This window comes from Bubalus bubalis, chromosome 15, assembly GCF_019923935.1.
Source record: "Bubalus bubalis isolate 160015118507 breed Murrah chromosome 15, NDDB_SH_1, whole genome shotgun sequence".
NCBI lineage: Eukaryota > Metazoa > Chordata > Mammalia > Artiodactyla > Bovidae > Bubalus > Bubalus bubalis.
The window spans coordinates 9,065,201-9,353,558 of record NC_059171.1 but is presented as its reverse complement, the minus strand read 5'-3'; the positions used below and the strand labels follow the sequence as shown (position 1 = coordinate 9,353,558).

Sequence of the window (288,358 nt, the reverse complement as noted above, 5' to 3'; positions counted from 1 at the left end):
CATTACTGACTCAATGAACATGAGTTTGAGCAAGCTCCAGGAGTTGGTGATGGACAGGGAGGCCTGGCCTGCTGCAGTCCATGGGGTTGCAAAGAGTCAGACATGACTGAGCAGCTGAACAATAACAAAATGACTAATGATGTTGAACATTTGTTTAATGCACTATACCAACTCATGTATCTTCTTTGATAACATTTTGGTTCAAAGTTTCTATCCATATTATGGGTTGATTGTGTTATTAAGTTGTAAAATTTCCTTATAAACTCTGTACATAAGTTCTTTATCAGAATGTATTTTGAAAATACTTTTCCTAGTTTGTGGGCTTTTATTTTCTTAAGAGTGTTTTTTTGAAGAGTAGAATTCTTTAATTATCATTAAATTGAAGGTGTCCATTTTTTTTCCTCTTGTATTTCATGCTTTTTATAGTCTATCTAGAAAATCATTAACTAACCCAGGATCACAAAGTTTCTCTTATGTTTTCTTCTAGAAGTTATTTATAGTTTTGGTTCTTACATTCAAGTCCATGGTTCCTAATACTGAATTTTTTATATTGTCAAAGTTCATTGCCTCTCTCTCTCTCTCTCTTTATATATATATATCAAATTGCATCCACACTGTTGAATAGATTATCCTTTTCCTATTGAATTATCTTAGTGTCTAAAGTTAGCTAACAAGTTACGTATAACTCTATTTCTGGACTCTTATCTGTTTCATTGATCTGTATGATTGTTCTTATGCTAGTACTGCATTGTCCTCAGCAATGTAGCTTTATAAGTATTTAACTTAGGCAGTGTAAGTGACCAGACTTTTTCTTCTTTATCCACATTATATGGAGTATTCTAAATATTTGGTGTGTTCATATAAATTTTTGAATAAACTTGTAAATTCTCATTAAAGTTTGTATTTGAATTTGAGGACTATTGCATTGGATCTCTAGGTCAGTTTGGGAGGAAGCAATGTATTAGCAATATTTAGTATTTCAAACAATGATCTACCTTTATTAACCATAAATGCTTAGCCATTTTTATTATACACATATTGCATATGTTTTGTTAAATTAATGATAATGTCATATATTTTGATGCTATCGTACATGGTACAGTATTTTTTTAATTATCATTTCCAATTATTCAAGTATATAAAAATTCAACTAATTTTTTTACACTGACTTTGTATCTTATAGCTTTACTCACCACTTCTTGTTTTTAGCAGCTTTTGAAAGTAAATGTATACTATGTGGATAATCATGTGAGCTGTGAATGAAGAAAATTTTATATACATATTTTTACTATCAGTATGTTTTTTCCTTTCTTTTTCTTCACTTACTGAGATTTCCATGACCACCACCAATGTTGACTAAAAGTAGTGAAGACAATTTTTCGCAATTAAGTAAAAGCTTCATTTCACTGCAGGTTTTTATCTGTTTTTGTCCATGTGCCCTCTGGATTACTGAGTGAGGAGTGTTGAAAATCTCCAGCTGTAAGCATAGGTATTTCTGTTTCTCTTTCCTGCTCTATCATCTTTTTCTTCATGTACTTTGAACAACTGTCATGAGGGGCTTCAGATCCTGTTTCTAGGATTATTCAGATAGCTGCACCTTTCTGATTTAATTGAATTTTTTCACCCTGTGATGTTTTTGTCTCTGTTAATACCTATTTTTCTTCAGTGTTGCAAAGGATATATTTTCATCCTTATATTTTAAACCTATTTCTGTATACTTAAGGTAAATTTCTTAAAGTAGCTTATACTTTGACCTTCTTTAAATCTGATTTGGTCACCCCTACCCTTGAATTGAGTGTTTAGGCCTTTTACACCAATGGTATTATTGATAGAGTTGGGCTTAAATCTGTTATCTTGTTATTTCCTGTCTCGTGTCCCATCACTTTGTTTCTATCTCTTTTCCCACCATTTTTGAACTGAGTTATTTTTATAATTTCATTTTGTCTTCACTGTATTCTTATTAACTATCTGTCTTTGCTTCATTTCTCAATTGTTGATCTACATTTTATAATATGCATTGTTAAATTTTTGTAGTTATTTTCAAACAACAACATACCATTTTTTGTATGTTGTAAAAATCTTACAACTGTATGCTTTTATTTTCTCTCTCCTACCAATTACTATTTCTGTCATATATTTTACTTTCATATGTATTATAGACACTACAATATTTTACTGTTCTCTTTGTTCTAGAATGACATGTGTACCCTAATGTTCATTGCAGCACTATTTACAATAGCTAGGACATGTAAGAAACCCAGATGTCCATCAACAGATGAATGAATAAAGACACTCTGGTACATATATCCAACGAAAAAAACTCAGCCAGAAAAATGAGCACATTTGACTCAGTTATGATGAGGTGGATGAACCTAGAGCCTACTACACAGAGTGAAGTAAGTCAAAAGAGAAAAAACAAATATTATATATCAACACATATATCACTACGAACAAAGCTAGTGGAGGGGATGGAATTCCAGTTGAGCTATTTCAAATCCTAAAAGATGATGCTGTTAAAGTGCTGCACTCAATATGCCAGAAAATTTGGAAAACTCAGCAGTGGCCAAAGGACTCTAAAAGGTCAGTTTTCATTCCAATCCCAAAGAAAGGCAATGCCAAAGAATGCTCAAACTACTGCACAATTGTACTCATCTCACATGCTAGCAAAGTAATGCTCAAAATTCTCCAAGTCAGGCTTCAACAGTACATGAACCATGAACTTCCAGATGTTCAAGCTGGATTTATAAAAGGCAGAGGAACCAGAGATCCACTTGCCAACATCGGTTGGATCATCATAAAAGCAAGAGTTCCAGAAAACATCTACTTCTGCTTTACTGACTATGCCAAAGCCTTTGACTATGTGGATCACAACAAACTGTGGAAAATTCTTCAAGAGATGGGAATACCAGACCACCTGACCTTCTTCTTGAGAAATCTGTATGCAGGTCAGGGAGCAACAGTTAGAACTGGACATGGAACAGCAGACTGGTTCCAAATAGGGAAAAGAGTACGACAAGGCTGTATATTGTCACCCTGCTTATTTTACTTATATGCAGAGTACATCATGAGTAACGCTGGACTGGATGAAGCACAAACTGCAACCAAGATCGCCAGGAGAAATATCAATAACCTCAGATATGCATATGACACCACCCTTATGGCAGAAAGCAAAGAAGAACTAAGAGCCTCTTGATGAAGGTGAAAGAGGAGAGTGCAAAAGTTGGCTTCAAACTCAGTATTAAGAAAACTAAGATCATGGCATCTGGTCCCATCACTTCATGGGAAATAGGGAAACAGTGTAAATAGTGACAGACTTTATTTTTTGTGGCTCCAAAATCACTGCAGATGGTGACTGCAGCCATGAAATTAAAAGACACTTGCTCCTTGGAAGAAAAGTTATGACCAACCTATACAACATATTAAAACGCAGAGACATTACTTTGCCAACAAAGGTCCATGTAGTCAAGGCTATGGTTTTTCCAGTAGTCACGTATGGATGTGAGAGTTGGACTATAAAGAAAGCTGAGCACAGAGTAATCGATGCTTTTGAACTGTGGTGTTGGAGAAGATGCTTGTGAGTCCCCTGGACTGCAAGGAGATCCAACCAATCCATCCTAAAGGAAATGAGTCCTGAATATTCATTAGAAGGACTGATGCTGAAGCTGAAACTCCAATACTTTGGTCACCTCATGCGAAGAACTAACTCATTGGAAAAGCCCCTGATTCTGGGAAAGATTGAAGGTGAGAGGAGAAGGGGATGACAGAGAATGGGATGGTTGGATAGCATCACTGACTCAATGGACATGAGTTTGAGTAAACTCTGCGAGTTGGCGATGGACAGGGAAGCCTGGCATGCTGCAGTCCATAAGGTCACAAAATGTTGGACATGACTGAGTGCCTGAACTGAACTGAACTGAACGTATATATATATATATGTATGGAATCTAGAAAGATGGTGCTGATGAACCTATTTACAGGGCAGCAGTGGAGATGCAGACATAGAGAACAGTTTTATGGACAGTAGGTGGAAGAAGAGGGTGGGACAAATGGAGAAGAGTAGTATGGAAACCTATACTCAACGTTATATAAAATACATAGGCAGTGGGAATTTGCTCTATGACTCAGGGAACTCAAACCAGGGCTTTTCCCACCTAGAGGGGTGGGAGGTGGGAGGGATATTTTAGAGGGATTGAATATAAGTATATCTATGGCTAATTCATCTTGATGTATGGCAGTAACCAAAGCATATTGCATAGCAATTATCCTTGAATTAATAAATTTTTTAAAAATTTTTAAAAAGAGAGAATGGAATTTTTAATTTGTTGTTGTTTGTCACTAAGTCGTGTCTGACTCCACAGTCCAATGTACTGCAGCATGCCAGGCTTCTTAGTCCCTCACCATCTACTGGAGTTTGCCTGAGTTCATGTCCAATGAATCGGTGATGCCATCCAATGATCCTCTGTCACCCTCTTCTCCTTCTGCCTTAATCTTCCCAGCATCAGGGTCCTTTCCAATGAGTCAACTCTTTGCATACTCAGGTGGCCAAAGTATTGGAGCTTCAGCTTCAGCATCAGTCCTTCCAAAGACTATTTATGGTTGATTTTCTTTAAGATTGACTGGTTTGATCTCTTTGCTTTCCAGGGAACTCTCAAGAGTCTTTTCCAGCACCACAGTTTGAAAGCATCAATTTTTCAGTGCTCTGCCTTTTTTATTGTCCAGTTCTCACATCCTTACATGACTACTGGAAGGACCACAGGCCTGATTATATGGATCTTTGTTGGCAAAGTGAGGTCTTTGCTTTTTAATACACTGTCTAGGTTTGTCATAGCTTTCCTGCCAAGAAGCAATTGTTTTTTAATTTCAAGGCTGCAGTCACCATCCACAGTGATTTTAGAGCCCAAGAAGAGGAAATCTGTCACTGCTTCCACCTTTTCCCCTCCTATTTGCCATAAAGTGGTGGGACCATATGCCATGATCTTAGTTTTTTGAATATTGAGTTTTAAGCTGGTTTTTTTGACTCTCCTCCTTCACCCTCATCAAGAGGCTCTTTAGTTCCTCTTCACTTTCTGCCATTAAAGTGGTATCATCTGCATATCTGGTTTTGTTGATATTTCTCCCAGCAATCTTGATTCCAGCTTGTAACTCATTCAGCCTGGCATTTCACATGATGTGCTTTGTGTAACTTAAACAAATTGGGTGACGGTAAACAGTCTTGTCGTACTCCTTTCTCAATTCTGAACCAGTCAGTTGTTCTATACAGTTGTTCTATAAAACTGTGGCAATTGTCTTGCATACAGATTTCTCAGGAGACGGGTAAGATGGTCTGGTATTCCCATCTCTTTAAGAGTTTTTCACAGCTTGGCATGATCCACACTGTCAAAGACTTTAGTGTTGTCAATGAAACAGGTAAATGTTTCTAGAGGTAGTTCTCAAGTAGAGGTAGTTCTCAGTTCATTTTGTTTATAGCCTCAGATTTTACTTTCACCAGCAGACACATCCACAACTGAATGTTTTTTCTGCTTTGGCCCAGCCGCATTAGAGTTGTCTTCCACTCTTCCCCAGTAGCATATTGGACACTTTCTGACTTGGGCGGCTCATCTTTCATTGTCATAACTTTTTGCCTTTTATGTTTACTCACAATTTTACCCTTACTTTCTCCATGATCCAGTGAATGTTGTCAGTTTACTCTCTGGTCCCTCTGCCTTTTCTAAACCCAGCTTGAATATCTGGAAGTTCTCAGTTCATGTAATGCTGAAGCGTAGCTTGGAGGATTTTGAGCATAACCTTAATAGCATGTGCAGAAGGAAATGGCAACCCATTCCAGTATTCTTGCCTGGAGAATCCCGTGGACAGAGGAGCCTGGTGGGCTGCTGTCCATAGGGTCACACAGAGTCAGACACAACTGAAGCAACTTAGCAGCAGCAGCAGCTTACTAACATGGGAGATGAATGCCATGGTCTGGTGGTTTGAACATTCTTTAGTACTGCCCTTATGGTGAATTGGGATGAGGAATGACCTTTTCCAGTCTTGTGGCCACAGCTGGGCTTTCCAAATTTGCTGACATATCGAGTGCAGCACTTTAATAGCATCATCTTTTAGGATTTTAAATAGCTCTGCTGAAATTCCATCGCCTCCTCTAGCTTTATTGGCAGCAGTGCTTCCTAGGGCCCACTTGACTTCACACTCCAGAACGTCTGGCTCTGAGTGAGAAATAACACCACTGTGATTATCTGAGTTATTAAGATCCTTTTTGTATAGTTCTGTATATTCTTTCCATCTCTTCTTGATCTCCTCTGCTTCTATTAGATCTTTATAGTTTCTGTACTTTATTGTGTCCACCTTTGAATGAAATGTTCCTCTGATACTTCCAATTTTCTTGAAGCGACTCTATCTTACCCATTCTGTTGTTCCCCTTTATTTCTTTGTATTGTTCATTGAAGAAGGTCTTCTTGTCCCTCCATGCTATTCTCTGGAACTCTGCCTTTAGTTCAGTGTGCCTTTCCCTTTTCCCTTGCTTTTCACTTCTCTTCTTTCCTCAGTTATTTGTAAGGCCTCCTCAGACAACCGCTTTGCCTTCTTGCATTTCTTTTTCTTTGGGATGGTTTTGTTAGCTGCCCCCTGCACAATATTATAGAACTCAGTCCATAGTTCTTCAGGCACTCTGTCTACTAGATCTAATTCCCTGAATCTATTCATCACCTCCACTGTATGTTCATAGAGGATTTGATTTAAATCATACCTGACTGGCCTAGTGGTTTTCCCCACTTTCTTTAGTTTAAGCCTGAATTTTAGTATGAGGAGCTGGTAATCTGAGCCACCATCAGCTCCAGGTCTTGTTTTTTCTGACTCTGTACAGCTTCTCCATCTTCTGCTACAATTAATGTAATCAACCTGATTTCAGTATTCACCATTTGGTGATGTCCTTGTATAAAGTCATCTCTTGTGTTGTTGAAAAAGGGTGTTTGCTATAACCAGTGCATTCTCTTGGCAAGATTCTGCTAGCCTTTGCCCTGCTTTATTTTGTTTTTCAAGGCCAAACTTGCCTGTTATTCCAGGTATTTCTTGACTTCCTACTTTTGCATTCCAATACCCTATGATGAACAGGACATCTTTTTTTTTTTTTTTTGGTATTAGTTCCAGGAGGTCTTCTAGGTCTTCACAGAACTGATCAACTTCAGCTTCTTTGACATTGCTGGCTGGGGCCTACACTTGGATTACTGTGATGTTGAATGATTTGCCTTCAAAATGAGCCAAAATCATTCTGTCCTTTTTAAGATTATACCAGAGTATTGCATTTTGGACTCTTTTGTTGAGAGCAGTGAGAGCTACTCCATTTCTTCTACGGGATTCTTGCCCACAGTAGTGGATATAATGGTTATCTGAATTAAATTCACCCATTCAGTTCACTGATTCCTAAGATGTTGATGTTCACTCTTGCCATCTCCTGCTTGACCAAGTCTAACTTACCTTGATTCATGGACCTATCATTCCAGGTTCTTACACAATACTGTTGTTTATAGCATAGGATTTTACTTTCACCACAAGACACATCCAGAACTGAATGCCATTTCTGCTTCGGCCCAGCCACATTAGCGTTGTCCTCCGCTCTTCCCCAGTAGCATATTGGACACTTTCTGACCTGAGTGGCTCATCTTTCAGTGTCATAATTTTTGCCTTTTATGTTTACTCACATTTTTACCATTTTTGTGCTAATTCATCTCTCTGTTTAGACAGATTTCTAACCAGCTTATAGTCATTCTGACTGCAAAACTTACTTTAATCTTTCCTCTAGTACAGGTGTGTTGGTGATAAATTCTCTCAGTGTTTGTTTTCAGTCTGAAAATTATTTATTTTGCCTTTATTTTTTAAAGAGAATGTTGTTGGTTATAACAGCTGACAAATTGTTTTGTTTTCTTCACCCAGTCAACATGTCATTTCATTTTTTGGCTTATTTTATTATAAGAAGTCTACTGTCATTGTTAGCTTTTTTTTTTCTGCACATATTTATTTTTTCCCTGACAGCTTCAAGACTTTTTTCTTTTTTAATTTGTGTTTTTTAACAATGTTGCTGTAATGTGCCTAGGTGTATTTAGCCCATATTTAGTTCCTTAAGACTTCTGAAAATATTATGTGCTGATAAAGGGCATCAGAATATGCTATTTCGAATTATGCTGCTTGGTATATTAATTAATCTGGGGTTGTAAACACTTGAAAAACATAAAATTCAAGGATAGGCTTTCTCTGAATTCCTATTATCTACCTAAAGACAAATCGACCAAAAGGAACTCCATTGCCAAAGGTATCCTCCCTGAGATTTTCACCAACCAGGGAAATTGACTCATCACATGAGAGGAGATTAGAAGTTGGCACAGTTCAGTCAGTGGCTCAGTCATGTCCGACTCTTTGTGACCCAATGGACTGCAGCATGCCAGGATTCCCTGTCCTTCACCAACTCCCAGAGCTTGCTCAAACTCATGTCCATCGAGTCAGTGATGCCATCCAACCATCTCATCCTCTGTCATCCCTTTCTCCTGCCTTCAATCTTTCTGAGCATCGGGGTCTTTTCTAATGAGTCAGCTCTTTGCATCAGGTGACCAAAGTACTGGAATTTCAGCTTTAGAGTCACCCAGATAAACTTTGTCACAAATACTTCTTGTTTATTCTTCTAAGGACCCATTCATCTTCCCTAAAAATTTCTTACTCTTTCCTACAAGGCTTATACCCCTCTTCCTTTTCCCTATTAAAATGGTATTTAACCCTAAATTCTAAAGCCACCTCTTTGAATTACTCAATTTTCCTGGGTATCACCCATGCATACATGAGATATTAATGTTAGTAAATTTCTGTTTATTTATCTCTTGTTAATCTGTCTTTTATTACAAGAGCTTCTAAAAACTCAGAATGTAAGAAGGATAATTATTTTTCCCCTCTTACATTGGCTTCTATTAATCTTGAAGAACTCTTGGCTCTCTATATATTTCCTGGTATTTCATAGCATCTCATAGTGTCCCACATATGTCCCAAATGTCTTGATAAACATCTATTTCCTTAATATTAAATATGCTTCATATCCAAAAACTACTCTGTTAAATATTTAAATTTGCCTGTAGGCATTTCCATGATAAACTGATAACTCAGATACTATTAAAGTCTAGGAGAAAAAAACAGAATTTCACATCTTATTTGTCTTTGAGAGCTGAAATAACTATTTTTGGTATTTTCTGTAAAGGAGAGTATGATCCCTTGAGATTCGCAAAAGTTCCCTGATTATAGACAGTGGCACAATGAATGTCCAAATTAGATTACTGCCAAATATGAAAAACAAAACAAGACAAAAAAAATCTAAGGCAGGGTTTTGAGAGTTTAATGAACAAAGTGTCCATTAATTTAGGCCGCCTGGAAAACACTTCTATGCTTGGGTCATAAAGTCAAAGATCTTTCTGTTCTGCAGTTTTTAACCAGGTTATTTGTAATGGTGAGGTTCAGACCGTCAACTTTAGACAAGATAATCTCAAACTATCATTTAATTTTTTGATAGTGAATTTTCCAAATGGTCCTTTGGATATATGTTGTGTGCATACTCAGTCTCTAAGCCGTGTCTGACTCTTTGCAACCCCATGGACTATAGCTTGCTAGGCTCCTCTGTCCATGGCATTTTCCAGGCAAGAATATAGGGCTGGGTTGCCATTTGCTCCTCCAGGGGATCTTCCCAAACCAGAGATCAAACCCACGTCTCCTGCATTGGCAGGCAGGTTCTTTAACACTGAACTACTTGGGAAGCCCTGGTTATACATTAGTATTCATTAAACTGCATTTTCTCCTCCCTTCTTTCTTTTTTCTTTTCATTTTGTCATTTGTAAATTCTTGCAAAATCAAAGTGTTTACATTTTTACACAAGAAAGTACTATATTTAAACTTTCAGTTCAGTTCAGTTCAGTCGCTCAGTCGGGTCCAACTCTTGCAACCCCATGGACTGCAGCATGCCAGGCCTCCCTGTCCTTCACCGTTTCCTGGAGCTTGCTCAAGCTCAAACTTGTCCATTGAGTCGATGATGCCATCCAACCATCTCATCCTCTGTTCTCCCCTTCTCCTCTTGCCTTCAATCTTTCCCAGTATCGAGATCTTTTCAAATGAGTCAGTTCTTCACATCAGGTGGCCAAAATATTGGAGTTTCAGCTTCCACATCAGTCCTTCCAATGAATGTTTAGGACCGATCTCCTTTAGGATGGACTGATTGGATTTCCTTGCAGTCCAAGGGACTCACAAGCATCTTCTCCAGCACCACAGTTCAAAAGCATCAATTCTTCAGCACTCAGCTTTCTTTATAGTCCAATTCTCACATCCATACATGACTACTGTAAAAACCATAGCTTTAACTAGAGGGACCTTTGTTGGCAAAGTAATGTCTCTGTTTATTAAATGCTTTCTAGGTTGGTCATAACTTTCCTTCCAAGGAGTAAGCATCTTTTAATTTCATGGCTGCAGTCACCATCTGCAGTGATTTTGGGGCGCAAAATAAAGTGTCTCACTGTTTTCACTGTTTCTCCATCTATTTGCCATGAAGTGATAGAGCCAGATGTCGTGATCTTAGTTTACTGAATGTTGAGTTTTAAGCCAGTTTTTTCACTCTTTTCTTTCACTTTCATCAAGAAGCTCTTGATATTCATTACATATGTAAGATATTCATCACATAGCTATTAAAATCAAAAGGTTGCTTTGAAACTACCAAGAAATTTTTTCACCTATCATATTTTTTTAGGAGGAATTGTCTAGCATATCAACTGATGTTCTTGATGAATAATCCTCAATCTAGTTATTCTTACTTCTTCTTTCTTTTGCTCCTTTCTCAACTTAAAAAACACACAACATGAGAGTTTGAAGGTAAGTTTTATTTGGAGCAATATGAGGACTGTACCATGGGAGATAGCACCTCAGATAGCTCTGAGAAACTGTTCCAAGAAGGGAGGAGGGAAGGACAGTATGTGATTTTGGTAAAAGGGGAGTACATGCAATCAAGCAGGTTTATTTTTTAGAAAGCTTCTGCTGGTCTCATAAAGTTTCTGCTAGTCATGAGAAATAGTCGTCACCATGAAGGATTTGTGTGCTTTTCTAGATATGAGGTGAATTGGGCTCATAAAATCAGATCCTAAGAATACCTAACCATCTGAGAACCAGTCCTGACAGTTTTGCCAGAGCACAGAGTGCTTCATTTCTGCTCTCCATCCTGAGCTCTTTCGGGGAGTGTCGGAGGTCCGCAGTTGCAGCAGCACATGATTTAATCCTTGTAGAGATAGACGGCAAGTGCCAGTTTGTGGTTGACATCATTGATTTTAAACCTTTGTCTGAAATGCTCTCAGTAATTAGCTTGAATGTTCTGAATGCCACAGTACCTCTGCAGCAAGACTCATGATCTTAAAACTTTAAATCTTATAGTTTATATTATAGCATATTATAGTATATATACATGTATAATATAATCTTGTAGCCTATTATATTATCTGACTACAGATAAACTGTCACTTGGCATACCTCATACACCTAACATGAGAGGTCTATTCGTTACCCATTAATTGTTGGGAACCAAATTTTTGTTTCAAGAAACCTAGGGAAAATAAAGGGTCCAACATTCACTAGTGCAAAAAGTTCAATTTTTATAGTATGTCTTGGAACATTCCTGCATCTTCTCTTCCCCTTACCTCAGCCCCTAAATCATAATTCAGAGCCTCAGAAGTCCATGTTCCCTTCATCATGTATAATAGATTTGGAAAATTACATTTAAGGATGGTTCTTTATTGACATATATTGACACTGAAGACCATAAAAGCTGATTAGACAAATAATATGACAAGCAGATTACTGATAGATCATTATTACTTTTTCTTACTGCCTAATGAACATTAGTATTACTTACTATGCTCTTAAGTCAACAATGACAATATCAGCAAATTCAGAAAGGAAATGGAAATTCAAGACATTTTTTAAAACCATCTCAAGCCATTTAGGTAAAGACAGTCAGTATATTTCCACAAACAAAAGGAAAATATGCCCTTTGCTTATTTTCACCCTTAGGATTTCCCTCACAAAGACTTTCTCATCTGGAATGTCTTCTTTGAGAAAGACATTCTTCACCTCTATCAATTCAAACTTGACCTTTGCCTTGAGGCTCAGCTGGAACACCACTCCTCTACCAGAACCTTCATCAATCTTTTATTCCTCGGGACATCTTAAGCAATTATAGAATTTAATACTTAGCACTTATATTCTGTTATGTATTTTCCAACACTGTTTAATAAATTTAACTTTTTTCCTCAACTGAAGAGAGAAGGGTGTCCCCCACAGTCCCTGTAACTGTGTAAAGTATATACTTGGTGATTCATCCTTGATTGGCTTTATATATTCTAGTGCAGCAGTCTCCAACCTTTTTGGCACCAGGGACCAATTTTGTGGAAGGCAATTTTCCATGGAAGGGTTGGGGGGGGGGGGTGTTCAGGATGATTCAACTGTATTGCTTTCATTGTGTATGTTATTTCTAAAATTATTACATCAGCTCCACCTTAGATCACCAGGCATTTGATTCTAGAGGTTGGGGACCCCTGTTCTATTGAATGCTAAAGAAACATCTAATTATATTGCTTTTCTTGTGTGTAAATCCATTTTCTACTTCCAATTTTACTCATGGATAAAAATCATCTGACCCCAAATTCTATTATTCATTACATGTTCATATATAGCTTGTATAGATATATATTTAATCTGTTGTCTTCTTAATTTTTCTTTTATTTATTATGGTCAATAATAAATTTATAGAGAATTGGTAATTTCAGCTCAAATTCTTTAACATTATATCTTATTTTTAGATTAGATGCCTAAACAATTAAGCTCTCACTACTTAAAGAATCAAGAAAAATACCCTTAATTTTTTATATATAAAAAAGAAAAAGCTTAATACAATTTTTCTGCTTCAAAAAATATGTAATAGCTAGCATCAGGAAAAGTAAAGTTGTGGTGAAAGAAAAGAAAGTGAAAGTCACTCAGTCCTGTCTGACTCTTTGCGACCCCATGGACTGTAGCCTGCCAGGCTCCTCTGTCCATGGAATTCACCAGGCAAGAATACTGGAGTGCGTAGCCATTCCCTTCTCAAGGGGATCTTCCCAATGCAGAGAACAAACCCAGATCTCCCACAATGCAGGCAGATTCTTTACCATCTGAGCCACCAGGGAAGCCCCCAACTTTCCCAGTAGGGTTTCCCAGGTTGGGAAAGTTGTGGTGCAACACATCATATAATTCATTTATTTGCATTTTTCTTTTGTCAACAAGCCATTTGGCACCATGTAGACAATGCTAAGGTGTATTTGACGCCAAAGCATTTAACTTAACAGTCAACTGATATATGGGAATGAAAATCAAAAAAATTTCTTTTCTATATTTGATGGTTTTTGACATTTTTAATGGAAACAGTCATATTAATTTATATTTTTAAAGATTATTTCATGGTCCCTCAAATTCAGACTAACAAAGGATGGGGGAAAACATTAATAGTATTTTGTGTCTTCCATGAGGCCCCTTGCTCCTCTCTTAAACCTATGGGGACTCCTGGCTTAAGGCAGAGAGGTTTTACCACTGTCACGGCTAGTGCAAATTTGCTGAGGAGAAGACGAAAATGTTTTATTGATCACAAAGAGAAATTGTCTCAAGAAGCTTCTATCTTTCCAAAAAAACTCAGCTGAAAACCAGTATGATACTGAAAGCATGATGAATTGATTCAAAGGAGGAAACAGACAATTTTTTGATCAGAAAATGCCAACATTCAGCATTTTTCCTTTGTGTAAAAGCACAGAAAGTAATATTAAACTAAGCGGTCATAAATATGTCTTGCCATATTCTAATTACACCATAATTTTTCTTGCATTTGATAATAATTCAGATTCTGACAGTATCATTTGAGGTGTGAAAACATTAAATTATAAATTCTAACACCTATCTTCCCAAAAAAGGTACTGGGCTAGAACCAATGTCTAATGCTAAGGGGAAATAAATCTTTGAGCCAGAAGACTTGGACTCAAGTCTCTGCTACCTCATTAACCAGTTTTACTCTGTCATTAACTAGCTATGTCACCTTGGGCTGCTTTAACTTTCTGAGCCTATTTCTCTCATCTCTCGCTCTCTCTCATCTATAAAATACAGTTATTAATGTCCACTTCACCCTTCTGTGGTAAGATTAAATGAATAAGAGATAGAAATAGTCTTTGTAAATCATAAAATGCCAAAATGATAAAATAAAAATCAGCAGCCCAGACCCCTGACTTCTCTGTTATTGTTATTCAGATTATGGGAAAACAAACAGGTTATAGAGTTATCACACCCTTTCATTTGCTCAGCATGAAAGTGAAAGTGTTAGTTGCTCAGTCATGTCCCACTCTTTGCTACTCCATGGTCTGTAGCCCGCCAGGCTCCACTGTCCATGGAATTCTCCAGGCAAGAACTATTCTCTTCTCCAGCGATCTTTCCAACCCAGGGATCAAACCTGGGTCTCCTGCATTGCAGGCTGATTCTTTACCATCTGAGCCATGAGGAAAGCCCCGTAGTCACAATAATTTAATCACTGTCCTTTAACAGTATGGATGTTTAAAGTCCCACCCTCTTCTGAATATTTAGTATCAAGTTGCACAAAGCATTTGCATGATTGACTTATCTATTTTCTTTTGAATGTTAGTGATGGACACAATCTATATTGATGTATTTGCCTTTGGTCAATCAAAAGAAAAGCCTAAAAAAAATCACAAAAATATAAAGGATGCCTTGCAAAGATGGCAATCATATTAACAGCTAAATAAATGCATAAACCTACTCCAGAGTCATTCAATATGTAATGGTAGAAAAGATTGTCAAATTCATACAACCCTAAGATCTGGAAGAGAGCTTGGAAATTCTCTATCTCATTACATCATGAGAAAATCCTAACATTTTGCAGAAAATCCGGTCCTTTTCATTATATCCCAGCAATCAAGATTTTTCTTTCCACTCTACGGCTACATTTTGCCTGAGTTCATAGTCATTTCTTAAATGACATGGTAGTTTTTCTACATTTCTTGTTTGTTTTTCTGGGAAGTATCACAAATTATTACATCAGTTCCTGGTAAGAAATCTCAGAGAACTTAGAGATCTCAGAGAATTTAGGAGTGGAAGGACTGAGTGACAATGAAAACAATCTTTTTGCCTCTTTTAAGATGAACTTTAAAGTAAATATTTTCAAAAGTTATTCCAATGAATATTTACACTATCCTAAATAAAATACTTTGGTCAACCTGACTCTTTTGAAAAGACCCTGATGCTTGGAAAGATTGAAGGCAGGAAGAAAAGGGGATGACAGAGGATGAGATGGTTGGATGGCATCACCGACTCAATGGACTTGAGTTTGAGTAAGCTCCGGGAGTTGGTGATGGACAGGAAGGCCTGAAGTGATGCAGTCCATGGGTTGCCAAGAGTTGGACATGACTGAGTGACTGAATTGAACTGAAATAAAATACATTTGATTTCTGTTTGTCAATATTTCTGTCTCTACACAATTTTTTAAAATTAAATGGGCTTTTGTTTTAGTAGATCTTCTGATAGTTTTACTATGCTAGATATTTTCAAATCTGTTTAATAAGGTTATGATAAGTATAGCTAGGCTTATTTTACACATAAAATTAATGCATATATAACATTAATTTCAAGTTCAGAAATTAATTTTTAAAAATAATGTATTTTCAATAATAAGCTATAGAATTATTCAGATGTTCTAAACATCACTGTTAAGAACAGACCCCTATTTTTTGCCTTTTTCTCCAATGTAATCAGACTTCACCAGAATGATGTATGTGTCTATGCACGTGTGCTCAGTTCAGTTCAGTTGCTCAGTCATGTCCGACTCTTTGCGACACCATGGACTGCAGCATGCCAGGCCTCCCTGTCCATCATCAAACTTCCAGAGTTCACTCAAACTCATGTCCATTGAGCCAGTGATGCCCTCCAACCATCTCATCCTCTATATGTGTGCTCAGTCATGACCAACTCTTTGTGACTACATGGACTGTAGCCTGCCAGTCTCCTCTGTCCATGGACTTTTTCCAGGGAAGAATACTGGAGTGGGTTGCTATTTCCTCCTCCAGGAATGTATTTCCACCTATAGACAGAAATTTTAAAGCATTTGTTTTGTCAGGAACTGGATAAAGAACAAGAGAAATTGAAAAGAAAAAAAAAATTCAAGAAAAATTGAAAAGGTAAAAATTGAAAATATATTTTAACCCATATTCTCCTGGCCTCAGAAGTCTATGACTTCAAGGTAAAGTAGCACTTCCTTTTTTTACACCTGATTTATCTCAGTGCAGGCACTCATCGTGTGTGACTTAGTGTTTGTTGTTGCTGTTCTGTTGCTAAGTCCTATTTGACTTGGAGACACTAGTCTTTTATTTAGATGTCCTTCTCCCAGGTGCCTCTGGGAATCCTGAGAACATATGCTATGCTCTCAAAACACAGGCTCCAATAATCTTTTCTGGTACTCACCAGTTACTTGGACCCTGCTCCCCGACTCTGGACCCTGTTCCCCAGTTCTGAGTTGAACTTCAATTCATATGTGTCTCTGGAGGGATTCCTCCTCTTCAACTTCACCTCAAGCATAGAGGCAAACTCATCTCTCAATTCTCTGAAGCACAACAAGACTACACAATATTTAATAAGACTATTCCCCGAAGAAACAAGATAAGGGATCTATAATACAAAAAAGATTTGGTTATGGTTGTTTTTAAAATCTACAATCTCAAGCCAGAAGTCAAAGGTCTCCTGGAGCCATTTTTCCCCTTAGATTTTGTTCTGCTTCACTGTCTTAAAAATCAACCTTCTGCGCCATCTCTTGTTTCTCTGATTTCATGCAGTTCAGTTTAATTCCTGATAAACGGAGCATATCTCTTCTATTGTAAGCTAGATGCCAACTTCCTGAGGCTAAAGAGAAAAGACATAGCTTTCTTTCCTCTTGACTCCCTCAGGAGACCTCAACTTCTGCACTTGATTGACCTTTCCTATTCTGATTCACGGGGCACATGCATTCTCTTCAGGGAGAAATCCTCCCCCTTCCTGAGATATTGGTCTACCCAAGTACCTAAGGACAATTCCACAATGCAGAATTCCTGTGTATTTCCCAAAATGTTGAACATCACATATTCAAAAACAAAAAATCAATGGAATCAACAATGTTGGGGCTAGGTAGTAACACTTTAGTTTCTGTTTCCAGCATTTTGCAAGCAAATGCTTGCATAAGAAAACTCACAAACACATGTATCACATAAAAACAAGTGAAGAAATAATAGTACTAACTAAGGGCAATCTAAATCAGAACCTCATTAACAAAGAACATTTGCTATCTTAGTCTTAAGTGTCTGCATGTAGATTACCTTCCTACATCAAGATATTCTTAACAAGAAGTATATAAACTTTCTGTATGTCTGAATAACTTTCAAAAAAAAAACTCCCCAAAGATAAACCTTCCCAGAATAAAAAAAGGATCATTCACAAGGGGAGAAAAAAAAAACAACTCCACCCTAAAAAACAGAAATTAAATTCTAGTTATTTTTTAAAAGTCAATGTTTGAAAACAGTTTTAGATTCATAGTAAAATCAAGAGGAGGGTACAGAGATTTCCCATATTTTCCCTGTCCTGACACATACATAACTTTTCCAATTTCCCATATTTTCCCTGTCCTGACACATACATAACTTTTCTTTTTATCAACATCATCCATCAGAGTGGGTGGTACATTTGTTAGAACTGATAAACCTATGTTGACACAGCATAATCACCCAAATTCTATTATTTATATTAGGGTTCATCCTGGATGTTGTCCGTTCTTTGGGCTTGCACAAGTGTATAATGATATATATCCATCATTACAGTATTATATAGAATTTTTTCACTGGCCTAAAAATCTATACACAGCATATTAATCTCTCCCCATTCCTCAATTCCTCATAAAGACTGATGTGTTTACTGTTTCCTCATTTGCTTTCCAGGATGATGTACACTTGGAATCATATAGTATGGAAAGTATTACTTTCCACATTGGCTCCTTTCATTTTGTAAAATGCATTCCACGTAATTTCATTGCTTTATAGCTCATTTCTTTTTTATTGCTAAAATATTCCAGAGTCTGAATGGATCAGAGTTTATTTATCCATTCACCTACTAAAGGAGATCTTGGTTGTTTCTGGGCTTCTCTGGTGGCTCAGATGGTAAAGAAATCTGCTGAGATGCAGGAGACCCAGGTCATATCCTTGGGTTGGAAGATCCCCTGGAGAAGGAAATGGCTATCAACTCCAGTATTCTTGCCTGGAGACTTCCATGGACTGAGGAGCCTGGCAGGCTACAGTTCATGAGGTCACAAAGAGTCAGACATGACTGAGTGACTGACACTGGTTGCTTCCAATTTTTGGCAATTATGTATGAAACAGCAATAAATATTGGGTTGGCCAAAAAGTTCATTTTTTTTTTTCCTAAAAATGGCTCTAGTGGTGTGCATTAAAAAAAAAAATCAAAATTGGTTAATATTTATGTAGTTATTTTAATACTGAAGATGGAAGAAAATAGCATTTTGACATATTATAATTTATTATTTCAAGAAAGATAAAAGCACAACTGAAATCCAAAAAAAGAAAAGGAAAAAAAAATGTGTGCAATATATGAAGAAAGTGCTGGGACTGAGCCAACGTGTCAAAAGTGGTTTGCAAAATTTTGTATAGATATTCCTCCCTGGACCATGCTCCACAGTCAAGTAGACCAGTTGAAGTGGACTGCAATCAAATTGAGAACAATCAACATTCTACAATGCAGGAGATGGCTGACATAGCCCAAATACCAAGTGTTGACAATCACCTGCACCAGTTTGATGTTTGGGCTTCACATAAGTGAAGTGAAAAAACCTTCTTAACTATATTTCCACTTAAATATAACGTGACCATATTCTTGACTTAAACATAATGAAAATATTTCATTTTTAAAAGAAATTGTGTCATTTGCAAACAGTGAGAGTTTTCCTTCTTCTTTCCCAATTTGGATTCCTTTTATTTCTTTTTCTGCTCTGATTGCTGTGGCCAAAACTTCCAAACCTATGTTGAATAGTAATGGTGAAAGTGGGCACCCTTGTCTTGTTCCTGACTTTAGGGGAAATTCTTTCAATTTTTCACCATTGAGGATAATGTTTGCTGTGGGTGTGTCATATATAGCTTTTATTATGTTGAGGTATGTTCCTTCTATTCCTGCTTTCTGGAGAGTTTTTATCATAAATGGATGTTGAATTTTGTCAAAGGCTTTCTCTGCATCTATTGAGATAATCATATGGTTTTTATTTTTCAATTTGTTAATGTGGTCTCACTGTTTGCAGATGACATGATCCTCTACATAGAAAACCCTAAAGACTCCACCAGAAAATTACTAGAACTAATCAATGAATATAGTAAAGTTGCAGGATATAAAATCAACACACAGAAATCCCTTGCATTCCTATACACTAATAATGAGAAAATAGAAAGAGAAGTTAAGGAAACAATTCCATTCACCATTGCAATGAAAAGAATAAAATACTTAGGAATATAGCTACCTAAAGAAACTAAAGACCTATATATAGAAAACTATAAAACACTGGTGAAAGAAATCAAAGAGGACACTAATAGATGGAGAAATATACCATGTTCATGGATTGGAAGAATCAATATAGTGAAAATGAGTATACTACCCAAAGCAATCTATAGATTCAATGCAATCCCTATCAAGCTACCAATGGTATTCTTCACAGAGCTAGAACAAATAATTCCACAATTTGTATGGAAATACAAAAAACCTCGAATAGCCAAAGCAATCTTGAGAAAGAAGAGTGGAACTGGAGGAATCAACCTGCCTGACTTCAGGCTCTACTACAAAGCCACAGTCATCAAGACAGTATGGTACTGGCACAAAGACAGAAATATAGATCAATGGAACAAAATAGAAAGCCCAGAGATAAATCCACGCACCTATGGACACCTTATCTTTGACAAAGAAGGCAAGAATATACAATGGATTAAAGACAATCTCTTTAACAAGTGATTCTGGGAAATCTGGTCAACCACTTGTAAAAGAATGAAACTAGAACACTTTCTAACACCATACACAAAAATAAACTCAAAATGGATTAAAGATCTTAACGTAAGACCAGAAACTATAAAACTCCTAGAGGAGAACATAGGCAAAACACTCTCTAACATACATCACAGCAGGATCCTCTATGACCCACCTCCCAGAATATTGGAAATGAAAGCAAAAATAAACAAATGGGACCTAATTAAACTTAAAAGCTTCTGCACAACAAAGGAAACTATAAGCAAGGTGAAAAGACAGCCTTCAGAATGGGAGAAGATAATAGCAAATGAAGCAACTGACAAACAACTAATCTCAAAAATATACAAGCAATTCCTACAGCTCAACTCCAGAAAAATAAATGACCCAATCAAAAAATGGGCCAAAGAACTAGACATTTCTTCAAAGAAGACATACAGATGGCTAACAAACATATGAAAAGATGCTCAACATCACTCATTATCAGAGAAATGCAAATCAAAACCACTATGCGGTACCATTTCACACCAGTCAGAATGGCTGCGATCCAAAAGTCTACAAGCAATAAATGCTGGAGAGGGTGTAGAGAAAAGGGAACCCTCTTACACTGTTGGTGGGAATGCAAACTAGTACAGCCACTATGGAGAACAGTGTGGAGATTCCTTAAAAAACTGGAAATTGAACTGCCTTATGACCCAGAAATCCCACTGCTGGGCATACACACTGAGGAAACCAGAAGGGAAAGAGACACGTGTACCCCAATGTTCATCGCAGCACTGTTTATAATAGCCAGGACATGGAAGCAACCTAGATGTCCATCAGCAGATGAATGGATAAGAAAGCTGTGGTACATATACACAATGGAGTACTACTCAGCCATTAAAAAGAATACATTTGAATCAGTTCTAATGAGGTGGATGAACCTGGAGCCTATTATACAGAGTGAAGTAAGCCAGAAAGAAGAACACCAATACAGTATACTAACACATATATATGGAATTTAGAAAGATGGTAACAATAACCGTGTATATGAGACAGCAAAAGAGACACTGATGTAGAGAACAAACTTTTGGACTCTGTGGGAGAGGGAGAGGGTGGGATGATTTGGGAGAATGGCATTGAAACATGTATAATATCATATATGAAATGAGTCGCCAGTCCAGGTTTGATGCATGATACTGGATGCTTGGGGGTGGTGCACTGGGACAACCCAGAGGGATGGTACGGGGAGGGAGGAGGGAGGAGGGTTCAGGATGGGGAACACGTGTATGCCTGTGGTGGATTCATGTTGATATATGGCAAAACCAATACAATATTGTAAAGTTAAAAAATAAAATGAAAAAGAAATTGTGATAGGCAATGAAAAACAGACACTATACAGTAATGTGGAACAGGAGAGATTGTGGGGCAAGCAAAATAAGCCACCATTAAAGGCCAATCTTCATTCAAAAAAAAAAAAAAGATATTGTTGTGTATATAGTGGTATTAGAAGAGAGCCCTCTATTATGACCTCTTTCCAGAAATAATACAAGTACTGAGACTGTGAGGGGCTTCTGGTTCAAGATGGCAGAGTAGACGAACATGAGCTCATGTCCTCCTGCAAGAGCACCAAAATCACAACTAGCTGTTGAACAACTATCAACAGGAGGATGCTGGAACCTACCAAAAGAAGACACTGCACATCCAAAGAGAAAGAAAAAAACACAGCAAGATGGTAGGAGGGGCACACTCATGATAAAATCAAATCCCATACCCACCAGTTGGATGACCCTCAAACTTGAGAACAATAATACCAAAGAAGTTCTCTCACTTTTGTGAAGGTTCTGAACCCCACATCAGGCTTCCCAGCCTGGAGACCTGACAAAGGGACTGGGAATTCCCAGGGAATCTGACCTTCAAAGCCAGAGGGATTTGATTGTAAGACTTCCACAGGACTGGAGGAAGACTCAGACTTGGAGGATGCAAACAAAACCTTGCATGCACCAAGATTCAGAGGAAAGGAGCAGTGACCCCAAGGAAACTGATCCAAAACTACTGGCTAGTGCTGGAGGGTCTCCTGTGGAGTTGGGGGTTGGCAAGGGCTCACCACAGGGATGGGGGCACCAGTCTGGAAAGGTCCCCCTTGGCAAAAACTCTCTTGGAGATCATCATCAACCTGATCATAGAGACCACAAACTGAAGGGCTGGGTCGTCTCAGGCCAAAAAACTACCAAGGAGGGAGTGTAATCCTTCCCATCAGCAGATAATTGGATTAAAGCTTTACTGAGCAGGGCTTCCCAGGTGGCGCTAGTGGTAAAGAACTCACCCACCAGTGCACAAGACTTAAGAGATGTGGGTTTGATCCCTGGGTTGGGAAGATCACCTGGAGAAGGAAATGGCAACCCACTCCAGTATTCTTGCCTGTAGAATCCCACGGAGAGAGGAGTTTGGAGAGCTACGGTCCAAAGGGTCACAAAGAGTCAGACACAACTGATGTGACGTCACACATGAGCAAGGCTCTGCCCACCAGAGCAAGACCCAGTTTTTCCCACCACCAGTCCCTCCCATCAGGAAGCTAGCATGAGCTCTTAGCCTCCTCCACCAGAGGGCAAACAGAAGGAAGAACCACAGTCCCACACTGACCAAAACAAAAGCCACATTACAGAAAATTAACCAGCATGAAAAATCAGAAAGTTATGTCCCAGATGAAGGGGCAACATAAAGCCCCAGAAAAAACAACTAAATGAAAGGGAGAGAAGCAGCCTTACAGAAAAAGAATTCAGAATAATGATAGTGAAGACGATTCAGGACCTCAGAAAATGAATGGAAGCAAAGATTGAGAGCATGCATGAAATGTTGACAGAATGGTGGAAATCACTGCTACAGAACAGAATATAGGAAAAAGAATGAAAAGAAATGAAGGCAGCCTAAGAGACCTCTGAGATAACATTAAACACACTGCTGCTGCTGCTGCTGCTGCTAAGTCACCTCAGTCATGTCCGACTCTGTGCGACCCCATAGACGGCAGCCCACCAGGCTTCGCTGTCCCTGGGATTCTCCAGGTAAGAACACTGGAGTGGGTTGCCATTTTCTTCTCCAATGCATGAAAGTGAAAAGTGAAAGTGAAGTCTCTCAGTCGTGTCTGACTCTTAGCGACCCCATGGACTGCAGCCTACCAGGCTCCTCCATCCATGGGATTTTCCAGGCAAGACTACTGGAGTAGGGTGCCATTGCCTTCTCCATTAAACACACTAATATTTGCATTATAGGTGTCCCAGAGGGAGAAGAGGAAGAGAAAGGACCTGAGAAAGTATTTGAAGAGATAATAGCTTCTCTAACATGAGAAAAGAAATAGTCAACCAGGTCCAGGAAGCACAGAAAGTCCCAGGCAGGATAAACCCCAGGAGGAACACATCAAGACACATAGTAATCAAACTGACAAAAATTAAAGACAGAGATAAAATATTGAACGCAACAAAGGAAAAATAACAAATAACATTCAAGGAAATGCCGATCAGGCTATCAGCTGTTTTCTCAACCAAAACTCCACAAGCCAAAAGGAAATGGCATGACATATTTAAAATGATGAAAGGGAAGAACCTGCAAGCAAGAATACTCTACCCAGAAAGACTCTCCTTCAGATTTGATGGAGAAATCAACAGCTTTCCAAACAAGCAAAAGTTAAGAGAATTCAGCACCACCAAACCAGCTTTACAACAAATGCTAAAGGAACTTCTCTAGGCAGGAAACAAGAGGAGGAAAATATCTATCTATAGAAAATAAGCCCAAAACAAACTAAGAAAATGGTAACAGGATCATACATATCGATAATCACCTTAAATGTAAACAGATTAAATGCACCAACCAAAAGACATAGACTGGTTGAGCAGAGGAAAACGTGTGCATGGATGCAATTCCCTCACTCTGCTTGACTCCCCAAATTGCATGTAATTAGGCTAATCATGTTCCATTATGGCTTGCAATTGTAATTATCTTTTATTTTTGTCTGGCTATTGATTGTGAAAACTGATAAACATCTTTTGCTATTGTGATTATGTAACTATTTCTCACTTAATACAACTGTATCATGATTGGTCAACAGAAAAATAATAGAATTCTATATCATCAGAGCTACCATTTTATAGAAAAGCCTGTAATCACTTTTTAAAATCCAGGCTCATATCAGAATTATCTTGGAATTTTTTTAAAAAATACAAATGTCCAGGAATTGCTTCTTTTTTTGACTAGAGTTCCAGATAAGTTTCTAATGAGCAGCCACAATTGGACTCATTGGAAAAGACTCTGATGCTGGCAGGGAGTGGGGGCAGGAGGAGAAGGGGACGACAGAGAATGAGATGGCTGGATGGCATCACTGACTCGATGGATGTGAGTCTGCGTGAACTCTGGGAGTTGGTGATGGACAGGGAGGCCTAGTGTGCTGCAGTTCATGGGGTCGCAAAGAGTTGGACACGACTAAGCGACTGAACTGAACTGGACTACATGAGGACCTTCTACTTTTATCTAGCTTGTTTCACTTTTTGCATTTCATATTCAGTGATCTCATTTAATTTAGTTTATGTTTTCCAATTTCTCCATCACTTTTTTAACGTTCTTTCTCAAGCTTTTATTAAGCAAAGTAGAAAATCTCTTGTATACATACATATAAATAATATGTATAACATATATTTTAGAAAATTAGTAATTTTGCCTAAACATTTTGCCTAAAGCTAAAACATTTGACATTTTCATTCCACTTGTTTGACTTATTATGAATAAGATGCTATTTTTATAATTTAAAAAGTTGATATGCAGCAAGCAACAAAGGTTTACTATAGTAAACTATAGTCAATATCTTATAATAACCTATAATGAAAAATAATTTCAAAAATAATATGTGGATATGTATAATTAAATCACAAAAAAATTCTACTTATGAAATTTAGTAGTGTTTATCTTTTTGCCAGTTTTTCTAATGTCCTATGGACACCTAATAATAATGTGTGAGTTACAAAATTTTAAATATACTTTTAAATATATACTGTAGTATATAAGAATAATACAAATTAATATAAATAGAAATTTATTACATTTAAATTATTAATTACATCATTCAAGCTGCTTTTATTTTTTCTGCACTTGATAAAATATTCTCAGAGAAATGTTAATATGTCTCACAATGATTATATACGATTTTCTTTTTTCTTCTATTTCTTCTGATTTTTGATTTATGTATCTTTGTTTCTTTGTTTTTAGGTGCCTAATGGTTTATGATGTCTATCTTATTTGTGAATTGTACCTTTTATCATTAAAAAATTCATCTTTGCTTCATTTAAAAATTAATTCAATTAAAAAAAAGAAAGACTGTGAGGAGAGAGGAAAGGAGAACTTTACTGTAACATAATGCATATTATTTTATTTTAAGGTAATATGTTTAGTTTGAAGGTCATCTTCCAGTATTGCCCAAAGTTTATTCATGTACTTTGTTGCTTATTGATAAGTGTTTCTGAATTTGTAAATGTCCTTTAACTCCAAACATGTCCATTGAGTCATCTTTGGCCAAGATTCATTTGGAGATATGAGTTAATTCAGGTGGCAAAAAACTTTTCAATTACCTCTCAGTATAGCTTTGTAAATATTAATTTTGTTTCCAGATGCTAAGCTCTACACTTTCTTTTCCTTAAAAACCAAACCAAATGATAAAATAAAGTTATTCAAGAAAAAAGTACTGCTCCCAAGGAGACCAACTGAAAGTAGCACTCAACAAAATGTGTCAAAATTAGTCAACAGAAAACTCATAATCTTCCACCAGGATAACGCAAGACTGCATCTTCCTTTGATGACCAGGCAAAAACTGTTACACCTTAGCTGGTAAGTTCTAATCCATCCACTGTATTTACCAGACACTGAAACTTTGGATTTCCATTCATTTTGGTTTTTACAAAATTATTTTAATGGAAAAAAATTTATTTCTCTGGAAGACTGTAGAAGGCACTTAGAATATTTCTTTGCTCAAAAAGATTAATTTGGGGGAAGATGGAACTATGAAGTTGCCTGGAAAATGGCAGAAGGTGATGGAACAAAACAGTGAATCTGTTGTTCAATAAAGTTCTTGGTGAAAATTAAAAATGATTTTATTTTTACTTAAAAAACCAAATTAACATTTTAGCCAATCCACTATCTGTCTGCATTAGAAGGACTGATGCTGAAGCTGAAGCTCCGATATTTCAGCCACCTGATGCAAAGAACTAACTCATTGGAAAAGAGCCTGATGCTGGGAAAGATTGAAGGCGGGAAGAGATGGGGATGACCGAGGACGAGATGATTAGATGGCATCACCAACTTGATGGACATCAGTTTGAGCAAGCCCCGGGAGTTGGTGATGGACAGGGAGGCCTGGAGTGCTGCAGTCCATGGGGTCACAAAGAGTCGGACACGACTGAGCAACTGTACTGAACTGAATACCTGTGTGCAGGATTTTGTTCCGGACATAAGTTTTCAACTATTTTGAGCTGATACCAAGGAACATAACTGTAGGATTATATGTTAAAATATGCTTAGTTTTGTAAAAAAATCAAACTGTCTTCAAAAATGTTTAAACGATTTTGCATTTCCATCACCAATAAAGGAGGGTTCCTGTTGCTGACACCCCAGCATTTGGTGTTGCCAGTGTTATGGATTATGGCCATTTTAATGACTGTGTTAAAACTAAATATTAAAAAAAAAAACTAAGATCATGGCATCTGGCCACATTACTTCATGGCAAATAGAGGGGGAAAAGGTGGAAGGAGTAACAAATTTCCTCTTCTTGAGCTCGAAAATTACTAGGGATAGTGACTGCAGCCATGAAATCAGAAGACATGTGCTTCTTGGGGGAAAACTATGACAAACCTAGACAGTGTGTTGAAAAGCAGAGACATTACTCTGCCCTCAGAAGTCCATATTGTCAAAGTTATAGTCTTCCCAGTGGTCACAAATGATTGTGAGAGCTGGACCATAAAGAAGGCAGAGTGCCGAAGAATTGATGCCTTGAATTGTGGTGCTGGAGAAGACTCTTGAGCATCCTTTGGACAGCAAGAAAATCAAACCAGTCAATCCTGAAGGAAATCAACCCTGAATATTCATTGGAAGGACTGATGCTGAAGCTGAAGCTCCAATATTTTGTCCTCCTGATGCAAAAAGCCGACTAATTGGGAAAGACCCTGATGCAGGGAAAGATTGAAGGCATGAGGATAAGGTGGCGACAGAGGATAAGATGGTTGAATGACATCATCGGCTCAGTGGACATGAGTTTGAGCAAACTCTGGAAAATAGTGAAGGATAGGAAAACCTGGAGTGCTGCAGTCCAGTCACAAAAAGTCAGACACAACTGAGCAAATGAACAACAAAAAGTGATCTAAGTGAGTGCGGTTCCTTAGTAGTGTGGTTTGTGCCAGTTTGTGGTGTTAAAATAGAAAGTTAGAGGTACAGAAATAAAAACAGTGAGTCTAATTCTGCTTTTACATGTTTTCTTTCTTCACCAGCTTCTATAGCATATAATCATACTACATATAATCTATACTTCATCTGACACTCTGTTTGGAATATTCACTTCATTTAGATTTTGATCTTTTTCTCACTGGTTCTCTTAACTATTCTCAGGTTGTCTGTCAGTTCATTGGCATCACGCTCTGAAAAGCACAGAAGTTACTGCCTATGTTCTAAATCACAGTGACTTAGAATAAGCAGAAATCCATTACAAAGGGGCACAGTGGGGAAGATTCGTGTAGTGATAGAGAGGACAGACTTGGTAGACCTTTTTAAAGAACTTCCATCCTTTCCCTACTGTTACCTGTGTGATCACAAATCACTCACAGCCAGATGGAGCTAGACGTGCATGATCTGATTTTCTGACAAAGACCAGACTTCTGTCACTTCTCACAGCAGAAATGCCCAGTCCTGCTGTAGAAGCTGCCCACTGTTTACATTGCAACATGAAATTTTTACACTGTTGTTCTTGCTCCTCTTTGGTATTATAAAACAGTCAAATAAGATGAATATGGATGGTAATTTATTCTAGTAGCTTGCATTGGGTTATACTTGGATGACTTATTAAATGAAGGATATGATCAATATTACATTTGTCATAAGTGAACAACTCCTCTTTCGAGTGAATCTAATCAATTCTTTGTTTTATGAGCACAGTGGCCTCCAGAGAGAGGCCACAAATCCAAATAATGTCACTTAGTGATGGATTTTAATGTTCTCTTCTCTGGCATGGCTAAAAATTGTGTGAGATCATTATGCAGAATGAAGGTTCTCCTTTGGCAAAGCATTGAAGCACTGAAAGAATAGAAAAGATTCATGAAACTATCAGAAATGTCTTTGTTCAACTGCAAAGTTTATAAAGGGCAAGGTGGTAAATGGCAGGTGGGTAAATATGGCCTCAGTAAACAGAACATTGCACTTCAAATATGTGAGTTATTTTCAAATATCTTTTGATATTGAATTGTAACATAATTCCACGTGATAAAAGGACAGACTCTGTGTGATTTCAATACCTTTAGACCATGAAATTTTGTACCTTATTTTATGTCTATGGATATGTTTCAGTGTCTCCTGGTTTGTAATCTATGAATAGAACTTGAATAGAATTTTGCATCCTGTGTGAAAATTGTATAAATCTTAATCATGTTGAATTGATTCATAGTGCTTCTCAGGTCTACTTTTATGTCTATTCAGTCTATTGATTTTTGAGAGTTTGATATTGAAATTTCAACTAAAAATTTTTATCTACTTTAAAAAATAATTGTAATATACAACTATGTGTAACCTTGCTCTGTAATTTCCAAGTCTCCTGTAAATGTGTTATCATACTTTAATAATTTAAAAAATTTTTTTAAATAAAGAAGAAAAAAGGCAATCTGATTACACCTGTCTATTTCAGAGATATTTTGGAAAAATCAACTGCTTCTGTTCATCATATGTACATAAAATCTGTTAGCAATTTTTTTTTAAATGGATGACTACTATTGCAGAGTTCTCTAGAACAATAGTAGTCCAATGTTTCTAAGTAATTTTCAATAAAATTAAAACTGTTTAATCCTACAAGACCTCAGTGAGATAGGGTTACATTATCATCGCAATTTTTCGACAAGAAAACTGAAAAACAGATATATTATTTTCATTTGTTTACACATTTTCTGTGGCTGCTTTTTAAAAATTGAAGTATATTTGATGTAGGCTTCCCAGGTGGCTCAGTGGTAAAGAATTCACCTCCCAGTGCAAGAGGAGGCGGTTCAGTCCTTGCATCGGGAAGATCCCCTGGAAAAGGAAATGGAAACCCACTTCAGTATTCTTGCCTGGAAAACCCCATGGATAGAGGAGCCTGACGGGTTACAGTCCATGGGATCACAAAAGAGGTGGACATAACTTAGCAACTAAACAGCAACAGCAAATAGTTGATTTACAATGTTGTGTTAGTTTCAGGTGTACAACAAAGTAATTTGTTTATACATATATATATACAAAAAATATATATCTTATTCTTTTCTACTGTAGCTTATTACAAGATAATGAAAGTAGTTTCTTGTGCTATGCACTAAGTCACTGTTATTTATCTGTTTTATATATGATGGTGTGCATCTGTTAACCCCATACTTCCGATGTATTCCTCCTTCCCTTCTCCTTTGTAATGATCGTCTATGTCGGTGAGTCTCTTTCTGTTTCCAAATAAAAAATTTGTACTATTTTTTAGATTCCACAAATAAGTGATATAATATTTGTCTTTCTCTGTCTGACTTATTTCATTTAATATGATAATATCTAGGTCCTTCCATGTTGCTGCAAATGGCACTATTTCATTCTCTTTTATGGCTGAATAAATAAATATTTTTAATTGCTTAATATCAAATATTAAAATCAAACGCAGCTGTGAAAGTGCTGCACTCAATATGACAGCAAATTTGGAAAACTCAGCAGTGGCCACAGGACCAGAAAAGGTAAATTTTCATTCCAATCCCAAAGAAAGGCAATGCCAAAGAATGCTCAAACTACCACACAATTGCACTCATCTCACACACTAGTAAAGTAATGCCCAAAATTCTCCAAGCCAGGCTTCAGCAATACGTGAACTGTGAACTTCCAGATGTTCAATCTGGTTTTAGAAAAGGCAGAGGAACCAGACACCAAATTGCCAACATCCACTGGATCATCAGAAAATCAAGAGAGTTCCAGAAAAACATCTATTGCTGCTTCATTGAATATGCCAAAGCTTTGACTGTGTGGATCACAATAAATTGTGGAAAATTCTGAAAGAGATGGGAATACCAGACCACCTGACCTGCCTCTTGAGAAACCTGTATGCAGGTCAGGAAGCAACAGTTAGAACTGGACATGGAACAACAGACTGGTTCCAAATAGGAAAAGGAGTACATCAAGGCTGCATATTGCCACCCTGCTTATTTAACTTATATGCAGAGTACATCATGAGAAACACTGGGGCTGGAAGAAGTACAAGCTGGAATCAAGAGAGCTGGGAGAAATATCAATAACCTCAGATAAGCAGATGACACCACCCTTATGGTAGAAAGCGAAGAACTAAAGAGCCTCTTGATGAAAGTGAAAGAGGAGAGTGAAAAAGTTGGCTTAAAGTTCAACATTCAGGAAACTAAGATCATGGCATCTGGTCCCATGGGAAATAGATGGGGAAACAGTGGAAACAGTGTCAGATTTTATTTTTTTGGGCTCCAAAATCACTGCAGATGGTGACTGCAGCCATGAAATTAAAAGACACTTACTCCTTGAAAGGAAAGTTATGACAACCTAGAGAGCATATTAAAAAGCAGAGATATTACTTTGCCAACAAGAGTCCATCTAGTCAAGGCTATGGTTTTTCCAGTAGTCATGTATGGATGTAACAGTTGGACTGTGAAGAAAGCTGAGTGCAGAAGAATTGATGTTTTCTAGCTGTGATGTTGGAGAAGACTCTTGAGAGTCCCTTGGACTGCAAGGAGATCCAACCAGTCCATCCTAAAGGAGATCAGTCCTGGGTGTTCATTGGAAGGACTGATGCTGAAGCTGAAACTTCAATACTTTGGCCACCTCATGCAAAGAACTGACTCATTTGAAAAGACCCTGATGTTGGGAAAGATTTAGGGCAAGAGGAGAAGGGGATGACAGAGGATGAGATGGCTGAATGGCATCATTGACACAATGGACATAGGTTTGGGTGGACTCCGGGAGTTGATGATGGACAGGGAGGCCTGGCGTGCTGTGGTTCATGGGGTCACAGAGTTGGACATGACTGAGCGACTGAACTGAACTGAGCTGAATATCAAATAGCATGCTTCAGAATTCCAGAACTCTCATTCTTAACCATTAAGTATAATACTTCATAAATCACTTGTAGAAGAAAAATTTTTAGAATGATTATATATTATTCTACTGATTAAAAGTGCTCATCAAGTGCCCAGTACAACAGAATGAGAAATAGATCTCACCAAAGCACACATTTTTGAAATATCACAATAGTAGCAAGGAGTAGTAGTAACTAGAGATTCAGAAAGAGTAAATATCACCTGCAAAGGAATGTAGAATTATATATCAAGATGTAATTAAATAGCAAGTTTCAATGCATAACAAAAGAGAAAATAGAGTTTTGAGAGAAACAGGTTTCAGGAAACCACAACCAAAACCCAAAAGAACATTACTAAGCCTTCCCAGAAAGATTGCTGAGCCCCAGGCCCTGAGGACCTAGAGCCAGAACTGGAGAAAATTACTAAGGAACAAGGTTACTCATTAAAATATAAGAAATGATGGCATGTTTGTAAAGAGAAAAAAAAAGGAGAATTATTGTAAGTCATTGTCTTGGGGAAAGGGCGAAAAGGAATATTTCAGAAAGAGGACTTAATGGCTTGATAATGAATATATTTAGGGAAGAATCAAGAGTGGGAAGAAGTAAGGAAAAAGTTATTTTGAAGCAGAAGTAATTACCAGTTTAGATAAAATTATCTTGTGCTTCTAAGACAATCATAGTAGAAATTTATTTTATATTTCCAATTAGTAAAGTAAAGTTGCTCAGTCGTGTCCAACTCTTTGCGACCCTGTGGACTGTAGCCCACCAGGCTTCTCCTTCCATGGGATTCTGCAGGCAAGAATACTGGAGTGGGTTGCCATTTCCTTCTCCAGGGGATCTTCCTGACCCAGGGATCCAACCCAGGTCTCCCACATTGCAGGCAGACACTTTAACTTCTGAGCCGCCACTCCCAAAGTAACTTTTTTCTCATCACCTTTTGTTGGTTGGAAAGGGACTTTCTTACAGGTGATGGAGAGTGAAGGAGGACGGACACTAAAGGGCTTTCCTTCCCTACCCTCATCTTCATCCTCATCCTTACCCTTGTCCTATCAACTAGAGGAGAAAAAAAAAATTAAATCCCTAAATAGAATCAACCAAAATTGCCTGGATCTAGAGTAATATTTTCTGCAACTTTCCAAGTCAATGTTTGTATTGTGGGAGGAAATTGGGGAAGGAGGGTTGAGGAAAGACACCTTTAACAAAAGAATCAACATTTTAATTTGGGATAGGAGTTAGTTAAGTCAAAGTGGACAGTAGGAAAAACCTTCCAGACTGAGGGAATAGCTTTGTCAAGAAGTGAGGAGACCATCTCACATCCTAATAAACATTTCTGTGTGACTACATTGTGAAATATCTTGATTCAGTGAGAAAAACACACCAAAAAAGAAGAGCAATTCAGAAAATCCTTGGAGGATTTGACCCTTCAAACCTGAGCTATTCAACATGAAGCAGTTCTGAATCCATGTCTAAATATAGGGTATTTAGATGTTCCAATAATTTTTTAAATGAGAAAGGAGAGCAAACACACGTGAATGGAGAAATGTAATCTTACATAAAAAGTCACAAAGCGAGAAAAATGGTGGAAAGCAATTGTGATCTGAATAAATAGTTCCTATAGTGTTCAAGCATGATGCATAATAAGTATAGATTTGCAAGACTGAAGTCACATCAATAAGTTTTATAAACTATTTTCCCACTACAAAAGTCATAGATGTTGGTTAGAGGCCCACAGGGTGCGTGCCTTCAGATGACACTTAATGGGAAGACTGCATCCCAGGACCAAGTCAAGAAGTAAATGGCCCTTTCACAATCACAGTACATCTGAATGCTGGCAGAGGGCCCCAGACTTAAAGAAAGGCAAACCAACCTCGGAATGCTGCTAAATCACTTCAGTCGTGTTCGACTCTGTGCGACCCCATAGACGACAGCCCACCAGGCTCCCCTGTCCCTGGGATTCTCCAGGCAAGAACACTGGAGTGGGTTGCCATTTCCTTCTCCAATAACCTCGGAGTAAGGTAGGGCAAAAATAAAGGCAAAAGGGAGACAAAGTAGTTTGAGATGGGGACCTGCACCCCTGGGAGGGAGTTGTGAGCCAGGAACAGTTTCTGCACACTAGAAAACCCCCTCATAGGCAATGTCAGGGTGTAGCTTCAGAACCTCAGAGAGAAGCACAGTGCGACAGGTGCTCCAGAGGCGAAATGGAGAAAATTCACCACAGAGATTGTGCTAAAGGACTGGGGTTGGCTGCCATGAAGATATTCTGAGGAGGCTCACATGACCCTGCAGAGGCAGACCAAGGAAAATACCAGCAAAACAAAAGATCATTCCCACGAGAAGACTAGAACACCATGCTCTAACCCCACATGCTCATAGAACAAAGGACTCCACCCTAGTGAATGCCAAAAAGGGGGCAATCTGCAGTCTATGGCCCCAGAGGCAAGCATGAACCCCAGAGGTGGAAGGCAGGGGACTGCTAAGGTCCTGACCCCAGAGATTGCAACTACCACCAAGCTGTAGGTGGCCATGGGTCGCTACCCATGTCTTCCTGGGAGGCTGAGTGGCGTGGCTCTGCCAAGCATGTCACAACCCAGGACCAACTCCCCCTGAAGAACTGGGCAACCTGCCTCAGGCTGGGGCAATTCCCGCAGGGGCCATCTGGGAGCCCTAGAAGCGTGGCTCTGCCAAGAGTCCCACAGCCTGGAACCAATTCCTCTGAGGAAATGCATGACCTGCCTCAGACTGTGTCAACGTCTCACAGGGACCAACCACAGAGAACACTCCCCACCCTAGCCGTGTCTGCTATACCCTTACCCCTTCCCAGCATAACTGAACAAATGAGCCCTAATAAGCAACTGCTGCTGCTGCTGCTAAGTCGCTTCAGTCGTGTCCAACTCCGTGCGACCCCACAGACGGCAGCCCACCAGGCTCCCCCATCCCTGGGATTCTCCAGGCAAGAACACTGGAGTGGGTTGCCATTTCCTTCTCCAATGCATGAAAGTGAAAGTGAAGCAGAGGACACACTGAAGAGAGCCTTACAAGCAGAGGCAGGCCAAAAACCAAAGCAGAATGCCAAGTCTGTATGAGCAAAGGAAAAAAGGAGAAATAGTCCTGGAAGTGGCAGGTGCAATGGTTTGTTAGTTGCTCAGTTGTGTCTGACTCTGTGACTCCTGTATTCCACCAGGCTCCTCCATCCATGGAATGCTCCAGGCAAGAAGACTCAAGTGGGTAGCCATTCCCTTCTCCAGGGAATCTTCCTGACCCAGGAAATGAAGCCGGGTCTCCTGCATTGCAGGTAGATTCTTAACCATCTGAGGCACCAGAGAAGCCCTAGTTTAAATCCCCACAATTAGCATTAGACTGTGTTTGAGGGGCAACTTTAGACTTTGAAACAATTACAACTTGGAGCAAGGGAAGATCTGAGCTGACTCCACACTGCCCAAAACAGGTCCAGAGACTTTCCTAGAAATGTTGGAGGACTTTCTGAGTAGGCAAATAGACTGGAACAGGAAAATGGAAGAATCATTTGGACATTCTTCTCACTACTATATATATATATATATATATATATATATATATATATACTGCCTCTCCTCCCTTTTGTCATTTTTAAAATTTTTCTTAATATTGTCCTAATATGATTCTTTATTATTCCTTTAATTTTTATTTATTATAAACTATTTTTCCTTTGTTTAAAAAAAAAACCTATTTTTAAAATAATTTCCATGTGTTTTATTTATTTTTTTTTAATATTTTAGTTTATTTTTTAACTTTACAACATTGTATTGGTTTTGCTATATATCAAAATGAATCTGCCACAGGTATATATGTGTTCCCCATCCTGAACCCTCCTCCCTCCTCCCTCCCCATACCATCCCTCTGGGTCATCCCAGTGCACCAGCCCCAAGCATCCAGTATCATGCATCGAACCTGGACTGGCAACTCGTTTCATATATGATATTATACATGTTTCAATGCCATTCTCCCAAATCATCCCACCCTCGCCCTCTCCCACAGAGTCCAAAAGACTGTTCTATACATCAGTGTCTCTTTTGCTGTCTCGTATACAGGGTTATTGTTACCATCTTTCTAAATTCCATGTATATGCATTCATATACTGTATTGGTGTTTTTCTTTCTGGCTTACTTCACTCTGTATAATAGGCTCCAGGTTCATCCACCTCATTAGAACTGATCCAAATGCCTTCTTTTTAATGGCTGAGTAATACTCCATTGTGTATATGTACCACAGCTTTCTTATCCATTCATCTGCTGATGTGCATCTAGGTTGCTTCCATGTCCTGACTATTATAAACAGTGCTGCGATGAACATTGGGATACATGTGTCTCTTTCAATTCTGGTTTCCTCAGTGTGTATGCCCAGCAGTGGGATTGCTGGATCATAAGGCAGTTCTATTTCCAGTTTTTTAAGGAATCTCCACACTGTTCTCCATAGTGGCTATACTAGTTGGCATTCCCACCAACAGTGTAAGAGGGTTCCCTTTTCTCCACACCCTCTCCAGCATTTATTGCTTGTAGACTTTTGGATCACAGCCATTCTGACTGGCGTGAAATGGTACCTCATAGTGGTTTTGATTTGCATTTCTCTGATAATGAGTGATGTTGAGCATCTTTTCATGTGTTTGTTAGCCATCTGTATGTCTTATTTCTGATTTTTTATTTTGTATTTCTTTCTAAATTTTGTTTATATATTTACTTATTTTTGGCTGAGCTTGGTCTTCGTTGTTGCACAGGCTTTTCTCTAGTTGCAGTGAGTGGGGGTCCCTCTGTAGCTGTGATGTGCAAGTTTCTCAGTGTGGTGGCACCTGGGCACACGGGCTTCAGTAGTTGCAGCTCCCAGGCTCTAGGGCACAGGCTCAATAGTTTTGTCCCACAGGTTTTGTTGCCCCACGGTATGCAGGATCTCTCTGGATCAGGGATTGAACCCATGTCTCCTACATTGGCAGGCAGATTCCTTACCACTGAGCCACCAGGAAGCCCTGTTTTTGTATTTTTGAGAAACTACTTTTTCCATGTTTTTTATTTTTGTTCATTGATCTTTGGTTTTTAACTTTGTATCTTTGAGAGTCTAACTTTTAGTATTGATTTTTACTTAGAGTTTGATTATTGGCTTGATTGCCTTCTTCTCTTTTGACTCCTCTTATCCTTTTTTCCCCTTTCCTCCTACTTCCCTCTTCTTTTTCCTAGATAAGTGTGTGAAACTTTTGGGGTATTCTTGGCTGTTGAGAGTTGTTTTACCATTAGTGTAGTGACTTAGCAGCAGCAACAGGTGTTTGTCTTCTGTGCTGTGTGGCCTGTGGAGTATTGATGTTACTGTAAGTGGTTGGACCTAAAACCCAGAGGCAAGAGACACAACTCCAGGACTTTGGACCACCAGAGAACTTCCAGCTTCATGAAAATTTAGTAGGTGAGAGCCCCCTACAAAAGCCAGCAAAATCCAGGGATGTACACCCCATGCCAATTCTTCAGAAAAAAAAGGGGCACAATCCTGCACATTAGCAGACAGGATGCCCTAAGACACACTGAGCACATAGACACCCCAGAGCACACCACTGGACATGGCACTGCCCTCAAGAGAGATAGATGCAGCTCCATCCACAAGATCAAAGGCACAAGCCCCCCAACCAGGAAACCTTAACAAGGCAGTGGCCTAACCCCACCCACTGGGGGCAGACTCCACAATTAGGAGGAACTACCTACCACCTTCCAGCCCACCAGAAAAGAGACCCCCCCACCAAACAGTAAATTAAGCAAAATGAAAAGTCAAAGATGGACACAGAAGATAAATGAACATGGTAAAAACCCACATAACCAAATGAATGGAGAGGAAATAGGCATTCCAACTGAAAAAGAATTCAGAGTAATGATAGTAAAAATGATCCAAGATCTTGAAAGTAAAATTGGAGGCACAGATAAAAAAACTGGAGACACAGATAAAGAGGATGTAAGAAATATTTAACGAGGACCTAGATGAATTAAAGAATAAACAATAATGAACAATGAATAGCTGAGAGTAAAAGTAAACTGGAGGGAACCAACAGTAGAGTAACTGAGACAGAAGAAGATAAGTGAGCTGGAAAATACACTGGTGGAAATAACTGAATCAAAACACCATAAAGAAAAAAAGAATCAAAAGTAATGAGAAAAAAAAAAAAAAAACTAATGAGGATGGTCTCAGACACCTCTGAGACAACATTAAGCACCCAACATTTAGAATTACAAGGATCCCAGAAGACAAAAGGAAAGGGCATGAGGAAATATTTGAGGAGATTATAGTTGAAAAATTCCCTAAAATGGGAAAGGAAATAGACACCCAAGTCCAGGAAGCCCAGAGAGCTACATATAGGATAAACCCAAGGAGAAACAAATCAAGACACATGTTAATCAAACTAATAAAAATTGAACACAAAGAATATGAAAAGTAGAAAAGGAAAAGCAGCAAATAATATACAATGGGATTCCCATGAAGCTAAAAGATAATCTTTTAACAGACATTGTGCAGGCCAGAAAGTAATGGCAGGATATACTTAAGGTAATGAAAGCGGAAACCTACAACCAAGATTACTCTATCCAGGAAGGATCTCATTCAGATGTGAAGGAGAAATGAAAAACTTTATAGACAAGCAAAAGTTAGCAGAATTTAGAACCATCAAACTAGCTCTCCAATGAATGCTAAAGGAAATTCTCTAGATAGGAAATAAGAAAAAAAGTCTACCAAAACAAGCACAAAACAATAAAGTAAGTGGTAACTGATGTGAAGAACTGACTCATTGGAAAACACCCTGATGCTGGGAGAGATTAAAGGCAGGAGGAGAAGGGGACGACAGAGGATGAGATGGTTGGATGACATCACCTACTCGATGGACATGGGTTTGGATAAAGAAAAGCATTACATAATAATCATGAGATCACTCCAAGGAGAAGATAACAATTGCACATATATACCCAACAAAGGAGCACCAAAATACATAAGGCAAATGCTAACAATTATTAAATTGGAAATTTATAGTTACATAATAATAGTGGAAGATATTAATACCCAATTCACTTTAATGAACAGATAGATTATTGAGACAGAAAGCTTTAAAGGATACATTGGACCAGTTGGACCTAATTGACATCTACAGGGCATTTCACCTGAAAACAATAGATTTCACTTTTTTCTCAAGTGCACACGGAACATTATCCAGGATAGATCACATCTCTGGCCATAAATCAAGACATAGTAAGTTTTTAAAAATTGAAACAACTTCAAGCATCTTTTCTGACCACAACACTATATGATTAAATAACAACTACAAGAAAGAAAACTATACAAAACACAAACACATGGAGGCCAGACAATACACTTCTGAATAACCAACAGATCCCTGAAGAAATGAAAAAGGAAATGAAAATATACCTAGAAACAATGACAATGAAAACACAACAACTCAAAATCTATGTGATACAGTAAAAGCAGTGCTAGGAGGAAAGTTTATAGCAATACAAACCTCCCCCCAAAAAACAAGAGAGACATCAAATAAACAACCTAACCTTACCCCTAAAGCAAATAGGAAAAGAAGAACAAAAGAACTCTCAAAGCTGGTTTAAGGAAAGAAGCCATAGGATCATAGCAGAAATGAAAGAAATGAAGGAAACTATATCAAAGACCAATAAAACGAAAAGGTAGTTCTTCGAGAAGATAAAATCAACTAACCATTAGTCAGACTCATCAAGAAAAAAAGGGAGAAGACTGAAATCAATAAAATTAGAAATGAAAAAGATGAAATTACAAGAGACAAAAAAGAAATACAAAGGGTTATAAGTGACTACTATAAGCAACTAATGGCAATAAAATGGAAAACCTGGAAGAAATGGACAAATTCTTAGAAAAGTATGACCTTCTAGAACTAAAAGTATGACCAAGAAGAAAGAGAAAATATGAACAGATAAATCACAAACACAGTAATCAAGACTGTAATCAAAAATCTTCCAACAAAGAAAAGTCCAGGGCTAGATAGCTTCACAGGTAAAATCTACCAAAAGTTTAGAGAAGAGTTAACATCTATCCTACTCAAACTCTTCCAGAAAATCACAAAGGAAGGAAAACTCCCAAACTCATTCTACAAGGCTACCATCACCTTGATACCAAAAAAGACAAAGATGCAAAAGAAAGAAAGAAAGAAAATTGAAAACTACAGGCCAATACGACTGATGAACATAAATGCAAAAATCTTCAAAATTCTACCAAACAGAATCCAGCAACACATTAAAAAGATCATACATAACAACCAAGTTGGTTTTACCCCAGCAGTGCAAGGATTTTTTAATATATGAAAATTAATCGGTATGATATACCACATTAATGAACTGAAAAATAAAAACCATAGGATCATCTCAATAGATGCAGAAAAAGCTTTTGACAAAATTCAACATCCATTTATGAGCTAAAAAAAAAAAAAACTCTCCAGAGGGTAGGCATAGAAGAAATATACCTCAACATAATAAAGGCCATATGCAAAAAACCCACAACAAATATTATTTTCCATGGGGAAAAATTGAAAGAAATTCCTCTAAAATCAGGACCGATACAAGGGTGCCCACTCTCACCACTAATATTCAAAATAGTTTTGAAGGTCTAGCCACAACAATCAGAGAAGAAAAGAAAAGCAATCCAGATTGGAAAAGAAGTAAAACTCTCACTGTTTGCAGATGACATGATTGTTTACATAGAAAACTCTAAAGATACCACCAGAAAATTACTAGTACTAATCAATGAATATAGTAAGGGCACAGGATACAAAATTAGTACACAGAAATCCCTTGTACTTCTATACACTAACAATGAAAAATCCTAAAGAGAAATTAAGGAAACGATTTTTTTATCATTGCAACAACAATAAAAGAATAATACACTTAGAAATAAATTTACTTAAAGAGACAAGAGACTTTTATGCAGAAAAATATGACACAAATGAAAGAAATTATGGACGACATCAACAGATGGAGCAATATACCATGTTCTTGGACTGGAAGAATCAATATTCTAAAAACAACTATAATACCAAAGCAATCTATAGACTCAACTCCCTCTCAAACTACCAATGGTATTTTTCACAGAACAAATAATTTCACAATTTGTATGGAAACACAAAATACCCAGAATAGTTAGCCAAAGCAATCTTGAGAAAGAAGAATGGAGCTAGAGGAATCAACCTCCCTGACCTCAGACTATACGACAATGCTACAGTCATCAAAACAGTATGGTACTTGAACAAAAACAGAAATTATAGACGAATGGAACAAGATACAAAACCCAGAGATAAATCCACAGATGTATGGGCACCTTATCTTTGACAAAGGGGGAAAGAATATACAATGGAGAAAAGACTGTCTATTCAATAAGTGATGCTGGGAAAATTGGGTAGCTAGGTGTAAAAGAATAAAATTAGGACACCTCCTAACATCAAAGAGAAAAATAAACTCAAAATGAATTAAATACATAAATGTAAGGCTGAAAACCATAAAACTCTTAGAGGGAAACAGGCAGAACACTCTTTGATGTAAATCACAGCAAGATCCTCTATGACCCCACCTTCTAGAGTAATGGAAATAAAAATTAAAATAAGCAAGTGGAACCCAATTAAATTTAAAAGCTTTTCACAACAAAGGAAACCATAATCAAAGTGCAAAGAGAACTATCAGAATGGGAGAAAGTAAGAGCAAATTAAACAACTGACAAAGCAGTTGACTAAATAGACAGTTGCCTGGTTTGATCTCCTTGATGTGCAAGGGACTCTCAAGAGTCTTCTCCAGCACCACAGTTTGAAAGCATCAATTCTTCAGTGCTCAGCCTTCTTTATGGTCCAACTCACATCTGTACATGACTACTGGAGAAACCATAGTTTTGACTACACAGAACTTTGTCAGCAAAATAATGTCTCTGTTTTTTAATATGCTGTCAAGATTTGTCATAGCTTTTCCTCCAAGGAGCAAGCATCTTTTAATTTCATTGCTGCAGTCACCATCTGCAATGATTTTGGAGCCCAAGAAAGTAAAGTCTATCACTGTTTCCATTGTTTCCCCATCTATTTGCTATGAAGTGATGAGACTGGATGAATACACAAAACAATACAAAAAAAAAAATCTTAATGCCCTGGACAACCATGGTGGTGTGATCACTCACCTAGAGCCAGATATCCTGGAGTGTGAAGTCAAGTGGGCCTTAGGAAGCACTGCTACTGCTAAGTCACTTCAGTCATGTCCAAATCTTAGCGACCCCATGGACTGCAGCCTACCAGGCTGTTCCGTCCATGGGATTTTCCAGGCAAGAGTACTGGAGTGGGTTGCCATTGCCTTCTCCATTAGGAAGCACAGTATTCCTTAAAAAACTAGGAATAAAACTACTCTTGTTGTTGTTTGTTGTTCATTTGCTGTCATGTCTGACTCTGCAACCCATGGACTGCAGTATGCCAGTTTTCCTTGTCCTTCACTATCTCCTAGAGTTTGCTCAAACTCATGTCCATTGAGTTGGTGATACTATCTAACCATCTAATCCTCTGTCATCCCCTTCTCCTCCTGCCCTCAATTTTTCCCCACATCAGGCTATTTTCCAATGAGTCAGTTCTTCCCATCAGGTGGTCTAAATATTGAAGTTTCAGCTTCAGCGTCAGTCCTTTCAATGAATATTCAGGATTGATTTCCTTTAGGATTAACTGGTTTGATCTCCTTGCTACCCAAGGGACTCTCAAGAGTCTTCTCCAGCACCACAGTTCCAAAGTATCAATTCTTCAATGCTCAGCCTTCTTTCTGGTCCAGATCTCACATTTGCACATGACCCAACAATCCCACTACTGGACATATACCCTCAGGTAACCGTAATTCAAAAAGACACATATACCCTAATGTTCATTGCAGCACTGTTTACAAGAGCTAGGACATGGAAGCAGCCTAATATGTCCATCAATGGATGAATGGATAAAGAAGTTGTGATACACCTTGTTGGTTTCAGTTCAGAGATATCTTGCTTATCTGGACTCCATAGTTCTTCAACAGAGAAATCCTGAAAAGGACTGACTGGTTCTTGCAGTTTCAAACAATGACCCACATCCTGCTTGCTCCTCCTTTCCTGAGTGCATCCCCTATGTGGCCTTCCATGATGTGTGGTATCTTCCTCTCCTGGACTGGTTCAGTGACATTTAGAGATGTGGCCATAGACTTCTCACAGGATGAATGGGAATTCCTATACTCAGCATGGAGGGACTTTTAGAGGGATGTGACCTGAGAGAATGACAGCAACTCCATCCCACTAGCAGGACCTTCCAAGTCTAAACCAGATGTGATTACCTTAGTGGAAGAAGATAAGGTGCCCTGGGATGATTGTGAGGGAAAGAACAGGAAGACATAACCCTGGTGAGGGCTGAGTAGGCATGGGGAATCGTTACTGTAGGAAATAGCCAAGTGTGTTAGGGTAGAGACATACCTTTGAGATGTTACAGATCTCTCTTCAACAGCCTGTGGAGGAAAGGCCTGAGACCTTGGAAGCAAAATGTTTTAAGCCCAGGCTAACAGCAACAGAAACAAAGAGAAGTTGTGATACCTATACACAATGAATATTACTCAGCTATAAAAAGGAACGATCCTGAGTCGGTTCTAATGTGGTTGACAAACCCAGAGCCTATTGTACAGAGTGAAGTAAGACAGAAAGACAAAGGCAAATATGACATATTAATGCACATGTATGGAATCTAGAAAGATGGTACTAATGATCCTATTTGTAGGATAGCAAAAGAGATGCAGACATGAAGAGGAGATAGACTTTTGGTTACCGTGGGGGAGGGAGAAGGTGGAAAGATGAGAGCGAGTAGTAATAAAACATATACATTCCCATATGTAGAATACATAGCCAGCAGGAAGTTGCTGAATGAGACAGGGAACCCAAAGCCAGTGCTGTCCGACAACCTAGTGGGGTGGGATGTAGAGAGAGGTGGGAGGCAGGTTTAAGAAGGAAGGAGGCATGTGTGTGGCTGTGGTTGATTCATGTTGATGTATGGCAGAAAGCACCATATTGTAAAGTAATTATCCTCCTTAAAAAATAAAATTAAAAAATAAGTAAATAAATGAGTAGATCATTTGACTTCTAGTCAAAATAATACCCATTCAAAGAGAATAACTGCCCTTTGACATTTGAACAGTGAGAGTCAAGAAACAAAGCAGGGTTAATCTAGGACATTTTCTGATGCAAACCAGGATCACATCAAAAGAACCATGTTTCTTACTCTCGTGCTGTATAAGCCTCTGTGTTTTCACATAGAGGTTTGTTGTTGCTTATGTTGCTTATACTCATTAATAATATTCCATATATTTTGGCAGCCCGTGTACTGTGCTTTTGTTTTATAGCCAGGGGATGAGAGATTAGAGAAAATTATTCAAAAAGCAAGTCAGACACCATTTTCAACAAAGTGTACTCAAACATTTCATGGAAGTTACTCCTCCCTCCAGAAGGAGACCCAACTGACTTTAATATCAAAGTCACAGATGTAGGGAGTACAGCTTTTACTAAGAGGAAAATGTTGAGGCCTAGTAAGAAGGCCAGAAGGAAGCAAGTTAGGATTTAAAGGAGAACTGAAAGCTTTTGAGAAGCACATATTGGCAATGGATTTTACTGGTTTAGAAGTTTGGGGACAAACATTATTATGGGGTGGGGGGGCGGAAATCCTGGGCGCTTCTCTGTAATGAAACCTCTGCATATATTCCCTGAATATCCAAGTGGTTGAGAATTTTGTGACTTGAGGCCTCTTTCCCTCAGGGATATAATTAATAACTATTATTACTAAAATTTAACAACCAAGAAATATTTTTAAAGTATTCACTCAGTATCTATATACTATGGCTCTAAGATAGAATGTCTCTCTTTGAAATAACAGAATTTTTAAAAATCAAAATAAACAGCAGTTATTCCTTTTAAAAAAGGGAAGTATACAAACTCTATTACATTTTTTATTACAAATAGATTATGAATTCCTTTTACTAAATTAAGAAATTACAGATTATAAAAACTAGTTTTAAAAAATTGAACCATATCATATCTGGCTTTATAATCTACTTTTTCATTTATATACTTATTTTAAAGTTTATATACTTATACTATATTTCATGAATATGCTTATTATTTATCATTAATTAGTGTTCTATAAAGTCATTTTTAATGATAGCATACTATTCCATACTATGAATACCTTATTATCTATATAAGCAATAGTTAAAAGTCATATACCTGGTTTCCTTTTGCTTCTCTCTTCATTTATTTCTTTTATAATTGGTGAAGCTGGTTTCTGATATTTTCTCTTAATTTTTTAATTTGTCAAGCTTCAAAATATAGCAAAGAAAAACACTAAACTGTAGATAAGTTTGCATTGTACATAGACAATGCAAAACTAAAATATAAACTCTCCTCACCTTAGCCAAGAAATAAAACACTTAATACTGCTATAGGAAGAAAAACAGTCATTTCTTTTGATTAAAATCTATGCAGTTATCTTGCTATAAAAATTAAATAAAATGACCAATAATCCTCTATTTTATATTAACACCTATTAAGCATTTACAGAGGAAAAGAAGACTTGACATCCTCTCTTTACCCACATTCAGATTTATGTTATTAAAATAAACAGATTACTTACTGTGGAGAACAGTGTTGTGTGTTTCCAAATTCAAGCAGATGGGGTGGTATTAAACCTATGAGCATATTAGGATATCTTTAAAGATAAATTTATTTTCATTTCTTCTGGAATAAAACACTATTGCAAAATAAGTCTCTTCAGTTCAGTTCAGTCGCTCAGTCATGTCCAACTCTTTGTGACCCCATGAATCACAGCACGCCAGGCCTCCCTGTCCACCACCAACTCCCGGAGTTCACCCAGACTCACGTCCATCGAGTCAGTGATGCCATCCAGCCATCTCATCTTCTGTCGTAACCCTTCTCCTCCTGGCCCCAATCCCTCCCAGCATCAGAGTCTTTTCCAATGAGTCAACTCTTCGCATGAGGTGGCCAAAGTATTGGAGTTTCAGCTTTAGCATCATTCCTTCAAAAGAACACCCAGAACTGATCTCCTTTAGAAAGGACTGGCTGGATCTCCCCGCAGTCCAAGGGACTCTCAAGAGCTTTCTCCAACACCACAGTTCAAAAGCATCAATTCTTCGGTGCTCAGCCTTCTTCACAGTCCAACTCTCACATCCATACATGACAAGGAAAAGCCATAGCCTTGACTAGACGAACCTTTGTTGGCAAAGTAATGTCTCTGCTTTTGAATATGCTCTCTAGGTTGGTCATAACTTTCCTTCCAAGGAGTAAGCGTCTTTTAATTTCATGGCTGCAGTCACCATCTGCAGTGATTTTGGAGCCCAAAAAAATAAAGTCTGACACTGTTTCCACTGTTTCCCCATCTATTTCCCATGAAGTGATGGGACCAGATGCCATGATCTTCGTTTTCTCAATGTTGAGCTTTAAGCCAACTTTTTCACTCTACACTTTCACTTTCATCAAGAGGCTTTTGAGTTCCTCTTCACTTTCTGCCATAAGGGTGGTGTCATCTGCATATTTGAGGTTATTGATATTTCTCCCGGCAATCTTGATTCCAGCTTGTGTTTCTTCCAGTCCAGCATTTCTCATGATGTACTCTGCATATAAGTTAAATAAACAAGGTGACAATATACAGCCTTGACATACTCCTTTTCCTATTTGAAACCAGTCTGTTGTTCCATGTCCAGTTCTAACTGTTGCTTCCTGACCTGTGGAATTATATAATTACGAATTATATAATGTACCTGTTTTCAACTTTATTTTACCTGTTTATTTATATCCTGAACTAGGTGTTTCCTTCAAGGTCTATTGCTAGTGAAATGTCAGAAGCAAACCTCAGTGGGCAGCTAGGGCTCCTGGAGTATGAACTCAGAACCCCTCACTCTAAACAGTCAGTCTACAGTGTTACCTGTATGGATACATCTGCCGTTGCCCTAAGAGCCTGTTACACACCCTTTCCTGTCCTTCTTCCTCATTAGACTGGAAGCTCCCAGAGGATTGGGATCTTATCTTTCATGTCTTCATGTCATCTTCACTTCCTATCAAAATATTGGAAGTATAGCAAAGTTAAATAAATACTTACTAAAAGAATTAATATATGTCATCCATTCACACAAGGTCATCAAACTACTTTTTTGTTGACTTAGCAAGTTATGTGTCTTCCAACATGTCTGTTAGAAAGAATACTGACTTCTAAAAAAAAAACACACACACACAATTTGAAATGTTTTATTTTGTGTTTTATCACCACTCTGTTTATCTGCCCTCAAGGACTCATGGCTAAGGCATTTTAGACAGGAAAATAAAATATGACAAGAAAAGAGCTTGAGATAAAACTGACCCTCATACTTATCCCATGAACAATCAAATTAAGCCCTCCATACCTGATGTGGTTAATTGAAATGGATGGCAGATAATCCCACAGAAAGATGATACAAAAAAATTTAGGGCTCTTAATGATAAGATGGGGAAATTTGTATATCTCTCTTAATCTCTTTTCTGGTATTTTTATAATTTAGTCTTCTATATTTGGGTCAACAAAGTTGGGAAGAGTCAACAATCCCCCCAAAATAAAGGAGAAAACAATAAGGTGGCTGTGAGGCTTTGTGGACTAATTGAAATCCTTACTTTTTAACAAGAAAATTACTTTTACCTACATTTTTCTTAAGAGCTATAGGTACCCTTGAATTGTACTTGAATCCCTGTTTTTAATGTGTAGCAATATCATATACATCAAGCTCTTTGCTTAGAAAGCTCTACTGCACCAGTATTAAAGTTGACATGCAGGACTGTTGGATGTTGGATATCAACATGCGTTTCTTTGTCGACAAAATGTTGTGCTGACTGACTCACCCATATACAAGGGAATTCTTTACTTCATTTTAATTTATTTAAAATATCTTAGAAACTATTTGATGGCAAATTATTTCCACTGAAAGGGAAACAGTGACATCTGGTGGAATATTTTTATCTGAACAAGTAGTCATCAACATATTTATTCCCTCAAACTAAGTGTTTGAAATATACATTCTTTCCCTAGAGAAAAAGTGTGCCTTTGTAATGAAACTGGAGATTCTTCAGTTAATGTCCAGAGCAATAAATCTTAAAGAAAAAAAAGCCGCAAAATGGACTACAAGGAATTGTATCTTCTATCATTCTAGCCATTTGAGCAATGCAATCTGAAAGTCACAAGCAATATGGTAATTCAGAGATACGTAAACATACTCATATATATATATATGTATGTATATGTTTATATTAATTATATATTATATGCTTTATGTATAGCCCATTAATTATATAATATATATTATAATGCTATATTAACTACATATTATATGTATTATATTATGTATAACTATATATATTATATTAACTATAAATATATGTGGATATAATACATACATATATATCAATTACGTATGATTTTATATGCAATGTACATACAGACATATATTGACTATATATTAGTATTAATTATATATCTACACATTATATATTTAATATAGCTACATATGTATAACACACAAGAAAAATTTGTGAGGTCTGTCAATCTGGAAAAAAGTGAAACATGTTTTTATAATGCTCATGAGGGCTTAATCTAGACCATAATAGATGTGCAAATATTAAAATGTGTATGTACCATATAAATTTTAAATTAATCTATAATTAAACACGAATAGTGAATAAACACACAGTACTGAATGATGGTCTAGCCTGGTGCCCGTATAGCAATCACAAAGCGTAAATGTTCCCATGATTACTAATTGTGCTACACGTCCTGAAATGTGAGTCATTTGCTACTGCTGTGTACTGCAAACTCTAAGTCAAACAAAGCCAAGGATTTCCTCTAGGCAGAGGAGGAGAGGTGACATAGAGAGAGTCTTGAAAGGTAGTTTAGATCTTAGACTTGGATTCCTACAGATCTGGGCTAGAATTCTGCTTTCAGCAGCTGTGTAAAAGTGGAGAAGTCATTTAATTTCTCTGTCTGTCCCTGTTAGTAAAATGGGAACAAAAGTGCAACAAAGCTATTGCTAAGTATTAATAGAAAAATATGGATAAAACACTTTAGTAGAGTGATGGGAAAATAACACTTACATGTTGAAGTTATAATTACTCTATTACTCCCTTTTTACTTTTCTGTGTTTAGTTTACAAGTGTGTATAATGTTTTTTTGGGGGGGCACATTGCCTGGCAAGTGGGATCTTAGTTCCCTGACCAGGGATTGAACCCCACACTCCTGCATTGGAAGCCTGGAGTCTCAACCACTGGACCACCAGGGAAAGTCTCTCTCTCTCTCTCTCTTTTTTTTTTTTCATTTTCACCAAGAACTGATTGAACGATATATTCACTGTTTTGTTCCACTACCTTCTGCCATTTTTCTGGCAACTTCATAACTCCATCTTCCCAAAACTTTTATCTGTTTGAGCAAATAATTGTTTTAGGTGCCCTTTGCAGTCTTTCAGGGAACTGAAATTTTTCCATTAAGATAGTTTGGTAAAGACAAAAATAAATGGAAATTCGAAGGTGCAATATCTGGTGAATATGGTGGATGAATCAGAACTTGCCTGCCAAGCTGTAACAGCTTTTGTCCGGTCATCAAAGAAATATGTGCTCTTCCAGTATCCTGAGGGAAAACTGTATGCTTTCTGTTGACAAATTCCAGATGCTATTCACTGAGAGCTGCTTTAGGCTAGTCTAATTGGGAGCTGTACTTGCAGACTTTGTTGGAATTGCACACTGCTGTATAATACATTGCATAAGACACAGTATGTTGTACCACATATTTCTCATTGTTTAAAAGTTTCTGACCTTGATTACAAAGATCAGAGCGACCCAGCAGTTGGGAACTTAGGGTCTAGGGCAAAATCAGAAAGTGGTTCAAATCTTGGCTCTTTCACTTCCTGTGTGGTGTTGGGCAAGTTACTTAATTTTCCTGTGACCCAGTTTCATCATTTATAAACGAGAATAAAACTTTATCTTATCTCACACAGTTTTATTATGAGAATTTATTATGAGACTTTATTGTGAGGTTTAAATGTGTTTATGCATACAAAGCTTTACAGCGCTGTCTGGCAAGGTAAGAGCTGTATAAATATTACTTTTTAGTATTGAATTATCTAAATTGTAATAACACAGAAATCAAACAGAACACTTGGTCTACTTTCCCAAGTAATTTCAAGAGATGTGAGTGGAAAACTTGACCTAAATTTGACTCCTAAAGTATGTGTGGAAATATCAGTAACCTCAGATATGCAGATGATACCACCCTTATGGCAGAAAGTGAAGAGGAACTAAAGAGCCTCTTGATGAAAGTGAAAAAGGAGAGTGAAAAAGTTGGGTTAAAGCTCAACATTCAGAAAACTAAAATCATGGCATCCGGTCCCATTACTTCATGGCAAATAGATGGGGAAACAGTGGAAACGGTGGCTGACTTTATTTTCTTGGGCTCCAAAATCACTGTAGATGGTGATTGCAGCCATGAAGTTAAGAGACGCTTACTCCTTGGAAGGAAAGTTATGACCAACCTAGACAGCATATTAAAAAGCAGAGACATTACTTTGTCAACAAAGGTCCATCTAGTCAAGGCTATGGTTTTTCCAGTGGTCATGTATGGATGTGAGAGTTGGACGATAAAAAAAGCTGAGCACCAAAGAATTGATGCTTTTGAACTGTGGTGTTGGAGAAGACTCTTGAGAGTCCCTTGGACTGCAGGGAGATCCAACCAGTCCATCCTAAAGGAGATCAGTCCTGGGTTTTCATTGGAAGGAATGATGTTGAAGCTAAAACTCCAATACTTTGGCTACCTCATGGAAGAGCTGACTCATTGGAAAAGACCCTGACGTTGGGAAAGATTGAGGGCAGGAGAAAGGAATGACAGAGGATGAGATGGTTGGATGGCATGACTGACTTGATGGCTATGGGTTTGAGTGGACTCCAGGATTTGGTGATGGACAGGGAGGCCTGGCATGCTGTGGTTCATGGGGTTGCAAAGAGTGGGATACGACTGAGTGACTGAACTGAATTGAAAGTATGTGTGTGTGTGTGTGTGTGTGTGTTAGTTGCTTACTCGTGTCTGACTCTCTGTGACCCCATGGACTGTAGTGCACCAGGCTCCTCTTTCCATGGAATTCTCCAGGCAAGAATACTAGAGTGGGTTGCCATGCCCTCCTCCAGAGGATCGTCTGGACCCAGAGATCAAACCCAGGTCTCCTGCATTTCAGGCTCCTGCATTGCAGGCAGATTCTTTACCATCTGGGGCCTTCCCTGATAGCTTAGTTGGTTAAGGATCTACCTGCAATGCAAGGGACCCCAGTCCGATTCCTGGGTCAGGAAGATCCGCTGGAGAAGGGATAGGCTACCCACTCCAGTATCCTTGGGCTTCCTTGTGGCTCAGCTGGGAAAGAATCTGCCTGCAATGCAGGAGACCATGGTTCAATCCCTGGGTTGGGAAGATCCCCTGGAGAAGGGAAAGGCTACCCACTCCAGTTTTCTGGCCTGGAGAATTCCATGGACTGTATGGTCCATGGGATCACAAAGAGTCAGATACGACTGAGTGACTTTCACTTTCATTTTCTTTATCATCAAATCTACCAGGGAAGACTTCCTAGAGTATAAATAGCCCAAAAGTGAGTTCCATGGCCACTGATCACTTTGACTAACTTATCCATTAATGAGTCTATATACACAACTGAAATTGCAATTTATTTTTTCCTTCTTATGTATGTATGATCTCACCTTGGGGGTTGGTTAATTATTCTCGCTGCTGATATTCAGACATTGCTAGGTACATCTGATTGATGGGAATAAATTGTGTTTGAGTAATATTGTGAGCTGGACCCAGAAGGTAAACAGAAGAAAAATCAAAAAGGGCCTTGAATATTAAGTCTATCTATCAAATGCAGAAGTTTAATACATAGAGTCTTGTTCTTTGACTATCATGTACCATTTCCTATAATACAGTTGTTTCTCCTATATTATGTGGAACTGTAGAAGTTCAGGATTGGGTCAGTGAGTGAGTGAAGGTCACTTGGTCCTGTCTGACTCTTTGCAACCCCATGGACTATATAGTCCATGGAATTCTCCAAGCCAGAATACCGGGATGGGTAGCCTTTCCCTTCTCTAGGGGATCTTCCCAACCAAGGGATCGACCCAGGTCTCCCACATTGCAGGAGAATTCTTTCCCAGCTGAGCCACAAGGGAAGCCCCAGGATTGGGTGAAATGATCTCCTAATTCCAATAAGGCAAGGATCCTGTCAGCATTCCCCTTGAGTGATTGTCCAGTCTCTGCTTGAGCACCTCCAGTGATTAAGAAACATCACCTCTTGAAATAGCACATGGTGTCTTACAGAAAGTAATTACTGTAACTAAAGTCAAACATGAAATAATAAGCAACCAATTCATCTCCTTCTTCATCACCAAAACCCAAGAAAACAAGTAAAGAATAGCTTTTGAAAAATCTCACAAGAGCCAGGGATGTTAAGGAAACCTTGGAAGCTGATTTGGCAGAATAGAAAAACTGAGTTCTAAATCTGCAAGGGGGAAGACAAACCATGGAAAGGCTCAGGTACATCGGAGGTGTGATATAGGGCTGAAAATGAGAATTTATTGAAAGGTTATTTTAAAAAAATTCAGACACCCAGATTCTCTCTCTCACCTCATAAAGCCAGTGAACTGTCCTCCCACCCACCCAGGCATATGGATTTACTTTCTGAAGATGTTGAACCGTAAAGATTGTCGCTTGGACACCAGGCACAGAGGACTGTGGAGCACCTTCTGAAAACAAGGGATTAAGTGTGAATCTGCATATTGAACACCGAGCCCCTCAGATGGGCTCCGAGCACAGTAGCCACCACCCAACTCCTTCCCCAGTTTCATCTGTGGAAATTTAACAGCCCAAGGGCAATATCTCTGATACTGACAATTAAGAATCTCCCTAAGTGGTCTCTCCCCCAAAATGATCACCTTGTGGTGAGGTCTACCATTTGCCTAACCTCATGCACATCAGAGCATTTAATTGCCTCGCTGTTGTGGATTCTGGATTCACCCTTTAAGACAGGCAATTCTCCCAGTTGCTGGATGCATTAGTGGCTTATGGATCATAGCTGATTTCCTTTCTGGAAATCACCCCAAATGAACACAGCTGCCTTGCCCAGAGCACAAACCCAATCCAGTGATTTATAGATGATTACAATCTTTCCCAGAGAAAAACCCAAATCCAGCACACTTGCCTCAATTTAGTATATCTCTGAGGTGTCATCCCAGTACCAGAGCTTTCCCTGTTATTCCCTGGTAAGTGATTGAAACAATATTTCTACCAATTTCTCTCTCTCCCCCTCAGGTGTTGATCCCAAGGAAATCCCAAATAAACTTACTATACAGTCTATTTCCCAGGGAACCTGATCTAACAGACTCACTCTAGAATTTGAAAGGACATCTCAGCCTTTATTTTTAGGAAAGACTCTAACATGAAAGAATGAGTCCACATCAATTCAAAGTGAGGATACAAAAAGGAACTTAGAGGAGAAAGATAGTGCAGAGAATATTAAGCTAAATTGTTCTCAAAGAGATAAATTTTATTCATAAAATGAAAAACAAGATGCTCTAAGACAGAACTTTCAGAAAACAAAGAAGAACTCTTGAGAATTAAAAATACATTAATAGAAATAAAAATTCTGATAGATTGAGAGATAAAATTGTGTAACTCTTTGGAATATAAAGCAAAATACAAAAAGATGGAGATTAAGAAAGAACATGAGAAAATTAGATCCAGGAGGCACAGCATTTTACTAGAAAAGGAATTTTCAAAATACAAATTAAAAAAAAAAACTAATAGAGAACATGAGAAAATGTCTCAAAACTGCAGGCCAAGAGTTTCTGAAGTATCCCACACAATAAACAAAAAAGCTCCACATTAATGCAAATCACTGAGAAGTTTCAGACTAGTAAAGAGTCTGAAATGCAGTACTTGGGTATAATCTCAAAAAAAGACAGAATGATCTCTATTCATTTACAAGTCAAACAATTCAGTATCACAGTAATTCAAGTGTATGCCCCAACCACTAATGCCGAAGAAGCTGAAGTTGAATGATTCTATGAAGAAATACAGGATCTTCTAGTCTAACACCAAAAACAGATGTCCTTTTCATAGGAGACTGCAATGCAAAAGTAGGAAGTCAAGAGATACCTGGAGTAAGAAGCAAGTTTGTTATTAGAGTACAAAATGAAGCAGGGCAAAGGCTAACAGAGCTTTGCCAAGAGAATGCACTAGCCATAGCAAACATCCTCTTCCAACAGCACAATAAAAGATTCTACACATGGACATCACCAGATGGTCAATACTGAAATCAGATGGATTATATTCATTGCAGCCAAAGATGGAGAAGCTCTATACAGTCAGCAAAAATAAGACCAGGAACTGACTGTGGCTCAGATCATGAACTCCTTATTGCCAAATTCAGACTTAAATTGAAGAAAGTAGGGAAAACACTAGACCATTCAGGTATGACCAAAATCAAATATCTTATGATTATACAGTAGAAGCAGCAAATAGATTCAAGGGATTAGATCTGATAGACAGAGAGCCTAGAGAACTATGGATGGAGGTTCATGACATTGTACAAGAGGCAGGGATCCAGACCATCCCCAAGAAAAAGAAAGGCAAAAAGGTAAAATGGTTGTCTGAGGAGCCCTTACAAATAGCTGAGAAAATAAGGGAAGCAAAAGGAGAAAAGGAAAGATATACCCATTTGAATGCAGAGTTCCAAAGAATAACAAGGAGAGAAATAATAAAAAGAAAAAATAATAAGAAATATTATATAAAATATAATATATTATATATATAATATAATAAAAAATAAGAAGAAAATCTTCCTAAGTGATTAATGCAAAGAAATAGAGGAAAACAATAAAATGGAAAAACCTAGAGACCTATTCAAGAAAATTAGAGACACAAGGGAGCATTTCATGCAAAGATGGGCACAATTAAGGACAGAAATGGTATGGGCCTAGCAGAAACAGAAGATATTAAGAAGAGGTGGCAAGAATACACAGAAGAACTATACAAAATATATCTTAATGCCCAGATAATCACGATGGTCTGATCACTAACCTAGAGCCAAACATCCTGGAGTGCGAAGTCAAGTGGGCCTTAGGAAGCATCACTACCAACAAGGCTACTGGAGGTGGTGGGATTCCAGTTGAGTTACTTCAAATCTTAAAAGATGATGCTGTTGAAATGCTATATTCAATATGCCAGCAAATTTGGAAACCTCAGCAGTGGCCACAGAGCTGGAAAAGGTCAGTTTTCATTCGAATCCCCAAAATGGGCAGTGCCAAAGAATGCTCAAATTACCACACAATTGCACTCATCTCAGTTCAGCTCAGTTCAGTGGCTCAGTCATGTCTGACTCTCTGTGAAACCATGGGCTGCAACATGCCAGGCCTCCCTGTCCATTACCAACTTCCGGAGTTTACTCAAACTCATGTCCATTGAGTCGATCATGCCATCCAACCATCTTGTCCTCTGTCATCCCCTTCTCCTCCTGCTTTCAATCTTTCTCAGAATCAGGGTCTTTTCAAATGAGTCAGCTCTTTGTATCAGGTAGCCAAAGGATTGGAATTTCAGCATCAGAATCAGTCCATCCAATGAATATTCAGAACTGATTTCCTTTAGAATGGACTGTTTGGATCTCATTGCAGTCCAAGGCGCTCTCAAGAGTCTTCTCCAGCATCACAGTTCAAAAGCATCAGTTCTTCAGTGCTCAGCTTTCTTTAGAGTCCAACTCTCACATTCATACGTGACTACTGGAAAAACCATAGCCTTGACTAAACGGACCTTTGTTGGCAAAGTAATGTCTCTGCTTTTTAATATGCTGTCTAGGTTGGTTATAACTTTTTTTCCAAGGAACAAGGGTCTTCTAATTTCATGGCTGCAGTCAGCGTCTGCAGTGATTTTGGAGCCCCAGAATATAAAGTCTGTCACTGTTTCCATTGTTTCCCCATCTATTTGCCATGAAGTGATGGGACCAGATGCCATGATCTTAGTTTTCTGAATGTTGAGTTTTAAGCCAACTTTTTCACTCTCCACTTTCACTTTCAACAAGAGGCTCTTTAGTTCTTCTTTGCTTTCGGACATAAGGGTGGTATCATCTCCATATCTCACCTGCTAGCAAAGAAATGCTCAAAATTTTCTAAGCAATTCTTCAACAGTACATGAACCAAGAACTTTTAGATGCTCAAGCTGGATTTAGAAAAGGCAGAGGAACCAGAGATCAAATTGCTAATATCCATTGGACCACAGAAAAAGCAAGAGAATTCTGGAAAAACATCTATTTCTGCTTCACTGACTATGCTAAAACCTTTGATTGTGTGGATCACAACAAACTGTGGAAAATTCTTAAAGAGAAGGGAATACCAGACCCCCTTACCTGCCTGCTGAGAAATCTATATGTAGGTCAAGAAACAACAGTGAGAACCAGACATGGAACAATGGGCTGGTTCAAAATTGGGAAAAGAGTACATCAAGTCTGTATATTGTCACCCTGCTTATTTAATTTATATGCTAAGTACATCATGCAAAATGCCAGGCTGAATGAAGCACAAGATGGAATCAAGATTGCCAGGAGAAATATCAATAACCTCAGATATGCAGATGACACCACCCTTATGGCAGAACGTGAAGAGGAACTGAAGAGCCTCTTGATGAAGGTGAAAAGAGGAGAGTGTAAAAGCTGGCTTAAAACTCAACATTCAAAAAAATGAAGATCATGGCATCCAGTCCCATTCAGTTCAGTTCAGTCGCTCAGTCGTGTCCGACTCTTTGCAACCCCATGAATCGCAGCAAGCCAGGCATCCCTGTCCATCACCAACTCCCAGAATTCACTCAGACTCACGTCCATCGAGTCAGTGATGCCATCCAGCCATCTCATCCTCTGTCGTCCCCTTTTCCTCCTGCCCCCACTCCCTCCCAGCATCAGAGTCTTTTCCAATGAGTCAACACTTCACATGATTACTTCATGGCAAATGGATGTGGAAACAGTGGAAACAGTGACAGGCTTTATTTTCTTGGTCTCCAAAATCACTGCAAATGATGACTGCAGCCATGAAATTATAAGGCACTTGCTCCTTGGAAGAAAAGCTATGACCAACTGAGACAGCATATTAAAAAGCAGAAACTACTTTGTCAACAAATGTCTATATAGTCAAAGCTATGGTTTTTCCAGTAGTCATGTATTGATGTAAGAGTCAGACCATAAAAAAGGCTGAACGCTGAAGAATTGATACTTTTGAACTGTGATGCTGGAGAAGACTCTTGAAAGTCCCTTGGACAACAAGGAGATCAAACATGTCTATCCTAAAGAAAATCAATCTCAAATATGCGTTGGAAGGACTGATGCTGAAGCTGAAACTCCGGTACTTTGGCCACCTGCTGAAGAGCTGACTCATAAAAGACCCTGATGCTGGGAAGGATTTGAAGGCAAGAGAAGGGGACGTCAGAGAGCAAAATGGTTGGATGGCATCACTGACTCAGTGGACATCAGTTTGAGCAAGTTCCAGGAGAGGCGAAGGTAAGGGAAGCCTGGCATGCTACAGTCATTGGGTCACAAAGAGTCAGACAGAACTGAGCGACTGAACAATAACAAAGTATAAAGCGCATTTACTGAAAATTTTCCAGGAAAATAAAAAAATAAATGTAACATATATGCAAACGGTATTCTCAGGTTCTTAACAACAATCTTGAAAGTTAGAAAACAATAATGCAACCCCTGCCTTTAAAATTTGAGACAGTGTAATTTCGAATCCAGAATTCTAGTCCCAGGAACACTCTTAATCAACTTTAGAAAAGAACAGAAACAGGTTTGTCAGGTTTCAAAATTTTTATTTATCATACGTCCTTTCTGAGGAAGCTTACCGGGAAAAATCTTCCTTTGAAATAGGGAAATAGAACAAGACATAGGATACTGTTAATATTTCAGAAAGAAGTAAGGAGTATTGGAAAGACCCACAGCTGCCAGATAAGAGCCAGTGAGCTCAAGACTCCAAAGAGGATTTTCCTAAGAAAAAAAAAATGGCATCGGAAGATTGACCAGCATGCTTATTGCATTGATTGAAGCCCTACAGCTCTGATGGAGAATCTGGAGGATGACTTAACAAAAGCACCCAGGGGAAATAGCAAAAATACGATAATCATTAATCCTAAGAAAAACAAAACATTGTGTAAAACAGAAAATGTCCTCAATACTTTATGTGACTCAATCATGAGCTATTTATATAAAACACATTCTAAATATTGATTTAACCAGAAACAGTTATTTAATTTGCTGGGAGAAAAGAAAAGGAGGGGAAATGATAGACACCCAAATTCCCATGTTCTATAGTAAAAGTGTTTAGATTTAATGTTTTTAGAGCAGAATATGCATAATATTTAGAAAATAGAAGGAAATATTAGAAGAATAAGTGAAAACAGTCCATAAAGTTTGCTCTGGGAAGCAAGGATTAGGATGAAGAAAAAGAAGATAGCAGTTGTTTTAAAATACATGCTTTGCACTGTTATTTGTCTCTGTAAACTGTGTGCATGAATTATTTTAATGAACATTTAAAAAAAAAAACAATAAGCAGTTGAAAGAAAATTTCTTTTTTTTATTCTGACCTATTATCTGCCTCTCTACCTTCTGGTCCTAATTATCCTCTTCATGACTCAACATATAAAAATATTGATAGTTTCTCGTCATCATGACTATCTTTCAAGTACTTTAAACCAGAGATCTTGTTCTTCCTTCAATTTGCATTTAAGAGCAAACTCCCTTTTCGTTCAACTGCACCTTATGTGAAACCATTCTCTGCTTGACCTGATTGCTTGTCTCTTTACTCAACAGCATGGCATCCAGAGCTAAGAATGATACTCCAGAGATCGTCCAGCTAATTTACAGCAACATCATCACTTCTTTCATTCTGTACATTATAATCCATTAAAGACAACAAAGATCACATTAACTGTCTTAGAATCTGAAACACACTAATGCTTCATAGTGAAATTTTAAAGTCTCTTTCACCTAAAATATTCTTAAGTCACCTATCCATAGGGTGGAAATTGTTGTTTGAATTTCTTTTTCTGTATCTTCGTGAAGATCGTTTTATTTCCTCTATTAAAGTGCAACTGATTAAATTCACCTTAAAGCCAAATTAAAAAGAAAATATATTTGGCTCTTGATTCATTCATAGAAACTATTACCCATCTCTTCCAAACTTGTGTCACACATAAATGTGATCGCTGTACTTTCCATTCAGGTCTTGAGTAAGGAGGGCAGACACCACTGGGTTAACAACATCTGTTAGCCTGTTTTAAGTTTCAAGTTGTTCAATTGTTAATAGATCATCAAATCTAGCCAAGAACCAGATACACCAAGTAGATAACAGTTCTATAGTGTAGCCATTTGTTAGTGCAGTCATTAAAAAGACAAATTAATATGATTAAATGTACTGCTCTTTTTTTCTGATATGAACTATTATAAAACAAATACAGGCAGCTACTATCATTTCTATTTTATTAGATATGCAGACACAGAGCTGTCACTTGACCTGTCTGTTATAGAGACAAACCTGGATACAGGTTTTGATTTTGGCTCCTGACTGATAGGCCTGTTCTCTAGAAGTATCTTGGGGTATGTTACTATTGTTGTTGCTGTTGCTAGCTTAATATGCATTTGTAAGCCAAAGACTTTTATCTTCATTCTCATATCCTGAAATCCCACGTGGAACAGCATACCTCAGTCCTGGAGGTCATGCCTGCTGCTACTGCTGCTAAGTCGCTTCAGCCGTGTCCTACTCTGTGCCACCCCATAGACGGCAGCCCACCAGGCTCCCCTGTCCCTGGAATTCTCAAGGCAAGAACACTGGAGTGGGTTGCCATTTCCTTCTCATATATATTTAAATTTTAATGGGCAAACCCCAGCCTCACCAGGCCCAGCTATTCCCATTGCTTTCTGACAACTGACTGAAGACACAGCTTTAAGCCTTTGGAACTTCCTAGGCAAAGAATCTGTACTTTGACATTTGCATTTATCTCATTATGTTTGATTGGCATATTGAGATCCATAAGCTTGTGGTTAATATACTGCCAAGGATTCTTAATTAAGCTGGTTGTGCAAAAAATGCATTAGAGTCTCTTGAGAAATGTATAATCTTTGCCAGTCACTCACATTGAATTTTCTTTGCTGCTCTGGTGGCATAGCAATAGTGTTACAGGGAAGATTGGAGGTTTGACATTACAAGCTTCCAGTAATCTGGTCCTCCCATTTGAGATGGGAAGCTAGAAAAACTGTCATGATAGAGGGGCGAGACAGCAGAATTTGTTGTTGTTCAGTCGCTAAGTCGGGTCCAATTCTTTGCGACCGCATAGACTGTAGCACACCAGACTCCCCTGTCCTTCACTATTTCTCGGAGTTTGCTCAAATTCATGTCCACTGAGTCAGTGATGCTATCTAACCATCTCATCCTCTTCAGCCCCCCTTTTTTTTTGCCTTCAACCTTCCCCAGCATCATGGGCTATTCCAGTGAATCAGTTCTTTGCATCAGTCAGCCAAAGTATTAGAGTTTCAACTTCAGCATTAGTCTTTCCAATGAATATTCAGGCTTGATTTCTTTAGGATTGACTGATTTGATCTCTTTGTTGTCCAAGGGAATCTCAAGAGTCTTCTCCAGTACCACAATTAGAAAGCATCAGTTCTTCAGATCTCAGCTTTCTTTATGGTCCAACTCACACATCCATAAATGAGTACTGGAAAAACCATAGCTTTGACTACATGGACCTTTGTTGGCAAAGTGACTGTCTAGAGTTTCCCTGGTAGCTCATGCAGTAAAGAATCTGCATGCAACACAGGAGATTCCTGTTCAATCCCTAAATTGGGACGATTCCCTGGAAAAAGGAATAGCAACCAACTCCAGTATTCTTGCCTTTAGAATTCCACGGACAGAGGAGCCTGGCAGACTACAGTCCATAGGGTCACAAAGAGTCAGACACAACTGACTTTCACTTTCACTAGGTTTGTCATAGCTTTTCTTCCAAGGAGCTAGTATATTTTAATTTCATGGATGCAGTTACCATCCACTGTGATATTGGAGCCCAAGAAAATAAAATCTGTCACTGCTTCCATTTTTTCCCCTTCTATTTACCATGAAGTGATGGGACAGGATGTTGTGATCTTAGCTTTTTGAATGCTGAGTTTTAAGCCAGCTTTTTCACTCTCTTCTTTCACCCTCATCAAGAGGCTCTTCCTCTTCACTTTCTACCATTAGAGTTATATCATCTGCATATTCCCAATGGACAAATGAAACAGAACAAAATATATTACAGGCAAAGCTGCCAGTTGTCATACTCCAGGGAATTATTGAACATTTACATGTTTACTTTTTACGTACTTTTTCTTCCTAGCCTTTTCATGCTATCAGGGAAGCTGAGGCAAAAACAAATCTCTACCAAATCAAAGCCACCTGCAAACACCTCCTAGCATCCTATAAGGCAGTGGGTCTCAAAGTTTGCTGCCAGAACCACCAAGACCATTATCAACCGGCAACTTAAAAACGCAAGTTTTTAGGTCCCACTACAGAGCTTTTTAACCAAATCTTCAGGGAAGGGCCCAGAAGAAGTCCAGTTATTTAACTTCTATGCAGAGTACATCATGAGAAATGCTGGGCTGGAAGAAGCACAAGCTGGAATCAAGATTTCTGGGAGAAATATCAATAACCTCAGATATGCAGATGACACCTCCCTTATAGCAGAAAGTGAAGAGGAACTCAAAAGCCTCTTGATGAAAGTGAAAGAGGAGAGTGAAAAAGTTGCCTTAAAGCTCAACATTCAGAAAACAAAGATCATGGCATCTGGTCCCATCACTTCATGGGAAATAGATGGGGAAACAGTGGAAACAGTGTCAGACTTTATTTTTTTTTTTTGGTTCCAACATCACTGCAGATGGTGATTGCAGCCCTGAAATTAAAAGACGTTTACTCCTTGGAAGGAAAGTTATGACCAACCTAGATAGCATATTCAAAAGCAGAGACATTATTTGCCAACAAAGGTCCATCTAATCAAGGCTATGGTTTTTCTAGTGTTCATGTATGGATGTGAGAGTTGGACTGTGAAGAAAGCTGAGCGCTGAAGAATTGATGCTTTTGAACTATGGTGTTGGAGAAGACTCTTGAGAGTCCCTTGGACTGCAAGAAGATCCAACAAGTCCATTCTAAAGGAGATCAGTCCTGGGTGTTCTTTAGAAGGACTGATGCTAAAGCTGAAACTCCAGTACTTTGGCCACCTCATGTGAAGAGTTGACTCATTGGGAAAGACCCTGATGCTGGAAGGGATTGGGGGCAGGAGGAGAAGGGGACGACAGAGGCTGAGATGGCTGGATGGCATCACTGACTCAATGGACATGAGATTGGGTGAACTCCAGGAGTTGGTGATGGACAGGGAGGCCTGGCGTGCTGCGATTCATGGGGTCACAAAGAGTCAGACATGACTGAGCGACTGATCTGATCTGAACTGAACTATTAGGGAACCACTGAGATTTTCCAAGATGGGACCCTCTCAAAGGAGATGATAGAGTGATTCTGAGGAAAGCAAGGACAGCTCGTGGAGAACTTGAGGCTGAGTGTACTCATTTTCTCACTTTTTCCTCTGTCTGCTTGGCTGTCATTGCATTAGCATCCTCTGTACGGCCAAAGCCACAGGGACCCCAGTGTCCATCAGAGGTCTTTAGGAGTTCCTTCAGGAAGCAGCATTCCTACAGAAGAGGCATGATGGCTTTTCTCCCCATAATCCATTACCTGCCAAAGTAACTTCCACTTTTATCTTCTGTTTCCTTCACTCTACCTCATGACCATAAGCCTTGGGGGGAAATTAACTTTGTAGACTTCAGACATTATGCATTAATATCGTTCACATATTCCCTCCTTGTCCTGTTCAGGGTTACTCCAGACATTCCCGTTGTGGCCTGATCAGCAGGATGCTGTGGTTTAAATATAGGTCAAGAGATGAGTAGTAAACCACTTAAACCTGGGCAGCTCTGTTTTCCTTACACCCTGTTGATATCTAATGATCCCACTCTCCATTTTGTTCCAAACCCTAAGTGATGGTTCAGTTCAGCTCAGTTCAGTTCTTGAGACATCTCAACTCTGCTATGCTCACTGAGAATCTGTTAAATAAAGAGAATGAGTATTGGGCTTTACTCCAAGTAGGATTTAGTGACATTTCTCTTAATTGTCATCTATACCAAATATCCCCATAACATGCAACCCTGCACACCAGCTATCCTACTATTAAAAGAAGCTATATGAGGGTACATGCTAGAACAAGTGCATTTGAATCTTTTCAATCTATAGATTCCTAGGTGGTTTTCCTTTTGCTATTCACGCAGTGTGCCTCAGTTCAGTTCAGTTCAGTCACTCAGTTGTGTCCAACTTTTTAAGACCCCACGGACTACAGCATACCAGGCCTCCCTGTCCATCACCAACTCCCAGAGCTTGCTCTAATTCATGTCTACTGAGTCAGTGATGCCAACGAACGATCTCATCCGCTGTCATCCCCTTCTCCTCCCACCTTCAATCTTTCCCAGCATCAAGGTCTTTTCCAGTGAGTCAGTTCTTCACATCAGGCGGCCAAAGTATTGGAATTTCAGCTTCAACATCAGTCCTTCCAATGAATATTCAGGACTGATTTCCTTTAGGATTGGCTGGTTGGATTTCCTTGCAGTCCAAGGGACTCGCAAGAGTCTTCTCCAACACCACAGTTCAAAAGCATCAATTCTTCAGTGCTCAGCTTTCTTTATGGTCCAACTCTCACATCCATACATGACCACTGGGAAAACCATAGCCTTGACTAGATGGATCTTTGTTGGCAAAGTAATGTCTCAGCTTTTTAATATGCTGTATAGGTTGGTCATAACTTTTCTTCCAAGGAGTAAACGTCTTTTAATTTCATGGCTGCAGTCACCATCTGCAGTGATTTAGAAACCCCAAAAAATAAAGTCTATCACTGTTTCCATTGTTTTCCCAAATGCCATGATCTTAGTTTTCTGAATGTTGAGCTTTAAGCCAACTTTTTCACTCTCCCCTTTCACTTTCATCAAGAGCCTCTTTAGTTCCTCTTCACCTTCTGCTGTAAGGGTGGTGTCATCTGCATATCTGAGGTTATTGATATTTCTCCCAGCAATCTTGATTCCAGCTTATGCTTCATCCAGCCTGGCATTTCTCATGATGTACTCTGCATAGAAGTTACATAAGCAGGGTAACAATATACAGCCTTGATGTACTCCTTTCTCTATTTGGAATCAGTCTGTTGTTCCATGTCCAGTTCTAAGTGTTGTTTCATGACCTGCCTGCAGATTTCTCAAGAAGCAGGTAAGGAAGTCTGGTATTCCCATCTCTTTCAGAATTTTCCACAGTTTGTTGTGGTCCGCACAGTCAAAGGCTTTGGCATAATCAATAAAGCAGAAATAGATATTTTTCTGGAACTTTCCTGCTTTTTTGATGATCCAGTGGACGTTGGCAATTTGATCTCTGGTTCCTCTGCCTTTTCTAAAACCAGCTTTAACATCTGGAAGTTCACAGTTCACATATTGCTGAAGCCTGGCTTGGAGAATTTTGAGCATTACTTTACTAGCGTGTGAGATGAGTGCAAGTGTGCAGTAGTTTGCGCATTCTTTGGCATTGTCTTTCTTTGGGTTTGGGATGAAAACTGACCTAGTTTTCAGTGTGCCTAATCTTTGCCAAACAACTGCATAGCTGTGATCTAGCCACAAGTTTTATTTGCTGCTTTTAGTCATTTTCAGTTTCTTTGCAGAACCAAATGCAAGAGTAAAAGTCAATGAAAGCAGGTTTATGTAAGCTCCATTCTGACTACATATTACCAAGAATCCCTGCATGTACTTAAGGCAAGGAGGTAGTTTCTGCTTGGACCTGGAACACTATAAATCCAATAACTATGGTTCCACCATCCTCAAGACAACTGGCATGGCTGCTTCCCAATATTTATTACCACATGTAAGAACTTACAAATGCCACCATGAGTCTATTGCCTACACCTGGCAAATTATTTCTGGTCTGTCAGAAAATCCAGGGACTGCTTCTGTTTGATGTTAGTGAGGTGAAGTTATCGTTTCAGTGCCATTTGTACAACAATCACTTCACAGCATCAGAAAGGGGGGAGTCTCCAGGAGAACCTCCAGGTCTCATATTGCATCATCCCTTTCTCCATAAATGCCAACTAACACACCTCTCTTCATATGTGCCAGCATTTAAAGATTTCAAAGGCACAGGTAGCCAGTGAGTTGTATTCATAGTTATCTGCTATAGTTAATTGAGCTGTCATTTTGCATGGATGAGAAAATGTGTATGATGAGCAATTTCATGAGTATCGAGTATGTGTTAGCCACTGTGCTGGGGACAGTGGACCCTGTCCCTACCCTCAGGAAGCTGACATCCTTTGGCACCATTTAGGAGTCCAAGTGGCTTTCTCCTTTCTGGTTTACCAATACGCTTAAGTATGTCATGTTATCTGAGCAGTTCTTAGGTATTCTCTGTTGCACTGAGCTCTGTGGGAAGGAGTTAGTTATATTGTCATTGTAACATAGCTACTAACAAGACACCTAAAATTCTTAATTCATAGTGTCTAATAGTCAGTTCAGTTCAGTTCAGTTGCTCAGTCTTGTCTGACCCTTTGCAACCCCATTGACTGCAGTATGTCAGGCTTCCCTGTCCATCACCAACCCCCAGAGCTTGCTCAAATTCATGTCCATTGAGCCAGTGATGCCATCCAACCATCTCATTCTGTCATCCCCTTCTCTTCTTGCCTTCAATTTTCCCCAGCATCAGGGTCTTTCCCAATGAGTCAATTCTTTGTATCAGGTGGCCAAAGTATTGGAGCTTCAGCTTCAACATCAGTCCTTCCAATAAATATTCAGGACTGATTTCCTTTAGGATGGACTAGTTTGATCTCCTTGCAGTTCAAGGGACTCTCAAGAGTCTTCTCCAACACCACAGTTCAAAAGCATCAATTCTTCAGTGCTCAGCTTTCTTTATGGTCCAACTCTTCAAGGTCATTCACTTAAAAAATGAAGGAAATGCTGTATTAGACACAGTGGCATATAATGGGAATGTGTTAATGTGGTACTTTATGGCTACACATTGAATGTATGAGTTTCAATTATGTATATAAATCAGTACTCCTTTGATACAAGAGAAATGCAGCTCAAGTGACTTAAACATATAAGAAAAATCTGAACTACAAAAAGTCAACAGTAATGTTTAGGACAATGGGGTCCAGAGACACAACTTCTGTTAGTACTGTTTCTCCATCTTTGTCTCTAATCTCTTCTTTGTTTTGCATCTTATCATTTGTTCCTTTTCACTATGCAGAGATCTCTCTACAGGGCAAAGAACATAAGCACAGGGAGTTAGAGTCTCACATACTAATGATTCCATCAAGAGAGAAGAAAGATTGTTTTCTTCCAGCTGCAGAATGAGAACCTCCAGGGAAGGAGTAATAATAAAATAGGTCCAGTTTGAGTCTTAAAAAAGGAAGCAAATATAATGGCTACAAACATGATTGCAGATAAGGTAGGTCATAGTCAGATTATTGAGAATTCTTTATGCTATGCAACATTTGGATTTCACCCTTTATCTTAAAGGGGATCAGTGAAGGGCTTTCAATAGAAAAGTAATAGATCAGGTTTCTATTCTTAAAGCACAAAGGATGATGGAGTAAATGGAGAGGGTAGGGTGGCCGGAGGTGGTTGCCTTGATCTATATGTGAGATGATAATTGTTTGAATCAGAATAACAGCAGTAGTAATTTAGGAGAAATTGAGTAAAAGGAACTAGTATTCACTAGTCACAAGTATGTGAGAAGGAAAACTATATGGAGTGACTACAAGATTTCTGGTTTGAGTGCTAGGTACATAATGGTACTGTTAACCAAAATGAGACAAAGAGGAAAGAGACAAATCCAGCCTGAACAAGTTGAAGATTATGTGAGATATTGAGGGGATGTCTATCAGCATCTTGGTTATCTGAGACTATAGCTGAAGACTATAGTCATCTAAACTGGGAATATAAAGCTGGGGAATATTCATATAGAGAAGACAATGGCAACCCACTTCAGTACTCATGCCTGGAAAATCCCATGGATGGAGGAGCCTGGAAGGCTGCAGTCCATGGGGTCTGTAGGAGTTGGACACGACAGAACGACTACACTTTCACTTTTCACTTTCATGCATTGGAGAAGGGAATAGCAACTCACTCCAGTATTCTTGCCTGGAGAATCCCAGGGGTGGGGGAGCCTGGTGGGCTGCCCTCTATGGGGTCGCACAGAGTCAGACACAACTGAAGCGACTTAGCAGCAGCAGCAGCAGCATATAGAAATGGTAGTCAAAGTCATAGAGAAGACTGAGGTGGCCAGGAGAATATGTAAGGTGAGAAAAGAAGAGAACAAAATGCAATTGTCCTTTGAAATTCCCGGGGACTCATTCCAGGACCCCATACAGATGCTCAAACTCCTTATACAAAATCATGTGGTATTTGCATATAACCTACACATATCCTCCCATATACTTTAACTTATCTCTAGATTACCTATTAATATAATGCCTAATACAATGCAGATGCTATGTAAATAGTTGTAAACACAAGGTAAATTCTGAAATAAATAGTAAATAGTAAATTCTGAAATAAAAATAAATAATTCCTGGTGCAGGGCAAATTCAAGTTTTGCTTTCAGAAACTTTTTTGTTTTTTTAAAATACATTTTTGATCTATGGTTGAATATGCAGTTGTGAAAATGAGAATATAAAGAGCATATTGCACAGAACTCTACACTTAACAGATGACTGGTGACTTTGTAAACTGCCTACTTGACTAAATTATATTTCCCACCCTCTTTTTATTTTTTGGTACATTTCCAGTTGAAGAGGGCTAGTGATTCTCTTACTGGATATAAGGAGGCAGAAAGGAGCTGCCTTTCTAGATCTAAAGCATATATCTAGATGCCTTATATGCCTAGATATAAGGAGGCAGAAAGGACAGCTATTTTGTTTTGTTGTCTAATATGTGCAGAATGTTCAAGGTGTCCATGAGAATATCTAGTCTGCTCTTGTTGGTTGAAATATTCTGTATATATCTATTAGGTTCAACAGTCTATAGCATTGTTAAAGTCCTGTGTTCACTTACTGATTGGATTAATCTATTCATTAAAAGTAGAGTGTTGAAATCTACTATTACTTTTCACTATTTCCCCCTTCAATTGTGTCAGTGTTTATTTCATGTAGTTGGATCCTCTGCTACCATGAACATAAGTATTTACAAGCATTATGTCTTCCTGGTGAATTGATTATATATGATTACATAACGTCTTTGTATCTTATAACAGCTTTTACTTAAAATTTATTTTATCTGATATAAAGTATATCCATCCCTATTCTCATTTGGTTACCATTTGCTTCATGTGTATTTCTCCGTTCTTTTACTTTAAGCCTAGTCATATCCTTATATCTAAAGAATATATATGCTGTCTTTTTAAATAGCATATAATTTGACCTTGTTTCTCATCCATTCATACAGTCTATGTCCTTTGACTGGAGAGTTTAAATAATTTATATTTGAAGTAATTGATGATAGAAAAGAACCTTATATTGTCATTTTGTTTATTGTTTTCTGTATGTCGTATAATTACATTGTCCCTCTTTTCCTCTCACTGCCTTTCTCTGTGTTTTATTTTTATGCAATGACGGACTTTGATTCCTTTCTCATTTTCTTTCGTGCATTTTCTACAGGTATTTTCTTTACAGTTACCATATGGATTATATAAAATGTATTATACCTAAAATAATCAATTTTAAACTGATGACAAATTAACTATAGTGACATAACAACCCTACTTCTTTAAATCTTCACCACTCCTTTATGTTATCAATGTCAAAAATTCATCTTTTTTAATATTTTTAATCCATTAACATATTTTATAAGTATATTTTTATAATTTAAGCTCTATATCTGAACTGAAAAGGATTCTGTATTTATCTATATATTTCCCTTACCAGGGAGATTTTCATATCCTTTTGTGTTCCTAGGGTCTTTTATTTTAACTCGAAAGACTTCCTTTAGCAACTCTTGTTAAGGCAAGCCTAGCAGCGATGAGTTCCCTCAGATTTTATCTGGGAAGTTCCTTATTTTTCCTTCATTTTTGAAGGACAGTTTTGCAGGAGACCTGGGTTTGATCCCTGGGTCGGGAAAATGCCCTGGGGAAGGAAATGGCAACCCATTCCCAGTATTTTTGCGTGGAGAATCCCATGGACAGAGGAGCCTGGTAGGCTACAGTCCATGGGGTCGCAAAGAGTAGGACACGACTGAGCGACTTCAATTTCACTTTTCACTTTCTTTGCTCCATTTAGTATTCTTGGTTGGCAAGCATTGCTTTTTTTTTTTTTTTTTCTTTCAGCTCTTGACTGTATCATCCTATTCCCTTCTGGCTTGTAATGTTTCTGCTGCAAAATCCTCTAATAATTTTATGAAAGATCCCCTGTATCAGTTCAGTTCAGTCGCTCAGTCATGTCCGACTCTCCATGACCCCATGAATTCCAGCACGCCAGGCCTCCCTGTCCATCACCATCTCCCAGAGTTCACTCAGACTCACATCCATCGAGTCGGTGATGTCATCCAGCCATCTCATCCTCTGTCGTAACCCTTCTCCTCCTGCCCCCAATCCCTCCCAGCATCAGAGTCTTTTCCAATGAGTCAACTCTTCGCATGAGCTGGCCAAAGTACTGGATTTTCAGCTTTAGCATCAGTCCTTCCAAAGGACACCCAGGGCTGATCTCCTTTAGAATGGACTGGTTGGATCTCCTTGCAGTCCAAGGGACTCTCAAGAGTCTTCTCCAACACCACAGTTCAAAAGCATCAATTCTTTGGTGATCAGCTTTCTTCACAGTCCAACTCTCACATCCATACATGACCACTGGAAAAACTATAGCCATGACTAGATGGACCTTTGTTGGTAAAGTAATGTCTCTGCTTTTCAATATGCTATCTAGGTTGGTCATAACTTTCCTTCCAAGGAGTAAGCATCTTTTAATTTCATGGCTGCATTCACGATCTGCAGTGATTTTGGAGCCCAAAAAAATAGTCTGACACCATTTCCACTGTTTCCCCATCTATTTCCCATGAAGTGATGGGGCCAGATGCCATGATCTATACCAAGACATTTTTTTTTATTGTGATGCTTTTAAGATTTTTATCTTTATTTGTGCATCTCGTGCATTTATCCTCCTGTGTCAGCTTACCTATGCTATATCATGCCTGTTGCTCAGTTGTGTCCAACTCTTTGCAACCCTATGTATAATAGCCCGCCAGGCTCCTCTGTCCATGATATTTCCCAGGCAAAAATACTGCAGTGGGTTGCCATTTCCTCCTCCAGGGGGACTTCCAGAGCCAGAGATCCAACCCATGTATTTTGTATCCCTTGCATTGACAGATGGATTCTTTACCACTGGGCCACCTAGGAAGCCCCATGGGTAAACTGAAAAATGAAATTCCTGGACTTACAAATGCAAGAGCAAAACCATAGCTTCCTAAGAAGTTTATTTCCCAGGAAGCCCTCTCTTAACTGCAACCTGTGAGCTCCTTGGGAGTGTCTTTCTTCCTTTTTAGCTGACCTAGTTACTGCTCAGTCATAATTTGTTACATAATTGAAAGAGTAAATGGCAAGCCAGCATGTTTAAATGATTGTTCTATAGTCCAACTCGGCAATATGGATCATATTTAGAGGATTGTGAGTTTTTCTTTTTCTGAAAGATGAATCATTTGAAACAAAAAGAATGTAATAAAACAGCATAAATATTCATCTCTAGTGTCTTAGAAACATTTTTATAATGTTTTTTTTTATGAATACAATTCTCAGAAAAATTATTCAGAATTTTATAATACTGTTGCCCTGATATATTATTCTCAAAAGGAGACGCTGACTCAGCATATGGCTTGAGCTATTCTAGGGTATGATGGCACTGTCTCAGAGTTCTGTGAACTCTGGCCTCCCCTGGCTTGTTTGGTAGAGTCATGGACTTAGAAGTTAGGTCCACTAGGTGCAGATGCTCCCCTAAATTTTCATGTGGGTGTTGAATGATTTTTATTTTTTTAATCCATTTTTTCCCATTTTTATCCTACACAAATAATATTGGTTGCCAACTATTTGTCCAACATATGTCCTCCAAGGTGCTTATCTTGGTTCTTTAATATATTTCAAAGTAATATCAGTAATATCTGTCTTTAAGTAGATAAAATTACCCACTTAATAAGTAAATTTCTTTAGGTATCATGACCAAAGACAAGAGAGTTTCTTATTTAGCTTTTAAAACTAATAATAGAAACAGTGGTTCATTGATGATTTAATCTACTTAATATTAATAATCTTCAATACAAAACCATTATTAGCTAGAATTATGAATGGATTTCCCAACTCTAGGGGAAAAAATAGTGTACATTTAGGAATCTTGGTCGGTTTGGATTAAATGAAATTTGTAGGTCAGTCTATCTAAATTTCTATGGTTTAATTGCTTTCTGCAAGAAAGTTTCTGAATTAATCACAAGTGCAAAATTCACGCTTTTTGCACTCTTATTAATCAGGTTAGGATTTCTCTTCTATGAATGTAAACACAGAAAGTCTAACAGTTTTGCTAGAGGCATGTTCCAAGGCATGGAAATTAAGTAAAAAGTCATCCTTCATTCTCTTGCTGGACTAAAAAGAGCCTCTTGCCTCAATAATGAGTTTCAGATAATGTGAAATGTACTGTATTTACAAAGCATATACTTTCTGAGCAACAATGAAGGTCATTTATCATAGGATCATCAGCCAACTCCACAATGATTCTTTGATTAGTGAAAAGTGGTTTTTGCATGTTCTGCTCCAGAGGATTTTATAAATTGTGATAATGCTCCACATGCTGATTTTTAGTATGAGGTTTGCTACATGATGTGCCAAAGGTGATGGACAATAAAGCAGAGAGCTTAAATTTAGAAAGTTTGTGTTTTTCTCTAATGGAGAAAATTATATTACTTTATAAGCCCTTATAAAGGACAGCAGTGGGAAAATTAAATAAAGCAGCGTTCTTCACTCTTGAAAGTTTTAGAATGCAATCATTTTTTTAAAAATTGTAAAATAACGGGTGAACTTTTGCACTTAGCACTTTTATTTTCTGCTAACCCCAACCCCTATATACCACAAACCCATTTTGCTCTCTTGCGTGCTCAGTTGCTCAGTCATGTCTGACTCTTAGAGATGCTATGGACTATATAGCCGCCAATCTCCCCTGTTCAAGGAGTTTTCCTTGAGGCAAGAATACTGGAGGAGGTTGTCATTTCCTACTCCAGGGGATCTTCCCAACCCAGGGATCAAACAAGAGTCTCCTGCATTAGTAGCTGGACTCTATACCACTGCACCACCTGAGAAACCCAATCTTGCTCCCTTAGATACATCAAAACACCAGAGATTTATTCTATGGTGACTATAAGGTTTCATAAGATCAGTCAAAATAATTTCAAGTGAAAATACTCTTCAGTTCCAAATCTGTACAACAACTTTAGACAGCCTATTTCACTCAGTCAAATAATTGTGTGGCAACTAAGAAATGGGCTTTCCTGGTGGCTGCTGGTAAAGGATCCTCTTGCCAATACAGGAGATGCAGGCTTGATCCATGAATCAGAAGGATCCCCTGGAGAACGGAATGTCAACCCACTCTAGTATTCTTGCCAGGAAAATCCCATGGACAGAGGAATGTGGTAGGCTGTAGTCCACGGGGGTGCAAAGAGTCGGACACAACGTAGCAACTAAACAACTAAGAAATGCCGGAATGTGATTCCCTTCTGTTTTCTACAACTTTATGTTTTTGTTCAGTTTTCTGATGTTCTGGGTTTTTAGCCAATCACTGAATGGAGAAACTGTGCCTAAAATCACCTAGGGTATTTGAAAATCAGAGTACTTACTTGTTCATTTTTTGTTCAACCATTGAAAAAATGTTTATTGGACCCTTCTTCAAGCTTGTCACTGTACCAGGGAACATATTTTTTCCCAAAGGCCTCAGGGTGCTCTTCCTGGGAGGTCTCAGCTCCCTCTAAAACAAATGGTTCCCTCAGTTTTGCCCAAAGCATGCTTCTCTGGCATTCTCAACACCAGTAAGCACAAGAATAGAAAGATATAAAGACATTTGCTGCTCTCCAGTGGTATTGGACTCTCTTATCACTAATGATATATTGCTTACCCAATTGCCCTTCCAGATCCCAGAACAGAACCCACAATTGAACCAAAGGACAAGCCTCAATCTAAAGAAATCTGTGAAGTTCTATGTACTCACTGTCCCCAGTTATCCCATGAAGCCAATAAGGTGTCCAACAGAAGTTCAATCCTCTCCCTTCCCCAACTTCTAAAAGACTTTACTAACACTCCAGCTTACACCAGAAACAAAACCAACAAACAAATATTGCCCTCCTGGGGTGGAACGGCCATTGTTGAGATAACAAACAGAAAGATTAGCTCAGTCACTGTTGTGTTACCTACCATTATCCCTTTATTACACCCTCTCAAATATCTAGGTCAAGAGCTTGCTAAGGCTCTGACTGGCACTCCCTCTTGAGTCTCTTTAGCTCAACTGCTCACTAGAATTTGGACACTTTATCCCAAAGTTCTGTGTGGGTAGCAGAGCTGATCTCAGACACTTTGGCACCCAGATTGGCAATACAGAATAGATGGACCCATGTGGAATCAGCCAAGGGACACCCCTGCATGCCCGACACTCAGGCACCTGGGTAACTAGCTCATTTGTCATGGGCTCTAGAGGTGGTACATAACTCCTAAGCCTAGTAGGCTGAGGATGGGTCACCTGCATTGCCTTTCTTTTCCACTTATTTGGTGCCTACCAGGACTCAGACTCAGTCTTAGGAATTTAGCATTCATTAGTACCAATCTCCGGAGAAGGCAATAGCACCCCACTCCAGGACTCTTGCCTGGAAAATCCCATGGACTGAGGAGCCTGGTAGGCTGCAGTCCATGGGGTCGTGAAGAGTCGGACACGACTGAGCGACTTCACTTTCACTTTTCACTTGCATGCATTGGAGAAGGAAATGGCAACCCACTCCAGTGTTCTTGCCTAGAGAATCCCAGGGACGGGGGAGCCTGGTGAGCTGCCGTCTATGGGGTTGCACAGAGTCGGACACGACTGAAGTGACTTAGCAGCAGCAGTACCAATCTCCACTAACAAATTCTTCTACAGCATAGGTACAGAGAAGTTTTTATCACCCAAGGACACAAACCCCAAATTATAACCTCTTCAACTTTCTCTTTGTGGTACTAATTCCCCAGCGGGGTTGATGTGCTCCCTTGAAACCGGTCCATTCAGCTGACTTGTGTCATTTGCCTGATTCTTGCCAATTCCTTTCTCCAAGACAGAAGCCTGTTCACCAGTACCCCAAGACATTCTCAGAGACCCTTATATTTAGTAGCTTTTATTTGGACAGACTCTGTGAGTCCTGATACTGCAGTTTACCTGGTTGAAAATGTCTTCATCACCTGGAAACTGCAGCCGACTTCACTCACCAGGTATAACTCCTTGGATGATGATGATATGAGTGATATGGGAATCACCAGCTTTCAAAGTATCAGGTACTATACTAAAACCTTTGCATTTAGTAGGGAATTTATTAATCACAAAAATTCTATGATATGGACATTGTCATCTTTGGCTTATGAATGAGGCCCATAAAGTTTAAGCCACTTGCCCAAGTTCTGTAACTAGAAACTAGATTCAAACTCTGCAGCTTACTCCAAAATCCACATCCTGCCCTTTAGGAAATATTGTGATATAGGGTTCCATTTAAAGGATCAGCCTTTCTGATTTAGATGACCCAGCACCCTGATTCTCCTGGGACTATCCTGGTTTTAACTGAGATGTTCCTCTTTTCTCCAAGGAAACACCTCAGTCTTGGAAAAGTCAGTACTGTCGGCCCCTAGCCTGTTAGAAACCTTACTCCTGGCTCCTCTTCTCTGTGGTACAACATGGCCAGGCCTGCAGTAAACTTGAGGTAGCAGTAGACATGGGAAGGCCAAAGTGACTCTCTCCTGGTGTAACCTAGGAAAGGTTAGAGGCTCCCAGCACCCTGACCTCAAGAGTTACCCAATTCTGAGACTATTTTGAGCTGTCTTGATAAGGAACTAGGGGAGCATAATCACATATTTTTAACTTTGTCCTGTTGATGTGCTTCTCAGATTGCTACAATCTTCAACTGAGCCCAAGTTGTCACTAGGCTAGCAGGGGAGCCACCTGCAACTTCAGAGCCCACGTCCTCTTGGGATGGTTTATGGCTGGATTCCTCCTCAGGTGGGCAGCAGAGGCCCATTTACCATGAGCTGCTGAAGCGTAGTTTCAAGACCCTGCACGTACATGAGTCCTTTCAAAGTCCCTGAGAAAGGTTTCATTTATGTATTCACATGATTGAATGCTTTTTAATAACATTTTTCAAAAGTCAGACCTTTTAACCTGACTTGATTAAGACAGGTGTCTCTTTCCATTCCTAGGACCCCTCCATACATTTTATCTTTGACTGTGGCTTTAGCATGGCTAGGACTATAACCTGGCCATATTTTAGGATTTGGCTAAGGAATAGGTAAGCTGGGGATATGCCATATTGAATGAAATAGAGAAAGATGTTTTAGAAGGTTTCAATAAAACACATGGAAATTACAGATAATTGATTTGACTTTATATTTTATCTGTTTTAAATTTACCTATTAAACACACTTTTTAAACTCAGATTAAAAATTAATGGAGTAGGAAACAGAATCAAAAATATGTACAAGGAAATTAGGACAATATTTCTATAACAAGAAACAAATTTCAGCACAACAAAAAACTCACATAATACTGAAGTCAGTAGCTCTTAATATGACAGGATCATTTCCAAATAGAAATAATGACTAGGTACTTGGCTTATTTAAGAATTCAATTAATGAAAAGAAGTAAATCATATTAATACATTTGAAGAAAAGATTTAAACTACCTTCTGATTTAACAAAGATGAACAAGGAGAAAGATAATAAAATACCGAAAATTCTACAGTACAACAAAAATACCAATGACAAACCAGTTAATGCCAGTTGTCAATCCAAAGACCACTTGAATGTAGTCATTGTTGCTGGGTTGGGGGGGTGGGGCCAGGGCAAACAAAAATAAATAAATAAATAAAAAGAAAGTGGTCATCGCACAAGAAAACTTGAAATGATCTGAAATGAGATAGCTAATACATGAATAAAAATTTTTTGATATGGATTTTCACAACTTTGACAAGTATCCCAAATGTCCATATGACATTCTTAATCCAAATTACAAATTTAAAATATTTTCAAAATCACCAACACAAGAATACAAATCCTACTCAACCATGTTAAAAGAAATAATAAATTTTCAATGTTTAAAAATTTACATAATTGCTGTCATTTGAATTGGTGATTAAAGAGTATGCAGGGGAAAATGTTTTAAAAACATTTTAAAAGTGGGATTTCTCTGGTGGTCCAGTGGTGCTTCCAATGCAGGGGGCATAGGGTCAGTCCTTGGCTGGGGAAAGCTAAGATCCCATATGTCATGATACATGGCCAAAAAAAAAAAAAAATTATGGAAGTAAATACAGAGGTTAATTGATTTAAAACAGTGTTATTTTTCTAAGCTTGGGAGTGTTTATGATATTTGTCAGTTTTATGACATTTTTAAACTGTTTAACTTTTTACCTAATATGATTAAATACTTATTTTTGTACCTAATATCATAATCTTTTTTCTGGATTTGCAAGGTCACTTCCGATAGTTTAAACTCCAGTTCCCACAGAGCCTAGACCTACTTTCTTATTATTTCCAGTGCCTAAGGGCAGTAGATTCAATCAACCAGGCCAGCCTCGGTTATTTCTGTATGCAGAGTCAGACGCCATCTTATATAAATAGAACTTCCTGAGAATTGAAACTGCTCAAAATGTTCCCATTTTAAGCACAGAAGATGGTGATTTTCCAAAGCAACATTTTAGAAGTATCCTTGTTAGGATACAAAAGGGTCCACAACTGCTATTTCCCCCAGTACACTTTAGAATCTGCTTTTATAGTTTTTGGCTAAATGCTACAGAGCCCTGGTAGATGTTCAATCATGTATTAATTTATTTGCCTGCAGCAAGTAGTGTTTTATCAATTTAATCACAGTGACAGCAGAATCAACTGGCTTACTTTGTTTATTGTCACTACATTATTATAGTAGATCCAGCCAGCAGCATTAGAACTGGAAAAATCCTAAATATGGTATATCAAATATACCTAAGGGGACTGTGGTATCCTATCCACCCCAGACCATCTGGTCCCTTCACTTAACCCAGATTCTATCGTTTATCTACTGCACTGAGGAGTCTGGCAAAACTAAATCCTATTATATAAAAATTTGAGGTGAATTGAATTCACCATAAATCAGTTTATTTAAAATAACATCAACCTTTAGGGGACTATTTAGTTACTTACTAATGTGAACAATCAAGTTTATCTGAAACATCTTACCTTATTTATTAGAAACAGCCCAGATCCCATGACAGTGATGTTTGCTCAAATTATGATTTATAATCCTGATTTTATCTCAAAAATATAGCTTATGATTTCAGAATGGCAGAGCAGTAGAATGAAAAGTGTACAACAGCCACACCTGGAGGTGACAGACTGAATCCCTGAAAATAAATGTTTTAGCACACAAAATTTGTAGCAGGAAAAAAAAATAATACAAACTGGTATGTAACAACAGCATAATAATACTGATCTTATGAGGCTATTGAGAAAAATGTACATCATAGACACCAATAAATGGGAAATTTATTATTCATTCATTAACTCTGATCTAATAAATGTTATTCAATGATTTTTAAAAATGAGTGATGTCTATATTCTTTGTAAAATGTCTTCTATTGTTTATTATACTTTGTTTGCCAGTGTACAATTCTTACATAATTAGGCGCAAAATTTGGGAGGCAGGGAGGATCTTTCAAAATATATTTGTCAAGGAGGAATCTCAATCTTAAAGAGAAAGGGAGGGAATGAATGTGCTACCATTCATTAGATGTCAAATGCAGATGAGAGAGTTGATCACTCACAGCAGAGCACACAGCAGGGACATTAGCACAGTGGTGCCGGATCCTGGGCCCCCACGTCCTGTGGGCAACCCCATGGGCCCACATGGAGGCCTACAGCAATCCCTGACCAAGCAGCAAGCAAGCCAGTTCCCTTCCACTAGGGAAGGAGGCCATCATGTGGTCATCTGGACCTCCTTAGTGGCCCATGTAGCTAACTAAGACGAGTGCTCAGGGTCAGAACGTGGATACACCCTGCAGCTTATACACATGGCAAGAGTATTCAGGGACACTTGCTTTGTGGATTGTTATTGGACTTCTGTGTTTTTGTCTTATCTGTTAGCACATCCCCTGTGGCTGAGTAAAAGATGGAGGCAGAAACTGAACGGGGGTGGGGGGTGGGGGGGGGGACAGGATGTGTATATGGGAAAGAGTAACACAATAGCCAAAATTAAATGGTTAGTTTGTACAAGAGCAATTTATATTATACTAAAACAGTTTGAAATATTACACTAAATTGTAAAATCTAAACTTTTAGACACGTAGGAAAAGAAGTAGATTCTTCATCATCTCATAAGCTGTAATTTGTGTAAACAGGTTAAATGTTCTAGATTTTGGAAGAGTTAAGATCACTGAATCAGAATCAGACCATGTAAACAATAGCATATCCAGCTAGTGTTTAACCTCAAAGGAATATTGATGATTCTTGAAAATAATTGTCAGGGAAAGCAACTGGCAGGAGTCAAGAGTGTCCCTGAATATTCTTACCAAAGCATTAATAGTTTTAAAAAAAGTAAAGTTCAAAATCGGACAAAACTATTACAAAGAAATCAAATTACAGATCAATATAACTGGTGAACAATAGGCATAAAAAATCTCAACAAAATACTAGCAAACAGAATCCAACAACACATTTAGAGGATCACATACCATGGTCAAGTGAGATGTATCATAGGAATGCAAGGATTCTTCAATATAACACAAATCAATCAGTAAGATACAGCATATTAACAGATTAAAAAATAAAAATGATCATCTAAGTAGATGCAGAAAAAAACTTTTCATAAAATTCAACACCCATTTATGATAATAATAAAAAAAAACTCTCCAGAGTGAGCATGGACGGAAACTATCACAACATAATAAAGGCCATATATGGCAAACCAAATTAGAGATATCATGCAAAGATGAATAATTCATGCAAAGATGGGGAAAACAAATGACAGAAATGGTAAGGACCTAATAGAAGAAGAAGAGATTAAGATGAGGGGGTAAGAATACACAAAAGAACTATACAAAAAAGACCTTAATGACCCAGATAATCACCATGGTGCAGTCATTAACCTAGAGTCGGACAGCCTGGAGTGTGAAGTCAAGCATTACTAGGGACAAAGCTAACGGAGGTGATCAATTTCCAGCTGAGCGAGTTCAAATCCTAAATGAAGATGCTGTTAAAGTGCTGCATTCAATATGCCAGCAAATATGGAAAACTCAGCAGTGGCCACAGGACTTGAAAAGGTCAGTTTTCATTCCAGTTCCAAGAAGGACAATGCCAAAGAATGTTCAAACTACCGCACAATTACATTCATTTCACTTGCTAGTAAGGTAGTGGTCAAAATCCTTCAAATTCCAGAAGTACAAGCTCAGTTTAGAAAAGGCAGAGGAACCAGAGATCAAATTGCCAACATTCGTTGGATCATAGAAAAAGCAAGGGAATTTCAGAAAAACATCTACTTCTGCTTCTTTGACTACTACTAAAGTCTTTGACTGTATGGATCACAACAGACTGTGGAAAATTCTTAAAGAGATGGGAATACCAGACCACCTTACCTGCCTCCTGCAAAACCTGTATGCAGGTCAAGTAGCAACAGAACCAGACATGGAACAATGGATTGGTTCAAAATTAGGAAAGGAGTACATCAAGGCTGTATATTGTCAACCTGTTTATTTACTTTATAGGCAGAGTTGTTGTTATTCAGTCACTAAGCTGTGTCTGACTCTTTGCAACCCCATGAACTGCAGCATGTGAGACCTTTCTGTCCCTCACTATCTCGTAGAGCTTGCCCAAGTTCATGTCCATTAAATCAGTGATGCTCTACAATCATCTCATTGTCTGCCACCCTCTTCTAATTTGAAATTTGCTATGCTAGTCATCTTGTGTATTAAATACTTAAGAAAAAATTTATCTCAAGAAACAGAAGACCTGTATAGATAAAACTATAAAACACTGATGAAAGAAATTTAAAAAAGGTAGAAATATAGATCCATAGAACAAAATAGTAAGTTCAGAGATAAATCCATGCACCTATTGATAACTTATCTTTGACAAAGAGGCAAAAATATTCAATGGATAAAAGATAGTCTATTCAACAGTGGTGCTGGGGAAACTGGTCAATTATGTGGAAAAGAATGAAACTAGAACACTTTCTAACATCATATATTGTTGTTCTTCAGTCACTCAGTTGTGTCTGAATTTTTGTGACCCCATGGACTGCAGTATGACTGGCTTCCAAACTCATGTCCCTTGAGTCAGTGATGCCATCCAACCATCTCATTCTCTGTCATCCCCTTCTCCTCTTGGCTTCAATCTTACCCAGCATCAGGGTCTTTTCCAAAGAGTCAGCTGTTCGAGTCAGGTGGCCAGACTATTGGAACTTCAGCTTCAGCATCAGTCCTTTCAATAAATATTTAGGACAGATCTCCTTTAGGATAGACTGGTTTGATCTCCTTGCAGTCCAAGGGACTGTCAAGAGTCTTCTCCAAAACCACAGTTCAAAAGCATCAATTCTTTGGTGCTCAGCTTTCTTTATGGTCCAACTCTCACATTCATACATGACTACTGGAAAAACCATAGCTTTGACTAGATGGACCTTTGTTGGCAAAGTAACGTCTGTTTTTTAATAAGCTGTCTGGGTTTGTCCCAGCTTTTCTTCCAAAGAGCAAGCATCTTTTAATTTCATGGCTGCAGTCACCATCTGCAGTGATTTTTGAGCCCAAGAAAATAAAGTCTGTCTAAGTTTCCATTGTTTTCCCATCTATTTGCCATGAAGTGATGGGACTGAATGCCATGAACTTAGTTTGTTGAATGCTGAGTTTTTAGCCAGTTTTTCACTCTCTTCTTTCACCTTCATCAAGAGGCTCTTCAGTTCCTCTTTACTTTCTGCCATAAGGGTGGTGTCATCTGCACATCTGAGGTTATTCATATTTTTCCCCTCCATCTTGATTCCAGCTTGTGTTTCATCCAGCCTGGCATTTCTCATGATGTACTCTGCATACAAGTAAAATAAGCAGGATGACAATATACAATCTTGACATAATCCTTTCTCAGTTTTGATAGAGTCTGCTGTTCCATATCCAATTCTAACTGTTTCTTCTTGGCCTGCATACAAGTTTCTCAGAAGGAAGGTAAGGTGGTCTGGTATTTCCATATCTTTAAGAATTTTCCACAGTTTGTTGTGATCCACATAATAAAAGACTTTAGCATAGTCAATGAAGCAAAAGTAGTTGTTTCTCTGGAATTCTTTTGCTTTTTCAATGATCCAACGGATGTTGGCAATTTGATCTCTGCTTCCTCTGTCTTTTCTAAATCCAGCTTGACCATCCAGAAGTCCTCAGTTCACATACTGTTGAACCCTAGCTTGGAGAATTTTGAGCACTACTTTGATAGCATGTTTAATGAGTATAATTGGGCAGTAGTTTGAACATTCTTTGGCATTGCCTTTCTTTGGGATTGGAATGAAAACTGACCTTCTCCAGTCCTGTGGCCACTGCTGAGTTTTCCAAGTTTGTTGGAATATTGAGTGCAACACTTTAACAGCATCATCTTTTAGGATTTGAAATCAGCTGGAATTCTATCACACCCACTAGCTTTGTAGTGATGCTTCCTAAGGCCCACTTGACTTCACATTCCAGGATGTCTGGCTTTAGATGAGTGACCACACCATCGTAGTTATTCTGGGTTATTAAGATCTTTTTTGTACAGTTCTTCCATGTATTCTTCCCACCTCTTCTTAATATCTTCTGCTTTTGCTAGGTCTGTACCATTTCTGTCCTTTCTTGGGCCCATTTTCCATGAAATGTTCCCTTGGCATCTCTAATTTTCTTGAAGAGATCTCTAGTCTTTCCCATTTTATTGTTTTCTTTTATTTCTTTCTTTCTTTCTTTTTTTTTTCATGGCTCTGTTCCTTAGAATTTTTTTTTATATAAATTTATTTATTTTAATTGGAGGCTAATTACTTTACAATATTGTATTGGTTTTGCCATATATCAACATGAATCCACCACAGGTATACACGTGTCCCCCATCCTGAACCCCCCTCCCACTTCCCTCCCCATACCATCCCTCTGGGTCATCCCAGTGCACCAGCCCCAAGCATCCTGTATCAAGCATCAAACTTGGACTGGAGATTCGTTTCACATATGATATTATACATGTTTCAATGCCATTCTCCCAAATCATCCCACCCTCTCCCTCTCCCACAGAGTCCAAAAGACTGTTCTATACATCTGGGTCTCTTTTGCTGTCTCGCATACAGGGTTATCATTACCATCTTTCTAAATTCCATATATATGTGTTAGTATACTGTATTGGTATTTTTCTTTCTGGCTTACTTCACTCTGTATAATAGGCTCCAGTTTCATCTACCTCAGTAGAACTTATTCAAATGTACTCTTTTTAATGGCTGAGTAATATTCCATTGTGTATATGTACCACAGCTTTCTTATCCATTCATCTGCTTATGGACATCTAGGTTGCTTCCATGTCCTGGCTATTATAAATAGTTCTGTGATGAACATTGGGGTACACGTGTCTCTTTCAATTCTGGTTTCCTAGGTGTGTATGCCCAGTAGTGGGATTGCTGGGTCGTATGGCAGTTCTATTTCTAGTTTTTTAAGGAATCTCCACACTGTTCTCCATAGTGGCTGTACTAGTTTGCATTCCCACCAACAGTGTAAGAGGGTTCCCTTTTCTCCACACCCTCTCCAGCATTTATTGCTTGTAGACTTTTGGATCGCAGCCATTCTGACTGGCATGAAATGGTACCTCATTTTGATTTGCATTTCTCTGATAATGAGTGATGTTGCGCATCTTTTCATGTGTTTGTCAGCCATCTGTATGTCTTCTTTGGAGAAATGTCTGTTTAGGTCTTTGGCCCACTTTTTGATTGGGTCATTTATTTTTCTGGAATTGAGCTGTAGAAGTTGCTTGTATATTTTTGACATTAATTCTTTGTCAGTTGCTTCATTTGCTATTATTTTCTCCCATTCTGAAGTCTGTCTTTTCACCTTACTTATCGTTTCCTTTGTTGTGCAGAAGCTTTTAATTTTAATAAGGTCCCATTTGTTTATTTTTGCTTTTATTTCCAATATTCTGGGAGGTGGGTCATAGAGGATCCTGCTGTGATTTATGTCAGAGAGTGTTTTACCTATGTTCTCCTCTAGCAGTTTTATAGTTTCTGGTCTTACGTTTAGATCTTTAATCCATTTTGAGTTTATTTTTGTGTATGGTGTTAGAAAGTGTTCTAGTTTCATTCTTTTACAAGTGGTTGACCAGATTTCACAGAACCACTTGTTAAAGAGACTGTCTTTAATCCATTGTATATTCTTGCCTCCTTTGTCAAAGATAAGGTGTCCATATGTGTGTGGATTTATCTCTAGGCTTCCTATTTTGTTCCATTGATCTATATTTCTGTCTTTATGCCAGTACCATACTGTCTTGATGACTGTGGCTTTGTAGTAGAGCCTGAAGTCAGGCAGGTTGATTCCTCCAGTTCCTCTCTTCTTTCTCAAGATTGCTTTGGCTATTCGAGGTTTTTTGTATTTCCATACAAATTGTGAAATTATTTGTTCTAGCTCTGTGAAGAATACCGTTGGTAGCTTGATAGGGATTGCATTGAATCTATAGATTGCTTTGGGTAGTATACTCATTTTCACTATATTGATTCTTCAGATCCATCAACACAGTATATTTCTCCATCTATTAGTGTCCTCTTTGATTTCTTTCACCAGTGTTTTATAGTTTTCTATATATAGGTCTTTAGTTTCTTTAGGTAGCTATATTCCTAAGTATTTTATTCTTTTCGTTGCAATGGTGAATGGAATTGTTTCCTTAATTTCTCTTTCTATTTTCTCATTATTAGTGTATAGGAATGCAAGGGATTTCTGTGTGTTGATTTTATACCCTGCAACTTTACTATAATCATTGATTAGCTCTAGTAATTTTCTGATGGAGTCTTTAGGGTTTTCTATGTAGAGGATCATGTCATCTGCAAACAGTGAGCATTTTACTTCTTCTTTTCCAATTTGGATTCCTTTTATTTCTTTTTCTGCTCTGATTGCTGTGGCCAAAACTCTTCCAAAACTATTGAATAGTAGTGGCACCCTTGTAGAAAGTGGGCACCCTTGTCTTGTTCCTGACTTTAGGGGAAATGCTTTCAATTTTTCACCATTGAGGATAATGTTTGCTGTGGGTTTGTCATATATAGCTTTTATTATGTTGAGGTATGTTCCTTCTATTCCTGCTTTCTGGAGAGTTTTTATTGTAAACGGATGTTGGATTTTGTCAAAGTCTTTCTCTGCATCTATTGAGATAATCATATGGTTTTTATTTTTCAATTTGTTAATGTGGTGTATTACATTGATTGATTTGGGGATATTGAAGAATCCTTGCATCCCTGGGGTAAACCCCACTTGGTCATGATGTATGATCTTTTTAATGTATTGTTGGATTCTGCATTCAAATGGGTATATCTTTCCTTTTCTCCTTTGCCTTTTGTATACACAAAAATAAATTCAAAATGGATTAAAGACCTAAATTTTAAGGCCATAAACTATTAAACTCTTAGGGGAAAACATAGGCAAAACACTCTCTGACATCCTCACAGGAAGATCCTATATGGTCCACCTCCCAGAGAAGTGGAAATAAAAACAAAAATAAAAAAATATGACCTAATTAAATTTAAAAGATTTAGCACAACTAAGGGAACTATAAGCGAGGTGAAAAAGACAGCCTTCAGAATGAGAGAAAATAATAGCAAATGAAACAACTGACAAATAATCTCCAAAATATATAAGCATCTCATGCGCTCAATACCAAAAAAATGAACAACCCAGTAAAAAGTGGGCAAAAGACCTAAACAGACATTTCTCCAAAGACATACAGGTGGTTAATAAACACATGAAAAAGTGCTCAACATCACTCATTATTAGAGAAATGCAAATCAAAACCACAATGAGGTATCATCTCATTCTGATCAGAATGGCCATCATCAAAAAGTCTACAAACTATAAATGCTAGAGAGGGTGAGGAGAAAAGAGAACCCTCTTACATCTGTTGGTGGGAATGAAAACTGGTACAGCCACTATGGAGAACAGTGTAGAGATTCCTTAAAAAACTGGGAATAGAACTGATTATGACCCAGCAACCACACTGCTAGGCATACATCCCGAGAAATGCAGAAGTGAAAGACAAATGTACCCCAAGGTTCATTGCAGCACTGCTTACAGTAGCTAGGACATGGAAGCAACCTAGATGCCCATTGGTAGATAAGGAAGTTGTGGAACATATACACAATGGAATATTAATTACTCTGTTTTAAAAAGGAACACATGAGTCAGTTCTAATAAGGTGGATAAACCTGGAGCCTATAATACACAGTGAAGTAACAGAAAGAGAAAGACAAATACTGTATATGAACGCATATATATATGGAATCTAGAAAAATGGTACTGAATTCCTACATTAAGGGCAGCAAAGGAGACACAGATATAAAGAACAGACTTTTGGAATCAGTAGGAGAAGGAGAGGATGGGATGATTTGAAAGAACAGCATTGAAACATGTACATTACCATATGTAGAATAAATGACCAGTGCAAGTTTGATGCATGAAGCGGGACACCCAAAGCCAGTGCTCTGGGACAGCCCAGAGGTATAGGGTGGACAGGGAGGTGGGAGGGGGGTTCAAAATGGGGGAGACACATGTATACCTATGGTCGATTCATGTTCATACACAGCAAAAAAAATCACAATATTATAAAGTAATCACCTTCCAATTAAAATAAATAAATTAATTTTTTTTAAAAAAAGGAAGTATATGGAATCAAAATTGGTAAAGAAGCAAAACTTTTTGCAGGTGACATACATAGAAAATCCTAAAGATGCCACCAGAAAACTTCTATGGCTAATCAATGGATTTGGTAAAGTTGAAAATGAAAGGAAGTGAAAGTGTTAGTTACTCAGTCGTGTCCGACTCTTTGCCACCCTGTGGACTGTAGCCCGCCAGGCTCCTCTGTCCATAGGGATTATCTAGGCAAGAATACTGGAGTGGGTTGCCATGTCCTCCTCCAGGGAATCTTCCTCACCCAGGAATGAAACCCATGTCTCCCACATTGCAGGATTCTTTACCATCTGAGCCACCAGGGAAGCCTGGTAAAGCTGAAGAAAACAAAATTAATGCACAAAAATCTCTCACATTCTTATACATTAGTAAGGAAAGATCAGATAGAGAAATTAAGGAAACAATCACATTTACCATTGCAACGAAATGAATAAAATACCTAGGATAAACCTACCTAATAGGACAAAAGATCTGTTCTTGTAAAATTATAAGATGTTGATGAAAGAAATCAAATATGACCAAACAGATGGAGAGATATATCATGCTCTTGGATTGGAAGGTTCAATATTGTGAAAATGACTATACTACCCAAAGCAATCTACAGATTCAATGCAATTGCTATCAAATTACCAATACATTTTTTCACAGAATTAGAACAAGAAAATTTTACAATTTGTATGAAAATACAACAGCCCAGAATAGCCGATGCAATCTTGAGAAAGAAATACGGGGTTGGAGCAATCAGGCTCTCTGACTTCAGAGAATACTACAAAGTGCAGTAATTAAGATTGTATGGCACTGGCACAAAAACAGAAATATAGACCAATGGAACAAGATAGAAAATCCAGAGATAAGCCTGGGCACCTGTGGGCACCTATGACAAAGAAGGCAAAGATACACAAAGGGAAAAATAGAGCCTCTTCAATAAGTGGTGCTGGGAAAACTGTACAGGTATATGTGAAAGAATGAAATTAGGACACTCCCTAACATCACACGTAAAATAGACTCAAAATGTATTAAAGATCTATATGTAAGATGACACAGTAAAACTCTTAGAGAAAGACATAGGAAGGTCATTCTTTGACATAAACCACAGCAAAATTTTTTCTGACCCACCTCCTAGAGTAATGAAAATAAAAACAAAAGTAAACAAATGAGACATAATTAAATTTTAAAGATTTTGCACAGCAAAGAAAACTATAAACCAGATGAAAGGAGAACCCTCAGAATGTGAGAAAATAACTGCAAATGAGGCAACTGACAAAGGGTTAATCTCCAAAATAAATAAGCAACTCATACAGCTCAGTATCACATAAACAAACAACCCAATCAAAGAAAAAAGGGCAGAAGACCTAAAAAGACATCTCTCCAAAGAAGACACACAGATGGCCAACAAACACATGAAAAGATGCTCAACATCACTAATTATTAGAGAAATACAAATCAAAACTACAATGAGGTACCACCTCACACCAGTGAGAATGCTGCTGCAGCTATTAAGTTGCTTCAGTCGTGTCCGACTCTGTGCGACCCCATAGATGGCAGCCACCAGGCTCCCCCGTCCCTGGGATTCTCCAGGCAAGAATACTAGAGTGGGTTGCCATTTCCTCCTCCAATGCATGAAAGTGAAAAGTGAAAGTGAAGTCGCTCAGTCGTGTCCGACTCTTCATGACCCCATGGACTGCAGCCTACCAGGCTCCTCTGTCCATGGGATTTTGCAGGCAAGAGTACTGGAGCGGGGTGCCATTGCCTTCTCCCCAGTGAAAATGACTATCACCAAAAAGTCTACAAACAAATGCTGGAGAGGATGTGGAGAAAAGGGAACCCTCTTGTACTCTTGGTGGCAATGCAAATTGATGCAGCCACTGTGGAGAAGAGCATGGAGGGTCCTTGGAAAACTAAAAGTATAATTACCATGACTGAGCAATCTCACTATTCCACATATACTCTGAGAAAACAATAATTCAAAAAGATACATGTATTTGTTTTGCCAAAAGTGTTTACTTCTGTCTCAGGTTCAAAGGATTTGTTAACAAGATAAGCCACTTGCTATATGCAAATAAATAATACAAATATTTACTAGAGAACTACCTAGTCTACCTTCAATGTACTAACATTAAAAGAAAACAAGAAATAGAAACAGCAGAAGAGAGCAATAATACACACGTCACCAAATTGGATTTGCCGACATCCAGACTTAAATAATGCTGGGAAGTCCCCTGTGACAGCAGTCCGGAGTTCCAATTGGGAGAAGGTCTCAGGCAGTGCGTCCGCTCCACGGGTGAGATCGGACTGCTGTCTCTCAAGCCCCTGCTTATAATCCCCAGGCCACAAACCAATATCATTATTAGTTTGCGAGCAAAACTGCAGCTCTGGTATCTTGTTAACTTTTATAATGCTGTTTGCTTTGTTCTGCAGATCTTGGAATGTTGCTAAGTCCAAGGAGTGGTTGGCCAGACCTCCTCCAGTGAGTGAAAGCGGCTCAGTCATGTCTGACTCTTTGCAACCCCTTGGACTATATCCTCCAGGCCAGAATACTGGAGTGGGTAGCCTTTCCCTTCTCCAGGGGATTTTTCCAACCCAGAGATTGAACCCAGGTCTCCCACATTGTAGGTGGATTCTTTACCAGCTGAGCCACAAGGGAAGACCTCCTCTAGGGGTGTAACAAATTCCAAGGTCCACTTCCTATTTATTGTGCTTCCTATCTATCTACTGTGTTTCTCTTCCAAAACTCACAGCGGGTGTGGCTGACACATACATAGCAGTAGTCAGGGCAGTGTCCAGGTAGGTCAGAAGCAAAATCAGAGGCCCGCTCTGCTCCTTTGCTTCTGAAGCCTCAACAAGACTACTTCTATTTTATTTCCCCAACAATATTTAAAATAATCAGGACAAGGAAATGACCCAAATGTCCACTGACAGGTGAGAGGATAAAGAAGCTGTGGTGCATATATACAATGGAATGCTAGTCACTAAAAGGAACCAAGTAGGGTCATTTGTACAGACATGTGTGGACGTAGTATCTGTCATATCAAGTGAAGTAAGTCAGAAAGAGGAAAACAAATATCATATATGAATCCATATATGTGGAATCCAGAAAATGGTACAGATGAATCTATGTCCAGGGCAGGAATAGAGAGGCGAATTTAGAGAAGAGGCATGTGGACACATGGGCTCAAATTGGGGAGGCCAAATCAGATTAGGATTGGAAAGAAGAGGGTGGGACAGACTGGGAGAATAGTATTGACATATATACACTACAATGTGTCAAATAATTAGTGGAAACCTGCTATAAAGCACAGAAAGCTCTGTTCTCTGTGATGACCTAGCTGGGTGGGATGAGGGTAGGAGTGGGAGGGAGGTCCAAGAATAGGGGAATATATGTATACATATAGCTGATTCACTCCACTGTATAGCAGAAACAAATTACATTATAAAATTGTAAAGCAGTTATATTCCAATAAAAAATGGAAAAAAATCAAGCCATTGATTTTAGATTCTCTCATTGTCTTTTCACCTTAGTAAATTGTTGGCAAAGATGCCATAAGACTCAGAACCATTTTTAACTTCTACAAAGCAAAAGATGAAAGAGAAAGATTATGATAAATATCATTTAGCACCATAGATTTTCAAAAGATCAACTGCATGATATGATGTTAAATATAGTTGAATGTGGTCCCACATCTCTGCGCTGCTCTGCCAAGCTTCCGTCGGATGTGATTTGCAACAAGCAACATATTAAACCTCCATAAATAGTCATTATAATGTAAACACTGAACACGCCTTATTATAGCAGTGAAAGCAGCCTCTCCAAAATATATAAAACAGAAAACAAATCCTTGAATTTCATCTCAGGGCAGAAGGTGGATTTGAATTTGGAGACATGCCAAATGGTAATTTTGGGTACAAATATTTCAGACAAAGCTGATGTATTATGAGTAATAACAGCATATGTTAGTTTCTAAGTCAGTTTGCATATGTCACAGGAAGAACACCCAATTAGTATATGAGGCCATTTACACTTCAACAAACTTATTAACAGTAAAAAATAAGAGTAGGTATAATCAAATTATACCTTCTATTTTAAATATACATAAAAATTTGATGGAAAAGCATCAACACAGGGAAAAATAGGATCTTGAATTAAATCATCAAATTGACTTCTTTTCTTTCTTCTTTTTCTTATTGTTTTATTTTCACATAGCTAGTTGCTATGGCTCTTGACAGTTCCCCTTTATCTAACTAAGCCTTGGAGGGTTAAAGAAGACAGTTGGCCTTTATGGCTTTCTGTGTCTGAATGTGCATGTCCCAAGGAGAGAAGGAGCTATGCAAGAAGCTTTTAAGCCTCATTGAGTGAGCATGTATGTGGACGGTCTGACTTATGTTCAGCAAAACAGATGGCGTGTCCCAGAATTCCCTGAGCTGCCTCAGGCTTTTGCTGGTGTCAACCCTGTGGTAAATGGGTTTTCATAATGAATTTACTGTTAATTTTCACACACACACAAACCATTAGAATCACATTAAAGGGCTGACTAAATGCCATCAAGACTCTAAGCATGACTGTCTTTTGTTCATTTGGAAGAAGCTCTGAAGAATCCAGAATCTCAAATCAATCATTCAAGACAGTTTGCAGAGAGGAGCAGGCCTCCCTTTGCTTGAAGAGGGACAAATTTTGGGGCGTTCCCAAATCCCACTCTCAAGACCAAGGCTCCTAATTTTTGTCAGATAATCAGAGTTATGATCATTCTTCTCAATACCAAATATAGGGTATCTTATCAAACTAACTCAATTTTAAAATTGTTGTTTAGTCATTTCTCTTTAAAAATAGGTTTTAATAAATAAATAAAGCAAAACTCTTTGGTTAAAGTAAAAGTGTAAATGTTTTTGAGAAACAAATATTCCAAAGAGACTACCAGCTCTGTGTAGAATATCTGGAGGGTATGACAGCTTAAAATAGATACTCTAAAGGTAAGCACAAAAAGCAAGAGGGAGAGTCATGGAGACTGACAGAAAGACAGACAGATAAGAGCATTATCAAAAGAAGACATTCAAAGTGAGATTGAGGCAGGAGATAGATGGGCTCCAGGCTAGGTACTTACAACTGGCCTCCTGTTCAAGTCTCCTGGGGTGAGAAGATGAGCTCCAGGCAGGACATTTATCACCAACCCTCTGTTTACATTTCCTGAGGCAAGAGACAAAGGACTCCAGGACTTCATATTTAGCACTGAAATCCTGCCTATATTTTGAGATCTGTGTTTGTGCTTAGTCACTCAGTCATGTCCAGTTCTCTGAGACCTCATGGACTGTAGCCCGCCAGGCTCCTCTGTCCATGGAGATTCTCCAAGCAAACCCACTCCAATATAAAAACCAGCAATAGTAATGGGGTGAATAACCAGACATTGGGTATTTTTATGGCAAGGACACAGTGGGACTAAACCCTGTTGAAAGATCAAGAAGTCACACACTCCTCATCTTTAGAGCAAAAAGGACACTTCAGTTCAGTTCAGTTGCTTAGACGTGTCTGACTCTGCGACCCCATGAATCACAGCACGCCAGGCCTCCTTGTCCATCACCAACTCCCAGAGTTCACTCAGACTCACGTCCATTGAGTCGGTGATGCCATCTAGCCATCTCATCCTCTGCCGTTCCCTTCTCCTCCTGCCCCCAATCCCTTCCAGCATCAGTCTTTTCCAATGAGTCAACTCTTCGCATGAGGTGGCCAAAGTACTGGAGTTGCAGCTTTAGCATCATTCCTTCCAAAGAAATCCCAGGGCTGATCTCCTTCAGAATGGACTGGTTGGATCTCCTTCCAGTCCAAGGGATTCTCAAGGGTCTTCTCCAACACCACAGTTCAAAAGCATCAATTCTTCGGCGCTCAGCTTTCTTCACAGTCCAACTCTCACATCCATACATGACCATTGGAAAAACCATAACCTTGACTAGACGGACCTTTGTTGGCAAAGTAATGTCTCTGCTTTTTAATATGCTATCTAGGTTGGTCATAACTTTCTTCCAAGGAGTAGGCATCTTTTAATTTCATAGCTGAAATCACCATCAACAGTGATTTTGGAGCCCAAAAAAATAAAGTCTGATGCTGTTTCCACTGTTTCCCTATCTATTTCCCATGAAGTGATGGGGCCAGATACCATGATCTTCGTTTTCTGAATGTTGAGCTTTAAGCCAGCTTTTTCACTCTCCACTTTCACTTTCATCAAGAGGCTTTTGAGTTCCTCTTCACTTTCTGCCATAAGGGTGGTGTCATCTGCATATCTGAGGTTATTGATATTTCTCCCGGCAATCTTGATTCCAGCTTGTGCTTCTTCCAGCCCAGTGTTTCTCATGATGTATTCTGCATATAAGTTAAATAAGCAGGGTGACAATATACAGCCTTGATGTACTCCTTTTCCTATTTGGAACCAGTCTGTTGTTCCATGTCCAGTTCTAACTGTTGCTTCCTGACCTGCATATAGGTTTCTCAAGAGGCAGGTCAGGTGGTCTGGTATTCCCATCTTTTTCAGAATTTTCCACAGTTTATTGTGATCCACACAGTCAAAGGCTTTGGCATAGTCAATAAAGCAGAAATAGATGTTTTTCTGGAACTCTCTTGCTTTTTCCATGATCCAGCAGATGTTGGCAATTTGATCTCTGGTTCCTCTGCCTTTTCTAAAACAGGGGACACTATGCATGCACAAAATCCTTCATGGGGTCAAAAAGGCAGGGGATGCCAGACATATAAGTTTTGCTATCCCCTGGAATAAGTCTCCACAGCGGGACTGATCTTAACTGAGTGGTGCAGCACACCCTGGGGAGGGTCCAGAGGCAAATTAGCCATGGGAGTCAAAACCAAATGATTGGTCAGAAAGAAGACAAAGACCCGGAAGACTGCTTCTTTTTGTCGGGGGAGTGTGTAGTTTCCTCGGTTCTGTCTCATGGTGACAAAAATTTGAAGTGATGGCCGGACCAGTGGTACAGCCCTCGGGTGGACCAGTGTTACAGCTCTGTATTAGAGCTCAGTTTTATTTAGAAAGTAAAGGAAAATATACCCTCAAGGCATGAGGGCATCCTGACCCAAAAGACACAAAGAGAAGAAAGGCCCCTGGCCCAATTTTGGCTCCTCTTTTTATATGTTTTTCCTCCTCCCCCTGGGTCTGCCCTCTGTAACTTGGGATAGCCAGGAGGGCTGTTTGTTTTACTTGAGGTCCTCATTCCAGTCCTCAGACCTCCCTTTGTTCTATTTTCATGGGCTTTTCCCTTCCTTGTCTTTTAGCCACCGCCATTCTGGACTCCTTTTTCCTATTCTAACTACCTATAACACTTTTAAAGGATTTAAACTTCCTAAAGGGGCCATTCTCTCTCTGAGTTCCATGCATCTTTCCGCATGTACTTTTCTTTTTCAATAATCTTTACTTTTCTCTTTACCTTCTACCTCCTCATCTGAATTCTTTCTTGACAAAGAAGGCATAAATGAGGGGCCCTCAGAGCTGGTCTCTGTGGGCCAGTTATTAGGGCTTCCAGGTCTGGAAACTAAGACCTTGCTTCTAGCCTCTGCTCACTTCTGCGTATGACCAAAATCAAGAGAAACTGTTTTCAGAAAATTGCAAAGCTACTAGGACTGCTAAAAATAACAGCTACAATTAATTCTGTTGATTGAGCACCCATTATGTTTCAAGCACTATCCTAGATGGTTTTCATGCATTATCTTGTCTCTTTCTCATAAAAATGTCAAGAATAAAAGCTAAAAGCATTTGTAAATACTTCCTTCATGCCAGGTTCTGTCCTCATCCCCACACTATCGCCCTCAAGCCATGTTATTGTCCTTTCAGCATTTTAACACTTGTGTTCTTTCATGCCGCTGAGTTTTCCTGTTTTAGAGTTATCTTGTGTCAGCTTCACCCAGCCTGGACTTTTTTTTTTTTTTTTGGTAACTCCTGCTTCTCCATAAATTTTCACTTAAAAATCATCTCATCTGAGAAGTGTTAGGTTCGCAACTGTCTCAGTCAATTGCTCCTCTCTCCTCCTCCTTCCCAGCTGTGTTCTTCTCTACCATGGTGGTAACTTGTTTAGTTCCTAAGGCACTTTCAAGTGTTGGTTATTTTTGTCTCTTCTTTACTATAATAAAGTAAAGGTCAGGTTCCAGCTCCTTTTCAGTCCCCAGTCAATACACAACACATAACAAGGAACCTGGTCCATGACTGGTGTGCTTAATAACCATTTATTAGATGAAACAATGTTCTAAATGCCTTGTATTAATTCTCTCATTTAATGAATAATCTTCCTGTGAGTTTACTGAGGACAATGTGCCCATGATCACACAGCTAATAAATGCCTATGGTAAAATCCAAAGCCAACCAATTCTGTAGGACTTCAGACCATCATCTTATCCATATATGCTCATTTGACAAACTCACAGACTCATAACATCAGTTTGATATAGATATTTAGAATTGTTTGTGATTTTTAAAAGGATCTTTCACAATTTTGACCAATATGCAATCCTTTTCAGTGTCTCTTTAGCGCTACTTCTCTCAAGTGTTCATCATCTATATTCAGCTTAGTAGCTCTCCAGCAACTTGGAGTAAAGTAGATCAAGAAAGGAAAAGGCAAGACACATGCTTCCACCATATATATAGCTCCTGCTATATACAAGCCCAGGGAATAAAACTCTCACTCTGTTTTAACACCTCAGTATGAGTTAAAGCTGCATGAATGATAGCAGTTTGTTAGATGGAGCTTTGGTCAGAATTTGAAAGGAATCATTGCTGTATTTTACTGAGGCTTCTAACTTAAGCTAATAAAGATATATGGATTGTTTTTAAAAGAGAAAGCAATGAAGTTTCTGCTATGGGTTGAATTGGGCCCCCCCTACCCTTTGATTCATATAGTGAAGCTCTAACTTCCAACGGGATGATAAGGTGTTTAGGAGTTAATTAAGCTTTGTTGTTGTTATTGTTCAGTCCCTCAGTTGTGTTTGATTCTCTGCAACCCTATGGACTGCAGTACGCCAGTCTTCTCTATCCTTCCCTATCTTCTGGAGTTTGCTCAAACTCATGTCCATTGAGTTGATGATGCCATACAACCATCTCATCCTCTGTCTCCCCCTTCTCCACTTGCCCTCAAATTAAGTTTAGATGTGGATCCCTCATTAGAGTGGAGACCTCAGGATGGAATTTGTACCTTTATAAAAAGAGACCTCACAGGGCTTGCTTCCTCTCTGTCTCCAACGGAAGGCACCAAGGAAAGGCCATGTGAGGACACAGCAAGAAGGCAGATACCAAAAACCTGAAAAATGGAACATTTCCTGCCATCAACAGTAAACAAAGGATGCCACAGTCATCAAAATTTGCAGTCCTCCTACATGAGCTGGTGAACTCTGAGGAAAGGCAGAGAGAAAAAGAATATCTGATGTCACCCCCTACTGTGAACCCTGAGGAAACTCAGGATATGATAATAAAGATACTGGCCCCAGATAGCTGAGATGAATATTTAAAAAAAGATTTCAGTGGGCCCAACTCTTACATCTTCCCATACATAGAAAAGCCCTGAATTTCCTAACTTGAGATATCTGGTTTTCTTTAACAATAATCTTATGACATTCCTGACTACCTCCCCTTTGTTACAAAACTCCTATGTATTCTAGCTCCTCTCTTCACCTCCTTGGAGCAGTCTCTGAGAGCTATTTGAGTTGCTGTTTCCCAGGCTACAGCCCTGATTTTGCCCCAAATAAAACTACTCACAACTCTCACATTGAACCTTTTTTTTTTTTTTTTTTAATACATCCAAGGAGAGAGCTCTCACATGATACTGATCCTCTGTCACTTTGACTTCAAACTTCTAGTCTCCATAACCCTGAGAAACAAATGCCTATTGTTTAAGCTACCCCAACTATGGTGTTTTATTTGTGGTAGCCCAAGTTGACTGGGACAGTTTGCTCTGCCAAAAGCAAAACCCTATATAGTGTGAATACTATATCGCTTCTCATACATCACCTCTTTGTGATTTTAGGTCATGTCCTTATGTTGCTATCTTCTCATAGTCATTCAGTTCAGTTCAGTCATTCAGTCGTGTCTAACTCTTTATGACCCCATGGACAGAAGACTTCCCTATCCATCACCAACTCCCGGAGTTTGCTCAAACTCACATCCATCAAGTCAGTGATACCATCCAACCATCTCATCCTCTGTTGTCCCTTCTCCCCCTGCCTTCAATCTTTCCCAGCATCAGGGTCTTTTCCAATGAGTCAGCTCTTCGAATCAGATGGCCAAAGTATTGGAGCTTCAGCTTCAGCATCAGTCCTTCTAATGAATATTCAGAACTGATTTCCTTTAGGATTGACTGGTCTGATTTCCTTGCAGTCCAAGGGAATTCAAGAATCTTCACAAACACCACCGTTCAAGAGCATCAATTCCTCAGTGCTCAGTTTTCTTTATGGTCCAACTCTCACATCCATACATGACTACTGGAAAAACCAGAGCTTTGACTAGATGGACCTTTGCTGGCAAAGCAATGTCTCTGCTTTTTAATATGCTGTCTAGGTTTGTCATAGCTTTTCTTCCAAGGAGCGAACATCTTTTAATTTCATGGCTGCAGTCACCATCTGCAGTGATCTTGAATAGTCATTGACCTTTGGGATATTGGGGAAATTTTAAAAAATAGAGACCACTTGCATATTGGCTTCTAAATATTTGGTGACATAGCACTTTCCATATTACTGGATCTGAGCATTTTATATAATAGGCAAAAATTATATAAAAAGTTTTCACAAAACCTTTGGTGGTTGGTGGCTTAGTCGCTAAGTCATGTCTGACTCTTGTGACCCCATGGACTGTAGCCTGCCAGGCTCCTCTGTCCATGGGATTTTCCAGGCAAAAATACTGGAGTGGGTTGTCATTCCCTTCTCAAGGGGCTCTTCCCGACCCAGGAATAGAACCCTGGTCTCCTGCACTGCAGGCAGATTCTTTACTAACTGAGCTATGAGGGAAGCTTTGTAATATTATGTCATATTTTTCTTACAATCTCATCTTTATATGAAAAATGAGAAGAGATTCTTAAATATATCATATCTTCTATGATAGTCTAAAACTTTTATCTCTGAATGTCATTGTGGTTTGAAAACTAATGATTTTAAGCTCTGTAACTTCTTAACTTTAAGAAAGTATCCCCAAGTATAAACTATCTACACTAAAGGGGGAAAAGCACAAATTAAAGCAAAATTGTGTATGAATCCACCTATTTTCCCTTAGAATAAATGGATACATATAAAGATAAATACAGAGAAGAAAATGTGGATATTCCTAGAGTTTTCAAAGAATGTTCATATCCTTGGTTATCTTAACCAGAATTTAAGAAGAACTTTGAGGAAAACCTTCTATATCATAAAGTTGCTTTAGGCTTCAAATTACTATAATAATTTGAAGGAGGCAAACCAAAACTGATCATTTATATTTTACCCCTAAACATTTTAGACACTCTATGGCTTAACCTGTCTCCATTTTGTCAGCTCCATCTTAGGCCCCACCCCTTTCTAGATGACTGAGCCTCAGCCTCATAAGAAATGTGTCCAAGACCTATGCTTCCTTCAACCTTTACCCTGCCTTCATCTGATATGAAAACTGGAAGAATGCCTTTTGCTGATGCAGATAGTGGCCATGAGATCCCTGGCGGGTACAGATGTGTTTCTCCCTCATGGTCAGACTCTACTTTTAGCTTTGACCCCTTTAAATCCTCCTGTCCTTTCAGCACAGAGTGCAGCTGCAAGTGCCTATGGACCCTCATCAACCCAATCCTGCCCACGTTTAAATTGCCCACAATAATCTTTACAATTGCATTTTATAGAGCTGCCTTATTTGTTTTTTTGGCCTCAAATTTTCTTCTCAGTTCAGAGGGTATTCTTCAATATTTTCACCTTCCAACACTCCTATAAGATGAATCAATCCGGTGTACCTTATAACCTAGAAATATATTTAGTTCTTTACATCCTCAGTTTATCACCTGATCACTTTCAATATTGATTTTGTCTCTTCTTTATCTTCAATATTTTCAAGATGAAGAAAAGAATAACCTCTGGACATGTTATATTGTTTTTAAAACAGTTGGCTTGAATAAGTTTTTTCCTTTTTTCTCAATTTGCTTCTCCTTAATTTGACTTTCTACCCCTACTCATGGAAAGAAAGAGGATGCAATATGAATATCCTAACCAAAGAATTTTGCTAATAAGTTCATGAAACAGGCCATGTATGGCTGTTAGCATAAATGATGCCATCCTGGGTCCTTACAGTTTCTCCTGTCTTTTCACTGACTCTACCCAGGACTGCAGTATGAGTAAATCACTCTGTCATCAAGGGCTTTGCAGTTAATATATATTGTTTATTAATCATTAGGGTCAAGTAGCCTCTATGTTCTATTAGTCCCCAAACAGTGATAAAAACTTTGCTGATGCATTCCCAGTGCACCAAGACTAGTTATCCATTCAGAAACTTTGACATAGGGATGCACATTCTGTTTTGAAGCACCTACACCCACACCCGAGATTAACTATAAAATTATCCCAATGGCCCTTCATTGGTGTCTTTCTCTTAAGGAAAGGGCAAGTTGAACTTAGCAACAAAGTTTCAGTTTGAAAACAGAATGTAAAGGAAATATAAGAAAGAATTGCTTGGTTGAAATATGAAACTGATTCACATTGCCATGCTGTAGAAGATTCTCAAGGTAAGAAATGATCTTAAGACAATTATCTACTTAAATATGTGTTATAAAATCCTTTGTTAAGATCTCAGAAAGACTTAAGATGGTGGCTAGTTGACCCCTGTGAAAGTGGAATATCTCCTGTCATGTCAGTAAACAAGAATGTCACAGCCATCTGCCGTTTCAATTTTGGGCCTCCAAATGTGAACTTCTGAGCATGAAGGGCCCCCAAAGGGAAAACAATGCCTGCCATCCAGCAACTCTCTGATACCTCACTTCTCCCCCACTACAGTGAGTGCTGAGGAGCTGCAGGGGATGTGAGACATGAAAAAACAAGATGCTGGCCCCAGAGAGCTGAGATGCGTATAAAAGAAATGATTTCAGTGAGCCCAGATACTTGCATCTTCCCGTACATAGAAGAGCCGCTAAATTCCATAATATATCTGGTTTTCCTTCATTAACATAATCTTTGATGCTCAGACTGCCTGCCTCCCCTTTTGTTACAAACCTCTATCTGTCCTGACTCCTTGCCCTGCCTCCTTGGAGTACTTTCTCAGAGCTACCTGAGATGCTGCCTCCCAGGACTGAAGTCCTAAACATTTCCACCAAATAAAACACTCTGTACTTCCAGGTTACAACTATATTTTTCAGTCAACACTCCTAATCAGTCAAAAAGGTTTCTAAAAATTAAGTGTCTTCCAACAACATATTTATGTGTTCAAAGTAGATAGAGATCTGTTCTTAAAAGAATTATGTATATCACTTTTGGGGCATGGCATTACTTTGCCAACAAAGGTTCGTCTAGTCAAGGCTATGGTTTTTCCTGTGGTCATGTATGGATGTGAGAGTTGGACTGTGAAGAAGGCTGAGCGCTGAAGAATTGATGCTTTTGAACTGTGGTGTTGGAGAAGACTCTTGAGAATCCCTTGGACTGCAAGGAGATCCAACCAGTCCTTTCTGAAGGAGATCAGCCCTGGGATTTCTTTGGAAGGAATGATGCTCAAGCTGAAACTCCAGTACTTTGGCCACCTCATGTGAAGAGTTGACTCATTGGAAAAGACTCTGATGCTGGGAGGGATTGGGGGCAAGAGGAGAAGGGGACGACAGAGGATGAGATGGCTGGATGATATCACTGACTCGATGGATGTGAGTCTCAGTGAACTCCGGGAGTTGGTGATGGACAGGGAGGCCTGGCGTGCTGCAATTCATGGGGTCGCAAAGAGTCGGACATGACTGAGCGACTGATCTGATCCGATCTGATCTGATCAACCCCAATAAGATTCATAATAATTTGAAGAGAATGATACTGATGCAAACACTACTCCTTGGACCAAAAGGACTTTAACTTTCTATGAAATGGAGAGCAGGCTGAGGCAGCTAGTCAGCTGAAAACCAGTTATTGCTATAAAAACAGAAGGCTTCTTAGAGAGCAAAAGCAAAGTCAAGATCCAAGAACAAAGGATTTGAGAATTACTCCCAGGCTCCAAAATTTTGGCCACTTGATGCAAAGAGTTGACTCCTTGGAAAAGACCCTGATGCTGGGGAAAATAGAAAGCAGAACGAGAAGGGGACAACAGAGGGTGAGATGGTTGGATGGCATCACTGACTCAATGGACATGAGTTTGAGTAAACTCCGGGAGATCGTGAAGGACAGGGAATCCTGGCACGCTGCAGTCTATTGGTCACAAAGAGTCAGACAGACTGGACAACTGAACAACAACCCAGGCTGCAGAACTTGAACCTAATTAGGGAATCTGCTTTGGCCCCAGAGAAGGGAAAGCTGGTGATATGTACCCAACTGCCTTTCAAAATTACTAGAAAATCGTAACTGATATATGTGTCCCACTCAGTCTCTTTTTCTTAAATATATAGTTCTTTTCATTTTAGAGTACTTTTATGTATTTATTGGAAAGCTGGAAGAATAATACAGAGAATCCTCATATATTCCTCATCCACTCTCCCAAACCATGAATGGTTTGTATAACCATGAAGCATTTGTCACAACTAAGGAAAGAATATTGCATTGACAATATAGTAATATAGTAGTTGGACTTCCTCGTGGCTCAGCTGGTAAAGAATCTGCCTGCAATGCAGAAGACCTGGGTTCGATCACTGGGTTGGGAAGATCCCCTGGAGAAGGGAACGGCTTCCCTCTCCAGTATTCTGGCCTGGAGAATCCCGTGGAATATATAGTCCATGGGGTCGCAAACAGTTGGACACAAATGAGTGGCTTTCACTTTCTTCACTTTTTCACTTTCAATATAGTAGTTACATTACTAATAATGAAACTCTACAGTGTATTTTGATTTTACTATTTCTCCCACCGTCCTAATGTTCTGTTTCCGGATATGTTGCAAGATAATCATGGTGCATTCAGTCATTACAACTCTTAAGTTTCCTCTGGTATGAAGGTATCTTAGTCTTTTATTTGACAGCATAGACAGTTTTGAGGTGTACTGGCCGGGTATATTGAAGACAAACTAGGGCACTTTGACCCTCAAATTAAAGTTCCTTTGTCTTTTTAATGGCTTAGAATCAGTCATTTTCCAAGGAGCTCTGGTTCCTTCTACTGCTTAATGGAATTAGAAAACAAGATCTAGGTGTTGAATATGCCTATGGCTCCATTCTTAATTTTTGAACCGGAGTGTCTATTATGGTTATTCTGCCCCTCTCTTACCATTGTATAATGAATGTGAGACTGGAAGAAAACCTTGTTTCTGGCTCCCAGCTCTTATCAAAAGGAGCTGACCTGAGGAACTGAACCTGAGAAACTCACCCAAACCGAACCAGAGACTAGTTATGAGATCCTGGACTAATGCTGTAATAGGGGTGAGAATTTGGAATCCTTGGTTGTGAGTAAGCACATTTTGCATGTTGAAGAATAATTTGTGTAATCAGAAGTGGACTCTGATACATTGTTTGATGGCTAAAACATTGTGCACATTCCTTTGCAAAGTGGCTCTGCAGCTTGTCCCACACAGAGATGGAGTTTGTTTCTCCATTCTCTTAAAATTGAGCTAGCCTTGTGGTGTTAAAAATGTGGTGGAAGTGACATGTATAAGTTCCTGATCATGAGCCTTAAGAGACCTTGCAACTGCTGCCTTCATTCTCTCGGATCTTAAGACTTCTAGGTTTGTGAAGAAGCCCAGCCCTCAGCTAACTCACCAACTGAACACAACAACCTAAGTGAACCCAGGGGAGCCCAGCAGAGTCCAGCCGACAAATAGAATCATGAGAAATGATAAATCACTATGTTTTGGAGTTAGTTTGTTAGGAAGAAATGGATAATTAATAGTACAACTGACTGCCAAAAAGATATTTCTATTGATCCAATATGTCCTACTTGTAAGTTTCACTTACCCTAGTCCCAGGTTTTGGTAGGCAATAAAACATAGTAAATTGTAATAGTAAGTTAATATCTTAATTTTCTCTTCATATTATAGTATTTTATTGATGACATATGGAATTAATGCTTTATTGGGAAAGAGAGTTTTATCAGTAAAAATTTTGAGAACTGTCACAAATTGGCAAAGTATTTGGAGAATTGAAACCTCTGATTCCCCCTCAGATGGCGTCTTACAGATACCTGCTTACTCCACCTGAAACTAGAGTTTTATTTAACTTTACAATGTTGTGTTGGTTTTGCCATATATCAAAATGAATCCTCCACAGGTATACATGTGTTCCCCATTCTGAACCCTCCTCCCTCCTCCCTCCCCATACCATCCCTCTGGGTCGTCCCAGTGCACCTGCCCCAAGCATCCAGTATCGTGCATCAAACCTGGACTGGTGACTCATTTCATATATGATATTATACATATTTCAATGCCATTCTCCCAAATCATCCCACCCTCTCCCTCTCCCACAGAGTCCAAAAGACTGTTCTATACATCAGTGTCTCTTTTGCTGTCTCGTATACAGGGTTATTGTTACCATCTTTCTAAATTCCATATATATGGATTAGTATACTGTATTGGTGTTTTTCTTTCTGGCTTACTTCACTCTGTATAATAGGCTCCAGTTTCATCCACCTCATTAGAACTGATTCAAATGTATTCTTTTTAATGGCTGAGTAATACTCCATTGTGTATATGTACCACAGCTTTCTTATCCATTCATCTGCTGATGGACATCTAGGTGACCTTTTTATTCTTTCCTAAACACACTGGCCTTCTGAGTCCCTTGAAGGGACTTCTTTTCCTTAGTTGATTCCTAGGTTTTTAATATCTTTATATAGTGTTAATTTTGATTGACATCACTTCATTCATCCCTTCAACAAACACATTAAACATAACATTCAATGAACCAGGAACACAATGATTACTATACAGCTGATGCCTTACCTTAAAAGCATATAAATGAACAATTATGATGAAATACTGCCAGTGTAACCATAGAGGAAGGAATGGGTAGTCATCTAATGTAAACTGGGTGAATTGTAAAAAAGACTTAAGAGTTAAGACTCCATTATGTGACTACTGCTGACAGTTTTTAAGCCAAACACCTCTCGTTTCCCCTTTTGCCCCACATCTGGGCAAACTTATAAGGAGGCTTGAGTGCTTTCTCCTTTGTTATGGATAGTTCAAGAACATTTTCCCTGAAAAAGTGAAACTGAAAGTTGTTCAGTCACGTCCGACTCTTTAAGACTCCATGGACTGTAGCCTACCAGGCTCATCTGTCCATTGAGTTCTCCAAGCAAGAATACTGGAGTGGGTTGCTATTTCCTTCTCCAGGGGATCTTCCCAACCCAGGGATGGAACCTGCAACACTTATGTCTCCTGCATTGACAGGCAAGTTCCACCACCCTGACCATACCCCCTTAAATTCCATAAAAATCTCAAACTCACCTCCTTCCCTTGACCTCTCAAATCGTTTTTTTTTTGTTTTTTTTTTTAACCAAAGAGGCTTTCCCTGCTACCCACAGAAAGCTGATTATGTAAGCAACAAACATTTTCAAAATGTCCTGGTGCCTATGTCCCACCATCAGTCTCAAACCAAATTTTGAGTACGTGTAGCTATCTTGTGACCACAAACAGGTGATCATAAAAGATAGCCTGGGTGATATTTGAATGCCATTTTAAACTGTGTGTACTTAGCATGTGGGATTATAATTCTTTCTTTTACCTGTTTATGTCTTGCCCAGAGATATCTAATATCGTGTGTGTGTGTGTGTGTGTGTGTGCACTAAGTCACTTCAGTCATGTTGGACTCATGATCCTATGGGCTGTAGCTCGCCAGGCTCTTCTGCCCATGGGATTGTCCAGGCAAGAATACTGAAGTGGGTTACCATGCCCTTCTCCAGTGGATCGTCCTGACCCAGGATCAAACCCATGTCTCTTATGTCTCCTGCATTGGTAGGCGTGTTCTTTACCACTAGCGCCACCTGGCAGGCCCTTCTAATACCTTAAAGGTAAAAAACTACTCATTCTTGTATCCATATCAACCAGCATGGTACATGGAATGCAATACATATTCAAATACTTTTTGAACACATGAATTATTTCTTAAAAAAAAAAGAAATTAAAAAAGGATTGTGAAATTTGTGAGTACAAATACATATTTTATTAATTTTTGGATCTTCTGAACATTTAATGCAATTAAATCCATTACCCATAGAAAGAAAATCAACTTAAAAAGTGGATCAAGAATATACTGCAGTAAGAATATTCTAGAAAACTTAAACCTGAAGATATAAATTCACACATCTGGTAGTGATTCATAATTGAATATCATTTTCTCTGTAGCTACGATGGTTTATATCAGCCCCATTCCCAAACTAAAAATAGCTGAGTCATATAACTACTGCCACCATCACTTTATCCCAGCTCCACGTGCAGAATGAAAGACTTTAACTACAGTTCACTCTGGTAGCATTTCACAGGAAATTTCAATGAAGGGGCTGAAAGAAAATAATTACCCAAGGAGCCTTAGGCTTGAAGAGAAATCTCTCTTTATGAAGTGTTTCTAAAGGAAATGTGTGAGGAGCAACTTGGAGGATGAGACTGTTTTCTTCTATGACTACGTGAATATCTTTCAGAAACAGTATAAATTTGTGAAACAAGGAGGAGACTGAAATTTTCTATGATGAAAGAGACTAAATACAAATTTCCAGTCTTAGGAAATCCACCCAAGAGTAAATGAAAAGGGATAGTGTGTTTCAGATACTTTTGGACTCTGACAAACCCATGTTGATCAAAAGTTATGGTGAACTTGACATGGTGCTTTGCCGTGTTACACTCAGTTCCGGCTACTGAGGACTAGCACTGTAGATCCAGTACACACCCGCAACACCCTGTGACCGTCGCACAAGCCCAAATAAAGCAAATGATGAACACATATGTGCCAAAGGCTTAGAGTACAAGGCTTTTTTCAAATACTAAAGAAAGCCTTTGTGACTGTGATTCCAAACTGTAGTATATAAAATGAAAGTGAATGATTGTTTTAAAATTCTTATTCTAAGTTCACCCCAAAGAAATTCTGATCCTCTAGGTTTGGGGTAGAGTCTGTAAATCTACGTACGTGGAAAATACCCATAGTGATTCTTGTGCAGATATTGCAAGGATCACATTTCAACCAAGATTTAGGAGAGACCTGGCACCATCATTTGCTTGGTTTTAACTGATTAAACCTCTACTCTGGTGAGACTCACACTACTTTAATCTTTTCATTGGCAGAGTGGAAAGGAGAGATTAAACAATTAGGTTCACGCAAGATAAAAGTTGTATGTCAATTCTGTTTTTGGCAGTTACACTGCTACTGTTAAATTTTAATTCCAGAGCCAAAGCAAAAGGCATGGGTCCAAGCACCAAGAAAAGCTGGTATATGGGAAGAATTGTGTTTGACTTCATGAACACCAGTTAGTTCCACCATGTCTGTGTCTTTGGAGTGGGTGATGAGGGGAGGGCCCTGCTCATCCATGCATGCTTAAGGCACATTGCTCAGCCTGTATCCCCAAACCACATCACCATTTGCATCCCTGCCCTCAGCAGCACTCTGAACTCCAAAAGAGAGTTCTAACCAATCTTCAGGTGGTGCTAGCAACCAATCTTCATCACAATTTATTCTGTGCTTTGTTTTCTCTGGCCCTTGATGACAATGTCATGTGCGTGTGTCAGTCGCTCAGTCGTGTCCGACTTTTTGCGACCCCATGGACTGCAGCCTGCCAGTCTCCTCTGTCCAGGGAATTCTCCAGGCAAAAATACTGGAGTGAGCTGCCATTCCCTTCTCCAGGGGATCTCCAGACCCAGGGACTGAACACAGGTCTCCTGCACTGCAGACAGATTCTTCACCATCTGAACCACCAGAGAAGCCCAACAATGTCCTAAGCTTATTGAATGAATTAGCCTTTTCCAAGACTAACACAATGCCTTGCAGGGCTTACATGTATTCTTCCTTTCTTAAAGTATTTACTTCACCCTAAATAAGTGCTGCAGTCCATGGGGCCGCAAAGAGTCAGACATGACTGAGCGACTGAACAACAGCAACAAAGTGGTTAATGCTGAGAATCTCAGGCCTTGTAAAAGAATAATATTGTAAAATAATTAGCCTCCAATTAAAACAAATAAATTAATTTAAAAAATGAATAATGAAGCATATATTGGGACTCAGAAGATAGCTAGAAATTCCTAAAATCATAGGGTTAGTCTTACTACCTGACTTTCTCCTCATCTATTCACTGCCTGCCTTTACCCTGTTTTCCTTCTCCCCCAAAGCCATCCAGTGGCCAGGCATTGTGTTCACTGCCCTCCCTTCCTCACACTCTCTCAGGCTTCATTAGCCTGATGAAAGGCACCTTTATTTAAGCAATAGATATCTTACTATTAATACAAATTTAAGAAAATAGGGAGCAGGTAAGCTTGAGAACTCTGTAGGATACAAATCAAGGTGAAACAAAGTGTGGAAATAGGGGTGTTAAATATGGAAGTTGAGGCAAACATACTCTAGTCTAAAGGAATCTGCCTTTCCTTACTTTTCTGCCCTCACAAGGCCATAAACTGCTTCAAAACCAAGAAGGGGGAAACGGCAGCTCTGGTAGCAAAGGAGATAAAGACACAGTTCCAGCTTTTTTTAATTGAATCATTTTGTTTTTTAATGTAACAATTGTTCTTGTTAAGGATAAATTCTCACTAGACTTATTTATTAGCCAATTTCTAAATGTGGCCATAAAAATACAAGGTACCAAATAGGGAAAAAAAAAGTACTAAAAAGCTTTCTATACTTGGTGTAGAGAATGGTCTTTATTATTAAGGACAGAAAGGAAGTAAGTTTGACCAAAACGACCTTCCTAGTGTGGAATCAGTAGAAAATGAGTGAGGATTTTTACATAATGAGTACCCTGAAAGCCATCATTTCACAGCACTTAGCTCATTTGTGCAGTAACCTACTATTCTTTTCTTCTTAGTAAACAAAAACAAACAAAAACGTGGAAAGCTCTCAGTGCGGTTAGCATCAGGACTCTGTTCTGCGTCTGTCTCTGTGACAGCTGGTAGAATTCAGCACATCTCTGTTGTTATTTTCTTTAAAACAATATGACAGTTAAAGGAAAGCTAACTAATTCAGTTCTGTCTTTATAACAGGATGGCTGATCCTTAGAAACCATCACCAGAATATAATGTCTCAGCTTTCTAATAGTCATTGGTATATTGCAAACCTGTTCCTGACCACTTCACTATGTTTCATAGCCAGAATCTCATCTCAGTAGCCTGATATGGCTGGTAATATCTATGCTAACCTAGTCTCTAGCATTAAAATACTTTAGCAAGACAGTTCACAATTATTTATCATGTTTTTGATGCAAAAGGATTATGTTAAACATTCAGTTCAGTTCAGTTCAGTTCAGTCGCTCAGTCGTGTCTGACTCTGCGACCCCATGAATCGCAGCACGCCAGGCCTCCATGTCCATCATCAACTCCCAGAGTTCACCCAGACTCACGTCTATCGAGTCAGTGATACCATCCAGCCATCTCATTCTCTGTCGTCCCCTTCTCCTCCTGCCCCCAATCCCTCCCAGCATCAGAGTCTTTTCCAATGAGTCAACTCTTCGCATGAGGTGGCCAGAGTACTGGAGTTTCAGCTTTAGCATCATTCCTTCCAAAGAAATCCCAGGGCTGATCTCCTTTAGAATGGACTGGTTGGATCTCCTTGCAGTCCAAGGGACTCTCAAGAGTCTTCTCCAACACCACAGTTCAAAAGCATCAATTCTTCGGCACTCAGCCTTCTTCACAGTCCAACTCTCACATCCATACATGACCACAGGAAAAACCATAGCCTTGACTAGATGAACCTTTGTTGGCAAAGTAATGTCTCTGCTTTTGAATATGCTATCTAGGTTGGTCATAACTTTCCTTCCAAGGAGTAAGCGTCTTTTAATTTCATGGCTGCAGTCACCATCTGCAGTGATTTTGGAGCCCCAAAAAATAAAGTCTGACACTGTTTTCACTGTTTCCCCATCTATTTCCCATGAAGTGATGGGACCAGATGCCATGATCTTCGTTTTCTGAATGTTGAGCTTTAAGCCAACTTTTTCACTCTCCACTTTCACTTTCATCAAGAGGCTTTTTAGTTCCTCTTCACTTTCTGCCATAGGGGTGGTATCATCTGCATATCTGAGGTTATTGATATTTCTCCCAGCAATCCTGATTCCAGCTTGTGTTTCTTCCAGTCCAGCGTTTCTCATGATGTACTCTGCATATAAGTTAAATAAGCAGGGTGTCAATATACAGCCTTGACGTACTCCTTTTCCTATTTGGAACCAGCCTATTGTTCCATGTCCAGTTCTAACTGTTGCTTCCTGACCTGCATACAAATTTCTCAAGAGGCAGATCAGGTGGTCTGGTATTCCCATCTCTTTCAGAATTGTCCACAGTTTATTGTGATCCACACAGTCAAAGGCTTTGGCATAGTCAATAAAGCAGAAATAGATGTTTTTCTGGAACTCTCTTGCTTTATCCATGATCCATCAGATGTTGGCAATTTGATCTCTGGTTCCTCTGCCTTTTCTAAAACCAGCTTGAACATCAGGAAGTTCACGGTTCACATATTGCTGAAGCCTGGCTTGGAGAATTTTGAGCATTACTTTACTAGCGTGTGAGATGAGTGCAATTGTGCGGTAGTTTGAGCGTTCTTTGGCATTGCCTTTCTTTGGGATTGGAATGAAAACGGACCTTTTCCAGTCCTGTGGCCACTGCTGAGTTTTCCAAATTTGCTGGCATATTGAGTGCAGCACTTTCACTGCATCATCTTTCAGGATTTGAAAGAGCTCAACTGGAATTCCATCACCTCCACTATTGGGTCAGCCAAAAAGTTCACATGGGTTTTTTGTAACATCTTACAGAAAAACCCAAATGAACGTTTTAGCCAACCTAACATAAAATTCCAGCAAGCCTAATTTTCAGACATAAAAAGGAATGTTTTAATATAGAAGATATTTATAACTCCCTGCTATGGACTTGTGTTTCCCTAACCCTCAGTATAACTGTATGTGGAGGTTGAGCATACAGGGAAGTAATAAAGGTTAAATAAGGTCACAAGAGTGAAATCCTAAGCTTACAGAATTATAGGATCGTTTAGAAGAGAAACAAGAGAGCACGCTCTTTCCAACATGTGAGGGCATATGAGGACAGCAAGAAGGTAGCTGTCTACAAGACATAAAACAAGCTCTCACCAGAAGCTGAGTCAGGTGCTACTTTGATCTTTGACTTCCCAGCCTACTCAATTTTGAGAGATAAATGTCTATTGTTTAGTTCTCCAGTCTGTGCTATTTGATTACAGCAGCCTGAGCTTCCTAAGACATTCTCATTAGTCGCCATGCCTACCAGTCTACCTCGGGACACAGCACCCACCTTCTGCCACACATTTTATCCTCTTTCCTTAATTTATTCCTATTCTTAGCACACATTTTCATTTAACTTAAAATACATGTATTTAAAATTTATTCCATTTATTTTGTCTTCCCCAGTAAGGATGTAAGCTCCATAAAGGCAGGGATTTTTTTTTTTTTTTTTTCTGCTTAATTCACTGCCATATCTCCAACACCTGGAAGAGAGCCTTATCTTCTCGTTCTTTGAACAATAACCTTTAAAATGCTGGAGAATATTGATCAGCCTAGAAACTCAGAAAAGACAAACAACAGTATATAAACAAAGAGCCAAACAAATTAACAAATTAAATTACATATTAATTAAAATTAGAACAAGAAAGGATTTAAACTTGGTGTTTAAAGGACTGCATAAAAGTAGTGTTGCAGCAAAAAGTAGTTTTATTAAACTTCTGTAAATTGACATACAACACTTCACAATTTTAGGCTGAAATTTTGTAGGAATAAATTACAAAGAATATTGAATCCAGTAATTTTCAACACATAATACTCTGTAGGTCAGTCTAAGCAAGGAAAATGTACTATTTGCTCTTCAGTAAGTACTTTGAAATAATAGTCAGAAATCCATTTAACACAGTAATCATATTTCAGTTTATTTTCCATGTAAATCGGTTGTTATATGCTGAGTCAGTGCAAAGGATTATTTAAAAAGTAATTAAATATATTGAAAAACATAAAAATATAAGTGTGACATATTAGATACAATTTGTAACTAGAAATCTCTAGATTGTGCAAGCCTCACTAAACTCTCTATTGAAAAACTGGCAACAAAATCAATACCAGAAGGACAGTCTATGTTGAATTAGATGATCATCCCTATTGCAGAATGCAGAACAAGCACCTCCAGTCATATGCCTATTCAAAAACATATTTGGGTAAACACTAAATGTCAAACATCATCCATACAGGGTATCAACACATTTACATTTTCATTAAAAAAGAGAGATCTCTTTTCTCATTACATTACGCATTTACACAATAGAAATCTGTCAAATAAATTACTGCAAAGTAATTCAAGTTAGACTTTTAACACTAGAATCATACAATTGGGGGCAAATAATTTTTAAAATGAAAGACAAATGGTAAATTAAGGACATTTAATCTGTATAAATGTAATATTAACAGTCTTTTCCTGGTTATTTGCTTTATGGTTAATTTGTATATTGTATGTCCCTCTGTTAAGTCCTTAACACTCTTATAGGTCAGTTTTAATTTTTCCCTATTTTATTTTACCATAATAAGTAATATGTAAGTAGTTTATCATATACAAAAATAAGTAATCTCATAAAAATAGTTCAACATGATTAGGAACATTCTAGCATCAGGACCTTATTGTAGTTTTTCTATTGTCAATATCTGTTTTGAAATAAACATTTATATTTTAGGATCTTGTGTGTGTGAAACTCATACTGAGTCATGGGCTCTCAAAACTTAATTCCAGGGAGCTCCTCCAGGTCTTACAGTCACTGTGACCTTAGCATGCAGGATAAGCCTTAGAGCAAAGGGTTTATGGTACCCTTGTTTTGATCTTCTTTTACTTTGGAAACAATAATATTTGCTGAAAGTTATGACTTTTAAGCTTTATCCATTAAATATCTACCATAAACCCTGAAATGCATTCAAATACATCTTCTCAAGGAATTGTGTGCTAGCTTCAATAAAAAAATAGAAGAAACTATCCGTCGATTAACTGTAATGATTTTAATTCCATCTACAGTCCATAATCTCTAACAAATTAGAAAATGTCTACAGTGCATAAATTTAATAATCGGCCAAAGTTGCACAGAAATACATCAATTTATGTGCCCATGACCAATGGATTAGAGACAGCGAGTGTTGCCACCATCCACGACTGGAATAATTTAATCAGACAAAGCAGAGTGAAATTCCTCTTTTTAAGGAAAGTTTACTTTCAACTATTACTTCCACCTTTTCTTGGAACAGTATTTGATGGGAAGGAAAATTGGCTTCACTCATTTCATTCCAAATTAGTGATGAAGGGATTGAGGCTTCCTGCGGGACAAAAACTACTTTTGTATTTCATGTCAATCAAAATTAACATAGCTAAATAAGTTATAAAAATTTGAAATGTTTATTACTCATCTTTTACACTGTCTGCTTAGGATTTAATGCTAAAAACAAGGGCCATATGAATGTTTGTTATACATTTGCTGCTGCTGCTGCTAAGTCGCTTCAGTCGTGTCTGACTCCGTGCGACCCCACAGACGGCAGCCCACCAGGCTCCCCCATCCCTGGGATTCTCCAGGCAAGAACACTGGAGTGGGTTGCCATTTCCTTCTCCAATGCATGAAAGTGAAAAGTGAAAGGGAAGTCGCTCAGTCATGTCCGACTCTCAGCGACCCCATGGACTACAGCCCACCTGGCTCCTCCGTCCATGGGATTTTCCAGGCAAGAGTACTGGAGTGGGGTGCCATTTAGGGGCCATTAAATCACTTGGCAGATATGAGCATTTTCTCTTACAGATGTCCAGAAAAACACCTAAATGACCTAAAATTAAAGCCTTTTAATTTTGTTTGCAAACTCTTTCTCAAATTCACTTCAAAGTACTTGGCTTTTTGTCAACTGGTAATTTCTAGAACAGCTAAAATGCCTTAAGATTAATGCATGTGTCTATACCTATTTTTGAAAGTGGTATTTCTTCATAGGTAAATCAAATTGGTAGATAAACATATAAAACTATATGTGATTTAAAATATATGTAGAAACATGAAAATAGTAACTTACACAAGTCAGCCTGGCCTGTGGTTTTACTTTGTCAATTACCCTGTTGATTTAGTGGGTTTACAGATAAGCATTTATCTAAGCTCTTCTCTAACAAAAGAAAAAAATTACGCCTTCTATGGAGATCTATCTTAGACAGATAAATGTATTATAGTATATTGACTATCTCTCTGAAATAGGAAAGTCTCAAACTACTATAGCTAATCCTGTATTGGAAATAGCACAAAGTTATTCTGCTGTTGATACTTTCTCATCTATAAATCATATTTGTGAAAAAAAAACATAAAATGTGCAACTTTCCCATTTTCTAGTTCCAACAAAACTTAAGCTGAAAATAGAGACTTTCATGGGTGGGGATGTGCAAACTAAGGCTAAGGTCTGAAGATCCTAAATATTTTTAATAGTCGCAACAAAACCAAAGTCAAGAACCTGATTTCACTGGGATAAAAGTGATGTGAAAACATTCCTGAAGACTTCCATGCATGGAAAGATATGAAGAAGAATGGTTTCCAATTTGTCATTTGTTTTTGCTTGACTTACTTTCTGTGTTTTGTATCATATTACATGAATATTTCATGGCTTATTGATACTTAATGGCTTTTTTGGTAGGGGAAAATGGCACACTTGATAAGTTGTTTCTTTGTATTAGTTACATATGATCCTGCATTTTTACAAATGACTTGCAAATGTTCTAAATCTCCTATAATAGGACAAAGTACTTCTCACTTTTACAAATCAACTTATAACAAAACTAAATTAACACAAAATATTGTGGTATTAAAAAAAGGAAATAAATTCATGTTTATCTTTCAGTACACTAAAACTAAATGCATACTGATTTTCATAAGATAACTATATAGTAACCTACAAAGTGAATTTACTTACTGACAAAGATTAGATAAAATTGTTGGCAAACCTTGAGCAGAGGTTATGCAGTTACAAAGTCACACACTCGTCATAAAGGTCATTTGTAGGTTCTACACAACAAAAAAGTTTGTGCAAAACACTTGAGTATGGCCTTTTCAGGGAAGTTGTTAAAGGAATGGTACTGCAGCAAAGGAGTCTCAGATTTCACTGTGGTCACTGAGTATGCTCAAATTCTGAAATAGAAGAGAAAGAAATTAGCACTTGCTACATGTTGTTTTCTTGTTTAGTTTCTAAGTGCCTGTCCGACTCTTTTGTGACTTCATGGATGACCCCATGGACTGCACACAGCCAGGCTCCACTGTCTATGGAATTTTCCAGGCAGGAATACTGGGTTTGTTGTGTGTGTGTGCGTGCGCTCAGTCACTCAGTCACGTCCGACTCCGGACGACCGCACAGAGTGTAACCTGCCAGGCTCCTCTGTCCATGGAATTCTCCAGTCAAGAATATTGGAGTGGGTTGCCATTTCCTCCTCCATGGGCTCTTCCTGATCCATGGATTGAACCTGCGTCTCCTGTGGTTCTTGCATTGGCAGGCGGATTCTTTACCACTGAGCCACCTGGGAAGCCCCAATTGCTACTTAACTTTATGTTGATAACCATAGGTAAAAGAACATTGGAAACTGAAGCCAGCTGTCTCGTCAAGCTAAGAAAATGGAAATTCTCTGAGGCATCACAGTATAGAAGTTTATAGCCCTAAGTGCCAGGTCAGACTGCTGACTTTGAAACTGGCTCTACCATTTACAAATAGTAAACTTCCCTGAACCTCAGTTTCCTCATTTCTAACAATAGGTTAAATAATAGTATCTACTTCATAAGCTTGTGGTGAGTTTAGTGAATAAATATAGGTAAAGCTCTTAGCATAGTCTTGGAACATAATGAGCACTCAATGAATGTTCATAACATATAATATTTAGTAGTAGTAGCAGTAGAAATAATAATAGCATTATTATTTTTAAATTTTTATTACTTTGTAAATGCATACTGTTCTGGTTGCATGTAATGAGGATGACCCAGGGAGACAATAAATGCTGTTTCAGGAATAAGGAAAGGCAAAAGTTATGACCAACCTAGATAGCATATTAAAAAGCAGAGACATTACTTTGCCAACAAAGGCCCATCTAGTCAAGGCTATGGTTTTTCCAGTGGGTCATGTATGGATGTGAGAGTTGGACTATGAAGAAAGCTGAGCACCAAGGAATTGATGCTTTTGAACTGTGGTGTTGGAGAAGACTCTTGAGAGTCCCTAGGACTGCAAGGAGATCCAGCCAGTCCTTTCTAAAGGAGATCAGTCCTGGGAGTTCTTTGGAAGGAATGATGCTAAAGCTGAAACTCCAGTACTTTGGCCACCTCATGCAAAGAGTTGACTCATTGGAAAAGACTCTGATGCTGGGAGGGATTGGGGGCAGGAGGAGAAGGGGACGACAGAGGATGAGATGGCTGGATGGCATCTCTGACTCGATGGACGTGAGTCTGAGTGAACTCTAGGAGTTGATGACGGACAGGGAGGCCTGGTGTGCTGCAACTCACGGGGTCGCAAAGAGTTGGACATGACTGAGCGACTGAACTGAACTGAACTGAAAACAATTCAAAATAAAAAAAAAAAATGTGGGAAATCAAATTTCTAGGGATAGTTCTAAAATTAACCATCAGATCAGATCAGATCAGATCAGTCGCTCAGTCGTGTCTGACTCTTTGCGACCCCATGAATCGCAGCACGCCAGGCCTCCCTGTCCATCACAAACTCCCGGAGTTCACTCAGACTCATGTCCATCGAGTCACGCAAAGCCATCCAGCCATCTCATCCTCTGTCGTCCCCTTCTCCTCCTGCCCCCAATCCCTCCCAGCATCAGAGTCTTTTCCAATGAGTCAACACTTCGCATGAGGTGGCCAAAGTACTGGAGTTTATGGACCTGACAGAAGCAGAAGATATTAAGAAGAGATGGCAAGAATACACAGAAGAACTGTACAAAAAAGATCTTCATGACCCAGATAATCACGATGGTGTGATCACTGACCTAGAGCCAGACATCCTGGAATGTGAAGTCAAGTGGGCCTTAGAAAGAATCACTATGAACAAAGCTAGTGGAGGTGATGGAATTCCAGTTGAACTATTCCAAATCCTGAAAGACGATGCTGTGAAAGTGCTGCACTCAATATGCCAGCAAATTTGGAAAACTCAGCAGTGGCCACAGGACTGGAAAGGGTCCGTTTTCATTCCAATCCCAAAGAAAGTCAATGCCAAAGAATGCTCAAACTACCACACAATTGCGCTCATCTCACACACTAGTAAAGTAATGCTCAAAATTCTCCAAGCCAGGCTTCAGCAATATGTGAACCGTGAACTTCCTGATGTTCAAGCTGGTTTTAGAAAAGGCAGAGGAACCAGAGATCAAATTGCCAACATCCGCTGGATCATGGAAAAAGCAAGAGAGTTCCAGAAAAACATCTATTTCTGCTTTATTGACTATGCCAAAGCCTTTGACTGTGTGGAAAATTAACCATACAGCCCAGTATTAGAAGATAACTTAGACACTTCAGACCATGTGAGTGCTGGCTTCTGCACATACTGTTTCCAAAAATGGCAATATATATGAGCTTAGAGTAAAGGGTATTAGAGCAGTTAAGAGCTATTTGGTTACATTTCAAGTTTTTGTATTTGACAGAAGTAGATTCCAACTTCCAGGATAGTAGATCCTGGAAGATGCATTTATTTTATAATCAAGCAGTTTGCACTTAATAGGTGATCACCAGATCCTTTAATCAGTGATATTGCTGGAAACTCCAAATTTTTAAACAATGTTCATACGTTGTCCAAAAAGGGAATGAAAAAGTTTCTTTGTTTGGAGCAGAGGACTCTGAGGAGGGGACACATTTTAATAGGTTTTCAGATGCAAATGGAATAATAGTCTAATATAAAAATCACAAAACACTTGATTCTGCATTCCAATTTTCTTATGATTCTGGCACACCAACTTGTTCAACTCACCTTATTTAAATGTATGTTACTTATCGCAGCAGATACTGATTCAAAAAAAATTGGCTTCTCTGAATCTAGGTTTCCACAGTATTTCATTGCTTTTATCAAGGAAGCTATAAGAAAGCACACGTGATATAAGGATTCATGGAGCAGCAGAAGGATCATGTCCAGTGTTAGTCAAGGATACTCCCTTACCCGTGCAATGGACCAAATACACATCCACACTCTTGTTCTTACAGTCCATGTAAACCTGGAAGAATTAAAATAATACACCCATAGTTAAGTCAGGATAGCTGACAGGAAGAAATAAGAAGCTCAGAAAGGAGAATTTTGGGAGGGGGATTCAGGATTGGGAACACGTGTACACCCGTGGTGGATTCATGTTGATGTATGGCAAAACCAATATAATACTGTAAAGTAATTAGCCTCTAACTAAAATGCTGCTGCTGCTAAGTTGCTTCAGTCGTGTCCGACTCCGTGCGACCCCATAGACGGCAGCCCACCAGGCTGCCCCATACCTGGGATTCTCCAGTCAAGAACACTGGAGTGGGTTGCCACTTCCTTCTCCAATGCATGAAAGTGGAAAGTGAAAGTAGGAAGTCACTTGGTCGTGTTCAACTCTCAGCGACCCCTTGGACTGCAGCCTACCAGGCTCCTCCGTCCATGGGATTTTCCAGGCAAGAGCACTGGAGTGGGGTGCCATTGCTTAATTAAAATAAATAAATTAAAATTTTTTTTAAAATGATGTTGTACCACCAGGGGGTGGCACTGTGTCTTCGTGAAGGAAGATGGATGCCAGCAAACATTTGCCATTTATATAACTCAGTTTTGCTGCTTACGTTCTCCAGTTTATTTAATAAAAATAAAGACCCCACCTTTCCCTCCCTGTAAGAATAATATAAAATTGTTTTCAACTGTCTTATTGGAAGTCAAGGACCTATTTGTGAAAATGATGAAATCTGCTTACTTTAATGTTTTGTTATTTATATGTATTCATGGTGTCTCTAAACTCCATCCATGGATGGTAAGTTGAAAACCTCACTGCAATCAAAGTCAAATTTGATGCCCACTTTCCATTTTTATGGTCCATCAAGATGAGAGATCCTAATTAATTTTCTTGGCATACTGCAGGGTCCTGCCTTTTTTAAGTCCTAGAAATTCTCAAGTAGTAGCAACTTGAGCAAACAAATACTTAAAATCCAGATCCTAGAACTAGTTATCCAGCCAAGATGTGGGCCCAGAATTTGTCTATCTTTAAAGTCTATGTTCTTAACACATATCATAATTTACTGTAATCATAATGAAATAAATAGTGATAAGGAAACTAAAAGTAGCAAACTAGTAAAAAACAGCTGGTTGTGTGTATACAGAAGCACAAATGTCAATTTTCTTCAAATTTATGCATCAGTTGATTTATTCCTTCATTCTATTGTGTAGCATTTTTAAATAAGACAAATTAAAAAAAATTTTTTCTTAGCATTCCCAGTACTTAGATTATTTGAATTCCTCTGAACTTTCAACCTTAGATCTTAAACTCAGTGGGAATAGTTAACCACTGCCTCATAGTTACTAACTCTAAGTCTCGATTTGCAGTATCTAGAGAGGTAGCTAATAAATACTGGGGTATATTCAAAAACAAAGTCTAAATACAATTGGATAACAAATATACATAGTGGCTTTCCCCAGTAAACGTACAATGCTAGTGTAGTGTTTCTCAAAACACAAACCTTGGACTATAAACAACCTATGTTGTTTATCATCCATAAACAATCTACACTGTTTAAAATGAAGATTACTGGGCCAGGACTAGGATTCGGAAGTCCGTATTTTTTTTTCCTTCCATTTTTATTGAGTTATAATTGGCATACAGCACTGTATAAGTTTAAGGTGTACAGCATATGGATTTGACTTGCATACAATCTGAAATGATGACCACGAGAAGTTTAGTGAACATTGATCATCTCATATAGATACAAAATTAAAGAAATAGAAAAAAAGATATTTTTCTTTGTCATGAGAACTCTCGGAATTTATTCTCTCAACAACTTTCATATGCAGCATAAAACCATGTTAATTATATTTATACCTACATCCCAAGTACTTATTTATCTTATAACAGAAGCTTGTACTTTTAACTGCATTCATCCAATTCCTTCCTCTCCTCAGCCCTTGCCTGTGATTACCACAAATCTGATCTCTTTTTCTATGAGTTTTTGTTTCTTTGTTGTTGGAGTATAACTGGCTTACAATACTATGTTAGTTCCTGTTACACAACATAGTGTTTCAATATTTCTAAATATTTCAACCCCATGCTGGATCGCAGCCTTGTTGTGGTGAAGGGGCTTATGTAGCTCAATGAAGCTGTGAGCCATGCTGTGCAGGGTGATGCAAGATGAATGGGTCATAGTGAAGAGTTCTAACAAAATGCCTCCCTGGAGGAGGAAATGGCATCCCACTCCAGTATTCTCGCCACAAGAACTCCATGAACAGTATGAAAAGGAAAAAAGATATGATGCTGGAAGATGAGCTGCCTGAGTCAGAAGGTATCCAACATGCTACTGAAGAAGAGTAGAGGGAAATTACGAATAGCTCCAGAAAGAAGGAAGCCACTGGGCCAAAGCAGAAATGACACTCAGTTGTGGATGACTTTGGTGGTGAAAGTAAATGCTATAAAGAACGATTTTGCATAGGAACCTGAACTATTAGGTCCATGAATTAAGGAGTGGAATGAAATATTTCCTGCCATATTGGTGGGCAAGAAATGTCACAGCCACCAGCAATTTCCAGCCTCTGAATGTGGATGAGGCTCCCAAAAGGGAACAGTGTGCCTGTGATCCCGCAGATGCCACCACACTCCATGGTGACTGCTGAGGAGCCCGGGGGATACAGGAAGCAGCCATCCACCATGTCTGCCACCCCGTAGGGTGAACAGGGAATTAAGGATGCAAACAATCAGGGAACAGGATTTGGCTCCAGATAGCAGAAGTATATATGAAAGGAATAAATTCAGGGAGCCCAGAGGCTTGCATCTTCCCAAACACAGAAGAATGCTACATTCTTTTACTTGCTATCTAATTTTCCTTACATCACAATAATCTTTGATGTTCAGACTGCCTGCCCGCTTTGTTTCAAACTAGCATATAGCCTGACTCCCCCTCCCACCTCTCTGGAGCAGTTTTCTCAAGGCTCAGACCTGCTGGCTCCTGGGCCACATTCCCACAGAATAACTCTGTACTTTCAGGTTGCGACCAGTTTTTTTAGTGGACAAAGGTAAATTGGATGTCGTCAAGCAGATGGCAAGAGTAAACATGGACATTTTAGGAATCAGTGAACTAAAATGGATGGGAATGGGACAATTTAATTCAAATGACCATTATATCCACTACTGTGGGCAAGAATTCCTTAGGAGTAGCTCTTATAGTAAAGAAGAATCCAGAATGCAGCATCTGAGTGAATTTCAAGAATGACAGAATGATCTCAGTTCATTTCCAAGGCAAACCATGTAACATTACAGTAATCCAAGTCTATATCCCAACCACTGACGATAAAGAAGCTGAAGTTGGCTGGTTCTATGAATATCTACAATACCTTCAAGACTAACACACACACACACACACACACACACGATATCCTTTTCACCATAGGGGATTGGAATGCAAAAGTAGGAAGTCAAGATATACTTGGAATAACAGGCAAGTTTGGCCTTGGAGTACAAAATGAAGTAGGGCAAAGGCTAACAGAGTTTTATTAAGAGAACACTCTGGTCATAGCAAACACCCTTTTCCAAAAACTGAAGAAACGACTCTACATATGGACATCACCAGATGGTCAATACTGAAATAAGATTGATTATGTTCTTTGCAGCCAAAGTTGGAGAAGCTCTGTATAGTAAGCAAAAACAAGACCTGCAGTTGAGGCGACTGTGGCTCAGATCATGAGCTCCTTATTGCAAAATTCAGGCTTAAATTGAAGAAAGTAGGGAAAGTCACTAGGCCATTCAGGAATGACCTAAGTCAAATTCCTTATTGTTATATAGAGGAGGTGACTAATAGATTCAAGGCATAAGATCTGGTAGATGGAATGCCTGAAGAACTATGGATGGAAGCTAGTTACATTGTATAGGAGGCATGACCAAAACAATCCCAAAGAAAAAGAAATACAAGAAGGGCAAAAGCAGAAACAACGCTGAGCTGTGGATGTGCCTGGTAGTGAAAACAAAATCCGATGCTATAAAGAACAATACTCCACAGGAAACGGGAATGTTAGGTCCATGAATCAAGGTAAATTGGACATGGTCAAGCAGAAAATGACAAGAATGAACACTAACATCTTTGGAATCAATGAGCTAAAATGAATGGGAATGGGTGAATTTAATTCAGATGACCAATATATCTACTACTGTTGGCAAGATTCCCATAGAAGAAATAAAGTACCCTTCATAATCAATAAAAGAGTTTGAAAGGCAGCACTTGGGTGCAATCTCAAAAATGACAGAATGATCTCAGTTTGTTTCCAAAGCAAACCATTCAACATCACAATAATCCAAGTCTATGCCCAACCACCAATGCTGAAGAAGCTGGAGTTGACTGGTTCTACGAAGACCTACAAGATCTTCTAGAACTAACACCAAAAAAAGATGTCGTTTTCATCATAGGGGATTGAAATGCAAAAGTAGGGTGTCAAGAGATACCTGGACTAATTAGCAAGTTTGGCCTTGGAGTACAAGTTGAAGCAGGGCAAAGGCTAACAGAGTTTTGCCGACAGAACACATTGGTCATAGATAACTCTACATGTGGACATCACCAAATGGTCAATACCAAAATCAGATTGATTACATTCTTTGAAACTGAAGATGGAGAAACTATAGAGTCAGAAAAAACAAGACTGTGGCTCAGGTCATCAGCTCCTTATAGCAAAATTCAGGCTTAAACTAAAGAAAGTGGAGAAAACCTACAGGCCATTCAGGAATGATCTAAATCAAATCCCTTACAATTATACAGTGGAGGTAATGAATACATTCAAGGGATTAGATATGACAGACAGAGTACCTGAAGAAATATGTACAGAGGTCCATAACATTGTACAGGAAGTAATGACCAAACCCATACCAAAGAAGAAGAATTGAAAGAAAGCAAAGTGGGTATCTGAGGAGGCTTTACAGATAGCTGAGGAAAAAGTGAAAAGCAAGGGAGAAAGGGAAAGATATAACCAACTGAATGCTATTCCAGAGAATACCAAGGAGAGAGAAGAAGGCTCTTTTCAATGAACAATAGAAAGAGGGAAAAATAACAGAATGGGAAAGACTAGAGGTCCATATAGTCAAAGCTATGGTCTTTCCAGTAGTCATGCACAGATGTACATGGCTTGAAATGCAGTATTTAAAAAATAAGATCATGACATCTGGTCTGATCACTTCATGGCAAATAGAAGAGGAAAAAGTAGAAGCAATGGCATTTTTTCTTGGACTCCAAAATCCCTATAGATGGTGGCTGTAGCCATGAAATTAAAAGACACTTGCTCCTTGGAAGGAAAGTTATGACAAACCTAGACGAGGTATTCAAAGCAGAGACATCACTTTGCCAGCAAAGGTCCGGATAGCCAAAGGTATGGTTTTTCCAGTAGTCAAGTACAGATGTGAGAGTTGGACCATAAAGAAGGCTAAGAGCCAAAGAACTGATGCTTTTGAATTGTGATATTTTCAAAGACTATTGAGAGTCCCTTGGACAGCAAGGTGATCAAATCAGTCAGTCCTACAGAAATCAACATTGAATATTCATTGGAATGATTGTTGGGGAAGCTCCAATACTTTAGCCACCTGATGTGAAGAGCTGACTCATTGGAAAAGACTCTGATGCTGGAAAAGATTAAAGGCAAGAGGAGAAGGGGACGACAGAGGATGGGATGGTTTCATAGCATCACCAACTCAATGGACATGAATTTGAACAAATTTTGGGTGATAGAGGAAGGCAGAGGAGTCTGGTCTACTGCAGTCCATGGGGTTGCAAAGAGTTGGACATGACTTAGCAACTGGAAAAAACAACAAATACTTTTCAAAATGATCACTTTAGGTTACCATCAGAAGACTACATCTTAAATTAGCCCCCCATGTGATCCTTATAAAAACTGGTTTAACAGTGCTCTTCCAGACCTTGGCAACACAGTAAGTAAAAGTGTGGAACATAGAAGCCCTCCAATGATGAGGGACTATCTGTTTCCAGTCTAGATTTAGAAGCAAGAAAAGAACTGAGGTTGACCCATATGTCAAATTATGAGAAGTTTTTGTGGTGAGCAACAAGAATATGAAAGCATATTACATGAGGAAAAGGATGACTGACCAAAAATAGCCACTGGATTTAAGGCCTAGGAAACTTCAACCCAGTTCTTTTGCATAATTTGTTTTTTTTTTAATACGTACTAGTTCTGAAACAAAGTCATTCCCTCATTTTCACGAAATGAATAAACTGAGATCCAGGCAGGTTAGACAATTTCCTTAACACCTCCCAGTAAGCATGCTAGATCTGAGACTATATTCTGACTGTCACATATTTAAGGTCCTTCCCTTCACATAGCCCCAGTCTATCTTTACAGGAAAGCCAGACTAAAGCTGACCTTTGCACTATTTTGAGTTTCAAAGTTTGGACATTTCAAATTTAAAATATGAGTGGAGACACAGTTATGCAACACCATGAGGAAATAATCAAAATCTACAAAAGTTCTTCTAAAGACTGCCCTGGTCTTAATTCTTTAAAAGTCAATGTTCAATTTTGACTTCTGGCCATGCTGAGTAACCAATATAAAGACTATCCTATCCTCCCTAAGTAAGTAGACAACTGGACAAAATATATAAACTGCTTTCCAGCAATGGGGACAGGCAGCAAAGGATTGAGTTCTCTGAGAGAAAGAAAACAAAAGAGGCCAGCTCTCAGATCATCTCAGCTTTCTGCTGCAAAGCGGTTTGTGGGCCACTACATGATAGGGGACCCATGCAAAATGCAGCCACTTCACAGAGCTGAGAAGACAGAATTGGCATTCAGGGAGGATCAAGTGGGTACATTGATGAGCAAGAATAATGGAAAGGAGGGAAATAGGTAGGGAAAGAGCCCCAGAAATTATCAAAGGCTATGATTAAGTTTTTGACAGAATACAAAGTCTCACACAGCAGGAGACTGTTTGAGCCCAGAGTAAGAGAACCACTGGGGAGGAAACAGCCAAGGTGAGGAGAATCAAGTTCCACACAGCAGAAGCTAATGGGCGGCTGAGGGAAGCTGAGAAACAGACATGGGCTAAACCTCAAGATCCTCCCACATATTTGGGGTATTGGGGGAGAGAATAAGTGGAAATAAGAAAGGGAGTACATTCCTTATTGACTTTGAACTAAAAAAATAAAAAGGAAACAATTATGGAGGTGTCTGTGTGTGCACATCCTTAGTCACACAGTTGTGTCTGACTCTTTGCGACTTCATGGATGGTAGCCCGCCAGGCTCCTCTGTCCATGGAGATTCTCCAGGAAAGAATACTGGAGTGGGTTGCCATGCCCTCCTCCAGGGGATCTTCCCAACACAGGACTCAAACCAGGGTCTCCCACATTGCAGGCTGATTCTTTACCATCTGAGCCACCAGGGAAGCCCAGAAGTTTCTGAGTTTCCCTCGAATTGGCAAAATTAAGTATTCCATCTGAAAAATGAAGACTTCGGTTTTAAAGAGATAAAACTGTTTTATTTTTTGCAACCAGGATTGTAGGGACCCAATACAGAATGGAGCAAAGTGCCTTACTGCACTGGGCATTATTTCAGAGACCAGGAAGGGTTTCAGGTCTCATCTATATTATGAGAGACCACATCCTGCCATTTGCCCAGGGAAGGGACTTTTCTCCTTCTTTCCTTTTTTTACTTTTTTATTATTTTTTTTAATTGGAGGATAACTGCTTTAAATTTAGTCATGTTTGTTTCTGCTGTGCAACATCATGTATCAGCTATAAGTATTCATATATTCGCTCCCTCCTAAGCCTCCCTCCCATTCCCATCTCATCCAAACTAGGTCATCCAAGAGCACCAGGTTGAGCTCCCTGTATTATATAACTTCCCACTAGTTACCTATTTTACACTAGTAGGGTAAATATTTAAAAGTTACTCTCTCAATTCATCCCAACTTCTCCTTCCCCTGCTATGTCTACAAATCCATTCTCTATATCTATGTCTCATTGCTGCCTTGCAAATAGGTTCATCAGTACCATTTTATAGATTCCATATATATGCATTAATATATATTTGTTTTCCCCTTTTTGACTTATTTCACTCTGTATAATGGCTCTAGGTTCATACACCTGAGTTCAACTGACTCAAATGTGTTCCTTTTTATGGCTGAGTAATATTCCATTGAACATGTGTACCACAATTTCTTTATCCATTCATCTGTTGATGGACATCTAGGTTGCTTCCATGTCCTGGCTATTGTAAACAGTGCTGAAATGAACATTGGGGTAAATGTGTATCTTTTTGAATTATGATTTTCTCAGGGCATATGCCCAGTAGTGGGAGTGCTGGGTCATATGGTAGTTTTACTTCTAGTTTTGTGTGTGTGTGTGTGTGTGTGTGTTTAAGGAATCTCCATACTATTCTAGAGTGGTTCTATCAATTTACATTTCCATCAACAGTGCAAGAGGGTTGTCTTTTCTTCACATCCTTGCCAGCATTTATTGCTTGTAGATTTTTTGATGATGATCACTCTGACCAGTCTGAGGTGGTATCTCAATGTAGTTTTGATGTGCATTTCTTTAATAATGAATGATAGTGAGCATCTTTTCCTGTGTTTGTTGGCCATCTGTATGTCTTCTTTGGAGAGATCTCTCTTTAGGTCTTCTGCCCATTTTGTTGTTGTTGTTGTTGTTGTTTGTTTGACTGATTGGGGTTTTTGTTTTCCTGATACTGAGTTCCATGAGCTGATGGTACATTTTGGAAATTAATCCTTTATCAGTTGCTTAATTTGCTATTACTTTTTCCCATTCTAAGGGTTTTCTTTTCATCTTATTTAGTTTCCTTTGCTGTGCAAAAGCTTATAAGTTTAATTAGGTCCCATTGTTTACTTTTTTTTTTATTTCCAAAAGAGGATCTTGCTGCAATTTATATCAGAGTGTTGTATCTATGTTTTCCTCCGAATTTTACAGTTTCTAGCCTTATATTTAGGTCTTTAATACATTTTTAGTTTATTTTCATGTATGGTGTTGGGCAGTGTTCAAATTTCATTCTTTTGCACGTAATGTCCAGTTTTCCCAGCACCACTTACTGACAAAATTATCATTTATCCATTGTATATTTTTGCCTCCTTGTCAAAGAGAAGGTGTCCATAGGCATGTAGGTTTGTCTCAGGACTTTCTATCTTGTTCCTTTGACACAAATTTTTGTTTCTGTGCCAGTACTGTACTGTCTTGATTACCATAGCTTTGTAGAATAGTCAAACATCAGGAAGATTGATTTCTCCAACTCCATTTTTCTTTCTCAAGATTGCTTTGGCTATTTGGGGTCTTCATGTTTCCATACAAACAGTAAAATTATTTGCTCTAGTTTTGTGAAAAATGCCATTAAATCAGTGCTGAATATTCATTAGAAGAACTGATGCTGAAGCTGAAACTCCAATACTTTGGCCACCTGATGAGAAGAACTGACTCATTTGAAAAGACCCTGATGCTGGGAAAGATTGAAGGTGGGAGAAGACGGGAACAACAGAGGATGAAATGGTTGGATGGCATCACCAAGTCGATGGACATGAGTTTGAGTAAGCTCTGTGTGTTGGTGATGGACAGGGAAGCCTGGTGTGCTGCAGTCCATGGGGTCGCCAAGAGTTGGACATGACTAGAGCAACTGAACTGAACTGAGCTGAATGTGATGGGGATTGCACTGAATCTGTAGACTGCTTTGGGTAGTATACTCATTTTCACAATATTGATTCTTCCAATCCTAGAACATGGTTATCACTCCATCTGTTTTTATCATCTTTGATTTCTTTCATGAGTATCTTATAGTTTTCTGAATACAGGTGTTTTGTCTCCTTAGGTAGGTTTATTCCTAGATATTTTATTCTTTCTGTTGCAATGGTGAATGGCATTGATTCCTTAATTTCTCTTTTCAATTTTTGATTATTATTGCATAGGAGTGCAAAAGATTTCTGTGTTTTAATTTTGTATCCTGGGAAATTACTAAATTCATTGATTAGCTCTAGTAATTTTAGGGTAGCATCTTTAGGGTTTAGATACTATAGCATCATGTCATCTGCAATCATTGAGAGTTTTAATTGTTTTCCAATCTGGATTCTTTTTATTTTTTTTCCTTCTTTGAGCACCATGGCTAGCACTTTCAGAACTATACAAAATAATAATGGCAAGAGTGGGCACCCTGGTCTTTTTCCTGATCATAGAGAAAATGCTCTCATTTTTTCACAATTGAGAATAATGTTTGCTGTGTTTGATGTATATGGCCTTTATAATGTTTAGGTAGGTTCCTTCTATGCCAGTTTTAATGTGTCGTTGCTAATATTTCTGTGAGGAATTTTGCATCTATTTTCATCAGTTTTCCTCCCTCTGCAATTTTCTGAAAGAGTTTGAGCAGGATAGGTGTTAGCTCTTCTCTAAAAGTTCGCTACTTTTTGCCTTTTAAGCCATTTGGCCCTAGGCTGTTGTTTGTTGGAAGATTTTTGATCACAGTTTCAATTTCAGTGCTTGTGATTGGTCTGCTCTTATTTTCTTTTTCTTCCTGTTTCAGTCTTGCAAGGTTGTACTTTTCTAAGAATTTGCCCATTTCTTCCAGGTTGTCCATTTTATTGACATATAATTGCTCATAATACTCTCTTTTGATCCTTTCTATTTTTGTGTTGTCTGTTACAACTTCTTCATTTCTAATTTTCTTGTTTTGAATTTTCTCCCTTTTTTTTCTTGATGAGTCTGGCTAATGGTTTGTCAAGTTCATTTATCTTCTCAAAGAAGCAGCTTCTGTTTTTATTAATATTTGGCATTGTTTCCTTCATTTTTTTAATTTTAAATTTACTTCTGCTCTGATCTTCATCTGAGCAGAAGTAAATAAAAAGATGGTAAAGAATCTGCTTGCAGTGCAGGAGTCCCAGGTTCAATCCCTGGTTTGGGAAAGTCCCCTGGAGAAGGGAATGGCAACCCCCTCTGGTATTCTTGCCTGGAGAATTTCATGGACAGAGGAGCCTGGAGAGCTATATAGTCCATGGCATCACAAAGAGTTGGACATTGACTCACAAAGAGTCAGTCACATGACTGAGTGATTAAAACACTGTACACTGATCTTCATAATTTCTTTCCTTCACTACCTTTGGTTGTTTTCTTTTTCCCTTCTTTCTTTTTCTAGTTGCCTTGGGTGTAATGTTAGGTTGTTTACTTGATATTTTTCTCATTTCCTGAGTTAAGCTTGTATTCCATAAATTTTCCTGTTAACACTGCTCGTACTGCATCCCATATGTTTTGAGTTGTTGTGATTTTGTTGTTTCTAGGTACTTTTGGATTTCCTCTTGGATTTCTTCAGTGACCTCTTGGTTATGTAGAAGTATATGGCTTAGTCTCCAAGTGGTTTTTGTTTTTTACAGTCTTTTCCTGTAATTGATATCTAATCTTATATCATTATGGTCAGAAAAAAAATGCTTGATGCAATTTCAATTTTCTTAAATTTATGAAGGGTTGATTTGTGACCCAAGATTTGATCTATCCTGGAGAATGTTTCATGTGCACTTGAGAAAAAAAGTGAATTCTACTACTTTTGCATAAAATGTCCTTTAGATATCAATTAGGTCCTTCTGGTCCAAAATGTCATTTAAGGCTTGTGTTTCCTTATTCAATTTTCTGTCTGGATGATCTGTCCGTTGGCATGAGTGAAGTGTTAAAGTCCCCCACTATTTTTGTGTTACTGTTGATTTCCCCTTTTATGTCTGTTAGCATTTGTCTTATGCATTGGAGTGCTCTTATGTTGGGTGCATATATATTTATAATTATTATATCATCTTCTTGGATTGATCCCTTGATCAATCTAAGATCATTCCTTGTCTGTTGTTAAAGTCTTTATTTTTTTTTTTAATTTCCATCTGCATGGAAAATCTTTTTCCAGCCTCTCACTTTCAGTCTGTTTGTGTCCCTATGTGGGAAGTGGGTCACTTATAAACAACATATGTAGGGGGTTTTGCTTTTGTATCCATTCAGCTAGTCTGTGTCTTTTGATTCAAGCATTTAATCCATTTACATTTAAAGTAATTATTGATATGTATGATCCTATTGCAATTTACTTTATTGTTTTGGCTTTGTTTTTGTAGGCCTTTTCTTTTGTGTTTCCTGTCTAGAGAAGCTCTTTTAGCATTTGTTGTAAATAAAGGTGGTTTGGTGTTGCTGAGTTCTCTTAATTTTGCTTGTCTGTAAAGCCTTTGATTTCTCTGTTAAATATGAATGAGATTTTTTCTGTATAGAGTAATCTTGGTCTCATATTTTCCCTTTTATCACTGTAAGTATATTCTGCCACTCCCTCTTAGCCTGCAGAGTTACTGCTGAAAGGTCAGCTGTTACTCTTATGGGAATTCCCATGTATGTTATTTGTTGCTTTTCCCTCGTTTCTTTTTTCTTTGTGTTTAATTTTTGTTAGTTTGATTAATATGTATCTTGGCATGTTTTTCTTTGTGTTTATCCTGTGTAGGACTCTCTGTGCTTCCTGGACTTGGGTGACTATTTCCTTTCTAATGTTAGAGAAAGTTTTGACTATACTTCAGTACTTTCTCATACACTTTCTTTTTCTCTTCTTCTTCTGGAATCCCTCTAATTTGAATGTTGGTGTGCTTAATATTGTCCCAGATGTCTCTGAGACTGTCCTCATTTCTTTTCATTTTTTTCCTTTATGCTGCTCTGCTTCAGTTATTTGCTCTGCTCTGCTTCTACCATGCTCTCTTCCAGTTCACTTAAACATTCTTCTGCCTCAGTTATTATGCTATTGGTTTCCTTTAGTGTGTTTTTATTTCTCTTATTGTATTGTTCATTGCTGATATTCTATTCTTTATATCTTCCATGTCCTTGTTAAACTCTTCATGTATCTTCTCAATCCATCCCTCCATTCTACTTATCTATGCCTCCATTTTATTGCCAAGATTTTGGTGCATCTTTACTATCATTCCTCTGAATTCTAGTAGACACCCTATTTCATCTTCATGTGTTTGGTGTTGTGAGTTTTTACTATGTTCCTTCATCTGATGCATGTTTCTCTGTTTTTGTTTTGTTTTTTTTCCACTTCATTTATTGTGTTTGGGGTCTCTTTTCTGAAGGCTATAAGGCCTTAGTTCCTCTTAATTTTGAAGTCTGCCCCCAGTGGGTGGGTTCTGACCAGTCCCTTCTGAAGGCTTCCTGGTAAGAAGCCAGACGCCTGTGTTCTGGTGAGCAGAGCTGGATCTTGTTCCTCTGAAAGGCACTGTCATATCCAGTGGTGTGTTTGGGTGTTTGTGAGCTTGGTATGGCTTTGGGCAGCCTGTCTATTAATGGGTAGGTTTGTGTTACTGTTTTGCTAATTGTTTGGCATGAGGTGTCCAGTACTGGAGTTTGCTGGCTTTTAGGTGGAGCCAGGTCTTAGCACTGAGATGGAGGCCTTTGGGAGAGTTCTTGCCAATTAATATTTCACAGCGTCAGGAGATCTCTGGTGATCCAACATCCTGAACTTGGACCTTCTACCTCGGAGGTTCAAAATCAACCCCTGGCTGGAGCAACAAGACTCCACAAGCCACACAGCATGGAAGAGAAAAGAAAATAAATAGGAAAAAAAAAAATCAAACAAACATGCAAACAAAAAATGAATGGGCAGACAAATCCCCAAGACAAATGATAAAAGTAACACTGAACAGACAAGAACAGACATTGAGACTCATACACTCATACTCAAAAAAAAGAAAATAAGACAAAAAACTAAAAATTTAAAAAGTGGAACCACAAAGGAAGAGAGCAACCAAACCAATAAGCAAACCCATAAATAACACACACAATAAACTAGTCTAGAAAAAATTCAGAACCAAAAACATGAAAAAAGTACAACAGAACAAAATACTAGTGTAGAAATAGGAAAAAATAAAATAAACTTACTTAAAAATAAAAGCTTTACAAAAGGAAAAATTAAGTAAAAAATAAGTATTAAAGTACTAATAAAAAAAGAACAACAGAACAAAATGAAAAAAGAGAGAGAGAGGTGGTAAGAAGACTATTTTCCTGTGGCCTCAGTTCTCAGTTTTCCTGCCACACAGTGAGTTCCAGCTAATGTGCCTCATCAAAAAGACCTCCAATATTTCTAGGAAGGTCTCCAGACCTGCTGTGGGCACTGTGGGGTCAGCTCAGACTCAAACCTGTCCACACTCCAACTTGTACTTGCTTCCAAATTCCACAACTGCCCCCAAACGCCACACCCTCAAGCCAATTGTGGGGATTTAATCTGCTGCTCCTGTGGCTGCAGGAGGAAATTCACTTCCTCTTTGGTCACACAGCCTCTGTGGCTCACACACGGGTTTTGCCCTGCCTCTGTAGGCTACGCTCTGGTGTCTGTTTCCCACCCAGACAAGATGGGGCAGACGCAGAGGCGTATCGGACTCACTCACTCAGCTGGGCTGGGAAGAGGGAGGGATATGGCAGGTGCAAGTGGAACGTGCGAGGAGGGCCTGGGGCAGTAAAGGCCTTCGGAGTTGCTGCAGCCCGAGGCAGGTCAAGCACTCTCTCAGGGGAACTGGCCCTGGGTCATGGGAACCTCGGCAACGCCAAGGTGCACGAGCTCCGGGAAGGTGTGGGCTATGACTTGTGCCTGCTCGCAGCTTCCTGCACCTGCGACCCCTGGGGTTGGGCCTGCGGTGCTACTCATCCCCTGCCTGTGGCACTCCCACTGGCCTTGACGGCAGCTGGCCGGTGTGCCTGCCTCTGAGACTGCAGACCAGAGCCGTGACTAGTTCTGCCTCTGGCGCTCATGCCAACCTTTCCAGTGGCTGGCCGGCGTGTCCACCTCTGAGGCTGCAGACCAGAGCCGTGACTTGTCCTGCCTCTGGCACTCACGTTGGCCTTGCTAGCAGCCAGCCAAAACCCCTCTGGGGTTGCAGACAGCAGCTGCAGCCAGTCCCACCGCAGGCACTCACGAAGGACACTCACGTGTCCTAACATCTGTGAGCATGCAGAAGTGGAGGCAATGACCTGTCGCCCCTCTGGCAGTCCCAGGCTTTTCCCTCAGCTGTGTCGTATGAGCCCCCTCTGAGTGTCTTCACGGCAGTCAATCCCAGTCCTCTCCCTGGGGTCAGACCCCTGAACCCCGCGCCTCAGCACCCAGCCCCCCTCGCCGTGGTGGGCGGCCGTGCAGTCAACCATCTCAGTCTGGGAAACGTTGGTCAGTGCCGATTTTTGTGCTGAAATCTCTCTACTTTGCCTTCCACACACTTGTTGCTGTGCTCTCCTCTGAGCTTCCAAAGATCCACCTGTCCCTGCCTGTGAGGTAGTTTCTCAATAATTCAGGCCAGGAATGGTTTCAGGTCAGACTGTACCCATCCACGATATGAAAGACCATATCTTGCCAACTTCAGGGCACTTGCTCATGGAAGGGGCTTTTCTCCTTCTTTCTAGAAGCCTAGGAGTTGACTGCCCAGCATGTACTATGCCCCCTACATCTCAAATACATATTCTCAGATAATATTGTGATAATCAAAAGTCAGAGTTCAAAAATAATTAGTAGTTAACTGAAAATGTAAAAACTCATGCACCACGTGAATACCTACTCTACTCCCCTCACACCCTCCTGATACACGCATAGCTAGAAACTTCATGAAATCTCTTGAAAGGAAATCTACTGTAGTGGGAGGCACAAAGTCTATGTCTTTTGGGGAGAATGGGTGAAATGAGCAGGGTCACGACCTCAGAGGTGAGAAAGAGTCCGTAAAAACACTGTTCCTAAAGAGAAGGGAAAGAATCAGTCCAAACACAAGCTGCACAAATACCTCAACAAGCATGGAGACTCCAGTATAGTCAGAAAAGGTCAATCCACTGCAATCCAGGATTAAAGAACACTTTGGATTCAGGCAGGGCTGGGTAGCTTCTTCTGTAAGAGGAACAGAGCTGAATCAGAGAGAATTCTTAGAGATTTTCACTACTGACTTTGTTGAACATTGGGAAGATCAACAGTGGCCTAATGTTTTAACAAAGTGAAATCACTCAGTCATGTCCAACTCTTTGCGACCCCATGTACTGTAGCCCACCAGGCTCCTCCATCCATGGAATTTTCTAGGCAAGAGTACTGGAATGAGTTGCTATTTCCTTCTCCAGGGGATCTTCCCGACCCAGAGATCAAACCGGGGTCTCCCGCATTGCAGGTAGACGCTTTACCATCTGAGGCACCAGGGAATCCCTGGATGGCTCAGGGAATGTTTAACAAAATCAATTCCAAACACTTTTAATTTTACATTTTCAGTTGGCTACTAATTATTTTTGAACTCTGACTTTTGATTATTCCAATATTATCTCAGGTAATTATTACTACATAACTTGCATGCCAAGGATAATATTGGTAAATAGCATATGATTAAAAATGAAAGAGAATGGAAATTTACAATAAGATGTCCTTCTGGAGCAACCAGGGAAGGCTTCATGCAAAAGTAGCCTTGAATTTAATAGCCTATCCAAAAGTAGATGACAGTTTAAGATCTCACAATTTTCCTGTCCCATTCAATCAATATTTATTGGGGGGACTAACCTGGTGGTCCAGTGGCTAGGACACCATGCTCCCAATGCAGGGGTCCAGGTTTGATCTCTGGTCAGGGAGCTAGTCCCACATGCCACAACTAAGGGTTCACATGCTGCAACCAGAAGTTCGCCCGCCACAACTAAAGATCCCACATGCTGCAACAAAGATCTAAGATCCCGTGTGCCACAACCAAGACCCAGCACAGCCAAATAAATTAAAAAGTATGATTTCATAAATGTAGTACCATATGCCAGGTACTCCAGTGGTGCCCTCTGTTTCCCTTTTTCTCCTGTGAGAAGGAGCTATGAAGGTACGTATAGATTCAGGCTATGCTACCATGGGCTCAAAATGGTAAATTAGAACTTCAAGCCAAATGAAAAGTGACCACAACTTAGCTCATCCACTGACCACTCAGTAGTAATCATTATCACTCAATATTTGCCTAAAAATAGGACCTAGCCTTACTACAGAAGGGCTCTTATTTATAGCCTCAGATATAATATGTCATTGCTATTATCAGAGATTGGAGAGTGGCTTTAAGATCGCAGGAAAAATAAAAATATGAATCCTAGGTAAGGACAAATAGTGGAACATTGATTGGTATTTACTCCTTTTATTTCCTAGTCTCACAAACAGACACACACAAACATATATAAATAGGTTGGCACTACATTAATTCGTTTAGAAATACTTTTATTTCATTTTATTTAGAGCTACAGAAGAAGAATTACTAAAGAAATATTAAAAGATTTGCTGAGACATTTGGCTCATTATTTGTCTGTGATATGTATTTCCTTGCAAATTTTTTATGATTCATAAACATGTTTTATCCAATTTGGAAACATTTTGTTGAATTTTCAGAGTATAAGAATCTTTAACAATTGAATATCAGACAAGCTTTCCTACAAAAGTTCAATAATCCACATGGCATATATGCATAAAATATATATAATGGATTAGATGTATCCTTACAAAGTTAGATATAAAAAGCTTTAGTAAGACTAATCATTTGCAATGTACCATGGAGTTCAAAATTTGAAGAGTTTCTATGCAATATATAGAATTTGAATATATACTTCTGAATATATCTGTTTTAGAAAATAAAACATATATGATTTTTTTGAAGACAACTCAGTCCAGCTATTTTGACATCTTTTCAGCTGTGTACATATCTTTTCAAGCTCCACATTTAATGAGAGCATGGTGGTAGCTTGAAAATATTTATACCATGGAAATTGGCAAGTGCAACAAATCACACTTCTCTACCACCCCATGCCATATTCTCCACTCCAAGAGTTTTTTGGATTTACCAACACATCATTATGTAACTCTTACTAAACACCAGGAAAATAATCAGTAATTTTTTAAAAATTCAATAGCTTGGATTAAATAAATGACTTAAACCTCTGACATATTTAGCAATAGATCTTAAAATGACAGTGATGATGTAATTTGATAAAATTAATGAAGTCTTTTTTTCCATCTCCTTATAGACTTTTATAGTACAGTACATACAAAAAAGCTAAACCTAAAATTCTTAGTCCAAAAATTTATGTAGAAAAAGTTATCATTAATATCTAATCCACCCAAATTAAATTATGAATTCTTTGAGATCTTTAAGCCTTATCTTTCAGATGGTTAAGCGTCTGCTTACAATGCGGGAGACCTGGGTTCGATCCCTGGGTTGGGAAGATCCCCTGGAGAAGGAAATGACAACCCACTCCAGTACTCTTGCCTGGAAAAATCCCATGGACGGAGGAGCCTGGTAGGCTGCAGTCCATGGGGTTGCAAAGAGTCGAACACGACTGAGCGACTTCACTTCAAGCCTTATTCTTCATTTACTAGAAAACATAATTGTCATTGGTAAAATTGAATATAATTCAATATATATACTCAATATAATCCAGAAAAAATTAACAACTATTTTATTTATAATTGCTTTTCATGAAGGAGGTACATAAATTATTATCTGCAACTAAATTTATGACATGCATTCTATCATCCCTATTCTTTAACAAGCTAAACGTGGCTAATCAATCATGGTACTTTTTCCCAGTCAGTTCAAAGAAGACCCTAGAATTTCTATCAATTCAGTGCTTCAGAAAGTCACTACTAGTTCATAAGCAATTTTACTTGTCAATCTGAACTTAATAATCCAGTGAGAAAACTATGCATATTATTTAGAGAGATTGATCACTAACCTAAATGACTAGGAAATGGTGGTAAATGGATACAGAAAATTATTTAAGAAAGGTATTTTTTTTCTTTTCTATCCTATTTATTTCACTTATAAATTATACTTGCCATTCTCTATATTTTCCTGTAATTATTTCATAATTTAAGTGATGATAGATTGCTAACTAAAAATGTTTGGGTTTAATCAAAAGTGAAACAAAAATTTTTCTTTTGTTTCAGAATGTGCTTGCTTTGTCCTTCATTTTCACACCTGAGGTTCCTCTTTTGTGTTCCTTTAACCAAAATGGACACACATTTTCAGACCGTCCAAAAGAAATAAAAGAGTCATGCCATGTAGTTGTGGATAATAATGTAAGTAAGCTTTTTTTTTAAGAGAAGCAGTTCATTTTTTTTTTTGTAAATAAAAAAGACATTGTTAATGGCAAAGTTACCAATTCCCTCAAGTGAAAATTTAAATACAATGGACATTTCTGAAATCTTTCCAAAGATAAGTGAAGTTTTCTTTTATATACTATCCTCTCAGTTCTGTCATTGTGCTGATTCTATGACTATTAATATATACTTGTGTTCTAAGCCTCTGAGTAAATCAATCAGTGCAATAAAATTCATACTGTTGTAGAAAACTGAATGAACAGCTAATATGCCATAAGCAAAATGAGGTAAGCTTGGAGCATCTGCAAAGGGGATAACTAATATATACTCATGGGGGATGTGGTAAATGATGAGCTTTATCTACAAAAATCAAAGAAAAATAAAGAAAGAAATTAACCATCAGGTGTGGGTGGATGATTAACTCCAGACTGTGCAAGCCAGCTCTCTCCTGTGGAATATTCATTAACTCGTTTAATTAAAAAGTATTCATAGATGCATAATTTAGGAGTGCTTTTTTATACTTCAAAAAGTTTCTGGCAGTTTATGAATCACTCATAATTCTTTAAAAGAAGGCGTTTTCTGTTGATATCAAGTAATTATTGAGAAACAGATTTATATCTCTAACTTCTAAAGAAAATAAGGAATCAGAAATATTTAGAACAAACCAAAACACTATCTTTGGAAAACATGTGTACATATTATTGTGTACATTATCTCTTTTATTCATTCATTCATTCATTCAAGCAATTGGTTAATATACATGTGGCGTGTGCCTACTCTAAGTGCTGTCCTAAGAAATACAAGTAGAATGATGGACAAGAGAGATAATGGTCCCTACTCTCAGTAGACTCACAAGTAAACTGAGAAACCAGTCAGTTGCACTAGCAATCTGAAGTGTTACCAAGGCTGGAAAATTATGCAGAAAGCACTCAGGAGGTATAGGAAAGACCTGATATTGTAGACAGAAAAATGGCCCCCAGTGATGTCCACAGCTTAATCCCTAGAACCTGTGGAATATGTTGCCTTACATGGCCAAAGGAATGTTGCAGACTTGATTAAATTAAGAATCCTGAGATAAGAATCCTGAAACCATAATCATAGAAAACTAGTCAATCTAATCACATGGATCACAGCCTTGTCTAACTCAATGAAACTAAGCCACGCCCTGTGGGCCACCCAAGATGGGCAGGTCATGGCGGAGAGGTCTGATAGAATGTGGTCCACTGGAGAAGGGAATGGCAAACCACTTCAGTATTCTTGCATTGAGAACCCCATGAACAGTATGAAAAGGCAAAATGATAGGATACTGAAAAAGGAACTCCCCAGGTCAATAGGTGCCCAATATGCTACTGTAGATCAGTGGAGAAATAACTCCAGAAAGAATGAAGGGATGGAGCCAAAGCAAAAACAATACCCAGTTATGAATGTGACTGGTGATAGAAGCAAGGTCCAATGCTGTAAAGAGCAATATTACACAGGAACCTGGAATCTTAGGTCCATGAATCAAGGCAAATTGGAAGTGGACAACCAGGAGATGGCAAGACTGAATGTCGACATTCTAGGAAAAAGCTATCTAAATGGACTGGAATGGGTGAATTTAACTCAGATGACCATTATATCTACTACTGTGGGCAGGAATCCCTTAGAAGAAATGGAGTGGCCCTCCTAGTCAACAAAAGTCTGATATGCAGTACTTGGATGCAATCTCAAAAATGACAGAATGATCTCTTTCGTTTCCAAGGCAAACCATTCAATATCACAGTAATCCAAGTCTGTGCCCCAACCAGTAACACTGAAGAGGCTGAAGTTAAATGGTTCTATGAAGACCTACAAGATCTTTTAGAACTAACACCCAAAAAATAAGTCCTTTTCATTATAGGGGACTGGAATGCAAAAGTAGGAAGTCAAGAAACACCTGGGGTAACAGGCAAATTTGGCCTTGGATTACGGAATGAAGCAGGGCAAAGGCTAATAGAGTTTTGCCAATAAAATACACTGGTCATGGCAAATACCCTCTTCGAACAACACAAGAGAAGACTCTACACATGGACATCACAAGATGGTCAACATTGAAATCAGATTGATTATATTCTTTGCAGCCAAAGATGGAGAAGCTCTTTACGGTCAGCAAAAACAAGACTGGAGGCTGACTGTGGCTCAGACCATGAACTCCTTATTGCCAAATTCAGACTTAAATTGAAGAAAGTGGGGAAAACCACTAGACCATTCAGTTTCGTTTCAGTTCAGTTCAGTCCAGTCGCACAGTTGTGTCCAACTCTTTGCGACCCCATGAATCACAGCATGCCAGGCCTCCCTGTCCATCACCAACTCCCGGAGTTCACCCAGACTCACGTCCATTAAGTCAGTGACGCCATCCAGCCATCTTATCCTCTGTCGTCCCCTTCTCCTCCTGCCCCCAATCCCTCCCAGCATCAGAGTCTTTTCCAATGAATCAACCCTTTGCATCAGGTGGCCAAAGTACTGGAGTTTCAGCTTTAGCATCATTCCTTCCAAAGAAATCCCAGGGCTGATCTCCTTTAGAATGGACTGGTTGGATCTCCTTGCAGTCCAAGGGACTCTCAAGAGTCTTTCCAACACCACAGTTCAAAAGCATCAATTCTTCGGCGCTCAGCCTTCTTCATAGTCCAACTCTCACATCCATACATGACCACTGGAAAAACCATAGCCTTGACTAGACGGACCTTTGTTGGCAAAGTAATGTCTCTGCTTTTGAATATGCTGTCTAGGTTGGTCACAACTGATTTCCAAGGAGTAAGCATCTTTAATTTCATGGCTGCAGTCATGACCTAAATCAAATCCCTTATGATTATACAGTGGAAGTGACAAATAGATTTAAGGGACTAGATCTGATAGATAGAGTGCCTGATGAACTATGGACGGAGGTTCGTGACATTGTACAGGAGACAGGGATCAAGACCATCCCCACGGAAAAGAAATGCAAAAAAGCAAAACGGCTGTCTGGGGAGGCCTTACAAATAGCTGTGAAAAGGAGAGAAGTAAAAAGCAAAGGAGAAAAGGAAAGATATAAGCATCTGAATGCAGAGTTCCAAAGAATACCAAGGAGAGATAAGAAAGCCTTCCTCAGCGATCAATGCAAAGAAATAGAGGAAAACAATAGAATGGGAAAGAATAGAGATCTCTTCAAGAAAATTAGAGATACCAAGGGGACATTTCATGCAAAGATGGGCTCGATAAAGGACAGAAATGGTATGGACCTAACAGAAGCAGAAGATATTAAGAAGAGGTGGCAAGAATACACAGAACTGTACAAAAAAGATCTTCATGACCAAGATAATCATGATGGTGTGATCACTCACCTAGAGCCAGACATCCTGGAATGTGAAGTCAAGTGGGCCTTAGGAAACATCACCACTAACAAAGCTAGTGGAGGTGATGAAATTCCAGTTGAGCTATTTCAAATCCTGAAAGATGATGCTGTGAAAGTGCTGCACTCAATATGCCAGCAAATTTGGAAAACTCAGCAGTGGCCACAGGACTGGAAAAGGTCAGTTTTCATTCCAATCACAAAGAAGGGCAATGACAAAGAATGCTCAAACTATTGCACAATTGCACTCATCTCACACGCTAGTAAAGTAATGCTCAAAATTCTCCAAGCCGTGAACCGTGAACTTCCAGATGTTCAAGCTGGATTTAGAAATGGCAGAGAAACAAGAGATCAAATTGCAAACATCTGTTGCATCAGCAAAAAAGCAAGAGAGTTCCAGAAAAACGTCTATTTCTGCTTTATTGACTATGCCAAAGCCTTTGACTGTGTGGATCACAACAAACTGTGGGAAATTCTGAAAGGGATGGGAATACCAGACCACCTGATCTGCCTCTTGAGAAACCTATATGCAGGTCAGGAAGCAACAGTTAGAACTGGATATGGAACAACAGACTGGTTCCAAATAGGAAAAGGAGTATGTCAAGGCTGTATATTGTCACCCTGCTTATTTAACTTCTATGCAGAGTACATCATGAGAAACTCTGGGCTGGAAGAAGCACAAGCTGGAATCAAGATTGCCGGGAGAAATATCAATAACCTCAGATATGCAGATGACACCACCCTTATGGCAGAAAGTGAAGAGGAACTCAAAAGCCTCTTGATGAAAGTGAAAGAGGAGAGTGAAAAAGTTGGCTTAAAGCTCAACATTCAGAAAACGAAGATCATTGCATCTGGTCCCATCACTTCATGGCAAATAGATGGAGAAACAGTGTCAGACTTTATTTTTCTGGGCTCCAAAATCACTGTAGATGGTGACTGCAGCCATGAAATTAAAAGACGCTCACTCCTTGGAAAGCAGTTATGACCAACCTAGACAGCATATTCAAAAGCAGAGACATTACTTTGCCAACAAAGGTCTGTCTAGTCAAGGCTATGGTTTTTCCAGTGGTCATGTATGGATGTGAGAGTTGGACTATGAAGAAAGCTGAGTGCCGAAGAATTGATGCTTTTGAACTGTGGTGTTGGAGAAGACTCTTGAGGGTCCCTTGGACTGCAAGGAGATCCAACCAGTCCATTCTAAAGGAGATCAGTCCTGGGATTTCTTTGGAAGGAATGATGCTAAAGCTGAAACTCCAGTACTTTGGCCACCTCATGCAAAGAGTTGACTCATTGGAAAAGACCCTGATGCTGGGAGGGATTGGGGGCAGGAGGAGAAGGGGACGACAGAGGATGAGATGGCTGGATGGCATCACCATCTCAATGGACATGAGTCTGAGTGATCTCCGGGAGTTGGTAATGGTCAGGGAGGCCCGGCATGGTGCAATTCCTGGGGTCGCAAAGAGTCGGACATGCCTGAGCAACTGAACTGAACTGAACTGAAGTTTAGTTAGAGAGATACACATTCAATAGGCAGCATACAGACCCCCTCAGAAAGCAAGAGTGGGCCTCAATTTCTTCATCAGTAAAACTAAGAGTATCCTATTACCTATTTGAAAATGATAATTACCATTTACGTATTTCATCCATTTAGAAGAATATCCTTTGAAAACTTGGAAGTGCTATACAAATATTAGCAGTGTTAATTTTCATTCACTGACCAAGTGTTCACTGGACAATGAAGGATAATGCAATGGACATTAAAAATGCATCTCTTTCCTTAAAAATATAATTAGGAAAATGTGCATGAATAAAACAATTTTATTAGTATATAAAGTGATATGTGATTGAGTGAGGCATGTGGTAGTCTCTCCATGTTACCAAATTTCCATTTTACAGCTGAAGGAACTGAATTCTAAGTGGCACTTCATTGTATATTTGCCTCTATGGATCTGGTTGACTTCTTTTTCTACCTAGTGAGTTTGCCAAAGAATATGTCCCTTTGACTTACTTTTCTTCTCTATTAAACCTTGAAGAAAGTGTAATATTGGATTGGCAAACAAGTAGATGGTTCTAGAAAGGAGAACATGAATAAAGAATTTAAATCCAGGTGCACTGGGACAACCCAGAGGGATGGAATGGGGAAAGAGGTGGGAGGGGTGTTTGGGATGGGGGGACACATGTACACCCATGGCTGATTCATGTCAATGTATGGCAAAAACCACCACAATATTGTAAAATAATTAACCTCCAATTAAAATAAAATTTTTTTAAAGAATTAGATCCAAGAATGATTAAATTAGATGTAGGAGCCATGAAAACTGATTCATGTGACTGGTATGGAGAACTTGTGCAATGTGTAGTAAAAGGGAAATCAGTTTAAGAAGATACGGAAGGGTTTTAGGTGTCAGACTGAGGACTGGGCACTTGATCCTCTGAAGAGATCACTAATGCATAAGAAGTTTTTTGTTTTCTTTTAGGATTAGTCTGTCATCACAGAATGGAATAAAGCTAGGATGGCAACTGCATCTCAGCTTGTGTGTCAGTTCAGTTCAGTCCAGTTGCGCAGCCACGTCAGGCTCTTTGCGACCCCATAGACTGCAGCATGCCAGGCTTCCCTGTTCATCCCCAACTCCCAGTCAACACCAGCCATTGGTAAGAGCTTATTACAGCTCCCTGTTTAGAAGATTCTCGGTTACTTTGGCTCATAGGAGGAAGTGCCTTGATCAATTAATTTTATCTTCTGTAATCACAGGAAACTGGATGTTCTCTATTCATGGAGTAAGACCAAGACTGTCTCATAGCAGAAAAAAAATAGGAAAGTCATACTAATCCATCTTGAATACGGTTAAGGACAGAATCAGAGTAACAGAAGTGAAAATGTAAACACAACAAAACCAAGAGTTATAGGTTTTACTATTTAAACTTTGACAGGTAATCAAGAACATGAGCAATAAAAGAAACCTGAGCATTTAAAGCACAGGGAAGTGACAGCTGGATGCTGTTCCTGAACAAGAGAGAGAGGTAGGGGAACTCAGGATACTCTGGAGTGTCAGAAGAGAGAGAAGGAGGATACCAGGAAAACATTCTAGTCAACCAGTCCTAACTACTATAAAAGGGTAACTGGGTACCAAAGGTTTCCCAGGGACACAGCAAGGGTGACCATGTCGATCAGCTATTGCTCTCTGCAAAGTGGGCCTGATATAGGGATGCAGAGGTGAGAATGCCCTTGTAAACTTTTCAGGCTAGCAGAAGAGAAAGACTTGCAAAAAACAACCATTAAATAAGTGCAATACCAGGATCATATAAGCATCCTTTCAGAGCACAAAGCAGAAGAAAGTGAATTTGTCATGAGAAATCAGAAAAGACCAGAGAAGCTAGCATCTGACTGCTATCCTGTTGATGTGGGCCATGGAATTAATTTGTATATTTATATGATATTTATTTTATCCTATTCTATATTTATACATTTATTTAGAGTACTTTAAAGTAATATGACAGATACTATAATATATATTTATATATAAACGTTCCACATGTTCTTTTATTCACTGTACTTCTAAAAAGTATTAATTTTTCTGCATTTGGAAGGATTATAAACAGAGTTACTATGAACAATCTTGTATATGTTTCCAGGTGCAGATATTAAGAGGCTCCTTTACTACTGTCTTTAGAAGAGCCAAAATCAGTATGTCAGCTTTTCCTGCTTTTTTTTTTAAGCTTATATAATAGAATTTGAATTTTATGTTTTCCTTTGCCTTTTCATTTTGGCCCAGTTATGTTTATGACTCATCTAGTTTTCATTATTGTATATGTGTACCATATAATAAATATATCAACTAAAAATTCAAATGTATAAATATTCCATACTTATACATACCAGCTAACTTTTTTTTTTTAATACGAACTGTTTCCAGGTTTGGATAGTTAAAAACAATACTGTTTGAACATTCTTGTTTATGTAACTTGTTAAAATGTAAACTGGGTGTGGAACTGCCGGTTTGTGTATCTTGTGTATCTTCAACTTTATATAATATTACCAAACTGTTTTCCAAGATAGTTTCTACAGTTTACACTCCACTAGCATTGCAAAAGACTTTTTGTTGCTCTATATCCTCACCAATACTTGGTATTGTCAGATTTTAAAAAACTATCAATCATATATATTGTATTATTTATTGCAAAGTTAATCTATATTTCCTCAAGTATTATGAATAACATCGGTGAGTTTAAGTAAGCATATCTGCATATGCTCATTAGTAAATTTGAAAATGTCTCTTTTTGTGGAATGCCTGTTCATATCTCTTGTGCATTTTTCTAACAGGTCATCTGCCATTTTTACTCCTTCATATGTTAGGGAGTACAATTCTTTCTTCATTTTATAAATTACGTCTATCTTCTTTTACTCTGGCTTATCTTTTCATGCTTCATATGATGACATTTGGTAAACAAAACTCTTCATAATCTAGTGAAGTTTAATGATAATGTTTAACATTTCTTATACATATTCTCCTATATTTTCTTTTAAATTTATAGTTTGTCTACCACTCTTAGGACTTTGAGCTGGTACTGACTTGGGGGATGGGATGGGATAGGATGAAGGTCTAATTCCATTCATCGTGGGTGTGTGATTGTCTCATCATTGCATATTAATGACAGTCTTTTGCTCACTGCTCTGCAGTGCCACATTTGTCGCAGGTAAAACACGTGAGCTTTTCCTCACTTTTGTGTTCTCTGCTCTGTCCTGTCGACCTGTTCATTCATCTCTGAACCAGCAGCGCACTGCACGATTATTGGGCTTTATACACATTTATAAACATTTATACATTCACAAGGAAACAAGCTCTCCCTCCTGTTCATACAGTTCAACAGCTGTGCCTATTCTTGGCCATTTGAGTTTTGTACAAAATTTAGAATGATTTTATTAACTGCCATTAAAACGTCCTATCAGAATTTTAATTGTGACTCAGTTTATATCTATAACAAAATTTGAGAATTGACATCTTTTCAACGTTGTGTATTCTGATCGATGGACATTGTATTTCCTTCCATTTTAAAAAATACCATTAATTTACGTGTTTCAGGTATTTGTAATGCCTCATAATAAATTTTTATACTTTCATCCTTTGTAGGCTGACACATCTGAACTTAATTTCTAAAATAAGTTAGGAGTGTGGGGAGGAAGACAAAGAAGAGAAGAAGGAGGAATGGGGAGGACAGAGTAGGAGCAGAGGAGAGGAAGAGGAAGGGAGGGAAACAGCCAGGTGGACAGAACAGGCGAGAAGCAGGGAGGAAAGCGAAGGCAGAGGCAGACAAGGAGGAGAGAGGAAGGAGAACAGAGGCAGGAGGCCGCAAGGAGAAGGCAAAGGTTCACCTTCTGTTCTGTAGTCAAGTCAGAACTCAGATTTCCTTTACGCTAACTCACCATTGCAAACGCCACTCAGAGAACTGACCAATGTGCTTTGTTCATACTGCAATAAAAACAGTGAATAACATTATAAAAGGTGAATAACATTATAAAAACTCATTTCTGTCCCTAAAAAAGAACATCATTCTTTTCTCCACAATAACAACAAAAAATAGTCTCCAATAATTATTTTCTCTAGCTTTTTTTTTTTCAGAATGATAAATACAACAAATGGAAATAATAAGTTAGCTCTAAGTTTATGTTAGCTCAGTTGATAATTTATCAAGTCAGACTCTCTTTTTCAGAACATTTTCTGCAAGATTGTTTTGATGTTTTTTCATCAGGAAGTGAACATTTACATGTGTTTTTCATGTATGTGTCTAATCAGAAATTAACCTCATTAACACAGCACTCAAAGAGAGAGCCACCAAATGTGTATTTCATATTTTACAAAAGTCAGCTATTCATTTTGTTTGAGGTCCATGCATGTTGCTATAAATGGCATTATTGTAATTTTTATGGCTGAGTAATATGAAGTAAGCCAGACAGAGAAAGATAAATATCATATAATCTTACTTACACAGGGAATCCAATCAAAAAAATGATAGAAAGGAACTTACATACAAAGCAGAAACAGACTCGCAGACATAGAAAACAAATTTACAGTTACCAATGGGGAAAGGGTGGGGAGGGATAAATTAGGAGTCTGGGGTTAACAAACACACATTACTATATATAAAATAGATAAGCAACAAGGACATACTGTATAGCACAGGGAACTATACTCAATGTTTTGCAATAACTTTTAAGGGAAAAGAATCAGGAAAAAATGTATATGTAACTGAATCACTATGCTGTACACCTGAAACTAACAAACCATTGTAAATAAACTAAACTTCAATAAAAATAAATAATTTTTTAAAAAATTAGCTGTTCATCTGAAGCTTCATGGGAATGTCCAAGAAAAAAATTCCAATTTATGGAAATGCTGGAGAATGAAAATGACTTTATATCCTACAATTAAATTTTTTTGAAATTAAAAATAATTGATGCCTTTAAAATTAAAACATGCTATATATTTCTCAAAAATGTCTTATTGTTATTACTGTTCATGATGATAGCAATTGTTATTACTTGAATACTTACTGTATACTAAGAACTTTACATTAATCATTTAATTCTCAGAATAATCCTATGAAGTTACTGACGTCATTTTCCATATGAAAGTCGGAAAATTTTTAAATTTGAAAGACTCCTAATGATTGAAATGGTTACATAGTTTGACCAAAGTCATAAAGCTAGCAAGAATTAAGTTAAAACCTAAGTTCATGTCTTTCAACTCTGTACCTCTTGCTCCAAACTGCTACATTATACTACTTTCCCATTAAATCAGTTTTCATCTTGGAGGGTGACCATAGAGTATCAATTTCCCTTCTTAATACCCGCTGTGTGTGTGTGTGTTAGCCGCTCAGTCATGTCCAACTCTTTGCGACCCTATGGACTGTAGCCCACCAGGCTCCTCTGTCCATGGGGTTCTCCAGGCAACAATACTTGAGTGGGTTACAATGCCCTTCTCCAAGGGATCTTCCCAACCCAGGGATCAAACCCTATCCAGGGATCAAACCTGTCTCTTAAGTCTCCTGCATTGGCAGGCGTGTTCTTTACTACTAGCGAGCGCTACCTGGGCACCCACTGGTACTGCACCCACTGGCACAGCTTATATATTTTAAGCCTGATTCTGACAGTTATCAAATAATTTTCCCCAGGTTATTTTACATTTCTAAGTCTCAATCTTTTTTTTTTTGTAACATTCAGATAAAGTCAGTTACATCATGGGACGGACGACAAGTACGTTAGATAACCCAGGTAAAGAGACGAGCCCCTGAAACACAGCCAATGTGCGTGAGTTTCCTTTCTCTCCTCTTAAAAATGCCTTGTCTGAAACCCCTTCTGCAGAAGAATTTCAAATTATTTATACAAATACGTCACCCTCAAGAAGGTGGAGCATGACTTCACATTCCCTAAATACAAGCTGCACACAGTGACTCGCTTTCAAAGAGTATAGCATGCAAAAGAGGAAATAAAGTAATTTTATAGGGGAGAAACCTGACAAATACTACTTCATCCAGAAGATCGAGATTAATATCTACAGTGAGAAATAATGTTGATATTATGTACCCTTGATACAAATGTGATGAAAATGGCACTTCACCTCTATAGTTTTCTTCCTAAAAAAAAAACCCATACTCCCAGTGCTATCACAAGAGAAATAAGACATAATCCCAACAGAGGGGCATTCTACAAAATATCTGACCAGTACTACTCAAAATTGTCAAGACCATTCAATAAAGGGAAAGCCTAAGAAACGGTCACAGTCACGAGGAAACTAAGGAGACAAGACAACTAAATGTAACGTGATATACTGGATGGAATTCTAGAACAGAGAAAGGGTATCAGGTAGAACTAAGTAAATGTAAATAAAGCACGTGTGCTAACTCGCTTCAGTCCTGTCCGACTCTACGCCACCCTATGGATCATAGTTCACCAGGCTCCTCTGTCCATGGGATTCTCCGGGCAAGAATACTGCAGTGGGTTCTCATGCCCTCCTCCAGGGGATCTTCCTGACCCAAAGATCGAACCCACATCTCTTAAGTCTCCTGCACTGGCAGATGGGTTCTTTACCACTAGCACCACCTGAGAGGCCCAGATAAAGCACGGACTTTACTTAATGATAATGTATCCATATTGGTTGATTGATTATAATAAATATGTCACACTAATGCAAGATGTTAATAATAGAGGAAACTGTGTAATGTGGGGTATATATAGGGACTCTCTCTATATATAGGAACTCTCTATACTAACTACTCAATTTTTCTGTAAATCTAAAACACTGTTTCAAAAACAAAGTCTAGTTTTGAAAAACACCTTGCCTGAGCAGAAGAAAATTTTAGATAAATGGTAGATTGAAATTTCTCTTGCAAGGTGAGAGCACAAAATGGTAATGAATAGTGAATACCTGTAGCTCTATATAATAATAAGCACAAATCCATCAAACACTAGCAGCCTGAGATCCTTCTAAGCTTCTGTATTCAGGGAGATATTTAATGGTGATATAGAGGCTCAGTGGTAAAGAATCCGCCTGCCAGTGCAAGAGACACAAGACACGTGGGTTCAATCCTGGGTTGAAAAGAACCCCTGGAGTAGGAAATGGCATCCTGCTCCAGTATTCTTGCCTGGGAAAACCTGTGGACAGAGGAGCCTGGTAGGCTACAGTCCATGGGGTCTCAAAGAGTTGGACACAACTGAGCATATAGGAAGTATAGCAATATAAAAGTATATCATTATATAACCTAACAGAGGATCCTTTTTCAATTTGTGTTTTGAATGGGATGTGAATCTTCCTGCTCTGGAGTGTTTTAAATGTCCATCACCACCATCTGTTGAAAACACAGCTGTCGGAGAAGAGAAAATTGAGGCCCTGGCAGAGCACTCCAGTTGAAGGCACAACTGTGGACCGCTGTGTGCAGCCCGATAAAGGGAGGTAAAGCTGCAGCAGTGATTAACTGCTGCCGACATCTCACTCTAAGACGGAACTTGGAGTAAGTGCATAGTCCTCAAGACAAGTAGATATCCTTGACAGCGTCTGACAAGAATAATATGAAATGCCCCAAAGAGCACTCAAGCTCAAGACTATCCTTTTAACCATTCCAAATAAAGGTTTATCCCAGGTTCCTCTGAGAGCAGGGCTTCCAGATTGCCATCCGAATCCTTGGTATTCCTTTAAAACTCACAACATACAAATATACATACAATATTTGCACCATTATCATTATAGTGGAACACAGTTTCAACAAATTCTTCCTCACCATCATAAGTTCTGAGTTGAAGAATCCTTTTGAGTGCCTTCATCTACTAATAACCTAAATTCAATGAACCTTGTTTGATTTTTAGACTCAATTTTCTGAAATCCCAAGTGGGTAAAATCATTTATGTGGAAACTTCTCACAAAAGACTGTGTTAGTGAGATTTGTTTCTAAGGTAACAATATACTAAAGGTAAACACATGTCATTTTGCAATTTCTGAAAACAGGTTGGAACAACCTTAATCTTGCAGGAAAATAAGGAAAAGACTATCAACTATTGATAAATAACTAGTAATAAGAATTGCCATGTCAGGTACTCTACTAGAAATGATAAAGCCCACAATTTAGTATATTATTTCAAGAAGTAAGTTTACATTTTGGAAAAACAAGACCACAAACTTCTTGTAATTAATTAATTAGTTAATTGTAGTTAATTAGGTTACATGAAGCTCTAGACAGATTTTCCCATAATGCTGTTATACATGGTGGTTATGAGCTTAAAGTCAGCCACAAGAACATACCTGTCTCATATACAGGTCTAGAATGGCTTTGTGATAAAAAACAGGCCTAATATATTAATACAACTTGAACAATTAGGTATATATCTCCCCCTTTAGCATAAGAGCAAGTTCTTTTCAACCCAAAATCACAGATGGTGGCTCCTAATATTCTGATGAAAGTGACATCTAAAAGAGCTCAGTGAGTGGTAAAGAAGGACTGGAGATATACAGGCAGGGCCAGTTTTGTGGGCTAGAGTTCTGTGCAGTCACATAAGACCTCAAGCTTAGAAGGGCCTCTCATTTGAATTAATGCTGTGTTGACACCATTTTGAAATTCCTAACAACTGTTGAACAAAGAACTTCACACTTTCATTTTGAACTGTGCCCAGCAAATTTCATATCTGATCTTATATCTAGGGTCTCTGTAGTGTGGATCAGCATGAGGCCCAGGGGCAGACATAAAACTTCAGAGACAGGAATGTGGAGTTAGTTCCTGAGATACCAGAAATGGGAGGACCAGGGTCTCCTATGCATCTGACTGACAGAGATAGTATATACTCAAGGATACAAGAGAAAGAAGAGAACTTTGTGATCTACAATAGTCAAGAAACTCTTCATTGAGAGGATATTATTTGCACTCAATCAAACTAGTAATACTAGCTAAGATTTTAAAGTATTAAGTAGGCCAGGAACTATCTAACTTCTTTGTATATATTAACTTATTTTATTGTTGATAGTACTGATTAGGAAACTTAAATAGAAAAGATTAAATAATTTGGTTAAGGTCTAATACTTTGGCCACCTGATGCAAAGAGCTGACAAATTTGAGAAGACCCTGATGCTAGGAAAGATTGAGGGCAGGAGGAGAAGGGGACGACAGAGGATGAGATGGTTGGGTGGCATCACCAACTCAAATGAAATGAGTCTGAGTAAACTCCGGGAGTTGGTGATGGACAAGGAGGCCTGGCGTGCTGCAGTGCATGGGGTCACAAAGAGTCAGACACAACTGAGCAACTCAACTGAACTGAACTGAAGGTCTAATAGCTTTTAAGTAGCTTACCCAGGCAGCTTAGCTCCAAAGTCCATGCTCTTAACATTGCAGAGGCCTTAAAGATTCAAATGATTACGCATAGCTCTTTCTCATGCACATTTTATTTGTTATCTCTATTAACTGAGATAATTTGTGGAGATAAAAAATGATGGCAATTTAAGACAATGTTATCATAATGAGGCCCACAGTTTATACCTCTTTGAGTCATCTACTATATTCTCTTTTAGAGGTAGACCTAATTCTTCTTTCTCTTGGTAAAAATATCCTTTAATTTAAGTGAATTGTCTTGTTTATTCCTCCCAGGGTTATAGCACCTAGTACACAGGCTTCCCTGATAGCTCAGCTGGTAAAGAATCTGCCTGAAATGTGGGAGACGTGGGTTTGATCCCTGGGTTGGGAAGGTCCCCTGGAGGAGGGCATGGCAACCCACACCAGTATTCTTGCCTAGAGAAGCCATGGACAGAGGAGCCTGGGGTCGCAAAGAGTCAGAAACAACTAAGTGACTAAGCACAGAACAGCACAACACACATGTCCTTTAGATATTTGCTGAATTAATGAGTAAATGCACAAATGAATGAACAAGAGTGATTACCTAAAGGCTAACTACAAACCAAATAAAAATTGTAACATAATATAAGATTTTACTGAGGGAAGAGGCCTCTAAACATTTTTATAATGTATTATATTTACATGATTCCTTTTTGGGGTATCAAGATATAGGATTACCTGTAGCATAATATAATCAAAAGAGTTGACCTTACCTTTCTGATTTCATCAAGTGGTTGGTTTCCAGTATTTTCTTTTTGGATTATGTTCATTATATCATTATGGAACTTCTTTGCGTTCAGAAAAACAAGCGGGTTGTTTATTGAGATAATTTTGGATTACCTGTAGCATAATATAATCAAAAGAGTTGACCTTACCTTTCTGATTTCATCAAGTGGTTGGTTTCCAATATTTTCTTTTTGGATTATGTTCATTATATCATTATGGAACTTCTTTGCATTCAGAAAAACAAGCGGGTTGTTTATTGAGATAATTTTCACCCGCTGCAGGGTTTCCTTTTAGAGGAAACAAATGAATAGATTCAGAGTCTGAATGAAATAAATCCTACAATGAATTGAAACCCTGTAAGTACAAATGTCACTCAATCATAATTGACAATTTCTTTGCTGATGTTTTCATTATTAAAAATTTTTGGAGGATTAAATATACTACTATATGTCTCAAGGAAAATATGTACTTCTTTACTAAGAAACATTAGCAACCATTAGATAAGTCTGTAGACTTTCAGAAAATACCCCTTACTCCTACTGAGTTTTGGGGAGGCAAAAGACTATCCAAAGAGTATCAGAAAGACTTCTCCTCCTAAAAGTACCTCTTCCACTCAATCCAGAAATTTAAAATTCCTTTACCTAGCCATCCCATATCTTTTAAAATGAAAATATGGCCTGAAAGGTCAACTGTCAATCATTTACCTCATAATGATGTAGCCTTCCTTTGCCTGGAAGTCACCTTACAAGTAACTGATAGTTCTAATTGGGAGAAAGAAACCAACAGGTATTATCAGGAAGGTAATTTCACTTTGGGCAGGCCTAGATTATGGATTGCCAGGATGTAGACAAGACATGAAGAAATGGAGAAGGAAAATTTTCAATACAAAATTTGTCTGCTGCAGCCATTTGCCCAGGTCTTCCTGGCAATACCATCTTTGCCATGACCTTGGGCTTCCCTGGTGTCTCAGATGGTAAAGAATCCACTTGCAATGCAGGTGACCTGGGTTCAATCCCTGGGTTGGGAAGATCCCTTAGAGGAGGGCATGGCAAACCACTCCAGTATTCTTGCCTGGAGAATCCGCATGGACAGAGGAACCTGGCGGGCTACAGTCTATGGAGTCGCAAAGAGTCGGACATGACTGAGCGACTAAGCGCAGCACAGCACCATGACCTTTGGAGCAGTGGTCTAGCTTAGAAACTGAGAGAAATGGAAGCTCTATGAAATGATAATTCCTTACCAACTAAATAAAGCAGTACTCCTTCATACACATACGGACAGAGAGAGAAAGATTGGAAAATAATAGATAATATGAATTTGGATAATTCTTAGCTTCCTTGTTTTTTAAAGTAGGTAATTTTTTTTTAACAAGTTCATCATTAAATAAGTCTGAATTCATTTTTCCCACATGGTATTGTACATGGTCATCTGGTGAAACTGCGTTCCTTTTTTTAAAACAGATATTAGTTTTAAAAAGTCATAGATGCTGTGAGTTCTGTATAAACTGGTAGATAGTAAGTTAGTTTCTTTGTTTTGACTTACAAGCTTCAACCTCATCACAGAATAAAGAATGTAGGCCAAAGAAAGCATAATCAGTCACACATACAGAACAGTATTGTTTTTATAATTTGAAGCTTTCTGAATGGACAGGCTCAGTCCTGATGTAATTGTAAAGATTACTTAATGAATAGACTGAAAATACTACAAAATGTTATTAACTTTAATCATTAGTAGTGTAAACAGCCCTATGTTATTAATTGCTATTCAAACTTAAAAACCTATTTTTGAATCCCCAAGAAGGCAGCAGGGATATACAATCGTGTCACCTTGTACTTAGGAGAGTGTCCATATATATTTCAACAGAATCTTTGGTTTTAGGAAAGAATCACAAACATTTAAAATAATGGCTTTAATTGTCATTTAAGTGTATCACAGGGGAAAGTGTACTTTAATTAAATATACATACAAGTGATGCTGGCAAGGTTGAAAGTTATTCTTAATTTTGATAACTCTAAAAACTAGTTTGTACATGACAAGACAAGAAAAAGAGCAATTTCTTTGAAGCAAGCAAACAAAAAGGTTCACAGTGTTTTGTATCCAACAGTATGCATTTTATGACAATAACATGTACACACTGAGCATCCTAGATCTCTCTTTATATCCTAAAGAAAATGGGTATTTACATTATTCATGAGCTGTACCAAATTTAAAGAAAGATCAATTGTACACTCACCCCTTAGTCAGGATAAACTGTCCTGGGGTGTACAGCTTTAGCACTATCATTAAAATCGTTTGTAAAAGGAACAGAGAACTAAACAAAATAAAACATCTTTCCTTGAGAGTGGGGAATCTTTTATTTGCTATTAAAATCAACAAATACTATTGATAAAGTAAAAACTGGAATGGGGCCCACAAACCTTATTTAAGTAAGCTGACCTATACACATTACAGCTTTAAAAATAAAAGCTATATATATTACAAGCCCCAAGCAGGCAGTGTCAAAATGACATTTATTTCTTTGCTTGCTTTGTGATCATAGCCCTTGGAGGTATTTCATGTCTCGGGGCACTTGACTTCTTTTTCTCTGCATGCTGTAAAATCTGAAGAGAACACATTAGAGTCTCATCCACACTCATCATGGCACCGGCTTTGTCAAGCTCTCCACAATAACTGGATGCAGAAAACAGAGTGACCAACTGTCTGCAAAAAACGTTTATCCATCATCAGCCACTCGATGGGCTCTACATACAAGATCCAAATCACGCTTAGGGAAAAATTTGCAACCACTTCCGCACCAAGTGCAAAGCACGACCCCCTGTCATTTTCAAACCCCATCCAAAAACATCTTTATCAGGGTCAGACCACAAAAGATCACAAAGACAATCTTGATCTAGGTCATCGATTGGCTGCATAATTCACCAAATCCACTCCACAGATTGGAGATCTGGTAATAAACCTCCATGACAGCAGAATATTTTCTCATCCAGGATGACTACTATCCATAAACAGTTAAAGTAGTCTGTGAAAGTTTTCCATACTTTAATGTTATATCTTCTTTTAATTCATCATAAAATCCCTAAATTCTACTAAAACCATCACATTCATGGTTTCCTCCGAGAAGAAAACAATCTAAAGATATTTGATTTTGTAAGCCAGTAAGAGGCAGAGAGTGTCCAATGACTGCTTTCCCTTGTTCACATAGCCCCCAAGAAACAAGTAATTGCTTTTGGAGGGAAACCACTGTACTCAGAAAGTCACAGCAAATCATATAGGATTGCCCATGGATATCACCTCATATTTTGAACGGTGCTTTCAGTCCTAGTAGGACAGTAGGCTGACTGAGAAAGCTCTCTCGGGACTTTAACAATCCCAGTCCTCTGATTTCATGCCCCTGTAGCTGGACGTTCTCACCAGGCTTGGACCCTCTCACTTGGAGCAGCCATTGGATGATGCTGTCAGTGCTGTTCATCCCGATCCTCCATCGCCTTCCGATGCCCACCCTCCCGCAGCAGCACTGCCGCTGACTGCACCGGGATCCTCACGTCCTTTCCCATCCCAGCAGCGCAGAGACGGTGCTGCAGCTGCTGCAGAAACCACAGCCGCCCCCACCCCCCATCACCCCCAACGGCTCTGCTCCTTGCCGCCTCCTCCTTCCCCTACTGGAATCGTGCGAGCTAAAGCAGGTACATTTTTAAACCGGATAATCTCAAAAAGTTTCTATAGCTACACAACTGTTGAAGCTCTAGAAAGTGAGGAGATTTGCCACAACTAAACAATTCAAGAAAATAAAAACCTTTATGTTACCCAAGGAACTTTTAATAAAGAGGAAATCTCTTACAAGACAAAATCAAACATTCGGCCTGTCGCGTTTAGTTATGACAAAGCCCCCGCGTCTTAGATTGTCTCATTAATCTCACCGTATGATTGCGCCAGTATGTTTTGAGTTAGTATGCTTTTTAAAGATAGGCATTTATTAAGGGATGGAGTTGGGCCAGAAAAGAAATTCTCAATAGACCTGAAGTCCCTGAGTGGAAAGAGATCTTCCAAATTGTTTCACCTGAAGGAGAGGGAGAGGGGAGGGACAGATCACCGCTACACTTGAAGTTAGCTAAAAACTCCACCTAACAGTTCATATTCAAGTCTTTTTCTTAGTGTTTTCCCTCTTACTTTTGATACAAAACAGTAAATAACCACTGAGGTGCAATATTCTAATAAAATTAAGATTTCCTGTGACACAGTTATTATTCGGGTAGGTAAATAGACTACTGGAACAAATCAAGGGCAAGACATGGAGAAACCGTGGCACTTTCATCTTCCTGCAAATCCTCTTATTCATTTTCTCACACATTTAGCCTGAGGAGAAGGTATGGATTAGGTACAATTTATTAATGAGAGATCTTTAAACTTAAAAATAGTCAAACTTGAATTCTGCTTCAAAGCTAAGAATGTCAAGGCTATGGTACACAGCTGCATGTGTGGGGTGGATACACAGAGGCCTGAGTCAGTCTGGGACTTGGCACCTGAAAATTTTAAAGGAAGAAAAGAAAGGGACAGGAAAGAAAGAAAGGTAACATTGGTGGAAAACTTGAGTCTGGGACACCTTCAAACTCTTTGAACTCCGATAGCTTTCTATGAAGCAAATCTTTCCATACTTGTTAAAAACACAAGCCATTTCCCTGGGGGTCAGAGAAGGACTCCTGTTGCTTACTTTTTCCTTCCAGTCTACTCAGAAATACCCTGACACTCATGCTTCTGGTAGGAGTTTAGTTCTGTCTGTTCTGAGGACAATCATGAGGTATTAAAACAAGTAAAAATGAAAAATAAAGATAAAAAAGGTTAGTCAAACATCAAAAAGCAGTTTCAAAGTAAGGCCAATTTTTTTAACTGACAAGAATTTCAGTCAACATTTTCTTTCTTTACCTTAAACTTGTGTCGTCTTTCAGAACAAGAAGCTAGAATTCAAACACAATTGGCCTGCCTAAACATGGATTGCATGCGTGCCTGCTAAATCACTTCAGTCGTGTCTGACTCAGAGCAACCCTATGGATTGTAGCCAGCCAGGCTCCTCTGTCCATGGGATTCCTCAGGGAAGAACACTGGATTGAGTTGCCATGCCCTCCTCCAGGGAATCTCAGACCCAGGGATTAAACCTGCGTCTCTTACATCTCCTACCTGGGCAGGCAAGTTCTTTACCACTAGCGCCACCTGAGGGTGAGATAATTTATAAAAGTTATTTTCTGAAAAAGGTGTCCACTGTGCAAGAAACCAAGCCTAGAGTCATAATTACACTCTGCTGATAATAAGATTCATTGACTGTGTTCACAAATACCATGATCCCACTTTTCTTTATTCCCTTTCCCATTCCCCATCTTCTGCCATCATTTAATTTGGGATAGACTATCAGTTTAGTTTGACTGTTATATGTCAAACTAAACTAATAGTTGGGACCACCCTATAGCTCAGATGGTAAAGAATCTGCCTGCAATGCAGGAGACCCCTGGGTCAGGAAAATCACCTGGAGAAGGAAATTTCAAACCACTCCAGTATTCTTGGAGAATTCCATGGACAGAGGAGTCTGGTGGGCTATAGTCCATGAGGTCGCAAAGAGTCAGACACGACTAAGTGATACACACACAAACTAACAGACACATCAAATGGAAAAGAGGTTTCCAAATACCTGAACTAATCTGGACCATGATTCTACTGTATTTTTATGTGCCATGTTATTCTCTTATTTGAATGCTGATACAAGATTTCTGCTGTTGTTCTATTGATTTGTTGCATGTTGACTGCCATATATGTAGTGGTCAGATATACTTTTAAAAGTTCAAACTAATCAAAAATAGAATTATCATTGTAAAATTAGTAATTTATCTGCTTCTTATACCTTGAAACTATCTGACCTACAAAAATTATTAATTACACAAAGGAAAAGGAAACTAAACTTACATCATCCATTTCTGTCTTCACTTTAAATTCCATCTCCTTCATATTTTTTGTACTCAAAGTCTTTGCTCTAGAATGAAAGCATATATAAAATATATAATTTCCAAGTTACTACATTAACCACCACAAAGTAAAAAGGATGAGTCATTTTATTATAACAATTAGAAAGTATCCAGAGTGGTTTCCATGCTACATCCCAACTGTTCATAAGACACTGGTAAATGTGTATCTCTCTGGGATCCTCAGAAATAAAGTAACAGCTGCTACTGCTGCTGCTAAGTCGCTTCAGTCGTGTCCAACTCTGTGAGATCCCATAGATGGCAGCCCACCAGGCTCCCCCGTCCCTGGGATTCTCCAGGCAAGAGTACTGGAGTGGGTTGCCGTTTCCTTCTCCAATGCATGAAAGTGAAAAGTGAAAGTGAAGTCGCTCAGTCATGTCTGACTCTTTACAACCCCATGGACTGCAGCCTACCAGGCTCCTCTGCCCATGGGATTGTCCAGGCAAGAGTACAGGAGTGGGTTGCCATTGCCTTCTCCAAAAGTAACAGCACAGACATCTAAACTGAGATTTTTAAAATGTAATTTATCTCACCTGGACTCCCAGCTATCATATCTTTAAGGCATAGGAGGTAAATTGACAAAAAAGAGTGAGCAATAAGGGAAAAGGCTAGAAAGTATATGGTTTTTCAGAAATCTTGTTTAAAAATACAGGAAGTAAAGAGGGAATCAATAACAAGATAGGATCAGATAACAATGTGCATATATATATATATATATATATAGAGAGAGAGAGAGAGAGAGAGAGAGACTCTATAAGGAGTTCATGATCTGAGCCACAGTCAGCTCCCAGTCTTGTGTTTGCTGACCGTATACAGCGTCTCCGTCTTCAGCTGCAAAGCATATAATCAATCTAATTTTGGTATTGCCCATCCGGTGATATCCATGTGTAGAATCGTCTCTTGTGTTGTTAGAAGAGGGTGTTTGCTATGACCAATGCGTTCTCTTGGCAAAACTCTGTTAGCCTTTGCCCTGCTTCATTTTGTACTCCAAAGCCAAACTTGCCTGTTACTCCAGGTGTTTCTTGACTTCCTACTTTTGCATTCCAGTCCCCTGTGATGAAAAGGACATCTCTTTTGGTGTTAGGTCTTGTACATCTTCATAGAACTGTTCAACTTCAGCTTCTTCGGCATTGGTGGTTGGGGCATAGACTTGGATTACTATGATATTGAATGGTTTGCCTTGGAAACAAACAGAGATCATTCTGTAATTTTTGAGATTGCACTCAAGTACTGAATTTCAGACTCTTTTGTTGACTATGAGGGCTACTCCATTTCTTCTAAGGGATTCTTGCCCACAGTAGTAGACATAATGGTCATCTGAATTAAAATCACCCATTCCAGTCCATTTAGTTCACAGATTCCTAAAATGTCAATGTTCACTTTAGCCATCTCTTGTTTGACCACTTCCAATTTGCCTTGATTCATGGACCTAACATTCCAGGTTCCTATGAAATATTGCTCTTTACAGCATCAGACTTTACTTCCATCACCAGTCACATCCACAATTGGGCATTGTTTTCACTTTGGCTTTGTTTCTTCATTCTTTTTGGAGTTATTTCTCCACTCTTTTCCAGTAGCATATTAGGCATCTACTGATCTGGGGAGTTCATCTTTCACTGTCATATCTTTTTTCCTTTTCATACTGTTCATGGGGTTCTCAAGGCAAGAATATGGAACTGATTTGCCATTCTCTTCTCCAGTGGACCACATTTTGTCAGAACTCTCCACTATGACTCGTCTGTTTTGTATGCAGGTCAAGAAGCAACAGTTAGAACTGGACATGGAAAAAAGGACTGGCTCCATACTGGGAAAAGGAGTACACCAAGGCTGTATATTGTCATCCTGCTCATTTAACTTATATGCAGAGTACATCATGTGAAATGTCGGGCTGGATAAAGCAAAAGCTGGAATCAAGATTGCCAGGAGAAATATAAATAACCTCAGATATGCAGATGACACCACCCTTATGGCAGAAAGTGAAGAGGAACTAAAGAGCCTCTTGATGAAAGTGAAAGAGGAGAGTGAAAAAGTTGACTTAAAGCTCAACATTAAAAAAACTAAGATCATGGCACCTGGTCCCATCACTTCATGGCAAATAGATGGGGAAACAATGGAAACCATGGCAGGCTTTCTTTCTTGGGCTCCAAAATCACTGTAGATGGTGACTGCAGCCATGAAATTAAAAGATGCTTACTCCTTGGAAGAAAAGTTATGACCAACCTAGACAGCATATTAAAAAGCAGAGACATTACTTTGCTGACAAAGGTCCATCTAGTCAAAGCTAAGTGTAGATGTGAGAGTTGGACCATAAAGAAAGCTGAGTGCTTAAGAATTGATGCTTTTGAGCTGTGGTTTTGGAGAAGACTCTTGAAAGTCCCTTGGACTGCAAGGAGATCCAACCAGTCCATCCTAAAGGAAATCAGTCCTGAATATTCATTGGAAGGACTGATGCTGAAGCTTAAACTCCAATACTTTGTCCACCTGATGCAAAGAACTGACCCATTTGAAAAGACCCTGATGATGGGAAAGATTGAAGGAAGAGGAGAAGGGGACGACAGAGGATGAGATGTTTGGATGGCATCACTGACTCAATGGACATGAGTGTGAGTAAACTCTGGGAGATGGTGATGGACAGGGAGGCCTGGCATGCTGGATTCTATGATGCTGCAAAGAGTCAGATGTCACTGAGTGACTGAACTGAACTGAACTGATAGACTCTATAAAGATTGAATCTATAGAGATAAAACTTTAATTTTTAAGAATATATTATTTTACAAAAATTTCAAAAGAAGGATGAGATGTGAGTAGAAGCTTTATCAAATGGTGAACATTGAGAAAACAGAAAAATAATCAAAATATGGAAGGGCTTTATAAAAGTTTAGTAAAAAACAAAAAGAATGTACTTTTTAATAAGCTATGTAGAAAAAGTAGGCAAATTAATACAACTTTGGAAAAGTTAAATTTATTGAGGTTATTTAACTTTTCAAATGATTACATTGCTATATGGTTTGTGTCTCATTAGATACTACAAGCATTCCCTTAATCAAAAAAAAAAGTAACTCTAATGCAGTATATGGCTATAATGCTAATTAATTTTAATAAATTTTATATATTCTATTTAATATATTCTCTTTTATAGCTATAGCAAAATATTTCTCATCCATTAAGGCCATTTCTTCTCCATTAAGACCAACATTGTTATATATCACATGTAGATAAAAAAATTCTCTTTCTAGCTCTAAATCTAAAAACATGAGATTATAATACTATCTAGTCCACAGAAATAAAAGTAACTGACAACACCATATATTTTGCTACTGTGTCAGAATAAACAGTATTTAAATAATATCTTACCTTGGGAAGCGACCAATCACGATAGCTGTGGTACACACAACACCAAACAGCAGCCCAACATTGGCAGCAAAACATATTGTAAATATGTATGTACTGACCCATATGCCCTGAAAGAGAACAGGAGACAGGATATATGCGTCCTTTGGTATGCTCATCTTTCTCCCGATTGCTCAGTTCCTCAGTCTTGTTCTACAACATTCCTGTATGATATCTCTCAGCAAGAGTAGAGGACTAGGTGGATGTGGAGTACATCTCTCTCCACAAATGCATCAGGAATACATCTTCAGATGTAGAAGATCTCACAGAACGCCTGCTGAGTAGTGGCAAGAGTCCATGACCAGGACCAGGAAAGGAATATACAGATTCACACAAAACAAGGACAGGGAATCCTGGTGTGCAGAAGTCCATGGGGTCACAAAGAGTTGGATACAACTTAGTGACTGAATAACAACAACAGAAGAAGAACAGAGAAAGAAAGGGCCTGAGAAAAAATTCTGTAGCAATTATAGTTGAAAACTTCTCTAACATGGGAAAGGAAATGGCCAAACAAGTTTAAGAAGCACAAAGAGTTTCACATAAAGATAAACTCAAGGAGAAACACATCGAGACACTTATTAATCAAACTAACAAAAATTACATCCAAAGAAAAAAAATACTAAAAGCATCAAGGGGAAAAGCAACAGGTATAATAAAGAGAAACCATATAACGTTAATAGCTGATCTCTCAGCAGAAACTCTGTAGGCCAGAAGGGAGTGGCAGGATTAGACCTAAAGTTAGGAAAGGAAAAAACTTACAATCAAGATTTCTCTACCTAGCAAGGATCGCATTCAGATTTGAGGCAGAAACCTAAAGTTTTACAGACAAGCAAAAGTCAAGAGGATTCAACACCACCAAATCAGCTACACAACAAATGCCAAAGGGACTTCTAAAGGCAGGAAACACAAGAGAAGGAAAAGACCTACAAAAATAAACTCAAAACAATTAAGAACATGCCCAAAGAAACATATATACCAATAATTACTTTAAATGTAAATGGATTAAATGCCTCAACCAAAAGACACAGACTGCCTGAATGGATACAGAAACAAGACCCCTATAGATGCTCTCTACAAGAGACCCACTTCAGACCTAGGGGCACATACAGATTGAAAGTGAGAGCATAGAAAATTGTATTCCAGGCAAATGGAAATCAAAAGAAAGCCAGAGTAGCAATTTGCATATCAGACAAATAGACCTTAAAATAAAAAACATTACAAGAAGTAAGGAAGGATGATACATAACAATCAAGCTATCAATCCAAGAAGAAAATAGAACAATTGTAAATATTCACGCACCCAACATAGGAGCACCTCAATACATAAGGCAAACATTAACAGACATAAAAGGGAAATCAATAGTAACACAATAATAGTAGGGGACTTTTCCACCAATGGACAGATCATCCGGGCAGAAAATTAATAAGGAAACACAAGCTGCAAATTACACATTAGATCAGATGAACCTGATGGATATCTTCAGAGCATTCCATCCAATGCAGAAGAATACACTTTCTTCTCAAGTGCACATGGAACATTCTCAGGATAGGTCACATCTTGGGTCACATATCAAGCTTTACTAAATTTAAGAAAATTGAAATTGTAACGGGTATCTTCTCTGACCACAATGCTATAACAATTGATATTAATAACAGGAAAGAAACTGTAAAAAAACACAAACATGTGGAGATTTAAACAATACACTTCCTAATAGCCAAAAGGTTACTAAAAAGATTTCTTAAATATCTATAGACAAATGACACTGAAAACATGATGACCCAAAACCTATTGGGAAGTTCTAGGAGGGAAGTATATAGCAATGCAATCCTATCTCAAGAAATAGGAAAAAAATATCAAATAGACAAACTAATGCAACTGGGAAAAGAACAAAAAACAAACAAACAACACAGAAAGTGTGTAGAATTAAATAAATCATAAAGATGAGAACAGAAATAAATAAAAAAGAAATGAAAGAAAAATTCCAAAGATGAATAAAACTAAAAACTGGTTCTTTGAGAAGAAAAACAAAATCCATAACCCATTAGACAGACTCATCAAGATAAAAAGAAGGAAGACTCAAATGAACAAAATTAAAAATGAAAATGAGAGATTGCAACAGACAATACAGAAATACAAAGGATCATAAGAGACTACTACGAGCAACTATATGCCAATAAAAGGGACAACCTGGAAAAAAATGGGCAAATTCTTAGAAAATCACAACCTCTAAGACTGAACAAGGAATAAACAGAAATACAAACATATCAATCTCAAGCATGGAAATCAAAATTGTGATAAAAAAAGACATCTCCCAAAAAACAAAACCCAGGGCCACATGGCTTCACAGGTGAATTCTATCAAACGTTTAGAGAAGAGTTAATGCTGTTCCTTCTTAAATTCTTCCAAAAAAATTGCAGAGGAAGGAACACTAATGAACTCATTTTAGAAGGCCATTACCCTTATGCCAAAACTGGAAAAGACATCATAAAAAAGGAAAATTACAGGTCAATATCAAAGGTGAACATAGATGAAAAATTTCTGAACAAAATTCCAGCAAACAGAATCCAACGATGCATTAAAAACATCATGCACCATGATTAATTAGGGTTTAATCCTATGGATACTTCAATATATGCAAATCAATCAATGTTACACACCATATTAACAAATTGAAACATAAAAACCACATGATATTCTCGATAAGATGCAGAAGAAGCTTTTTACAATATTCATCACCCATTTGTGATAACAGTTCTTCAGAAAATGGGCACAGATGGAACCTATGTCAACCTAATAAAGGCCATATATGAGAAACCCACAGCAAATATTATTCTCAATGGTGAAAAGCTGAAAGCATTTTCTCTAAGATCAGGAACAAGTCAAGAGTGCCCACTGTCACCATTATTTTTCAATATAGCTTTGGAAGTCCTAGCCATGGCAATCACAGAAGAAAAAAAAATAAAAGGAATCTAGATGAAAAAAGAAGTAAAACTCTCACTGTTTACAGAAGACATGGTACTATACATAGTAAATCCTAAAGACACTATCAGAAAATTACTAGAGTTTATCAATGAATTTAATAAAGTCACAGGATACAAAATCAATACACAGAAATCCCTTGCATTCCTATATACAAACAATGATAAATCAGAAAGAAAAATTTAGGAATCAATTCCATTCACTATTGCAACACATAAAATAAAAGATCAAGGAATATACCTATCTAAGGAGACAAAGGACCTGTATGCAGAAAATTAAGACACTGGTGAAAAAAATCAGAGATGACACAAACAGATGGAGAGATATACCATGTTCTTAGACCGGGAGAATAAATATTGTGAAAATGACTATACTAACCAAAGTAATTTAGATTCAATGCAAACTCTATCAAATTAACATTGACATTTTTCACAGCACTAGAACAATAAAATTTACAATTTCTATGGAAACATAGAAAGACTCCAAATAGCCAAAGCAATCTTGAGGAAGAACAATGGAGCTAGAGAAATCAATTTTCCTGACATTAGACTGTACTCTACAGCTATAGTGATCAAGACAATATGGTACTCACATGTCCGAATACCTCTCAGAATCCTTCTCTGTCATACATCTTGGCTGAGCAATGCATGTGCCACCAGGAAACACCAGGAAGGAGTCAGAATGACTGGCCAAAGACAACCTGGAAAGTAATACTATCACCGTAAAACCTAAGACTGTGAGACATGTGGCAGAGCAGTTCTCCTGGATTCCTTTACCCTACTGCTCTCCACTCAGGCATCCCTTCCTAATAAAGTCCCTTGCATTGTCAGAAAAAAATGAATAAATAAAAGAGGATGATACTGACACAAAAACAGAAATACAGACCAGTGGAGAAATGACAATACTGCTGCTGCTTCTGCTGCTAAATCGCTTCAGTCACGTCCGACTCCGTGTGACCCCATAGACAGCAGCCTACCAGGCCCCGCAGTCCCTGGGATTCTCCAGGCAAGAACACTGGAGTGGGTTGCCATTTCCTTCTCCAATGCATGAAAGTGAAAAGTGAAAGTGAAGTTGCTCAGTCGTGTCCAATTCTTAGCAACCCCATGGACTGCAGCCTACCAGGCTCCTCCATCCATGGGCTTTTCCAGGCAAGAGTACTGGAGTGGGGTGCCATTGCCTTCTCTGACTGGACAAGTGTAAGTACATGTAAAACAATGAAGTTGGAACACTTCCTAATACTGTACACAAAAATAAATTCAAAATGAATTAAAGACCTAAATGTAAGACCAAAAATCTATACAACTCTTAGAGGAAAACATAGGCAGAACACTCTTCGACATAAATCACAGCAAGATCCTCTTTGAACCACTTCCTAAAGTAATGAAAACAAAAATAAACACAAACAAATGGGACTAATTTAACTCAAAAGCCTTTGCACAGCAAAGGAAATCATAAACAAGATGAAAAAACAATCCTCAGAACTGGAGAAAATAGTTGGAAATGAAATAGCTGACAAAGGATTAATCTCCAAAACATATAAGCAGCTCATGCAGCAAGCTCAATATCAGAAAAACAAACAATCCAATCTAAAAATGGGCAGAAGACCTAAACAGACATTTCTCTGAAAAAGACATACAGCTGGCCAGCAAACACAGGAAAAAAAATGCTCAACATCACTCATTATTAGAGAAATGCAAACTGAAAGTACAATGAGGTATTACCTTACACTAGTCAAAAATGCCATCATTAAAAAAAAATCTACAAAAAATAAATGTTGGAGAGGATGTGGGAAAAAGGCAAACTTCTTTCATTGTTAGTGGGAAAGTAAATTGATACGGCCACTATGGAGATCACTATGAAGATTTTTTTACAAACTAAGAATAAAAATATTACAAGACCCAGATATTCCACTACTGGGCATATACCCTGAGAAAACCATAATTCAGAATGGCTCATGTACCCCAGGAGTCATTGCAGCAGAATGTACAACAGCTAGGACATGGAAACAACCTGTCCATCAACAGATAAATGGATAAAGATGTTTCAGTACAATGGAATATTACTTAACCATAAAAAGGAACAAATCTGAGTCAGCTCTAGTGAGTGGATGAACCTACAGCCTGTTAAACAGAGTGAAGTAAGTCAGAAAGAAAGAAACAAATATCAGATATTAATGCATATACATGGGATCTGAAAAAACTATAAATTATTAGCCTATTTGCAGGGCATGAATAGAGATGCAGACATAGAGAAGAGACTTGGGGACAAAGAGTCCACAAGGAGAAGGAGAGGGTGAAGGAGAGGGTGCAATGAACTGAGACAGTAGCATTGAAACATTAATATACATTAATATATGCAAAATAGATATCTAGTGGGAAGTTGCTGTATAACACAGGAAGCTCACACTTGTGCCCTTTGACAACCAGGGGTGGTGGGATGGGTTGGAGAGTGGGAGGAAGGTTCAAGAAAGAGGGGACATATGTACCCTTATAGCTGATTCACATTGTTGTATGGCAGAAAGCAACACAGCATTCTAAAGCAATTATCCTCCAATTAAAAATAAATTGTAGATATTTTTATAAATTAAATTATATAAATGTGTGTGTGTGTGTTAGTCACTCAGTCATGTCCAACTCTTTGCGACTCCATGGACTGTAGCCCGCCAGGCTTCTATGTCCATGGGATTCTCCAGGCAAGAATACTGGAGTGGATTGCCATTCTCTTCTCCAGCAGATCTTCCAGACCCAGGGATCAAATCCTGGTCTCCTGCATCATAGGCAGATTCTTTACTATTTGAGCTACATATGTGTATATATGTATGTACACACATACATACGTATATACACATACCACATAACCGACCCATTTCACTACAGGGTAATTACCTGAGAGAAATAAAAATATATGTTCACATACACACACACATACAAAGTCCAGAAACACAGAAACAAATCCACACTCCACCAGACTCCCTGTGGCAGAGGTTAATGGAAAGGCAAAGTGAAAAACTGCAGTCTTTTATATAGAGATGCTGTTAATCACTAATTCAATCCTCAAAAACACTCTATTTAAAATCTGTAAATTGTTGGTTGATGTGTTTGGTTCAAAAGCATGCCATAATTTTCCACTATTTTCTCATTTAATGTAATAATATTACAAATAAAACTGAATATTTTTGGTCATTTTCAATAGCATTCTCTTTTCTAGGATTGCTATAAAGAAAATTAAGGTAGCTTACTACTAATGATGCATAAGGCTCTCTTTTTTATTGATTAGGGTATAGTTGGTTTACAATGTTGTGTTAGTTTCTGCTGTACCACAAACTGAATCATCCTGTAAGTATACATTATTTTGCCAATAAAGTTCTGTCTAGTCACAGCTATGGTTTTTCCAGTAGTCATGTATGGATGTGAGAGTTGGACTATAAAGAAAGCTGAGTGCTGAAGAATTGATGCTTTTGAACTGTGGTGTTGGAGAAGACTCTTGAGAGTCCCTTGGACTGCAAGGAGATCCAACCAGTCCATCCTAAAGGAAATCAGTCCTGAATATTCATTGGAAGGACTGATGCTGAAGCTGAAACTCCAATCCTTTGGCCACCTGATGTGAAGAACTGACCCATTGGAAAAGAACCTGATGCTGGGAAGGATTGTAGGTGGGAGGAGAAGGGGATGACATAGGATGAGATGGTTGGATGGCATCACTGACTCAATGGATATGAGTTTGAGTAAACTCTGGGAGTTGGTGATGGACAGGGAGGCCTGGCATGCTGCTGTCCATGAGATCGCAGAGTCGGACACGACTGAGCGACTGAACTGAACTAAACTGAACTTTTACATATATCCCCACCCTCTGGGATCTCCATCCCACCCATCCAGATCACCACAGTGCCCTGAGCTGAGCACCCTGAGCTACACAGCAGGTTCCCACTTGGCTTTCCACCTTACACACAGTAGGGTATCTATGTCAGTCTCACAACCCATCCGACCCCATCGTCTGCCCCATCGTGTTCACATGTCCAGTCTCTGCATCTGCATCTCTGTTCCTGCCCTGAAGATAAGTTGATCTGCACCATTTTTCTACATTCCACATACATACATTATTCTATGATATTTGGTTTTCTCTTTCTGCATATTTCACTCCTTATGACAGTCTCTAGGTCAATCCATATCTCTACAAATGACGCAGTTTTGTTCTTTTTTATAGCTGAATGATATTGCATTGCATATATATATATATGTACACATATATATAGTTCTTCATTTGCTAAGTCGTGTCCAACTCTGGACCCCTTGGATGGCAGCACACCAAGCTTCCCTGTCCTTCACCAGCTCCCTGAGTTTTTACTCAAACTCATGTTAGTTTGAGTTAGTGATGCCATCTCATCCTCTGACACTTCCTTGACATCTCTCCCCTTCCATTATGATAATGTCCTCCCCCTTATGTGATTAATGAGTTTCTTATGAATACCTTTATCATGGGATTATCAATAGCTTCTTGAATAACTTTGCATCCTCTCAGTTTTTCTGTTTCCATGTGCCACTTCATATATATCACCTTAAAAAAGTCCTGTTCCTTCATCAGCCTGGTTAATTTTGGCCTCTTGGACGGCCTAAAAAATACTATTCCTTCAAGTCTCAGTTCACATTTCAGCTCTGCTGTAACTCTTCTGTATTAACCCAGTCCAAATTAAATGTTTCAGCTTCTACTCCTCTCCAGTGCCAAGTTCTTACTTTCGCTTCCGTTACGTTGTATAGTGCCTCACATAACGGTTACTGTGTCTGTGTCTGCATGCTGCACAGATATTAGTGTCTGAAGAGGATAAGTACTTCTTTATTCATCTCTGCATTTCCACATAACACCTAGTATTGTACCTTGGTAGAAGCTCAGTAATATTGAGATTTAAGAGGAGTATTATTAAATTAGGCACCAGCATAAAGAATCCTCCAAAGTCTCTCAGAGTAAAGAAGGAGGAGTACATAGACAGTTGCATTTCAATATGATAAATTCCATAATAGAGCTAAGCAGAGTCTACTCATGAAATAGCTCACCCATTTGTGGGAGGGAGAAAATACCGAATGTTCTCACATTGACACATTTCTCTAGAACAAGCATAATAAAAACTGATGCTAGTAGAATCCATATTTTATAGTATAATTTAATCTGTTCCTTTATGTTATGTTGTTAGCCACTCAGTCGTGTCTGACTCTCTGCAGCCCGATGATGGACTGTAGCCCAGCAGGCTCCTTTGCCCATGGAAATCTCCAGGCCAGAATACTGGAGTGGGTTGCCTTTCCCTTCTCCAGGGGATCTTCCTAACCCAGGGATCGAATTCTGGTCTCTCGCATTGCAGGCAGCTTCTTTACCACCTGAGCTGCCAGAGAAGTCTGTTCCTAGCAATATATTATTAACATAACATTCTTCTCAATGTAACTCATTTAAAAAAACAAATCATTTTTTTAAACAAAGTATTTAGAATGAATATGGTCACCATTTGGAGAAGGAAATGGCAACCCATTCTAGTATTCTTGCCTGGGAAATCCCATGAACAGAAGAGCCTAGGGACTGTAAAGTCCATGGGACTGTGAAGACTTGGACATGACTAAGCGACTGAGCACATGGTCACTATTAATATGTTTATCCTATGTCAATGAAGCATCTGTTTCTTAGAAATTAATGCTGGCTTTTCATATATGTTATATATAGTCATATTTCTACTAGCTGTTTCCTGATGATCTTAACTTCTATAATCAATTCATAAAGGAAATTGGGAATTCACAAACCATTCAAGTGATAACATTTTTTAAAAAGTTCTTAAACAGCACATCAATCAAAACTTGATACAATTCCATTTCTGTTCTTATAAAGACATTTTACATTTTCATGTCTTAAGACTTGGAAAAAAATTATAGTTTGTAAATAAGTAAAAACTGTTTGTAAAATATAAGTCTCAAATGGCTAAAACTATCTTCTGCAAATGAAACTATTAAAGCTTATTTTGTAACATGTGTTTAAGCCAAGAGAGCAATTTTAGGTCAAACTTCTACTTACCCAGTCAATTTTATCCACATTCCAATATTTTTTTAAATCTCGAAACTGTATTAGCATTCCCTTCAGTCCCACAACTATAATACTTGCAAGAACACACTACAAATAAAAAATAAGCTGATGAAGATGCAAGATAAATATTTTGATCTAAATTTAAAATAATCAAGGTATTTTATGTCTTTGTTTTTTAAATACTTACTGGAGAAAAGTTATCATTTAGAAGACTAAAGTAATATTCATTTTGTTTAGAACTAACCTATTATTGTACTTTAAGAACATAATATCAATTCTAGAAAAGTCACAGGTAAATGTTATTCCATTCTTAAAAAAAGGAGGAAATAAAAAGAAAAGTAGTGAATTATGAGGGTGAATGTGATAAGACTGAATGTCCTCTTAACTTTATAATAATTATTCATTGCCATTTGTTTGCAATTTATTGCAAACATTCAGTATACCATGTATTCCTTTAATTGTCTTGAGTATAAATTATCTGGTTGCATCAGAATATATTTATAAGTCTTTTGAGAAATAAACTTGATTATTGGAAGATCCTTTCATGAAAATGATTTATTCTTATTACATGAATGAAGAATTAGAACAAGAACTCTCACTGGATCCCTGAAGACCAGTATCTTGCTGTAGTGTCCCAGGCTTGTGAAAAGCAAGGCAGATACCCGTACTAATGTTCTGAGTCACTCTGTATAAAGATGTATCAAGGGTGGCAAGAAATATTTCATTCCCTACTCTCTTGCCCAGCACGCATTTTCTAAGAGTCTAAATTTTATAAAATTCTTCCAAAGTCTATTTCTTATAACAGAGATTGCTTAGTTCTACATTCCAACTGAATACAGAATATCTCTAATTAAATGAGAACAGCCATGGTACCTTCCCATACCTTACCCATCAGTGTGGGCTCTTTCTACCTCTCCTCTATACAACCATTACTTATGTCACATAACTTTTCAGATTTAGGATCATTGAGGTTGTTCTTCAAAGAAATGTTTAAAATGGAATGATTCTCAATAATGTTAAAATTTTAAATGAAATAATAAAAAGTATTACTTACCATGGGCAGCCAGTAAAGCAAAGGCCCTATTGTATAGATGACTATCAGGACAAAAATGCAAGATATTAGACAAGCCACCTGTAAAATACAAGAGAGGCAGAAAAAGAAGTCCTTGAATTGTTTTGCTATTCCAAAGTTATAGGGGGGGAAGATAATTCTTAGTTCTTCCTGATAAAAAGAACAAAATGTTGGCACATGATTGTTAAATTATATAGACTGTTGTTATCTGTATTTTGTAGTTGAAGGAATCCAAACGTGACAGCTGACAAACTAGTACGATCAAATTAAGTCAGCAATGAGAGAAAAGCAATTCTACACAAAGAAATAGGACACCGTCAACTATTATCACACACCACAATTTTTTGTTGTTTGTTTAATGGTGAAAATGACACTTCAATTGTACTTAAGACTACTGTTGTCCAGCCTGACCTCCCTTCTCATTTCTTAGTTATGTGGGTAATAACTGAGTACACACAGCTTTAGAGGTTTTCTGGGCTGATGACAGATTTCCATGGAAGCCTTTGTGCTCTTCTTAGGAGTCCTCGTTACTATGAAACAGTTATATGGGATTATGGAAGCAGTCTTTGCAGTGAAACAAACTTAATTTTATTAATCTTAAAAAATCATTAGTATTGTGTTTTAACCAACTCAATATGTTGACAAAAGGCAATTCAAAACAGCTCACTTCTAACTAAGCTCCACCTGATGGAGAACCAGTTTCACATAAACAAATGTTCATGTCTTAATAGAAACATTTAGCCAAAGTGTCAGCCTACTAAGAGAAAAGACGCTTTCACAGGACCAAAAAAATACCTAAAATATCCTTATGGAGGAATCAAATGAAACTAAAAGCCTATTGGAGTGGTTAAAAATAAATATATAGACAAATAATCAATAGTAAGGTCTCAGAGCAACTTGAGTTCTCAGACACTGCTAGTGGGACTTAAGATACGGTGCAGCCACTTCCAAAAAAAGTTTGCAGTTTCTCATGAAGTACTGTCTGACCTAAAACTACCTAAGAGAAATGAAAACATATGCCTATCAAAGTACATGTAAATATTTATAGCAGCTTTATTCATAGACACCAAAAATATAAGAATTAAATTGTTTGCCAATTGGTGAACAGATAAATTCTGGTATATCACTACAGTAGAATACTACTCAATAATAAAGAGAATAGACTATTGACACATGTAACAGCATGATGAAACTCAAAATCATAAAACTAACAGAAAGAAACTGATACAAGCTCCTTCCATATTTAGTGGAACTCCTCTACAGCATTCAGTTCAGTTCAGTTCAGTCGCTCAGTTGTGTCCGATTCTTTACAACCCCATGAACCACACACACCAGGCCTCCCTGTCCATCACCTACTCCTGAAGTTTACCCAAACTCATGTCCATTGAGTCGGTGATGCCATCCAACCATCTCATCCTCTGTCGTCCCTTTCTCCTCCTATCCGCAATCTTTCCCAGCATCAGGGTCTTTTGAAATGAGTCAGCTCTTCACATCAGGTGGCCAAAGTATTGGACTTTCAGCTTCAGCATCAGCCCTTCCAATGAATATTCAGGACTTATTTCCTTTAGGTTGGACTGCTTGGATGTCCTTGCAGGCCAAGGGACTCTCCAGAGTCTTCTCCACCACCACAGTTCAAAAGCATCAATTCTTCGGCGCTCAGCTTTCTTTATGGTCCAACTCTCACATCCATACATGACCACTGGAAAAACCATAGCTCTGACTAGATGGACGTTTGTTGGCAAAGTAATGTCTCTGCTTTTTAATATGCTGTCTAGGTTGGTCATAGCTTTTCTTCCAAGAAACAAGCATATTAATTTCATGGCTGAAGTCACCATCTGCAGTGATTCTGGAACCCCCAAAACTAACTGTTTGTCTCACTGTTTCCATTGTTTCCCCATCTATTCACCATGAAGTGATGGGACCAGATGCCATGATCTCAGTTTTCTGAATGTTGAACTTTAAGCCAACTTTTTCATTCTCTTCTTTCACTTTCATCAAGAGGCTCCTTAGTTCTTCGCTTTCTGCCGTAAGGGTGGGGTCATCTGCATATCTGAGGTTATTGATACTTCTCCCGGCAATCTTGATTCCAGCTTCTGCTTAATCCAGCCCGGCATTTCACATGATGTACTCTGTATATAAGTTAAGCAAGCAGGTTGACAATATGCAGCCTTGATATATTCCTTTCCCAATTTTGAACCAGTCTGTTGTTCCATGTCCTGTTCTAACTGTTGCTTGCTGATCTGCAAACAGATTTCTCAGGAGGCAGGTCAGGTGGTCTGGTAGTCCCATCTCTTTCAGAATTTTCCACAGTTAGTTGTGATCAACACAGTCAAAGGCTTAGGTGTAGTCAAAAAAGAAGTAGATGTTTTTCTGGAACTCTCTTGCTTTTTCGATGATCCAGCAGATGACAGCAATTTGATTTCTGGTTCCTCTGCCTTTTCTAAATTCAGCTTGAACTTCTGTAAGTTCATGGTTCACGAACTGTTGAAGCCTGGATTGGAAAATTTTGAGCATTACTTGACTACCATGTGAGATAAGTGCAATTGTGTGGTAGTTTGAGCATTCTTTGGCATTGCCTTTCTTAGGAATTGGAATGAAAACTGACCTTTTCTAGCCCTGTGGCCACTGCTGAGTTTTCCAAATTTGCAGGCATATTGAGTTCAGCACTTTCACAGCATCATCTTTCAGTTCAGTTCAGTTCAGTCGCTCAGTCGTGTCCGACTCTTTGTGACCTCATGAATCGCAGCACGCCAGGCCTCCCTGTCCATCACCAACTCCCAGAGTTCACTAGACTCACATCCATCGAGTCAGTGATGCCATCCAGCCATGTCATCCTCTGTCGTCCCCTTCTCCTCCTGCCCCCAATCCCTCCCAGCATCAGAGTCTTTTCCCATGAGTCAACTCTTCGCATGAGGTGGCCAAAGTACTGGAGTTTCAGCTTTAGCATCATTCCTTCCAAAGAAATCCCAGGGCTGATCTCCTTCAGAATGGACTGGTTGGATCTCCTTGCAGTCCAAGGGACTCTCAAGAGTCTTCTCCAACACCACAGCTCAAAAGCGTCAATTCTTCGGTGCTCAGCCTTCTTCACAGTCCAACTCATACACCCATACATGACCACAGGAAAAACCATAGCCTTGACTAGACGGACCTTTGTTGGCAAAGTAATGTCTCTGCTTTTCAATATGCTATCTAAGTTGGTCATAACTTTCCTTCCAAGGAGTAAGCGTCTTTTAATTTCATGGCTGCAGTCACCATCTGCAGTGATTTTGAAGCTCCAAAAAATAAAGTCTGACACTGTTTCCACTGTTTCCCCATCTATTTCCCATGAAGTGATGGGACTGGATGCCATGATCATTTTCTGAATGTTGAGCTTTAAGCCATCTTTTTCACTCTCCACTTTCACTTTCATCAAGAGGCTTTTGAGTTCCTCTTCACTTTCTGCCATAAGGGTGGTGTATCCTGCATATCTGAGGTTATTGATATTTCTCCCGGCAATCTTGATTCCACCTTGTGTTTCTTCCAATCCAGTGTTTCTCATGATGTACTCTGCATATAAGTTAAATAAGCAGGGTGACAATATACAGCCTTGACGTACTCCTTTTCCTATTTGGAACCAGTCTGTTGTTCCATGTCCAGTTCTAACTGTTGCTTCCTGACCTGCATACAGATTTCTCAAGAGGCAGGTCAGGTGGTCTGGTATTCCCATCTCCTTCAGAATTGTCCACAGTTTGTTGTGATCCACACAGTCAAAGGCTTTGGCATAGTCCATAAAGCAGAAATAGATGTTTTTCTGGAACTCTCTTGCTTTTCCCATGATCCAGCAGATGTTGGCAATTTGATCTGACTGAATGTGGTCCACTGGAGAAGGGAATGGCAAACCACTTCAGTATTCTTGCCTTGAGAACCCCATAAACAGTATGAAAAGGCAAAACAATAGGATACTGAAAGAGGAACTCCCCAGGTCCATAGGTGCCCAATATGCTACTGGAGATCAATGGAGAAATAACTCCAGAAAGAATGAAGGGATGGAGCCAAAGCAAAAACAATACCCAGCTGTGGATGTGACAGGTGATAGAAGCAAGGTCCGATGCTGTAAAGAGCAATATTGCATAGGAACCTGGAATGTCAGGTCCATGAATCAAGGCAAATTGGAAGTGGTCAAACAAGAGATGGCAAGAGTGAATGTTGACATTCTAGGAATCAGTGAACTAAAATGGACTGGAATGGGTGAATTTAACTCAGATGACCATTATATCTACTACTGCACTAGGAATCCCTCAGAAGAAATGGAGTAGCCATCATGGTCAACAAAAGAGTCTGAAATGCAGTACTTGGATGCAATCTCAAAAACGACAGAATGATCTCTGTTCGTTTCCAAGGCATCAGCTTTGAAATAGCTCAACGGGAATTCCATCACCTGCACTAGCTTTGTTCGTAGTGATGCTTCCTAAGGCCCACTTGACTTCACATTCCAGGATGTCTGGCTCTAGGTGAGTGATCACACCATCATGATTATCTGGGTCATGAAGATCTTTTTTGTACAGTTCTTCTGTGTATTCCTGCCACCTCTTCTTAATATCTTTTGCTTCTGTTAGGTCCATACCATTTCTGTCCTTTATTGAGCTCATCTTTGCATGAAATGTTCCCTTGGTATCTCTAATTTTTTTGAAGAGATCTCTAGTCTTTCCCATTATATTGTTTTCCTCTATTTCTTTGTATTGATCACTGAGGAAGGCTTTCTTATCTCCCCTTGCTATTTTTTGGAATTCTGCCTTCAATGTATATATCTTTCCTTTTCTCCTTGCTTTTCAGTTCTGTTTTTTTCTCAGCTATTTGTAAGGCCTCCTCAGACATCCATTTTGCCTTTTTGCATTTCTTTTTCCTTGGGATGGTCTTGATCACTGCCTCCTATAAAACATCACAAACCTCCCACCAAAGTTCTTCAGGCATTCTGTCTATCAGATCTAATCCCTTAACTCTATTTCTCACTTTCACTCTATAATCGCAAGTGATTTCATTTAGGTCATACCTGAATGGTCTAGTGGTTTCCCCTACTTTCTTTAAGTCTGAATTTGGCAGTAAGGACTTCATAATCTGAGCCACAGTCAGCTCCCAGTCTTGTTTTTGCTGACTGTATAGAGCTTCTCCATCTTTGGCTGCAAAGAATATAATCAATCTGATTTCAGTGTCGACCATCTGGTGATGTCCATGTGTAGAGTCTTCTCTTGTGTTGTTGGAAGAGGGTGTTTTCTATGACCAGCGTGTTCTCTTGGCAGATCTCTGTTAGCCTTTGCCCTGCTTCATTCTGTACTCCAAGGCCAAATTTGCCTGTTACACCAGGTGTTTCTTGACTTCCTACTTTTGCATTCCAGTCACCTATAACGAAAAGGACACCCTTTTTTGGGTGTTAGTTCTAAAACATCTTGTAGGTCTTCATAGAACTGTTCAACTTCAGCTTCTTCAGCATTACTGGTCGGAGACTTGGATTACTGTGATATTGAATGGTTTGCCTTGGAAAATGAAAGAGATCATTCTGTCATTTTTGAGATTGCATCCAAGTACTGCATATCAGACTTTTGTTGACTAGGAGGGCTACTCCATTTCTTCTAACAGATTCTTGCACACAGTAGTAGATATAATGGTCATCTGTATTAAATTTGGCCATTCCAGTCCATTTTAGTCACTGATTTCCAAAGTGTCGATGTTCACTCTTCTCATCTCCTGTTTGACCACTTCCAATTTGCCTTGATTCATGGACCTAACTTGCCAGGTTCCTATGCAATATTGCTCTTTGCAGCATCGTACCTTGCTTCCATCATCAGTCACATCCACAACTGGGTGTTGTTTTTGCTTTGGCTTCATCTCTTCATTCTTTCTGGTGTTATTTTTCCACCAATCTCTGGTAGCATATTGGGCACTTACTGACCTGGGGAGTTCATCTTTCAGTGTCCTATCTTTTTATCTTTTCATACCATTCATGGCGTTCTCAAGGCAAGAATACCGAAAGCATTTGCTATTCCCTTCTCCAGTGGACAATGTTTTGTTAGAACTCTCCACCATGACCCGTCCGTCTTGGGTGGCCCTACACATCATGGCTCATAGTTTCATTGAGTTAGACAAGGCTGTATTCCATGTGATCAGTTTGGTTAGTTTTCTGCGATTGTGGTTTTCATTCTGTCTGCCTTCTGATGGATAAGGATAAGAGGCTTATGGAAGCTTCCTGATGGGAGAGACTGACTGAGGGGGGAACTGGGTCTTGTTCTGACGGGCAGGGCCATGGTTCAGTTCAGTTCAGTTGCTCAGTCGTGTCTGACTCTTTGCGACCCCATGAATCGCAGCACACCAGGCCTCCCTGTCCATCACCAACTCCCGGAGTTCACTCAGACTCATGTCCATCGAGTCAGTGATGCCATCCAGCCATATTATCCTCTGTTGTCCCCTTCTCTTCCTGCCCCCAATCCCTCCCAGAATCAGAGTCTTTTCCAATGAGTCAACTCTTTGCATGAGGTGGCCAAAGTACTGGAGTTTCAGCTTTAGCATCATTCCTTCCAAAGAAAGGGCCATGGTTAGTAAATCTTTAATCCAATTTTCTGTTGATGGTCACGGCTGTGTTACCTCTCTGTTCTTGACCTGAGGCCAAACTATGGGTGATTATTTTAATCATACTCAGTGACTCGCCTGGAGAACCCTGCCCCACTGCTTGACTGTAAACTAAACTGCCTTTTTTCAGCTGATGGAGAGATAATTTTTCCCTGCCCACCTGTGAATAGAAGAGATTAATATACCCTTTTCAAAGGCTGGCCATACCTTTGGAGATGTTTTGCAAGACTGAAGACCCTTTCACTTTACTTCCCCACTGCCTCTCCCTCTCTATTCTGCCTTCTGACTTTTCTTCCTCACTGCTTCCTTCTCTCTGATCTATAAAACAAACTGGCATCAAGACCCGAGTAAGATGGTTATTCTGAGGTACTAGCCTGCCATCTTCTCGGTCTGCTGCTGCTGCTGCTGCTGTGTCGCTTCAGTCGTGTCCGACTGTGCGACCCCATAGATGGCAGCCCACCAGGCCTTCCGTCCCTGGGATTCTCCAGGCAAGAACACTGGTGTGGGTTGCCATTTCCTTTTCCAATGCATGAAAGTGAAAAGTGAAAGTGAAGTCACTCAGTCGTGTCCGACTCTAGCGACCCCATGGACTGCAGCCTACCAGGCTCCTCCGTCCATGGGATTTTCTAGGCTGGAGTAGGGTGACATTGCCTTCTTGGTCTGCAGGCTCCCCAGTTAAAGTCTCCTCCCTGTCTCAACACCATGTCTCTCAGGTTCATTGGCCTGTCATGAGGTGAGCAGAGAGAGCTTGGACTCAGTAACACTTGTGCATTTTGTTTGTTTGGGTTTTGAAAACATGGCCTTTGCCATACTATTTTTAAAAGTAAACTCTCATGATTTAGGTTACATCCTCTACCAGTCTTTTATGGGGAGGCCTCTTGAATCTTAGTTATTTGAATCACTATTCATATACATTTTTAATTTAGGTCATACCTGAATGGTCTAGTGGTTTTTCCTACTTTCTTCAGTTTAAGTCTGAATTTGGCAATAAGGAGTTCATGATCTAAGCCACAGTCAGCTCCCAGTCTTATTTTTCCTGACTGTACAGAGCGTCTTCATCTTTGGCTGCAAAGAATATAATCAATCTGATTTCGGTGTTGACCATCTGGTGATGTCCATGTGTAGAGTCTTCTCTTGTGTTGTTGGAAGAGGGTGTTTGCTATGACCAGTGCATTCTCTTGGCAAAATTCTATGAGCCTTTGCCCTGTTCCATTCTGTACTCCAAGGCCAAATTTGCCTGTTACTCCAGGTGTTTCTTGACTTCCTACTTTTGCATTCCAGTCCCCTATAATGAAAAGGACATCTTTTTGGGGTGTTAGTTCTAGAAAGTCTTGTAGGTCTTCATAGAACCGTTCAACTTCAGTTTCTTCAGCATTACTGGTTGGGGCATAGGCTTGGATTACCGTGATATTGAATGGTTTGCCTTGGAAATGAACAGAGATCATTCTGTCATTTTTGAGATTGCATCCAGGTACTGCATTTCAGACTCTTTTGTTGACTATGATGGCTACTCCATTTCTTCTAAAGGATTCTTGCTCACAGTAGTAGATATAATGGTCATCTGAGTTAAATTCACCCATTCCAGTCTATCTTAGTTCGCTGATTCCTAAAAATGTCGACATTCACTCTTGCCATCTCCTGGTTGACCACTTCCAATTTGCTTTGATTCATGGACCTAACATTCCAGGTTCCTATGTAATATTGCTCTCCACAGCTCAGACATTTTACTGAGGAAAAAGAAGATAAAGAGCTAGCTTATTTTATTTGGATAGAAAATGAGAGACAGGCTGGATGCAGAAAATGATGACAGAGTGTGGAAAGGAAGCCTGAGAAGGAAGAAGTTTTAGACATAGTCAGGATTAACTAAATTTAGATTGAAGTTAACTAAGTGGGTTTGTTAAGTAAGCCAATGCAGACTGGAAGTTGATTTCTCTTTCTATTAAAAGTGCTCCTTTGGGATAACAGATTCTATGAGTTTCTGTACCCTTAAGTGATCTATATTTATTTTCTTTTAATTATTTTTGTGACTTTGGTTAAATAAATAGTTATTGTTTCAGTGACCTATGATCCTGCTGTGTTTTTAAATAATTTTAGTATTTCTAACAAACTTCCCAAATATCAAAATCTAACTAAAGCTCTTTTAATCTCCAGATAACTCTGGGACACTTTGAAGAAACATCTCTGAGATATCTCAGCGAGGAATGTTAAACTAAGTTTATTTGGCATTTTAAATTCAGATATACAGTCAAATAATTGAAAATAAACTTGAGGCTATAGTGCAAGAATAAATACCATTAATATAGATATTCTAGAATTTATAGAAATTGAAGTCACTCAATCATGCCCGACTGTTTGCAACACTATAGACTGTAGTCCACCAGGCTCCTCTGTCCATGGGATTTTCCAGGGAAGAATACTGGAGTGGATTGCCATTTCCTTCTCCGGGGGATCTTCCCAACCCAAGGTTCGAACTCAATCTTCCATGTTGCAGGTAGACTCTTTACTGTCTGAGCCACCAGGGAATCAGAATTTATATAGAAACCCTAACATCTGATATGTTCTGATAAAATGTTATCAGTCATAATTCTAATTATTATCCTAAAAGGTTATATGTTACAGAAATATCCAAGTTTCCTGCTAACTACACTGTACTCAAATCTTTAACCATGCTATCTTAAGTTATATCCTTTATAGACAATCATAATTTTACACTGCTTTTACAAAATAAAGATTTTTCAAGAAGACTGATAAAAAGAACCTTTTAAACAAATGTAAGTTTCTGATAGCCTTTAGACAATGACACTGAACTGGGTAACAAATGATGAACTCTAATGGAAGACCTGATTACTTCATGCAGACCAACAGGAATCAATTATGTGGGAGTAAATAAATTGATAAATATGATCTATAACTTTGATTTTAAAACATACTTCCTTGAATCTGTTTTCTGGTAAACCTTTTTCTCTTATGCCATGATCTAAAAACAAGCTGATAAAGTATGTCTTTGTAAGGAAAGATAAAACATTTATCTTTTACTCTCTACCTTATCCTGCCAGAATTTGGCTTCTGTAGCTGGTTCTCCTACGGAGTTGATGGTTTACTGGAACTAGACTGCAACTAGTTATACTAATCATTGTTTTAATTTGCTGCTTGTTTCCAAATTTTTTGTGCATTGTGTCTCTGCTACACTATGCCTTTGTCAATGTTACTAGTTACATTACTTATATCTGTCTATTTTATAAGAGTGTTGTCTCTTATAGTGTGTAACCAAGCCTCCAACAAATGTAGGTGACTAGGCAACTTGAAACAATTGATCAGGCATATAGTTCTGTATGCAATCAATAATTGTAATAGTGTGATTCTAGGAATGGAAAAGGCAACAAGGGAAATATCTCCTGAATCATAATAGATTAGAAGATAGACCATACAGAGAGTCTTTTATTATTATCTATCAGTAGGCTTAATCCAGAAGTTAATACCTTGAGTTGTATACCGAGAATTTTCACCTAATCTGGGATCAGCTTCCCAGCACTGTGGAACAAAAATTGGTCATGAAATGTCTCCCAAATATTGGTCAAATTCCTGACCAACGGGAGGGACTAAAAACTGGAATATTTCCTGCCATATCAGTACAAGGGTTGTCACAGTCGTAGGTGATTGCAGCCCTCCCCTGTGAGCTTCCAGCCCTCAGGGCACTCAGGAAGGAGAAGAACAACTGCAACCTGGCAGCCAGCAGACCGCAACCACACCCTAATAATTAGGCGAGCCTCAAGAAAGCCCAGGCTATGAGAAACATGGGACACCAGCCCCAGATAGTGGAGACGCATGTGGAAAGAATGATTTCAATGAGCCTGGACTCTTGCATCTTCCCATACATAGAAAAGAGCTGAATTCCTTAACTTGAGATATCTGTCTTCCTTTAATTAACAATAATCTTTTGATGTTCAGACTGCCTGCCCTTTGTTGCAAAACTTCTATATAACCTGGCTCCTCCCCTTGCCTCCTTAGAGCAGTTGTATCAGGGTTACTTGAGATGCTTGAAGTCTTAAGAATTCCCACTGAATAAAACATAATTCTAAACTTTTAGGTTGTGAATATTTTTTAAGTCCACAACCTACCTATACCTGTAGACACGGCTGGAGGGAGAAGGGCATGCTAGCCATTTCCTTCCTAAGTAGTTTTCAAAGAATGCAAAGAATGTCTAGCACTCACAGTCTGCACAGCTTTCTGGAAAGCAGCGGAATGGCAATAAGAGTTCAGAAAGTGGTGAAAGAGAAGAAGAGGGTAGCTGGTAACTGAGGCTAGATTAAGAAGGATTTAAATGAAGTTGGAAGCAATAAGACAAATTCTGAAAGAATAAAGGAATATAGTTTGGCAAATTAGGACCCAGGGGCAATCTCAGTGCCACAGAAACGATGCCAGCCATCATTTTCAGCTGTGGCTGAGCTCTGCCTGCAACAGGCGCTGCCTCTCACCCTTCATGGCTTGACTGTGCCTCTCAAACTGCCCGAAGAACACTGTGTCCACTTTGTTGGACACACACACACAAAAATAATAATAACACAGGGCAATAGGGGTGGGGAGGGTTACAGTGCTTTCTCCCCTAATTAACATTCTTTAAAGGCAAGGAAAGAAGAGAGACCCACCACACTTATTTGTGCTGTATGTCTAGGCAGCACCAAGACTTTCTTATTCTTAGATAGCCACGTTCTGCAGGCCACATCTAAAGGAAATCACAGTGAAAGCGTTCTGACGTGTGGAGGACAGAAATGTCTTTGGGCCTTTGACCATGGCACTTGGTATTCAACGATTAGTAGCTTTTGTTGTTTCAATTCAAACGTTTTTATTTGATTTTCTAAAGTATTGAAAGGCTTGACAATCAATTCATTTGTATATAAAATGGTCCCAAATGCGCTGTCTCATATAGCCACGTGTGACCCATGAGCATTTGAAATGTAGCTGGTGGGTGTAGGAGATGCTGTAAATGTAAGATACACACCAGATTTTGAAATATTAATTTAAAAAAAGAATATAAAATACATCATTAATAGTTTTTACATACGTTATTTGTTGAAATAATATTTACTTCATTAAGTAAATCAAAGTACAGTATTAAAACTAATATTACCAGTTTCCTTCTACTTTTTAAAATATAACTACCTGAAAATTTCAATTACCTATGTAGCTATTGTGTTTCTATGGTCCACTGCAAATTGGCACTTGCCATCTGCCTCTACAGGGAGGAAATCATGAGTTATGGCAGCTGCTGATTTAGAACATTCCCTGAAGAAAGTTCAGGGTGGAGAATGGAAATCAGGCCCTCTGTGCTAAAAACTGGCAGGATGGTCTTCGGATAGCTAGATATTTCCAGGATTTTATTATCCCAATTCTTATATCTTCTCATAACTAGAAAAGCACTAAAATCCTTCATGGTGGTGACCATTCCTAGTTAGTAGCAGAAAGCCTCATGAGACTAGCAGAAACCATCTGGAGAAAATAGACACTTGACGGCATGTATCCCTCCTTCACCAAAATCAGGTGTGCACTGACCTTCCCTCTGCCTCTTTGGAGCAGTTTCTCAAGAGCTGTCTGAGGTGCTGGCTCCTGGGCTGCAGTCCTCATTTTTCCCCAAATAAAACTGAACTCACAACTCTCTCCTGTTGTTCATTTTTTTAAGTTGACACTATTCAATAATGCTTCTCCAAAGTCTATGATCCTAAGCCTGATTTCAAATGAAAGCATTTTTCCTGATTTCAAATGTACTATATTAAGTGAGAATAAAAGCTCTTGCCTGACTTGATCTGTCCCTTCTTAAATCAGCAAAATTGACTAGTTTTATAATCATCCAATACTTTTATTTTTCATTCATTCTTTCCACACTTATTGAACACCTACTATGTGCTAGGTCTTGGGCTGGACACTCACGATATGGAGAACAAAAGCAGACAGGGACTCTCTAGGAGCTGAAGTCAAGAGCAGAAGGCAGACATCAATCGTATAATTACACTGATAAACATGTAAAGTCCAATTGACCTAAGGTCTCTGAAGAAAAGAACACAGTTGGCCCAGAAGTCTTGGTGAAATCTGATGAATGGGAGGAATTAACTTAGAAGGGAAGAGGAAGCAGCCACAGAGATAAAAAGGATAAAAGGAAGACACCAGAGTCTCGAGGAGGGAGGTGCAGTGACTAGAGAGCTGAGAGTGAGGCAAACAGTCCAGGCAAACAGTGAGGCTCCAGGGGGAAGCACACAGTTTGGGTAGCTGAAAGGTCAGAAAGCTAAGACCTTTCATGGGCTCTGGGAGGAAGGAACAAGGCCATATCTCCATTTTAAAAGCCATTTTTCTACAGAAATACTCATAGTGTTTCTGAATGAGAAAGAGTCGATTGGTGAAATGATTGGCTATTATTAGCCTGAAAGTTGGAAGATTTTCATTCTTCTAGATTAACTTACTGGGTAGAAGTTTAGTACCTACAAGGGAAAGAGAGATATTTTAAGGGCTCACTTTATGAAGTCTTGTCACATGGAAAGCTGGTTTCACAAATAGCCTATTTAGAACAAAACTTGGCTGTCCCAGTGCCTTCTTCAAATCATGTCTGTTATCCCCATATAAACTTAATAGTTGTAATGCCAAAATGACTACCCATGGGAAAACATCCTCAATTGGGATATGCACATTAAATCAGATTACTTCTTTGTGGAATTTAATGGGACTAGTTGAGCAGATTAGGGACGATCTCAACAAGCAAAACAGCACAAAAATACAGTGCTACTGAGCTCTGCTTCTCTGAATTAGTATTTGGTTAGGTGCCTTTTATTTCTTCTGAAGTCTAACAAAGAGAATATCATGCAGAACTGATGAAAGGAAATCTCACACACTCATCCTTGTGAGAAATGAGGTGGAAATCACTATAGAATCCTAGAATTTTATAGATGTAAGTCTTCAGAGTAAGGAATGATATACGAGTACACTATGTATTAAACATTTAAATTTAGATTACAAAAATTTGAGAGTTTGCAAAAATGTTTGTGCCAATGCACATTATGAACTTATGCTTTAAATCACAAGCTGCTTAAAAATCAAATTGTCATGTAAAACAATGGTGAATGAGAATTACACGTCTTTGCTGATGAGTTGTGGCAATAATATGTCATACTATTATAGATTCAGAATGTTACTGTTTCCCCTCTGCACCATGGTACATTCAATAATTTTATTACTTTTATGCTACATTTTAATGTTCATTTACCCATCTTTCTCTTGCCACTTTCTCCCAAGTTCAAGAACTATACATTTTTCAAATTTACTCTTCTACAACACCCCCAAAAGGACTTAATATAAGGTAGGCTACTAAAAAATGGGTTTCCCAGGTTGCTCAGTAGGTAAAGGTTCCACTTGCAATGCAAGGGACACCAGTTGGATCCCTGGTCCAAGAAGATCCTACATGCAGCAGAGCAACAAAGCCGTGTGCCACAACTCCTGAGCCCACGTGCTGCAACTCCTGAAGCCCATGTCTAGAGTGCGCGCAATGCAACAAGAGAAGCTGCTGCAGTGCGGCGCCCACGCAGGGCGACAAAGAGCGCCTTCCACCGACTGCAACTAGAGAAAGACTGTGTGCGGCAACAAAGACCCATCACCGCCACATAATAAAATTTAAAAGTCCTGAAAATAAAATAAAATATGCACGAATTGTTTTAACAATGGTTAGCTGTTCATGTTAATTTATTAAATAAACACACACATGAATTTCCTTGTATAGAACAGTGGTTAAGAATGCAAGAGATGGAGTAAATCTATCTGGATTCAAATCTCAGCTCTGCCACTTCCTAGCTCCGTGACCTGGGTAAGTTAGTTTAACCCTCTTTTCCTCAATGTTCTCATGTAGAAACCTAGGATAATAATTATGTCTCCTTCATAGAGTTTCCTAAAATATTAAATGAGTTCATTTATTAAAAAAAACATGACATGCAATGCCTGGCATATAATTCAATATATGCTTCCACCACCACCACCACCATCCTCATCATCACAGAATCATCTTAATTATCACCGTTGATATCTTACTAGTATCCAGCATAATAACTAGTGTACAGGAGGCTCTAAAATGTCAAATTGATCTGAGTTCCTAAAACACACAATTGTTTCATTAAGCCAAAATGTGCATAGACATTGTATTATTCATTCACATACTTGTACATTTCTATAGACAGGAATGTCAGTATCAAGGACTGATGTTGCAACAATGGTTTTCATTCTATTTAAAGGAAATGAACTAAGATTTTAAAATTTCAAACTGACGGGTTAGATTAGCAAAAAGGAAAATCAGAGGCACCACTAGAGGGAGCTTTTGCCCAACGATTGACAACAAGAAAACTGCCGCTAGTAAGGACTTTTTTCCCTTTTGTCTGCTCAGTGAATCCTTTGGCTTCTCAAGGATCATTTCTAAGAAAGAGAACAGATGAACTGCCTTGATGATAGTTTTAAGAGACTAAAGAAATAGCAATAGTCTCGGGAATTTAGAGAGACGCTCCTTCCTCTCCTTCTCAGTCCTTCTGTGCCTGTTGAAGAATGAAGTTACCTGTGTCTTTGCTCCTGTGCTGTACAGGCCAGCGGTTCTTCCCATGGCAGCCGCACTTGGTATACAGAAGAAGAAGGAAGCAATCACGTTGCTGAGGCCATGGGCCAGGAATTCCTACAGAAATGATAACAGGGAAATGTATCATTTCCTAATCACAATCCACTTTCAGCATGTATGTGTGTGTGTGTGAGTGTGAGATGTGCTCAGTCATGCCCAACTCTTTGCAATACATGGACTATAGCTGGCCAGACTCCTCTGTCCATGGAGGAGTCTGTTTATTGGGGCAAGAATACTGGAGTGGGTTGCCATTTCCTACTTGATGCGATCTTCCTGACCCAGAGATGGAACCTGCATCGCTAGCGTCTCCTGCACTGACAGGTGGATTCTTACCACTGTGCCACCTGGGAAGCCCAAAATTTAGAGGCCACAGATAAAGCTTGTCATAGAATGAGACGTCTTTTGTACTCTATTTCTGTTCTTTCCACTAGTTGTAATTTAACCATCATTCTAAAAATAGCTAACATTTATTGAGTGCTTACAGTGAGCCAGAAACTGTTCTGAGCCCTTTACTCATTTGATCCTTGTAACAATAACAACTTTACAGGGAAACACAAGGTATTTACTGTATCTGTTGCCAATTACTCAGGTTTCAAGTTACTACAATAAAGGGTTTTGTTCCCACCACTCCACCTATCACCTCCAGAGTGCTAAATCCAATGGTTAATTCCTACCTCCCCTGGCAGTAAAAGTGGCATTTGACACAATCGCTCACATTCTCCGCCTTAAAGCCTCCTTCCTGGTCCTTCTTGAGCCTCTCACCCTCCTAGTTTCCTCCGACCTCCCTGGCCACCACTTCTCAGCCTTCTCTGTGGCCCCTTCTCATACAAACAATCACAAATATCAGACCACTTCTTTCTCTATTCTGAGCTACCCAAAAACATGTTGACAGCTGCCATATTTATATCTCCAAGCCTAGACCACTCTTTTGAACTCCAGACTGATATAGGCAACCTATTACTCAGCATTTTCATTTGAATGGTTAACAGGTATCCCAAGCTTAATTAATCAGACTATTGCTCCACATACTCCCACTCTGGTCCTCCCACACCCTTCCCCACCTCAAGCTCTATATGTTTGGGCCAAAAGCTTTAGACAGAGTCTTGACTTCCCCTTTGCCCAGATGGTGCCCACGTCCAATTCATAATCTGTCCAATTCCCACCTCCTTCATTGCTACATCCTGGTCCAAGTCATTGGATGTCACCTGGATTTCTGCAGAAGCTTCCTAATACTTTTCTGCTTCTGCTGTTGCCAGGAACACAGATAAAAAAACCCTGCCCTCACAGACTGGTGTTCTAGTGGAGGGATGCTACCAATAAAGAAGATGAATACAGAAAGTAAAACAGAGAGTGGATAAGTTTTGGAAATTAGGATTTTAGCTTACCAAGAAAGGCCTCTCTAAGAAGGAAATATTTAAATAAAGGAGGAATGCAGCTACTTGAGGGTATAGAATTTCTGGAAAAGGGAACAGCAAGTACAGACATCTTGAGCTAGCAACATAGCTAGTAAACTCAAGAAAAAAACAAGGAAGGAAGTGAGGCTGGAACAGGCTACAAAAAAAATATGAGATCATAGAGGAAAAGGGATGGTAGCAAGGTCAGGTAAGGCCTTGTAAGCCTTGGCAATAGGCTTTTAATCTAAGGAGTATGGGAAGCCACCGGGAGATTTTGAGATGAAGAAAGACATGGTCTGTGTTATGCACCACTGTATCCCTTGTTCCTAGACTGGTGTCTGCTATACAGTAGGGTTCAATACACATCTGTTGAATGAATAAATCTGCTATTTTACAGATGACAAAACTGGGGCATAGAAACCATTTCAGAGTGAGATTTAGACATAGGTACTTTGGCCTTCTAACCACTACTGCACAGCTATGTCTGCAGACCTGTGTGGGAATGTAGGGCCATGGGGTTTGAGACCAAACACTAGCAGAAGTAGATTCAGAAACAGTCACAATAAAATCTTCATCCTTTGTATGCTAAGAAACCCTTTCACCCTTTGGTTTTTTACTAAGACGAGTAATACTGTTCTTTGTACTTTGAAATCCGAACTTTTTTTAAAAGTTGGCAAGCAATCATAAATATATTTAGATTTTCTCCTAAAAACAAAAGGAACATCAAGATATCCCTCTATTTAAAAACAAAAGTGTACCATAACCAACCCACGAAGCTCAAATTTTCACCTTTCTATCAATGATTTACAGATTTTTGTTTCGGTTTGTCTTACCCATTCTTGTTATACACTTAGGAGAGGTGTATTTTTCATAAGTTCAACATTTTCAGCATCTGGGAGTACACATCAAAATGATACAGTAGCTATGGAGAGGTGTGAAGAGGGACTGAGACATACTACACCTGGTTGTCATCAACTAAATATCTGAATTTTTTGGCAGATCCTTGTGCAAGAGCCAATGAGGCCACATAGCCTACAAGTGCCACTCCAAAGGCTTCAGTGATGACCGCAGAGAGGATGTTCATTGGGGGAGCTCGAGGTGGAGGAATTCTGTGAAAGAAAGACCATACTGAACTCATCAACTCACATGTAATTTCTTTAACAACTTGCAGCGAATTCAACTATGGTAATGACTCTGAAGTTGACACAAAATACATGAAATACCCCTGAGAAAACCAAGCAGGCTTGCCCTTAGAAGCCTTTTATTCTCCACATTTTTTGGAGAATAGCAAAATCACAAAGAACACCAAAGAGAGAGCGCTACACGTTTAACTTGCATTTACTCCCAGGAAATTTAAGTTATAGCACAGAAACTTTGACTCAACAAAAATTTCCTGCATCAGAACAAAAGCAAATCTGGAACATTCTTTTATTGAATCTTTTGAAACATTTATGTGGCTGGCGCTGGAAACTATTTCCTGCCTTGAATACCACAGTGCTGTATGCAAACACTAGTTTACTGTGAGCTGTCATTCTTTGAGCCAATCCTTAAGTTTGCCATTGAGTTAATTATGTTTTTAACTTGACCCTTTCATGGTGCACTTAATGATTGTTAAAAAAAAGAGACAACAGACCCACTGTGGAGTCATTTGTGCTAAGCCCCACGTAAGCAAATCAGGAATTAATACCTAACTTAAGCGAAGTTTCACCTTATTCCAGGAATGTAACCTGAGTCAGTCAGCCTGGAATTACCTGGTCAACACCAGTGAGGTAACGTGCCCTTCCATACCCCATAGGAAGGTGAACTTACCTGAAACAATCCACTCTGCTAAAAACTCCCTTTTCCTGTCCTCCTTCTGACTATAACACCTTTTATTTTGTTTAGCTCTTCAGAGCTCCTTTCGATTTGGTAGATGGGCTGCTGCTCAATTAAGGAATTATTGAATAAACCAAATAGACCTCTAAATGTACTTAGTTGAATTTTATTTTGTGACTCTATGTACCACATGTTATGAAAAATATCTATATAGGCACCATCTACCCTCTGTTGCAAAACATGGGACCACATAAGAGGTAACACTGTTTCTCAGTTTTACTTTTTGTTATTTTTTTATTGCAGTGTAGCAGACTAACAACGCTGTGATAATTTCAGGTGGGACGCAAAAGGACTCAGCCATACATACATATGTATCCTCTCTTTCCCAAACTCCCCTCCCATCCCGGCTGCCACTAATATTGAGCAGAGTTCCATGTGCTATGGAAGGTCTTTGCTGGTTACCCATGTTAAATATAGCAGTGTGTACATGCCTATGCCAAACTCATTAACTACCCCTTCCCCAATCTTTCCCCTGAACAACCATAAGTTTCTTCTTTACGTTTGTGAGTCTCTTTCTGTTCTGTAAGTACATTTGTATCATTTTTTTTTAGATTTCACATATAAGGGATATCATACAATATTTCTCCTTCTCTATCTGACTTACTTTACTCACTATGACAATCTCTAGGTCCATCCATGTTGCTGCACATGACATTATTTCATTCCTTTTAATGGCTGAGTAATATTTCATTGTGCTGCTGCTGCTAAGTCACTTCAGTCGTGTCCGACTCTGTGAGACCCCACAGATGGCAGTCCAGCAGGCTCCCCTGTCCCTGGGATTCTCCAGGCAAGGACACTGGAGTGGGTTGCCATTTCCTTCTCCAATGCATGAAAGTGAAGTAGCTCAGTCGTGTCCGACTCCTAGTGATCCCATGGACTGCAGCCTACCAGGCTCCTCCATCCATGGGATTTTCCAGGCAAGAGTGCTGGAGTGGGGTGCCGTTGCCTTCTCCGGATATTTCATTGTATACATGTACAGTTATCCATTACTGTCAATAGACATTTAGGTTGCTTCCATTTCTTGGCTAGTGTATACAGTGCTGCAATGAACACAGGGTGCATGTACCCTTTCAGATTATATTTTGCTTCAGATATATCCCCAGGAGTGGGATTGCAGGGTCATATGGTAGCTCTGTTTTTAGATTTTTAAGGAACCTCCATACTGTGCTACATAGTGGCAGTACCACTTCACATTCACACCAACAATGTAGGAGGGTTCCCTTCTCTCCACACCCTCTCCAGCATTTACTGTTTGTGGATGACCACTGTGGTTTGATGATGACCATTCTGGCTGGAAAATGGTCAGGGGAAGCCTGGCATGCTGCAGTCCATGGGGTCACAAAGAGTCGGACACGATGGAGTGACTAAACAACAACAAATTCTGGCTGGTGTGAGATGATATCTCACTGAAGTTTTGAATTGCTTTTGTCTAGTAATTAGTGATGTTGAACATCTTTTCATGTGCTTCTTGGTCATCGGTATATCTTCTTTTTAGAAATGTCTATTTAGGTCTTCTGCCCATTTTTAAATTGGATTATTTATTTTAATGCTGTTAAGTATCACAAGCTGTTGGTAAGTGTTGGAAACTAATTCCTTGTCAGTCACATTCTTAGCAAATATTTTTTCCCAGTATGTGTGCTGTCTTTTCGTTTTCTTTATTGTTTCCTTTGCTATGCAAAAGTTTTGCGTTTAAGTACATCTTATTTGCATATTTTTGTTTGTATTTCCATTATTCTGGGAGACAGATTAAAAAAGATAGTGCTGTGATTTACATCAGAGTGCTCTGCCTATGTTTTCCTCTGGGAATGTTATAGTGTTCATTGTCATATTTAGATCTGGACTGGAAGAAACACAAGCTGGAATCAAGATTGTCGGGAGAAATATCAATAACTTCAGATATGCAGATGACACCACCCTTATGGCAGAAAGTGAAGAGGAACTAAAAAGCCTCTTGATGAAAGTGAAAGAGGAGAGTGAAAAAGTTGGCTTAAAGCTCAACATTCAGAAAACGAAGATCATGGTATCTGGTCCCATCACTTCATGGGAAATAGATGGGGAAACAGTGGAAACAGTGTCAGACTTTATTTTTCTGGGCTCCAAAATCACTGCAGATGGTGACTGCAGCCATGAAATTAAAAGACGCTTACTCCTTGGAAGGAAAGTTATGACCAACCTAGATAGCATATTCAAAAGCAGAGACATTACTTTGCCAACAAAGGTCCGTCTAGTCAAGGCTATGGTTTTTCCTGTGGTCATGTATGGATGTGAGAGTTGGACTGTGAAGAAGGCTGAGCACTGAAGAATTGATGCTTTTGAGCTGTGGTGTTGGAGAAGACTCTTGAGAGTCCCTTGGACTGCAAGGAGATCCAACCAGTCCATTCTGAAGGAGATCAGCCCTGGGATTTCTTTGGAAGGAATGATGCTAAAGCTGAAACTCCAGTACTTTGGCCACCTCATGCGAAGAGTTGACTCACTGGAAAAGACTCTGATGCTGGGAGGGATTGGGGGCAGGAGGAGAAGGGGATGACAGAGGATGACATGGCTGGATGGCATCACTGACTCGATGGACGTGAGTCTGGGTGAACTCTGGGAGTTGGTGATGGACAGGGAGGCCTGGCGTGCTGCGATTCATGGGGTCACAAAGAGTCAGACACGACTGAGCGACTGAACTGAACTGAACTGAAATCATTTTGAGCTTATTTTTCTGTATGGTGTCAAAGAATGATCTAATTTCACTTTTTAACATGTGGGCTTTGCTGGTGGCTCAGAAGGTAAAGAATTCACCTGCTATGTGGGAGACCTGGGTTCAGTCCCTGGGTGGAGAAGATCCCCTGGAGGAGGGCATGGCAACCCACTCCAGGACTTCCCTGGTAGCTCAGCTAGTAAAGAATCCACCTGCAAAACAGGAAACCCTGGGTTGATTCCTAGATCAGGAAGATCCCCTGGAGAAGGGATAGGCTACCCACTGCAGTATTCTTGGGCTTCCCTGGTGGCTCAGGTAAAGAATCCGCCTGCAATGTGGGAGACCTGAGTTAGATCTCTAGGTTGGATCTCTGGAAAAGGGCATGTGAACCCACTTCAGTATTCTTGCCTGGAGAATCCCCATGGACAGAGGAGCCTTGTGAACTACAGTCCATGGGGTAGTAAAAGGTTGGACATAACTAAGCAACTAAACACACAGCACACGAATTTCATTTTTTACATGTCGCTGTCCAATTTTCCCAGTACCATTTGTTGAAGAGACCATCTTTCCAACATTATGTTGTCTTGCCTCTTTTGTCATAGATTAATTGACCAGAAGTGTGTGAGTTTATTTCTGCACTTTCAATCCTGTTCCATTAATGTTTCTATTTTTATTCTAGTCCTATCCTGTTTTGATTTGTAGTATAATCTGAAATCAGGGCACATGGTTCTTCGAGCTCTATTTTTCTTTCTCAAGATTGCTTTGGCCATTCTGGGTCTATTGCATCTCCATACAAATTTTAAGATTTTTTGTTCTACTTCTGTGAAAAATGCCACTGGTGATTTGATAGAGATTGCATTGAATCTGTATATTGCCTTGGGTAGTATGGTAGTTTTGCCAATATTGATTCTTCTAATCTACAAACATGTTATATCTTTCCATCTCTTTGTGTCTTTGATTTCTTTCATCAGCATCTTATAGTTTTCTGAGTATAGGTCTTTTGTCTCTTCAAATAAGCTTATTCCTAGGTATTTTATTCTTTTTGGTGTGATAATACATGGAATTGTTTCTTGAATTTCTCTTACTAATATTTCATTGTTAATGTATAGAAATGCAAGTGATTTTTGTGTATTAATTTTGTAACTTGCAAATCTTTCTTGTTGTTCAGTTGCTCAGTCGTATCTGACTCTTTACGACCCCATGGACTGCACTGCAGCCAGCTTCCCTGTCCCTCACTACCCCCCAGAGTTTGCTCAAATTCATGTCCATAGAGTCGGTGATGCCATCCAACCATTTCATCCTCTGTCATCCCCTTCTCCTCCCACCTTCAATCTTTCCCAACATCAGGGTCTTTTCAAATGAGTCAGCTCCTCGCATCAAGTGGCCAAAGTACTGGAGTTTCAGCTTCAACATCAGTCCTTCCAATGAATATTCAGGACTGATTTCCTTTAGGATGTACTGGTTGGATCTCCTTGCAGTCCAAGGGACTCCCAAGAGTCTTCTCCAACACCACAGTTCAAAAGCATTTATTCTTCAGTGCTCAGCCTTCTCTATGGTCCAACTCTCACATCCATAAATGCCTACTGGAAAACCATAGCTTTGACCATACGAACCTTTGTTGGCAAAGTGATGTCTCGTTAGTTTTGTAACCTGCAGATTACAAATTTGGTAGATTTTGTAATCTACCAAATTCATTGATGATTTCCAGTAGCTCTCTGGTAGCATCTTTAGGATCTTCTGTGTATAGCATCATGTCATCTGCAAGCAATGACTGTTTTACTTCTTCTTTCCCCATTTGGATTCCTTTTATTCTTTTTCTTCTCTGATTACCGTGGATTGGACTTCCAAACTATGTTCGATAAAAGTGATGAGAGTGGGATTCTTGTCTTCTTCCTGATCTTTGAGGAAATACTTCCAGATTTTCACTGTTGACTATGATTTTAGTCTCTCTATGCCCACTTTCTAGAGACCTTTTAGTAAAAATTGGTGCTGAATTTTATCAAAACCTTTTTTGTATTAATTGAGATGATCATGCATTTTTTATTCTTCATTTATTGATGTGGTTTATCACATTGACTGATATGTAGATCTTGAAAAATACTTGCATCCCTGGTATGAAGCCCATTTGATCAATGTGCATGATCTTTTTAATGTATTGTGGGATTCAAATTGTTAGTATTTTGTTGAGAATTTTTGCATCTATGGTCATCGGTGATATTGGCCTGTAATTTTCTTTTTTCGTGGTATCTTTTTCTGATTTTGGTATCAGGGTGATGGTGACCTCATAAAATGAGTTTGGAAATGTTCCTTCCTCTGCAAGTTTTTGGAACAGTTTCAGAAGGATAGGTATTAGCTCTTCCTAAATGTTTGATAGAATTTGACTGTGAAGCCATCAGGGCCTGGACTTTTGTTTGGTGGGAGTTTTTTATTCACAGCTGTAACTGGTCTGCCATATTTTCTGATTCTTCCTGATTCAGTTTTGGGAGACCATATCTTTCTAAGAACATGTCCATTTCTTCAAGGTCATCCATTTTATTAGCATGCAGTTGCTCATAGTAGTCTTTTATGATCCTTTGTATTTCTGTGGAGTCAGTGGTAATTTTTTTCACTACTAATTTTATTGATTTGAGTCTTCTCCCTTTTTTTTCTCTTGATGAGTCTGGCTAAAGGTTTATCAATTTTGCTTTTCAAGGAACCATCTCTTAGTTTCATCAATATTTACAATTATTTTCTCTGTCTCTATTTCATTAATTTCTGCTCTGATCTTTATGATTTATTTCCTTCTACTTAACTTCAGGTTTTATTTGTTCTTTCTCTAGTTATTTTAAGTGTAAGGTTAGGCTTTTTTTCTTGTTTCTTGAGGTAAGAGTGGTAGGAGTATATTGCTATAAACTTCTTTCTTAGAACTGCTTTTGCAGCATCCCATAGATTTTGGGAGAATCCCAGGGATGGGGGAGCCTGGTGGGCCGCCGTCTATGGGGTCGCACAGAGTCGGACACGACTGAAGCGACTTAGCAGCAGCATAGGTTTTGGAAGGTTTAACTTTCGCTTTTATTGTCTCTAGTTTTTAAATTTCTTCTTTGATTTCTTCAGTGATCCATTGGTTATTTAGTAGCATATTGTTTAGCTGCCACCTTTGTGTTTTTTTTTAATTGGAGGACAATTGCTTTATAATATTGTGTTGGTTTCTGCCACACATCAACATGAATCAGCCACAGGTATACACATGTCCCCTCCCTCCTGAGCCCCCTTCCCATCTTCCACCCCATCCCACCCCTCTGGTTTGTCACAGAGCACTTCGTTGAGCTCCCCGTGTCACACGGCAAATCCCCACTGGCCCTCTGTTTACACTGGTAATGTGTATATGTACATGCTCTTCTCTCAGTTTGTCCCCTCCTCTAGTCCACAAGTCTTTTCTCTGTGTCTGCATCTCCACTGCTGCTCTGCAAATGGGTTCTGTTTTGAGGTGCTCCTATGTTGGGTGTATATATATTTATAATTGTTTTATCTTTTTCTTGGATTGAATTATTGATCATTATGTAGTGTCCTCCTTGTTTCTTACAACAGCCTTTGCTTTAAAGCCTATTTTTTCTGATATGAGTATTGCTGCTCCAGTTTTATTACAATTTCCACGTGCATAGAATACATTCTCCCATTCCTTTACTCTCAGTCTGTGAGTGTCCCTAGGTCTGCAGTGTGTCTTCTATAGACAGCATACATATGGGTCTTTTTTTAATCCACCCAGCAAATCCATTGCCTTTGGTTGGCGTATCTAATCCATTACATTTAAGATAAGTATCAACATGTATAATCTTATTACCATTTTCTTAATTGTTCTGGGTTTGTATGTGTAGATCTTTTCCTTCTCTTAAGTTTGTGCCTAGAGTACCTTTAGCATTTGTTGTAAAGCTGATTTGGTGCTAGTGAATTCTCTTAATTTTTGTTTGTCTGTAAAACTTTTGATTTCTCCATCAAATCTGAACAAAGTCATGCTGGGTAGAGTATTCTTGGTTGTAAGTTCTTCCCTTTCATCATCTTAAATACATTGTTCCATTCCTTTCTGACTTGTAGAATTTTGGTTGAGAAATCAGCTGATAATACATAAAACATACAAGTGTATACGTCATTCTTCCCTTGTTGCTTTTAACATTTTATGTTTGTCTCAAATTTTTGTCAGTTTTGATTGCTATGTGTCTCGGTGTATTCCTCCTTGGGTTTATCCTCACTAGGACTCTCTGCACTTCAAGGATTTGGTTGATTATTTCCTTTCCCGTGTTAGGGAAGTTTTCAACCATTATCTCTTCAAATATTTTTTCAGGTGCTTTCTCTCTCTCTTCCCCTTCTGGCACCCTTATAATTTGAATGCTGGTGCATTTAATGTTGTCTCAGAAGTCTCTTAGGCTGTCTTCATTTCTTTTCATTCTTTTTTCTATATTCTGCTTTGCTGCAATGATTTCCACCATTTTGTCTTCCAGGTCACTTATCCATTCTTCTTCCTCGGTTATTCTGCTATTGATTCCTTCTAGTGGATTTTTCATCTCCATTTCTTTGTCTTTTAGCTCTTCTAGGTCTTTGGTAAACATTTCTTGCATCTTCTCCATTCTTTTCCCAGGATCTCGGATCATCTTTACTATCATTCTGAACTCTTTTTTCGGAAGCTTGCCCTCTCCACTTCATTTAATTGTTCTTTTAGTTTGATTTTATCTTGTTCCTTCACCTGGAACATAATCCTCTGGCTTTTCATTTTGATTAACTTTCTGTGGTTGTGGTTTTTGTTCTTGAAGTTGCAGGATTGTAGTTCTTCCTGCTTCTTCTGTCTGCCCTCTGGTGGATGAAGCTATGAGGCTTGTGCAACTTCTGTTTCTCAGTTTTAAACAACTGTTTAAAATATTTTTTCCAATTAATACCCATTGTCTTTTTTTTTTGAAGACCACTTGAGCCAAAGTATCATTGTTTATTTATCCCTGATGATGCTATGTGACACTTACCTCCTCTCTTTAGAAAAAAATCGCTCTGGGGCAACAGTAGAAGAAAAGGGGGAAATAATTTACACTGATGTAATACTGAGCATGTAAACTGAATGCTCAGCACTTTCACAGTAGCAGTTTTATTAAATTCTCCCCACAATCCCCAGATCAAGTGCCATGAGTGTAATGTATAGAGAAGAAAACATTCTTAAAAATGTATCTTAATCACAAAGTGATGGTAGAGCTGGGATTCAACCTTAGCTCCATCTCTTATCAATGCCATACTTTTTCTATGATTCTTTAAGAAGATGAGTTTGTAAAAGTCACTCAAAATAAAGGATAACTAGACTAGATGAAGGAGAGGCAAGGTATTTTTTGCCCATTCCCTCAAGTTTAACCCTAAGTCAACTGATTTGTACCATTACAAGCCCTAAGACATATACATAAAAGTGTTTCAAACTATAAGAAATTTTGTTTCATGAAAATCAAGCTTGCCTAATTATTAATAATGATAAATTAACCTATAGGAATTTAAAAAACAATAAACTGAATTTGAAGGTAAAGTACAGAACCCTTCAGAAAACACAAGATGATTCCAATAATCACTATTGGCCTATGTCTGTAAGATAAAAATATAGAGAAGCCAACAACTCTAATTTTGCCCTAAATCTATAAATATTGGTATATAGCACAGCCCATTAAAAGAGAATAATTCATAAGACATCCTCTTTCTCCCCTAAGATGATGTTGCTTTCTTTCAGGCTATATTTGGAAAAATATTTTGTATTTTCAGGGTGAACACATCTTCCTTTTGTTAATCTTCTCTTCATGTCCAAAGGAAGGCTTTAAGACAGGTGGGAAACATGCTCTCTTTTCTATTTCCACTCTCTTTCACCAGTGCACACCATTCATGTCTATATGTTTGCTATTTCAGATGATGCTTGTGTATTTTTACTATATTTTAAGTGAAATAAAAATAGTCATAGGAATGTGTGAGTGGAAGAGGGAAGACTAGAGCATGACTCTGATTTGGAAATTCAGTGTTCTGCTTTCTTTTTCAAATGATGTGCATTAATAATCTCCAAATCTTTTACTTGAAGCAATACTGTAAAAAATAGTTATCAACTTTTCAAATAATAGATACACACTTTAAGAAGTTATTTTTCTGTATTGTGAACTGCTTCTATCACTGTAAAATAGAAATTAACTAGAATTTTGTACCACATATAGCCTTTGAAAGAAATAAAATTCATACCCACCTACTCCCCATTTGCTTCCTCCATCAACAAACAAACAAAAGGAAAGAGAGAAAGAAAAAAGACTACGTTACCCTTTTGGAATATGACCAACTACTTCTAATCCGTATGTGTTTTCCATATTGGTACAATAACAAGTAAAAGATGCAGCAATCATCTGTGTGGTTCCATATGAAAAAGAGAAAAATAAAATTATTCCTGTCTCTCAAACATCTTAAAACTATTTTTAAAAGCAAACATTATTCATGTGCTCCACGATTATCAAGAGTAATATAGCAGTTGCACAGATTTTTAAAAACTAAGAAAATATGTAAATTAAAAAATCCCTCTGAGATTTGAGAGCCCTTAATCTGCAGTCTCAAAAATTAAATGGCGTTACAATAATACAACTTTTATTATATCCTTTCCAATTAAAGCAACCCAATTATGTCTGATTCTGAGGGGGTGCAAAATAAAGAATATATGAATGTGTGTTTGTGTGTGTGTGTGTGTGTGTGCACAGATACCACAATCCTACCTAAATACTTGTCTCTCAAGATATGAAAGAATGTTTTAACACAGAACATTTTCCTTTCATTGGAGTAGTCACCAAAGAGTTTAAGATGCTGCATCAATATTCCTAATGTAGGTTAGTAATTAATGATTTAAAGTCTCCTTGAATAATCTTGAATTTTGAGCTTCTGCTATTTCTTGGAGAAAAATATGCTAGTTAATAATGTGTTGAACCCAATATTTTTTGAATTACCTCCCTGGAGTTTCAGGAGCCTGACCCTCTATTGTATGACATACGGCAAGCAAGGCCATGCATTCTCTGCAAGTATCCACGGTCCCCTTTAAAATCTCTGTTCAGAATTCTGTTCAGGACTTGTTCTCACCAGTCATATTACCTAATGTTTTCCATCCATTTTCACATTCTCTTCATTCTTTTGATTATTTAATAGGTACTGGAAATTTCGCATGGTTATCTATCAGTTTGATATGTTTAATCATTTCTATACTATGCTTTTTTGTTAAAAAGAAACACACTAATTACCTAAAGTATAAATTTACCATATACATGGTCAGAAAAAAGGTATTAAAAAAAACACACACTAGCAAAATAAGGAATATCTAACAATGTCCAATAATATTACTTTGTAGGGATTTTTACTGTATATTTCTCTTCTCTGTGATGATATTTAACTGAATTTATAAGATTTCTTAAAACATTAAATAGACTTAAAAAACAAAGGTGACTTGAGAATTTTTTTAAAGGCAATAAAACTCGACAGGTGATAGTTTCAAACTTTATAAATATTATGACATAATTGTACTTTCTAAATACAGTAGTAGTAAAAAACTCAGGCTATTAGGTTGGAATCAGAAGTATTCAAAAATTTCTGATTTCAAAAATCAGAATGTATTCAAAAAATTCTAAGCCAGTTAATACATTTTAATTGCTAATAATTTTCATGAAATATTTACATCATCAGAAAATACTGTGAGCTGTAAAAGAAAATATACCATAGCCACAAGATGCTGAATCTTTATTGAAAATGGAAGAATGCATGGTGTTCAATACACATAGCCAATATTAAAATTAAGTAACTTAAGTCACTAACTTTGTCTTTCAGACAGTGCTTTAGAAGGTTCTAACCTGCCATCTTCCAACTGTAACTCTTCTCATAAAATGGGAGTTTTGTGGGGACAAAGGGAGGTACCTAACTCAAACCTCATATTTCTGGATCATACACTGAATTCCCAGGAATCTATAATTTCCTGCCAAAGTCTACTTCCAGATACCTTCCCCAGGTCTCCCCCTCCAGCATGGTCCAAGGAAAGGCCAAGGGACAGTTGTGTGGGTGAAAAGTGGAGATGTGCTTGGAGTTTGGGTGCTGGGGCAAAAGTATCCATGTATATACCCATGAATCCCATTGTAGGTGACATGATGCTGTGAAAGTGCTGCACTCACACGCTAGCAAAGTAATGCTCAAAATTCTTCAAGCCAGGCTTCAACAATACATGAACTGTGAACTTCCAGATGTTCAATCTGGATTTAGAAAAGGCAGAGGAACCAGAAATCAAACTGCTGACATCTATTCGATCATCGAAAAAGCAAGAGAGTTCCAGAAAAACATCTACTTCTGCTTTATTGACTTTGTCAAAGCCTTTAACTGTGTGGATCACAACAAACTGTGGAAAATTCTGAAAGAGATGGGAATACCAGACCAGCTGACCTGCCTCTTGAGAAATCTGTATGCAGGTCAAGAAGCAACAGATAAAACTGGACATGGAACAACAGACTGGTTCCAAATAGGAAAAGGAGTACATCAAGGCAGTATATTGTCACCCTGACTATTTAACTTATATGCAGAGTACATCATGAGAAACTCTGGGCTGGAGGAAGTACAAGCTGGAATCAAGATTGCTGAAATATCAATAACCTCAGATATGCAGATTACACCACCCTTATAGCAGAAAGTGAAGAACTAAAGATCCCCTTGAAAGTGAAAGAGGAGAGTGAAAAAGTTGGCTTAAAGTTCAACATTCAGAAAATGAAGATCATGGCATCTGGTCCCATCACTTCATGGGAAATAGATGGGGAAACAGTGGAAATAGTAGCTGAATTTATTTTTCTGGGCTCCAAAATCACTGCAGATGGTGAGTGCAGCCATGAAATTAAAAGATGCTTATTCCTTGGAAGGAAAGTTATGACCAATCTAGAGAGCATATTAAAAAGCAAAGACATTACTTTGTCAACAAAGGTCCATCTAGTCAAAGCTATGGTTTTTCCAGTAGTCATCCATGGATGTGAAAGTTGGACTATAAAGAAAGCTGAGCACTGAAGAATTGATGCTTTTGAACTGTGGTGCTGGAGAAGACTCTTGAGAGTCCCTGGGACTGCAAGGAGATCCAACCAGTACATCCTAAAGGAAATCAGTCCTGAATATTCATTGGAAGAACTGATGTTGAAGCTGAAACTCCAATAGTTTGGCCATCTGATGCAAAGAACTGACTCATTAGAAAAGACCCTGATGCTGGGAAAGATTGAAGGTGGGAGGAGAAGGGGACGACAGAAGATGAGATGGTTGGACAACATCACCAACTCGATGGACGTGAGTTTGAGTAAACACCATTAGTTGGTGATGGACAGGGAGGCCTGGTGTGCTGCAGTCCATGGGGTCACAAAGAGTTGGACACAACTGAGCAACTGAACTGAGCCTTATGTTCATATAAATAAAACCTGTACTATTTCAATAGTATGAAGTAATATTTCAATAGGTGAAATTATTTAGACACTACTTATCACCAATAAAAAGAAACTAAAGCCAATTAATAATAAGTAAATTAGAAGACTGGTTTGCTTAACATTTCATTTTCAATGTAATGCTTTGTTTAGTTAAGAGTTCCCAACAGAAAGTCAAACCAGGGCTCTGTAACAACCTAGAGGGGTAGGAAAGAGTGGGAGGTGGGAGGGAGTTTAAAGAGGGAGGGGACATATGTATACCTATGGCTGATTCATGTTGATGTATGGCAGAAGTCAAACCCATATTGTACAGCAATCATCAATCAAGCAAAAATAAATAAATGCAATTTTTTTTAAAAAAGAGTTCCCATTAGAGGCTCTTAAAATTTCAAAATGTATTTTTTAATTTCATGAGCCTTAGGAGTAAAGTACAATTTGTTGCTTTGCCAAGTACAGCAACAAAAATATCTTACAGAATCAGCCTTGGCCACTGAAAATTATGAGAATATCCTTTCAACAAAGAAAAATTAGGTCAGTAAATATAATAAATCTATCAACCATTAATGGACATTTATTGATTGATAATACTTTATGCAGCATATAGATGCCATATCAAAAAGATGTGGTTTCACTTTTTATTGCTTTTGGAGAATCATGCCAGAGATCTTTTGAGTCTCATCCTTAGAAATGTCTCCATATTTAAAATTTTAGGCTATATGTTCTCTTATTTATCTGAAAATATACAAGCATATGAGAAATTCTGCAAAAATTAGAAACATGTGTGCCTCTTTTAAATTATTGACTCAAAATATTTCCTGTCTTTACATGAATGTATAGCCAAATTAGTCCTGCTTTAATGAGAGACAGGACTAACTGTGGGTTCCTATGGACAATAAGGTGCGCCTTTGTACATTATCCACAGCAGTTGCAAACATTGCAGAGAAGAAAGTTAAATGTTCATTTTGTACTTACCAAAACTAAGTCAACAGGAAGAACAATTTTAATTTTCCTCTTAAACTGTTCATTCAGCTCTTTAACCAGTACAAGCACCACAATGCTTAGCAAGGATAAGAGCAGGGCTTCCAGTCGCACAGACTTGATGTTCTTAAAGATATATGCATAGATCTACAGTAATCAGGAAAAACACAAACAAATTTCAGGGTCATTCACAATATACCAAAATTAAAACCTGGCCCCAGATGAACTCTGTGATGTCTTGCAAAAAAAACAGCTGAAAGGGAGAGGAGTGAAACAGTGGGGTGTAGAAGGGTATATCAGTCAGGGCTGATACAGATAAGGCTATAATTCATTTGCATATACAGAATTGCTTTCCCCTTGATTCGTCCACCAAACTCAGTGTTTATTCCTTCCTATATAAGGACAATACAACACTTACAGCTCCTTCTCAGTCACTTAAATGGGCAGAGATCTAAAACTTATGCAGATTCACTATTAAGAGCAAATAAGGGCTCTCAAATAACTATAGGTTCTGTTAAGGGTTTCCCTGGTGGCTCAGCAGTAAAGAATCTGCTTTATTCTTACCTAGAGACACTCGCTCCTTGGAAGAAAAGCTATGACCAACCTAGATAGCATATTAAAAAGCAGAGACATTACTTTGCTGACAAAGGCCCGTCTAGTCAAAGCTATGGTTTTTCCAGTAGTCATGTATGGATGTGAGAGTTGGACTATAAAGAAAGCAGAGCACTGAAGAATTGATGCTTTTGAACTGTGGTGTTGGAGAAGACTCTTGAGAGTCCCTTGGACTGCAAGGAGATCCAACCAGTCCATCCTAAAGGAGATCAGTCCTGGATGTCCATTGGAAGGACTGATGTTGAAGCTGAAACTCTAATACTTTGGCCACCTGATGCGAAGAACTGACTCATTTGAAAAGACCCTGATACTGGGAAAGATTGAGGGCAGGAGGAGAAGGGGACAACAGAAGATGAGATGGTTGGATGGCATCACCAACTCAATGGACATGGGTTTGGGTAGGCTCTAGGAGTTGGTGTTGAACAGGGAGGCCTGGTGTGCTGCGGTTCATGGGGTCACAAAGAGTCAGACACGACTCAGTGACTGAACTGAACTGAACTGAGACCTCAGAGAAGCAAAGATAGTTCATGTATGTATGGAAAAATAAGTAAACTATTTCATCAGAACCAAGCCAATCTGTTTTTTAAAATATGAGTTTAGCTCACTTTGAGACTATAATACTAGTAATTCTTTGCTGCTAAGTCACTTCAGTCGTGTCCGACTCTGTGTGACCCCATGGACGGCAGCCCACCAGGTTCCCCTGTCCCTGGGATTCTCCAGGCAAGAACACTGGAGTGGGTTGCCATTTCCTTCTCCAATGCATGAAAATGAAAAGTGAAAGTGAAGTCGCTCAGTCGTGTCCGACTCTTCATGACCCCATGGACTGCAGCCTACCAGGCTCTTCCGTCCATGGGATTTTCCAGGCAAGAGTACTGGAGTGGGGTGCCATCGCCTTCTCCGAGTAATTCTTTAAATTGTCCATTTAATATAATTTGGCATGAAATAAAAAATACATTGGTACACATAAACAAATCAATTTTGAGATATTTCAAAGAATGAAATAGCCTATCAATCATATATATATATATATATATAATTTTTCATTATTTTCTTTAGTGAGAAGATTTTTCTGAAGCACTTAACAGATATTTACATACACAAACACATTTATACATATACATTACTTTATAATGTGTTTTTATATGATCTTGTCATTCTTAATACTTTTTTTTTTCAATGATGGAGTCTCAAGTCCTAAAATAGTGTCTGGCAGATATCAGGCACTCTATAAATATTACTGAACTAATAAAAGCTTTCACTTAATATGGTAATAGTAACAAATGTAAATAGGAATAGCTTTTACCCTGAATAAGCATAATAACATGGAGAGAAAGAACTCATATTCCTCTTTTCTCACTACGAACACTTGTTGTTGTTCAGTCCCTAAGTCATGTCCAACTCTTCGTGACCCCATGGACTGCAGTATGCCAGGCTTCCCTGTTCTTCTCTATCTCTTGGAGTTTGCTCAAAGTCATGTCCATTGGGTCGGTGATGCCATCCAACCAGATGGGCCTTTAAAAAGGTAATTAAGTTAAAATGATCCCTTTAGGGTGGGCCCCTATCCAATCTGACCAGTGTCTTTATAAAAAGAAGAGATGAAGACAGACAGAAAGACACCAGGAATGCACATGCACAGAGGTCCTACCATGTGAACAGGCAGGAGGATGCTGATACACAAGTGAAAAAGAGAGGCTTCAGAGCAAACTAGTCTGAGACACCTGGACCTTTCACTTCCAGCCTTCAGAACTGGGAGAACATACACTTCTATTTTTTAAGTCACCCAGTTTGTCATGGCAGCCCTAGCAATACAGAAGACAAAGGGACTCACAGTATTTATCTTTGGAATTCCCTATATGGCTTCCCTGATAGCTCAGTAGGTAAAGAATCTGCCTGCAATGTGGGAGACCCCACTTCAATTCCTGAGTCGGGAAGCTTCGATGGAGAAGGGGTAGGCTACCCACTCCAGTATTCTTGGGCTTCCCTTGTGGCTCAGCTGGTAAAGAATCCACCTGCAATGCGGGAGACCTGGGTTCCATCCCTGGGTTAAGAAGATCCCCTGAAGAAGAGAAAGGCTACTCACTCCAGTATTCTGGCCTGGAGAATTCCATGGACAGTCCGCGGGGTCGCAAAGAGTCGGACACGAATGAGCAACTTTCACTTTCACTTCCCTATGCCCTAATAAATTCCTTTCTCTTCAAGTTAACCAAGATAAAAGTATTTTAAAACAAAAAATGAAACAGAAAGCTTTTAGTAATAGTGACCAAACAATGACTACCATTAAGAGGGACTTCCCTGGTGGCGCCGTGGATAAGAATCCACATGCCAGTACAGAGGACACAGGTTCCATCTCTAGTCCAGAAGGATTCCGCAGGCTGTGGAGCAGCTGGGGCCATGTGCCAGAACTACTGAGGCCCCGCGCCTGGAGCCTGTGCTCTGCAACAAGAGAAGCCACTGCAATAAGAAGTGGGAGCACTGCAAGAGAGAGTAGCCCCGCTTGCAACTAGAGAGAGCCCGTGCAAAGCAAGGAAGACCCAGCACAGCCATAAACGAGTAAATCAATAATTTCTTTAAACAACAATTTTGTACCATTAAGAGAAACAGACAACTGACGAAATATCTATCACAGACAAATAAGCGTGGCAAATAGCTCTGGTAAGGATTTCAGCTATAGTGCCTAACAAAGGCAGTATTTAGAAGACATTTGTCAGAGCTATAAGGACCTTAGAAATCAACCAGTTGAATGTAACTCATTCTTGTTGTTATTGTTCTGTCGGTCAGTCCTGTCCAACTCTTTGCAACCCCATGGACTGCAGCACACCAGGTTTCCCCGCCCCTCACTGTCTCCCAGAGTTTGCACAAACTCATGTCCATTGAATCAGTGATGCCATCCAACCATCTCATCCTCTGTCATCCTCTTCTCCTCCTGCCTTCAATCTTTCCCTGCATCAGGGTCTTTTCCAAAACGGAGGCTCTTCGCATCAGGTGGCCAAAGTATTGGAGCTTCAACTTCAGCATCAGTTCTTCCAATGAGTATTCAGGGTTGATTTCCTTTAGGATTGACTGGTTTGATCTCCTTGCTGTCCAAGGGAATCTCAAAAGTCTTCTCCAGCACCACAGTTCAAAAGCATCAATTCTTCAGCACTCAGCTCTCTTTATAGTCCAACTCTCACATCCATACATGACTACTAGAAAAACCATTGCTTTCATTATATGGACCTTTGTTGGCAAAGTGATGTGTCTGCTTTTGAATATGCTGTCCAAGTTGGTCAAAGCTTTTCTTCAAGGAGCAAGCATCTTTTAATTTTATGACTGCAGTCACCATCACAGTGATTTTGTAGCCCAAGAACATAAGGTCTGCCACTGTTTTCATTGTTTCCCTATCTATTTGCCATGAAATGATGGGACCAGATGCCATGATCTTCATTTTTTGGAATGTTGAGTTTTGAGCCAGCTTTTTCACTGTCCTGTTTCACCTTTATCAAGAGGCTCTTTAGTTCCTTTTTGCTTTCTGCCACTAGGGTGGTATCATCTAGATATCTAAGGTTATTGGTATTTCTCCCAGCAATCTTGATTCCAGCTTGAGCTCCATACACCCCAGCATTTTGCCTGATGTACTTTGCATATAAGCTGAATAAGCAGGGTAAGAATATATAGCTTAGATGTACTCCTTTCCTGATCTTGAACCAGCTCATTGTTCCTGTTCGCTTCTAAATGTTGCTTCTTGACCTGCATACAGTTTCTCAGGAGGCAGGTAAGGTGGTCTGGTATTCCCACATCTTTAAGAATTTCTACAGATGTAGAAGCCAAGGTTGCAAAGATCTGTAACTTACCTATCCCAGGTGAGTGGACTTGTGAGTGAGAGTCAAGACCATGACACAGGTTCTCTGAATGCCTGACCAACACGTTCACCATTTTACCAATCCCTCACACACTAGTCTCTTCTTTCAATTCAGGAAACAATTTTTCCATACTTCCCTGGTGTTTCCTTTTCCCCATAGGATGTGTGGAGAGGAGATGCCACACTTTGAAAGAGAGACTATCATGGAACGTGGAATCTTTGATCCTGGTTAGTGGTGGCACCCACCTGGCTGCTTCTCAGCAAACAAGCTCTTCAGCAGCAGGATCACATCAGTCAAAGAAAAGAAACAAAGCCTTCCTACCTGAATGCAAAAACTGTGAGAAGAGGGAACCATGACTGTTTGTTTTTTTTTTTTAACATATACACATTTGGTGAAAGTATATTTGTGTCTATAAGTGCAACCACTCTAATTCCTTTTCACCACCTCAAATTGCAAGACACTTTTATATTAACCCTATGACAAACATGGGTTTCCCTGATAGCTCAGTAGGTAAAGAATCCTCCTGCAATGCGGGAGATCCCAGTTAGATTTCTGGGTCAGGAAGATCCCCTGGAGAAGGGAAAGGCTACCCACTCCAGTTTTCTGGCCTGGAGAATTTCATGGACTGTATAGTCCATGGAGTTGTAAAGAGTTGGACATGACTGAGCAACTTTCACTTTCACTTACCACAAACATATGGTTTGAGGGCAGACTGGGGTGGGAAAAATGGGTGAAATTGTTTAAATTTCAGCACTTTAGAGAAGAGTTGGAGAACTAACATATCCAGGTGCTAGACTAGCCACCTTATATGCAATGATTCATTTAATTTCCCAATTAATACAAAGTGAGCATAATTACTTCTTTATCACATTATCTGCCTTTAATTACACTGCCTGGTTTCCTTCATTAACACTATCTGAGATTATCTTGTTCAACAATGTGTCTCCTCCTATCCTATTTCACATCCTCCCCCTCAGCATTTCAATAAAACTCCATGGGAAAGGCGGAGAAGGCAATGGCAACCCACTTCGGTACTCTTGCCTGGAGAATCCCAGGGAGAGAGGAGCCTGGTGGGCTGCCATCTATGGGGTTGCACAGAGTCAGACACGACTGGAGCAACTTAGCAGCAACAGCAGCAGCCGTGGGAAAGGGGTGTCACTTCTCAACTGCATCCTCATCGCCTATGAAGTAGTCAATCAACATCTGTTGGATAAATCTATTACAGCAATTCTTGAATCAAGGATGCATACTAATCTCTTCCCATCCATTTGTGGATTATTCTGTTGAGTATTTCTGGTTTTGAAGCCTCATATTTAGTCCGATTCTTCCACTTTGCAGGTGAGGAGACTGAAGTCTGCTGCCAGCCTTGGTTTTTGTTTTTTAAAGTAGCTTTCACATCCCTGGAGTCTTTAAACATGAGCCACGATTTCCCAGGAATACCCTCTCTCTGCCCCAACTTGCTTTTAACTTGATTATATTTTAAATCTACCACTAAACAAATCTAGATTCCTACTCAAGGACCATTAAAGTCATCCATAATAATCCTAAAATTGATGTTGGTAAAAGTTCTCTTTGTTCTTAAGAATGTAATGTCACCTATAAACTTTGCCTACATATCATTATATCATTAAATAACTTAGAATAGTTGTTGTTAAAATCAAGCTCCCCTAATCCCTCTACTTCCCAAAGTAGCACACATTAATAGGAAAACAAGACTGATATTAAGTTTAAAGCTCAACCCCAGTCTGTGTTTTCATGAATACAAACACAACTCCATAAGGAAGAAAAAATTACAACATTCTATTATTCTTTACATAATTTTATATGCAAATTTCTGATCAATAACTGCATCTCACATTGGGAATTTATCCCAGGAAACTACTGCTGTAAGGGATACAGTAAATCTCCAAACAAAATACGATGTAGAGGAAGTATGGTATGTTAATCAACTAGAGACGACACGGGAGCACAAAACTCTCTTGGCCCAAACTCACAGCCAAGCACGCCAAGGCCCATGCAGCATCCAGCCATCCCTTCTTTAGAAAACTAAGTTTAATTTGAGTCAGTTAAACAACTACACTTTATGGTGATGTATTTCTTCGGTGAATTGTGCAGGATGGAGAGCTTAGTCCAAGATAATTGAGTTGCTAAAATATCTGCCTTGTAAGATTTAGAATTTTAAGGTAATCTTTGTTACTAATTTCTATATAATTGTCTCATATCCAAATTAAACCTGCAACATTCTCTATCCCCTGTGTCACTGACTGATTCAAGCTGCAGATGAATATTCCTTTTCTCTCCTCTTCAGTTGATTCTGTCCACTTTTCTGGGTGAACTGAATGTTCTCAAAAGTCACAATAGAAGTATCACAGTAACTGTGGAGAAAATGTGGGTTTCCATAAACCACCAAAGCGTGTTCTGGATTCAGAAATCTCAGGGGGCCTGTGTCTTCAAAGTAGATTTGTTCTCCACATATAACTCTTATTTGTACGTATTTGATTGTGATTTCATTCTCTATAAAAGAGACTATTTCATTGGTTCTGATTTCCTTCTGATGTTCTTGTCCCATTTTGTTAACATTCTCGGTTCCTGCTTCATAGCCTTCAGGCATATCCAAACTAGAAAAATGCTTTGCTTGCACTTCATGGGTGGGAATGGGAATGAAATTGCTTTCTGGTTCTGAAAACCTGAATTTTGAGAAGGAAATACAAATTTCCCAAAAAGTTAGTTGAATATATTGCCAAGCTTGGCTTGTGCTTTGGGTTAATGAACAGAACTGTACATAATTATATTGAAGGATACTCATATAAAGTCATGCAAATGAAAACAGCTTTGCCAAATTTATCATAGGCTACTACAGGCTGAGACACTTGGCACCACTTCAAAGAAATTCACAAGTGCTAATATGAGCTAAGAATTTTTGTAACTTTTATTGTGCCTTATAGGGAAAACAACCTTCTAATAAAAAGATATATTAGTTCTCAATATAAAAATCAATTTTAATTGAAAAGAATCATTAAACTTTTCCCTCTTGTGGGACCAACTATCAATCAGAAATTTTAAATTTGATAAAAAATTTTATTTGGTTTTGACCAATCTTCTTCCTCTCTTACTGCATTCTCCAGATGTGTTTGGACTTCAAAAAGTCACATAGTTAGATTTTTTCTTTAGATTTTGATTTTATCAATTAGAGAATTTTGACTTCTAATGAGTATAAAACTTCGAAGTTTTATTTTTTAATCTCTCAAAAGGTAACCCTAGTACACTGTTAGTGGAAATGTCAATTGGTACAGCTCCTATGGAAAATAGTATGATGCCTTCTCAAAAAAACTAAAAATAGAACTACCATATGATCCAGTAAGTTCACTCCTGGGAATTAATCCCCCAAAAATGAAAATGCTAATTCCAGAAGTCACATGTACCAGAATGTTCATAACAAAATTGTTTGCAATAGCCAAGATATGGATACTATTCGGACATAAAGAAGAATGAAATTTTGCTATTTGCAACAACATGGATGGATTTGGAGGGTGTTATGTTAAGTGACATAAGTCAGACAAAGAAAGACGAATACTATATTATATATTATATCATATACATGTGAGGTCTAAAAAGTAAAATTACAAATATAACAAAATAGAGAAAAACATTTTTGAGAACACAGGAATAAAATGATTTAACTGGTGAGCCACAGTCCCATGACAGAAGTGACTCTTACAATAATATTGCTTCTGATTATTTTTAAATATACTGCAGAATTTTTCATAATTTATTAAAGGGATTTATAACTTCTTGAGGGAACTGAGCTGAATAGATGGAAATATTTTAAAATAAACTAAAAAACATAGCATTCCTTTACTCCAGCTGACTGCTGCTGCTAAGTCGCTTCAGTTGTGTCCGACTTTGTGCAACCCCATAGATGGCAGCCCACTAGGCTCCCCTGTCCCTGGGATTCTCCAGGCAAGAATACTGGAGTGGGTTGCCATTTCCTTCTCCAATGCATGAAAGTGAAAAGTGAAAGTGAAGTCGTTTAGTCGTGCCCGACTCTTAGCGACCCCATGGACTGCAGCCCACCAGGCTCCTCCGTCCATGTGATTTTCCAGGCAAGAGTACTGGAGTGGGGTAACATTGCCTTCTCCACTCCAGCTGACTAGCCCTCATTAATAGCAGATATTTTTATAAGTTTTATAAATTTTGGAATCATCTTTATTTGTAAGTTGCAAAAAAAAAAAAACATAATATTGTTATATTGTTTAGATTTGTTTTATCTGATTAACAGTCTTCTAGAGAGGAAAAGGATTTGTATCTATTATTTACATAGCACTTTTAAAAACTCTCTAATTTGTTATATTTAACTATTCTCTACTAGAAATGGCAACCCACTCCAGTGTTCTTGCCTGGAGAATCCCAGGGACAGGGGAGCCTGGTGGGCTGCCGTCTCTGGGGTTGCACAGAGTCGGACACGACTGAAGCGACTTAGCAGCAGCAGCAGTAGCACAAAGATAATCACTTCCATTAAATGTATACCTACCATGTTCCAGGCAGTTTATTTTGGGAACGAATCCCAATTGGTATTATTATCACCAACTCATACAGTAGACAACTGGAAGTCAAAGTTACAAGGTCATTTAGTCAAGAGTAGAGCCATGATCTTACTTAGGATTGCTCTGATTCTAAAGTTCTAGTTCTATTGCCTCTTTCTAAGGGAGAAAACACAGATCAATTAATGTCTACCTGATTGCATGGGCCCTAATAAAATCATAGGAGCTAAAAGTTCACTTAGAGGAAAAAACTAAGTTTTACCCAACATATAACTGAAGAGGAATATTTTAAATTCACTATGAAACAGCTATAACATTAAAAGAAAGTTTTATTAGAAGTATATGAATTTAAAGGTAAAATTTGAATAACAAAGGGAAAATAAAATGTTATATGTAAAGGGAATTAGGGTAAATGATGGTTTAGACCTAATTCTATTCACTTTTTTAAAGAAATAAGGTCGTGACAGTATTCCAGAACCTCCCTTTGAATATGCAGACCCCAGAAATGCTGGGAGAGCTACTCAAAGGACCGGTGGAAAATGTTCATAGGATTTAACACTTCTGGGAGAATCCCTCACATGAGGAAGCTGGTTAACAGTTTTCAGCCAGAAGAGAAAGAGTTGCCTAAACACCTGAGCCTAACTGGAGCTGGTGGCATGAGCCCTGCATTTCAGATGTAGCAAAGGGTGAAATATCGGGCTATGTCTACCCTCAAGACGAAAAGAAAAAGGCAAATATCATATGATATCACTTACATGTGGAATCTACAAATATAATAATAATACAAATGAACATATTTCAAAACAGAAACCAGACTCACTGACACAGAAAACAAACTTGTGGCTTCCAAAACGGAAAGAGGGTAAGGGTGAGGGATAAATTAGGAATCTGGAATTAACAGACACAAACTGCTACAAATAAAATATACAAACAAGGACCTATTGTACAGTATGCTCACTCGCTCAGTTGTGTCCATCCCTTTGCAACCCCATTGACTGGCCTGCCAGGCTCCTCTGTCCATGTGACTTGCCGGGCAAGAATACTGGAGAGGGTTGCCATTTCCTTCTCCAGGGGACCTTCCCAACCCAAGGATCAAACTCCCATCTCAAGTGTCTCCTGCATTGGCAGGCAGAGTCTTTACTGCTGAGCCACCTGAGAAGCCCAACTGTATAGCACAGGGAATTATATTTAATACCTTGTATAACCTTAATGGAAAAGAATCTGAAAAGGAATCCCACCTGAAACATTGTAAATCAACTACAATTCAAAACAAAAAATTATTGGAAGCTTGTCCAATAATCTGAGAGGGCAGAACTGAGCACGTAACATTAACATATGATTTCAGATTACTCACTAGGGATGTAACCAAAGAGACAGAGATTTTCACTTTTCAGACTAGAGAATTAGATTCTCTTATTAGATCATAGGGGCTTCCCAGGTGGTACTAGTGGTAAGGAATCTGCCTGCCAATGCAGCAGACCTAAGAGATGCAGATCCAATCCCTGGGTCAGGAAGATTCCCTGGAGAAGGGCACGGCAACCCTTTCCAGTACTCTTGCCTGGAAAATCTCGTGAACAGAGGAGCCCGGTGGGCTACAGTCTGTCGGGTCACAAAGAGTCAGACAGGACTGAGTGAGTGAGCACAGCACACAGCACACACAGTAGAACATAATCAGCTACCAGGAAGAAAACACTAGAGATGCCATTGTAGTGGCAGATGGAAGATACCCAATACACAGTGACCTAAGAACAGAATAAATGCAGAAGGCTATGCTTTCTCTCAAAATTTCCCAGAAGAACTACTCTTCCTAGAATTAATCAATGCACATTTTGATTGGCCAAGTCTGAATTCTTTCTGGAAATCTGAGTGTTCCAGCTAAGACTAAGGAGTGGTGAGTGGCTCATTGCATAAGAGCCTCAAATATTCTATATATTAATTTATGTTCCAAGGAATATCATTATAAGATTCTTTATCCTTCATCAGCCTGAGTAATTTTAGTAAATGATATAACAGTTATGAGAAACTAGAAGGAAAAATCCAAAAATATGTGAAACGAGTCTCCTCTAGGTTCTCTTATCTGATGATCAAGGCCTCTATTTTGTCCTCTGTTCTATACCTCTGTGCTGAGTTCACCTCTCTCTTTCACATCCCACCTAAATGATCTATGGCAAGTTAATGTTTACATTATCACCATCAGATTCTTTTTCAGCCTAACTACACCAAAGCACACCTTCCAAATGTCCCAGTGTAACCTATACAAAATACAAAATTTATTTCTTAATGTAATGCTCAGATTGCAATAATTTTTGACATTGCAATATCAACATTACTTTTGAAACCTTGGTAAAGAACCAAAGCATCATTCCAACCTAGACATTGAATAGTATGGGGATATGTGACTTTGAAAATTAAGAGTAACTTTTCTGTTTTCCATCTTCACAAAGCTTAGCAACTTCTACCAATTGAGTGATGCGAATTTAGTCAGCCATCTAAAAATGTGTCTAAATCTGATTCCATTTCAGTATAAGAACTTACAAAAGACCTCCAAAAGTCACATTACAACATCTGATCTACAAAGTAACGGAAATGTGGCTTGCAGTTTACCTTCCAAGAAGTAAAAAAAAAAAAAAAAAATCATACACAAAACACTTCAATATAGTGTTTTATGTACATTGCCACCAGAGAAACAAGCTGAAAGGTCAAATGTTGTTCTCCTATCAGGCTACCCAGATTCTTTCAACACAACTAGTGAAAAAAAGAATGATTATTTGTGTAATGTGAACATGACTGAGGTGACCAATTTGTAACCAGTATGTATTTCTTTATGCGTAGTTCATGCACAGATAAGCATGCTATTCCAAGCCAGGAGATCAAGACAATCTAGTACTGATTCGCTTCTGCTGGCACAGACCTGGTGTCACCAAAAGTTGTAGCGTAGCCAGTCACACGATAATGCACAGCTGCTTTGGTATGCTTTTGTTTTATCTGGAGCTTGGAATTACGTCCTTTAAGCCCACCTCCTAGCCACTTCTTTTGAGTTATGTAGGGAAAGAGCAAATTAGCCAAGATGGCAGTCAGGCTCTCTCAACCCACGTTTGGTAGTGACTATCACTTCATGGGAAATAGATGGGGAAACAGTGGAAACAGTGTCAGACTTTATTTTTCTGGGCTCCAAAATCACTGCAGATCGTGACTTCAGCCATGAAATTAAAAGACGCTTACTCCTTGGAAGGAAAGTTATGACCAACCTAGATAGCATATTCAAAAGCAGAGACATTACTTTGCCAACAAAGGTCCGTCTAGTCAAGGCTATGGTTTTTCCTGTGGTCATGTATGGATGTGAGAGTTGGACTGTGAAGAAGGCTGAGCACTGAAGAATTGATGCTTTTGAACTGTGATGTTGGAGAAGACTCTTGAGAGTCCCTTGGACTGCAAGGAGATTCAACCAGCCAATTCTGAAGGAGATCAGCCCTGGAATTTCTTTGGAAGGAATGAGCTAAAGCTGAAACTCCAGTACTTTGGCCACCTCATGCGAAGAGTTGACTCTTTGGTCAACTCTGATGCTGGGAGGGATTGGGGGCAGGAGGAGAAGGGGATGACAGAGGATGAGATGGCTGGATGGCATCACTGACTCGATGGACATGAGTCGGAGTGAACTCCGGGAGTTGGTGATGGGCAGGGAGACCTGGCGTGCTGCGATTCATGGGGTCGCAAAGAGTCGGACACGACTGAGCGACTGATCTGATCTGATGTACCGCAGAACTATGTACAGCACTGCACGTGCGTCACCAGCTCTCCCGCCCTGCTGCAGGGATGCCCGAGCTCCACCCGGAAGCGGCAGGGATTGCGGCTGCCTCAGGGCTGTGTCCGCTACGTCAGCCATGAGAGGAGAGAATGCACGCGAATGCTGCTAGGCTGCAGCGTCAGCCAGGAGGGAGGTTGTGGGCGTCATCCTATGTCCGCTGCAGGAGATCAGTCTTGGGTGTTCTTTGGAAGGAATGATGCTAAAGCTGAAACTCCAGTACTTTGGCCACCTCATACGAAGAATTGACTCATTGGAAAAGACTCTGATGCTGGGAGGGATTGGGGGCAGGAGGAGAAGGGGAGGACAGAGGATGAGATGGCTGGATGGCATCACCGACACGATGGACATGAGTTTGAGTGAACTCCGGGAGTTGGTGATGGACAGGGAGGCCTGGCGTGCTGCAATTCATGGGGTCGCAAAGAGTTGGACACGACTGAGTGATTGAACTGAACTGAACGGGTGCTATGCCCGCCAGAAGAGAATAAACCTGTCTCTAGTTGCTGCAGCTCCTCACGTTTCCTGTCAACTTCTTAGCACGCACCTTGCCCACCCTGGGTTCAGGATCTGTGCAGACAGTGTGAACCAGCGAGGCTGTTGGCGCTATGAGCAGGATGGGAAGCAATACAAGGTACTAATCCCAGAGTTTCTCCTATGTACGTATGAAATGTATGTGTGTGTCTGTGTGTTTAGCTGCTCATTCAGTTCTGACTCTTGCGACCCCATGGACCGTGGCCTGCCAGGCTCCTCTGTCCATGGGATTCTCCAGGCAAGAATACTGGGAGTGGGGTGCCATTTCCTTCTCCAGAGGATCTTCCCCACCCAGGGATCAAACCCGTATCTCCTGCATTGACGGATGACTTCTTTAACACTGAGATGCTAAAGTAGTACACATGCTAATAAATCTGTTTGTTTTTCTTTGTTAATTTGTCTTCTGCTACAGGGGCTTCAGCTCCTCAACAGTAGAAGGAAAGATACTTCTCTTTCTCTACAATACAAAATTAAATAAAATGAAGCCCGGTTGCACTCAACTTCGTTAACAAGACACTGATTTCCTTGTAAAATTCCAATAGGATGTGAGTTCCTGAGTAGTCACAGATTTTAGCATATCTTCAGAAAGAGACCAGAAACAATGGAGAATTATTAGGATGATACATTGAAACTGCAAACATGTTCCTCTCTCAAGTTCAAGTGACTTTTAATAACTGGTTGTCTGCTATTTGGGCCCCAACCCCTGGTTTTGACCAGGCCTCTGATTTGATCTGGGTCATTAAGATCTTTTTTGTGTATTCTTTGTGTATTCTTTTGTGTGTTCTTCTGTGTATTCTTGCCACCTCTTCTTAATATCTTCTGCTTCTGTTAGGTCCATACCATGTCTGTCCTTTATTGTGCTCCTTTTTGCATGAAATATTCTAATTTTCTTGAAGAGATCTCTAGTCTTTCCCATTCTATTGTTTCCTTCTATTTCTTTGCATTGATTACTGAGGAAGGCTTTCTTATCTCTCCTTGCTATTCTTTGGAACTCTGCATTCAGATGGATGTATCTTTCCTTTTCTCCTTTGCCTTTCAATTGTCTTCTTTTCTCAGCCATTTCTAAGTCCTCCTCAGACAAGCATTTTGCCTTTTTTATTTCTTTTTCTTGGAGATGGTTTTGATCACTGCCTACTGTACAATATTATGAACCTTCATCCATAGTTCTTCAAGCAGTCTATCAGGTCTAATCCCTTGAATCTATTTGTCACTTCCACTGTATAATCGTAAGGGATTTGATTTAGGTCATACCTGAAAATGGTCTAGTGGTTTTCCCTACTTTCTTCAACTCAAGTCTGATTTGGCAATAAGGAGTTCATGATCTGAGCCACAGTCAGCTCCCGGTCTTGTTTTTGCTGATTGTATAGAACTTCTCCATTTTTGGCTGAAAAAGAATATAATCAGTCTGATTTCGGTATTGACCATTGGTGATGTCCATGTGTAGAGTCTTCTCTTGTGTTGTTGGAAGATGGTATTTGCTATGAGCAATGTGTTCTCTTGGCAAAACTCTGTTAGCCTTTGCCCTGCTTCATTTTGTACTCCAAGGCCAAATTTGCCTGTTACTCCAGGTATCTCTTGACTTGCTATTTTTGTATTCCAGTCCCCTGTAATGAAAAGGACATGCTTTGGGGGTGTTAGTTCTAGAAGGTCTTGTAGGTCTTCATAGAACCATTCAACTTCAGCTTCTTCAGCATTAGTGGTTGGGGCATAGGCTTGGATTATTGTGATACTGAATAGTTTGCCTTGGAAACAAACAGATCAGTTGTTTTTAAGATTGCACCCAAGTACTGCATTTCAGACTCTTTTGTCCAAGCAAGACTTCAACAGTATGTAAACTGAGAAATTCCAGATGTTCAAGGCTGGATTTAGAAAAGGCAGAAGAGCCAGGGATCAAATTGCCAACATCCATTGGATCATAGAAAATGCAAGAGAATTCCAGAAAAACATCTACTTCTGCTTCACTGACTACACTAAAGCCTTTGACTGTGTGTTGCTGCTGCTACTGCTAAGTCACTTCAGTCGTGTCCGACTCTGTGTGACCCCATAGACAGCAGCCCATCAGGCTCTGCCGTCCCTGGGATTCTCTAGGCAAGAACACTGGAGTGGGTTGCCATTTCCTTCTCTAATGCATGAACGTGAAAAGTGAAAGTGAAGTCGCTCAGTCGTGTCCAACTCTTAGCGACCCCATGGACAGCAGCCTACCAGGCTCCTCCGTCCATGGGATTTTCCAGGCAAGAGTACTGGAGTGGGGTTTGACTGTGTGGGTCACAACAAAACATGGAAAATTCTTAAAGAGATGGGAATACCAGATCACTTACCTGCCTCCTAAAAAATGTGTATGCAGGCCAAGAAGCAACATTTAGAACAGAACATGGAAAAACAGACTGGTTCCAAATTGGGAAAAGAGTACGTCAAGAATGCATATTGTCACCCTGCTTATTTAACTTCTATGTAGAATACATCATGCGAAATGCCAGGCTGGATGGAGCACAAGCTGGAATCAAGATTTCCAGGAGAAATATCAGTAACCTCAGATAAGCAAATGATACCACCCTTATGGCAGAAAATGAAGAGGAACTGAAGAGCCTCTTAATCAAAGTGAAAGAGGAGAGTGAAAAAGTTGGCTTAAAATTCAACATTCAAAAAACTAAGATCATGGTAACCACTTCTATCACTTCTTGGCAAATAGATGGGAAACAATGGAAACAGTGACAGACTTTATTTTGCGGGGCTCTAGAATCACTGCAGATTGTGACTGCAGCCATGATATTAAAAGATGCTGCTCTTAGAAGAAAAGCTATGACCAACCTGGACAGCATATTAAAAAGCAGAGACATTACTTTGCCAACAATGGTCCTCTAGTCAAAGCTATGGTTTTTCCAGTAGTCATGTATGGATGTGAGAGTTGGACTATAAGGAAAGCTGAGTGCCAAAGAATTGATGCTTTTGAACTGTGGTGTTGGAGAAGACTCTTGAGAGTCCCTTGGACTGCAAGGAGATCCAACCAGTCCTTCCTAAAGGAAACCATTCTTGAATATTCATTGGAAGGACTGATGCTGAAGCTGAAGCTCCAATACCTTGGCCACCTGATGTGAAGAACTGACTCATTAGAAAAGACCCTGATGCTAGGAAAGACTGAAAGCAGGAGGAGAAGGGGACCCCGGGGGATGAGATGGCTGGACGGCATCACTGATTGGATGGACATGAGTTTGATCAAGCTCTGGGAGTTGGTGATGGACAGGGAGGCCTGGCATGCTGCAGTCCATGGGATCGCAAAGAGTGGGAAAGGAGTGAGCAACTGAACTGAACTGATATGATCTATACCTAGGTTCACTATACTGAAAGAATGTGGTAGGGTGTACTGTTGTTACACTGGGTCACAAGCCTGATACATGGCTTCCATTAACAGTTAGCAACAAAATAATTCAAGCTATATTTTTTTGACCATGTTCCCAAATTTTACTGTTTAATTGTGTGTTACAAAGAATTGCTCCCTAATTAGTAGGTTTCACTCATAAACTAGTTTCATACTCTCAGTCATATTTAAATATCCTAAAAGATTTTATTTAAACTCAAGTTGCTTTAAAATTGAAAAAATCTCAGCATCATTCAGTTCAGTCACTCAGTCATGTCCGACTCTTCGTGACCCCATGAATCGCAGCATGCCAGGCCTCCCTGTCCATCACCAACTCCCAGAGTTCACTCAGACTCACATCCATCGAGTCAGTGATGCCATCCAGCCATCTCATCCTCTGTCGTCCCCTTCTCCTCCTGCCCCCAATCCCTCCCAGCATCAGAGTCTTTTCCAATGAGTCAACTCTTTGCATGAGGTGGCCAAAGTACTGGAGTTTCAGCTTCAGCATCATTCCCTCCAAAGAAATCCCAGGGCTGATCTCCTTCAGAATGGGAAGGTTGGATCTCCTTGCAGTCCAAGGGACTCTCAAGAGTCTTCTCCAACACCACAGTTCAAAAGCATCAGTTCTTCGGTGCTCAGCTTTCTTCACAGTCCAACTCTCACATCCATACATGACCACAGGAAAAACCATAGCCTTGACTAGACGGACCTTTATTGGGTCTTTTCTAATGAGTCAGTTCTTTGCATCAGGTATTTTTTTGCCAAGGTATTGGAGCTTCAGCTTCAGCATCAGTCCTTCCAATGAATATTCAAGAATGATTTCCTTTAGGATGGACTGGTTGGATCTCCTGGCAGTCCAAGGGACTCTCAAGGGTCTTCTCCAACACCACAGTTCAAAGTAATGTCTTTGCTTTTTAATATACTATCTAGGTGTGTCATAACTTTCCTTCCAAGGAGTAAGCGTCTTTTAATTTCATGGCTGCAGTCACCATCTGCAGTGATTTTGGAGCCCAGAAAAATAAAGTCTGACACTGTTTCCACTGTTTCCCCATCTATTTCCCATGAAGTGATGGGACCGGATGCCATGATCTTCATTTTCTGAATGTTGAGCTTTAAGCCAACTTTTTGACTCTCCACTTTCACTTTCATCAAGAGGCTTTTGAGTTCCTCTTCACTTTCTGCCATAAGGGTGGTGTCATCTGCATATCTGAGGTTATTGATATTTCTCCCGGCAATCTTGATTCCAGCTTGTGTTTCTTCCAGTCCAGCGTTTCTCATGATGTACTCTGCATATAAGTTAAATAAGCAGGGTGACAATATACAGCCTTAACGTACTCCTTTTCCTATTTGGAACCAGTCTGTTGTTCAAAATTAACCAAATTTTACTATGTGAAACACACATGCCCCAAATATACATATGAACAAAGATACAGGGGAAAACTCACATAAAAGAATCCAAGTGGTCCAGATATATATGGCATTTTCATTCCCAAGAGATACTTGGCTTGTGAAGTCACGACATGGGTGGCAGCCCCGGTTGTCATTGCGCTGACCACAGGCTCTGTGATCAGGAATGTGGCACTGCCCAGCTGCAGCACAAACATGGCCACCTAAGACGGCAAAGAAAGGTGAAACTTCCCAGGCTTCCTGGAGGGTTTCATATCTGACACATTTTCATTTTCAACACACAGACACAGAAAAATGATGTGAAATGTGCTCTTTAAATTTCATTCATTCAACAGATTGGTTTTCTTTAGAACATTAGTAGGTTCCAAGACTTTCCAAATGTTTTGGGGTACAACTACAACTCTTTCGATTAAAGTTAACACAGTTATTTTTTGAACATTGATTTTTTTCCCCTATTTTCCTAATAATGCATGTTACAAGAAAGGAAATATATTCAAATCAGTTAATATATGGGAGTCTGTGGGTGAAAAATAAAACTTGCATTATCTATAATTTTTTTTAAAAGTCCAAAGGACATAATTCATGACTTTATACCCAATAGGCTTAAAATTTCAAAAGCATTGAGGAGAAAAGTCCATTTCTTGAGTTTCTGCCAGATTCTAAGAAACGGAAACATACTGTTTTAACGAGATACTCTGTCAAGTAGCTGTAAAGGGCCAATATTAATAAGGAGACATCAGTGTTTATGGAGAAGAGGAAAAGACAAAAGAGAGGGGTTTAAGGAATATGCCTTAAGAAACCCAGGAATCAATGGAAAGTCATTTTCGATAAACTTTTCCTTTCTGCTCATAACATTATGCTCCGTTGCAAAACTGCTTCATGACAAGACAAAATCATCTCATCTAAGCAGAAGCCTGTGCATTGAGTTCTACTGGGCAAAAGATGACAGCAAAAATCAAATCTCTTTTCTCACTGTTAACACTGCAATGATCGGTAAAGAGAAAGAACTCTGAGGAGATGGCCCACTCTCTGACTATATCTACTATATCCATGTAAACTGTCATAGAAATTTGCCATTTTGAAAGTAACATTAAATTATATTCACGAGTATTCACACTGAAAAAGGGAATACAAAGTGGGTTATATCTTCTTAATGTGTTAATTATAATATCTAGGTCAGGTCTTAAAATTCTTGTTGGAAAATAAAATTAAGTATTAAAGAAATCAAAGGAAAGAATAGCAATGAAATTTCCTTCTATCAAGATGACATAGTAATAAAAATGAGAAGTATAAAGTGCTATATACTCCCAGAGCATACAATGCAAAATATATCATTTCCTTCACATCATAATGCCCCTTGAGCAAAAACAATAATATTCTAAACTTGTATTTAGGATGGAGTTTTCTGGGCTCAAATCTGAAAACTTGACTTCTGATTCTAACTTTACCATTCCTAGTTTTCTGCCTTTAGAATATCTCTTAAAATTTTCCAAGCCTCACTTCATCATCTATAAAAAATGAGAATGATGTCTGCTCTATTGATTTTTCAGAATTGTTGAGAATGTGAAGTAACATATGAAAGAGTTTTGCAACCCATAAAATATGCAACATGTGTATTGTACCTGGAATGTCATAAGGTGCCATATATATTTACATAGCATGAAAAACTAGCCAGTAGATTTGGAAATGTAAAAAAGCCACACCGAATTTTCCAACTCTAGAGAGCATGAAATAATTTATCAGTGCAGAAAGAAATGTATTTGAAGTGCTTGCATTTTTGCAACCCCCTTTTATTCAATATGTAATAAAGAAAACAGTACAGGTTGCCAACATAGAAATCAGGCAATTCTTTCACCAAAAAATGAAACCAGAGCAACAGCTTCTATTACCAACAGTTTTTTTGTTTTGTTTTCAGAAATTGTGTCGGTTTGTCAAATAGAAATGTCCCAAGGGAAATATTCAATCAATCAGTGGTGTAGCTACAAGTGGAACACACTGATTCATAATCTTTTGATTTTTATCCTAAAAACACAATTAGTTAAGAAAAATATGGAACCAATTTTTTCCACGTATCTTTCTATTAGTTAGCTCCAAATTATGACACTAATTCTTACAGGCCATGAGGATGAAACTAGCATATTATTGAGGCAAAATTAGGAAAAAATAAAATATTATTGAGAGTTGAGTTTTCATTTCACTGAAATGCAGCATACGAGTGATCCAAATTTTTGAAATTGGAAACCTGCTTGCCTACATGGAACTTTATACATATGTGGAATGTCAGAAAGTTATTATCTGTATGCGAAGAAACCTTATTTTCATTTGTTTTGAGAAGGAAACTCCTTTGAGAGGACGTGTATATATCATCACCATTTTACATTCTGGTTTTTTTTTGTTTCTTACCCAGCACCTACTAAGAGGGGTTAGTATTTTCTCATGATTGAGAAACAAAGGTCACCTAACCTGAAGTGATACACCAACCACTTCCAGCTAACCACTATCTTCTAGTAAAAACTTCTTTGTCATTTCCACAACCAGATTGCTACAAATAGAAAGATATAGGAAAAGTTCAAAACATAAAGAATTCAGCCATTTCAAATCTTGAAAATATATTTACCTACCTCACGATATAAACCAAAAAGTTTGCAGTAATCTCCTGTAAAACTTATCCAAAGACCACATGTATTTTTGTAATACCTTTCTTGTACACATTTTTATGCTTTAGAAAAAATGTTCCCAGTAATGGATAAATTCCTAAAATGGAGGCTTCTTGACTCTTAAAAGTTCACCAAGCCCCTTAAGACCTCCCTTCTGATACAAAACACTGTGTATGTGAAGGATGATTGCAAACATGTGAGATTTAACTAAAGAGAGATTACTTTCTTCTGGATGACAACATTCTCCTTAACCCAAGACAAGGGCAGACATTTTAAGAAGAAAAAAAGAGGGATAGGAAGAGAAAAAGAAGAAGGAGAAATTTAAGAACATCTCTTTCCTCACCACCCACATCAAAATTAGGGCTCTAGTATACAGAGGCTGAGGGGCACAAGTTGAAGGCAGCAAGAACCTATAACACACAGGCTTTGTAGGAGGTATCCACAGATGGAACTGTAGTTTCCAAGATTATCCTGGAACTTAAGTATGTAAAATGAGGACCCTGATAGAATATTTTGCTTGGAGGCCTAATACTTAAATTTTATGCCAATGTCAAAAAACATTAGGTTAATGACAATAATGGAGAAGGCAATGGCACCCCACTCCAGTACTCTTGCCTGGAAAATCCCATGGATGGAGGAGCCTGGTGGGCTACAGTCCACGGGGTCGCTAAGAGTCGGACACGACTGAGCGAATTCACTTTCATTTTTCACTTTCATGCATTGGAGAAGGAAATGGCAACCCACTCCAGTATTCTTGCCTGGAGAATCCCAGGGACAGGGGAGCCTGGTGGGCTGCCGTCTATGGGGTCGCACAGAGTCGGACACGACTGAAGCGACTTAGCAGCAGCAGCAGCAATGACAATAAACAGCCACATCGACTCCTTTTACTAATAATGGGGATGATAATAATTATAATCTGACTAGCCAACTCCCAAAATTTGCCCATGCAACAGTTTATGAGAAAATTAATTTCATACAATATATTTCAGCTGTTTGTAGTAATGTTGATATTCCGGGCTAATGCTGAAAACCTCTGTCACACATTACCAAGGGTCACTAGCATGATACTATTTGGTAATGCTCTTATAAACACCATGTGTTCTATATAAATTGAATGTACCTCAGATCTCAAACTATTTTTTACAAGAGGCCTTCAAGTAGTGAAAAAAGAAAAGAGTGCATAGCAAACAACTACACTGACCAAGTGGATGGAATATTGCATGCATTTCAAGTTTTATCGGTTTGCAGTCTGTAAAATTATATTATACCAAATCATTTATTTGTTTGTTCAATGCATATTTATCAAATATCTACTAGCAGCAAGACACAATATTGTTGCAGAATACAGAGATAAAGATACAGTTCATACTTTGAAAGACATTATAAAGTGAGGCAAAGTGTTGATGTTAGGAGTGGGTATTGTCAACCAGGAGTGTAAAGAACTGCCGTGTAGCTGTCACTAGGAAGGTAAAGACCAAGAAGTTGAGTGGGAGCTAAAACTCGAAAAGCCCTTTGTTCTCTACTGAGCATTGCATGCAGACTTGGGGAAGAGAACTAAATTGCTCCTGACAATAGATCAGTTGGCTTTCCCTGTGGTTCAGTGGTAAAGGACCTTCCTGAATCCATTGCAGGAGACATGGATTTAATCCCTGGGTTAGGAAGATTCCCTGCAGAAGGAAATGGCAACCCACTCCAGTATTCTCGCCTGGGAAATCCCACAGACAGAAGGAAACGAGAGGCGACAGTTTATGAGCCCGCAGAAGAGTTCAACATGACTCAGCAATTAACAACAGGAGAACAACCGAGTGTTCCCCAGGCATATGGCAGGGAAAAAGCTCTGTGTGACCAGAGAGCTAGAGAAACAATGTCAAAAGGACACCTATGAACTTGTGTGCTGTGGAATTCAGAAGATAAAGCCCTCCTCCATACTATTCAGTAATAAAAAGAAATGGCATATCAAGTCATGCAATGACTTGAATGAATAATGAATCTTGATACTGTAAGTGAATGAAGATGGTCTAGAAAAGCTACATATTGCATGATTCCATTATACGACATTCTAGAAAAGGCAAAACTAAAGAGACAGTAAGTGGATTAGGGCCTTGGAGAATGTCCTAGGTGAAACACAGGGAATTTTTTAGAATGCTGAAACTACTCTGTAGAGTACCGTAATGGTAGGTATGTGATAGTAAGCATTTATCAAAACCCATGAACCTTAATGTGTATGAATTTTTTAGAAAATTATTTGGAGGTTGGGAGCTCCCAGGGTAGATTGCAGAATGTAACAAAGAATCTGACAACCAAAGATGCATTTACTATCTTTTTATGTTTGCCTTTTCTAAGTAGCATTTAAATGGACTCATACAATATATAGACTTTTCAGATTAGTTAAAGGTATGAAAAAACCTCACTGAAAGGGATGCAAAAAATGTGCTCACATGAATAACTCTGAAAATGAGTGAAGTATGTAAAGTGAAAGTGAAATTCACTCAGTTGTGTTCGACTCTTTGTGACCCCATAGACTATACAGTCCATGGAATTCTCCAGGCCAGAATACTGGAGTGGGTAGCTGTTCCCTTCTCCGGGGGATATTCTCAACCCAGGGATCGAAGCCAGGTCTCCCACATTGCAGGCAGATTCTTCACCAGCTGAGCCACCAGGGAAGCTCAAAGTATATAAAACCAAAGGTAATGAAGATACTGTCCTTGAGTAGATAAAGTGAATTCCCATGGGTGTAGAGGTTAATAATTCTGAAACCACTATAAGTATACACTGGGACTGAAAAATGAAGTAAATGGATATAGATGGTGGGAGCCAGATTTCTCACTATTTAAGAAATCTATAGCAAGCAAGGAGAGAAGGTTAGAATGATCAGTATGGAAGGGATAAGAATTGAGGACATCAGTAGGAAATCATGTTTAACACAGATATAGATGGATATATTTAGAAATTAGAGAGATATGTTTACATACATAGGTAGACATGAAGTGTTAGTCACTCAGTCATATCTGACTCTTTATAACCCTACGGATTATAGCCCCCAGGCTCCTCTATCCATGGAATTCTTCAGGCAAGACTACAGCAGTGGGTAGCCCTGGGTGTTCTTTGTAAGGACTGATGCTAAAGCTGAAACTCCACTACTTTGGCCACCTCATGCAAAGAGTTGACTCGTTGGAAAAGACCATGATGCTCAGAGGGATTGGGGGCAAGAGGAGAAGGGGACAAAAGAGGATGAGATGGCTGGATGGCATCACCGACTCAATGGATGTGAGTTTGAGTGAACTCCGGGAGTTGGTGATGGACAGGGAGGCCTGGCGTGCTGTGATTCATGGGGTCACAAAGAGTCGGACACGACTGAGCAACTGAACTGAACTGAGATTAGAAATTCACTGCTTAAGAATTATTTTTATTTGGAATTGCATGGTTGAAGGCACCACCAATAATCTTTTCAGTTCTCAGACTTTTGTAGAAAAGAAAATAGCCTCTAATGTAAGAGGCAGTGAGAATCAGAACTGCAAGGGATGGACAACAATTTGACTCTTCGGCCTTCCATTCTGCCCTTCCACTGGGCTTCCCCGATGGCTCAGCAGTTAAAGAATCTGCCTGCAATGCAGGAGATGCAGGCTCGATCCCTGGATCGGGCATAGTCACTGGAGTAGGAAGTGGCAACCCATTCCAGTATTCTTGCCTGAAATATCCCACGGACAGAGGAGCCTGGCAGGCTACAGTCCAAAGAGTCAGACACAACTTAGTGGCTATGCATGCACGCTATAGGAATGGAATTCTGCCCTAGCTAAAGAAAACAACTAAGTTTTAAAATGGGATGATTGGAGCATGATGTTATTAAAAGACACGGAGGAGTGGGGGAGTTGTAGGAGTGGTTGTATTTTTATTTTTCTTCAGGCGTTGGCTGGGGAATAGTTGGGAGAAGACGTGGGAGATTTCACTGAAAAAGTCTTCACCTTTTAGCTAGATGGATCTGACAAAATCGATGACCAAACTAAAAAATTATAATACATTTTTTTTACTCCTTTTTTATTAAGAATTGTGTTACAATTTAAACAGATAAATACCCATTCCTTATCTTCTGGTGGGGGGTGGAGAGAGAAAATGATAAATCAGAAGACACAAAAATAAAATCTCAATTTAATTTTGCTTATTTGACACGATAATGCTACAAACATTTTGTTGACTTTATTCTTATTCAAGTGATTCAACTCACATTTATTCTGTACCAGCTCTTAGAATTATAGAGTTCAACAGTTATAGAGACTAAGCCCAGATAGAGAGGCAAATAACCGGAAAATATTTTCTGGTAGATTGAGAAGTCCTAACATGTAAGTCACGTCCAAAGTCTTTTAGAGAAAGTCCAGAGATGTCAATGAATATTTCTCTGAGATGATTATCTTTGAGCTGAGCCTTGAAAAAAGTACAATGGTGTCATATAAGTAGTATGAGAAAGACCCTGAAGTTCTCAAGAATGGCGGACACACAGTTATATAACCAAGGACATTGCCCACCAGACGAATCATGCCTAAATCACAGCTGCTGCTATTGTCAAGGAAATAAAGTGTGGGAGACACTAGCCTGGTGTCTGGCTTGAAAAGGTGAGCTGAGTTTCCTTGCTTCCTTTCACTGAGTTAGTTTAAAAAGCTCTGCAGCATAGCACTTAAGAAACTGTATTTTTTAATTCAACTCCTACCCTGCCAATTCCTAATTATGAAATTCTAAATAAGTCGCTTTACTTTTCAGTATCTTCATCAATATAATGGGAAGAAGAATATTTATTTCATAAAATACTGACAGAGGTTGAATACATGAATACATGCAGTAAGCTTAAAAACAGAGCTTAGCACATAGTAGGATAATAAATGTAATTACTATTTTTAATGTGAGGAATTTTCAATTTATAATTTTAAGGATTTAATTATAATTTTATTAAGTGAATTGCGTCTTTGCTTTACTAGGTGGAAGCACAGCTGGAAAGATTTAAACAGTAATGGCTTATTGTCTGTAATGGTTATGAAACAGTGAAACATCATTAAAAGGAACTTTAGATTGTCCTCCCCCAGCGTTACAATAGAATAAAATTGATTTTTCTGGAAGGAGTTAAGAATGATCTGTTGAATAGGCAGGTTAAACTAGTTAACATCTTAAATCCTTTCTATACTCATGATCCCTTTATTTAAAAGATGCAAAAAAGTATCTAGTACAAAATCAAAAGTAAGTGGAGAATCTCTTATTTGGGTCTGCAGTTGTTCTTATCATCCTGTAAGACGTAAGACTATGTGTTTCCAGAATGTACCAGTACAATAATAAAAGGCTCTGTCACTAAATACCCCCAGCTATGTCATCCCATGCTTGTGTAACTGTCAAAGGAGCTGTATATTCCCATGTCCTCTGGGGCAGAAATCTTGTCCAGGGGTTGCTTCAGAAAAGTAAAGCTTGGAAAATTTTCCAAAGGTAATCCCAGACCCCTTTAAGTTCTTGGAAAAAGGAAAAAAGGCAAAGTGCCTATTATAGAGGACAATAAAAACTACAGAGAAAAGACAAAAATTGTTTTGGTTTTTAAACTGCCATAATTTCTACTGAGTGCTTGTTTCCCCAGCAAAAATACTGATACTGGCATTTTAAATGGTTCCACCTTGCTTTGAAATTAACACCTCATTGCTGTGAGTGAAAGTGAAAGTCATTCAGTCTTGTCCGACTCTTTGCGACCCGAGGGACTATACAATCCATGGAATTCTCCAGGCCAGAATACTGGAGCAGGTAGCCTTTCCCTTCTCCAGGGGATCTTCCCAACCCAGGGATTGAACCCAAGTCTCCCACATTGCAGGTGAATTCTTTACCAACTGAGCCACCAGGGAGATGGATGTTCATTAAACTTAAATTTCATGATGTATGTATATCAAATAATTATGCTGTACACCTTAAGTTTATACAGTGCTGTGGCCAATTATCTCAATAAAACTGGAAGAAAATTTCAATTGAGAAGAAAAGTTTAATTTAATAAAGCACCAATTTCCTTTTCTTGGCCACTCTCTCCCTTTCTTTACTCACAAGTTTCAGTATACTTACCTGAATCACACCACCCAGAAAGGAAACAGCTGCAGCAACACCGATCCTTTGCATCTCAAAGTCAGATAATCCCAGGACACTTGTGTTGCTGTGTGTGGTGAGGTTCTGACTGCTCAGAGGGACAAGTCGTTCCACTGCATTAGCGGATATTAAGGATGTCAAGGCAAACGTGCCTAAAACGGGGAAGGCAATCCTCTGTTAGTATCAGACTGAATAAACATTATTGTATTCCACCATTAAAGGTGAATCTATCTTGTAAACGGAGAAGGCAATGGCACCCCACTCCAGTACTCTTGCCTGGAAAATCCCATGGACAGAGGAGCCTGTTAGGCTGCAGTCCATGGGGTCACTAAGAGTTGGACAAAACTGAGCGACTTCACTTTCACTTTCATGCACGGGAGAAGGAAATGGCAACCCACTCCAGTGTTCTTTCCTGGAGAATCCCAGGGACGGGGGAGCCTGGTGGGCTGCTGTCTATGGGGTCGCACAGAGTCGGACACAACTGAAGTGACTTAGCATATCTTGTAAAACCAAAACAGATCTATTAGAAGCACTCTCCTCTACATCCCCACTACTCCACCCTTCACTCTATGGAATAAACAGAAACTCACCTTTATATACACATATTTCTTGCACATACAGCCACACCATCTACTTGCTATTCCCTCCTAGGCCGTATGTTTTCCCACCTCTCTGAAGATCTATATAGAGAATGCAGGACAAGGATAAAGATCCTAGTATGGACTTGGTAAGGACTTGACTCCAGCTCCTCCATTTATCACTATCGCAACATAAAGTACATTACTCTGAGTCTAAATTGCCTCATCCATAAAGTAAGGGTGTTGCTGTTGCTCTTGTTCAGTTGCTCAGTCATGTCCAAGTCTTTGCAACCCCATGGACTGCAGCACGCCAGGCTTCACTGTCCTTCACCATCTCTCAGAGTTTACTCAAACTCATGTCCATTGAGTCCATGATGCCATCCAACCATCTCATCCTCTGTCGTCCCCTTCTGCTCCTGCCTTCAATGTTTCCAGCATCAGGGTGTTTTCTAATGAGTCGGCTCTTTGCATCAGGTGGCCAAAATAGTGGAGCTTCAGCTTCAGCATCAGTCCTTCAGGGTTGATTTCCTTTAGGATGGGCTGGTTTGATCTCCTTGCAATCGAAGGGACTCTCAAGATGCTTCTCCAACACCACAGCTCAAAAGCATCTATTCTTCCATGCTCAGCCTTCTCTGTGGTCCAACTCTCACATCCATACATGACTACTAGAAAAACCATAGTTTTGACTATACAGATCTTTGTTGGCAAAGTAATGTCTCTGCTTTTTTTTTTTTTTTAATGAGGGTAATAATGCCTATATTCTAGAGTTTGAGAAGAATATGGAAGAGATGATAAATACCTCAATAAGCTCGTATGGAAAATGGGACCCTTTGCTGAATCTGAGACTCATTGCTGAAATGCTTGCTCCTCCAATCTATTTAGACAATCTACTCTTGTCTTTCCTTGTTTGGCTCAAATCCCATATTCAACATAGATCCATCCCAGACCTTCCAGGCCAGGCTGAATCTTTCTATTCAGGGCACAGAAACAACAACATGCTGTGGCCCATGAAATGGTTAAATACACCATTCCTGTCTACCATACCTAGATATGGTTCAAAGGTTTTTCCCAAGAATTGTCCTGGCCTCACAGAAATGCAGGATTATTTTCAGCGTGTTCCTCTCTTTCTGCCAAGAGCTCTGATGCTCTTATCTTGGCACAGCATGTCTGAGAATGCAGCCACACCGGCAGGCAGATGCCAGTTCCCACAGAGAGGGTGTAGCAATTTGGGATTAAAGAAACAAATTGCAGCATTGTGCAAACATTCCAGCTCACTACCTAAAGACCTTAGGTTGCCCCAGATCATAACTGACACTTTGTGGAAAAGAGTCTACATCATAAGGTGCAGACATCTCAACAAATGGCATGCAGCCTCATAGAGCAAGAGAGCCAATTCAAACAGAGACAAGGTCTCAGTAAAAACCCAACATAAGCAATCCCTTGGTTTCACAGGAGAAGGCAATATGTGCTGTGGTTCAGAACAGTATGATGATGGTAGCCTCCAATACACCTCACCTTAAATCCCAGCACACTGAATCTCAATCTCTTTATCTAAACATAGAAAGCATTCCTCACCCAATGGGGTTGTGATGAGACTTAAAAGAAATCATGTAATCACCTGGAGAAGGAAATGGCAGCCCATTCCAGTATTCTTGCCTGAAAAATCCCATGGACAGAGGAGCCTGGTGGGCTACAGTCCATGGGGTCAGAAGAGCTGGACATGACTTAGGAACTAAAAAATTATACACACACACACACACACACATATTTATATATATGCCACATATCATAACATATGGCACCTAAAAAAAATAATTCATAATGAGATTAAAGCCAAAATGCTCTATTATCCAATATTAACTGTTCCATTGAATTGATGGTACATAAAAATGGAAGAAAACTGAATATAGTTCTCTCAGGAAGCTAAGTCATTCTCAATAAATCATCAATAACTATCAACTGTCACGATCACTGTTCTCATCATAAATTATTAAATTAAGAACACATATATCTAATGATTAGAGACAAGATTCTGTCATCAAGGGTAGGCAATACCAAATAAAGAATATCTGCCATAGAATCTCTTCTTGATAAGACAATAAAATTTCTCAAAGTTTGATAGTCCTGAGAGTAAAGAAGTATGTCTTTTGGCCTTTAAGTCTAGGACATAGAGTCTAGGACATGATTTGTATGAAAGCCACTGAACAGATGACTAAAGAACTGAGAACAAAGATGGTCTAGGGTTAACTTTTAAGTTTAGAACTACCTTTCCTAGGTTTGGAAGAAGATAAGATGGACTTGAACGGTAAGAGAAAAAGGCCATCTAAAAAGTCACATCCCAAGATGTGTCTCTAGAGAGAGAGATTCCCAGAAAGGGTACAGGGTACACTGTGCCAACATGGTTATGGAAGTACTTCCTCTTTTCAAAGGCTGTTCCTTTGCTGTTTCTGAGACATCTGATGACAGTCAAGGATTTGAGGCTGTGGTGACTATATGAGGGTGCTGTGAATGACATTTGACCTTCTCTCTCTTATTGGTCTGGCTTTGTCTTGATCTCCTCCCCACTTCTCCTCTGCTCCTTCCCTCACTTTGTCAACTTTTCACCCTGTCTAGGCTTGAAGTCTACAAGTGGTAACTTTGAAAGTGAGTGAAAATGTTACTTGCTCAGTCATGTCCAACTCTCTGTGACCCCATGGACTGTACCCTGCCAGGCTCCTCTGTCCATGGAATTCTCCAGGCAAGAATACTGGAGTGGGTAGCCATTCCCTGCTCCCGGGCATCTTCCCAATCCAGGGATCCAACCCAGGGCTACCACATAGCAGGCAGAATCTTTACCATCCGAGCCACAACCACTAAACTCATCTAGTCGCTTTAGAGTGCCGTGGGTAGCAAGGCCTCAGGATTGGACAGACCTAAGTTCAAATTCCTGGTCAACTTACCGAACCTCACTCAGCTTCCTTATGGGTAAAATGATGGTAAATATCTAGTTATAAAATTTGGGTAGAGATTAAATGAGATTTCATATGTAAAAATCATCTATCACAAGTCCTACCCCATTTGGTAAATAAATATTTGCTTACTTTTCTTCTAAAGACTACCCTTGACGATCTCCCTAATCTTTTCTCTAAATTGCCGAACAGATTATTCTCTTTAAAAATATTTTTCTCTAATTTTAGAAGATAATTAGATCTTACAAATTGTCACTTAAGGGTTATCTTTAACAATTTTGTTTCCACTGGATTGATACCCAAATTTCTGTTCTTTTCCTCTTTATTCTAAAACATTTTCTTTGCAAGTCACAAGAAGCAATCAGTGATTTAATCCTTTAAAAAATATATATGTATTTTAAATTAAAATAAGAAAAAAAATCACATTGTGAAAAAACAGTACATTTGGTATCTTTATAGTCTGGCTTTTAAGTTATTTGCTTTTAAACACACCACAAGCATAATTTATTATTGCATTTCCTAATTCATTATTGCATTCTGACTACCTGAATTGGAGTTAAAATCCCAGATAAAGTGATTGTTCTTTATGAAAGCAACATCAGTCTTTTAATAGTAAAATGGAAGTAGGAAGCTTCACACACTTCTATACTAGAGTACAACAAAATTATTTAAAAGAAAAATATGTTCTCTATACTAAATATTTTTAGGAAATTTAGGTGAGATTCACTTGGTTCCTAAATTTAAGATCATAGTAAAGCAAAAAATAATCAGTATATTTCTTGAGTATAAATAGATACACAGTGTTAATGTTATAATATTATTCTAAAGAATTCTAAATCTGTTAGGATAAACAGAGAAATGAGAAGGTCCAGCTGACTCTGTCCTTTGGAGAAGTATTGATACAGATGCAGAAGTAAAATGCCTTAAGCATTTATTGTGTCTACGGTGTCTACAATAAAGTCTGCAAATTATATGTATTTTGAAATGTATATTATTAACCTAGTAGACTACAAGATTCCTGTTAATAATATTTGTTAACCGTTAGCTGTTAACAATATCTGTTAAATACAAAATGTTATATAAATGGCAGTTTCACAGCAATGCCACTGGTAACATGTCTATAATGATTCCTTAGGAAATAAAGTGGTTTATGTAAACTCATACTTACGTATATCAAGTTAAGTATTTTAGACTTTGTAAAGTAATTATGGTCTATTGGGAAATTTTTTTACCTTGTTCATGTCCTTTGTTTAACAGAGGAAATGCTTCAAGGTCAGCTCTACAAGAATCTACATTTTCGTGCTAGTGACATAGTTAACTGTTTTGAAGAATGAAAATAAATTGTTAGGAAATTAGAGAGGGGGAAAATTTGAATATAATAGGCTTCAAGAACTTCTAAATCATTATTGTGCTTTTTTCCCTTTATATCAGCACAAAAGGAAACTGCATCCTTGAGCAGCTGGTTGAAAAGAGGAAAAGCTTGGGCTTCAGATTTAGCCACATCTCATTTGTAATCTGGGCTTCCCTCATAGCTCAGTTGGTAAAGAATCTGCCTGCAGTGTAGGTGACCCCAGTTCGATTCCTGAGTTGGGAAGATCTCCTGGAGAAGGGAAAGGCTACCCACTCCAGTATTCTGGCCTGGAAAATACCATGGATGAAGGAGCCTGGTAGGCTACTGTCCATGGGGTTGCAAAGAGTCAGACACGACTGAGCGACTTTTCTGTAATGATTACAGCTTTTATTAATTTTTATGTAGCAAGTAACAAACTAGATACTTGCCCATCAATTATCTCATCTAATGCTCACTAAAATCATGACTTTTTTTTTTGGCATTTTACTATCAAGAAAGCAGCAAATAGATCTTTAAAACTTTGCCCAAGGTCATGCAGATAGCAAAGAACAAATGTGACTCACACCCAGATCTAACTTCCAAGTCTTTGTTTTTAACCAGCCTACTCTATTATCAGATTACTTGTGATTCACATTTTACTTGATAATGCAATGTTAGGCAAGACAAGAGGTATACTAATGAGAGGGCATGTAGAATCAAGCTTGGAAGAAACCTAAAAGATTGTATAATCCTTTTTTTTTTTTTTTTTTTTTTGCTGTACTGGGTCTTCATTGCTTTGTGCAGGAGCTCTCTAGTTACGGCAAGTGGGGGATACTCTTCGTTGCTGTGTGCAGGCTTCTCACTGCAGTAGCTTCTCCCTTGCTGTGGAGGCTGTAGGCTCGCAGACTTTAGGAGTTGTGGCTCACGGCTCTAGAGTGCGGGCTCAGGGGTTGCGGTGCATGTGGAATCTTCCCAGAACAGGGATTGAACCCATGTCCTCTACATTGGCAGGTGGATTCTTATCCACCACTTCACCAGGGAAGTCCTAATCCAATATAAATGTGTGGAAAATAATTTTTAACATTTGAGTGACTAAGTTTTATACAGTCTTTTCTTTTCCTCAGTGTGCTTATTTTCATTTCATTGTAAATTGAGAACATTGCCTTTCTCTTACAACTTAAAAATGAATGGAATCTTTAACAAAAACCTTGGTTACATAGGAATATAGCAATGTCACAGTATGTATTGGACACAAAAAGTTAAATATCTTATCCTAATATTTACTGATATTCAGTTCAGTTCAGTCGCTCAGGCGTGTCCAGCTCTTTGCGACCCCATGGACTGCAGCACGCCAGGCCTCCCTGTTCATCACCAACTCCCGGAGCTTAGTCAAACTCATGTCCATCGAGTCCATGATGCCATCAAACCATCTCATCCTCTGTCTGCCCTTCTTCTTCTGCCCTCATTCTTTCCCAGCATCAGGGTCTTTTCCAATGAGTCAGTTCTTCACATCAGGTGGCCAAAGTATTGGAGTTTCATCTTCAGCATCAGTCCTTCCAATGAACACCCAGGACTGCTCTTTAGGATGGATTGGCTGGACCTCCTTGCAGTCCAAGGGGCTCTCAAGAGTCTTCTCCAACACCACAGTTCAAAGGCATCAATTCTTCGGCACTCAGCTCTCTTTATAGTCCAACTCTCACATCCACACAACTGATATTATTTGCTGATAATATTTGCCCTAATATTTTCAATAGTAAAGTGGGAATTACTTTGGAAATGTTATCATTAACAAATGATCACTCTGAGTCCCTTTCATTAGTAACATGGGAAGCATAAAAATAGGCAGAAATTATTACCTGTGGCAACATGACGCCCCATTCCAAATATGGCGTAAATGATGGCGGGAAACAGAGACCCGTACAAGCCGAACACTGGGTGCACGGATGACAGAACAGCAAAGGCCAGCCCTGTGAATACAGGGGTAAACAGGACCATCTTTTAACCTCAAGATACAGTCCATTACAAAGCAGAAGGGTATTGGTTTATTAATGATGAAAGGAACCACAATTTATTTATTCTACTTGTTCAGGGAGAGACTAGCAACATTGTCCCAAATATCAGAAAATTTACTCATTAGCTCTTGTTTACATTTCAATTCTAAAACCATTCTTTTTGGCCTACTACATTTTACCTTGGCTACAAGAAGTCTACAAGAAGACATTAGCTCAGCGTGTCTTCCTGGCAAAAGTGGTAGCATCACAGCAAAACATCTCCACACACACTTAGAGAATCATTTTCACATGTTCATTCTATTCACACGATAGCACCTGTGAGATTGACGGAAGTAGAAGCAATACCATGGACAGATAAGAAGACTGACATGAAAGGTGAGTGATGCTGGGTCAAAAGGGACACACACATTCAAAGTTGCCTGGTTGACTGACTAGCCGACTAGCCTAAGATTGTGTATCGACCAGTGTGTGACTCCATGCATGTCTCATTACTGGACCCCAGCCTATATATGCAGGTATAATTTCTTAGAATGAAAAAAAATCAACTTTATCTATTCAAAGAATAAGTAAGGAGTAATTCAAAACTGTTCCTTTTTTATTCTCCTTAGATACTACTGCCTGCCTAGTTTGATTGTTACAGGCACACAAAAAATTTTCCTAGACATGTCTAAATTAACACTAGCCATTTAATTGTGACCAAAATATGCATGAGGATAAACTGATTAAAGTAATCTTGTTCCTTGTGGCTGTTCCTTGGTATTAAACAGCTAGTTCAGCTGGGTTCTGATAACCCATTCAAATTTGTACAATATAATGATAGCCATTTGATTGGACATAGTGGACTTGACAAGCTACAAAAAGATTTGAGGAAGGAGGTAGCATTATAATCTAGATTACCTGAATGTTAGGTCAGTTAATTATTCACACTATGGAGCCTGGTACTCTGGTTCCCAGATGAGTACTTTTTTACTGCCTAACTTTTACTAATTTAAAGTTAATTTCCTTAAAATAAACTCTAGCTCTACATCAAATATTTTTTTTCAAGCAGTACAGGATAGTTGTTATGATTAAAATGTATGAAAAATCTACCAATTACTAGTCCTTTGTTAATTTTTAAAAACCTACTTGCATCGCTTGTTTACTAACAATGTACTCCTAAAAGTCTCGTGAAAACAAACAAAAAGCGGTTATAGAAGAGTCAGCGGCAGACACTGCTCTAGAATTTCACGCAGGTAGAGTGAGCCTGGAAAATCCCATGGATGGAGGGGCCTGGTGGGCTGCAGTCCATGGGTCGCTAGGAGTCAGACACGACTGAGCGACTTCACTTTTTCACTTTCATGCATTGGAGAAAGAAATGGCAACCCACTCCAGTGTTCTTGCCTGGAGAATCCTGGGGACAGGGGAGCCTGGTGGGCTGCCCTCTGTGGGGTCGCACAGAGTCGGACACGACTGAAGTGACTTAGCAGCAGCAGCAGCAGAGTGAGGCAGCAATCTTGTTGTTGAGAAAGGGGGTGCAAAGGTTCATATCTCTAAGCCAGGTTAGCACTGTAAGGCTAAATATTTCCCCATCCCAATAACAAACACCTCCTGGCATTGATGGGGCAAGCAACGTTGTAAAAACACTGTGAACATTACAGCAGTCGTGAGGAGGATGCTCCAACGGTAGAGCCATTTGCCCCACTTAGGGGCAGCCAGACATGTAACAAGCCTTCTCTGCTCCTTGTACCTGACGTCTGCCCTCTGGGCATGCACTCCCTAACGATAAAGTAGTACCTAATCCCTCTGTCTCAAGCTCCTATTTCTGAGGAGTCAGACTAAAGCATATTTAAATTTATTTCTCTATTAATAGATTATAAAGTTTTATTTTAGGGTTATAACAAGTTAAAAACTGAGAAAAGCTCTATTAGAATTACTGATAAATATAAAATTGCAAAACATTTCAAGTTTTTGTACGCAAAAGCTTAAATATTGTTTGAGAATTAACCAGTTCCATGACAATGTCCTTTATACTGCCTTACAAGGAGCTTTATTCGATGTTCATCAAGTTAATTTTTTGTGGCAACTTACTGTCGACCAGACCACAAAAATATCTGCAGCTGACATGATTCCAATGAGCATCCAAGTTCAGAAACAACTGGACTAGATGATGATCGTTTACTTTTATCTAGTTTGTTTCCATTTTTATGTTTCATATTCAGTGCTCGCATTTCATTCAGTTTATGTTTTCCAATCTCTGTCTCTTTTTTTTAATTGTTGTTCTTTCTAAAGCCTTTATCATGTGTAGTAGAAAAGCTTTTATATACATATATAGATAGATAGATGTATAATATATATATTTTAGAAAATATGAATTTTGCTTAGCTAAAAAATGTATGACATTTTGGTTCTACTTGTTTGACTAAGTATGAATAGAATGCTAGATTTCTAATTTATAGTCACTCAAAACTTGCATATAATTCCATTTATTCTGATATCTAGTATGACTGCTAGAAGTCTAGAAACCTTATTATTTTAGTGATTTTTGAAAAAAAAAATATTTGCTGAGTCTTGAAACTTCTAACCCAATTCTGAGAATATAAAGGAACACCATGTTGTAAAAAAAAAAATAATAAGAAATTAATATGTGATACAATATTATTAACTAAAGTATTGACTTTTTTCAAATTTCACAAAATTTTATGCTAGTAGCCATTATTTGTTTTTATACCTTATTCAAGATGCCACCTTATATTTATTTGCATTGAGCAGCTTCAGCTGCATGTAACAAATTCTGATAAATTCTCTTTTCATTTTTATTCCATTACAAATGTTTTCTAATTTTCTTTGTTATGGCTCTTAGATATATCCGTCATTTAAAAGTGGACACTTGATTTCCAAATATATGGGGATTTTAATATCTGCTATGCTAATTTCTCATTTTGATACTAATTTCTCATTTAAATGCTTTCTACTCTGCAATCACCCTCTGTATTTTTTCAGTCTTTTAACTTTATTGAGGCTTTCAATAAGTATGACAAAGATCTCTCTTGGTAAGTATCACATGGCACTTGAAAATATACCTCTTATTTCAAATATCTTTTGATATCATTTGCTAATATAATTCCACAGTAATAAGAGAACAGACTCTGTATGATTTCAGTACCTTTAGGCCATGAAACTTTTGCATGTTGTTTTACATTTTTACATCCTTGGATATGTTTCAGTGTCTCCTGGTTTATAGTGTATGGGAACTTGAATGGAATTTGTATCCTGCTGTTGTGTGAAAATTGTATAAATCTTAATTATGTTGAATTGGTCCATAGTGCTTTTCAGGTCTACTATATCCTCTACTTTTCTGTCTATTCATTCTATTAATTTTTGAGAATTTGACATTTAAACTCCAACTAAAAATCTTATCTACTTAGAAAAATAATTGTAATATATAGTGAAGTGAGTGTCAGTCGCCCAGTCATGTCGACCTAATGAACTGTATGTAGCCTGCCAGTCTCCTCTGTCCATGGGATTTCCCAGGCAAGAGTACTGGAGTGGGTTGCCATTCCCTTCTCCAGGGGATCTTCCTGACTCAGGGATCAAGCCTGGGTCTCTGGCATTGCAGACAGATTCTTTACCAACTGAGCCACCAGGGAAATCACTTTTATATATATATATATATATATATATATATATATATAGGAACAATATGCAACTTTGTTCTGTATTCTCCAAATATCCTGTAAACGGGTTATCATACATTCATAATTTTAAAATATACATACCTACAGCCATGACTCAAGGGAAGGCAAATTGGGAAAAGACAGTGGTCTTACTAATTTCTGTTAAAATATCTTTGGAAATTTTACAAAAATATATGATCACATGAAGACAGTTGGTCTTGGAAGAGGCACATGCAAATGGAGATGCAGGACTAAACAAGTTATATATTGAGCATGGAAAAATAAGTGTGATATGTTTTATACACGAATTGTGTGTGGGGGGGGGGCGGGTGTGTGTATGCTCAGTCATATCCTACACTTCGCAGTCCCACAGACTGCAGCCTGGCAGGCTCCTCTGTCCATGGAATTTTCTAGGCAAGAATACTGGAAAGTGAAATTGTTAGTCACTCAGTCGTATCTGACTCTTTGTAATCCCATGGACTGTAGCTCACCAGGCTCCTCTGTCCATGGAATTCTCCAGGCAAGAAAATTTGAGTGGGTAGCCATTCCCTTCTCTAGAGGATCTTCCCAAACCCAAGACTTAACCCAGGTCTCCTGCATTGCAGACAGATTCTTTACCGCCTGAGCCACCAGGGAAGCCTCATATGGCTCTACTATGAAACCAAATCCACTTATTAAATTCCATGAAAGAATTAAAGAAACATGAAATATGAACTGTAAGGTCCTTGCCTGAAACAAACATTATCCAACATTAAACAATTTATGTTCAGTTTCTAGAACAATCAGTGTAGTCAAACTTTAAAAATAAAGAAACTGTGAGAGATATGATCATAGAAACTTTTATTGGAGGATTACAATTGGTGTGGGTTAAAACATGGACAGAATTTTTACAAGATTTTTCCACAGGTTGCCCATGTTCCTAAAGAGCTGTGAGGCACTTTGTTCTGATAAAATTGATTTTGTCATTAAGAATATTTTCTAGGGCTCTTTTGTTGACTGTCACATTTTTTTGGCTTCTAAATATTATTCCTTTTGTCCTGGGGGCTCTGTGTTTAATTGATATAACTTACCCTGTCAACTATACCTTCCTGAAAGCTCTTATCCATTGACTCCCAGAGCGCCATGATATTCATGGACCACATTCCCCTTTGCTAGCTTCTCATCCACTTAAATATCACTGTTTCCTAAGGTTTATTCCATTCTGATTCCTCTGTTTATTCTAGAGGACCATCCATGCATGATTGATGTCATGGGATTGGATGGGATAATCATGGTTAATTCAAATATCTTAATAATATTCTCCTAAACTCTAGATCCAGAGGTATACCAACTAGAGATCCCACAGGCACTTATGTAACAAACCCCAAATGAAAAGTGCTTATTAATTATTTATTTTGATCCCATCCACCATAAATTCCACCACCACAACAAAACAGTATGCATTAAATACAAACACAAAATGTAGCTGATTCCCTGTTTACATAACCCCTATCTCAGAAAATCACACTGTCACCCAGCTAGTCACCTGATTCAGAAACCTAGAAGTTATCACAAACATGCTTTTTCTTTTTCACCCTCACATCCCTGAGTACATTGATCACCTTAGCTATTCCATTTAAAACTGGTGGATTCTTTCTCTCCCACTGCTGCTACTCCTGCCTTTCTCTGTTCCAACCACAGAACAAGATTCTCCTAAATAGTCTTTCCTATCTAGTCTCTTGCCTCTGTCAAGTATATAATATAAGCTGATGCCAGAGTAATTTTTTTATAATACAAACCTTTGTCACCCGCTGTCATCCCTCAAGATCCACTAATGTCCTCATGGAAAATAAGCCTAAACACTTTTTCCATGTTATTCAATAAGACTTTTATGATCTGGACTCTGCTAACCTCTCCAGCTACAACTCCTACCAAGTGGGATTATTGACAAGTATTTAAACAAACTATGCTCTTTTATTCTTCTTATCACTGCATAATTTTTCTTCTTTCTACAGTGCCCTGCATCTGTGAGCTACCTGGAAAACTCGTATTACCCTTCAAGATTCAGTTCAAGTATAATTTCCTCTTGACTTCCAATCTCATTGACACTCTAGGAAGAGAAGATAATGTTATCAGTGCTATTGCTGTACCTTGTACATTCTTCATTCATACAGCATACCAAAATTATTCTAAAAACCTGCTTTTTTCTCCAGGTCTCCAATTATATTGTGAGATATATTAGTAAGGCAACTAATAATAGTTGACTCATTGGAAAAGACTCTGATGCTGGGAGGGATTAGGGGCAGGAGGAGAAGGGGACAACAGAGGATGAGATGGCTGGATGGCATCACCAACTCGATAGACATGAGTTTGAGTGAACTCCGGGTGTTGGTGATGGATAGGGAGGCCTGGCGTGCTGCGATTCATGGGGTCGCAAAGCGTCAGACACGACTGAATGACTGAACTAAACTGAACTGAACTGAATAAGAATCAATTCCATTTATAAGTAAACTAGTGTGTCAAGCAAAGTACTAGGATCTCTTTCATGGAGTGCTGATAAACACAGGAACAGGCCCAGGAATAAAATGATACACTTATCCAAAGCTGTGAAGGCTATGAGAAGAAAAACAAAGGAACAAAGCAAAGAAAGGCCTTGATTATCAGGTGAGTGAAGGCACAAGCAAGATTAAATGGTTCAGAAGGTTATAAAGAGGTCAGGAAATGAAGTTAGTGAGCAGTTCATTGCAGAAACCAGCACCAGCTCAAAGGTGTTGAATGCTAATTTTTTAGGAGGTACTGATCACAGAGGGCAGAGTGTGACTGGGGATATCAAGGCTTCTCAGAGGTCCTGATACTCTTTTCCCTTGAATACTCTATCCAAGTAAACTTGAACAGGAATGGCCTTAAGGCATATTTTAGTGGATTTTTTTTTTTTTTTTTTTGAAGACCACGTTTATATAACACCCCTCTAAACCACTCACTAGGCCAGAGATCAGCAAAGGATAAGAACTTTCCTCCGAACTTTACACTGACTGCTAGCTAATGTCTCCTGCCCTTTCATATCTCTTCATAGGTAGGTGCACCTTCTCACTGACTCCTGTGGGCTCAGTCCCACATACCGAAATTTGAGGCCTGCTCATATGCTGGTCGGAGAAGGCAATGGCAACCCACTCTAGTACTCTTGCCTGGCAAATCCCATGGACCTCGGTCGCTAGGAGTTGGACACAACTGAGTGACTTCACTTTCACTTTTCACTATTATGCACTGGAGAAGGAAATGGCAACCCACTCCAGTGTTCTTGCCTGGAGAATTCCAGGGACGGGGGAGCCTGGTGGGCTGCCGTTTATGGGGTTGCACAGAGTCGGACATGACTGAAGCAACTTAGCAGCAGCAGCAGCATATGCTGGTAGGAATTAGAAAAGACTATGCAATCTAGACCTTTTTTACCCAGAATCTTGGAGCCAGGTACTAATTCTGAATTGTTCTTACACTTTGACTGAGCTTCTGACACTTTTTTCTAGTTTGACCTTTCAGGTCCTGGTCCCCACTGGTTGACACCCAGGTACTAAACTTTATACTCACAGGCTTTGTGAGTTCGTATGCTTCTGCTAGCCTCCCTACATCTGACCTCAATTCCACCTTCTCAAATATCTGGATTCCATCCACCTCTCTCTAGGACAGTGACAGCGCCACCACCTCAGATGAAGTGGCAAAGCACAGGTCCTCAGATTCCTCTCCACCACCTCCCACTTCCTCTATCCAAGAGGAGGGCTGCAGATTGGAGGGTCAAAGTAGGACAGTCTGAAGGAGACGCATTTCATGATGGGAAAGGCCATGTCCACCCATATGTGTATTTTTGCTATTTTTCTACTATTTTGCTCCTTGGAAGAAAAGCTGAGACCAACCTAGATAGCATATTAAAAAGCAGAGACATTACTTTGTCAACAAAGGTCCGTCTAGTCAAGGCTATGGTTTTTACAGTAGTCATGTATGGATGTGAGAGTTGGACCATAAAGAAAAATGAGCACTGAAGAATTGATGTTTTTGAACTGTGGCGTTGGAGAAGACTCTTGTGAGTCCCTTGGACTGCAAGGAGATTCAACCAGTCCATCCTAAAGGAAATCAGCCCTGAATATTCATTGGAAGAACTGATACTAAAGCTGAAATTCCAATACTTTGGCCACCTGATGCGAAGAACTGACTCATTGGAAAAGACCCTGGCGCTGGGAAAGATTCAAGGTGGGAGGAGAAGGAGACGACAGAGGATGGCATCACTAACTTGATGGACATGAGTTTGAGCAAGCTCCAGGAGTTGGTGATGGACAGGCAAGCCTGGTGTGCTGCAGTCCATGGGGTCAGAAAGAGTCGGACACGACTGAGTGACTAAACTGAACTGAACCATTTTGCTACTGATATGATAATAAAAGACCAGGACCTGCCTCAAGACTAATTGTGATATGTCTCTTTCTTTCCACAAGCACATTCAAATCTCAGCTTTATGAAAAAAAAAAGAAATATTAATAGCTCTTCAATGTCAGGCCTAAATTGTTGTGCTCCACTCCAACTTTACTAGATCTATGTTTTAAACAATAATTCAACTAATAAAGAGGGATGTAGTCCCTAAATGTAACCTGTGTATAGAGTTCCCCTGAGATCCTCTCCAGAGAAACAGTGATTAGTAGGACTTGATTTCTTAAAATTCTATTTCATATAATACCATGTTGCTGTTCAGTCACTCACATGTCTGACTCCTTGAGATGCCATAGAGGAAAGCAAGGTTTCCCTGTCCTTCACTGTCTCCCAGAGTTTGCTCAAACTCATGTCCATCAAGTCAATGATGCCATCCAGTCATCTCATCCTCAGTTGCTTCTTTCTCCTACTGCCCTCAATCTTTCCCCAAACCAGGGTCTTTCCCAATGAGTTGGCTCTCCACATCAGGTGGCCAAAGTATTAAAGCTTCAGTTTCAGTATCAGTCCTTCCAATGAATATTCAGGACTGACTTCCTTTAGGATTGACTCATTTGATCTCCTTGCAGTCCACAGGACTCTCAAGAGTCTTCTCCAGCACCACAGTTCAAAACAATCGATTCTTCAGTGCTCAACCTTCTTTACAGTCCAACTCTCACATCCATCCATACTACAGGAAAACCATAGCTTTGATTAATCCAACTTTTGTTAGCAAAGTGATGTCTCTGTTTTTTAATATGCTAAGTTTATCATAGCTTTACTTCCAAGGAGCAAGCATCTTTTTAATTTCATGACTGCGGTCACCATCTGCAGTGATTGTTAAGGCCAAGAAAACAGTCTATCACTGTTTCCATTGTTTCCCCATCTATTTGTCATGAGGTGATGGGACTGTATACCGAGATCTTAGTTTTCTAAATGTTGAGTTTTAAGCTAACTTTTTCACTTTCATTTTCACTTTCCTCAAGAGGCTCTTTAGTTCCTCTTCACTTTCTTCCATAGGGGTGGTGTCATCTGCATATCTGAGGTTGTTTATATTTCTCCTGGCAATCTTGATTCCAGCTTGCACTTCATCCAGCCCAGCATTTCTCATGATGTACTCTGCATACAAGTTTAGCAGGGTGACATATAAGTTACATAACCTTTGACCTACTCTTTTCACAGTTTTGAATCAGTTTGTTGTTCCATGTCTGGTTCTAACTGTTGCTTTTTGACCTGGATACAGGCTTCTCAGGAGACAGGTGAGGTGGTCTGGTATTCCCATCTCTTTACGAATTTTTCACTGTTTGTTGTGATCCACACAGTCAAAGACGTTAGTGTAGTCAATGAACCAGATATCAAATTGCCAGCCTCTGTTGGATCATAGAAAAAGCCAACAGAGGCTGGCAATTTGATATCTGGTTCCTCTGCCTTTTCTGAATCTAGCTTGTACATCTGGAATTTCTCGGTTGTAGTGCTGAAGCCTAGCTTGAAGGATTTTATAGTGCTGAAGCCTAGCTTGAAGGATTTTGAGCATTACTTTGCTGGCATCTGAACTGAGTACAGTTGCACAGTAGTTTTAACATTCTTTAGCATTGCCTTTCTTCGGGACTGGAATGAAAACTGACCTTTTCTAGTATCGTAGCCCCTACTGAGTTTTCCAAATTTGCTGGCATATTGAGTGCAGCACTTTAATAGCATCATTTTTAGGATTTGAAATAGCTCAGCTGCAAGTCTAACAGCTCCACTAGCTTTATTTGTAGTAATGCTTCCTAAGGCTCACTTGACTTCACATGCCAGGATGTCTGGCTCTAGGTGAGTGACCACACCATTGTGGTTATTAGATCTTTAAGACCTTCTTTTTGTTCAGTTCTTCTGTGTATTCTTGCTACCTCTTATTAATATCTTCTGTTTCTGATAAGTCCATACTGTTGCTGTTCTTTTCTATGCCCATCTTTGCATGAAATGTTTCCTTGGTATCTCTAATTTTCTTGAGATCTCTAGTCTTTCCCATTCTATTGTTTTCCTCTATTTCTTTGCATTGATCACTGAGGAAGGCTTTCTTATGTCTCCTGGCTGTTCCCTGGAACTGTGCATTCAGTTGGGTATAGCTTTCCTTTTCTCTTTTGCCTTTCACTTTTATTCTTTTCTCAGTTACTTGTCAGGCCTCCTGAGACAACCATTTTGCCTTTTTGCATTTCTTTTTCTTGGGGATGGTTTTGATCACCGCCTCCTGTACAAACCTCAATCCATAGTTCTTCAGGCACTCTGTCAGATCTAATCCCTTGCATCAAATTGTCACTTCCTCTGTATAATCTGAAGTCCAAGGAGTGGTGGCTGCGTAGGCACAGGAGGGCCAAGAGGAGCTACTCCAAGTTCAAGGTCAGGAGGGGCGGCTGTGAGGAGATACCCATCGTCCAAGGTAAGGAGCAGCAGCTGCACTTTGCAGAAGCAGCCGTGAAGAGATACCCCACGACCAAGGTAAGAGAAACCCAAGTAAGACGGTAGGTGTTGCAAGAGGCATCAGAGGGCAGACACACTGAAACCATAATCACAGAAAACTACTCAGTCTAATCACACAGACCACAGCCTTGTCTAACTCAATGAAACTAAGCCATGACATGTGGGGCCACCCAAGATGGGCGGGTCATGGTGGAGAGGTCTGACAGAATGTGATCCACTGGAGAAGGGAATGGCAAACCACTTCAGTATTCTTGCCTTGAGAACCCCATGAACAGTATGAAAAGGCAAAATGATAGGATACTGAAAGAGGAACTCCAGAGGTCAGTAGTTGCCCAATATGCTACTGTAGATCAGTGGAGAAATAACTCCAAAAAGAATGAAGGGATGGAGCCAAAGCAAAAACAATACCCAGCTGTGGATGTGACTGGTGATAGAAGCAAGGTCCAATGCTGTAAAGAGCAATATCGCATAGGAACCTGGAATGTCAGGTCCATGAATCAAGGCAAATTGGAAGTGGTCAAACAAGAGATGGCAAGAGTGAACGTTGACATTCCAGGAATGACCGAACTAAAATGGACTGGAATGGGTGAATTTAACTCAGATGACCATTATATCTACTACTGTGGACAGGAATCCCTTAGAAGAAATGGAGTAGCCCTCCTAGTCAACAAAAGTCTGATATGCAGTACTTGGATGCAATCTCAAAAATGACAGAATGATCTCTTTTGTTTCCAAGGCAAACCATTCAATATCACAGTAATCCAAGTCTATGCCCCAACCAGTAACATTGAAGAAGCTGAAGTTGAATGGTTCTATGAAGACCTACAAGACCTTTTAGAACTAACACCCAAAAAGATGTCCTTTTCATTATAGAGGACTGGAATGCAAAAGTAGGAAGTCAAGAAACACCTGGGGTAACAGGCAAATTTGGCCTTGGAATATGGAATGAAGCAGGGCAAAGACTAATAGAGTTTTGCCAAGAAAATGCACTGGTCATAGCAAACACCCTCTTGCAATAACACAAGAGAAGACTCTACACATGGACATCACCAGATGGTCAACACCAAAATCAGATTGATTATATTCTTTGCACCCAAAGATGGAGAAGTTCTATACAGTCAGCAAAAACAAGACCGGAAGCTGACTGTGGCTCAGATCATCAACTCCTTATTGCCAAATTCAGACTTAAATTGAAGAAAGTGGGGAAAACCACTCGACCATTCATGTATGACCTAAATCAAATTCCTTACAGTGGAAGTGAGAAATAGATTTAAGGGACTAGATCTGATAGATAGAGTGCCTGATGAACTATGGATGGAGGTTCGTGACATTGTACAGGAGACAGGGATCAAGACCATCCTCATGGAAAAGAAATGCAAAAAAGCAATATGGCTGTCTGGGGAGGCCTTACAAATAGCTGTGAAAAGAAGAGAAGCAAAAAGCAAAGGAGAAAAGGAAAGTATAAGCATCTGAATGAAGAGCTCCAAAGAATAGCAAGAAGAGATAAGAAAGCCTTCCTCAGTGATCAATGCAAAGAACAGAGGAAAACAACAGAATGGGAAAGACTGGAGATCTCTTCAAGAAAATTAGAGATACCAAGGGAACATTTCATGCAAAGATGGGCTCGATAAAGGACAGAAATGGTATGGACCTAACAGAAGCAGAAGATATTAAAAAGAGATGGCAAGAATACACAGAAGAACTGTACAAAAAAAATCTTCACAACCCAGATAATCATGATGGTGTGATCACACACCTACAGCCAGACATCCCAGAATGTGAAGTCAAGTGGGCCTTAGAAAGCATCACTACGAACAAAGCTAGTGGAGGGGATGGAATTCCAGTTGAGCTATTCCAAATCCTGAAAGATGATGCTGTGAAAGTGCTGCACTCAATATGCCAGCAAATTTGGAAAACTCAGCAGTGGCCACAGGACTGGAAAAGATCCATTTTTCTTCCAATCCCAAAGAAAGGCAATGCCAAGAATGCCTAAACTACTGCACAATTGCACTCATCTCACACGCTAGTAAAGTCATGCTCAAAATTCTCCAAGCCAGGCTTCAGCAATACATGAACCGTGAACTTCCAGATGTTCAAGCTGGTTTTAGAAAAAGGCAGAGGAACCAGAGATCAAATTGCCAACATCTGCTGGATCATGGAAAAAGCAAGAGAGTTCCAGAAAAACATCTATTTCTGCTTTATTGACTATGCCAAAGCCTTTGACTGTGTGGATCACAACAAACTGTGGAAAATTCTTCAAGAGATGGGAATACCAGACCACCTGATCTGCTCTTAAGAAACTGGTATGCAGGTCAAGAAGCAACAGTTAGAACTGGACATGGAACAACAGACTGGTTCCAAATAGGAAAAGGGGTACGTCAAAGCTGTATATTGTCACCCTGCTTATTTAACTTATATGCAGAGTACATCATGAGAAACGCCAGGCTGGAAGAAGCACAAGCTGGAACCAAGATTGCTGGGAGAAATATCAATAACCTCAGATATGCAGATGACACCACCCTATGGCAGAAAGTGAAGAGGAACTCAAAAGCCTCTTGATGAAAGTGAAAGTGGAAAGTGAAAAAGTTGGCTTAAAGCTCAATACTCAGAAAACTAAGATCACAGCATCTGGTCCCATCCCTTCATGGCAAATAGATAGGGAAACGGTGGAAACAGTGTCAGACTTTATTTTTTTAGGCTCCAAAATCACTGCAGATGGTGACTGCAGCCATGAAATTAAAAGACGTTTACTCCTTGGAAGGAAAGTTATGACCAACCTAGATAGTATATTCAAAAGCAGAGCCATTACTTTGCCAACAAAGTTCCATCTAGTCAAGGCTGTGGTTTTTCCAGTAGTCATGTATGGATGTGAAAGTTGGACTGTGAAGAAAGCTGAGCGCTGAAGAATTGATGCTTTTGAATTGTGGTGTTGGAGAAGACTCTTGAGAGTCCCTTGGACTGCAAGGAGATCCAACTTGTCCATCCTAAAGGAGATCAGTCCTGGGTGTTCACTGGAAGGACTGATGCTGAAGCTGAAACTCCAGTACTTTGGCCACCTCATGCGAAGAACTGACACATTGGAAAAGACCCTGATGCTGGGAGGGATTGGGGGCAGGAGGAGAAGGGGACCACAGAGGATGAGATGGCTGGATGGCATCACTGACTCGATGGACATGAGTTTGAGTGAACTCCGGGAGTTGGTGATGGACAGGGAGGTCTGGCATGCTGCAATCCATGGGGTCGCAAAGAGTTGGACACGACTGAGCGACTGAACTAAACTGAACTGAACTGTATGATCATAAGGAATTTCATTTAGGTCATACCTGAATGGCCTAGTGGTTTTCCCTACTTTCTTCAATTTAAGTATGAATTTTGCAATAGAGAGTTCATGATCTGAGCTACAGTTAGCTTTCAATCTTGTTTTTGCTGACTATGTAGAGTGTCCATCTTCAGCTGCAAAGTATACAATTAATCTGTTTTTGGTATTGACTATCTGGTGATGTCCTTGTGTATAGTCATCTCTTGGGTTGCTAGAAGAGGGAAATATTTGCTATGACCAGTGCATTCTCTTGGCAAAACTCTGTTAGCCTTTGCCCTGCTTCATTCTGTACTCCAAGCCCAAATTTGCCTGTCACTCCAGGGATTTCTTGACTTCCTACTTTTGTATTCCAGTTCCCTATGATGAAAATGACATCTTTTTTTTTTTTTTTTTTTTGGTGTTAGTTTATGAAGGTCTTGTATATCATCATAAAACCACTCAATATTAGGTTCTTTGGCATTAGTGGTTGGGGTATAGACTTGGCCACTGTGATATTGAGGTTTGCCTTGGAGGTGAACCAAGATCATCTGTTGTTTTAGAGATTGCACCGAAGTACTCAATCTCAGACTCTTTTGTGAATGTGAAAGCTACTCCATTTCTTCTGAGATTCATGCCCATAGTAGTAGATATGATGGTCATCTGATTTAAATTCACCCATTCCCATTCATTTTAGTTCACTGATTCCTAAAATGTTGATGTTCTCTCTTGCCATCTCCTGTTTGACCACTTCTAATTTACCTTGATTCATGGACCTAAGTTTCCAACTTTCTATGCAATATTGTTCTTTACAGCATCTGACTTTGCTTTCACCACCAGACACATCCACAACTGGGTGTCATTTCTGCTTTGGCTCAGCCTCTTCATTACTTCTGAAACTATTTCTCCGCTCTTCTCCAGTAGCATACTGGACACCTACTGAGCTGGTGGGGGTTGGGGGGGCGTTGTTCATCTTTCAGTGTCATATCTTTTTGTCTTTTCATACAGTTCATGGCCTCAAGGCAAGAATGCTGAAGTGGTATCTTATAATCTTATAATACCGGGTATCTTTAGCTATTCAAGTCTTGCCAGTTTTTTTTTTAAGACTGTCACTTTTTTCTCTATGTCACCCAATTTTTATCACCAAATATTAATTTCATGTCATTCTTATTAGATAGGATTGTAAATTCTTCATTTTTCCACATAAAAACAATATTATTTGGCAGCTCCCTGGATTTATACAAGCTACTCAGAAAGTTGCTAAAACTAATATTTTGCAAATTTTCGTTAAGAAAATGTTCCCACCCTTGCATTCCCACACCAGAATATCCTCAAGGTTGGAATAATAAGATCATATTCTCATATATTTTTGTACAAATTTGAGACAGGGAAAAACAAGGCCCTTGTGGGCTAGATTGTTGCCTTTTTGTTCTCTCTTTCCAAAAACATAGCAAAAGCCTGTATTTTTTTCAAGTATTTTTTAAAACTAGAAATGAATAAAGAACCCTAGAAGACACATTAGTATTCTTAAAAACAAAATAATTAGGTAGTAGTAAGCTCTCCCAAGAATTACATATTAAAAAATCAAACACAAATTGTATGGGTAATGATAAACGTTATTTCCCTCTGGCAACTGTGTATGGTGGTCTTAGCACTGTTATTAATAAAACACAATGTGATCAGCTGTCTGGTTCACTGCATCAGTGGGCTCAGGGTTAAGTGATATTAAGAGCTTAATTAAGGGTAAATTTGCATCTATCCAAGAAATATAGCTGTATGAAAACAAAATTCCTATAGACATACATTCTCTTGGTTCACAAACAAGTACTGTTAAAGATCATTGGTTCTAATCACTAGACAGGTTAAGGCAATAGGTTCATCCTGTAACATATTGTACAGATGAGATTTCACAAGAGTGTAAATAAAGAATTATCATGGTCAAAAAGCTTCATGATCAACAGATCTATGAGCTTAAATATTGGAAACAGTAAGAGATTAAGTGTCTATGGAGAAGAGTATCCACCAAAAGAGTGAGCACAGGTAAGCTCTATCCTATCATTTGAGTTATGATTTTTTTACCATCAAGAAACATTTGAGCACCTATTATGTGCCAAATACATTGATAGGAGCTGAAAGGATTTCTTAGGACTCAGGACATTTATCGCTAAAACCAGAACGATTGGTCAACCTAGACTGTAAACAGTCTACACCTTCAAAGAACTAATAGCCTAGAAGAAAAGTCAAATATAAATCAAAAACAATGTGACAGTATTAGTGAAGTGGATAAGTGAGGGTACCATGGGAAAGCAAAATAGAGGTATCTATCAAGTACTTTCTGAAAATCCATAGTTCTCAACCCTAGCTGCTCATTTTACTTTATTTTTATCATCACTTGAGGAAGCTGAGGTGCAAAACATTAAATGATTTGCCCTAAATTCTCAGAGATTTTTATTTACCTGGGATAGGGTTGGGGCACGGGTATTTTTTCAAGTGCCAAAAGAGATTAAAATATGCAAGCAAGGTTGAGAACTACTAACCTAACCCAGGTTAAGTATGTGAAAATATACTCAGATAAAGAGGGTGAGGGGAGAAAGATTATCCATTTAGGAGGAAGCAGTACGTGCAAATGTCCTGAGGCAAAACAAGCATGACCCTTTAGAACACTAAGATCCGTTCAGAGCAGCCAGAACATAGGATGAAAACAATATGAGTGAGATTCAGGTACTAAAGGGCCTTGAAAAACCTTTTCATGAGTTCATGCCTGTGTAAAAAGAGAAAAGTTGGCTATTTATAGTTTGCTTTTTATATAAATATCTTGTTTTCCTGAATGCCTTGATGGGTTTGGACAATCAAGGTGTCTTTGAGCTGAGTTTGAGAACTTCCTACTCTAGACCTGAAGAGGACAGCAGTGAAGCAGAATTAATGTAAAAGCATAGGGGATATTTGGGATTATGACAAATTGCAAAGCCCACGCCCACAGAAAGGGTGCAGGCACCACTCAACTTCGGCCTGTTATTTCCATTCAGGAATATTTGCTGTTAGATAATTAGATTTAAATAAAGGGGAAAAAAACTCAATTTTAAAATGAGACAGCCACTTCATTCTTACTAGAGCTCTTGGTAATTGCCCTCTGTTCTTCCCCAGCAGCATACTGGACACCTTGCAATGTGGAGGGCTCAGCTAGCGTCACATCTTTTTGCCTTTTTATACCATCCATGGGATTCTCCAGGCAAGAATGCTGGAGTGGGTTGCCATTTCCTTCTCCACCCCAGTGAACCATGTTTTGTCAAAATTCTTCCCTGTGTCCCATCCATTTGGCGTGGCCCTGCCTGGCACAGCTCATGGCTTCATTGAGTTGTGCAAGCCCCTTCGCTACAACAAGGCTGTGATCTGTGAAGGGGTGAGCCACCTCTGCCACATGGTAAAAGCTATTTATTGTTTGTTGAATTCGCAGGCCAGTATTAAAGCATGTCTCTCTTCTGTCCCCCATCCTAAGCTAGTCTAGCAGGGGGCATGAGCAGCTCTCAAGGGAAAGAACAGGAGCTCTGGTGTAGGTACTCCTTCCCCCTGCCACACTCCTCTCCCCTCTCAGCCAGAATCTCCGGGTTTTATTTTATCAAGGAAGCTGACATGTCATCACAGATGGGGCAGACTCAGGGGCTGATGTGCAGTGTGCCTCTCAGTGTCATTCCTAGTCCACTCAGGTTATGTCTGCTGTACTCAAGGCAAACTGGAGAACAGCAGACAGCAAGGGATGTGGGGTGGAGCCTGGTAGATGTATATTTCAGTCTCTCTTAGCAGTACTGAGGGCAAGATACCCAAGGTTCTGAACCTCAGTCTCCTCTTCTCATGAAAATGAATATAAATATAAAGTATATATATATATATATATATATATCTTAATGGGTTTAGAAAATTGGAGACAATTTGTGTAACATTTAAATTGGAATAACACTCAAATGCATAGTTAAGGTGATTGGAAGTAACACAACTTAAACCTAATTAACAACAAAAAAGTGTTTGCACATGCAAGTGAAAAGTCAGAAGTGTACTAGCCATCATCAGGATTCAGTTTCTCTCTATTGTTCCCTTTGCTGTGTTGGCTTCATTTCCAGGCTTTTGAAGCTGAGGGAAGATATAGAGGAATGTCATCCTTACTGTCAGTAGTCCCAGCACAAAGGAAGATGCCTTTTCCTTTTTTTCCTCAAAGGTTCTGCACATGTTCCAAGATCCAGACTGACTGGGCCGCTCTCAGGTGACATGTATTGCCATCACCATTTTAAAATAAGAAATGACTGGTTTGTGGTATAGTAAACCCTCCTTGTGCCTAGAGGAGAAAACGTCACGACTAAACCAGTAACTGACCTGGTGAATGGAATAGTGCTCATTATCAACATGAGCCACAAGTCTTCACCTGGACTAATGACTATCTGGATGCAGCTGTCAACACTGCCGCACGTTACAATCTGGGACAATTGAAAAAAGAAGAATCACAATGTCCTCCATGTCTGCGAACTACTCCTGGGAAATCTGATTTCCCAGTTTGAGATGAGACTCAGGTACCAATGTTCTTCTAGTCACCAAGCTGGCTCCAGTGGGTCCCCAAAGTTGAGAATCCTTGTTGAGGGATACTTATTTTGCTGATCAGCCTAGAGCCAAAATTGGAACCTCACTTAAACCACGTAAACCAAAAATGGAAGGGGCAGGGGGGTTGTTCCTTAAAACAAATCCAAGAACTACTAAGAACGATTCTTGTATTATTACTAAAAGTAATTAATTACAAAAATTACTAAAAGCAGGGATGCATCCTGGCTGGCAAAAACAGGATAATTTGTATTTTATATTTTATATTGTACTACTATATAGGCCACATACCTTATCTTCACAACCACTGCCAATCCATTTTGTTGCAAACCTTCCCAAGTTTTCAACACTCTAAAATGGAAAGTCTTGGTTCGTCCATGTGAAATGGTCTAAATATTACAGGGAGTATTATTCTAACTGCAGAAATATAAAAGTAACCTTTTAACACACAAATCACCATTAATTTACATTTAAGAAAGAAAGAAAATCAGAAATGCTAGATGAAGCCCAAAGCTTTGGGTGAGAGCATGCATCATGGGATGAGAGAAAATGGAGAAGTGAAAAACCAGCAGTGTTCCTTGCTCCTGGGTACATTTTTATGGAGGTCAGGGAAAGTATGAGTGAGTGAGTGAATGAAAGTTGCTCAGTCATGTCCGACTCTTAGCGACCCCATAGACTATACAGTCCATGGAATTCTCCAGGCCAGAATACTGAAGTGGGTAGCCTTTCCCTTCTCCAGGCGATCTTCCCAACCCAGGTCTCCTGCATTGCAGGCGGATTCTTTACCAGCTGAGCCACAAGGGAAGCCCCAGGGCAAGTATATATATTTAGCAATATTTGGCTGCCATTGTTCTTAGAGAAGAGAATAGTTACCATTCAATAAATATAACAAATCATTATAATTTCTCTAAATTATAATCTACATGTTTATAATGATTAAGAGGTTAGAGATATGTAGCTAATGCTACTTCTCTTAATCTTAAAGGCTGAAACCATGCAGGGAAAATTCTCAGACAAGCCTTTAATTTTCACAGTGAATGCTTCCAGGAATTCCACTTACTGTTCCACATGTCGCTAAGCTGCCCTCAGGAGTACAAAGAAGATCAGCTTCCACATATTTTGGTACCAGTAATGCCACAAGTTCTGCATTATTATAAGGAACGTCCATCCCTTGTCTGTGGTCCAGAACACTGTGGTTTGAACATCAGACAGCCCTATGGCAGCATAAAATTTTCATGATTTGGCAACAAAAATTCTAGGTGATCCCACGGAATGCAAGTCAAAACATTCTCATATTCCTCCTCAGTGTATTAGGTACTTATATGGTAAGTCATGCATTTTAGGTCTCCACCCTGTCCCAATGCTTGAGTTTTCAGATTGAAAAAAAACAAAAAAAATTTTCCCTCAAGTGGTCATCCAGGGTAGAATGTGAACTAAAGTATTTATACTCTAGGAGTTTTATACTGCTTAACTTGCCAACCATGTCGGTGACATGTTTAAATTAATGACATTCTCTAGAACGTTTGTTGATCCTCAAACTACATTCTGCAGCGAGATGTCAATTAAAGAACATTTTGGTACGTGCCAGCTATAATGGTTTTCACCTGATGTTAGTGATGAGTGCTCCCAATGTTTTTAATATTAAAAAACACACACACACAAATCATTTCTAAGAAATATTTGAACATGGTGAAAGAATGACCTAAAGTTCCTTTTCTTTTTTTCATTAAAATGAGCACATCTACATTTATGCTTTTACCTTGGGGAGGAAATATTTTGGGGATCCCTTTAGCAATCTTGTGTAGTCTATAAACTCCTTCCCAGAATACTTTCTTAAAATAAGTAAAAGAAAATAGAATTATAGAATTATAAAGAAATGAAGTATATTAAAATATATTGATGCAGGTTCACAGACCTGAAGTTCCTGTTGATTTAAGGACCTAATCTTGTGTGTGTGTGTGTGTGTGTGTGTGCGCGCGCGCGCACGTGCACGCACTAAGTCACTTCAGTCATGTCCGACTCCTTGCGACCCTATGGACTGTAGTCTGCCAGAGTAGCCTGCCAGACTCCTCTATACATGGGATTTTCCAGGCATGAATACTGGAGTGGGCTGCCCCCCTTGAGGGGATCTTCCCGACCCAGGGATTGAACCTGCGTCTCTCACATCTCTTGCATTGGCAGGCAGGTTCTTTGCTGCTAGCGCCACCTTGGAGTCAGTCATTTCAGTCGCTCAGTCGTGTCCAACTCTTTGTGATCCCATGGACTGCAGCACACCAGGCCTCCCTGTCCATCACCAACACTGCCACTTGGAAGTTCCCTCTTAAAGATTTTATTCAAGAGGGAGTTCAAGGCATTTCAACAAAACATGTTAGCAAGCGCCTTGTCAGAGGAGACAAATTCACACTTAGCGGGAAACTAGGAGAAAGGGTGGCAGCAGATGTGTGAATGATGGGGACTGCGGCAAAATATAAAGCACATGCCCTGTCTACAGAGGGAGCCAAAAGATTTTTTCCACATGGAAACATAAGACCCTTATGGCCATCTGTTTCCCTTTTGCAAGAGAAGCCAGACATCTAGATTTTCATCTAGATGGGTTAATGTTGGCTCGAGAAAAAATTAAACACGGGGACAAAAGGAATGCAGGTAAACCTTTTATCATATTTGTCTGGGGGGCTACAAGTTTATAAATTCAGAAAAGTAAGGAGAATTGGAAGAAATTAATTATTCATATTTTAATGTATCTTTTACTATCAGTATCTTTATTACATTTATTTTTAAAATATAAAAATAAATTTAAATTTCCCTTCCAAGAGTGGCAGCAAGATACCATAAAATAATAAAAGTCTCTAGGAGGCAAACTGCTTCATGATTCCAAGAAACATTTACTGAAAACCTGTGTCTATGCGCCAGGTAATATATAAACCGGTAAGAGTATAAAGATTAAAACATTCTTTCCAAAGCTTACCCACCAGTGCATAAAGAATTGTACCAAAAGAATACAATACAATCTGTTAAGGCCAATCATAGAGATACATAAAAAGTACAAAGGGAGTAGGAGATACATCTTTCCAGAAGATTGACAGGGATTCTTAGAGGAAAGATCTCTTTGAGTAGACCTTTGTATTAAGGGGCCCAGATTTTTAATGATCTAACAGATTATTCTAAAGAATTGGGCTTTATCCCAGTGGAAACAGAGGGTCACGGAAGAATTCTGAACGTAGAACTGATATGGTTAGACACAGCGTGGAATGGCCTACATGAGGAGACAGACAGTGAACCCACAAGATTATGGTTTCAATAGTTTAGGGGTCCAGGGCGGTAGCAGGGGACATGAAGTGAGACTGCTTGGTTGGAAAGATATTTAGGAAACAGAAACACCAGGACCTGGTGGGTGATTGTACCCTGGCGGGCATAGTAGCGAAAGAGAGGGAGGAGCTGAGAATGACTCAAGACTATATAAGAGGAAGTCTAGTACAAAGCTTGGTGGAAAGGGGAGCACATAGTCCCTAGAGCCTGACTACTTGGGTTAAAATCCTGTCACTTCTAACTCACTTACTGTGTAACTTTGATCAATTACTTATCCTCTGTGAGCCTCAGTTTTGTATATATGTCGTGTTCTTTTGTGTCTAAAAATTAGCTGTTATTATTTATTATTATAATTCTGGTAAGGATGGTGGTTTCATTCAGTTTGTTTCTTCCAGAAGGCTAGTGCTGCATTTGTAATGCTTTCAGGCAATTCTAGGTTTGTCTAGTTGAATATATGGATCTCTGGTTGAGAAGAAAGTACAGTGATGATGGCTAGAGCCTCTTACACAGATGAAATAGCCTGAGGCATTTTCAGAGAAGGCCCAGGGTTTGAATCTCCAGGATGCTAGTGTTTAATGGGTAGATAGAGTAGGAACCATGCTGGGAAAGACTGAGGGCAAGAGGAGATGCAGCGACATATGAGATGGTTGGATGGCATCACTGACGATGACATGAGTTTGAGCAAACTCCAGGAGATGGTGAAGGACAGGGAAGCCTGGAGCACTGCAGTTCCTGGGGTTGCAAAGAGTTGGACACGACTGAGTGACTGAACAACAACAGAGGAGGCAAAATCTGCAAAAGCTAATAATAAGAGAAGGCCAGAGAGGTAGTAGAAGGTGAACAGAAAAGCAATGTCTAAAGCTCAAGAGAAGAAATTATTTTAGAGAGAGTATAGTCAACACAGAAAATACTACATACTACATGATGACTAACAAGCATCTATATTTAACAATTGGGAAATCTTTAATAAAGTAATTTAAAATGGCTCCTTGATAGCTGACATACAGAAAAGACTCAAATTTTAGTTTACATTAACCTTAATTTTAATTGCATATATTGAGAAAGAAGAATTAAAAAAAAAAACAAGTAGGCTCCTCTAACCATGGGATTCTCTTAACCAGAATAATGGAATGGGTTGCTCTGCCCTCCTCCAGGGGATCTTCCCAACCCAGGGATCGAAACTGCGTCTCTTAGGTCTTTACCACTAGCGCCACCTAGGAAGCCCAAACCCAAAGGTAATTTACAGGGAAGGACATTTGTGCCTTTCCCAAGAAATGCCTTCTGTTACTAAGACTGGAATTATGAAAAGGTCTACTTATTTTGGCAGTGTAGAGCATAAAGCATAAAATGTTGAGTGTTACCATTGGAATCAAGTCCTGACTCTACCACTTACCAAGTATAAGGTCCAGAGAAAATTATTTACTTGTCTAAGTTTCCACTTTCTCAAGTGGGAAATGGAGGACCACTGTCACTTAGGATTTTGTTGGGACAGGGGAAGATATTGCACATAAGGGATTTAGCACAAGGCCCCTTACAACAAATAGTAGCTTATGATATTTACCCATCGTGGGTAATCATGAGAAAGTTTGAGAATTGTTTTTAAAGAATAAGTACTTGTGGAAGAATTCAGTTCAGTTCAGTCGCTCAGTCGTGTCCAACTCTTAGCGACCCCACGGACTGCAGCATGCCAGGCCTCCCTGTCCATCACCAACTCCCTGTCCAGAATTGGTCTTTCCATACACCAACAAAAACCTTTAAGCTCTTTCTAGCAGTGTACCCTTCCTTGCCCAATCACTGCGAGTCTTCTAGGAGAATCAAGAGCCAGATCCATAATTTCCAAGACACAAGAGTTGAGTAAGCTTTGTGCTTCTCATCAATTGGGGGCTGGCCAACATATTTCTTCATAACCAGTAAAATGCATGACTCATTAAACAAAACACCTCAATTTCCATACCCAAAGAAAAGTCATACAATCAACTACCAAAGACAGATAAATGAAAATACTAATAATATATCACAGGTATTTTTATCATATCCCCAAATTTTCTAACTAACCTGATATTTCAGAAAGATGAAAAAGCAAATTTTTTAAAAATAATTTCTCTTTTACTTTATAATAAATGAAAGAAAATAAATTCATAAAATATACTGAAACTACCTGGTGAAAAAGCTCTTGTAAATTCATCATCTTAGTTTCAAAGTCCATGGTAGTGTCTCACTTTGAATTTAAAATTGAATAAAAATAATCCTAAAAAATGGCCTAATGTGTTATTTACTTTGCATTTTTATGAAAGACTACTATGCTTTGCTTTTAGCAAACTGGTCATTAAAAATATGAGACTATTCAGGGAAATGGAACCCCAGGAAGTACGATAGTACTATAGATCTTAAAGCAACCAGAGCAGATGTTCCTAATCATACTAAAAACACAAACTCACAAACCAGTTTGTTCCAGCTACAGAATTAGAAAAGTGCATATAATTTAATGGTATGAAAAATAGTTCAAGCCAGGAGGTAGTAAAACTGCAAAAAAATATAAATCTAAAGAGTCTGTGCCAAGGAACATTTTACAAATTCTCAAGGCTGAAAAATCTTGAGATTTTTCTTGCTACAGGTAGGAAGCTATTACCTGAACTAGTTTTTAAAAATACAATGAATATGTCTTCAAGGTAGGAAGCTATTACCTGAACTAGTTTTTAAAAATACAATGAATATATCTTTAAGGAAAACAAAAAACACAGACACACACACACACGCTCATACACCGCATGCACACCAATTACCTAATAGTTTTTCCCCAGAGAAACATCTATCTAAATCTAGAATATCATTTATAAACAGGTTTGGGAAAGTTAAAATCAGACTTCTCATCAGTTTAAATTTATAATTGAGAAATAAACAGTACATAATGTGATACAGAATTAAATTGGCATGCACAGTAAAATGTAAGCTCTAAGGACAGAGGATTCTCTTTGCAAATAATGATCTTGGCCAAGAGCCTCCTTTATGTACAGAAAGCTCTATTCCTTGCTTATAGCAACCCGCAAGATTACAACAGGTCATTGTATGCTGCTAATTAGGTTTACAAATGATATGTTCAAGCCAGGTGATATTTTATAGCTGGATTCAGCCTAAGTAGAAAACTGTATCAATAAGGTCAAACTATAAAAACTCATTGTCCCATAATTACAGATCTTTTACTCATATAGTATGAATTTTAACATTGCAAATATATAATGCCATTAAAAATTGGTTTGATGCTTAATATCTCTCAAAAACAGCAAAAAGAAAGAAAGCAAAAGACAAGTAGGAAAACTTTTGTGTCTTCCTACTTGTGCTTCCACAGATATTCAGTGTGTTTATTCTCCGAAAGTTAATTAAAGTCAATTTTGTTAGTAGACCCTAGGTCACAATACTCTTCCAAGAAAGCAAAGTGATATCTACTGTGTATAAAACAGGAAAATCAAATGCAGTACATTACCTTGTGCTACCTGTTGAACTGCCAGCATCATCCCAGAAACAGTATCCGGAAGCAAGCTTTCTTTCAGACTGTAATGCGTCGCCCACTCCAAAATAGGCAGCCGCCACCTACACCACTGTTTAAAGTCTTCACAACGGGGGATACGCATCTTGCTCCAGGGCAAGCTTTTCTTTTTTCTCTTTGCCCCCGTCATTTTCAGATTACCTCTTGTAGATTAAACTTCTTTAAACAAGAAAAAAATTGTTGTAGAACACCTCCCTTCAAAGCCAGGCTCCAAATCGTCTGTGGTTTACAATGTCAAAGCTATCCAGGAAATAATAAGAGAGAGATTAACAAAAGCATATATATATATACACACACACACACACACACACATACATATGCAGCTAGGCTGCATGTTTTATTATGGTACAGCTAATTATTCTAGATAAAAGATGCAGATTAAAACCATGAATTTTTATCTGAATGAGATGAGAAGTGGTACCTCTTGTTAGTGTAATATTTTCTGATCTTGGAAAAGTAGTGGATTCAGTATTAAGTTGGTGTAGAGCTCTCTTGCCCATAATTCCCCTTATACTGACTGTAGTCTTATGTTTTGGCTTATATCCCAGTGGCTAATGAGGTAGTTCTGGGCATGTGTTGCAAGTGGGCTGGGTTATGCTAAAGAAACCAGGAAGCATTCAGCTATTCCTGCCTTCTCCAGACAAACTATGCAAAATCAAAAACCAGAGAGGTTTTGTTATGTAAGATGTAGTCAGAGAATCTAGATTTACTTCTTTGGGAAGTGGGTATTTTCAGTATATCAAATGACTGCCATTTCTGAAATATTCAGAAACCTAAGAGGCTTTGCTAAATGCTCTTATCTTTTTTTCCCCTGGGAGAGGAGATTTTCATTCATACAGAAACATTCAGACAGCCACTGCCCAGTCTGGCAACAGAATAGCCAGTTCTCATAAACAAACAGAAATTTCATTTCATGGGCTAAGAAAATAAGCTTACATTGAACAATTATTTGTGGCAACATTTCTTCTTTGTGTCTGAATGGTTCACTCAGTTTTCTCTATTTTTCCAAGTCATATAATTCTCACACTTAGCACTATCCTAACTGAAATTTCTAAGGAATAACATATGGATCATAATATTGTTTGAAGAGTTCCCAACATTTTTTATGATTCTGCCCTCTTTTCACATGACTTTTGGGGGGTTTCTCTGTTTCAGAAAGGATGTTACATTTAATAATGGAATAGTCAGGCTGTCAAAGACCTTTATTTTATCATTGTAAGGCCTAGCTCCAAGAAGAAAAGGCCTGCATCTATGAAGACTGTGCCATTCGAATTAAACCAAAGAGCTAATACATTAAAAAAAAATGTGAAGCCAAGAAGAATAGCATGTACATAGTTTGCTGCAGCCCTCTTAATGCCTATTTGACCAGAGTAGAGATCTGTCTGGAAGTCTTTAAAATAACAAAATATTGCTACTTGGATACCTTGGATACTTCCAGTGTCTCTGGCTGTAATTTTTCCCATTGTTTTTAAGTTAAGGTGAAGAACTATTCTCTCAGTTCAGTTCAGTTCAGTTCAGTTCAGTCGCTCAGTCGTGTCCAACTCGTTGCGACCCCACGAATCGCAGCACACCAGGCCTCCCTGTCCATCACCAACTCCCGGAGTTCACTCAGACTCACATCCATCGAGTCAGTGATGCCATCCAGCCATCTCATCCTCTGTCATCCCCTTCTCCTCCTGCCCCCAATCCCTCCCAGCATCAGAGTCTTTTCCAATGAGTCAACTCTTCACATGAGGTGGCCAAAGTACTGGAGTTTCAGCTTTAGCATCAGTCCTTCCAATGAACACCCAGGACTGATCTTTAGAATGGACCGGTTGGATCTCCTTGCAGTCCAAGGGACTCTCAAGAGTCTTCTCCAACACCACAGTTCAAAAGCATCAATTCTTCGGTGCTCAGCTTTCTTCACAGTCCAACTCTCACATCCATACATGACCACAGGAAAAACCATAGCCTTGACTAGATTGACCTTTGTTGGCAAAGTAATGTGTCTGCTTTTGAATATGCTATCTAGGTTGGTCATAACTTTTCTTCCAAGGAGTAAGCATCTTTTAATTTCATGGCTGCAATCACCATCTGCAGTAATTTTGGACCACCCAAAAAATAAAGTCTCTCGCTGTTTCCCTCTATTTGCCATGAAGTGATGGGACTGGATGCCATGATCTTCGTTTTCTGAATGTTGAGCTTTCAGCTCACTTTCATCAAGAGGCTCTTTAGTTCCTCTTCACTTTCTGCCATAAGGGTGGTGTATTCTGCATATCTGAGGTTATTGATATTTCTCCCAGCAATCTTGATTCTAGCTTGTGCTTCCTCCAGCCCAGCGTTTCTCATGATGTACTCTGCATAGAAGTTAAATAAGCAGGGTGACAATATACAGCCTTGATGTGCTCCTTTTCCTATTTGGAACCAGTCTGTTGTTCCATGTCCAGTTCTAACTGTTGCTTCCTGACCTGCATACCAGTTTCTCAAGAGGCAGGTCAGTTGGTCTGGTATTCCCATCTCCTTCAGAATTTTCCACAGTTTGTTGTGGTCCACACTGTCAAAGGCTTTGGCATAGTCAATAAAGCAGAAATAGATGTTTTTCTGGAACTCTCTTGCTTTTTTTGATGACCTAGCAGATGTTAGCAACTTGATCTCTGGTTCCTCCTCTGCCTTTTCTAAAACCAGCTTGAACATCTGCAAGTTCACGGTTCACCTATTGCTGAAGCCTGGCTTGAAGAATTTTGAGCATTACTTTACTCTCTGTCTTCCACAAGTGACATCACTGGCTTTCTATCTGTGCAAAAATACTTTTCTTTTTAAATGCAATGAATACTAAATATATAGCAATATATGTACAGTTTATTCATAGGTACAGAATAGAATTTTCTTCGTATTTTTCCAGTTGTTTACATATGTTACATTTATGAATATTTCATTAGATTTAGAGTCTCACCACAGACTCATAGTATTTTAGCCCTATTCTTTTAGTGTGAGAGGTAGATTCATCAGATAAGTAAATTCACCTTTAATAGAGATGTTATGTTGCTTTTTCTTCACAAACAGCAATCTAACTTTGTTTTATATACTTTACCCATTACATAAACAAAGAAATTCAGAAGCTATATATAAACTGAGTATTACTACTTTTATAATCAAAATTAATACTAATGATTCTTTTCTCAAAATATATTTAGGTTAAAAATTCAAATCCAAGTTAAGAAATGAAAAAAGTAATTGAAAGCTTAAATACTGACATAATCAGTCAACACCTATGATTTGTGCAATTTCAATCATGTTAAAAAAAACTTTGTGTTAAATGCCAGTAACAAAGAATTCATATGAACAGAATTTTTGGAATTGAAGATTAATATATATAGAAACATCTAAGCATATTAGGGCCAACAATTGCTCTAAAACATCCAAAGACCAGGAAGGCTTCCCTGGTGGCTCAGACAGTCAAGAACCTGCCTGCAATTCAGGAGACCTGGGTTCGATCCCTGGATCGGGAAGATCCTCTGGAGAAGGAAATGGCAACCCACTCCAGTATTCTTGCCTGAAGAACTCCATCAGTAGAGGAGACAATCTGTGGGACTGCATAAAGTCGGACATGACTCAATGACTAACATTTTCACTTTCATTCTAAGACCAGGAGGGAAAATAATTAGTTTGATAAAATAGTTCTGAAGTCTCTCAATTAAAAAACAAAACAAAACAAAACAAAACCTCCTAAAGTTAGAGTAGATCTTTCCTAAAAATATTTTTTAAACTCCAGGTTTTCTTCCAACTCCATGCACTTAGACATTATTTAAAACATGCCAAAATCTCACTCTAAAGCATGCTATCAAGTGTAGGATTGATTATAATCAGAAACTCAAAAAAAGCTTTTGTGAAGAAATTTATGCACACCCATGAGACACTCAGAGCACTTTACCTAGCCCATAAAATTCAAAGCTAAACATATTTATTCAAAAATTTCAATAGCTAAAATTAGCTTAAAATTCAGTACTACATATCATCTATATGGGACATCTCTTTCCCAAATGTTCAGGCAACAGCTTTACAAATAAAAAGATGAACTCATTATCCCCACGTAAAACAACAAAAAAATCCTCCTTCCTAGAATATTTTGATCGTTATCTCTGACGTTTGAACTTCCAGGAATTTTTAATATTAAACTCAAACTCATTAGCGTAAACATGTGATCCTTTCTCTACTCTCTACCCTTCCTCTACCAGCTACTATCGACTCTATTTAAATTAGCAAGTATTTACCGATCAATCACATTTTGCTAGATCGTGTGAAATGCAATAGAAGCATGGGGGAGAGGAAGATATTGTCTATTTTCTAAGGATTATTTAATGCAAAAGGCAGAATAGAATAAATTAACAATCAAGTCAGACAACAAATGTTACAGGAGCTCAGAATGGAGAGTTGCATTCCCACTGAGAAAAAACACTTCCCATCCTGCTTGTATTCTAGCAGATTTGTATACTATCTGCTGCACACTGACTCTTTGGTTTTATACAGATTTCCCTAGTTTCATGTTCCTAGTTTTTCCCGTCTGAACACTTACTCAGTATGTAACTTTTTAATGAAAATTTCCCTGGCTTCCCGACAGTTCCCTTCTTCCTATATACCAAAGATCTAGATAACCTTTAGGTTATTCATAGGTGTACAACTGTAGTCATTTTCACTGTCTATTGATTTTCTTGTTTGAAATTTATTGTGTGTGATTTTATCCAGTTTGGCTCATGAGACTGTAAATTATTTGAGTGTAGATATTATTCACATAACTTGCTCTGCCTCTTTGCTGCTGGTGCTGCTAAGTTGCTTCAGTTGTGTCCGACTCTGTGTGACCCCATAGACGGCAGTCCACTAGGCTCCCTCGTCCCTGGGATTCTCCAGGCAAGAACACTGGAGTGGGTTGCCATTCCTTCTCCAGTGCATGAAAGTGAAAAGTGAAAGTGAAGTCGCTCAGTCGTGCCCAACTCTTAGCGACTACATGGACTGCAACCTACCAGGCTCCTCCGTCCATGGGATTTTCCAGGCAAGAGTACTGGAGTGGGGTGCCATTGCCTTCTCTGATGCAAGCCTCTAGGCTCACTGAATTCATTCCTTTCTTTTGCACCTCAGCTATCTGAGGCCAAAGCTGTTCTCCTACCTTCTTGCATTCCCCCAGCTCTTCAGCAACCAGTGGTGGAGGGTCAGCATCTGCTGGATCACAGTTTTGGGAGCTCTCATTCGCATTTGGAGGCCAGAAATTTCTGGTGGCTGTGACATTTCTAATTTACTAAAATGGAGGGAGATATTTTCATTTCACACAGACTTTCATATGACCTGCTGCTTACTGTTCCCTCCCAAGGGCAACAATAATAACAGTTTTGTTTTTCTATATCAGGGAGCAAACCCTGAGGTTGGTGAAACAGTCACTTCCCCCGGGGTTAATCAGATGCTGGCAGAGGGAACTGCCAGGACCTAACAGGACCTCAGCCAGGAGTGGGCTCCAAGGAGGTCTCTCCCACATCAGAAAAATAACTAATTCCGATTTTCAGACAATCTAATTGTTAGAACATTATTCCTAATTACTGAGCCAATATCTACCATTTAAAATGTCCACTCTTCAGTCTTTATCCTAATTCCTGTCACATGCACAACTGTTCAGGACTAATTCCTTTAGTGCTATCCCTAAAAAGCTCTGATTTTCAGTGGTACAGTTTTAGAAATACGGAGACATTTTAATGTGGTGCACATATATGTCATTACAGTCCTGAACAGTGCATTTCATGTTTTATTCATGACAGGCCAACCAGTATAATAGAATGAGCAAAATTCTAGTCTTTCAGTGCTGATTGCTTATGTAACTTACTTTGTTTTCTTTGAATTAAATAACACTTTCCAGCATGTTTCTTTAACACGTTTTTCCTTCTGCCATTATTCCGTGACTTATTTTGACTTATAATAGGGGTCAAAAGGAGATAGTTCTAGTGAAGTGAAAAAATTACTTCTACTTTCAAATGTATATTTACAAGATCCAAGGCATTTTCAAAGAAAAAGGAGGGAATGGACAGGGAGTAAAGAGAGGGAGGCAGGACAGAAGGTGTTTCGATGCATGTTTGTGTCCCCCTAATATTCAAGAATTGATGCTTTTGAACTGTGGTGTTGGAGAAGACTCTTGAGAGTCCCTTGGACTGCAAGGAGATCCAACCAGTCCATTCTGAAGGAGATCAGGCCTGGGATTTCTTTGGAAGGAATTATGTTAAAGCTGAAACTCCAGTACTTTGGCCACCTCATGCGAAGAGTTGACTCATTGGAAAAGACTCTGATGCTGGGAGGGATTGGGGGCAGGAGGAGAAGGGGATGACAGAGGATGAGATGGCTGGATGGCATCACTGACTCGATGGACATGAGTCTGAGTGAACTCCGGGAGTTGGTGATGGACAGGGAGGCCTGGTGTGCTGCGATTCATGGGGTCACAAAGAATCAGACACGACTGAGCGACTGAACTGAACTGAACTGAATATTTGAGATGCCAAGAGAACATTTCATGCAAAGATAGGCTTAATAAATGACAGAAATGCTAAGGACCTAACAGAAGCACAAGAAGAGGTGGCAAGAATACACAGAAGAACTATACAAAAAAGATCTTCACGACCCAGATAATCACGATGGTGTGATCACTCACCTAGAGCCAGACATCTTGGAATGTGAAGTCAAGTGGGCCTTAGGAAGTATCACTACGAACAAAGCTAGTGGAGGTGATGGAATTCCAGTTGAGCTATTTCAAATCCTAAAAGATGATGCTGTGAAAGTTCTGCACTCAATATGCCAGCAAATTTGGAAAACTCAGCAGTGGCCACAGGACTGGAAAAGGTCCGTTTTCATTCCAATTCCAAAGAAAGGCAATACCAAAGAATGCTCAAACTACTGCACAGTTGCACTCATCTCACACGCTAGTAAAGTCATGCTCAAAATTCTCCAAGCCAGGCTTCAGCAATACGTGAACCGTGAACTTCCTGATGCTCAAGCTGGTTTTAGAAAAGGCAGAGGAACCAGAGACCAAATTGCCAACATCCACTGGATCATCGAAAAAGCAAGAGAGTTCCAGAAAAACATCTATTTCTGCTTTATTGACTATGCCAAAGCCTTTGACTGTGTGGATCACAATAAACTGTGGGCAATTCTGAAAGAGATGGGAGTACCAGACCACCTGACCTGCCTCTAGAGAAACCGGTATGCAGGTCAGGAAGCAACAGTTAGAACTGGACATGGAACAACAGACTGGTTCCAAATAGGAAAAGGACTATGTCAAGGCTGTATATTGTCACCCTGCTTATTTAACTTATATGCAGAGTATATCCTGAGAAACACTGGCTGGAGGAAGCATAAGCTGGAATCAAGATTGCCAGACAAATATCAATAACCTCAGATATGCAGAAGACACCACCCTTATGGCAGAAAGTGAAGAAGAACTAAAGAGCCTCTTGATGAAAGTGAAAGAGGAGAGTGCAAAAGTTGGCTTAAAACTCAACATTCAGAAAACTAAAATCATGGCATCTGGTCCCAGCACTTCTTGGCAAATAGATGGGGAAACAGTGAAACAGTGGCTGACTTATTTTGGGGGGCTCCAAAATCACTGCAGATGGTGATTGCACCCATGAAGTTAAAAGATGCTTACTCCTTGGAAGAAAAGTTATGACCAACCTAGACAGCATCTTAAAAAAGCAGACATTACTTTGTCAACAAAGGTCCATCTAGTCAAGGTTATGGTTTTTCCAGTGGTCATGTATGGATGTGAGAGTTGGGCTATAAAGAAAGTTGAGCACCAAAGAATTGATGCTTGTGAACTGTGGTGTTGGAGAAGACTCTTGAGAGTCCCTTGACTGCAAGAAGATCCAACCAGCCCATCCTAAAGGAAATCAGTCCTGGGTTTCAAGAAGAGGTACCTCTGTTGCTCAGTTTAGATACTGAGTGACATCCTCATTTGAAGGATTGGGAAGATTTTATTCAAGTCAGGCACTAAGTGGGTTATCCCCAATGTAAAAGACACTGGGAAGAATTAGTTTGGATATTGACCGGTTGGTTATCCTCAGTTTAGAGACCAGAAAGCCTTTGCTCAGCCAAACACTTAAAGTCCCTTGGACTGCAAGGAGATCCAACCAGTCCATCCTAAGGGAGATCAGTCCTGAGTGTTCATTGGAAGGACTGATGCTGAAGTTGAAATTTCAATCCTTTGGCCACCTGATGCAAAGATCTGGCTCATTTGAAAAGACCCTGATGCTGGGAAAGATTGAGGGCAAGAGAAGAAGGGGACAACAGAGGATGAGACGGTTAAATGGCATCACTGACTCAATGGACATGAGTTTGGGTAAACTCTGGGAGTTGGTGATGGACAGGGAGGCCTGGCGTGCTGCAGTCCATGGGGTCGCAAAGAGTCAGACACGACTGAGCGACTGAACTGAACTGAACTGAGGGGTCAAAAGGAGATAGTTCTAGTGAAGTGAAAAAAATCACTTGTACTTTCAAGTGTATATTTACAAGGATCCAAGGCATTTTCAAAGAAAAAGGAGGGCATGGGCGGGGAGCAAAGAGAGGGAGGCAGGACAGAAGGTGTTTGGACTACATGTTTGCATCTCCCTAATATTCTTATGATGAAACCCTAACAGCCAATGAGATGGTATTAGAAGGTGGGGCTTTTGTGAAATAATTAGTTTCATACAAGGTCATGAGGGTGGAGACCACAGTTGGATTAGTATCTTTATAAGAAGAGAAAGATACTAGAGCTTACTATCTCAGCCATGTGAGGATACAGCAAGAAAATAGAAATCTACAAGTCCAGGAAGAAGGTCCTCACTATACACAGAATCTCTTGGTGTCTTGATCTTGGGCTTCTGCATCTCCAGAAATGTGAGAAATAAAGGTTTGCTATTTAAGCCACCCAGTCTGTGATGTTTTTGTTTACAGGAGACCGAACTGAAAAAAAAAAAGCAAGGGAGAAAGGGAAGAAAGAACGGAGTAAAAAGCAAGGGGCGGTGGGGGGGGGGGGGGGGAAATACAATAGCAGTTTCCTGAGTATTAGTTAAAAAAAAAAAAAAAACCCTTCTCATTTCTGACCAACAATTTATAAATGGTAAGTAAATTAAACTATAGCTGGGGAAACAGCAGGACTTGAAAAGATCTGATGATACCAAAAGAGGGGATTATCCAATAGAAATTCACTTCCTAAGAAGTGCATGATTGTGAATCTATAACCGCTGCTTCAGATGTCCTATTTCTAGGAATAATAACATTTTTTTGTACTAAGGGAAATAAGTGTAAATATTTTATGTCCTTCTATTTAATGTGGATTTCTTGTAGGCAGCATAGTGCTGGGTCTTGCTTTTGTAATCCGGTGTGTCAATCTCCGCCTTATTTGGAGTATATAGACCATTTATATGTAACATGGTTATTGATATGGTTGGGTTTAAAACTATCATTGTAATTTATTTTATAATTATCAGTTTTTTATTTTTTTCCTTTTATTACCACCTTTTGGATCATTTTTAGTATTTTATTTTACTCCTTTGTTGGTTTATTAACTATACTCATATACTGATGATTGCTTTAGAGTGTATAAGTGTGTTAAGTCACTCATTCATGTCCGACTCTTTGTGACCCTATGGACTGTAGCCTGCCAGGCTTTTCTGTCCATGGGATTCTCCAGGCAACAACTGGAGTGGGTTATCATTCCCTTCTCCAGGGTATCTTCCCAGCCCAGGGATCGATCCCAGGTCTCCTGCATTGCAGGCAGATTCTGCTGAGCCACCAGGGAAGCCCTTAGAGTGTATAGTGTACATCTTTAACTATTAAAGTCTATCTTCAAATGATAACATACCACTTCACATTTAGTATAAGGGCCTTACAACTGCATACTTCCATTTTCCTTTGTATTAAAGTTGTGTTAATTTCTTTCTTCCTGTAGCCATCCAGAGGTGACAGGATGCTGAACAAGGCACTTTGGTTTAATATTCAGGCAGAGGAGCAGGGTTCCTAGAGGAGGCCATTCTGTATAAACAGTATCCTTTCAGTGAACAAGAGCAATGGTTAAGGAAACAGATCCAACATGGAATCAGTTCTTTCCTGAAACACACCAAACATTGTCACCTGTACTATTAGTCAGTTTATGCTACTATAATAAAATACCATAGACTGGTTAGGTTAAACCACAGGAATTTATTTCTCACAGTTCTGGACGACTGGAAAGTCTAAGATCAAGGAGCCAACCAACTTGGCTCCTGATAAGGGCTCTCTTCCTGGCTTGCAAAGAGCCACCATCTCACTTTCTTCTTCACATAACAGAAAGAAAGAATCAGCACTTCATGATGTGACCTAAACCTAATTATCTCCTGAAGGCTCCATCTCCAAATGCCATAATATTGGGGGGTTAGTACTTTAACATATGAATTCGGGGGTGGGGGCATAACATGGTCCATAGTATTACTCAAAATCTGATTACGCATGTCATATAAGTCTTTATTAAATCAGCAAATAAGAAAACCCAGATACATCGGCTAGACTCTGTCCTTCAGATTGAAGTTTATTCTTTAGTAGAAATTAAGAACAGTCAAACAGGACTTTTTTTTAATTTTGTCCACACAAGTCTCTTAAGAATTTGTATCAAACTTATTACTGAAACCAAATAGACTGTCTTCAGTAGGCATGGAAGTTTTCAATCTGGTACCTCTATTAAAAGGGATACCAGAGCTTATCTAATAACTTCATAGCAAGGACAGGTAAAAAAGCCTTCCTCAGTGATCAATGCAAAGAAATAGAGGAAAACAACAGAATGGGAAAGACTAGAGATCTCTTCAAGAAAATTAGAGATACCAAGGGGACATTTCATGCAAAGATGGGCTCGATAAAGGACAGAAATGGCATGGACCTAACAGAAGCATAAGATATTAAGAAGAGGTGGCAAGAATACACAGAACTGTACAAAAAAGATCTTCACAACCCAGATAATCACGATGGTGAGATCACTCACCTAGAGCCAGACATCCCGGAATGTGAAGTCAAGTGGGCCTTAGAAAGCATCACTATGAAAGAAGCTAGTGGAGGTGATGGAATTCCAGTTGAGCTATTTCAAATCCTGAAAGATGATGCTGTGAAAGTGCTGCACTCAGTATGCCAGCAAATTTGGAAAACTCAGCAGTGGCCACAGGACTGGAAAAGGTCCATTTTCATTCCAATCCCAAAGAAAGGCAATGCCAAAGAACGCTTAAACTACTGCACAATTGCACTCATCTCACATGCTAGTAAAGTCATGCTCAAAATTCTCCAAGCCAGGCTTCAGCAATACATGAACCGTGAGCTTCCAGATGTTTAAACTGGTTTTAGAAAAGGCAAAGGAACCAGAGACCAAACTGCCAACATCCGCTGGATCATCAAAAAAGCAAGAGAGTTTCAGAAAAATATCTATTTCTGCTCTATTGATTATGCCAAAGCCTTTGACTGTGTGGATCACAACAAACTGTGGAAAATTCTGAAAGAGATGGGAATACCAGACCACCTGACCTGCCTCTTGAGAAACCAGTATGCAGGTCAGGAAGCAATAGTTAGAACTGGACATGGAACAACAGACTGGTTCCAAATAGGAAAAGGTCTATATCAAGGCTGTATATTGTCACCCTGTTTATTTAACTTCTATGCAGAGTACATCATGAGAACCGCTGGGCTGGAAGAAGCACAAGCTGGAATCAAGATTGCCGGGAGAAATATCAATAACCTCAGATATGCAGATGACACCACCCTTATGGCAGAAAGTGAAGAGTTAAGAAGCCTCTTGATGAAAGTGAAAGAGGAGAGTGAAAAAGTTGGCTTAAAGCTCAACATTCAGAAAGCTAAGATCATTGCATCTGGTCCCATCACTTCATGGGAAGTAGATGGGGAAACAGTGGAAACAGTGTCAGACTTTATATTTGGGGGCTCCAAAATCACTGAAGATGGGGATTACAGCCATGAAATTAAAAGACGCTTACTCCTTGGAAGGAAAGTTATGACCAACCTAGATAGCATATTCAAAAGCAGAGACATTAATTTGTCAACAAAGGTCCGTCTAGTCAAGGCTATGTTTTTTCCAGTGGTCATGTATGGATGTGAGAGTTGGACTATGAAGAAAGCTCAGCACTGAAGAATTAATGCTTTTGAATTGTCGTGTTGGGTAAGACTCTTGAGAGTCCCTTGGACAGCAAGGAGATCCAACCAGTCCATCCTAAAGATCAGTCCTGGGTGTTCATTGGAAGGACTGATGCTAAAGCTGAAACTCCAGTACTTTGGCCACCTCATGTGAAGAGTTGACTCATTGGAAAAGACTCTGATGCTGGGAGGGATTGGGGGCAGGAGGAGAAGGGGACGACAGAGGATGAGATGGCTGGACATCATCACCGACTCGATGGACATGAGTTTCAGTGAACTCCGGGAGATGGTGATGGACAGGGAGGCCTGGCATGCTGCAGTTCATGGGTTCGCAAAGAATTGGACACAACTGAGCGACTGAACTGAACTGAATAACTTCATCACTCTGGGTACAGAGTACTCAACTAGAACGTATCATCCATAATAACAGAGAAAAAAAAAACAGACTCTGGAATTATTGTGTTACTCAGAAGAAAAATGTCTAAAATACTCCATATAGTCTATATTGCTGCAAAGGGATCATCCAAAAAAGCAAGTTTCCCCAACACTGTAAAACAGTGTTTGATTTATGCAATCACTTTTAGTGGAAATTCAATGCTAGCGAGGATATTTTAGTGTTACCCCATTAACTTTTAAGTCTTAAAGTTGAAATAGTAGGTAGGACTGACTCCTAATGAAGAGGATTCAAACTGTGTGGAAATAATTTTTATAGCATTCCTGAGAAACAGTCACAGGTTTTTATGCATGAAATAGGGGGCTAGTCTAAGATTTGGGACTGATAATTAATTACCCTTAGGGTCTCAGTTGGTGGTGGAGGGAGTTGGTGATGGACAGGGAGGCCTGGTGTGCTGCAGTCCATGGGGTCACAAAGAGCTGGACACGACTGAGCGACTGAACTGAACTGAACTGTAGACAAATACTCAAATAATTTTAGTTTTTAGTTTATTGAAAATTCAAAACTTTGAGGTACATTTTAGGCCTTCCATAAAGCATTTCTTTCACTTCAAGAAGTAGCACATAGGGACTAGTACCAGAATTCTCATTCTCCCAATTAACTAGTCGTGTAACTAAAATTTATGTGAAAAGTTGCAAGATCTATATTGCACATAGATTACAAAGATATTTTGTAACATAATCACTATATATTTGGCAGATATACACACACACACACACACACACACACACACACACAACTAGAGCAGACAAATTAAGCCCCAGGGAATATTACTTTTTATTCATGTCAAAAGGAGAACATGAAAAAAAGAAATAGTTGAAGCACTGTATCATGAAGCCAGATAATCAACCAGCATGTTGGCAAGCAAAGCTAAAGTTTGATGCCAACTTTTCAAGGTCTTTCAAGGGAGGATTTTGATAAGTAGAGTACCAAGGACAATATCTGGCATATAGGAGAGGCACTGATAAATGTTAGTTTTTAATTCCTATACATTTCTTTCATTAGTTGCTAGGATGACTTGAATAATATATTTCAATAGTGTCTTACTTCCAATCACTACTCAATTAGAACGGAATGCTTTCTTCTCCTGGAATGGACAATCTTACCAGTTTATATTTTTTGCAAATCAGCCTACTTAGATTCCAAATTGAATAACAAGCCAAATCTACTGGGTTGGCCAAAAAGGTCCTTCATTTTTTTTTAAGTAAAAATAAATGACACATTGTTTATTTTCACCAAAAACTTTATTGACATCATATTCACTGATTTGTTCCACTAGCTTCTGCCATTTTTTCAGGCAACTTCATAATTCCATCATTCCAAAACTTTTTCTTTTGAGCAAAGAACTGTTTCAGGTGCTTTCTCCAGTCTTTGAGGGAACTGAAATTTTTTCCATTGAGAATTTTGTAAAGACCAAAATAAATGGATATTTGAAGGTGCAGTGGTTGGTGAATACAGCAGATGAATCAGAACTTCCCAGCCAAGTGTAACAGTTTTTGCCTGGTCATCAAAGAAACATGCATGCAATCTGGCATTAACCTGATGGAGGGTTATGCGTTTTCTGTTGACTGATTCCGGACACTTTTCCTCAAGCACTGCTTCCAGTTGGTCTAGTTGTGAGCAGTATTTGTTGAAATTAATCATTCAGCTTTCCAGAAGGAGTTTATAATAGGGGACTCCTTTCCAATCCCACCATATAAACAATACCGTCTTTGAATGAAGCCTTTGGTGAGGCTGGTGTTGGCTTATCTGACTTGCACCACAATCTCACATTATTGTACAGTATCCACTTTTTATCACCCGTCACAATTTGTTTTAAAAAAACAGAATGTTTTCATTATGTTTAAGTAGAGAATCTCATGCGGAAATATGATCAAGTTTTTTTTTTTTTTTTTTTGCTTAATTTTTGATGAACCCAAACATCAAAATGATTAACAAAACCAAGCTGGTGCAAATGATTTTCAATACTTGATTTGAATATTTTGAGTATGCTGACCATATCTTGCAAGGTATAACATTGACTGTTCCAATTAACGTCTCCATTTGATCACTGTCAACCTGACCTACCTAACTGGTCTACCTGACCACGCAGCATCGTCCAGCAAGGTACCTTCAGCACAAAATTTCACAAACCTCTTTTGACAAGTTTGATCAGTCACACCTTCTCCATACACTGCACAGAATTTGTGTGTGTGTGTTTCAGTTGCACTTTTACCTTTCTTGAAATAATAAGCATACTATGCCAAAATGTTGCTTTTTTCTTCCATCCTCAATATTAAAATGGCTATAGAAAAATTCACCAATTCTGGTAAGTTTTTTAAAAAATACATGCTGATATGACAGCTGTTACAATACAATCTAACAAAATTGTTTCAAATGAAGTTAAAGACAACTAAATGCTACTAGAGCCATCTTACAGGAAAAAAACGAAAGAATCTTTTGGCCAACCCAATACTTCTATCTGCCTTGCTTGAACTCAGAATTCTAAATTGGACTACAACATTATTTATCTTCAAAAAAATGGTCACATATCTCTGCTTAGTTTGAAGACCTGCATGCCAAATCTCTGGCAAATAGCAGAGGGAAAAGTGGAAGCAATGACAGATTTCACTTTCTTGGGCTCCAAAATCACCGTAGATGGTGACTGCAATCATGAAATTTAGAGATGCTTGCTCCTTGGAAGAAAGCTATGACAAACCTAAACAGACTATTAAAAAGCAGAGACATCACTTTGTCAACAAGTGTCTATATAGTCAAAGTTATGGTTTTTCCAGTAGTTATGTACAGATGTGAGAAAGAAAGAAAAGAAAGCTGAACACCAAATAATTGATGCTTTCGAATTGTGGTGCTGAAGAAGATTCTTGAGAGCTCTTGGACTTCAAGGAGATCAAACTAGTCAATCCTAAAAGAAATCAACCCTGAATATTCATTAGAAGGACTGATGCTGAAGCTGAAGCTGAAGCTCCAATACTTCAGCCACCTAATACAAAGAGCTGACTCATTGGACAAGACCCTGATGCTGTGAACGACTGAATGCAAAAGGAGAAGAGAGCAGCAGAGGATGAGATGGTTGGAGGGCATCACTGACTCAGTGGAATGAATTTGAGCAAACTCCAGGAGATAGTGGAGGACAGAGGAGCCTGGTGTGCTACAGTCCATGGGGTCACAGAGTTGGAGACAACTTAGCGACTGAACAACAGCAACAAAAATGCCAACTTCATTTTTCTTCTTCAGAGTCTAAACATTGCCATGTCCTCAAGTTGGTTCTAAATACTTAAACTCTTGCTTTTTGCTTTTTTTTTTAATCATCTGGTATTTATATCCTTTACATTCTGAAGATGATTAACTAAAAGGTCATCCATACTCTGGGTCAATAAAGATGAATTAATTCAATTGAATTATTGAAATGAGGAGTTAAGAAGAATTCTGAAGCAGTGCATCCATGCCCAGAAAGAAAGTTTGCATAGATCTCTTAATAATATCACCATGGTTTGGTGGGAATGTAAATTTGCCATTATTGCTCTGGTTGTCTTTAATCTAAGGCAATTCTTTATGTCAGCCAGGAGAAATATTTTCATCTATAAATTGCTTTGAATAAATTGACTGGGGGTCTCATTCTAATCTATAAAACCATTCTAATCTATAAAATCTGGGGATCTCATTCTAATCTATAAAAAATACATAGAATCTTAAAACCAGTGTGAAGTAAGCAGTGATGAATATGCTTATTATTAGCACATAGTGTTTATACCTCTCAACTCTTTTACCTGTCTGTACAGAAAAGACTACTTTTGGGGGCAGCCTATTAACCTGTGCTTAAAAGAAAAACTCCATGGAATGAAATTAAACGTATACTCCCAAAGTCTCCAGTCAACAGTCTTTATTATTTGAAGCCACTGTTTTAATTGGCTGCTTTAAAAACTACAATGTATGATCAGAATGTTTTCTGATACATCTCATGGATTACTCAGTCACAGGGAGGTCCCATGAATGAGGGAGCATGACACTTTAAGAGACTTAACATAATTAGGATTGTAAAACTAAGAACAACAGATTTAAAAAGTCAAGGTCTAAACATCCTTCTGGAATTGATTTCTGAGGTTGGGAATAAGGCAGATTGTATGTATGCTCTTTCCCACACTCTCATCAGGAACTTAAGCAGATAATGCGAAAAACAGTGAGTACAGTGAAAGCAACAAAGCGGTTTCTGAATCTGATGCAGCACTGTATGTACAGGCACTTTCCCATCTAACCTCCATTCTCTGGGAGCACGTCTGGCGAGAAGCAGAAGCATTTAACAGTCAGGTCACAGGATGCTCCTTTAAAAGGACAAATATATTCCTCAGGAACAGAAGGGTAGATAGAGAAGAGAGAGAGTCCAAAATAGAGAGGGAGAAAATTTACTGAGCTTTGTTAAACTGTCCCAAATTAAAAAGGAAGGTAAGGTAATGTTGACAGATTTACCAAATTAAAATACAGGAGACCTAGGTAAGTTAGCATTTCATATAAATAAGAAATAATTTTTATTTAATATAGATATTCCCCATTCAATATTTGGAACACACTTATACAAAAAATAAATATATTTATTGTTTACCAGAGATACAGATTTTTGTATGGGTCATACTTAGGCTAAGAAGTTATTAGTATTTATCTGAAACAAATTTATATAAGAATCATGTTTTATCTAGCAATCCTAAGTTAAAGTTATCTGCTGTGAATGAAAACATTAGTAGGTATATCAAATAGAATTTTTCCACAAATATGAGTTTCCAAGAACATCTTTTAAAAAGTAATGGAAAGGAAACTATGTTTGTGTTAACTCACTTCACTGTTTTTCCACAGGCCCTCTTATTTTGATATAGGCAACTTGACTGGAAATACATACCATTGGAGATGTCACATCCTACCATAGCTTGCTGTGTGACTAGTGGCCACATCTGTCAATAAAGCAGCTAGGGGACCCGGTTCTGCCACTTCTTAGATTTGTAATCTCCCACATGCATGATTAACAGAAGGATTAAGTTAAACTACAGAGCAAAAAGGTCATCACAGAATTGACATATACTAGACATTGGTCTGGTGGTGACTAGCAGCAGCAGCAGTACTTAGTAGTTTGTTTTATTATAAGCATGCATACATTGCATATAATAGATGGTACTGTCAGAACTGCTTGTAATTCTGTTGATGGTCAGTATCAGCGCACTCTCAGGCTAACATAAGCAGCAGCACTCCCTCTGGAGCAGTTCCTGGAGCCTGCTGCACTAACTTGGTGAAGCGACAGTGTCATCTAGTGGTTGTCAAGTGAGTTGTTCAGTCGCTAAATCGTGTCTGAATCTTTGAGACCCCATGACTTGCAGCACACCAGGCTTTCCTGTCCTTCACTATCTCCCTGAGTTTACTCTAACTCATGTCCACTGAGTCAGTTATTCCATCCAACCATCTCATCCTCTGTCCTCTGTCAAGTCAGTAACAAACAATTAAGAACACCTGGATAAAGGTTGCCAGGGCTTGTATCCACATAGACTTTATTATGTCAGTGATGACTTCTGATGGTATTTCATATTTTCTACAATATAGCATATTGAATTAGTCTCACTCTGCATTAAAATGATGCACACACTACTCCCAAAAGGGTCTCAGCTATCTCTGCTTTTACCTAACTTTACCTGACGGTCTAACATATGCTTTCAAAGAAACAAATTCTGACTGTTTTAATTATAAAATTACTCATAGTTTTCAAACTTCTCACAGCTTCTCCTAACTCTACTATTCCCCGAAAATCCCAGCAGAAGGGAAGGAGGGAGTGGGGAGAACTGGAAATCTTGAGATTTACTCAATTACCAGCTTCAAATTATTTTCCTTCTATTCAGGTTAGAAGGTTCTGTTTTCATCCTCATGCTGTCAAGAGGATCTATGATTTTCTTTTGGAAAAGAAAAGATCTTATTTTCCTGAAATTCAAATTGAGATATAAATATTCAATTGCAAATTTTGTTTCTGAATTAGCTGGACCAGTGTCTACTCCAGTTATATTTTATAGCTTCTGTCCTGAAAGCCTCTTGAGATAAAAGATTTATAGTTCTTAAGGTTATTTATGTGAGTAAAATTTTTAAGAAGTAATGAATAATGCAGCTTTTGCTCACTTCCAAAGACATCAAGAGAAATTAAGAATCCCAAATAGCCTTTGGGGAGATTTTACTCTGATTCTACTTAATCTGTTTCTTATATGAGACCATTATAGATGTCCAAAGCCAGAATTCCATGGCCTAGTGGCAAACAGATAGTTAAATTAAGCAAAAATGGCATTAAAACTGGTAATATATTGACTCAGATATGACTCGAGAGTTATTAATCAATGACTGCTAGAAATACGTCCTGAGTTTCTGAGAAATACATACACACATTTCAAACATCCATTAGGAATTATTCCTTTTAAAGAACCAAACTTTTTTACATACATATTTTAAATCCCCAATGATTCTCCGTCATCAAAATATTTCTGTGGCTCCCAGACCTTTCACAGTTTTTCCTTCCCCAGACTCTCCTCCATTATAGAGTCTTCATAAATATCTCATGACTGACATTATTTCACAATGTTCCTAGACTGGTGAGAATTATGATGCTCTCTTTTTCTCCTGATAAGAATGAGTGAAAATAGCCACATGGATAATTTATTAGAAAGCACATGCCAGAGCCACTATAATCAGTCCCAAACAAGAGCAAAAATACGTCCTGTAAGATTTCTTTCTTTCTCCTCCAGCTGTTCCTTCTCCACCTGATACCAGAGGGAGACAGCTTAGGCACAATTCTACCATGCAAAACTCACAGGCAGGTTTCCCTGTCCTTCACCACCTCCCAGAGTTTGCTCAAACTCAAGGCCATTGAGTCCATGATGCAGATGGAAGGAACTGCGTGTAAAGGCCAATGGGAGAAGCAGCATGAAAGCTTCAGGACACTGAAGGGAGTATGATCGGAGAGTGGTGAGCTTAAGAAAAGAGTGGTGCATGGTGAGATCAGAGGGGAGGCAAGAAAATTACAGAATGAGCCATGTTAAAGAGTTGGGACTTTGTCAAGAACTTAATTGGCAGCCATTGTTGGCTCATAGCAGCTTATTCATGATAGAAGGAAACTGGAAAAAAATCCAAGGTGAAGAATAAATGAATAAATAGTAGTATATTTATATTATGGAACAATAGTCAATAATAAAAAGGAACAAATTCATGATACACATAAACACTATGGATGAATCTCAAAACCGTTATGCTGAGTGAAAAAATGCCTTACAGAAAAGAATATATATAGTGCAATCCTTTTATATGAAGTTCTGAAATGGGAAAAATCTATGGTGGAAAAACATCAGAATAGTTCACTTCCTCTGGGAAATGATGCAAGAATATACTAGAAAGTAGAGCTGCCAGATAGAATACAGGATTTCTAGTTAAATTTGAATTTCAGATAAACTGCAAAGAATTTTCTTGCATAAGTATATCCTATGGAACATTTGAGACATTATTATATTAAATATTTATCCATTGCTTCACTTAAATTCGAATTTAACTGGGTGTTCTGTAAAATCTAGCAAAACTACAGGGAAGGGACATGAGAAGATTTTCTGGAATGATGGTAATGCTGCATGTCTTGATGAGGGCTTATAAATGCATTTTTGGTGAAGTTATATAAATTTGTGCATGTAAACCCAACAATCTTATTGCTGGGAATACACCCTAAGGAAACCAGAATTGAAAGGGACACAAGTACTCCAATGTTCATTGCAGCACTATTTACAATAGCTAGGACATGGAAGCAACTTAGATGTCCATCAGCAGATGAATGAATAAGGAAGTTCTGGTACATACACACAACGGAATATTACTAAGCTATAATAAGGAACACATTTGAGTCAGTTCTAATGAGATGGATGAACCTGGATCCTATTATACAGAGTGAAGGAAGTCAGAAAGAGAAAGACAAATACTGTGTATTAATGCATATATATGGAATCAAGAAAGACAGTACCAATGATCCTACAAGCACAGCAGCAAAGGAGACACAGATGTAAAGAAGAGACTTTTGGACTCAGTGGGAGAAGGTGATGGTGGGATAATTTGAGAGAATAGCATTGAAACATGTATTACCATATGTAAAATAGATGACCAGTGCAAGTTCAATGCAGGAAGCAGGGCACCCAAAGAGTGGTGGACAACCCAGAGGGATGGGGTGGGGAGAGATGTGGGAGGGGGTTCAGGATGGAGGGGACACATATACACCTGTAGCCAATTCGTGTTGATATATGGCAAAAACCACCACAATACTGTAAAGTAAAGTGAAAGTCGCTCAGTTGTGTCTGACTCTGCGACACCGTGGATTATACAGTCCATGGAATTCTCTAGGCCAGAGTACTGGAGTGGGTAGCCTATCCTTTCTCCAGGGAATTTTCCCAACCCAGGGATCGAACCCTGGTCTCCCACATTGCAGGAGGATTCTTTACAAGCCTAGTCACCAGGGAAGCCCATTGTAAAGTAATTATCCTCCAATTAAAATAAATTAATTAATTTGTTTTAAAAAATGTAAATATAAAAGTTACCTCAGAAGAAAGAGAGAAGCAAATATTGAACTCTAATTAGTGACATGCACACTGAAATATTAGAAGGGAAACCACTGATGTCTGCAACTTCAAAAATAAATTAAAAAAATAAGTTGGATCAATGGCTGACTAGAGGGATGTAATAAAGCAGATAGAGTAAAATGTTAACTGTAGAATCTAGATGATGGACTTATGGGTATTCGCTGTAAAATTCTTCCAAATTATCTATATGCTTAAGAATTTTTATAATAAAATGTTAGGAGGGGAAAAAAGTCTTGTTTCCTCTCATGGAGCTTACATTGTAGTAGAGGGAGACGGGCAATAAATAAAATTAGCAGGCAAATTACAGAGTGAAATAGAAGGAATGGGAGAAGCATTCAGAAGGGAAGGGGTGAAGTAGGTGCTGGGGGTGAAACTCACAATCTGAAATATGGAGGCCAGGGAGGCACTTCCCATAGGCTGGGGGGACTGAGCAGGCATATCTGAGAGAAGAACCATCAGATGGGGGATGAGAGAAAGTGGAGACTGAGGTGGGGAGACTGATCCAGTTTATTTTAAAGGAATTCCTCTCTGCTCATTGTATCATGGAATTAGTAACTGGTGACAAACAGAATTTATTAATAATCCTAAAATATACATCTATTTGAATCTACCTTCCCACAACACAGACAATAACAAATTTATAACAGTAAAAGAGACGAGTTTCTCTTTTTTACTCAGGTATGTCTTTCTGAGGCAAGTGTGAGTGAACCAAAAAATTCAGAGAGGACCCACAAAAGAGACAGAGACATACTAAATCCAAATAACTCACAAAAAGTTGTTGCTTCAACTTCATTTGAGTAAATAAAAGTTTGTTATAATTGTTAGAAAATGAAAATATTTTGCAGTGTTTCAGATTCTAACATAATGTTAGAATTTCAGAAGGATTATAGATTGGCAAGAAGAGACCACAGTCTCATATGCCAATGAAAGTGAAAGTCTCTCCGTCATGTCTGACTCTTTGTGACCCCGAGGGACTAAACAGTCCATGGAATTCTCCAGGCCAGAATACTGGAGTGGGTAGCCTTTCCCTTCTTCAGGGGATCTTCCCAACCCAGGGATCGAACCCAGGTCTCCAGCATTGCATGCATATGCCAATGGACACCCATATATATGTGGAGTAACATTAAATTTCTCATTTAATTAAATGGTTCTGAACATAGGGCAAAAGCAGATGCATCCTTTCCCAGATGCATCCTTCCTGTGATCATGCACGATCATGCATCCAGCAAAACTAAGTCTCCTGAGCTCAGAGTCATGCTTTCTCTTTAGCACACATTTAGTTATTGATGCTTTCTAGTGTTCTTCCTGCACTTTTTGCCTTTCAAAGACTCAACTGATTCCTATTCATTATACCCACAGAATTCATTCCCTCACTTGTTTCAGATTTTTGATCAAATATTACCCTATCAGACCCAGATTACTCTCTATAAAATGTATCTTTGGGGACTTTCCGGGTGGTCCAGTGGTTAAGAATCCACCCTCCAATGCAGGGGAGGCAGGCTTGATCCCTGGTTGGGGAACTAAGATCCAACATGTGGCAGGGCAGCTAAGCCCATGTGCAGCCCCCAGAGAAAGGCCAAGTGATGCAGGGAAGAGTCCACACACCACGGTGAACACCCAGTGCAGCCAAAATGCTTTTTAAAAAGTGTTCTCGTCATTTCTCTATCTCTTGAATCCTATTTTATTTCTCTTCAAAGTACATATCACCATATTATTTGTCTGGCTTTCATTGTTTGCCTCCCCAACCCCATCAGAATATAAACTTTCTAAAATCAGAGACTTGCCAGTTTTGTTCACTGCTATATTCCTAGAACAGAAAACAGTGCCTGGTAGACAGGAGCCCCTCAATAAATATTTGCTTAATACATGAATAAATAATTTGTGAAGAATAGAATCAATTCTATTTTAGATAGTGAAGCTTGGAAACCTGGGTTAAAAATGAAGAAAGAGATTTAGCAGCTACTCCCTTAGCTGCGATAAGTGAATCTAAATAAAACTGGTGGGAATAGGTGAGTTCCTTCAGGTAAATAAAAAGTGCTAAGAGACAATAAAATGGGACTAAGAGAAATCTCATAGAACCGTTGGTCTTGTGTGAAGATATAGAAGACAATTCAGTTAAAGCTATGGGCAAGAGGCCATCAGGAAAATAATGATCCTAAGGCATAAAGTTCCAAGAGGCAGAAGATGCTCAATCAAGACCAAACCTACAGAAGAGCCAGATGAGGAGCAGCTGGATTGGTCGGAAGTCATTGATGACCTCTGAAAGCCCATTTTTGGAATAATATGGCAGAAACCAAGTCTCAGTAACTTGAGCTATGAAGTGGGGGGTAAAAAATGTGGAGGTAGACAGTCAACAGTCTCCATGCCCCCTGAGCTTCCAGAATACCTGAAATGCTTGTTGAATAAGTGACCACATAGATAAATGAGTGAATACAATTTTCTCCCCAAAACCAAGATTGGTACATAAATTGTAGCTGAAGTCATGAGATTAAAATGGTAAACAAACATGTTTTTCAACAACATAGGTTGCATAAGGTATTTCCCTAATCAAAATCAATTTTCTCAGTAGTTTTCCCTCGGCAAACACACATTTTATTCCTGCAACTCATTTTTAAGTGAGCTCCTATGACTTTCATTTGTACCTTGTTTTTGTGGTTTTTGTTTTGTTGTTGTTTAAAATGCATTCTTGGTTAATGGAGCCTTTAGAAATTTTCCTGGAGCAACTCTGTCTCAGTGGGGCTTGACTCTTGCATTCTACCGAACTGAGAGCCTCTCAGTTAAGCTCCATTTATTTAGCTTCTCAGGTATGCCAGAGGCAACCCTGCTGCATGAAGGACCATGTCCTGAAGTGAACTAAAAAAAGGCCTAGTTAGGAAGGTAACATGGTAATAAAACATACGTAAGATTAAAAATCACTCAGCTTTCCATAAGAACCACCACCAATTAGTCACAAGAATAGTGGGGCTTAAAAATAAATTATAATTAAATTTCTTGCTTTTCTGAACCCACAGCAAATTTATCTTAGTCTGTCCCTAGGGTCTCATACAAGCGTGTGCATCAAAATCACCTGGAGGAGCTTTCAATCACAGACTGTTGTACTATACTCTCCTGGTTTCTGATTCAGTGGTTCCAGGTGGGGACAGATAATTTGCACTTCCAACAAGTTTTCAAGTGATGTGGATGCTGCTGGACAGAACCACACTTCCAAAAGCTACTCATCTATGCAAACTGTACTACACATTTTCATAACTTTCCCCCCTACTTTTCTGTTGTCCCACAGAGAAAAAGAGTCAGATTCTCATCCCAGCACTACTTCCCATGGTTTTCTTGTGGAAAAAAAAAAATTGACAAGCTTTAAAAGCAAGAACAAAGTGATGTTAGGAGTAACCAAGCCTGGGTTTTCAGCTTCTACTCATTTTTAAGTGGAATGAAGGTTTTACCTTAGTCCAGTGGACTTTAGTATCCTTAAGAAAAAGAAGATGGTGGGATCACTGTCCTGATATCATATTGTACTTCAAAGCTAAAGTAATCAAAGTATCATGGTATTGACAGAAAAATACACACAGATCAATGAAACAGAACTGAGAGCTCAGAAACAAATCCACACATATATGGACAGTTAATTTACAACAAAGGAGCAAAAAACATACAATGGAGAAAGGACAGTCTCTTCAATAAATGGTACTGGGAAAACTGAACAGCCACATACTAAAGAACAAAAATAGACCATCATCTTACATCATACACAAAACTCAGCTTTAAAGAATTGAATGTAAAACCTGAAACCATGAAACTCCTGGAAAAAACATAGACATTACATTCTTTGACACTGGTCTTAGCAATATATTTCTAGATACGTCTCTTCAGGGAAAGGAAACAAAAACAAAAATAAATTTCCAGTATTCTTGCCTGGAGAATCCCATGGACAGAGGAGCCTGGCAGGTTACAGTCCATGAAGTCGCAAGAGTTGGACACGACTTAGCAACTAAACCACCAGCACCACATCAAACTAAAATGCTTTTGCAGGCAAAGGAAACCATCAACACCAAGAAAAGACAACCTCCAACAGGAGAAGACATTTGCAAGTCAAGTATCAAATAAGGCATTAACATCCAAAATATGTAAAGAACTCATAAAACTCAACAACAAAAAGCCTGATTCAAAAATGGGCAGAGGATCTGAATAGACATTTTTCCAAGGAAGACATACAGAAGGCCAACAGGCATATGAAAAAGTGTTCGACATCACTAATTACTAGGGAAATCAAAACCATGAGATATCACCTCCTACCCATTAGAATGGATACTACCAAAAAGGCGAAAAACAACAATCACTGGCGAGGATGTGGAGAAAAGGGAACCCTCACACACTGTTGTTGGGAAAGTAAATTGGTGCAGCCTCTGTGGAATATAGTATGAAGTGAAGTGAAGTCACTCAGTCGTGTCTGACTCTGCGACCCCATGGACTGTAGCCCACCAGGATCCTCTTCCATGGGATTTTCCAGGCAAGAATACTGGAGTGGGTTGCCATTTCCTTCTCCAGAAACCAGTATGGAGGTTCTTCAAAAAATTAAAAATATGTATGTATCGATCCAATCTTCCAATTTATCTGCTCCTCCCACCCTTTACACCCCATAACCGTGAGTTTATTTTCTACATGTGTAACTCTATTTTAGTTTTTAAGAATATATGTGTTTAAAAGTTCATGCGTAGCCTTTTTTTCAGTTTCCACGTATAAGTGACATCATGTGATATTTGTCTTTCTCTGCCTGACTTACTTCACTCAGTATGAGACTCTAGGTCCATTCATGTTGCTGCGAACTGCATATATATAAAATAGATAAATAATAAGGGCCTACTGTATAGCACAAGAAACTCTACTCAGTACTCTGTAATGGCTTATGGGGGAAAGAATCTAAAAAAGAGTGGATATATGTATTTGTATAATAGATTCACTTTACCGTACACCTGAAACTAACAATGAAAAGGACACCTTTTTTTAGGTGTTAGTTCTAGAAGGTCTCACCCTGCTTATTTAACTTATATGCAGAGTACATCACGAGAAACGCTGGACTGGAAGAAACACAAGCTGGAATCAAGATTGCCGGGAGAAATATGAATAACCTCAGATATGCAGATGACACCACCCTATGGCAGAAAGTGAAGAGGAACTCAAAAGCCTCTTGATGAAAGTGAAAGTGGAGAGTCAAAAAGTTGGCTTAAAGCTCAACATTCAGAAAACGAAGATCATGGCATCCGGTCCCATCACTTCATGGGAAATAGATAGGGAAACAGTGGAAACAGTGTCAGACTTTATTTTTCTGGGCTCCAAAATCACTGCAGATGGTGACTGCAGCCATGAAATTAAAAGACGCTTACTCCTTGGAAGGAAAGTTATGACCAACCTAGATAGCATATTCAAAAGCAGAGACATTACTTTGCCAACAAAGTTCTGTCTAGTCAAGGCTATGGTTTTTCCTGTGGTCATGTATGGATGTGAGAGTTGGACTGTGAAGAAGGCTGAGCGCCGAAGAATTGATGCTTTTGAACTGTGGTGTTGGAGAAGACTCTTGAGAGTCCCTTGGACTGCAAGGAGATCCAACCAGTCCATTCTGAAGGAGATCAGCCCTGGGATTTCTTTGGAAGGAATGATGCTAAAACTGAAACTCCAGTACTTTGGCCACCTCATGTGAAGAGTTGACTCATTGGAAAAGACTCTGATGCTGGGAGGGATTGGGGGCAGGAGGAGAAGGGGACGACAGAAGATGAGATGGCTGGATGGCATCACTGACTCGATGGACGTGAGTCTGAGTGAACTCTGGGAGTTGGTGATGGACAGGGAGGCCTGGCGTGCTGTGATTCATGGGGTCGCAAAGAGTCAGACACGACTGAGCGACTGATCTGATCTGATCTAGAAGGTCTTGTAGGTCTTCATAGAACCGTTCAACTTCAGCTTTTTCAGAATTACTGGTCAGGGCATAGACTATGATACTGAATGGCTTGCCTTGTCATTCTTGAGATTGCATCCAAGTACTGCATTTCAGACTCTTGTTGACTATGATGGCTACTCCATTTCTTCTAAGGGATTCTCACCACAGTAGTAGATAAAATGGTCATCTGAGTTAAATTCACCCATTCCAGTCTATTTTAATTTGCTGATTCCTAAAATGTTGACATTCACTCTTGCCATCTCCTGTTTGATCACTTCCAATTTACCTTGATTCATGGACCTAACATTCCAGGTTCCTATGCAATATTGCTCTTTACAGCATTGGACTTTACTTCCATCACCAGTCACATCCACAACTGGGTGTTGTTATTGCTTTGGCTCCGTCTCTTCTTTCTTTCTGGAGTTATTTCTCCACTGATCTCCAGTAGCATATTTGGCACCTACCCACCTGGGGAGTTCCTCTTTCAGTGTCCTATCTTTTTAGCTTTTCATACTGTTCATGGGGTTCTCAAGGCAAGAATACTGAAGTGGTTTGCCATTCGCTTCTCCAGTGGACCGCATTTTGTCAGAACTCTCCACCATGACCCGCCCGTCTTGGGTGGCCCTACACGGCACGCCTCATAGTTTCATTGAGTTAGACAAGGCTGTGATCCATGTGATCAGATTGTGTTTTTCAGGCTGTCTGCCCTCTGATGGATAAGGATAAGAGGCTTATGGAAGCTTCCTGATGGGAGAGACTGACTGTGGTGGAAACTGGGTCTTGTTCTGATCAGCGGGGCCATGCTCAGTAAATCTTTAGTTTTCTATTGATGGGTGGAGCTGTGTTCCATCCCTGT

At 38.9% G+C, this 288,358-nt stretch overlaps 1 protein-coding gene and 1 pseudogene across 1 annotated transcript; both read right to left on the bottom strand.

The window, feature by feature from the left end:
• Window positions 1-111,676: 111,676 nt before the first annotated feature.
• On the bottom strand, window positions 111,677-261,940 carry SLC26A7 (solute carrier family 26 member 7). Its single transcript, XM_044928521.2, has 19 exons — window positions 260,764-261,940; window positions 260,280-260,582; window positions 234,920-235,030; window positions 228,187-228,359; window positions 219,490-219,654; window positions 201,359-201,511; window positions 197,235-197,317; window positions 187,341-187,488; window positions 184,929-185,042; window positions 169,733-169,810; window positions 168,670-168,765; window positions 159,607-159,713; window positions 156,197-156,263; window positions 150,397-150,534; window positions 144,075-144,120; window positions 131,996-132,096; window positions 116,198-116,252; window positions 116,012-116,115; window positions 111,677-113,199 (listed from the first exon to the last, which is right to left on the bottom strand). Exons 2-19 carry the CDS (start codon window positions 260,470-260,472, stop codon window positions 113,164-113,166), a joined length of 1,968 nt encoding a protein of 655 aa, XP_044784456.2. The 5' UTR covers window positions 260,473-260,582; window positions 260,764-261,940; the 3' UTR covers window positions 111,677-113,163.
• LOC123329417 lies at window positions 152,097-153,734 on the bottom strand (annotated as a pseudogene).
• Window positions 261,941-288,358: the final 26,418 nt, after the last annotated feature.

Bases quoted from the DNA above. Each gene is read 5' to 3' on its own strand.
- SLC26A7 (XM_044928521.2), bottom strand. From the start codon at position 260,472: ATGACGGGGGCAAAGAGAAAAAAGAAAAGCTTGCCCTGGAGCAAGATG. The intron at 159,714-168,669 runs GTAAGTAGAAGT...GTTCTCTTTCAG, and splicing joins ATGTGGATAAAATTGACTGG to GGCATATGGGTCAGTACATA. The intron at 156,264-159,606 runs GTAAGATATTAT...CTTTCATTCTAG, and splicing joins GTGATTGGTCGCTTCCCAAG to AGCAAAGACTTTGAGTACAA.